This window comes from Homalodisca vitripennis, chromosome 3, assembly GCF_021130785.1.
Source record: "Homalodisca vitripennis isolate AUS2020 chromosome 3, UT_GWSS_2.1, whole genome shotgun sequence".
Classification (NCBI taxonomy): Eukaryota; Metazoa; Arthropoda; class Insecta; order Hemiptera; family Cicadellidae; genus Homalodisca; species Homalodisca vitripennis.
In genome coordinates, this window is record NC_060209.1 from 94868819 (window position 1) to 95157176 (window position 288358).

The following is a 288358-nucleotide window of genomic DNA, read 5'->3' on the forward strand; positions in this document are numbered from 1 at the left end:
AAAAGGTGTTTCTTGAGTTAATCTTTATATACAAAACCTCAGTTCCTTTTCAGGATATATTAGTTTTTCAATGTCTAAATTTGTATGAATATTTTAGGTTTTTGAGTCATCATGGTAACAATACTTTACAGGACCATGTGAATACGGTGAGCAGGCAAAACATTGTACATTAAAAAGGTCAGAACCAAACCATAACATGAGATGGCGTAGTTTGTTAGAAATGTAACTGCTCGAAAAGTGTTATGTTTAGAATGTACGTTTTAAACTATATTTAATTTAGATAGATAGAGTTTTATAAACATGCGACGAAAATTCCACATCGAATGAGATGTTTTCAATACAAATGGCTGTATGCTCACAATGAGTTAGCAGTTGACATTTAAATAACAATACTCGTCGGAAATTCATTGGTATAAACAGACATATAAACACAAACATACAAGCTCATATGTTTACCCAACTCTGTAAACTCTGTATAAAATTCTACCACCTGCCCTTCACAGGTAAAAAGCTACGTATAAACATACAATAAACCAATAAATAACAAGCATTTAATTTTTCATTTCAGTTTTCTTTAGTCCAAATATTGAGATATTAAACTAGGGGAGTTTAAATGTGTATTATTACAATAAAATCTGAAAAATACATTTACATTTATATAAACGTTATAAATATTAAAATATAATATGTCCACTATTATCAACTGTTAGATGTTATGTATGAAAAGAATTTTTTAAGTCTCCTAGCAAGAAAGTATAAAATTATAAAACCATGAAACAAGCTAAAACTCATTCCCAAAAATTCAATAAAATCAATTATAATACTTTTTACTAACATAAAATAAAATACAGAAAATCAATCCTCTCCTTCTACTAAATCTTCGTTATGAAAGTTTTCTACTTAAATCTTTACTTTCAAAGCTTTACCACAGTCTTAAAACAATTTTCAAGAGCAATCAGTTTAGTATAAATGAAATATAAGTTGATATAAATTTGTACTTTTTATAGCTTTATATTAAAGTCCTCAGCATAACTTGAAAACTTTTATCAAAACAACAGATACAAATATCGCACCAGATATATACAAAAAAGGACCAAACGAATGTGCTATTTGTAGAGCTTTTTACGACCCCAAATTTTTTTAATGCATTAGGTTTCACTCGAGATATACACCTATGTTTCATTGTTATTATTAGTAGCAGAAATCATCTTCCGACTAGATCTAGCAGGGCTGATTTTGTAATATTCCCTAACCCTCCTTGGTCTCTCTGGGGTAGCTATAACTGCGCAAAGTTTAAGCAGATAACGTCATCTTAGAGATATAAATATTCTGATTTACATTCATTATTAATAAAACATGTTATTATTATTTATTATCAATCATTTCTTCAGTTTAACAACTTGCCAAATATTGTACATTACAGTAAAATTAAAAAATGATTGATCAAGTTTTCTGAAGAAAACAATCACTTTGTTTCTCATTTGATTTTCTTGGTATTTACAGTGCATTGCAAAATTAGAGATAATTAACAAAGAATGTATTTCATTTTCAAACGGATTGTTGACAGTGAAACAAATACCAGGTATTGCAAACGTTAACTAAACTGCAATTATTGGAGAGAAAATAATAAAATATTGTTAACAGTATTCCTAGTAATGGGAATAATAATTCAATATTGACAGTTAGTGTTCTTCAGTGGATAGATAAACATTGCGTTCAAGCACAATGCTAGCGATATTTTACCTCAGTTACTCTTTGCTTGGTGTTTATTAGCTTATTAAGAGCATGAGATTGAGCTTCTGTTTCTCACTTTGAAAATATTTACGATAACAGTAATAAAAGCTGGGAAGGACATTATCTCAGGAAAGTTTATCGTTTCATATTTTTAACCTTTATGATACTCCCCTACCTACACTAAAACTAGCGTAGGAGGCGTTTCATTACATCGTTACGACAAATTTCGTATCGATTTCAAGAAAAATTACGCTTCTGCTTATACACCAAAAATAAGCTCTCAGCTTCTATATCTTCCACATTTGTTTTAGTTGGTCTATTTATAAGCTACTTGAAAATTAACTCTTTAAGCATTATTTCAGTATTTATTGAAATTCTTGTCTAGCAATTTACCGTAATCCATTAAAATACGTGAAAATTTGTAATTAGATGGTAGTATAAATCTTCTTCAATATTTTATACAGGGCAGGCGAGAGTAATGGACCACACCATCAATCATAATGTAACAAACAATGGCGGACAAGGGAAGTGATCGATTTTGTAAAGTATTCATTGTATCCTAAATAACCAACCCATTATACTTTAAAATGTTTAAATATATTTTCTAAAATTATCTAATATTTATTTGCTATGCTATTTAGCCATATTCCATTAATACAGTGAAGTAAAGACGTTGGGAGGGTAAGAATGTCTAACAATAAATATAATATCATTCGATGTTTATAATAATTAATATAATACTAAATATAAGATTTAGTTTTCTCTAGTGACCTGATAATATCACAACCGGAAATAATGTAGCAGATAGTACAGTAACGTGCTTAATCCCCGAAGCACCGCTGCTTGATTATTGAGCATCTAAAGCGAAGCTGATACACACCCACATTCATGACCTGCATTGCTCGTTTACCAGGAAGAAAACATGACGTTATGTTTCAGAATAACAGAATAAATATGTTACTTTAAATAAATGTATTATTCTTTTGAGTTGACATAATAGTCTAGTTCACGAAATGTTGGATACATTTTTGCATTGGATTTAAAATTGTATATACCATATTTTTCCATGTTACCTATAGTTTAAATTTAGGAAAAATAATCTTTTAAAATAGATTGAGAAAATTCTATGTGGTCTAATGTACTTCAAATATATGTAAGTTGTATTCAAACTATATAAAATCATTGTAATTCTATGTTATAGCACAGGCGAAGGTCTGTGTAGGGCAGAGTTTTGGTTTAGTAGCGATTAATACATTTAGAAATTTCTCAATAGACTTTAATTCTTTATGAGCATGCCAGGCTAATATTCGAATAGCTTACATTGCACAATATTTTTGAAGTTGTCAGTGATTCCAACACTTATTCCTTTCCATAGCCATTACTGCACCCTTTCATAAATTTGCCAGATGCCTAGTGCTTATCCAAGGTAATTGAATAATAATGAATAGCGTTGTTTTTTTAACAGTATCTGTTAAAATTCACGCATCTTTAGCTCAGTCAAATAGTGCAAAATACTAAAATTCTTGATGAAGAAGAATTATAAATCTTGTTTATTTTTTTCCCTCCCCCCCCCACCGGTAGTGCTCGTAAATCCAAATATTTATTTTTCGGCTGTTTAATCAGACTACCTTCTTTCTTGTAATGAAATGTATACTTCTGTGTAAATTAATTTTTCAATTAAATTAAAAATTCCGGTCATGCTGATTAGAATACGTAATAAACAGTTCTTTACAATATTTTGAATGTAGTTTTGTTGAAATAATCGATCAGAAAATTTTTTGTCGATGAACCCTCATGAACTGTGTGTTGTGTCGATAAATGTGCGGAGCTCTTATGAAATTTGAATTACATTTACTGTTGCCAAATCAACCTATTGTTAAATTTACACATTTCCATATTTTAACCCCACAATTAATATTGGTATTACAACTTTGCCTTTCTTAAGCTTTCCTTTTTTAAGGAATAAGAAGTCACACTATCAGTTGCGAAACATTCTCCGTTGAGTTTGCATGCAACGTTTTAAATTTATAGCTAATTTCACTATGATGGTTATGTTACACGTGTTACTATGCCATGTTAAAATGTCATATAACTGAACTCAGATTGAAATATGACATTTAAAGATGTATTTTTAACAATTTTAGTTAGATTATTAAAAGCAAAGCAAAACAGAAATTAATACTTAAAAAGCAAAACGTTTAAAGAATGAAAATTGTTCAATATGTTTATACATTTAGGGGAAGATTGTTAATTTTCCATAAAGTTTTACAACATTAAATCATTTACAACGTAGTGTTTTTTATTATATAGATAAATTATGGCTGTCACTTCCTTAATATCGTATGTGATTAAGTAGAACGAAATTTATTTGCCATTTGATAAAAATATATAGATCTCGAAATATCAATTGACAATGTTCGACAGGTACAAAGACGTTGGGCAAATTGAATTAGGAACACAATTACCAAGAAGAGTAACACTGCAGGAATTTATAAAATGTCTGAAATGCACGGAAAATAAAAAATATATTCAAAGAGCAAAGGAATGCACATACTGGTAATGAAATTGACGCTGTAGTGATGCGGGACTTGTGTATCTCTCTGACGAATTTTGTGAGACGCGTATTAACCCCTTGAGTGCCAACATCTCACTCTATTTGATACTATCCAGGTTTACTTCACAGCCTACACGAGACTCCGGCACCGAAAAGGTTACATACATAATAAAAGTAGCTAAACAAATGTTAGCTGCTCTTCAGTTTCTGTTGGCTGCTGAGCAGGTCATATTCCATGGATTCCAAAAGCAGTAAATTGAAAAGGATACGTTTGTTGACGTTTTGCCAATGGTTTCGGTACATATGTGGCAAAAATGTTTATTTATTTATTTCTTTGAAAATAGGTAAAAATTGAAATCAATGACTCATTTAATTTGCATCACTATATTTACCTAACTAACGATGTATAAACCAGTCAATTAGTAGGAAATGGTATTTATAACAAGAGTTACCGAAGAAGCTCTTTGCGTAATATTGAATAGCAGAGCAGCACCTGTCACCACATCGAACAGCTGGTGACGGCTGTCAAATATATTAAAATAATTAATTTGGACACAAAACATATCAGAATACAAGGCTTCAGTGTTCAACTCAGCTAAGCTCAAAGCACACCGGGATTGTTGCAATGTTATATTTTGAGATTGCTCTGTAATAATGAACTTCAGATATTTATAAATTCAATGACATATTTTATGCTAACAACTTCCATCCATGTTTTCTGGTTTTAACAGCGTTAAGTCATTGGTAACTCTATTTAAATGTTTAGATATTTTCATTGTGTTAGCTATCTCTTCACGCGATGTGAACCGGAAAATATTATATGATAGTTATAACAACAGTCTTGTAAGCCTGAAAACTTGGACATCACACTAAAGTTTAAGGAAGGTCACTGACAATTTCCTTCATTACAATTTCATAGTTATTAAGCTTTTGCAACATTTAACCAAATTTCGTTAAAACCGCAATGAATATCAATTATTAGATTGCAATATAAAATTTATGAAATTATAACTGATTTAAACATTTTAATGGTAAAGATTGTTTTACATATTACTCCGATGAAAAAGATTTGTTTTAAATAAATTCTGGGGATACTATATCACAATACGATACTTATTTTGTTATTAGCGGAATCGTATTTCACTGTTTTTCATATTTTATATATGTGAAGGATAGTTTTCCAAATATAGAAAGAATAATTGCACTTCAGTGTTTATAGATTTTAAACTAAAATCTTAATAAATTAACTATTTCATAATGTTTGTTTCGAATCTGTCCATACTGCTGAAAGCGACAAAAATAATCCTCGAGATAAAGCATATCACGTAAAAGAAGACAATTCTAGAGGGCCTGACCAGAAATGTCTGAGACAGTTATCTAATATTATTATCTTATTTGAAAAAATGTATGTAATAAACAAAAATCTTAAGAGTTGGAGCTAAATAACAGAATTTTACCACATAAGGAATTAATGAGATTGGAATGTATAGAGTTATTGAGCTTCTGCATTTTACTTAAAAACATACAAACAAATAACTATTATTATTAGCTAAAAATTTGTTTATATTGTTTATATTGTTATATAGTTATGTATACTAAATAAAATGTTTTTGTTGAGCAATTAAAATGTTTCTATGGACATTCTCTAAGTATTTTCTCTTTAAACTACTCACAGAGCATTCTGTCTTCATCATCATCTTAAGATATAGCTTGTACGAAAGAAGCCTTACCTCGCTAATTTTAATTATATATTTAATCTAGTTAGTCATATGTGTATACATGTACTCAGAAACCATTATTTACTCATTGACAAATCTATATGGTTGTTATACATTGTGTTTATATTTACTAGGGAATGTTTTAAATACTTATTTGTGGTATTTAAGAACAGTTAATAGTGGAATTCACGCGCTATTCTCAATGACTTCCAAATTTAAGAATTTTGCTCGGAAACTTATGATCTACTATAATCGGACACTCCGGCCTCATATTCTAGTTGGCATTTACTTTGCCTCACAGATAGGGAAGAACTTGGCAACACCGCATGATGCTTTCTGGCTAATTGAACACATCACCGACAGGCTCCTTCTTTAAAGAACTGCATTGCACGGGGTTTCCGCAGTGAGCTGCTTTGACAGTGAGTCAGTTACTAAGTTAACTGTATTTACTGGGCTAACGCAACACCAATGAGTTACTTACTGCGCATAACTGTATTTATTGAGCTAATGTGTTGTCAATGAATCAATTACTACGCACAACTCTACCTACTGGGCGAGTGATAATCCACTAATAATAGAACAGCCCTTTAACCACTCAGTAGCCCCTTAAATTTACAAACTGGGTGATATATTGTGTCTTCAATACGTGAATTTAGACCAATTTCTAATGATACAAGTTATGAAAAAATAGTTTACTATGATATAGTTTATCAGGATAAAAAAATAAATAAAAATAAAGTAATATAAACAGGTTATAAAATGAATAAAGCTATGATAAAAATAATAAGAAAACTTCAAAGTAATACCAGTACATTTTATATCAGTGCTTTCGTTTGTAAATAGAACAATTTAAAATTATTGTATATTTTCCCAGGCACTATTTCTAGACACAGTGTATTCATGAAAAAGTGAACCAAACTACCACTATCTTGCAAGTCTACTCAAGGACCTAACTGGGGTGTTGGATGCTCCTTTCTTAAGTAACACGCTGGTTACTTATAAATAAAAAAATACAAACGTAAAAATAAACGATACAAATAAATCACCCATTTCGCTGTCTCACAGACTGTTTAATTAAAATATGGCTCGTGGTTTCCTCTCTGTGGCTTCTAAATATATTTCGTAAATCAGCGTAAAATGAATAAGAATCAAAATATTAGTTTTATCAATTCAAGAGTTGTAAGTTGACTGTTCATAGCATTTGTAACTTTTAGCAAACATTTTACAAAAACAAATTATTTTCATAGTTCATAATTGTACAGAAACCTTCGTACTTATGGAACTTAGCTTCAAGAGAATGAATAAATTAGTATGACGCAGTGTAAATGTAAGTGCTGACATACCCGCCAGCGATGTCATAAATAGAACACGCCGGAAAGGACGTAAATGTCATATTGCTTCTATTGCTGTGAGAAGATTTCACCTGCAGGGTCTGTTGCTGTATAAATACTAGAAGCGTTCTCTTTGGGATATGAAGTATTGCTGTTTACATCTCATGTACCTTGTATCTCTATATTCTAACGTTCCAGAAAAGATGTTTCAGCAACTTTTTAATACAATTTTACTATTGTACTATAATTAGTAGTGGCAGAAAAGTTCTACGTGCCGTTATCGAGCATGATTAACATGCCCTAAACCACCCCCAGTTCAAAATTTTTTTTATATACTCGTATGCCATATAACGCGCTTGAAAAAACGATAACTGTAGAACAAAAACCCATAAAATGTAAAATTAATATATATATATATATATGTATATGTATATATATTAATATATATGTATATATATATATATATATATATATATACAGTATATAAAATTGATTTTTGAAATATTTTAAATTCCCAACTCTGTTATTCATGAATATAAAACTAAGTAGTAGTTGTTTGTAATGAATGTAACATTTATTAAAATTTCGGTTGTATAAATTCGGTTATATAAATGTATGTTTTAACTCGAAATTTTTTCAATACACCGATTACTTGTAAATGCTAAAATAGTGTTCAATAGGCAAGACCTAGTGAAATATGAGTGAATGTTAAAATAATTAATATTTGTTAAAGTTTGTCTTATAAATGTCTCGCTAAGTTCACTAGCCAGCCTAGTAGATAATTTAGTACCAATATTGTGCCTGTTCATACATTTTTTTGAATAGAAAAGAAACTATTAATTAACTCTCATTATTAATTGAACTATCATTAATTAAATTTTCCGCGCACAACGAATAGTTTTGGGTTAACAATTAGAGAAAACAGACGTACCCAGAATCTAAATTGTAGCGGGGGAATGGAGAGAGCCACTGTTACTGAGGTTGTATCAGATCCTTTACCAGTCGTTAGCTGGTTATATTTACTTCTCGATGTTTACACCATTTCAGTGTAGAAAACAGCTAATTATTCATCGTCGCCTTACTTTACTTAATTTGTTTTGTATCATTGTGATGAGGGGGAAGTTGCTCTACGACTCCTTACTGCGTAAACCCCAAGTGTGATTTTAGCAATGCATGCCCAAAGGCCCAAACAGGGTTTTGCACAAATTACTTCTAATGTAGGCGTGAGTCTAAATGCTACACAGTTTAAATAAAAAGGTTTAGCGTGTGTATAAATTTTATACGCACGTGGCCTAGTAACCAAGTTTCCTTTGGGCTGGCTTATTTAGTCTTTAATTAATATTTAATAAATAATACTACTTTTTAAGCCTGGGTCAAACCTAATAAATATGTTATTTGCATTTTTTAATAAATTACACCATCAAGACATATACGTACACTTCAGAGAAATGTTACTTGTAAACTGCAAGAAATAAAATATAAAACGAATATGTAGTTGGTGCTGATCTTCATGTTTGTACAAAGTGTTGTATATCAATAAAATAAAAAAACTTGTATAGTTAATCTTTAAATTCTTTAAACTATCCGACGTCCACTACGAAGCTGTTTTGAAGATCGTGGATTATATTTGGAAATAAATAACTACAGGGATTGTGTTTGATTCACCTCAACAGTTGGAGAGTTGAAGTAGTTCGGTCTCATAATTTAACAAACTCCATTGTACCTTACAATAGCCGTCCGACAGCCATTATCTCTCAGCCAAAATGTGAATGGATGAATAGATCAATTCATCAATTCGTTGAGTGCATCAGGAATCAGATATCACCCATTAGTGTTTCTGAAATGAGAGGTTCAAATTACCAGAAACCACGAATAGCAACGTGCATTCATTATTGAAATCTTTGAATAACGACCCCAATTTATCTTTATTTAATTAAAATACTGTAACATGACCAAAAGGTCACTTTAAATAAATGGTGCCACATAAAGTGATACAAATTTATCCCCATTTCTCATATACAGAAGAAATATTACCTGGCCAATGTTTGTCTCTTTTTCTATAACCAACAACATTAATTAACCTTTTCCTGGTAGGCTTCTCCTTCAGTCCTGCTCTCACTCCCCCTTCCCACCTCTATTTGTCCCACCAGCCTAATAGATGCACTGAGAGTCAAGTTCATTGTACAAACATATATTGCCGGAGTAAATTGCTTGCCTGCTACCCTACATTATTGAGTACAATTTTGAGTTACTGGCAGCATCTGCAACCCTACAATTAACATTACGCAAACTGTACCTCTCCGCCTTTGAGGAAATTTAATAATTATGTTAATAAATATGTTGCCTTCATACCAACAATCCAGTAGAGCTTGTGTTAAGGCTGGAAGAGGAATATACCGGATTGTCGTCAGATTGAAGGCAGTGTTGAATTGTTGCCAACAATGTATGTTAGCCTTGAGCCTTTGATTGGTAAATACTTGGTGGTTCATTTACTTACTTACCGTGTTTACCAAGTTTACCAGGTCTATTTGCCACTGTCATTACAGCTGGTGTCAGTTTACATCGGAGACTTTTGATATCTATATGTTACACACACACACACACACACACACACACACACACACACACACACACACACACACACACACACACACACACACACACACACACACACACACACACACACACACACACACACACACACACACACACACACACACACACACACATATGTAACCTGTATGTATTATGTATTTATATATATTTACGTAATGCACACTCATGGAATTGTATTGAAGATGTACTTAATACCGTAAATACCCTCTCTTTCTCCTATCATCCTTCCCAACTGTCTCTCTGACCAGCTGTGCGTGCTTAAGATAAAATGAAGAAGAGAGCAGATAAAAATTGTTTTTTAACACATAATAAAACTAATGGCGGAAGACGTAATCCTGGTAAAATTTCAAATCATCCATCGTCAATAATGAGCTTTACGCATATGAACGAGTTATCAATGGATATTATTAAGCGTTTTCTTTCTTTTTTGTCTTAATTTTTATGTAATACAAATAGAAAGTAGAAAACCTTTAATTTGTCAAAAATTGAATACTGATAGTACTATATTATTGTAAATGAACTTTAAGAATGAAATATTTCTTAGAGTGCAATGACTTAGTTTGTTTAAATTATGACTATGAGAGTTGCGGAATTCATTTAATTTGACTGTGTAACACACAATGCTCAAGTTAGTTCTTATATGTGCAAGAACTGTATAACTGAGCAAAACATCTGAGAAGAGCCATATTCCACAGTGGACCGCAGTATATAGTCTGTTTATACCTCCCAAGCGGCACTAGATATCACATTCACGTCTTTATCACATTCCTCAGTACAATATTATAGCACCATAGAGGATTCTCTACCTTATATTATAAGATATAACTGGTAAGATTTATTAATTTTGTGTAGTTATTAAATATAATATATCAGTAAAACCTTTCCATAGGAAGGCATTCCAAATAATATAATAACCGTAACAAAATTATTCATCAAAGTTTATTACTATATAAACCAATGTATCTTTTGCATTTGACTTCAATTATGATTGAAACGATCAGTCTCCGGTGGTTAGGTCCTCAATAAAGATAGTTACTTCGGTCCAGCAGGATATAGTTCAAGAGAAAATTAAGTAGCGTTTTAATCCCAGAATGGTAGTTGTGTGTGTTATATTTCTTGATTTTAAAAATCATAAAAATAATTGATTAAGGTGTGTCATTAAATCAAAATTTTAAGTCACATTAAATGACATGCAGTCTTCATATTATTGTATATTTGTACAAATATAACAAGGAAAACAATATCTCATAAATCAAAATACAAAAATCCTGAAAGAGAGTTGGATAGTTGATGGCAAGTCCTTGAATTGTATTACATTGTTATACTTATTAACAATTAATTACAATTATTTCTCACTGAATTCATTACTTGTATGTATTAACTACGAGTAGTATATTAATTTGCAGAACAGCGCTTAATTAATTACATACTCTGTCACTATAAAAGAGCTACTATAAAAACTATTTTTTTCTTTTTGGAAATGTCAGTGCATTTCGTACAGAGTACAATAAACGGTCAAATCCTATGGAACATGTTGGAACAATCGCCTTTATTAAAGTAAAAGTATTGAGGCAGATAGCGGACTTACAATATGTTATAGGACAATCTTTCTGCAGGAGTATGGATGGCTGGAGGAGCGAAATCTCTTAGTTCGGATTTAAGTAATGTTCCTCTTTTCACTATTTTTCTGGGTACGCAAAATATGTTATGTATTCTAAAAGGATCCTTCAACCTGCTTGATCGGGCACATGTATATGAGGCATAATGGTAATAGACAGTTATATCTGTGTTTACGTTGTAGGACAAAAATAGACCAAATGATAGGGGTTAACTAAACTACAAAAAACTTAATTATTCTTATGCGTGGTATAAAAAATTTTATATTTTAAGTTCCCACAAATAATTTATCTAATTCGAAAGTGTTGTTTTGAATTGTGTGCAAAACCTTTATAAAATTTAAAATGATTATACGTGCCTTACGTAAACACTAAATTAATATAATTATTCAATAAAAACTAGTTTGGTCCAGTTTTTGTGTACATTTGTAATATCTACCTTATTTCATTGTGCTCTTAAAATAATTACAAAATTTAAGTGTGAACAACGTTATTAGCTTTTGTAACTAAATTGTACAATGCTGTAACAGTCCATCATATTAAAATTGCATTGAATGCGATGAAGTTGGTTTTTACCAATCATAAAATTAGATTCGTAATATTTCTCCCTGCGCTTTCTTTTGCTCGGGAACGCTTAAAACTGAATTTCTATATAGAATATATTAATTTATTTTATAAGTACTAAATTAATACTTATATATTATTATTAGTTTGGGACAGTTTCTGTGTACATTTGTAATATCTACCCTATTTTCTTAAGCAATGAAGTTGATTTTTATCAATCGACTAAATAAGTTCTTAAGATGATAAAGCATGTATATAGTATTTTTGAAAGCAGTAAAACATCCACTTTCTTTTAATTAAATTAAAAAATTGAATTTAAAAAATTTACTCAAAACCTATAATCCGTGCTTGCTGGTCCATTTTTTTAAATTTTAATATTTAAAGACTTGACAAAATTTCTTGCAGGCTACATGTGAAAAACGTTACAGTTATAAAATGTTAAAAATAAAACTGAGTCAGTTTGAATATTTTGACCAGATTTTTGGAGCGCAGCGAGTGAAAGACGCAACCAATGACTTAACCACGTTGATTTGTTGGCCCTGTTATTACGCACAACTTTGTCTATTTATTCTTTTCTGTATCTCTTATGGTTTCTAAGAGTAATTCAATGTCAGAAAATTTAGAAGACAGGGTATACAAGGCTTCAAGCAACCGAAACCGACCCAATAAACTGGGATCCAGATTATACCACGTTTTTAGTTTGTAATACATACTTGAGCACTTTTGACTTACTAAGTCTAAAATATGGAACAATACTGTTAGATCAAAACTTGCTTTAATTTTTATGTTACTAGTTTATTGTAAAATAAATATCTTAATTAGTTAAACTTTTTAGTGTTTTTACTTTTATAAATAGCTGTCAAATATAGTTTTCCCATGATATCAGACTTGGGTTGATCAGCAGAGTTTTTAATTAAAGACTTCTGAATATTTGTTGAAGATGCGAGTATTTTTCTAGAAATATATATGAACCATTATTTGGTTTCCAAACACAAAATTTGCCGCAAGCAAAGTGTTATCTTCTAATTTAAGTGATTGGAAAATGTTTGTTTTTTTAGTTTTTACCAACAGACTCTGAACTGCTTTGATAAATATGTTCTTATTTTCTAAACAGTTTACTCAAATGAAGATCAACGCCATAATATTAGTATATTTACAAAAAATAGATAAATTACAAATAATTTCAGATTTCTTCTAGAGAGCAGAACAAAAACATAATCACATACAAATGAAGTGTCAGCAGTGAGGTTTTAATTTTTTTAATACTAGGGTGGAAAAATTTTTAACTAGTCAAACTAGTTCATCTATTTGACAGCTCTTGTTTGATATGTTACTGTGAAACAAGCTTGAGTTTTTGGTAGTGTCGTACTTCTTACAAACGTTTCTTTGATTCATATTCAGAGACTACTCTCTCATGGCGTTTTGTATAGGTTTCTCTCCATAGCCATGACAAATACTATAGTTCTGAAATCTTATTGTTGTTAACGTAATACAGTTCGGTTATGTTTTCCAGTTTAGGCAATACTACTTGATAAATACATATCTTCCATATACTCAAAGATTTTAGATTAGTCTTACTAATTAATATCAGTATTTATATATATAAAATCTTATTGTATGCAATTCTTTCTGCCTTCACATCGCTGCTATGTTAAAGAGTGAAGTTGTTTACCGGGTTACTTAATTTAACATGAAACCCTTATATTCAAATGGAGTTTTAAAAATACATTATATTCGCAGGCGATGGTTTACTTTAACCGTATTTTACCCTGTTGTTTTAATAAAATCATTCATAAAATTGAAAGGAACTAACTTTTATAGCTATTTATCCCTCTTCGCCAAAGGTTGACTTAATAGTTCATTCATTGTAGCGTCTTATGCTGCTTTGGGAGTTTCCGTATTTATATTTGATCCACAATAATTTGATTCGATAAAGATAAATAAAAATTAAGTAACAATAAAATGGCGTTCGTTTTATTATTCAGAATTAACTATCAAGTCTATATTGTTAGTATAAAAGTCCAATTAAAACAAATTGAACATTTACTAGAACAAAATAACCAAACTTCGTCATTACTTAATTTTCAACTCAAAATTGTTAAAAAATATTAAGTACACTAGTTTTTCTTTACTTTTTTGCTGCAAACAGAAGAAGACAGAATAATAAGAAACTACCAATATCATATTTTCTTTTAATAACATAGCTTTATATGACTTACTTTTTGAGGTAAGATCATAACATGCTGAATGATAAAATATCATTAAAATATTAATATTAATTTCCTTTTTTCCATTTTGCGTATTTATAAAATATAATGGAAGAATATAGTTTTTATAAATATTTCCAACCTATTATAATCTATAATTATAAACTTTATTGTGAATATAGTGAGTGAAAGTAGTAGTGTATAGAAAGTTCAGAAGAGCTCGAATTTGCGTCTATAAGCAACAATCTGGAGCCTACTATTCAGTTTTAAACACCTTATTCAAGTTTTCAAAGTTTCTGGTCAACTAAGGAATATTTGTAATGTGACTACAGATCACTTGGTATTTCAAGTAAACATTCCTGGACTCGTGTTTCTTGAATCCAAATGTTTGAACTAGCATTGCGCTTACACTTCTGCTGCCAGTTTTGTATCACTTATCAATATTTTTAGTGACGTCTATTTTACCTTTCTTCAGATGATTAAATTTACAATATTGTTTTGGCTAGGCCCGAGCTTTTCTTACAGGCAGGCTGTAATCCTCAGCGCTATGTTAGTACAGAGCTGCACACACACACAACACACAACTGCAGATATAGTTATCTGCAGTTGTGTTTTGCGTGAAACTGTTGCATATTGGTGTTGATGTTTCGTGATGAACTGTACATCGTTCCGACACTTTGTGGATTTCTGCTAGTTAGTGCTAAAACAAACATACAGATTGACTAGTGTCAAAGAGATCTTGAGAATATATTGTAGTTCTTGTAGTACTTGTAGTTCTCATTGTTCGCTACACATCCATATTATGTACTGATATGTTACTGTATTGTTATACTTCTGAACCAATAACTACATACTTGGTAGACTTGGTATGGAGCATCGTGATTAGTGTACTGATTTTCTACGTGGTTTTAAGTAAAGTTTGGGTAATTTACGTTAGTTAAATTATCGTATAGTTAACAAAAAACGAATGAAATTACACAGTCGATCCAGGTTAAAAATTTGCAAGTTTAATACACGTAATGTATAACAACAAGCAGTGCAGTTATTAAAACTGGTATCTCATTTTTATGTATATTTATGGCTTGTTTTTAAACATGTTCATACATGATTTGAGAACATCACTTTAAGTATCGCGTAACAGTCTTTACTTACGTTTACAGCTAATTTCATTCTTGGGATCTCATACGGACAAAAAGACTGACAAATGATCTGACATAAAGGACAGATTTATAGCTCTCTGTCAGACAGAAGAGAATATTGGCCATAAGAGAATATTTTCCAGAGTATTCTCTATAATTCTATAATCCACTTGTACAGGATTTTAATAATTGTGATGATCGTTAATTTGTTAATAATAATCAAGTTTAAAAAAGTAAGATTGCGTTAATCTCCCATATTTAGTATTGTCATTCACAATATTTCCGATGTAAAATTTATTCTCACTGGCTTGTTATATTTCATTGGTGAAAGCAATTTTATCGTAACATCCAAATGTAAGGTAATTTGTTCTAATATGATATTTGACTTCCGTACGATAGTTGAAAAAATTACAGTTCTTATTGTCATTTTCTGGATGTTCCATCCACAAATAATTGTAACATTCATCGTGTAACCCTGTTTGCTAAATTAAGTAATTTTCAAACAGCTTATCAACAATCAGCATAATGTAAAGGACTAATTTCAAAGTAATTAGGAAGTCATAATATACTCAGAATCGATCATTTAACGTTATTCTTTTAAAACATGTTCAATTGATGCACGGGTCGTAACTCGTTACATAGCGAATTATTTTTCATACATTCACTTATTCGCCCTGTGTGTTCATGTAGTAACATGAAACAATTTAGTGTTTATAGACATTTCCATTCATTGACATCCTACTGTTACATAACAGGAGTTTTCAGTGTAAACAACGTGTTTGCTGAAACTTCAGAAGAACTCAAGTTTGAGTATATGAAGGTGCCACTTATCATATGTGTATTTAATATGATTTTCAGTTACTGGGGCATTGTGCAGATCTTCCTCGGAGGCCACCTCAACATGACTCTCATCACTTTTCACCATCTCTCGGTCATAACTTTATATCAATCGGGAACGATCTGGAGTCTTCTAATAGGTTCAAAACATCTTATCGAAGCTTTTAAAGCTGCTGATCGACTGACGCAAACGACCAATCGAATTACAGATAACTTGAAATTTCAAGTAAACATTCCTGCGCAGTTTTTTAAACTGACATCTCTATTGCTAGCTTTCTATCAACTATCAGTATTTTTCATGACTCCTATGATCGAAGGACAATTTTACGTAAAGGTTATATTCATTATACTTTTTTGGATTGGTCCATGCACCTATTTCCGACAGGTATTTATCCTCAGCGGCCTGTACTACATCTGCGGGTGTGTTGTGCAGGACACTGTTGTATGTTGGCGTCGGTTTTGTGCGAGGAACTGTAGACCGTTCAGACATGTAACAGACTTATGCCATTTAGTACTGGAACAAACCGACATAATAGCCAGTGTGAATGATATCTTGGGAATATACTTACTCATGTTTCTAATCATTCGCTACGTAACCACATGCACCAATATGTTAATGTACATCCATGCCTCTGAACCAATAACTGTCAACTTTGATGGATTTGGTCGTGTGGACCATCATAATTGGTATTCTGGCTCTTTGCGTACATTCAGCTGCAATCCAGGTATTAATATTTTACTGATAGTCAAGATTAACTTTCTGACTATATACAACTCTCTACTAATAAATAGTAAATGAGTCAAACACTACTCTCTAAATTTTGAGTTTTATTATTTTAAGTATGTACATTATAAATAATAGGATGGTAAAACGCATGAACAGTTTCTCTTCCCAATTTCTCAGAACTGCAATCAGATTTTGTGCTTAAAATAGACATGGAAATAATTTTATTATTTTACATAATGTAATTAATAATTAATATTAATTATTATTAATAATAGTAATAATAATTATAGTACTTAAAATGGAAATGGAAATAATTTTATTATTTTACATAATGCAATCTAACGTAATTAATATTAAACTATTTCTAATAACATCCCAAGTTAAAAAAGAGCGTTCCTAATAAACAATAGGCAATGTTGGCAATGAGCTTCCAGGGATTAGGCTGTTCCAGAGGTGATGAACTGCACACAGAATGTTTCAGAAGCTAGGAGGCGGAGTGCCAGAGACTTAAAATGCTGGTTTATAAACCACAATAGAAGTTATTGGATGCGTTTTAGCAAAGCTCATGGGGCTGGAAAATTTAATTTCTGTCTGTGTTCATCCGTCCGGACGATATCTCGATGACCTATGGACCTTAAATTCTACATGAAGCATCATTTATATATGAGGAACACAGAGTTCGATGATGTGGCATGTCTCCGCTTGGGTTTGGCTGAAAACTAGCAATTAATTTTAGATTGGCCTTACTGGTAACAATGATGGAAAAGAGAACATAGCTTGAGGTTGTGCATAAGGCTTCAGTTCTATATAAGAAGCATTGCGTTCGATGTTGTTGCTTGTAACTCCGTGGGCGTTTGGTTGCGCATTAGTGAATGTATTAACATTGCTTTTATGGATATATATGATAGCAACGAAAAAACATCAGAATATGTAATTTTGTAAACTAACTCAGTATACTCAAGATATTTTAACATGTGATGTATTAACACATGTAGCCAAATTATCCCAACATTAATCTGATCTCATTTTATGGTTGCTTCATGTGTAAACTTCTATTATTTAAACACTGATATTTAATCCGAATGTAATGAAGAACATGTGAATGTACCGTATGGTGAGATATATTGAGAATGATTTCATCTGTATACTTTAAATTGGGCATAAAACTTTATTTTTACGTAGGGAAGAATAAGTTCTATGACGTTGAATGTCCAACTAATTTGGCTGAGCCTCATTGAAACATGCCAGCCTGCATAATTTCTGTTTTGTATGCCTGTTTTCAGAAACCATGTAGATGGGAATAACTTTATATCGGTATCAAGAGGACTAAGTAATAGGGACGTGACATACGTTTAATTTCATATTTAGACTGATTCTTTAGTTTGTCTTGTTATTGACAGTATCTGGTCGTATATAGCTGTTATATCAATTATGGATGACAATAAATTTTCAATTAGTTTTTAAATTTATTATTATTTTGTTAACCAATCTAGTTTTTTAAAAAACCAAATAAAAAAACACAAAAGTCCATTGGAATTTAAAATTACTACTTAAAGATATTATTACTAGTAAATCATTACAACTGTACACTTAACGTAGCTATGGTAGGACAGGTTGAGATAGTGTTAACGTTGAGTTTAGCTCCAGTTTACATTCCTTTTCCATCTCTTCAAACGAACATGATTCCAGATTCCAGGAGTCAAGTCTGAGACAGCATCAGATTTCATAAGCTGCATTAAGGAGAAGACGAAGTGGAGGTAAACTAAACAGTCTCATAACAATTTTTATAATATTTCCGAAATGGTATTATGACTTCTCCTGAAGTTCTATACAACTTCTTTTTTAAAGAAACATTTCTGTACATTATTTAGAAATAAATAGTAATGTTCCTTTAAACTAGACGGTATCTTGAATAAAACATATTGAAGAGTTTCATTCCATAATAAACTTAGTTTTACAGAGCTTTTGTATAAGAACAAATTAAAACTCTAAGGCTTGAAGAGATAATTGTACTAATTGTGTTTCTTTTACTTCAGTTTGAAAAGTTTACGAACGAGGTGTTCGACATGGCTACTCGTGAAATGGAATTTAGGAACTTTGCCAAGGTAAACAAAATATAATACTTTGTGATTTCATAATATTAATAATATCTTAACAGTTTAGTATGTATTCCAATTTGAATGTATTAAGAGTATAAAATATGAAATTGTGTATTGATATAATACAACTACCCTATAATAACCGGCTTTTTTCACAACTACCATAGTCAGAAAATAAGTCATACTATCCACAAGATTGGTTCCTTTTGTGTTGTTACATTGTTATTACAAATTTTAAAAGTCTTCCATCTTTCAAGGTTTCACCTTGAATTTATTAGTTATGAGTACTGAAGTAAGTAACTAAAATGTAATTTTTAATCACTGGAATTAAGCTTGCATTGGTTTTATAACTAAACAAAAGTAAAATAATTTAAAACATGTCAATTTTAAATACTTTTTCGATAAATCTAATACGTTTTAAAATAACATATTATTGTTTTAAAAACTAATTAATAAGTATAAACGCCCATCATACTACACATTTTCGTTGAATGATAGAAAATTTCGGTTTTCAGGATAGAAAACCGTTAATAATTAATAAGGTAGTGATTGTATTTGTTCTTTATGCTACGACTTTTGCTCTTGCAACTTCAAGAGATATCGGAAACTGTATACGTAAATGACTTTTAAATTTACATGTAAAACGTTGTTGTAAATAACCTGAGAATTCTAAAATTTGTGTCAGTTTTGCTCTACGTTACTTGATAGTTGATATTATATTAGAATACATTGCTCATTAACATCATAAATCTAAACAGATATTAAAAACATTTTCCTGTCTAAAAGATGTTTAATTACTTACACAAACATGAACGGCCACCATCCGTTTAAACCTACTGGCAAATAAGCTGGCTGATGAACTTATCGAAGACTTGTATTCGTTCTACTTCCGTACTAAATTTGATCTAAAACAGTTAAAGGTTACTGATCATTATTGTTCACAAGCCTTAGTTATGCTGTATAGTCCTACATATTCGAACGGGGGTTGGTTTTTTGTATTTGGCGTGATCGGCGTAAAAAATGTATCATGTTATTGACAATAGGCAGATTGCTTTCTCACACTTTTAAAATAAAACGACTCTAATGATTTCTTTAAAGGATATGGACATTAAACTGTTAAAAATCGCATAAACTAAATTTGACTAAAAATATTCCAGACACATTTTAATCTTGGTATTTATTGCTTGAGCGTTGGTAAATCCTATCATTCTAGGGGCTTCAAAACATCATGTCTTCCTGTCTGTCCACACTATATCTTGAGAAAGAACTGACCTATAAAATAATGCATGATGCTTCACTCTGATATAGGCAACATAGAGTTCAATGATGAATAGTGAATGTTAGATCATGGGATTTGCTTGAGCGTTGGCGAAAACATTTAACACTGATCTTATGCTTAGCTATGATGGCAACGAGAAAATCACAGAATAAAAAGTAAAATCATTAGAAATGTTAACATGTGCTATAGTAACACTTGTATCCTATATATATTTGACATAAATCAAGAAATGTTTTATCTGTAGACTTTAAATTTTGCACAAAACTTCATTTCTACATATAGAATAATTAGTTATATGTTCGTGTCCATCCATGGGGTATGGCTGAGCGTCATTGAAGCCTTAGTAGTATGCCAACAAGAAATGAAATGAAAAAAATGTTGTGGACTTGTAATATTGCATTCAACTTCAACGAAGCCTGTTACGCGATACATGACGTGGTGTAATCTTGACTGTATAATGAACCCAATAAGGACGGAAACGCCGTCTTAAGCAGCACTTAACCTAACTCAATGGGACAGTGAAAATAAGGAAGTATAATATCTAATATGTACAGAGAAAAACTAAATTTTATTTTCAACCCAATTATTAGATTTTATAACGTAAGTGTAAACAGCGAATCATTTCTTTTAATTGTACGAGGTTTCTACTAGTTCAGTTCGTTATAATGAATTTGATCAGGAGTATAAGAGTTGTGTCCTTGATGGTATAGAATATATGTTACAGGTACGATTATTGCTGTATCAGACACATAACTCTGGAGAGTTCACAGCTGCTGGCTTTATCGCAGTCGAAACAAAGCTGATGATTCTTGTAAGTTCTTTTTTATTACCATTTAGTACCATAATTATATTCATTATAAAAAGCAGATTATTCGTTTCAAACTGTTACAGGTGGTCTTATAGTTAATAATATTTTACCCTGCTTTTTTATTTCGAGAAATAATCATGTTCAAAAAATGGTATTTTATGAAAAGAAAAGTAGAGATATTTCATGGTAAGATATTTCTTCTTAGATATTCTGATATTTAAAAACATTTTGTTTCTAAAAAGAAGTAAAATAGTAGTTTCACCATACATACATTTCCAAGATTTTTCATATGTTTCAGTTTCTGTCACTGGGAATAGATTACCTGATTTTATTGAGACAAAATGAAGGTTACCTCAAAGAATTAGTCGGTCTGACGCCTTCAAACTCGTCCACAGCTACAATATGAACACTACTGCATAAGATACAATAATATTAGTTGATACTAACTAATATCATGTAAATAAATGTCTGTAAATATTCAATACAAATAAAGTTAGTTCAATACCTAAAACCGAAACGACATATTAATATTTAATATACGATATAGATATATCTCGTATAAGATATATATTAGGCTATTGCCACTTATACAAATTTAATAAATAAATAAATATATATATATATATATATTCATTAAATTTGTGTATAAATGGCAATAGCCGAATTTAATTTATTTCAATAAACATTGAATCGCAAAAAAGTACTTGCTCCGCCGGGACTCGAACCCGGATCTCTCACTTGCCGGGTGAATGTGCTACCATTACACCACAGAGCCCTCACTTTTTACGATTCAATTATTTTGTATTTGGCCGTTTCTTTCACATATGTGTTTAAATAACCAAACTAACATATGATCGGAAGACCAAATACCTGTCAAATGACTTCTATTTACATTCATTAAATTTGTGTATAAATGGCAATAGCCGAATCTAATTTATTTCAATAAACATTGAATCGCAAAAAGTACTTGCTCCGCAGTAAAGTTGAGACATTCCTTGAAATCATAAATTGTGCTTGTTATATCAATTACTGTTAATATTATTCCATTATTTTTTATCAGATATTGTTTGCTATCTTTCGAAAATTTTAATTTACTTCTGAAGGGTATGCAGGCAGCATCACAATTTTTCTATTCTTAATTATTTTTCCAAATTTAGAAATTATTTTATTTAGGTGGGCTGGTAAGTAATTGATGCTGTTCTTTCTTGATGTATAAAATAATATCTTATAAATTATTGTATTGGTCCGTTACAGTTTTTTGGTTGCTGGAACCATTTAGTAGTTTTCTCCATGTCGTGTTTGATAACTGTAAATAACAACTCATGGCTGATATGAAACAAAGTACATTAAGTAATTACAATGTTGATAACAACAGATCTAGCGGATTATGTGTGGATTTCAACTGCACTAGTCGCATACTAGAGAAGATGATATTCATTTGATACCAATCACAGCAATATTTTACAATAATAATATCTTCATAACTCTATATCAGTACTGTAATAGTAATTAGACAAATAACTAAATAAAATAATTCACTAAAACAACAAAACTACTTAATTACAGCTTTAATATATATAACTATCGTTCATAAACGAATGTTAATGTTTAAAATAATCTATAATCCTAAACGTTCATGCAATAATATATATATATATATATATATATATATATATATATATTGAATGAATATATAATCTATTTTCTACATATATGTTGTAATTTAACAAATTTTTATTGTCTTTAATTTGAAACAGATTGTATATAATATGAACAAACTGTATATGAAACTTTAGACTGATAAAATAGAAAAAATATATCAAGATATTAGCCAATTAAAAACACATTTGTGTTATTTTGTTAATATAAAACTGTATTATAAATAACAAATTATTTTATTTTTTGTGTTACGGTTCAGGGTTCAACGACCACCAAGAGAATGCGAGTTTCCCAGTCATAAATTATGAGTCCAAATACAGATATATATTAAATTTTCGTAACTAACAAAAATTTGTATTCATAGATAATAGTAAGTTTTACAAATCATTAGTATTGAGACTTTCAAATCTAAGCTTCTGTAATGAATATTTATAAGTTTGATATGAATACCTTTTTATATTGCAGTTTAGCATCATTGTTGTTAACATGGTGGAACCTCAAGGCGCTCGGTCTGCAGCTGCAAGAAGGCCGGCCGGCCGCTCCCTCTGAACATCTTATCTTGTACAGGCGGGAAAAAACCACAGATATAGACAAACGGAATTGGAAATACAAATGGATTCTATTGCCTACGAGTGGAAGTGTCGCATCGGTGGGTTAATTTAAAGTTGAAACATGGACTCGGGCAACAGTAATCCTATTGTAATGGGAAGCGGTAATCGAATCCGTCCTGTACACTCGACTGTAAACGCAACTAGAGCTTTTATAGCCTCACAGGTGACTAACGATATTTCCTCTTTCTCTCTTCAATAGACCGAATCATATATATATATATATATATATATATATAAAGCATTTTATGTAAACTGTAACTGACGTAAAGAAGTAAAACAATCGAGACATTTCTGCTGAGTTTTAGGGTTATTTCAATATTTGGTGCCAATACGTAGTCACTTGAACTAAAAAAAAACTCATATACGTTATTTATGAACCTAGATAAAAAACATGTTCTTGAACTGCTTTTTCAAACTACACATCAATACCATAACAACTAAATTATTAATATTTCAGCTGTCCAAAAATCCACCTATTTCTTTATACTGTCTCGAAAGGCCTATTAATTGTGTAGAAGTTTGTTATATTACTTCAGCCTATGCTGCCGCTTCCTTTACTGTATTGTATGTACTCCAGTATACATTATGTTAAAATATTTCCAACACAAGTACTATCCCGCTATACGATTATGTCGATTGTATTGACAAATAACTTTTACTGCAACTATGCTAAATGTGTTATGGACGAGTTAACTAATCACAAACTATAATTCATTAATAAATACAAACTACACAATGCAATAAGCTTTTTTGTTGTCTGTAAAGAAACAATATAGTATAGTGCACCATTCAATAATCTTAGCAAAATAAAGTAATCTTATTCATAAATAAGAGTAATTAATATATTAGTAGCACAGCCCACAGGATTTTAAAAGAATTACAAAAATTAAATTACTTGTAATATTTTTATTGTTTTTTATTTGTCTTGTAAAATTTTTGAATTCAGTGTATTCATCATCAGATGCAATATTAGGTTACGATAAAAACAAATAATAAATAAATAAAACTAATTCAACGTGTTTTAAATTACATTCGTAACTTAGGTTTAAATGTTTCCCAAGTAATGTATATTGTTTTTATGGCTATCAAATAGTAAGTTTTTGTTAAAACATATTTTTCATTTAATAGCTTGTCAGAATAAATTGGTATACTTTTATAAATTTAAAGAATTTAAAGTGTACATTAAACTACTTTTCTTGCACATTCGTAAATGTTCGAGACTTTTTCAATCATTGTGTGCAGCCCAGTTTTATTAAAATGATTATCATATTTTGCATTTGATGATGAATTCAAGGCTTTCTTATAATCATTAAATATAAATTTTGAAGGATCGACCGGAGTCTCCAATATAGTGGTTTTTAAATTAATACAATTTTTAGTTGTATCGATATTTTAAATTCATTTCGTTAGATACAACGTAAAATATTGAAAATAACTTTGATGGTTTTCTTCATCAAATACATTGCTTATAAGTGTGTTCGACGCAAATTAAAAACTATAAAACTCCAAATAAATTGAAATTTCAATGAAATCAGTTTATGTGACGTTACAGGGAAAATGTGAGGAGAATCAGTTATCACATTGCTTGAATTCTCTTGTATTCATAAATGAAATATATTGTTCCCGCTCATTATAGCTATGTCAGATGCATCGCTAAAACACTTAACTATGGCAACTATTAATCCTTTTGTAGTGGACAATGGCAATCAAGTATCGCTGGTGTAATAGATTGAAAATTAGTGGTTGTAGAAAGTCGTATACAGTTATTTTGATGTATTTTCCCATCAGTACAAACTAACTGTTAAGTAAAAATTATAATAGGAGCGATAAACTCGGTTAGCTTTTCTTTTTTAGTTCATTAGCATTTCTTGTAGATATCACAACTTGAAATTTGTCACAACAGGAGCCCAATGGGTTGTTCCATAACAGATAAAATTTGAATTTTAATATATACATTCGCAGATTAACGTGATTCCAGATCTCAGAAGTCAAATCAGTAACAGCATTGGATTACAGACGCTGCGCTTAGAGGAACACTCGCATTGAATCGACCCTTCCCAAAGTAGTTACATAAATTGGTCAGTTCTTTCTCCAAATATCGTGTGGACAGACAGACATATATAACAGTTTTTCCAGCCTCTCAAGTGATAAGCGTCACAAGCACGGCAACTAGGTAAACATTTTCATATTAAAGGACTCAATTCAAAGTTGTAACAGCCAATGCTAAATTTAATGTCCTGTCTATCGAGATAGAGTTGTTGGTGAAGCGTGTTTATTTTCAATCAAGCCTTGATGCCTGAAAGATGGGATTAATGTTGTATACTTTAAACTCCGAATGCTAGCATGAAATTTGCGTGGTATGTTTGCTCGATAATTCTCTGTAAAACTTTTGGTATCTGGAAAAGTCTTGGATAAAAACCAAATCTCCAATAATAATTTGACACTGATAAGAAATACAGTACTACTGTATGATATTCAGGTATTTATTATGTTGTGGTAAAAAAAGCTAAAACGTTTACTTATGTTATGTAGAAACGTGTTAAAAAAATATTAAGCATCACAAAATGTGCGTCAGTCGTATGGCACTATGTGTTATAAAATAATAGTTTGCCACAGCTCGTATCGCGTAACAAGCTTTCGCTGATTCTGCATGGGATATTTCATGTTTGTAACTCATTCCATTACGCTACATGTACTTTCTATGCCACGTGTTAAAATATTATATCAATTTAATTAGTTTGTTCACATATTTATTTATTCGGCGATTTTTTCGTTCCCACCATAGTTTCCCATAAGACCAATGCTTAGCCAAATCTCACAGAATGAAATGAACCACCATATAGAAGAGAATCTTGATGCAAAGCTTTTTAAGTCTACAGATGGGTTAGTTATCGTGTTATCTTGTGGCAGACAGACAAAAATGGAATCTTATAGATCCTCGAGTAACAAGCTTCTCTAACGCTAACGCACAGCATAATATTAATGTACACGGTCTAGTTTTAATAAGTAAAAGTAAATCTTGTACAGTTTTGAAGGCTGGTCATTTCAGCCTACACTATCAATACTCATTGGAGTTGTTTTAGTTATTGATAGATTAAAGTCATTTTCTAACATCATTAAATAGCTTCACAGTCACTAAATCGTCCGCGTGAGCTGCAGAACAAAATCAAGAACTAATGTTTTTTACTTTGAACATCCTTTCATGTTATTACATACAAATTATAAACAAAATATAAATTGATTTAAATACACAAATGAAAAAATATTAAAACATACAAGTAGTACTTTTTGTAAACTGGTTAAAAGTCAATTCAGTTAAATTAACATAGTTATTATTTAATTTAATTAATAAATTAAGGCAGTAGTATAAAGAAGTATATCAAACGTCACATAGTGGTACGCATTGTTACTAAGAATGGAATGTTTGTAGTTTTAAAGTTTTCACACAAGTGTGTAACAGCTCTGAAAGAATTGGTCCTAATTGTCTTTGACCCCCTTTTTTCTGTTAGTGAACCAAGTTTTTTTTTAAACAGGTTCTTCTATTTCTGTATCAGCTCCATAATGCTGTTTCTATGATCTTCTTATAAGTCTTATGACACGTTTAATACATTTAACTATAATATTAATGTACACGGTCTAGTTTTAATAAGTAAAAGTAAATCTTGTACAGTTTTGAAGGCTGGTCATTTCTTAAACACTATCAATACTCATTGGAGTTGTTTTTTAGTTATTGATAGGTTAAAGTAATTTTCTAACATCATTAAATAGCTTCACAGTCACTAAATCGTACGCGTGAGCTGCAGAACAAAATCAAGAACTAATGTTTTTTACTTTCAACATCCTTTCATGTTATTACATACAAATTATGAACAAAATATAAATTTATTTAAATACACAAATGAAAAAATATTAAAACATACAAGTAGTACTTTTCGTAAACTGGTTAAAAGTCAATTCAGTTAGATTAACATAGTTATTATTTAATTTAATTAATAAATTAAGGCAGTAATATAAAGAAGTATATCAAACGTCACATAGTGGTACGCATTGTTACTAAGAATGGAATGTTTGTAGCTTTAAAGTTTTCACACAAGTGTGTAACAGCTCTGAAAGAATTGGTCCTAATTGTCTTTGACCCCCTTTTTTCTGTTAGTGAACCAAGTTTTTTTTAAACAGGTTCTTCTATTTCTGTATCAGCTCCATAATGCTGTTTCTATGATCTTCTTATAAGTCTTATGACACGTTTAATACATTTAACTATCTAAAATCCTAGTAATAAGGTAACTGGATTTGTAGTTTTAGACCAATCAGTAACCATTTTTAAATACTTTTTTTTATATATAAAAGTATTAGTATTCAAACAGGCACTGAATACTAATATAGTATTTTCATACGAGTATATAAATAAATATCAGTCAGACTGTACCATACCGATCGAAGTGCCACAGATGTTGTAATGTCTGTAGTTCTCAGATTATAGACAAGAGAGCGTCTCTCTGGTTATGTACAAGCGTACTGCATGCTTCTAAAGGGTTTTTGGCCACACGACTTGCATTTCATAAAAACAATTAGTAAACATTATCAGACCTCTAGAATTATCCTATCTATCTCAATTCATACTACACATGCAATTGGATTATTATATTTTTAAATCATTCCTAGAGTAATGGATCTGAATGGAAACAATTAAAACTCTTATAAATCATCTAAAACGCTACGTTTAAAATCTAACAAACAAAAAAAGTAAAATATTGTGTTGTAGCCACAGGATCGGCCCATTCTTCTGCTAATCGGTTAAACTCAGCCGTATAACCTGATAGCCTTTATCTACAACCAAACAGCTCCGGTTATAGATTAGTTCTGTTATTAATTGAGTGTTGTATTATATTAAAGTTTTTTTAATTGTTGGTGAATTATTCGTTTCTTAACACCGTTATTTGTATAAAATACTGGTTCCGGCTTCCTTCTCAATTCTGTTGCTGCAGGTGTATCAAAGATTTCTGAGTAGCTTCCGAAGGCGTAAGTTTTATAATTATGAATATTTATCTTTAGTTTTAAATTTGAAGCTTATTTATGTTCCCTTCTTAATAATTTTTTAATTTATTGCCAACTATCCTTAAGAGTTCTAAAGAAATCCTTAACACTTGGTTTCCCGCTTAATACGTGACTACACAATGCTCCTTTTATAAAATATTTTCTAAAAATTTACTGGCACACCCGTTTTGTAAAATGTAATTACTTAGTTTTGTGTTTAGATTTGATCGAATTGTGTACGTTTATAGAATTATATGATTCATACCTGCTATACATTATACTAGCTTTGTTAAAAAGTATATTTTTAGATACATGTCTTTAGCTGTGTTGATTTAGTTTCAAACAAAATTTATCTTGAAATTATTAATTTAATTTTATGCATATTGCCCCTTAATCAGTTATGTTGATACCTTAGGCGTTCTAGGTTTTTATACCTAGGACTACATCATTTGTATACACTGTTATAGTGTCTAGGGCTCCGGAGCCGACCTGCGCTCTACTACCTAGGAATGGACTTCCGCTATTATGGACGGTGCGCTAATTTGAGAACCAGAGCCGAGATTGTAGTCTAAGCACTTTCCATAAATTGTCGACGTGGCATGAAAGGAGATTAATAAGGAATGCACTAGTCTAGTTAGTGATAGTACGCTAAGAGCCCATGAACCCCAAACCTTCGTTATCTTATAAAGTCTGAACATTTTTCAGTGCATGCTCCCAACACAGGTAAGAATGATGAGGTATTATAGAGATTGAATCATGGTACCTTCGACAGGTAAGCGGTAGCAATTAAATACAAACTTACTTTCGTTAAATTATAAAGCATAATTTTTCTATATTTCCTCTTGGATAATATTAAAAATAACGTCATCCATTGCCAGACACACTTAAATGTTATTAATTACAGTGTAAATAAACTTGTGTTATATTATTAAAGCTGAATTCTATACATGTTACTTGGTTAACATGTATACTCAGTTGCCAGACAGTTTAGACACCTCCAACTCTTGGCCAGACACCTCCAACTCTTGGCCAGACACCTCTAACTTTTCAGGTGAATATTGGCATTCTCATTGTCTCATCAGGTGCACAATTAAGGAGAAGTGAGATTGGAGCCTTTTTCTCCATTGCTACATTGTGTATTATAAATTGTAACCATGCACTGTTTTCGTGTATACTGCTATGGGGAAGTTTTTGTCTAAAATACGAAAGAGGGGATCATTGTGTAAAACATTCACGTCATTGAATTTTGTCTTTTCTTTGAAACTAAACTATTTTTTATCCACCAACCGGAATGGAATATTATAAAATGAGGAATTTGTTTAATATATATTTTTCATTTTTAACTTGGGACACCGTTCTCTTTAGATCTAGCCGCGCCTCCACCACCATCGGTGAGACAGATAGTGGTTTTAATAATACCTAATAATAATTGAAATAATACAAGCATTTCTTCAAAGTGCATTATTATTTGCTTGAGTTAATTACAGTAAATAAAATTAAATACGAGTAAATAAAAGGCACAAGATGCAAGTGACCTCCTGACCTCAGGTCATTTGTTCTCCAAGTGGGAGGTAGTAAAAGAGAAATATATAACGGGTTGTGAATATACATATATATAAATAATATATATATATATATATATATATATATATATATATATATATACATTTACTATGTATTTTCAAACTATTAAATGATTATTTTTTAGATTTTAAAATAAGTTATACAATTCTATAACATTAAAAAATTTCTATTTTCTGTTAATTTATATATATATATATATATATATATATATATATATATGAAACCTGTGCGAGATATTACTTTTGGTAAACTAAATTTAAAAATATTTGTTTCTGAAATATTTATATATGACTTATATATGTGGTAAACCACTCTAAGAGTCGAGGGTAAGTTAAATTAAAATACTGGGATAGGATCTAGTAATCACAATGATGAAAATAAACATTTGTCATCTGCTAAGAGGATTGTTGTTTATAGTAGATTCTTACTTGCAATATTTATGATAAAATTAGAAAGATAAATAATTTTAAGTAAAAACATCAACCGTCACAACACTGAGCACTGAGGTCTTGACTAAGACTAAGAAATAGTCTGAACAATAAGTGTTAGCTTTGCTGGTTTATTTCAACACACTGGACACTGCCAATCATAAGATCGAAATGGCATTGGATGTTATTCCACTGTAAAACCTCTTTCGTTGAATTTCATCGTTGAGCCACTTGGGTCGTTTGTTCTCGCGAAAATCCTCTTTAGTAATGAACACGATGATAATGTTATCATCGAATATATTAAAAGCTCTGCTTAAGTTGCAAATTAAACCCAGAGTGTGTTCAGAGTCCAGTGCTGATAAAATTTGTTTTAAGTAAAGGCATGTTAGATGAAGCCAATGCCATATTAGAAAATGGTGGTAAAATTTTGAAATTGTAAAATAATATTAATTTAAATTGTACTTAAACGCAAGAAATCCCTCATTTAAACCTTCCTATGAATCTAGTGCCATTACAGTGTCAACAACTTTACTTGTTTATTTTAACACATACAGTATACCAGCACAAAATACACATTGTAATATCTTAAATTTGATTAAGTTTTTTCAATTATTACTGTTAAAAAAAATTAAACTTATACACTCCAAAACGGTACTGCTTGCAACGCCTCATATTAATAAGTATAGAGTGGAATTCTACGTAAGAATAGCCGTTTTTTCCAATAAAGTAACTGGCCACGTCTTGCTTACGTTGACAAAGTAAACCAATCTCGAAGTCTGCCAACTATTTGATAAGTACAATCTCCAAAGAAATGGACGTTCGTCTATTGTCAAGTAGATGTCAATGCTAGAACCAAAAAAGTTATTTTTAAACTTATCAGTAAGCTTTTTGTTTATTATATTAGAAGAATTAAGCTCTTACCCTTTATAAATTTTCTTTATTTGCATAACAATTAGGAATTAAGCAGTTAAAATAATGCTTAAAGTATGCATCAAGTATAAGTCTAGAGATAAGGTACTAGAGTTTCTATATTAATATTACTTACCCACGGTTTTACTCGCAATTATCTACCAAATACTTTGTTTAAAGTTTATTTTCTTGATGCTGGAAGGATTGCGAACAACACAGGGGTTTTCTGGTCGTTTGACACGAACAATACAAGTGATAAATTGTGATGCAAGAAATCAGTGAAATAAATTTCTATATCTAAAAGTTTGATATCTTCTTTAGGTTAATAACTAACCTGACATAACTAGAATCGAAGTTAAAAAAAAAAATAAAAACAAATCATACCTAAGCGTTGTGACACGTATAAATCACGAATCACAAGAAATATTTTTAGAGATAGTGTGCATGAAGTTTAAACTCCATATGCTTGTAGAATTTTAGGTTAAATCAAAAATTCAAAAAAAATCAAATTCTATAGAAAAATATACACCTTAGCAAACACAACGTTGCTTATATGGAAAGGAAGCTACATGCAACATTTCAAGTCCTTATTTCAATTCGGTCTTGTGATATCAGCGAAAAATACTATGTAGAGACGCGCATCATCATCAAATTCTATCTACATACGAATAAACCTATTCAATGAAATATTAAAGTAACGAAAGTCTTGACCATTCAAACAACTGAATTTAGTTAGTTTACAAATGTGTACATTCTACAATTTTATCTTAGACACCATGGTAATGCCTTACCATATGCACTATCATCGAACTCGACGTACTGATATGTAAATAAAGCTTCATGCAAAATTACATGCTCTTTTCCATATATCGTTGAGATAAACAGACAGACACACATGATTAAAATTTTGTATCCTTTAGGGTTTTAAGCGTCGTTAACGCTCGGCGAAAAAAGTAAGTTAATTGAAGCACCATCCTTGTCCTCTCAACAATACAAATTTTAGTCGCAAATATCCGTGTCCAAAAATGCACTCCTCTTTAAACACATTGCACTTATAATCTCTCGAAGTAGCAGAAATGGCAACATGGAATTTAAAATAAAAGAAGATGGTGGCAGGTCGCCAAGGACAGTGAGCATGTCGGGTGAGCAGTCCCGGCACTGCAGCAGCAGATTAGCGGAGCTTCGGGTGGCAATGGCGGTGCAGATACTGAGACTAGTCACCTACTACTCGGACTCGAGAAAGTTTGGCTAAATTAGTCAAAACGAAATGTAGATCATGCTTGGTAGCTGGAATGTAACCACCACAGAAGAAACTCCACTACCAAGTCAGAGATCTCGAAAACGAAACGATAGCAGAGTTTGTCATCGTTATGTGCTACAGAAATACAATAATACGTGCCTATGATTTTATTAAATCCTCATATTCAGGTGTAAAAATATATAATATGTAAGGTTAAGCATGCTCAAAAATACTCCTGTATCACGTTAAAAACGCCAAAGTCAAGACTTCTAATTGTTTAACATCGCTGGCCTGACATACAAACAACAGATCAAACTTTCTGTTGAAGCCAGAGCACTTCAGTTGCCAATGTTCAAAATGAATTGTATCAACCTAAAAGGTCTAAACCAATTTTATCAACCAAGGAGACCTCAGACAGTAAAATTCAAACAAAAATATCTCTCAAAATCGTAGTTTGGAATTAAGAACAAGAGCTAACGCACCTGCCTTCATCCCCTTGCGTTACGGTTTTGGTTTCACATGATGTGTTTATATTGATTTAAATATACCTCTTACCTTTTATAGTGTGTACAGAATGTTTGGTTCAGTATTAGGCAGCTGCAAGTTGGTAATACTGCTGTCAGCTCTGGACTTTGAGATCTCGTACGCTTTGTTGCTTTTTAAAGTTGTAAATTGTATTACTTCATAATAGTATCTTAAGGTTCAATAGAAACCTCTTGAGAACTCTGTACTTCTTATCATACATTTTTCATAGTCATAGAATTTGTTCTGTAACATGAATAATTTAAAAGCAACAAGTAATATGTTGTCTTATGTTATTTACCCGTCATCATATGTTATTTTTCATATGGTATAAAACTAACATCCAAGTGTCAATCCAAGTTAAAAATAAACACTTTGGCGGATCGCGTGGTACCTATTAGTTAAGTAGCCTTCAAAAGTGAAAAGGAAAAGGTTGTGTTGATTACTTTTAAATGATAAAACTTGTATATACAGGTTAACAAGACGTTTGTTTATGTTGAGAATAATAATCGACTGTTGAAAATCAGTTGTTGAAGTCAACAAAGAAACTGCCTTAATAATAACAATAAATAACATTATTATTAAACACCGAACCGTGTGGAACTATTGCCATATTTTGTGTAGTGACTATGGTTGTATAGGAAAAGGTTGTGTTGATTCCTATCAAAAGATAAAACACATTTGTATTAATTTTAAAACTTTTTGTTGTCAGACTGTGTGTCAGTGTGTGGACTGTCTGTGTTAATTGGCAGCTTTGCAAACATCTGGTTATTTGCTGGTTCTACAAACTGTTCTGCAACAGTCGAGTTGTTCCCTTTAGGTTTCATGTTTGAAACCAAATAAAAACATTAAATATCACACTATGGTGTTAAGTTTTAACACACATATGTATAATATTTGTATTCAATTTACTTTGGCCCTGATACTTAGTAAAGACTGTTTAAAGGTTTTTAGAAATTATATGTATAATATTTTAATTTTGTATTTTCAGAATTGTGTAAGTAATCGTTTAATAAATATTTCACGTGCAACATTTCATCCATTTAGAATCATGGATGTTAATAATTTCATCTAGTGATTTTGCTTTACTTCACCGACTACAACAGACGCAAAAACTGCTTAGCGATACCCTAAATAATGGTTACCATAAGATATCAATTTTGTCGAGATTATAAGATCCCTGAAGATTTCCCTAAGGTACTAATCGTTGCCGATGATGAACACTTGAAAAAATACATATGCGGCTGTCTGGCATGAAAAATAAACATGACCTGACCTAATGATATCTTGTAATAGCTGTAAAAAATCAATTTAGTTATCTTCGTATATACAAAAGTGATGTTCTTGAACTTCAAGGACTTTTGGACTGACATAAGAGTATATGCTAATTAAAGTTACGGGGATGGTTAGGAACATCTAGTTTATTCTATAATTAGGTTCCAGGATATTAAAATCTCTGCTGGGATTTACTCAGATGCAGCGGAATGGGATGTATGCGGGAATAGGGACTGACGGTAATAGACCCCAGGATTACTTTTTTATGATTTATGCCTTAAAAGTAAACTTAGTTCCTGGCGGGTTCCATATTGTTAACCACGTGATTTCACCTAGGTACAAATGACTGGATAAAAGAAGGGACTTGAATATCTACGAATTGAGCTTGAACTGTACAGAGGAGTGGTTATATATACGAGTATATATATATATATATATATATATATATATATATATATATATATATATAACCGTGCAACAAACTATTTTGCGGTTCTTGCAAAATTATGAAAAACTCCAGGGAATTCAAAAGTAGCGTAACTGGTTTGACATATCCCATGGCAAAGTAAACTGTGACTAAAGAATGTAATTTATCAAATTAATTGTAAATTTTGTAACAATCAGTACATTGGACAAACATCTAACCACTTTAGAGTTAGAATAACAGGGCACAGATTTGATATTTTTCATAAAGACAAGGAGAAGCCATTGGCCAAACATACTGCTGAGCACAAAAAAAGACAAAATTGAAGAGTGTTATGAGCTTAAAGGAATTAATAAAGTCTTCCCTTGTCCTGAAGAAAATTGAAATGGATTAAAATTTAAAAAAATCTCGAACATGCCCATCAGTTACTTCTTAAATCTAAATACTCAAATGGTTTAAATTTAAGACAAAATTAACTTTTCCAAATTTCCTTCTGTGCCATTAATGATATAACAGCTGGGTCTTTGAATGTTTTTGTTGCGTATTTACATTTTTGGTTATTTTTTTCCTATTTGTTGTGTTTCTTGTTGTTCTTTTGATATTTCAATTTTTTCTTCCTGAAGATGTGGGTATCAAATCCCACGAAATATAGAAGCTTTATATCTTCGTTTTTCATTTAAATAAGTGAAATACTATATATATATATATATATATATATATATATATATATATATATATATATAAAACCACTCCTATATATATATATATATATATTGTAAGGTTTGTAAGGTTGGTATAGATCAGATTAAGGTTGTGAAATATTATACTGTATTGTGAGCAAGGGCTGCTGTGAGAGGATTTAATAATAGGTTAGATTGGCAATACAACACCCTCAAATGAACTAACACATATTTCATTTGTAATAGCATCTCATTAGAGCATTATAAGAGCATCTCATAAAGAGCATTATATTGATTAAAATTTTATATTAACAATGGATAACGTCAACCGACATATTGAGCACAAACTTTAATACCTTAATACTTTGAACACATGTTTAATATTAAATTATTCATTACAATTTATGTTTAATTTAATTAACTATAACATATACTAGTAATTTTTTGTAGTATTGCAATAAATATGTTTTCATGGACTAACGTGAGAAAACTTTCATTTAAAATATCTAAACAATTACATAAATTTACATGATTAAAACGATGAGTGATTTTTCGACATTTAAATAAAATATATGAAATAAGAAAATATGAATTTCGATATTAAACTATTCATATGAATTCTACACATTATAATCTTTTCTTTTCATTACTTTAGGTACAGGTACCTTGGAATTTTAAATGATTAATGAACCCTAATATATATATAATACTACGTTCCTAAAATTACTTACATTTTATTGCACTTCACACTTATTACGCCTAAAGATATTTCCCCGCACACGAACACAAGCACTGGCACTCCCGAACTTCCTTTTCGAATCCCGTCTTCGATTTCCTCCTATCTTCCTTGTTCTTCAGTTTTGATGTTATTCTCCCGCCAGCTCTCCATGACCACGCCTATGCCAAATCTCTCCATCATAATTGGTGAGTACCAATTTTTCATATTAGCATGGCTGTCCCTTACATCGTCGCACGGTTTTTAGAAATAAGCATTTCCGCTGCTTAAACAAACATTTCCTGTTTGTTCATCATCGATGTTTGGGCGGATGTGCGTATCCATTTACATCCGGAGGATGTTTGTCTCGAATTGTAATACAAGACTTCCTTTCCAGCAACTATCTGTCCATTGATTCTATGAATTTTATTATACTAATAATTGCGTATGTCTTACAATATATATATATATATATATATATATATATATATATATATATATATATATATATATATATATATATATATAATTTCAATAAACATTGAATCACAAAAAGTTTTATATATATATATATATATATAGAACTGGGCTAAATATTCCACATCAAAATGAATTTTACCAGCTTAAAGTAAAAATAAATACCAACTACGTGAGGCTGGTCCATCTATGTGGGACTTAAACTAGCAACAGAACACAGTGACGTCTGCAGCTGTCCTTCCTCCTTGGGGTAATTATAGCCAATAGATACGTCTAACCGGATTATATCGAGGTGATAATTACCTTATGCCAACTGAGAATACTGTGTGGACATAATTATCTCACGTGAGCCTGTGGATGTCATTTCATACTGACGAAACAAAACGATACGTTGTGCATTTGTTTCTAGAGTGCTTCGGGAAGAAATCACTCAAGAAGCTCAACGCAGAAGTACTTTGTTGTACATCATGATTAGCATGATATTACTTCCTTAAAATGAAGTATTATCTTAGCATGTCTTATGTAACGCGTATATTAATGCAATAAACAAATGAAAAATACGAATAAAATTATCTCTCTTACGATTCCTAGAAAAAAACCTCTTGGGAACCCTGTACTTCTGATCATACATTTTTCATAGTTATTGAATTTCTTCTGTAATTATATCGGGAGATATTATGTTTATAAATAAAATCATAATTTTCTTACATTAATACCCTAGGGTACCAGGCGGTTAGTTCTACTCAGAAGGTGAAAATCGTGTCGCGATCGCACATTATCACTGTCCAGATCCTACACATTTACTGTAAGTACCGTCATCACCACATATCTTGACTTTACTCAGGTTATCATAATATAGATTTTACGATCCATAAAAATACTCTCTCCTACACTAAGTATATTGTGCATGGTATACGCCAAACAATATGTGGCTTATGTGTCAAGCTTCGAGGCTGTGACATTACCTCAACGACATCCTGGTGGAATTACGGTTTATCCCGTGTCAAAAAGTTGGCTTGACCCAACTATTACCAAAACATAGTATAATCATCGTTCAGTATTATACCTGTAATAAATAATTAACATACCTATCGTTATCTATATTTAGTTCTGACGATGGATTGCTTATGAACGTAGCTTTCCAGAGATTTACCATTGTTCAATGATACGATAAAATCAGAACCACCATGTTTCCACAATTTAATCAGGTGGATAACCAACAGGACGCAATCCAGGTTAAAAATAAACACCTTGGCGGATCGAATTTTGAAATATTTGAATTCTTTTTTTTACTTTTTGTTTGTAGACCCACACTGTTTTCTACTTGTATAAGTGGAAACCATGCAAAACGGGTTACGCAAATAACACTGTAACAAATTTATCAAGCATTAAGTACCACATATATGATTAATAATAGGATTCCTATGACCAATAACTATGTCTGAAGAGAGAGACACGGTCATATAGGGTGCATTATGAAAGTAATGTACATCTTGTAAGAAAATTATATTTATTCACCCGACTGTTAAAATGGTTTTTTTTTCAAGACATTTTTACAATTTTTAAACCTGGAAAACTCTCTGGAACTCCTCGACTAAAATTCCTTTAAGGAAACTTCTAACGTGAGCTTGAAAGTTCTCCACTGACTCCTAATGCATTCTCTTCAGCTCTCTCTTCAATCAGGGAAACAAACCCAAGTCAGGACTGTAGGGCACCACTGGGGTCTTGTTCTGGATCAGGTAGTTGGCAAAGATGAAGAGTGAGAGGCTGGGAGCATTGTCGTGTTGGAGCGTAAAAGCGTTTTTTTATTTCAAGACTGACGCGCAAGACCTGGCGTTATAGTCTTTTGAGCACCTCCAGGTAAAAGGCTGCATTAACAGTTTGTCCTTGTGGTACAACCTCAAAATTTACGATTTCTCGTATGTCAAAGAAGACATTCAGCATTGTTTTGTTTCAGTTTTGCTCTTATGCGTGCCTTTTTTGGGTTTGGGAGATTTTGTGTGCCACCTTCCGAATTGAGATCTCTAAAGGCCTTTTGAAACATTTGATAAGTTTCCTTTGCATTCTTCCCAAACCGCGAGCGTTTTATCACACCGTGACACAATAAAAACTGGGCCATACAAAGACACGTCCTACCACTATTACTGCTTGGAGCGAACTGAGACTGGGCGCGTTTGGAAGGGCAGAACCCCCACCACATTATACGATCAGTCCGAGAGTGCTGCGATAAAGAGTCACGTCACAATAAAATCATGTACATTACTTTCATAATGCATCCTGCATGCTGAGTTACTAAGCAGATTTATTAAATTCCACCAAATACACCTTTGGGTTATTTACTTTCTGAAAATATATTCAGTTATTGGCAAATAAAAGGATCGTGGCTGTTAAGTTATCACATTTGGATGAAAATATCCAGTCATAAAATAGAATTCAATTGCAGTCTTTCATTTGGCCAGAGGGAAGAAAAAGTATTTCTTCTCATGCTATTAACATTATTTAAAAACTATCAAATATCATTTATAACGTAACGATCACAATCTAATTAAAATTAGAATAATTATGGCACAGCATTGTTTGAGTACTGTTACTAAGTAACAAGTACATTTTTAATTAACTTGATCGGATTATTATCATATCACATTACTTATTTGCTGTTGTTTTTTTAATTAAAATATTTGGCCTTAATCACAATTTGGGCATTAAATGTTACAGATAAATTATAAGGCTAAACATTTACTATTTAGTCCGAAATGTGTCTCGTATAGCAAATTACCTTTCTTGATACTCGCGAAATAAGCGAATAAATTACGAGTGACAGAATTAGTTAAAAGACGTATTTATATACACTATTAAGTAATTTAATATATTACATACAAAATTAAAATACTTACAGTCGTGCATTTCTTCAGAAAATATAAATATACAAGTTACTATTGGCTATTATAATTGTCGTATCCAATCAATTGTATGATTAATACTGTTGTAGTGTATTGTTTGCACAGGTATAATTACATCAGCTAAACAGACCTGCATAGTGACTCGGTCTAACGTAATCTAATAGGATATAACCGATATCTGTTATCAGGGGAGATGATGTTGCTATCAGAGACTACGGGAAATTCAATAAAAGACTTAATAAAGTTGATATTTTACGCTTTTATTAATGAATAAAAAATGGATTTTTCGATGGTTTGGAAAGGCAAAGGAAGTTAAAATTTTCAATTGTGACATTTATTTGGTTTGTGGGTGTTTCTTGACACCTACAGGACTTTAATTTATATATAAAAAAGATATGTCCTAACTGACTAATGATTCATCAATGCCCAGCACTACTAGTGAAAGATAGAGACTTGAAATTGGATAATAGGTTTATCTTACATCTCAGAGGAACACTTTGGAAAGATTAGAGGGAGTAGCTCTCCTACTCCCTCCGAGCCCAGAGCTCCGCTTCACTGGCCTCTAAAGTTGCGAAAATTTTCAATACAAATTGCATTGCGGCAAGCAAATATTATTAATTAATACAGCTTGTTTCATTGCAATTAACTGTTCATTATATCTATACAACACATTCATAAGTTTAATTAATTAAATTAACTTTTTAAATGTATTTGCACTAACAGTATAAAAACATACAGCAAGTTTAAAAGACAGAAAACTTTTTATTTAATTATTTTCTGAATAGCCTATTGAGCACAGAGGTCATCCAGATATTAAAATTTTAAGTTTTAGTACAAAATTTACTTTTAAATTTAAATTGTATCTAATATTGAGTATTTAGTGCTTGATTAGTAGAGTATGCAGAGATAATAAATTACTCTCACTTTTGATACAGATTTAAAACTGTTAGAAAATTCTTCATATTTGTTTTATTTTTCAGATTTTGGGTTCTTAGAACTGCGTATGTATACATTTTCTTGATCGGGCTAGTAAGGCAAACTCAAATATGGCACCAGAAATATTTTAGACGGAAGTAAATTACAATAGCCACAATAAATTTTACCGATATATGCTTTTCAGCCCTACGTGTGTACATAATCTTCATTGGGGAAACGAGGTAAAAACATAGCAAGGCGTAGGAAATACAATTCATTCGTACAAGAAGTGCTCATACACTTGCTTAAGATCTGAAGTTCTTAGCCATGCACACTGTTATAATATATAGCTAAATTATGACTAATTCTGTTATAAAAAACTACGTAGAAAACCATACTGTATTGCATAATAAGTAAATTAGCTGATTAGCTAAGGGATTTGTCTTTAGGATTCTTCTACACTGAGCTAAAATAATTCAATTTTTACTGAAAATGATGAAGTTAATCAATAAAATATTATATAATATTTGAAAGAGTTTCGTGTTATTTGATCACAGATACTTATAAAAACAGTTTCACTCTCTAACTTCATAGTTCAAAAAATATGCTTATTAAAGTAAAAGTAAAGTAGTCTTATTTTACCAGGCGAAGTTAGGGCTAAGAAGCCCTCTCCAACACAACCTGGGGATCAACGGCTTAGTCATGGGGCCAAGTTGACAGTTGAAAGTTAAATATTAAATAGTCCAAGAGTTAGACAACATTTCAGTAAATTTTACTTATCTCAAGAGAGTTAAGAATGTTATTCAAAACAAATATTCCCACGATGAACCCCTATTTAATGTTTTTCAGTAGGAAATAGCGTGCCAAGGCGCGGTTTTAATAGTATACTCGCACAGTTTTATAAATGCGGAACAGACTGTAAATAATCACTACAATTGTAGGTAGTCTACATCACCATTGAGACTCAACCAAATGCTCCTGCTAAACCGCAAGATTTCATTTCTTTTAACGAGCATAATTGAAATAATGACTGCTTAAATAAATGTAGTTCAAGTGAGGGGGAGAGTTTCCCTACTAGTAGAAATTTTGATGTTAAGAACACTTATGTTTCAGTTCTTGTTCAGCAATAGCTAAGATTAGATGACCATCATTAACCTGAGAACCGCGCAGTGAAATCTTTTATTCTAAGTGAGTATTACTATACTTGTGAAAATACTGGTGCAAACCACAATATTCTATGCCTGGTTCCACAAGCATAGTAGTGTTGGATCCATTCTAACGATCATTACTGCTCTAGCACTGTTTATAGAGATTTGCGGTCTAAACTTAATGGCCTAGTGAAGACCAGAGAAGAGGCCAGCGTGCTTGAAAAAGTAAGATGTCTTGGAATGAGCATTTAATAATTTTAACTAACTTCAGGAACGTTCGGGAACTAACTTCTACTGTTATCTTGGTGTTAAGAAAAGCTATATCAACCCCTTAAAACCCACAAAATATTTGATGAATTAGGTAATTTAAATTTCTTCTAAATAAAAATAAATTTAAACTTTACAGCTATACACAAAGTATGATATAACATCAAAATGTGATTAGTAAATAATTAATTAATTACTGAAAAAAATGTATAGTGTGGAAGCAATGTTTAAATGCGGGAGGAAGAAAATTATGTATTAAAATCCAAACAAGCAGATCCAAATTGAGATGATTTCAAACAAATAACTTAGTTTCACATTATAGTCATATCATGTTTTGTTTTCGATGAAAACTTTATGATCAAGATCAAACAATACAGTTATATCTACTACACAAGATTCAATTAATATAACTTAAAGCGAATACAAAGTACCAAATATATTAAGTCAGCCCATATATTGCAGGATCTGCTTACAACAGAAGACAGTTGCGTCTATTACTGTTCTCCCTCCTTGAGGTAATTATAGCCGATAGATACGTCTAATCGGCTAATATAGAACTGATAATTAGCTGTTGCCATCTGAGGATATTATGTTGATGTAATTATCTCATGTGTGCCTGTGCAAGTTATGATAATCCAGACAAACAGTACGGCGTAAATTGGTATCAAAAATGTTTCCTGAAGAAATCACTCAGAAAGTTCAATCGTAATAGTTCTTTATCTTACAGCGTGATTAACTTATAAGTATATCCATATAATGGAGTAACGTATTAATATTTTCTATTACAATAATCATACGGGAAAATAAAATAATCTTCAAGGTGTGAAAAATTACACATGTAAGTACTGAATATATGTTGTCTTACGAGTGAAACTGCCAAACTGTTTCTCAGTCTGTCAGAAACACTTATAATTAGAAAAAACGGTAGGCTTTATATCTGAAGGATTTGATATATACAATTATTTCTTTAACCACAAATAATACACTTCTGTACATTATTCCAATTACCTGGCACACAGAAGTCCAAACAAAATAACACTGGTTCAGTGGGTTTGAAATCAAGGTACACTGCTTGTACTCTCTGTTTTCTCTTTGAACTCTAACGTATAACAGAAAAAGTTGTAATTTAATAAAGTAAATAAATATAAGTGGTGGTTGGAAACCATATTATTATATATTAAAGAGATTCTTATTTTCTAATAGTTTGGTTTACATTTGGTTCGTAATTAAGGTTTTCAACAAAATCTAAAATATAAAATAATTACTCAAACAAAATGCCGTAACACGTAGTATGTCACTCATAAGTGCTCTATCTGCTGTTTTACTCTTGTGTTAACTTCAATCTGTTAACGTACATAGCCAGAAATCTGTGCCATAACTGCAAGAATGAACGGTTGTAAAAAGCATTAACTCCATGGAGTTAAAGATCGATTGCTGTATAAGGAATATAATAAGATTGACGTGCACTTAGTGAATTTAATGTGATTAAGGTGTTGCGTGTCTCCGGCCATCAAATTACGAATATCCGATGTCTGAAACAACGGGAGTGCCATGAGTTGCTAATGATTGTAACAATGTAATTGCAAATTTCCGAATCTTACTAATGCGCAGAATTTCAGGTATTTCGGGTACAAAGTAGTTTACAAGGGAAGCAGTTTAGATAAACTAGAGATGGATATAAACTTTAAATGCATTAATAACAAATATTTGTTTTAAAGAGAATATTTCGAAATAATTATAAAACCAAATTTAATGCGCCCCTACTACACATTCCCTGTAATAATAGCTCAATAATAAGCTTTGAAACCCATTATATCCCTCCAATAACAGCAAATAAGAATATCACGATTTAATTTTAAAACTTATTGTAATTTAAAAACTGTATTATACACTGTAAATACGGGTTATGATAGTTACTTTTTTACCGATATTGCAGAGTGATGAGACCTTTCAAGTGACGTTATTACACAAACCACGCTAACATTCAAAAATTTCTGAAAAATTACCTTTATTCCAAACTGAGCCATTTTGGGAGTTCTAACAGATAAAAACAAATTTTATTGATTTCCCATGGGTCAATTAGAGTGTACAAAGAAAAGTGTTTCAATTACTTGATATGATCACTATAAATACTATAAGTTCGGTCTGCCCCACCCTGTATATAGTTAATATTTGAGGATTACATTATAGTTTTTCTCAAGTGATACTTTATTCTGAGTATTGTTTTTAAAACTTTATGTTTCGAGGATTCTGTGACCCAGATAACACCAGTCAATAGGATGATCAGTGTGCTAGTGTTTTATAAGCTTCAAATTTAAAAAAAAATCTAAATAATTTTAAAATATGTTATTTTAATTGAAAAATGTAAGAAAACTGTTCTCGCTTTTTTACAAGCCACAATGCGTTATGCATTAACCACTAATTATTCATCAGATCTTTATACAATAATTGTAACAATAAAAGTTGCAAAGGTCATAATTTTAAATGCTGAATAAATGCCAGCCGGAGAAAAGTAACATAAGTATAATATGAATAATAATAGTTCGAAGTAAAACAGTCTTAAACTGCTATACAATAAATTGTGAAAATAAGTCCGGATATTACGTCAATTGACTTAATGACATTAAAGTGACTCTAATGAAAGTACAATTCTCAATATTAATGTAGAATGAAGCTATTTCTCAGAGGTTTCTTGATAAGTGTTTGACAATATAATTTCGATCTAATGACTTTGCAAGCCAACATTCGTATGAAAACTTACTAGCATAATAACCTTTTACTTGACAACTATATCAGTATATGTATCTCCGAATATTAATTAATAAAACTACCCTGATGAGTGCTTACAAATATTTCCGACCATTAATGGCTTGGACCATACTGTTACATGCTTGGACAATTTAGTGCAAATAGAGTGCTTGCTGAAACTGCAGAAGAACTCGAGTTTAAGTATATGAAAGTGCCTCTTATCATGTATGTAGTTAATATGGCTTTAACTTGTTGTACAGTAATGCATATCTTCCTCGGCGATCAGTTCAACATGTCTTTTAACACATATCATCATCTATCAGTCACGACCATCTATCTATTAACGACAATTTGGAGCCTACTATTCGGTTCTAAACACCTTATTCAAGCTTTTAAAGCTACAGATCGACTAAGGGAAACTTGTAATGGGACTACATATCACTTGAGATTTCAAGTAAACATTCCTAGAATGTTCTTTGCGCTTTTATTTCTGCTGCTGATGCTCTATTATTTATCAATATTTTCAGTAAATCCTAAGATAAATTTGACATTTTATCAGATTATTAATCTTACAATACTATTTTGGCTTGGTCCATGCTCTTACTACAGGCAGGATGTAATCCTAAGCGCTCTGTACTATATCTGTGGGTATGTTGTGCGTGAAACTATTGTATATTGGTGTCACAATTCTGTGAGAAACTGCACATCGTTCAGACACTTGGCGGATTTCTGCAAGTTAGTGCTTACACAAACTGACATATTGACCAGTGTCAACGAGATCCTGGGGATTTACTTACTTGTAGTTCTCATTGTTCGCTACATATCCATATGTAGTGGTATGTTACTTTACATTCATGACTCTGAACCAATAACTGCAAACTTGATAGAATTGGTCATATGGAGCATCATGGTTGGTGTTTTGGTTCTCTCCGCGGATTCAGCTAAAGTTCAGGTAATTTATTTTAATTAAATTATTGAATATATAAAGAAACATTAATGATAATATGTTACTAATATGTCACCAGTTTCAACCTCTAATAAATATTCCCAAACTTAATACACGTGTGTTAATATAAAACAACAAACAGTCAATAAACAATGCCTTTCTTAACGACATTACAACCCTTAGTCCCACGGATAGACATTTACCTTCGTAGAACTCTTTCTTGTCCATGTTGGAATGAAGTTTCATGCCGCATTAAAAATATACTGGGTATAATTATGCTATGTAAAGGCACATTTCCATCATCAAACAAGACGTTATGAATGTATGTAAGACAACATATATTTAGTACTTACATGTGCACTTTATTACACCTTGAAGATTATTTTATTTTCCCGTTTGATGATTGCAATAGAAAATATTAATATTATTCCATTATATGGATATACTTGTAAGTTAATCACGCTGTAAGATAAAGAACTATTTTGAGTTATTGAACTTTCTGAGTAATTTCTTCAGGAAACATTTTTGATACCAATTTTATTTACGACGTTCTGTTTGTCTGGATTATCATAACTTGCACAGGCACACATGAGATAATTACATCAACATAATATCCTTAGATGGCAACAGCTAATTATCAGTTCTATATTAGCCGATTAGACGTATCTATCGGCTATAATTACCTCAAGGAGGGGGGACAGTAATAGACGCAACTGTCTTATGTTGTAAACAGATCCTGCAATGTATGGGCTGACTTAATATATTTGGTACTTTGTATTCGCTTATATAAAGTTATATTAATTTGAATCTTGTGTAGTACATATAACTGTATTGTTTGATATTGATCATTAAGTTTTCATCGAAAACAAAACATGTTATGACTATAATGTGAAACTAAGTTATTTGTTTGAAATCACATTTGAATTTGGATTACACTATATGGCTCAATAGAAAAGAGATACAAGCAGATAGACAGTTTATTAGAAGAGGAATTTCGACAGGATGTCTAGACAGGAGAAACATTTTGCTAGATCGTTTAGAAATAGTTAAACAAAAAATAATCACTTATAGCTAGATTCTCGATATATCACCCTGGTAGACCATTTATAGGATTTTAAAATGCTCAAAATACTATGGAAAGTCATGCACCGTCATCGATGTCTATCTTGTATTAGCAGTAGTATCTTACTGCCTATAGCCTAACCATAGATGGAGTACCGGAGGATCCGCTAGAATGTAACAAATGTTATCAACCAACACACCGAATATCACATGTTAAAATGTCATATAGATAAACTCAGTCTTTTTACCAATTCAATATTACCAATGTAAAAATGTTTACTAATGCTCAGCCAAATCTCATTGAGTGGCATGGATCATTATTAAACCCCATATTACTTATATATATATATATATATATATATATATATATATATATATATATAAAGCTTCGTCCAAATTTTCGAGCCTACGCAGGTCTGTTAATTTTGGAAATACTGTGTTGATTGACAGACAGACGAAAAGAAATTAATTTGTTACCCCTAGAATGACAAAAATGAACACAGAGGGTTCCAATATAATAATTAATCGTAAAAGTTTAAACTATCACTATAATTCCATAATTTTCAAGTATTAGAACTAGACGCGTGATCCTGCCTGATGGGAGGGTGGAAATACAGTAGCTAATGGCAAACTCACTTTATAATTCAACCTTAATGTTAGATGTAAAATTATATCTATACAGAGAATTTTATTATTTTTTCAGACGGCCATGCCCCCATCCCCCTCCACCAATAAGTCATTATTAATTAGAGAATAAGAAATATTAAAAGAATCCAGCGTATCTAAAGAATCCAAAATCAACCATTAATAAACATCTCAAACAAAACGCATCTTGCCAAATCAAATTTCTAGGTATCGTTAAAGTAATAAATTACAATAAAAAAGCGAAAGCACACGCAACTTTATAAATATCAAATTATGTACAGAGCAATGGTATGGTATAGTCAATTTATAGCATTTTAATAACAATATAGGAGTTATCATAGAAGGATATAAAAACAACATTCAAAGTACATTTACCTGATTTTAATACATTTTATGGCCGGTTATTTGTTTTTTCTTTATTATTAATCAAGCCAAGTATGATTGTACATTCCCTTTTCTTAGTTTTCCCGTTGACAATATCGCCCATGTAAACGTACGGTTAAATAGATTTTTATTGACTCGTTATATTTCATTAGTGAAAGCAACATTATTGGAACATCAATATTCAAAATAATTAGATCTAATACGTTGTTCAAATGTTGCACGTTGTTGAAAATAAATGTTACTGTAATTTACTACATGCCCCAACACAAATAAGTTCTATCATAGGCTTCTATTTGTTAAATGAAACAATTTTCTACCACCAATATAGTATAAAAGATTAACTTAAAACATAAGGATATGTATGTTGAGATTATTAACAGTTCATCTTACACTTGGTACAGCGTATGTAATCTGACGCTGTTATAGACTTGACTCCTGGAATATTTAAAAGTACAGTAATGATGACGTACAGTAATTTTCGTTTGAAGAGATCGAAAAATATATCAGTGACAACGAAGCTCAAATGAACTCCTTATATTGTTTCGACATCAGAGACACCGAGACTAAAAATATAGAGTAATCTAGGTTAAGAGGTATGCCTATTCATCCAATTATAAAAACAACATTTCTATAAAACCTTTGGACATAATAAAGAAAAGTAATTTTTATTGAATCAGTCGGTAGAATTAATAAAACATATTGAAGGTCCTCATTGAATAATAACCTTGGTTTTATTTTAACCTTTGCATTTATATAAGGCTAGAGTAAAACATTAGGACCAAATGTTGCTATACTATACTAATTGTTACATTTTATTATATTTCAGTTTGAAAAGTTTACGAACGAGGTGTTGGACGTGGCTACTCGTGAAATGACGTTTAAAGACGCTGCCAAGGTAAACTAATATATAGTATTGGAGGGTGTCAAAATTGTTACAACATCTCAACCTTGTACAAATACTTCCAAATTGAAGTTGTACTGATGGTGAATTGTACAATATTGTCAATACGACAGATATTTAATAGCAGACACGAAGAAGCGATTTCAGAGCGAGAAAATATTTCCTGTTGTGATTTTATACTGTTTTCAAAACTTAGGAAGCTCTTTAATATTGAAACCTTACAAGAGTTATATCTAACAATTTTAAATACTTTTTCACTACATGGACTATATATTTTTAAATAAAGAAATACTGTTACATTAAATAATTAATGTTTATAAACAACCACCATATTTCAAATTAAAATTTTCAGGACATTAAAGCAAATCGTTACAAAATATGGTAGTTAACGTATTTTTTCTTATTTTGTATTTCCATCGTGAATCCTTAAGACATAATTATTAGAAACTGTATGTGCAAATGACCTGTAAATACATACGCAAAAACGTATTTGTAAATGATTTGATCATTCTAAAACTTCTGCTACTTTTGCTCTATGGTCAACGATATTTCATAGTTACACTCTATTCTGTTAACTCACCCAGTATCATTATCATCATGAAAATAAATAAACATAACAAATATACCTGAATAAATTTTGTTTTAATTCCTTACTTAAACGTAAACGGCCATCGTATTGTTATAACTTTTGGCTTATGAACTTATCGAGAACATTTTTTTAGTTCAACTTTAATAATAAAATCTTATTTTTGAACTGCTAAAAAGCTGTTAAATATTACTACGTTCTAACCATATTATAAATTTTCTGACGTTGGACATTTTCTAATTTTAAGATCGAGAGGGGAGAGGTTGCATGTACAAACTTTGGAAATGTATTGAAAACAAATTGGTGAATAATTTATGAAAATATGAAAACATTTCTTGGAGACTTTGCTATGAGATTTATTGAATTGGCAGATTTACGTAACCAATCCTATAAAATAATAGTTCTTGGCCCATACCCTACGAATCTAACGATTGCTATTAAATTGATTACTATATATTGTAATCGAATAGTTCAAAAGGTATATTAATTCATACCAGTAAAATATTCATACACTTACATTTTTATATTTTGTAAAAATTTAATGAAATATAATATGAGGGTCGAGTCTTCTGAAGAGGCACTTTCATAAATTTGGACCAGTTTAAACAGAGAATTTCATCATAAAACGAGTACAGTGAGAGACTTTAGTGAAACATCAGTAACCGAAATAAGCATTTCACCTCAGCATCCACTTAACTTCATAGCATTAGCGTAAACGACAACATAACAGTTTTACACGATTATTCCTTCAATGTATGTTCTTCATATTGAATAATTAAATACGAGTAAAAGAGTTTTGAGATTGGTAGTATATAATGAATATATGTTACAGGTACGATTATTGCTGTATCAGACACATAACTCATGGGAGTTCACAGCTGCTGGCTTCACCGCAGTTAAAACAAAGCTGTTGCTTCTCGTAAGTTCTTGTTGTCATCAACAACATTACTGTAATTTGTTTATAATCTGTTAATTTAATGACAGGGTTAAACAAGTAATTCACTGATTTCAACAAAACAAATCGATTATAACAAAATACTAGTACAGTATGTATTTTTGAAGGTTATAGACTCAACAAGGTAAGGCCAAAGTAAGAGTATCAGAACGTCTAATGTAACAGGCTTTGCTGCAGTTTCAAAATTTCAATTTTACACCTCATTTCATTTTCGAAATACCCTGCGGACAGAAAGACGGAGAGATAGTCGGACAGGATAGAAATGTTGCCCGCATACAGTGTAATAGGCTGCAATGACGCTGAACCAAATCCCATGAATTGATAATCATCTTTCTTGTACATGCACCATGTAGAACTCATTTTAGTTTCTGTAGAAACTAAGTTTCATAAACAATTTAAGATATACTGAAAAAAAAATTTTCTAGAGATATCTTGTGGAAACGTTTAGCCAAAATTTCCATAAAGGGACATTTCCAACATTACATATTACTTTAATTATGTAAACCTTAAGTTACATGAAAAGATAAGGTCCATAGCTTAATTTATTCTTGAGATATCCCACAAGAATATACACGCATACAAATAGACATACAGACAGACAGAAGAATACTTTTGCCAGAATCCTTTGTAATAGTAAAAACAAATATGCATAATTTTAAGTTTATAGCACATTTATTCTTGGTATGTCACCCAGTTATCAGAATTTCCTATTACTCAGCCAGATCACATAGAGCTTCATGCACTATAATCGAACTCTATCTTATATGTATACAAATAAATCGATCCAACGAAATAATTGTCCAACAGAACGTAACTAAAGTCTTACCTAATAATCCCATAAAGTAACATGTGTTACTATATCACATGTTAAAATGTCAAATAGCTATAGTCAATTTCTTTCAAAATTTGTTTATTTGACGTTTTTCTCCTTGGTATATAAGTTACGTACGAGAACAATGTAAAAGTTTTCAGTATTGCCTTAGCGAAGTACCATGGAGTGACGTGATTCGTCATCGAAACCAATGTTGCCTAAATAGACATGAAACTTCGTGCAAAATTTCAATTCTATTCTTAAATGTATCCTCTAGATTCTACTCAGGCTTAGTACACGACAATCGAACACTTAATGTTTTCTGAGAAATTTCATAATTATAGTATAAATATCAGTGGAACATGTTTCCAAGCTTTTAAATTCTCGATAAGTTAAAATATTGCTGATGTTAAAAATAATAGGAAGTAAAGAATGTCTTATTTTACCATGTGAAGTTAATACTACGAAGCCTTCTCTACCACTTAACCTGGGACCAACGTATTAAAGGTGACTTCAGAACCCCTATTACTCTATTGTTTGCGACTTTCACAGTAGACTTGGGCGTGGGGAAGTTCCACGGAGGGCGTATGTTGGCGAAAGCGAGTGAAAATTGAAAATTACCATTATCAATCATTATATAATGTTATGTAATCATAAAGCAGTTGAAAATATTTTTGGATTCAATTAACTGTTTACTTTGCTTCTTATGTAAATTTCAAACTGTCAGCGGTCGTAAAATCGATCTAAGTCAATTTTATCTTAAGTATTATGTGCTATTCTACATTATGAAGGATTCAACACTGCAATTTTTTATTTCAAGAAATAAACCTTATTCTAAAATGTTATCTTTGAAAAATTATGTAGAAATTATTCATGGTAAGTGGCTTCTCCTCATTTATTATAATATTTTACAAGGATTTTCTTTCTAAAAAAAGTAAAAATTTTAATTTCACCATACACATATTTTGAAATTTTGCATATGTTTCAGTTTCTGTCAATGGGAATAGATTATCTCATTTTATTGAGACAAAATGAAGGTTATCTCAAACAACTAGTCGGCCTGACACATTCAAAGACGCCCACAGCTCCAACATGAACACTACTGGATGAGGGACTAGAACGTTAGTTGCTAACTAACTACCACTATTTAAATAAATTTATGTAAATAATTAATGCAAATAAAGTTACTTCTGCTCACCAAAACAACGTAATTATATTTTAAATACATTTACTTTGACAAAGTGGTTAGGAAACGCATTATTATAGTATACTGATGCAATGGAAAGTATGATGGAATCGCATAATGCCACCTATATAGTTTTATTCGTATATAAAACACACAACGCACGTTTTATTCGTGCTTTGATCATGGCTTAAGCTTTAAACATTTCGAATGAACTTCCTAACAAATGTACTTTTTATGTATTGAACACGTGCAATAGGCATAAGGCATTAGGCAGAAGGCAATCAGGTCGTTTATATTAAAAGACTGGATTTCTTAAGCAATTTGCTATAATAAGACAATTATATGAATTTGAACCATGCAATATAAAAAGTCACAAATAAAGTATTTTCTAACATCTTACTGGTAGATACTATCACGAGATATTATTTTCGTTCATCGTTCCATGGATAATGCCCCGTGCCGATGGGTGGAGTATTTCTCTCCTACGACTGCGTTTTTTCTGTTACACGATCACACTTTCATCAATACCCGTCCAAAAAGGAGCAATTTAGACTATTGTATTCTATGTTTTCAAAGCAATGTGTTTATAAAATAAATGTTTAAGAAATTAGTATAGTAGAAAACATCAAAAAATTCCAATATTTAAATTTTCACAGCAAAATCAACAGGTTTCTTAATTTTAAACCGTGCATATCCTATCAATTACTGTAACGAATATTTTATTTATTTTGATCAAATAAATGTTTGCAATCTTTAAAAAAATTTTAATTTACTTGTATAGCGTCCAAATTGTTTTATATTTTTGCTAAAATATGAGTATTATAAAATGTATCATTTAATTAAAATCATAAATTCAATTTTGAAAAAATTAGCAAGTAATAACATACTTTTGGGAAATGAAGGAAATACAGCCATCAGTGTTTCAATAATTATCCATCCAATTATTCCAATTTGACATGACCATTTTCACAACTTTGTTTGGCCCCGGCAATAAAACCAACTGATAATAAAACTTTGCTATACTACTATCCTAAGTGCAAAAAACCTCTGAAATTCTTATATAACACATTTATTTACGATAAAATTTTCCCTTTGTGTAAATTTGTATGAGGAAACAGGGCACACAGTATGGTTGCTGAGTCTGTGGTCTGAACCATCACTAGTTCCATTTAGGTATTAAACGGACAGCAATAAACTTTTCTTGATTGAGTCTAAAGGTTTGGAGAGAATGATACCTTTGAGGTGTAATTAACAACTGTTACAACTGAGCTAGTAAATAATTGGTACTGTTCTTTCTTAACGTATAAAATAATGCCTTATAAATGATTGCATTGTTCTATTACATTGTTTTGATTACTATAACAATTTAGGGATATATCCTGATAAGAACATTTTGAATACACAATGGTAGCGCTGTAGTAATATGAAACCTTATAAATATTATTAATAATGACAGACAGACTAATGATTATCATTGTTGTAGTAAATTTTAATCATGTTCAATAACTGTAATTGACAACTCTTGGGTGATAAGATAAAAAAAATCATATTTAGTAATTAAAATCTGATTAATAACAGATCTAGCAAATTACTGTGTATTTCACAGCACATGTCCACGCTATGTGTATCTCGAGCTAGAATATATTATGTTATGCAAACCAAAGTAATACTTTATAATAATAATATTTTCACAACTCCATATCAGTTATAAAACTTTCAAAATAAAAAATCTATAAGACAAGAAAACTACTTAATTACACTGATACAGAGGTACGTCAATTTTAAAAGATACTTTTAATGTATACAATAATATATATTATATTATTATGTAATCTATTTTCTTCAACATATATCAAATTTAATTGTTTTATATTTGAGAAATGTTTATATAATATGAGTGAAATATATGGGGAATCTTAGACTGATAAGATTCAAAAAGTATATAGATACATTATTATAAACACGTTTGTGTTGTTTTATTAATAATAATAAAGTTGTACCGTAAAGAATAATTGTATTATTTTTGTGTTATGAATGGTTCAGTGACCACCAAAGGAATATGAACCTCCCAGTTACATGGGATTTCAAATACAGATATGTATCAATGTTTTATCAGGATAGAAAATTGTATTCACAGATAGCCGTATGTCTTTTACAATTCATTAGTATTGAGACTCTAAAATCTAAGTTCCTTAGTAAAAGATGAATGACTTTGAGATGAATCTTTGTGTATAACGAAGAACTTTATTAACAACGGATCCCCAGATGCATGGTCTGCTGCTAAGAAGTACTTCCTCAAAACTTCTTGTATTCAGGAAGTATAGACAAACGGAATTGGAAATATATTGTAGTTTTATCAGCAGCCAACAAACCACTTTGTACTCTGAAATGGATTCTATTGCCTACGAGTGGAAGCGTCTTATTGCATCGTTGGGTCCATTTGAATTTGAAACAATAGACTCCGGGAAACAGTAATCCGATTGTAATGGGCAGCGGCAATCAAATCCGTCCGGAGCACTCGACTGTAAACACAACTAGAGCTTTTATAAACTCACAGTTCACTAAGGTTGAAAAGTAATAAAATAGTCTAAAAGTATCTATAGTATCAATAAAGATACTTTTCTTACTTATTTATTGGAGTATATGAAGTTTTATTTTTAAACATATCTTGACTACCTTTAAGTGGGTGAGAAATTTAAAAAATTACGTGTTTAGATATAAATTTTAATAGTTTCAGAAAATATATACAATCTATATATATATAAAAGAAAGTCGTGTTAGTTACACTATTTATAAGTCAAGAACGCCTGATCCGATTTGGCTGAAAATTGGTAGGGAGGTAGCTAAGAACTGGGATAAGAACATAGGATACTTTTTATCCCGTTCCCGATTCAGGATTCCGCCCCACTGGTCTCTAAAAGTTACAGAAATACCCGTAAGAAATGCATTGCAGCAAACATATGTTATTAAGTGAAAGAGCCTTTTCAAATTTAATCAGCTGTTCTTTGTAAACATGTATAATGCGACAAAAGAAACATATGTTTATATCATTTAATTACTATTTTACATTTCTTTACACTTATAGTTTGAAAGCATAGAGTAAGCTTAAGAGAAACAGCAAATTTTGTTTCAACTGTTTCTGCAATCACTGTTAAACATAGACTTTACTATCCAGATAATACAATTCAAATTTTAATTTTTTACAATTGAAAGCAATTATCTCTGCATCTCCAAGTCAGATTACATTATTTGCTATCATCATTTCGACATGCTTTCCATCGAACCCATCTAACCTATGGCACAAATACAAGGATGATATGTCAGAAGATATTTTACATCAAATTCGTGTCAATTCAAGAAATCCCAATCTTGAAATGAATTAGGAGATACATAATAGGGCCTTGCTTTTGATTGAAGACATGTGCTATCTCATATGCGGTAGTTTATTAGTCATGTTAGGAATGCCAGTGCCAAATTGTGAAATGAATGACGCATTTAATCGAGAATTGGAACGGAAACGTAAATATGATCACCAGAAATTAGATTTAGAAGTTCAAACGAATGTTACCCCTTATGAATCCCCAACAAATGGAAGTTTATGATACATTAATGAAGGCAACTGATGATGGAAATGGTGGCTTCTATTTCCTGGATGCCCCTGGTGGAACTGGTAAGGACATTCCTCATGTCAGTAATTTTAGCCACTGTTCGTGCAAGATCCAACACTGCGGTTGTGCAGTTGCTTCTTCTGGAATAGCAGCCACATTACTAAAAGGATGTCGTACGACACATTCTACATTAAAATTGCCGTTAAATCTGGAATATATTGAAAAACCAACATGCAATATGGCACTCCGCTATGGCCAAAGTTTTATCAGAATCGAAGATCATCATCTGGGACGAATGCACAATCGCGCATAAACGTGCATTGGAAGCACTCTACCGAACATTGCAAGATCTACGTAATGACTCGAGATGTTTTGGAGGCTCAATGATTTTACTGCCTGGCGATTTTCCGCCAAACATTGCCAGTAATTCCCAGATCGACTGCTGCCGACGAGATAAACGCTTGCCTCAAATCATCGAATCTATGTTAAGAAACTTCAGCTGACAACAAACATGAGAGTTGCACTGTTGAACGATACATCTGCTGAAGATTTCTCTGAGCAATTGCTGACTATCGGTAGTCGTCGAGTACCTGTCGACGAATCGAGCGGATTGATTTCATTTCCTCCGAATTTCTATAACTTTGTCTCATCGAAAGACGAACTCATTAACAAAGTATTCCCAAACATCATTACTAACCTCAAAAATAATGAATGGTTGAGTGAGCGAGCAATTTTGGTAGCTAAGAATAAAGATGTAGATGACTTAAACTACATAATTCAGAATGAGATCATTGGTACACTGCATTCTATCAAATCTATTGACTGTGTAGCAAATGAAGGTGATGCCACCAACTATCCAATTGAATTTTTAAACTCCTTGGATGTACCTGGCTTACCACAGCACAATTTACAACTAAAGTTTGGTTGTTGTAATCATGCTTAAAAACTTAAACCAGCCAAAACTGTGCAACGGAACACATTTGGTGGTAAGTAAATTGATGAACAATTTTATTTACGCCACAATACTCAAAGGAAAAATTCAAAGGTGAGGAAGTTGTCATTCCGAGTATCCCGATGATCCAACCGACATGCCATTTCAATTTAAACGACTTCAATTTCTGATCCGTCTTGCATTCGCCATGACTGTAAATAAGTCACAAGGCCAATCGTTAAAAGTTTGTGGTCTTAATCTCGAACATCCATGTTTTTCCCATGGTCCATAATATGTGGCATGTTCACAGGTCGGAAGACCTTCCGCGTTATTTTTTTCGCGCCTAATAAAAAAAAAACAAAAAAAATGGTTTATCACAAGGTGCTACAGTAAATGGCAAAATAAAGAATCATTGAATAATTATATTTTTTTTATTTACAATTATCCTAATTTAAAAAGTACAAAATGTGATCATGTGATATTGCCTTTAAGGCGGAACAAAGTTCGCTGGGTCAGCTAGTATATAAATAAAATAGAGTGGAGGTCTAGTACGAGTGCCGTACTTGTCAATGCTCTACAATGTATCATGAGTAATATAGCTTTGTTAATCAAACAAAAGTGTTGAAGGCTATAGAGACTTCACACTTTTAGCTCCAAGCGTCTATGTTAGTCTACAGTATGTGGCTTTATGTGAGGCTGAGAGTATTAGATTCATTCATTTTAGGTAATCTAAAGTTTGTGTATAACATCAGCCTATTTCCAATTATTCCCATGGAAGTACTTAAATAAAATTTCTACAGAACTAAACCAGACCCCGGAGCCTAGTACTCGTTGCAAAGTTTAAATAAATACATATTTATATACGCTATAGAACGGAGATTTGTAGAACGATGACTTATTAAAAACCCAAGCAAACTGAAATTTGGATTTCAAATTGATATTTTAAATATCTCGCCCACATTCACTGGCCAGCTAACATTTCTATATAGTTGCTTTTAAAAGTAAAAAAAACTCATTACTGTTATGTTATTTATGGACCTACAGAAAAATAAAAACTGGTCTGAATGTTTATGACATTGCCTAAACGTATTGTAACGTATAATCTGTATATATTTCGAAAGGTTATCTACACATCGATTAAATATAAATCCCATTGAAACTAAATTATTAATATTTAGCTGTAACAAAATCCACCTACTTATTCAGACTGTCTCGGAAGGCCTATTCTGTAAAAGTAATGAGGAATATTATAGCCTATGCTGCCGGTGCAATTACTATCTACTCCAGTATAGCGTACATTGTGTTAAACCATTGCTGACAAAAATACTATCCAGCTATACAACTATTTCGGCCTCCCTGTGAACATTCATTTTCATCGAAGAGTTTTTACGCAAATAAATCGGATCGTATTACAACAGATAAGAAAACCTTTACTGTAACTGTACTAAATGCGTTTCAGGAGTAACTGGCCGAGTTGGCACACTACATTATTTATTAATTAAAAACCACGGAATAATCTCCGTTTGTTCTCTGAATAAATAAAACATTACAGTTCACCGTTCAGTAATCCTAACAAATTAAAACGACCTTATTCATAAATAACAGTAATTAATATATTTATTAGCGTAGCTTCTAACAGTATTTAATAGAATTACCAAAAATAAACCACTTGTTATAATTTTTTTTACTTGCTCTATCTACGTTTCGTATTCATCATCAGATACTTTAGTAAGTTAAGGGAAATGAAAATAAAAAACAAAATAATTAAACTAAATTAGCATGCCTTTTAACTACTTTCGTAGCTAAATTCTGTATTTAATTTCAGCGCGACTAAAGTACAGTGTTAGGAAGTCTATCACATAATACGTTTTTTTAAATATCTTAATTACTTAGTAGTATCTCAGAATTAATTTTGTAACTTTTATTTCAGAGTATTTAAAGTAGACATTAGATATACGAGTATATGCATGTATAAACAATTTAAGGATTATGTCAATATTTGTGTATACAGGACCAGTATCCATTTTATTTTTGTTATGATGTTTTCAAGGCGATTATATTTTTATTAAGTCTAATTTTTAAGGATCATGCTGTGTGTTTTTACGTTAAATTCGTTTTAATTTAAATATTCAATTTACACTAATTGAGGTTCTGATTAAATTCTATAATATGGTATAATTATATCAAAACGCGGAATCGAAATTTTTAATTGTCGGAGGACTCTAGATTAGATTATTCAGTATACATTTAAAGTATCCATTGGTAATTCCATTGGTTAAAAACTTTTCAATATTAAAAAATAAAGAAAATAATAAAGTAACGATGATAGTTTTGTGATGAAATACCTTGTTTGTATATGTGTTCATCACAAATCCAAATCTATAGAATCCTATATATATATATATATATATATATATATATATATATATATATATATATATATATATATATATATATATATAGTTCACTATATATACAGTTTACTAAAAATTTCAATTGAAATGAGATACTTTAATAAAAGTAATAATCTCGGTTTGTTTCCTGCTTTAGTTCACTATCATTATTTTAGATGTCCACAACATCAAATTTGTCACAACAGGGACACAATTGAGTGGTTCATAACGGATTAAATTTGGTTCATAATCGATGTAACCGTTTTGAACCCCCGGGTAAAAACATAAAATTTTCTTGAAGGTTTTACAGCCAGTCAATTTGTGAGCGAGTACAATAATAAACAGGTACGGAGAGAGATTATAAATCAGTTAATTAGAATGAAAAGGTATAACTCATTTGAGTATATTGAATAAGTTTGTTATGACACTTTAAATAAGTCTGGTATTACTACGTCACATGTTAAACATTCACATGACTGTTATTTATTTTGTTTACAAATTTATTATCCTGGGATTTTTAGTTGTCATTATAATTACTAATAAGACTAATTTTTAAAATGTTCACCTACGCTTAGCCAAATCCCATGGAATGACATGCAAATTCACAGAACTCTTCTATATTTCAAGTCGATTGGTCAGTGTGTTCTCGAAATATATTACAGACGGATATACACAATCAAATCTGTTCTAGTATCTCGAGTAATGTTTTGCTATCAAACTGACTGAAATTGCTAGTGCTAACAAAACTATTGCTCAATTTCCGGTCTGGCGATATATAGTTTTTAGAAAACCTAATCTATTCTCAATTCTGCCACGAGCATATTGTGGAATCCGAATGCATGCATTAAACCGGTGGGATAGGTTTGCTAGATACGTTACTGGATATATTTTCCAAACCACCGTTAGCCTGATTGTCTAATATTTATGGCAAACCTATATACACTCGTTTTTTTTTTTACGATAGGAAAATGCATTATGCACCGTCAGGGACAGGTGTTCGCTCTGGTGTGTGGGACTCTCACCCACTAAAAACCTACCGGTCCAGGCATTGGAAACCCTCTCGGGAACGCATCTCTGCAACTACTTCAAGAGGGTGCCATCGTTCGCCCAATGGGCATTACTTCATTCTAAAATCCACCAGCATGAGCTATTCTGGTGCTTTATAGCTGCTCTCTTCTTTTTTGCCTTAGCACCCTCTTGCAGAACGCAGCGACAGCGTTCCACGATTCGGGACTGGACAACATCTCTTCTATAAAAGTCTCCGGCGAAACATGCCCGATAGCTGCCTCCAGCTCCCTTCTCTCCGTTTCCCACCTTCTACATTTGAAGAAGGTGTGCAAGGCATCGTCCGCATCCGAATCCCCGTACTGGCATTCCGGACTCGGGATCTTCCCCATTCTGTTAAGGTAGAAGCCGAAACAACCGTGCCCCAGTGAGAAGCTTGGGTAAGGTAGAGGTCTACCTCTCCATGCTCTCTTTCGGTCCATCCCCTCAGATCACCTATGAGCCTAAAAGACCAACGTCCTCGACTCTCCGTCTCCCATCGAGTTTTTTGCCACTCATCCATTGTGTGCGAACGGGCAGTAGCACGGCTGACAGTGCCATTCCCATCGTATACACGCTTCCGCTCAAGAGCAAGAAGATCGATGGGAATTACCCCCGCAATCACAAGGAACGGCCGGCTCCGAAACGGTACGATAGGCAGATGAAATCCGGAGGAGCTCATCTCCTCTGCACCGCCACGACCTTCTTCCTGTAACGCTTCTGCCGCAAGGCATCCGCCCATATCTCGCAACCGTAGAGGGTAACCGAGTTTGTCACGGACATGAGGACTCGGCGCTTAGTCTCTCCGGGTCCACCGATGTTGGTCATGAGCCTACTCAGATTCGGCCACAATCTTTTCAGCTTTCTCGGCCGCACAGGCGATGTGGTCCCAGAATGTCATACGGGAATCCATTCTCACTCCTAGATACTTGACGCAGCGTTTGGTATCGATGAGCTCCGTGTTGACGTTTAGCTGCACGACGGGATCTATCCTTCTCCTGGTGAGAAGCACGATCTCTGTCTTCTCGGTGGCCAAAGACAGTACATGCTCACCCATCCAACAGAGTATTCGCCTCAGAGCTAGACTTAGCAATCTCTGGGCCTCATCCAACTCTCTCGCGGTTATGACTACGGCAATGTCATCTGCATAACCAACGGGGAAGGTGTCGTGCGGCATCTCCATACGAAGAACCCCGTCGAACATGATGTTCCACAGGTCTGGGCCAAGAATCGAGCCTTGGGCAGCACCTGCCGTCACTTCCCTACTACGAGGTCCGTCCAACGTTCCAAAGACCAGTTTCCGATCCCTAAGGTAGTTATTTAGCAGCCTCAAGAGATACGGTGGAATCAAAAAACGTGGACTGTAGGGCACCGAGCATGTCAGCCCAACTGGCCGAGTTTAAAGGCGTTCCTTACGTCCAGTGTTTACCAGCGATTACCAGTTTGCTGTACCTATGGTCTCCCTGCTGTACTGACTCGACCGCTCTGACAACCTCGCCGACAGCACCAATCGTAAGAACGTCCCGCGCGGAAACCGAACTGGCGGTCAGAAAGTCCTCCCCGCCGCTTCAACAGCCTGGATCAGCCTAGGTTTGATCAAACGCTCGAGGAGTTTCCCCGCTGTGTCCAGCATGCAGAGGGGTCTGTATGCGGACGGGGCTTGTGGGGTCTCCTTTTCCCTTGCTGACCAACACTAGGCGCTGGATCTTCCAACGAGGAGGGAAACACGCCTTCCAGCAGGCAGCGGTTGTACATATTAAGCAGCAGCTGCGGGTGAACCACTAGCCACTACTCTAAGTACTTCCGCTGTATTAGTAGATATAAATATGGGGTTCCTAGACCACTTTTGGGACAGTCAGAAAATCAATGTAAAATACTGTTCAATGTACCATAAACGAATCTGAGAAATCAAACAGGAAATCACGAATGAAAAATAACCGAATCTATATCTGTTTTACTGTTCATTATAGGCTTCTGATTTCTTAAGCTGTTTTAATGAAAAATCAAGAAATCTTAATGAAAAATCTTTATTCTACAAAGTTAATTGTAACACATTCTTTGTCTTTTATTGTCTTTTTTCCAGTAACAATCAAGTGTAATTAATTGGTCATTTTTATTCAATTATTTAATCTTTTTTCATCTAAAACATTCAAAAATCTGTTCGGCAAGTGTACTTTACAATCTTCTTCAATTCTGCAATTATTATAAACCCGAATTTATCTTTCATTTTCTCCAAATTCAAAATTCTATATTTCTTATTTTCTTCCAATTCCATTAATTTCTTATATTCTTTGAACTTTAAATCACCAAACTTATTCAACTCTTGTAACAGTGCCATTTAATACGAAAAAAACAAGAGTACTTCTACGAAAGATTGGGTAAATTATACAGTTGGTAAAAATCGACATTTAACTTCCAAAATACACAAAAATCCGTGTTTTGGAGCCAAAAATGTATACACGGAAATAATGAAATTTACTATCAATTACTCGAGAAGTCGAGCGAATGTTAGCAAATTTCATTATTTCACGAGGTTCATAATTTCTCTTTTCCAAGTGTATTATAAAACCATCAAAGATTTCCAGCTTAAAATCGTAGTCAAACTCAGTATCCAGATAATGAAAAAAATACAGGTAATATATTTTCATAATAAATGTGTGTATTGATACCTACAAACCTAATGTATTCTTTGAAAAGCACATTAATTTTTTCAATGGTTCTAAGAGAAAAGTAAAATATTTTTATTCTTTTTTCTAAATTCTGTAACAAATTTTGTTTTTTTTACCCCCATATTTCAATTTTGTAAGCAGATTATTCAAATGTGTTAGTTTATTTCGCAATTGCTTAGATTTAGGTCTTTCATACAAAATTAAATTACAATCTCTACAAACTAAATATCTTTTATCAATAATTTCGTCTATCGCTGAACACTTATAAACGTTTATCCTAATGTATTCTACATTCATTCATGTATAGAATAAATTTTGTTATAAATGGAAATTATAGAACTAAATCTACCAAGATATAAATTTTTCAGTGCAAATGTTTGTGTATACATTTCTACAACTGTGATAAATAGAAACGATTTTATTCTATTATACAACTATTTAGGATATTGTGTTTACGATTATAAAGATGGAAAATCTAAAGATTTTTCATCAGCGAAATAGTATATTTATGAAGTTTTAGAAGGAATTAAAAAAATAATATGAACATCATCGATTATTGAATTTCTTAATTTCAGAAAATTTCAAATTCAGATTACAACAGTTATCAGGAGTAAAACCATACTGAATTGACCCAACATTATAAGCAGATGACTCACAGATATGACAAACGTTTGCATTTTGATATGAAATTTCTTGTTCTTCAGTTAATTTCATAGGTTTCATGTTCTTTGAATTATATTTTTAGCTATGTATTTCAATAATTTAATGAGCTCTTCAAACGTTTTTTTCGGAACTTTAGGCAAATATCTTTATCATTTTTTGCTTTATAACATATCGGTTTGTACGTGCGATTCGTTACATTCCATTCTAAATATAAAGTAAAACCATAAGGAATATGCTTCTGAATTTTAGTCGTAGTAGATTGTATCGGATTATTCTTACATGTTGGAATTTTCTCTAATATGCTCTCAAATCTATATAAATGACGTACGGAGGATTAAACTTCTTTTGATAATTAGTAAATGTAGTGGTTTGACCTGGAAATGGCATAATTGTTTTACAGACTTCATGATTTTTACAAATTTCTAAATGATCAGCTAAATCTCCAGATTTGTAGAAATGGCTAAAACATCTTCTACACAAAACTTTTCTTTCTTCGTGTTTAGATAATTGAGAGAAAACGAGCTTATTTAAATCAGTTATCAAAACATAATGAGATTTTTCCTCATTTTTTACATGCAATAGATCAATATTTAATTCTGCATTATATATTTCTGAAATTTGTAACGGAACAATATTGAGTTTTCGTCATAACTGTATATATTTATGGACATTTTTGGATAGTTATACTTAGAATTATAGCTTCGTTTCTCAAATATTTGTATATCTTTTAAAGACATTGGATAGTAGAATCTAGAAAACATTTCATCATTGTCGAATTTTTCATATAGTTTAGCTCTATCAACATGAGTTTTGGTTTATCAATTGCGCACCTGATTGCGTATATAAAACAGAAATTATCTTTATTTTTTATATTTACACAAGCTTTTTTACCTTTATCTCTTGTGGTAAATCGATATATGATCCAGCATTCATCATTTCGTGTTTGTTAAGGCTCAAAACTAATTGTTTACAACTTTTAAATGTCCATCCAGAACCTCTATTTGGATGATTTGTCTGTTCTCGACGTGATAATTTATTAAACTGCTTAGTAATAAAGTTTACGTTAAATATTTCATCGGCTTTTATAGTAAAATACATAGGGTAAGTTTATGGTTCAACATTCACTAAAGTGTGGTTCTTCATTAAATAGTTATTGATTTTTCTTTTCATTCTTAAAATGTTTCTTTACTTCCCTTAATTTCTCAACATTGCACATATTTTGGAGATCTGCAAATTGATTCTCTTCAGCCCACTTCCGTAAATAATTTAGCTCCTTTTCATAAATTTCTTTGTTTTTGGCATGTATTTTTGAGCTATAGTGTCTGTTATAATGATTTTCAAAAACTTCTTTTTTGCAGTAGGGACATGATATTGTTTTGCGCGCCATTTATATAGGAAAAATTTAAATTAGTGATTTTTCTAAATTCCAATTTTATAGTGAATTTTGTGTAATTTCGTTCAAATTATCAACTTTTAAGCCAAAAATTCGCAATAATTAGAGATAATTCGGTATATTTTCAGGACTTTTCCAAAAAACTGTAATGGTAGAGTGTATGCACATTAAAATAACTATGATTTTGACCCTAAAAACCGTGATTTTGGCTCCAAAACACAGTTTTTTGTGTATTTTGGAAGTTAAATGTCGAGTTTTTACCTAATGTATAATTACCCAATCTTTTGTAGAAGTACTCTTGTCTTTTTCGTATTTAATGGCACTGTTACAAGAGTTGAATAAGTTTGGTGATTTCAAGTTCAAAGAATATAGGAAATTAATGGAATTGGAAGAAAATAAGAAATATAGAATTCTGAATTGGAAGAAAATGAAAGATAAATTCGGGTTTATAATAATTGCAGAATTGGAAGATTGTAAAGTACACTTGCCGAACAGATTTTTGAATGTTTTAGATGAAAAAAGATTAAATAATTGAATAAAAATGATAAATTACACTTGATTGTTACTGGAAAAAAGACAATAAAAGACAAAGAATGTGTGACAATTAACTTTGTAGAATAAAGATGTTTTATTAAGATTTTTTGATTTTTCATTAAAACAGCTTAAGAAATCAGAAGCCTACAATGAACGGTAAAACAAATATAGATTCGGTTATTTTTCATTCATGATTTCCTGTTTGATTTCTCAGATTCGTTTATGGTACATTGAACAGTATTTTAGATTGATTTTCTGACTGTCCCAAAATTGGTCTAGGAACCCCATATTTATATCTACTCGTATTGTAGTATTATGTATTCTTATAGTAGACTCATAAACAATCCTCGTCCCAATATTTATTACTAGCTGATAAGAGATGGAGGACTGCTGTTAGAATGTCAGAAAGTACATTATAATATAAGAGCTAAAACTTTAATTTATGTTATTTGGAAACCACAGTAGAAATGATAAACTGTGCTTCAGTTATTTGGCGCCATATATCAAAAAGTAAGAGTTCTTAAAAGGTCGTGTTTGTTAATTCGATTTTTGAATGTTTTAGATGAAAAAAAGATTCAATAATTGAATAAAAATGACAAATTATACTTGATTGTTGCTGGAAAAAAGACAATAAAGACAAAGAATGTGGTACAATTAACTTTGTAGAATAAAGATTTTTCATTAAGATTTCTTGATTTTTCATTAAAACAGCTTAAGAAATCAGAAGCCTACAATGAACGGTAAAAAAATATAGATTCGGTTATTTTTCATTCATGATTTCCTGTTTGATTTCTCAGATTCGTTTATGGTACACTGAACATTATTTTACATTGATTTTCTGACTGTCCCAAAAGTGGTCTAGGAACCCCCCTATTTACTTGTATTGTAGTATTATGTATTCTTATAGTAGACTTATAAACAATCCTCGTCCCAATATTTATTACTAGCTGATAAGAGATGGAGGACTGCTGTTAGAATGTCAGAAAGTACATTATAATATAAGAGCTAAAACTTTAATTTATGTTATTTGGAAACCACAGTAGAAATGATAAACTGTGCTTCAGTTATTTGGCGCCATATATTAATAAGTAAGAGCTCTTAAAAGGTCGTGTTTGTTAATTCGTTGGATATTAAATAATTCTAAGAAGGAGAGAAATAATTCTTATTTCATCATAATGTTTAGTATACTATTCTAAGGTTTACATTTTTTAATATCAAAATCTACACTACGCAAAATGTTTAGTTTATATCTAAATTTGAAGGACTTTTAATTTGATGTAGGAGATTTCTACACTAACTCTCGATATTTTTTAAAAAATCAACGGTTTTTAATTTATAGGTTATTGGCGTAGGGATTTTATAATTTTACACAATTCCTGGATTATGAATACACAACATACTATCGTGTAATAGGAAAGATACGATTAAAATATGTTTGTTGGTTATTATAACTATATTTATTGCCATTGTCAGATTATAGCATCCATTTGTGGTGATTATGGCCATAGTTACGTAGTAACGTTCTAAATAATTGGAAATGACAATAAATATATGTTACAGGTACAATGTTCTGATAAGTACTTATCATGATTCCATAAATATTGCAATACAAGCCATCTATTCTATTCATCATTGTCGATATATCATGTGCACACAGGATATTACACGTCAAGTACATCAAGGAGTGTCCATTAATCCACTAGATCTCCCCGTGCCCACTGCTTTTCCTCTACATAACAATGGTTAAGGGAGCTAAGATCCATACAATATACACATACAGTAGTTTGTATGTTTACTGTGTATGTACATATTTCATTAAATACGTGCTCATTACAATTCTGATAACATCTCTGGTATTTATTCGCTAGCAGTAGGATTGTTATAGTTCATCTGATAATAACTATATCGTAAATATATATAAGTAGAACCGGTATATTTGGCAATTTAATCACCTCCAGAAAAAATAGAAGTGGCTAATAAGTAATCACCTCACAGTTCATAGTGTAAAATGAACTCAGTAACAAAATCCATTTTCATTTTATACTAATAGAAGCGGCACAGATTAAAGTTGACGCCAAAAAATTGTAAACAATGAATATGGTATTTATCGCCTGCAACTTGAGTGATATAAAAATAGATTTCTGTACTATTAATAGTAATTGGTTCCAGCATTATTTATTTAAGAAAGCAATAAATAATTGGATACCAGAACCAAGACATGACAACTGAATTTATGTTTTACAATCAAAGTGAAGCAAAACAATCTTTAAATTATTGGTTTATTTGCTTGTTGATCGATATTTTCAGTAACTTGTGTATTATTTTACTCGAACAGATTTTAATACTGGATTGGTGAAAATCTTTCATGGAGTTGGGTTTTACGGTTATAGGTAACGAACGTCTCCACTTACCTTATACTTTTAATTTTAGGCCAAGTTTTTTATATTTATAAACCATTGATATTATAATTTTTTAGATGCATCCAAAGCATTTTAGATGCATTAAAAAGAACCTTCAATTGGGGATATAGCAAGCAAAACATAAGGTCTGCTTTCATCTTCTACTGAAGAGCAGACACATTCAAGAGCCTTATCCAATTTTGATAGGTAATCTTCTCACTTAAATGTTTTGAATAGTGATTTATGACAAACAAAACATCAGCCTAAAAAGCACAGACAATTTTTGTCCTTAAATCCCCGTAAAAATATATAAACAACCTGTAAAACATACAATTTGTCTCACTCTCTCTATGCTAAATTTGTTAACAGAACTAAATCGAATTTAAGGTAAAATATTGTGAATCAATTTTGAAATTTATATTAATAAAGGCGTGTTAAAACAATGCTGAGTGATAAAATTCACTAAATGGAACTTACTTGAAAACAACATGACAGTTTATCAAAGTAGAGAATTCCATAATATTGTATGTTACCCATTACAATATTGTGCTGTAGTTACGAGTACTATATTAGCACATACAGTGTGGTTCAGGTTAACTAAACTATATTAAACTATATATATCAGACTTCTAACGGAGTATGTTTCATTAGAGTATAATTTTATTGCTCTTCAGTTAACGAAAGTAACTAGTTTGGTCTAGTTATCTAAATATCTATTTGTCTTGCAAGTTCATACATGCCCGTATTTAGTAACTGAGGGCCCCTGTGGCATCAGTTATTCAGCACCCCTCCCATTCCTTTTGGCCCCTTCCCATCATCCACCTTCCAACCCCGTACAGTAACAATACAATTCACGCCTCATATACGAGTATAAGGACCAAGCTATGATTTAACATATTTACACCATCGTTTTCTATAAAATATGATGAAACTCTTCAATAATCCACTGTTATTTCTAAAGTTTACATAATCAAACATGCAAATAAAAAACATAACTTTTTTAAACTGTGCTTTTTCCATAAGAATATAGAGAGTAATAACAATAATTACAGTGAAAATAAAAAGAACTTGTTGAATCGAAAAAGTTTCTCTTTGGATTTAAAATATACCTATAGCATAGCCTACTTATGTAATGGTATTTCTAGCTTGCCTAGGGCAAATCATCAATTAATTATTATTCAAAACTTAGACTGTAACGTTTGATTGAATGCGAAGCACTGCCGGACAAACAGATAAAATACAAATGTTTCAAAATGGTTTCCTAGCAAACAATTAATTTTTAACCTGCCTTGGTCCAAAGCTCTCATGAGAATTGATCAAGTAGGCTATATTAAAACAACAGAATTATTATGGTTTCTTGCAATCCTGTGCTTGTCATAGTACAGTTTACTCCTAGCTTTGTTTTCCATTAACCTATGTCTCACATCAAGTTTTACACATTTTTAGCAATCCCGTTACTTTTGGGATAATACGGACTAGTTCGATTACTTTCAATACCCTAATCTTTTAAGAAATTTACAAATTCATTTGAGGTGTATTGTGATTTGTGTCACTTGTTAACACTTTTGGTATAATGTGCCTTGCAAAAATAGATTTAAGAAAAGTAATAATAGTGGCAGTTCTGGTATCAGACAGTTTGCTTATTTCTATGTAGTTTGAATAATAGTCTATAACAAGTACATATAGTGAACATTATTAATTTCAAACGAGTCAGAAGCTACAATGTCCCCACGGCAGTTCAGGAACTTTCCTAGATATTAAAGGTTCTTGAGGAAGAGCATTTTGTATTGCTTGCAAGTAAAACAGTTTCTTACAAGATCAGTTATTTAAGATGACATTCCTGGCCAAAACATTACTTCACTAGCTCTTACTTGCTCTGTTCAATACCTAAATTTATACACTTTTCAATACCAAAATCTGACACCACGTAATTTTTAAGATATGTTTTAAATTATGAAATAAATAAAATATATAAATCATGCGAGGAAAACTGAAGTACACATCAAGACTCGCTCTACATGACAATGAAAAAACAACTATTTTTTGTCTGTCTAAAACATATGTGGTGTTACATAGAGCAAGATATATTTTATATGAAATGTAACTATCATATGTAATAATCTTCAATCAGTGTATGTGACAAATAATGTGAGAAAGTTTTTAAACCTTTTCTTGTCTACATTTTACAAGTACATTTACCTTACTTTATATTGGTTATCCTTCTAAATATGATTAACTTTGCAAAGCCTATAATTTAGTTTATGTATATTATATGGAAAAGCAATATGCTTATTTTTTAATTGATTAGACATATTTTTAAAACAACATAAATAAACTGTGGACATCGCAAAGTCCTATTTAACTTCTAGTCATGTAAGCTAATGTAAAACAAATTTGAAATCTGTAATTTTGAGTTCTACATGTAGGATACTGAGCAAATTAAATCTATTTAATAACCATTTTTACTTATAGGCAGGTTTCGGTAACAAATATCCCAATAATTAATTTATATTAATGTATATGGATAACTGAACTATCTAATGTTACTGATGTCAAAAATAGTAATATGTTCTGTCAAAACTAATTTTCCAACTCAAAACAGGAGTTTGTTGTAATAAGTAAAAAATATTATTTGCTGACTTTCTAGTAACAGATGTTGAAAACCGTCTCACGACAGTTCTTATGGGCCACCGTGAAGCTAGTCCCTTTACCGTCTAGACACATGTCACTTTGTTGACTAGACCGTGAAGTTATCGTCCCTCTGTACTCTGTGCGTAAATGTTACAGATCTCAATATGAAGGGGCTTCCAATAATTTAAAAACTAGGATGAAATGTATAGAACTAATTATTCTAAAGCGATCGTTCTCCAACTCTACACAGTTTTTTGCCCAAAGGTGTCCTATTAGTTGTATAATAAAACAAAATCACAAATATAAGAACTCGACTGTAGAGAATGTATCTTTTACAGGAAATGCACGTTAATTGTGCGTTCTAGATTTAAAATCGTTTTTGAGACAAACCAAACAAATGCCCGCAATGAAATTCTGTACACAGATGCTCTGAAAGCTGTATTTTAACATACAAACACCAAAAAGGTGGTGTTGACCGTCAGAGGTCCAATTTTTAATCGAGAACGTGCATTTAACGTGCATTTAATTTAGACGATAGGCCTTCTGACGGTCGACACCACTTGTTTGGCGTTTATATATTAAAATAAAGCTTTCAGGGCATATGTGTGCACATTTTTGACGTGACAACGTCTTAAAATTAGGTTGCGGCTCGGAGTCACTCATGAAAAAAGTGTAACGCCCGGTAACGTTACGATGCCCGTCCAGTGGGTCCGCCGCACGGGATCCGCACGGGATCCGCACGGGATAAAGCAGATAACTGTGGGTCCGCCGCACGGGATAAAGCAGATAACTATGTTTATTTTATTCGTGGAAAATGTGGAGTGCTTAGATTAGTCATTTACAACAACTAACAACAATAAAGGTAAATAATTGGACACTGATATTTCATTATCGTAAACTATGATTGATTGATTAATTGTTAGATTGACACAAAAGTTGAGAAACTGAGTTTATAGGTTATGTCATAACTATTGACAAATGTTGATAGTGTTAAGTAAATTATTAGTTTAAATCACTCTGCAATCAATCGTAATTCAGTCGATTGAGAAGAAACAGCGCGTATTGCTAGTCAAACATTTAAAATAACAAATTATAACCTCTAACCTGTCATAACAGTGCGACCAAACAAACGAACTAAACCGACCAATCACCACGCGCGGAGTTACTCAAACTCAAACTCACTCAAACTCAAAAATCTTTATTTTTACAGTTTTTTCAACCATACAATAGTGTCAACCAAAAATAAACGAAGTAATCCAGTACAACAGTAATTACATATGATTATCACATTGCACATTTCTATGGTTACAATAAGAAAAGAGCTATCTACAACTAGCTCGTTCCCATACCTAATTTACATTCAATTCGTCATCAGGACAAGAAATCCCGATGCTGTAACAACACCGCTGTAATAGAATTTTCTTTACCCCGTTTCCGAAAGAATTGAAATTATTCTCTGACTTGAGCTCCCCCGGTAGTGTATGTAAAGCCTGATCCCATTATATTTAAGGTGGTGTTCATAAAAAGCAGTTTTTATGCCTAGGAACAGAGATTTTTCCCGATTCCCGGAGATCGTAGATGTGTGGAAGAGTGTCAGACTTGAACAAAGGTAAGTTTCTATGGACATACTTGACAACATGTAAAATGTAAATGGATGGAAAAGTTAATATGTTGTTGTCAGTAAAAAGAGGTTTGCAAGAAGAACGCCATTGATTTCCCAAATATTATTCTAATTGCTTTCTTTTGAAGCTTGAATAATACTTTGGTCCTTGTGCACTCAAAGCCCCAAATTTCAATGGCATATGATAAAGAAGGATACACAATGCCATAATAAGCAGCTAGTAAGACATCGGTACCAGCAAAAAAGCAGACAGGCGCCTCAACACAAAGATTCCCGAGCTAATCCTTTTACAGACCGCATCAACTTGCTGAGCAAAATTAAGACCTCTGTCAACGATGATCCCAAGAAAACTTAATGTTTAAGACATGGTTCGATTGTATCATCACCAATTTGAAACATTCTGTTATCATCACCGACAGAACTCGCAATCTTAAAGTCAACGACTTTAGTTTTTTTTCACTGTTTAAGAGTAAGCGGTTCTCCTGAAACCACTGCATTAAAGCACCTGTCTCCTCATAAATAGCAACCTCAAGTTCATTGTGATGCCGAGCTGAAATTGAAAAGGTAGTGTCGTCTGCAAAAAGGCAGACTTTTCCTCTAGTGACCTGTTTGGGTAGCTCATTCACAAAGAGAAGGAAGAGAATGGGACCAAGCACTGACCCCTGGGGAACTCCCCTAGAGACCAATGCCCGTGATGACCGAACCGATGTTAGACAGCCACTGCTATCCACATAAGGTATTTGAACCAATTGACCTCTTCCACCAAGATAGCTAGAAATCCACGAATGAGCGACACCTCTTAGTCCAAGACAAGACAGCCTACGTAACAGGATGTCATGATCAATCATGTCAAATGCTTTTGACAAGTCGAAAAAGATCCCAGTACTTTTCAAGCCAGAATCCAGGGACTGAACCACAGAAGAAACCAAACAATTCATGGCATCAGATGTCGATCTATTCTTCATAAACCCAAACTGATTCAAAGAAAACACCTGGTTTGAATTCATGCAAATGACAGGAGTCTTGTTAGGAATATGCGCTCACAAACACCTTAGACAATGTGGAAGTGAGCGAGATGGGCCTATAGTTGTTACAGTCGTCCTTCTGTCCCCTTTTATGAACTGGTCTTCTTATAATTGCATTTTTTTTAGTGATGAAGGGAACTGACCCAGGTTGAATGACAGGTTTATAAGATACGTAAGAGGTTTGACTATTGCATCAGCGACATGCTTCAATAGCTTTGGAGAGATTTCATCAGGTCCAGCAGAACTTTTAGGCTTTAGAGATCTAATTTCCCTCATCACCTCTTCTTCTGAGGTAGGAAAAATGAAGAGTGTTTTACTGATCATTTCCGGCTGTACAACTCCGTGCGACGACCCAATACTACTGCCTGTAGACATTGGTTGACCGATACTGGAATAAAATGAACTAAACGCTTCAGCCACCAGATTGGTTAGAATTTAACTGTGTTTTAGCAAGAATTTCAAATTCCAATTTTAGTAAATGTTTTTATTCAACTTTACCATTTACAATAACAAATTTTAATTAATTTTCAAATTATGTACAATGTTTTAGTAAACAAAATATATTTCTATAGTTAAAATTTGTGCAATTCTTATTTTCATTCAATTCCTTGTTCCTATTGTGCAATTTTAATAATATTCATATCAATAAATATTCTACCGAGAAAAAGACGTTGTCACGTAAAATCTTCGCCCGTAAAACCGACTTTACAGGCAACCATAATTTTTATTCACGTCTAACGTGCATATAATTTAGACGATAAGACCTCTGACAGTCGACATCACCTGTTTGGTGTTTTTATATTAAAATATAGCTTTCAGGGCATTTATGAGCAAAATTTCATTGTAGGCATTTGTTTGGATTAGTCTCATGAGTCATTTAAATCGAGAATGCACGTCTAATGTGCGTATAATTTAGACGATAAGGCCTCTGACGGTCGACATCATCTGTTTGGCGATTGTGTATTAATATGCAGTTTCAGGGTATCTGTGTGCAAATTTTGATTGCGACTATTTGTTTTGATTAGTCTCAAGACCGATTTTTAATCGAGAACGCACGTCTAACGTGAATTTAATTTAGACGATAGGACCTCTGACGGTCAAGTTCTTAAATTTGGGATGTTGTTTCTTTATGCAAATAAGAGGAAACCTGTGTGCGAATTTTCAATACGAAAAACTGTGTAGATTTGGAGAAAGGTCGCTTTTGAATAATTAGTTTTATACATTTATCCTAGTTGTTTAATTATTGGAAGCGCCTTCAAATTGAGAATTGCAACATTTACGTAAAGAATACAAAGGGACGATAACTTCATCGTCCAAACGACAAAGTGACATGTGCCTAGACGGCAAAGAGGCTAGCTTTACGGTATTTTAAATAAGTATCATGTTCTTATATTAGGTTAAAAGTTAAGAATATATATGGTGATTATTTTAACTACCTATGGAAATTCTTATACATATTTAAGAATATTAATAATCATTTTTTCTTCGTTGGGACATTATTCAAATTGTAATAGTATGTTTTTATATGCTATACAGGTAAGCTATACAGCTTGTATGTAATATTATTTTGCTGAGTATCTTGTATGTCACACTATTGGTGGAAACCAGTTTCTAGAAAGTGATTATATAATGGATTTAGTGTATAGGAGGAATCTTATAGCTGGCTGGATAAGTATTCCGTGTACTTCTGTTAAAGAACACATCAGTGGATAGGTTCAATGTATATTTGGTGGAGATTTCAGTATTACATTTATAAATGGTGGATATTTAATTTCAATAACAGTATATCTCATGTATATTTATGGAAGCAAATGGATATACAGGAAATATCCACTGAATATAAAAGGTTGTATAAATATGCCATTCTAAATATCCCATAGATACACAGTGGACATTTAAAACATCCATGGATGATCTAATGTATATACAGTGTACATTGGTGAATTTATGAAATGTAGAATATCCACAGAAAAGCCACAGAATTTACATTATGGATATACACTGGACACACAGAATCGGGACATTTGGATATCTTATTGTATATATCTGGTGGATATTACTGTATATTGTGGATGCCCTTGGTGGACGTACAGTGTATAGACAATGGATAGGTTTGAGCTGTATGGGTAGGCTGTACATTGTAGATGAAATTATGTCTACTTTTAAGCTAGATGACCACAGAGTTCTACAGGGCTCTGTATTAGGCCCATATGTCATTATAATTTATATTAATGACCTTCGCACTGTGGTCCAGGATGAATCAATAAGTCCTTACTTGTTTGCCGATCATTGAGTTCTTTCTGTTAGCGAAGCAATTGATTTTTTTTTCTTCTAGATTTGCTCAAAAGAGCAGGCTTCGTAATAACATGAAGACTCGTGGTTCCATAATATATATTTAAACTGAGATTACCTATTAAATGTTAATGGACCGGGATTTACATTAATGTTATTTATTTGTTAGTTTAAAATGAGGATTGTGATTTCTAATAAGGAAATGAATACTAAGGATAAGGTTTCTGTTTGGAATCGTTATGGCTAGGGGTCCATCAGGCTAACTTCCTAATCCGAAAAGGTTTGGTCCTCGGTTTTTTATTTTGTTAGAACTCCCAGGTGAGGTAACAATTATGTGAAAGAGTGGAGGATAATATTGTTTTTGTTTAAATGTCTTTTTTAATTTTGATAAAAAATTGTGCAAGTTCTTTATACATGTTCAAATTATTGGTTTTGAGAACATCCTTTATGTCAAAGTTCGGATATTTAAACTTACCTGATATTAGCTGAAAACATTATTTTCTGGCATATTCACAATTTGGGCATTGTAGTACCACATGGTTAATTGTCTCTTCCTCGCCCAAAGTACAGTTCAAACATAATTGGGTAAACATTTTTTTAAGTAAACAACTTACTGTTTACTCTGGCATGGTCTGTCTCAGGCGAGAAATTATGATGACTTCCTTCCTTGACAGTTTACTATTTTAAACCAAGGAAAATGGCTTACCTTTTTTACAATATGTTTGTACCAGTAAGCTTTTGGAGTTGATCCTTCAATCCCCATTATTTTTTGCTACTTTAAAGTCCTCCAAAGGGACATACATTTCTGGAATTTTCACACCTGCCGTTATTGTATCTCTGTGTAATTTTTCCACTCTTTCATTAAATTCTAGTGAAACATGTCCTGGAATCCATACGAACACTATATTTTTATCTAATACTTTCAACTCATAAACTATGCGTATAAGTAATTGGTTATTATTCTTATCTTTGCTATAATTGGATATTGCTATAACCGCCGCTTGAGTCTGTACAATATATAACTACATTATCATATTGATTATTATTGATAAATTGCACTCCTTTATATATAACTATTAATTCGGTCCTATAACTAGACATATATTTGCTAAGAGAATATAAGACAGTGGTATTGGTCTGAGGAATGAGAAAGGCAGCGCCACACCCATCATTAGTTTTGGACCCAATCAATGTAAACATAAACATAACCTAAATAAAATTGCGACACTTTTTTTAACCAAAATTGTTTAAGAGTTTGTTTATTCATATTCTTTTTATTACTTCTAAATTTGTTAATCTGGTATCGCCTTCTATAATATTTTCTTCAATAAATAAGGGTAATTCAAAATCTCAGTCAATTTTAAATCCTCCCGTTTCCGTAATGTTGAGCACCATTTCAGTTACAATATTGAAAGATTTTATGAATAGTGGTAACACTTTCTTTTGCCAGTAAACACTATTTTGTCTTAACATATTTAAGTAACACATATTTCTAAATGCTGGGTGACTATTTTCTAAAAGTATCTAGTATACTAAGTTATCTGTAAGAATATTTCTGATGCCTAGTGGCATCACAACAACTTCAGCTTGTAGTACTAAAGGAGCCTAAGGCCTGAGTGCCTGATTTTGAATTAAATCTATTTTACCCAAATCCCTCTTTGATATATGACCAAACAATTCGCAACAGTAATCTAATTTTGATCTTATTAGGCTTTTATATATTTGTATGGCAAAATTAGGGTTACAGCCCTTTGTTCCAAAACTAATTTAATAATATTGAGATCTTTAGAACATATATTTACTAGGTTCATAATATGTAGTTTAAAGATTAATTTATGCTCCAATATGACTCCTAAAATCCTAATATTGTCTCTAATTGGAATAAAATTTTATTGGGTAGACTTACATTAATTTAAGAAATATATAGCAAATAACAATGGTGATAACACATACCTTGCGGAAGGCCCCTTGTTGTAGTTCTGGTTAAAGATATATATTTACTTGTCACATTTACCTGTCCATCAGTTAGCCAGCTATGTAAGTACAGTGTATATATTTACTGGGAAAGTTAAGTTTAATTATTTTATTGCATAGCTCAGGGATATATACAATATTATACTGTATGTTTATTTATTTATTTATTTATTTATACACGGCATACACCATTTTATAAGAAATGTTAAATCCGATACAACAAGAGATAAATTATCCTATAATACAGTACAACAAGCAACAATACATCCAAAGATAACCAGCAACAAATAAATAACACCAACTATATGAACCAATAAAAAAGTAATAATGTATCTTATAATATATAATAACAAACAATAAATACATTTATAACATTTAACAAGCAATAAAAAACAAGACAACAAGCAGTAATTATAAAACTTCTCATTACAACACTGATATGTGACCCTCTAAAGGCGCCACCAATCACTCATCACTCATCACCATATGTTCCGGTGATATCTAGTGATGCTTGTCACATTGTTGTCTCATTATATGTTAAAACTGTTAGAATATCAGATAAAATTTACAAGATAATCGTTACACACCCTCGTTTTCTCCTAAAACCATATTGGGTTGGAGGGATCACGTTTAATTTTTCATTGATCCATTCTAGCCTATTTTTTATCATTGTATTCATTACCTTAACGAGACAAATAATTAAAGATATAGGCCTATATGAAGTTTCTTGTAGCTTATCTTTAGTTGGTTTAAGGAGGGCTATTACTTTGATTTTTTTCCATTCTTCAAGGAATATTTGATATTCCATTCCACATGTCATTTAAAATACTTAACAAGTTCCATTGCACTATCAGGTAAGTACTTTATCATTATATAACTTACCCCATCCATTCCAGGAGATGTATTTCTGGTTTTAGGATTAATGGCTAACTTAATTTATTTATTGTGAAGTTTTTTCCGATGAGCTATTTGTCAAAGGGATATTTGGACTATGCAATTCAGGATAGTGAGGCATATAATCAGCTACAATGTATTTTATACATTTTTCACACAGTTCATCATTATTTTGCATTTCATTTTTTTCAGTTAGGCTATTATTATTGTTTAATTATTCCCTATGCAAAAGATGTGTTTTTCTTGTCACCTATTTTACTACAAATATCCTCCCATCCCTGATTTTTTGCTAATTGTATTTCATTTCTTGCTTTAAGTTGAGCCATTTGAAAAGTGTGATAATTTTCCACTGTCATATCTTGTTTTAAAGCTAGCCTATGATAGGCAACTGTCCTTGAACAGTTTTCATTCCACCACATTTTGGGTTTAAATCCTTTTACATATGCACTTGGCTGCTTATGTCTGGGAAAATATTTGTTTATTGTATTTTATAGTTCCTTGATTTTATTTTCTGTTGTAAGGACATTGGATTTTTTGAGATAATTGTCTATAGGTAGTATATTGTTCCCAGTTAGCTTTTTTTATTTCTTCCATTACTAATACTTATATTAAAATTAAAAGTAGTGGAGACATTGTAATTAAACTAGCAGTATCAAAAGATATGTATATTGGAAATTGGTTACTGCCTAAACAACCATTACCTACCTCCCAAGAATTTAGTAGAGTGTAATTTGGGTGTGGTAAAAGCTAAATCTAAAGTAGATGGTTGCTGGTATAGTGTTTGAACCGTAGTGACATGGTTGTTATTTAATAATATGAATTCATTATTAAAATAGGCATTAAAAATATCATTACCCCTAGTGTCTGCTTTGACAGCACCGCAGTAGGGGTGATGTGCATTCCAATCGCCACACAATAAACAAAAACCTATATTCTTTGAAAATAAGTTTTCTTGCCAAAATCTACTTTCCTATTTGTACAATAAATATTGTACATGGTTATATGGGCACAAAAATTATTTATTTTTATTGCTAATAGTTGCATGTTGCCACTATTATAACTTGTTTTCTTGCTACAGATAATACTCTTATGAATAATAAAAGCTAGTCCTCCATAACCATCAGACCTATCTGTTCTATTGATATTGTAATTCTTATCTAATAAAATGTCTGTGCTCTGTAGCCAAGTTTCTTGTAATACACCTATATATGTATTCTATTGGTATTAAAAAGTTGTGAGATCTCTGGCCATTTAGGCTTTAGAGGTCTTACATTAAATTGAAAAATATTTAACTCATATATTTTCATTATTTCTTCAAGTACTATGTGTATGTGTGTGTGTTTTTTTTAATTATCTGTTACACTGTGAGGCCCTACCTATCTTTCAATTATTGCTGCTTTTAATTTAATTTTATCTTGTAATGTTAATTTGGAAGTGAGTTCGTTACTAGTTGCCATATTTATTTGTGGATTTTTATCTAAACCCCCATTACTCTGCTTACCTGATTTTGGATTTCTTTTGATAGCGCCTGTGTTATTTATTTTTGTAAAAGAAAAGTTGTCTTGATTCCTGTCATGCGGGAGCTATTAGTGGAGAAGGAATTTGAATGCTGTGTAACAGAGTTTTCAGTAGCAGACTATTCTTTTGTCTCAGCCTGTGTATATCGAACCCCTGCCTACTGTTATGTACATACATTTTTAGATAAGCTGGAGATTCTTGTTGATGCACTCTCTAATATGTTTGATAATGTTATTATAACAGGTGATTTGAATAGTAATGTACTACATCAGGATAATATATATAGTAAGTTTTGTTCCATCCTAAAAATGTACAATATGAATTATAAAATAGATGTCCCAACAAGAGTAACACTTACATCCAAATCAGCTATTGATAATTTTATAACAAATATAAGCAACAAGAATTTACTCGCTGGGGGCATAGTAACAAATATCTCGGACCATGACGCACATTATCTTCAAATATTAAATACAAATAGTAAACAAAAATAACACAAATAGATCCTGTAAAACATTTTCTAGCAATAATTATAATACTTTCTTTAGATTTCTTAAAGCGGAAGAATGGTTGGGTGTTTGCAAAGCTACAGTAGAAACAAAATATAATGGGTTTTATAGTATATTTATTTATCATTTTGATATATGTTTTCCTAAGAAATCAGTTACAGACAATTCATACAAACTTCTCGATTGGATCACAAGTGATCTTAAAAGAAAAAAGATGAACTAATGGAACTAGAAGCAATTTTTTGATCCTCAAAAAACATAAAATTAAAACCAATAATTGTAAAAAAAGAAAGAATTTAACAAACAAATAATAAAAACACAAAAAGAGAAAATCAATGAAAGGATTATAAGCTCTTCAAAAAGAGTAAAAGGTGCTTGGAATGTAATTACATCTAAAGTAGGGGAACCATCCAAGACCATGACTAATATAACTTTAGAACATAATAAAGTAGAAATTAATGATCCATTAAAAGTTTGTGAATTGTTCAATAGCTTTTTTGTAAACATGATCGATGATGTAATAACTCCAAATATTCACAAAACAACACACTTTTTGCCTCAACAGTACACTCATACCAATATTAGTACATTCTCATTCAGACCTGTGACTGAAAAAGACGTAGAGAGGATTATCCTCTCACTTGAAAATAAATGTTCTTAAGGCATCGATGACATACCAGTAACAGTGATAAAAAACTCAAGAAGCTTCATAATCAAACCATTAACTCACTTAATTAATTCCTCTTTAATATTGGGTAATTTTCCAGAAAAATTAAAAATATCCAAAGTAATCCCTATTGAAGAAAGGTTCTGCTAAGGATCTCTCATGCTACAGACCGGTTTCAATTCTTCCTTCATTTTGAAAAATATATGAACGAGTTGTATATAAATAACTTCTCGAGTATTTAGAAACAAATAATTTATTAAATAAAGAACAGCATGGGTTTTTGCCAGGGAGATCCACAATAACTGCTGGTGTGGAATTTATAGAAAATATAATAAATTAAATTGATATTGGAAAGAGTTATAGGTGTTCTTTTAGACCTGTCACGCACATTTGACAGCGTTTCTCACAACCTTCTAATAACTAAATTAAAAGAGCTGGGAATACAAAAAAAGAGCTTGCTTGGTTTACTTCATACTTGAGCAATAGAATACAGTATGTAGAAATACATTTTACAGGATATAATTAGTACCATATCTATATTTGGAAAGTTTGCCTCCACACAGCAAGTAGTAAAGCAATGTGCCACAAGGGTCAATATTGGGACCTCTACTTTTTATATGTTATCTTGGAGGAATAGCTAAAAGGAAAAATTTCAGTAAAATGTGCTTATATGCGGATGATACAAATTTGATTGTAACAGGAAAATCACAGGAGGAAATTGAAATATCAGCTTTTATAGATTTGGCTAATATTGAACAATTTCGTAATTAACACAATTTGTTACTGAACTCAAAAAAATCTCCCTCCCTCTTTTCTTTTTTAGTTAGAAAATAAATGCTTGTATAAGATTTATTTTCAAACTAAAATTAGATCAACATGTAACTAATTATTATAGGCAACACTTCAAAGAGAAGAGACAGGATACCTATATGAGAAGTATAAATTTATGAGAGATGTACATTTACGCCAAAGGTGAAAATTTGGTGAAAATACCTTGCAATATCCTTTACATAGAACAGTAATATATACTCATTCTTTTCATACTCAGTCAATTAGGTTATTGAACTCAATGAAAGATAGTATCAGGAATTGTAATAGTGAAAAACTGTTTTTGAAAAAAATCAAAAGTATGATGTTAAATAGGTATGATGATTTGTGAGTCTCTCTCTCTCTCTCATTTACAGCTAGTAATAAGAAAGTACTTACAAGCTGCACATTTTTTTGGCTTGGAACACTCTTCTGAGTGATAATTATCCCGACAAACACGTTTTATCGCATGGCGAGTTCATTACATGACCATAGGAGAAACGGCGAAAACACTGTTTCACCGGAATTATGTATGTCTCAATTTGCATTCTGACATAATTTAAATACACTACTCTTGGCAACCTGTCAAACAAAACTAGTGTCTACTAGAGATCCATTGACTCTTTTTTTTTACTCTTTGTACTTCTAAAATTGGGTACTCGCATGTTATCTTTTGTTGGATTTCTTCTACTGTAATATCTCTTTTCTAATAACACTACCTCTGTTGTATGAATTCTAACTATTGGTACAATCACATTAAATTGGGTTGTGTATTGACGTTAGTATATTATTATCGGCAATAAAAGATTTGCAAGTTATAACTAAACGTTACCTAAGTAACCTCCTCTAGTGATGAAATCAAAATTGGTATAATGGGACTTAATTATTTTACCAACTCAGAAAGGATTGATTTTTTGTTTATTTTTATCTTGAATTATCACTTCAAAAGGACCAGCATTCTACTCATTGTATAGCCTAACATGTTGTTTTCTATGTTGTGAAGATTCTGGTACAGAAATGTCCACTTTACTTTGGTGCACTAAATGAGTAGGGTCATAAATATATTCTGCCTGATCTCATTTTCTTTTATTTTGTATTTCAGTAACATCCATATTAGCTTCAGAGTAAGTATGGTCAATAATAGAACTTACTGCTTTTTTTTTATCTCATCGCCCTCCATATTTTCAACATTCATATTATCTGGGTGGGCTAGACCTGCAGACATGTTAGGTCCAGCCATAACATGTTTGTGAAAAAGTTGACTCTTCTTTTAATAATTCTAAAAAGGATAATCTTAAAATGTATAATAAAGGCTATGGAATTGAAAGGTACTGAAAGCAACCTGTACGAAGATTTCTTGCGCATAGGGTGGGGGGGAGGAGCAGGAGCCTGACCATGCCCTCTTTCACTGCTTGATCTATTTCTTGCTGGTGCTTTGCTTCCCTGTGTTTGTTGTGTTTTGGAGCATTATGCTATGTTTTGTTATTCTCATTGTTACGCAATAACAAAAATTATTATTAAATATTATTATATATGTTAAGAATAGTGTATTGCATCTATTTAATAAGTTAGAATAATTCAGAAGTGTTCAAACAAATGTTTATTGTTAACAGCTGTTTTTATTATTACTGAGTTTGTAAAACGGCTGTTATGTAATACATACCCTACGAGTGGTAAAGTGGCGACAGAGGGGTGGTTGGTAAGGAATGTGGACGGGGAAGTGAGTCAGCTTCTTCTCCCTCTCCACACTGTTCACTTATTAGGTCGCTTTCAAAGCTACTCATCTACAACTACTGTATTTACCACACAGTGACAAACAAAAGGATAAACACTGCTCACACGTGGCTGCAAAGAAGCTCCATAACAGTAATTTTACTACTTATCAGAACTACTTTTCAAACACGATTTGCATCTGATATTTAATTTAGATTAGGCTAGATTATTGTTCCACTGCCATCAGGGACTGGTGTATTGGTAATAGTCGCTGTCTCAATGATCAAAGCTGATCAAGCAGATTCAAGGAAGTGAAATTCCTTTGCATTCATCTTGAGCCCAAATTGGGTTGGAAAACACATCAATTCACTTGTAAATAAAGTTTGTAGAGTTATATTATGCTAAGAATCCTTAGTTGATGTATATTTAGGGATGGTCTACAGTCTCCTATCTTATGGCACCATACTCTGGGGTAGTCAGTCATCTGCTATTAGATAATTAATTCTGCAATGAAGAGCTGTTAATATGTAAAGCTTAAGTCACTGTAAATCTCATGTCAGGGCGGTGTGAGATATAAGGGCTTTCTTTTACAGTTCAATTTTTTCAGATAAGACTGGTACAAACTTCCGCGTAATAAATATACAATATAATTGCGACAATAATAATTAATATGAGATTACCATAATTATTAATTAATAGCCAATTCAAAATAAACTTATATATATTAAGTAGATAAGTACTTTAGCTAGTCTCAACCAATAGAAAATGTTCAATATGGCAGCAATTTGTATTTCTATAAAACTTCTATCTGGGATATTTCACAACAAAATTAGAATTGACACAATTTTCAAGCTACTGTTATTCTTATTATTATTATAACTCTTTCAAGTTAACGGCCACTCAAATTTTTAGAAGTATACAAGAAAATGTAATATACTGCCACGTGTGAAATCTATCTTTCTTCTAAGCCAGTAGAGAAATTTTATCTCTTTTTGAAGTGAAAACTTCTTTAGGCGCGTTGAGCGTTTTGGTAGAGGGTAAAATCCTCGGTTCGCGTCACCGACATGCTAATGATACTAACCTGCATGAAAAAGTCAGTCTCGCTGTGTTTTTTAAACCGTAGACTTGGCCGCGGACTACTAACCTGCATGAAAAAGTCAGTCTCGCTGTGTTAAAACTGTCCCGGCGGAGTATGAAAACAGACTGCGAAAATCAGTGACCTTTACGGCTTCCTCTCGCGATTTAAAAGTGAAGCCAATGTCGTACAATTCTGTAAGATGCGTCAAATTAAAGCTCTTAATATTGGCAATCTATTGGTTACATTTTTAAATATTAAAAAAATTTCGAAATAATTTTGATTATTGTTTACATTTTACATAGCGTTTACAATGACAAGAAAAAAGTAGTAAGCGAGGATTTTTTTTATTTTTTGGTCAGACAAAATTTGTCAGCGAGAAAGTTGTGTGAAAATAGATGAATATTTTTTTTTGTAATTTATCATTTTTTTATTGGAAGTTTAGTTTAGCCTGTAGTAGCGTATGAAGTGATGAGTGAACGTTTCTGCCGGAACTGTAGTTGGCGCATTGGCTCACTGATACCGTATTAACTCAATAAATTAGTTTATTGTGCAATAAAAATACCTTTACGAAAGAACCAAGTTAATTTAACTAATTTATTAGTTTTAAAAATATTGTGGGTTTAATTGTTATTGCAATTATATAATTTATCCGTAGCAATAAACTGTATTATTTACAACGGTGTTCAACTCACTGTTGTTCACTCGGTGTTTACTCACTTGTATTCTATGTTTAACTAACTATTAATTATACAGATAAATAAATAATGAAAACAACGAATATATTTTTAAACATTTTTAATATTTGTACAAATATTTGTATTTAAAATTTAGCATTATTCATTTTAATTATGTTTTTAATATTTAACCTCTTCATCATGAAATGAGTATTATTACGGTATAAGATTTATCTTACTAGCGTGGTAAAATAGATTTCTAGTTATTTGATAATATTTTTTCGTGGATTTTAAAAATGGAAAATTAAAAAAATGTTATAATAATTTTAGATTTTATGAAATATGTTCATTTATTGTTTTTATTAAGATATTGTTAAGATAATTGTATATTAATTATTTTTTCAACCACTTTGTATTTATATTTTGTTCATGATTTGTTTAACCCATCATATGTAACTAATAAATAAAACATAAAAAATTTCATATAATTTTTGCATATAGTTTTAATTACTCTCAACTTAATAGTTCCGTTTTCACTTCTATCGGCAGTCCCACGACTGCTACTGTTTTTTTTTTCCTGTTGAGGTATGGCTAATAAGCCCAAGGCATTGCTGACTTGAGGTGTTTTGTGCTCCCTTAACTATAAGTTCCCCTCAAACTTTAAGCTATACCACAACTATGCTTGCTTACTGAAGTCCACCTCTCTCACAACACAGAACTCAGGAAAAACCTTCCTGACCTACCTGAGTCGAACAGTCTAGCCAGAGATGGTCTGCTGACTCCTCATCCTTCTTGCAGAATCTACAGACTCCTTAGTTACTCAGTCCTAATCTCCTAAGTTGTTTCCAAAGAGATACGTGGTGTGTTGCATTCCCATCTGAAGTCTTAGTTTTACTTTTGGTAAGGTCAAGTCCATTTTGTTACCTTCCCATATCAGGTTTATGACAAATTTTGGCTCTATTAATCCTAGGGAGATATGCCACTTGAAAGCTCTTAACTTTTCTTTCCCATCTCTTGATAAGCCCCTTGCCATGACTATGGATACACTAAAACAAGGTTCCAGACCTGTCAATATAGATCCTGCCCCCTTTCTTGCCAGTGCGTCTGCATCCTCATTTCCTCTGATGCCTTCGTGGCCTGTTACCCACACCAGCTCTAACATACTCTCTCTTTTCCAGTTCTTTTAACATTTAGTGAAAACTAAACACCAGCCTTGAATCACTCTCGTAGTCTCTTAATGACAAGAGCTACCTGGCTGTCTGATAGAATAAGAAGTTTTGCTTTATTATATTTCTTATTGCAAATATTTCTATGGATCCAACTTCTGCTTGAAACACAGAGGCTATTGAAGTATGTCTTATACCTGGCCCAAGACTCCTAACAAGAGTCCTAAACCAGTCGCTATTCACAAGCCATGCCAGTCTCAGTAATTTCCTGGTTGGGGTCTGCTGCTTTACTGTACAACACTAGAGCTGCATATGACACCATAGGTTTGACAAATAACGAATATACCTAGAAATAAGTTTAGGCTTGTGGCCCCAAGTCTTCGATAAATGCCTCCTACAGGCCCCAAGTTCTCCAATGGCTTTTGATATTACCATTTTTACGTTTTCATTCCAAATAAGTTTCTGGTCCAGCATTACTCCCAGATATAACTTATATTGTATTATAATTCCATTCACTACTGGCTCTTCTAAACAAAGCTTCCTTCTATTGGTAAATGGAACCACTAGAGTTTTATCAGTTTATACATCTTACTTCTCACACCAGTTGCCTATAAAAGTTATTTATTTCTCCAACTGCTTTTTCAATGTTAAATAATTTTTTTATCTTATGCTACACACTAGGTCATTCGCAAAAGCTTGCAAGATTATACCCTCCCGCTCAGCTTCAATTGAAGATCATCTACCACAATAGTCCACAGCAGTGGTGAGAGAACACCTCCTAACTCACTTTATTATAAAATCTAGTTTTTAAAACTAATACTTTAAATATAACAACATCAATTTTGGAATGTGTAAATGGATTTTTTCAAGAAATACCTTAATATTATGGAATCTCTAACTACCAATACATTATAGTGACTTAAATATCCATGTTTACCAATTGTTAGAAGTACACTACTATACTTCGACAATGACATACTTGCAATATAAGTATGACCTTCGTAAAGCATTTACACACATTTCAACATTCTGAAACAATAAGTAATTATTTACTTCATTATTTTAAATAGGTGAAATTACTGAAATGTAAGAATGTTATAGAAATTAGATTCAACATGTCCATAAGCATCGGTTTTATTGACATAAGAAAAAACAAGCATGTATTGAACTATTTCAATGATGGAGTAGCAATGTATATATTTGTAATTTTACTTCTCTTAAATGCAATATTAATGTAAATGACAATAAATTTGTAAAATCTACAAGAATAAACAAACTGGCTCACCCTTTCATTTGATAAAAATATACCAGCTATACCAGTAAGGCAGTCATCTCATTCTACTAAACATACATTTGCGTAGCGTACAGTGGTTTGTAAACCGATCACAGTGAACTTACACACATTTCACACATGTTATTGACAGTTCTCAGTTCATTACCGGGATCTTTCTGATATTCACCCACCAATAAAATAAAACAATGGTTACGCTTCTTTCTCAACATCTTTTATGGAAAAATCTGAGTTAATATTATAGTTAATCATGAACAAAATCCATAACAAATTCCGCAGAATAGAAAAATAACTTTGAGTAATATCAATCTGAACACTAAAAAACAAAATAACCCCAACCACATGAATTTGTTAACAGTCTTTGTGTTCAACAACTCCATTCTTACATTTATACATAATATAATTTCTATTTGGTAGTGAAAAGTTATATCATTAGAGACCATTTGAAAGTTTACACATAGTAGTATTATCAACACAATACAAATTAAAGAATAGAGAAATGTACTGACAACATAAGCAATGCCATCAAGTAGAGCGCACAAATATGTCTATGTCTTATGATAATTGATCCCCCTCCAATAAAACTGAACTCAATTGCACTGAAATGCTTTTACAGTCATTTACAGTATAAATCTTATATTTAACAAATATTCCAAATTCATAACTATATGTAGATTCTAATTTACCAACAAAATTAAATTCCTAACAAATGTTTAGCGTCTAGATGTTTATTTGTCAATTTTGAGAGATGGACAAGTTCAAATGGCATCAATGTCCACATCGTCTTCCCCTTCATCGTCTTCAAGAGGTTTAGGCTTCTCCACAATGACTTTGGTTTCCTTCAGCGGAGTCGCTTTGGCTCGATCATCGTACTCAATCTGGAACAATTATACAACTCACACTGTAATAGTCTACTACTTGTAACACATGTATCTGTGTTAGAAACTAAAAGTATGAAAGTACAATAAAATATAAATTATATATGTATATATATCATTAAATTCATGTGTGTTTAATTGTATCATTCTTGTAGTATCTAACACTATTAAGATGTTTTTCAGTGTGCTTTTTCCATTGAAAGATAATTAAATATAACTCGAATAATGCTTCAAAAAATATACAGGGAAAGAATAAATTTTAACTTTTAGTATTCGTGGTGGATACAACTAAACTACTATCAGTTACTATGAGCAAGCTTGGTACTGGATACCAAGTACTATAGTCATGGTGTGGACACCCAAACAACAGTCAGTTACAGTGGTGTAATTCGTATGATTTTTGTATGGAAGTTGTACCTACCAGGACTGGTTAAAATGCAAAATTTTACATTTTTCTGCCTTTTGGTTTTTGAGTGGTAGGATTTTAATATCCACAAAAAGGCAGTTATTGGTCATGCATCACTATTTTCTTTCAATAAAGTTAGAGCTCAAATTTACAACATTCTTTTCTATTTGAAATGCAATAACATGACTATGTTTTGTATACTTTGAATATATTTTTAATTCTCCCAAAACTGGTATTACTTGGTGCACTGACTTTGTAAATTCAAGGTATTCATCCTGGCTAAAATAATTAGATTTTCTGAGAATGGTACAAATTAATGAAACTTTTGTGTTGTGTAAGTTTTATAAACTCAGCGATTATAGTTTGTTAAATGAAAATGAATCAAAGAATTTGAATCAAATTTTGTGTACAAAATGAAATAAGGTGTAACAAAGTGTGGAACATTGTAACCCTCCCACATCTCCTATGCCTATGGTGTCTTCTATTAGTAAAACGAGAGTTTACGAGTGGTAAAAACATATCAAAGATGGTAGTGAAAACACTGAAGATGATGAACGCTCCAGACGCCCCAGCACATAAAAAAAAACCAATAAAAACATGAAAAAAGTGGACGAAATGGTTATGAACGATCACCGTATCACGATCAGTCACTGATGATGTTGGCATATCAATTGGCTCATGCCATGAATTTTTTTCAAATCTGTTGGGTGTGGAACATGTGGCAGCCAAATTTGTCCCAAAACTATTGTATTTTACCGAAAACAGTGGCGAACAGATAGGCTTAGGAATCACTAAACGAAGTCAACAACGATGCACAATTACTGAAACTTGTTATTAAAAGGTGATGAAATATGGTTTTACACTTAAAGTTTAACATTATCACAAGCTCTCTTTTCTCGCATCTTAATTACCTTTTTCCCTTTTGCTGCTTATTTGTGTTTTTTACAGCTAAGTTGTGCATTCTTAACCACTACTGTATCACACAATCTTATGACTCACCATTAAGTTCTTCTTATTCACAATTCTTTTCCACCTACTTGGCGTCCTCTTAAAAGTCTATATTTAAATATAGAAATACCATAAATATCATCTTTACTCACTTCAAGATCATCTTCTTCGTCTTCACTGCTCTCTTCCTCCTCTTCTGCCTCTCGAAGCCAAGTCAAGAATGGCTCTGCTTTGCTGTGGATCTCTTGGCTCAGCTCTTTGCTTACGTATTTCTTGCTAACTTTGCTTCCCCAATCCAAAAGTACCTTTTCTTCCAAAATATCCATATCATACATGATCTGAAATGGCCAAAAATTGTCAGTGACGATGTGTTAGTGTGATATTAAAATAAACAATGCAGTAAATATTGTATATCTTTTCCCAAAATAAGCCTGATATCTCATACAGTGTCTTTCCAAGAGCTGAAAATTGCTTATACTACTGTTTTTAAGGTTGTTGGTTTGCACAATCTTTTAGTCTTGTGGATCCTAGATTTCTCTCCTTAGTCGTAACCCTTGATAATTTCATGGGGGCAGTGGTGGGGTTTTTTTGTTTTTTTATGGTAACATGTTACTATTATAAATAAATATGTGAAATTAACAAGTGTAACATGACTAGCAGTTACATGCGCTTTGCACGCAATGTCCTACTTAAAAACAAGGATATCGCGGTCGTATTCTTTTTAAATGACATTGTGTATGATAGCCTACTCCTGAGATACGTGATTGTCAATGAGAATATTCCAATTTTATGATTCATTTTAGGTTTCAGCTTAACCCATGAATGGGTTTTTCTCAGTAAGAGTCCTCTATAAGGAGATTTTTTACACTTTTTAATATTTTAGGTGTTTTGGGTTTATTAATGAGATCAGAGGTAATATTAAAACAATCAATTTTAACATGTGTTGTGTATTTATAACAAATTAGTATAATTATGTAAAAAATTTATTCTATTTACAAAATATTAAAATGGGCAGTATTTTTTTTATAAACATACCAAAGCTAACCAGCTACTTGAAATGAGGTTACAACAACAACAGAATTGTACACAAACAGAAATAGAATCAGCTGATTACTTGGAACAACTGATTGAATACCCTCATATTGTGGTAAATTGGCACTGAAAAGAAATTAACAAAGTGGAGTAAATGCAACCTAGTGGGACTAATGTAAACTGCTTGAAAGTGCTTTTCCATTCCGCTAGATCGCATACACATTCATAGGCATGAGATTATTCTTCATAAAACATTATTGTGAAAACTGTTTTGTGCCATAGCGCTTCCTGCATGTCTATCGGGATTAATGAAAGTGGCACATAGAGCGCTCTCAAATTCATTGTGATATTACTGAGTCAAAGGTTCGAGAGCACTTTTGAGGCCCTAAAATCAGAGAGTAAAAACAGTTTCTATAAGTAACTGTAAAATAACATGAGTTTCTGACATATATTTCACGATTTTTTAATTGAATAGTTCCAACGATTTTACTAACAGTTTAACTATTTTAGACCAGTATAGAGGAATCCTAAAGTTGGAACTCCTTACCTGTTCATTCAATACACTTATGGTGTAATAAATAGTGGGGCTTTAAACAATTTCGAAATTATAAAAAAATTAAACAATTATAAAAATGGAAATAGGCATACATATTATTACAGTGTTTATGGTTAAGAGCTTCAGTTGTTAGGTGAAATTTAAAATGGTTTTTATTTTAGCTTTGCGCCCACTTTTGTTTTGAATATAATTTCCAAGGTCACGATTGAGTTATTTAAGAATCGTAAGAATAAGCTTGGTGGGGCTGAGATTATGTGTGAAATTTTTTAAGAAGTGAATGGAAAACAATGTTCCTTTTTTAGAGAATAAGTTTATCAGGAGATTTGAATAAAGAAGAATGATTAGCTTTATAACCCACTGGCTAACAATTAAAATTCCAATATTTTTACCCTCACGTACCAAATTATTTTTTCCATCTTGCAATAAGTGAGTGCTTTACTTTCATTGATTATGTTCTCCACAAAGTTACTAAAACACTCAGAAAACAAATTATCCTAACACGACATCAATTCAGACGGCAACTAATCAAAAATAAAATCAACGGATGAAACGGTAAACAACAAAGATTTTCAGTGAGTCAACCAGCTTCAAAAGTAAACAAGTTATATTTTTAACAGACCATCGATATAATAGTTTAGACAAATGCCAAAATAACCGATATCAGAATATTTTTCTACTCCAAAATTACGAACTTATAGTGACGGGCAATGCCAGTTATTGGCAATTACGTCAATGCTAACTGATGACAGGCTATATATGTCATTGGTAGCCAATAGTTAAAGGGAGTTAATTTGATGTAGGAAAGTTAGTGGTTACACTACCATGGCAATGTTACTTGGCCAGAGTGAAATTGTGTCCACAGACTTTAGTTTTGTTCATTTATATAACAGAAAGTAGCAAATTAAAATCAAGAAAAGTGTACAAAAATTGATTTTTAAAGAATTCACAAGAGAGCTGTAAAATTCATATTTTGCACTAAAGAGCTAGAGAAAATTCCACTAAAGAGTAAAAGTTTTTAAATGTCTAAAAGGCAATAAATTGCCTATATTTCACCTAAGTTTGAACTTCAAGGGAGTTTTCTTAAAAAAGTACCTTAAAAATAGCAGGGACTTTAGGCAAAAGACTGTCCTTGTGCAGGCTGATGACTTGTTCAACTCCTCCGAGGAGATACTTCTGTGCCCTAGGGTCATCATGAGTGAAGCGCAGCAACAGAACTCGATGTTTCTTTATCTGGAATATCAAGCAAAATGTTTGTTAATAGAATAACAATGTGAACTCCACATAAGTGTAACTTCATTACTTTGGGGTTATTTTGAGTGAAGCGTAACATATTTTGAGGTTGAGTGGTAGAAAGGGCTTGACAGAGTTATCTCCATTTCACATTTTTCATTTCATTTCATTACTTTGTTCCATTTAAGCACATATGGTCTTGCAATTTGGAGTGACAACAAAATTGAATCTTCAGAGATGAAGATTGAATTGAATGACATAAGGAACTCATTAGAGCTATAACTGGATTAGGACCTTGGTATTTCTGATGTGATGCGTTTAAACAACTTGGAAAACTTCTTTACTCTTCAAGGCTCAACTTAACAAGATGTGTTGAGTGTTCACAGTTACTTTACTAGAGGTGTAAATAACTTTTTCAAAAAGTCCATAGCTTATTTCATTATTGACAGGTAGAATGGCAAAAAAATCATATGGCAAAGAAATTGTTAAATCCCCCAGCAAACAAAAGAGAAATGTGTTAGCCTATTGAGTACAAATTAAACGAGTAGCCAAATTGCATTGCCAGACATGCAACATCATACAACTTATTCTTGTCAACAAAGAAATCAAGTGTCATGCAAAATTTCAAGTGTACAGATGAAATTTTTCTTGAGATATCCACATGGTACATTCATATTTTGTTTATTGAATCAGGTATCATATCAGTGTTAAAATAATAAAAGCCTATATGCCAAGTCACCATAAAATGATGTATGTGTTAGTACATGTAATCTATATGTGTTAATGTATGTTACAGGTTAAAATCACACATGATTGTGTATTCAGCTGGTTTATAAATGTATATTTATTTATTCAGCTATTCTCTCATTGCCTACAATGTGAAAACATTTACTAACGCTCAGACAAATCTCATGGGACTCGGGTGTTGCTGATACATAAATGAAGTTTTATGCGAAATTTAAAACTCCATAGGTCAGGTGGTTTCTGAGATAACATGCGAACAGACAAAGAGACAAACATATAGGGAATTTTTCCAGCTAAGAGAGGGATACGCTTTGCTAACACTCAATAGATAATCTTACAAATCTCTTACCCCGACTTGTCTGCTATGAAACAAATACCCCTCATACATTGGTTCCAAATTCATGAACTTACTCCTGTATGAACACAAAAACTTAACACCAATAAAAAGGGTAACATGGAACCAGCAGATGGCTGAAAGTACGACCATTTTACACTGTTATGAATTTACCACATGAAGAAATCATTCCAATAAAGAAGCTGCAATTAAAGAACAAGGTAAAAATCAATCATAACTATTTTCTCTGACACCAATAAATTATGTAATAAAGGTATACACATAAAGGCACACTGTATTGTATTATTACGGTTTAACAATGTCTACCCATAAAAAGATGTACCCAAAATAAAAGAACTGACTGATCAATTTTAGTACGTTTAAACAAAAAATGAATGCACATTTCTAAATTTTCTGTAATAGATGTGGATAATTGACATTTCATGTTCTCACCTCACTAAGTATTTTGCCATCGAACAGCAGTTCAGCCAGCACCAGAGGAGCTTTGGTTTTGATCTCCAGTCTCTCAGCTTCAGCCAGTAGCTCCTTGGCAGTTGCTGGCTGCTCAAGGGTACCTGCGTCCTTACGTTGCTTTACACTGTTGTAGAACAAATCCATCCTTTCCTTCTCAGTCTTCTCCAAGTCATCCGTAATGGTCAGACCTTTGGCTCCGTCCGTCAAGTCCTGCAATCTTGCTCGCACAGCCTCCTCTGACACGTCCACAGCCCAGTCCGTCTCATCCTCCTCCTGTGCCCATCCCATATTTTAATAAAGATGTAATTTTACCATCTATTTTTAAAACATATTACTACTTATATCAAAGTATTAAACTACAGGTTTAAGTAAAATTAAAATTTTATTTGCTAATGTCAATTAAAATTAACCTATAAAAATTAAATAAAAGACTGAAATAATATTAAACTAAACATATTTTTTTTAATGTATAAGCCTATTTTTTGTGTAAGAAACAGCACGTTTCATCTAAAAATGTTCCTCCTAGACTGGCAAAAGTTTAACAACAAAACTATTATGGTAGATCTACTTATTCTGAAATGTTACACAAGCCAGTTGTAAAGTTAAGTATTGGATTAAAAAAAATGTCTAACGCTAGATCTGGTTCCATGTTAGAAGTTCAAAATGATAAAAGATGTTTTGAGCACCTTGCAAGCTTAAAAAACCACAAAAAATAGAACACTAACTTCAATTATTTATTATTATACATATTCTTTTTTTGTCAGGAAATGCAGATTACAATTAATTGATCACTATTGGGTCAATCCATTTCAAATCACCCAGGTCATGTTGCTCAACATATTTAATTTACCTATTTTTTTTATTATGAGTTCCCTATGGGTAGACAATCACAAAACACTATATGAAAAAATGTTACAAGCCATAGTTTTTTCCTGGCGGCCATTTTTAAAATGGCGGTTTTGCAGTTTTTAGTAAAACACGCGGTTTGCGAAAAGTTTAATTGCCAAGCTATTTTTAAATATATCAGAATAATCCAAAAACCAGTGTGTTCAGCATAAAATGAACTTCAATTTGACATTATAATAATGTTTCTTTTGTGCAAGAAAGTCAGTCAAACTTGTTCTGCAAAATCTCGGAAGAAAATCATCAATTGTTACTTTTTAAGACCATAAAAGTTTAAGAAGGAAAAGAGACTTATTACTAATATTTTATTTCTTTGTTGAAAACTAATATAACTACCTACTGAATAAGTTTTAGCCCTGAGAATGCTCTCCTTTTTTTCTAGAGCTTTTCAAAAATGGCCGAAAGCCTAATAATGTCAATTTTTTAGGGTTAATAACTAAAAAGGGACTAAATGAAAATAAATTAAAATTTTACAGAATGTTCTTTACACAAATAGGAATATCTCATAAAAAAATTATGACTGAGACTTAACTACATTTAGAGATATACAGCATTGAATTTCAGTTAAAAGCGCTACCCTTTTCTCGCTTGTGCGGTACCAAGTTAGCAAACAAGGGCTTGTTTAAATCATTATGTTAACAATAAACTTATATTTAATGCTCAAAACATTATATTCCTTATTTAAACCTACTTAGGATTAACAATAAAAATTATTTAAAACCAGAAAAATAATGGTATAAATAAACAATACTCATAACCACAAAGTAGCATTTGCGCACTTTAGGAAAAATAATTTGCTTAGATCTATTATACTGTCAAAATGTATATGCATTTTAATTTATGTTCCAAAATATAATATTATTAAATACATTTTATAAAATACATGATTTAAAAATATATGTTAGTACCTGAGGAATATTTTAAAATAGTAACTCATAATCTTACACAATTGGTATCATGTTGCAACAAGTCAATGAGTCAATGCAAAGGGTTATCCTCAACTAATTCAAAAGGCTGAGGATGGAATTCAGGGTCATTTTCAACACAATCCACCTCTTCTTCAACTGGTTTCTCAACAAATATTTTTGTTGCACATGTTGGACATAGAGCTTGTACTAACATTTATTTGTACACGTAACAAACACGTAAAATTCTTTAACAAAACTTGTAAAGAATTAATTTCTTAAGATAATGATGTAAAATAAGCCAATAAAAATTATACGTAAACTTTAAGAAAATCAATTTTTAATTAAATAAATAACGTACGAAGAATAGACAAAATCGGTTACACTTTTTTTCTTACTGAATGTACATCCTAATATTTGGAGAAAACATGTTAATTATTGAAAATATTATCGAAAATAATTATGTATAGATTTTATTTATAGAAACATTCTTCTTTTTTTCTAATGAATTACATACTAGTAAAAAAACTTTAGTGTCATAAAATCTGAAACTTAACAATAATTGCGAATTAATTTACATTATTCTACAACTTTTGTAACAAAAATATTATTTTCATAGGTTGGCAGTACTAACAGCTAGCTGTTCAACAATCACAATTATGAACTCTTTTTGAATATTTTATATTGAAGTGTCATACAGATAAGTTTGATACAGTATAAAAGTTAATATGCCGTTTCAATTTTCTAATGAAGAATATGCCGACATAATGTTCTGTTACGGATATGCTAATGGAAATGCGGAAGCTGCTCAACGTGAATATCAGGAAAGATTTCCTGCAAGGCGGATTCCGAATGCGAAAATCTTTTCTTCAGTGTTTCAGTTTTTAAGAACGAATGGATCATTTCCAACAATTTCGTTTTCGGTTCAACGGCAGGCACATCATCGCGTTAACGATGAACTTCAAGTGATTCAACATATTCATTGTAGCCCGGGTACTAGTACGAGGCGAATTGCGTATCGCACTGGTTTATCGAGAAACAAAGTGTGGCGCATCTTGCGTAAAGAGAGACTTCATCCTTTTCACCTGCAAAAGGTACAACATTTGCTGCCGACAGATTACCCTTTACGGTTAAACTTTTCTCATTGGCTTCTAGACAATGCTGATAGGGTGAATTCAATTTTATTTACTGATGAAGCAACTTTCACGAGAAACGGGTCCTTCAATTGTAGAAATAGTCATTTATGGAGCGAAGAAAATCCACATGGTACCGTAGAAACCTTTTTCCAACACAGATTTTACATTAATGTTTGGTGTGCCGTTATTGATGACAAAATTCTAGGACCATTCGTTTTTGAAGGAAACCTTACAGGAAATATGTACGAACAATTTCTGAAAAATGATTTACCGGCTCTTTTGGAAGATATCCCTTTACAAAAAAGATTAAAAATGATTTTCCAACACGATGGTGCAACTCCTCATTTTTCTTTAGTAGCTAGAAATCATTTGAATGCTAATTTCTTGAACTGGATTGGGCGTGGTGGACCAATCAACTGGCCACGACGATCGCCTGACTTATCGCCTCTTGACTACTTCTTATGGGGACATATCAAAGCTATGGTGTATAAACGTAAAGTTGATACCAAGGAACAATTACTCGTTTGACAGTATAAGAAACAATCCAGACATAATTCGCAGAGCCACCACAAATATTTTACGTCGAGCAGAGTGCTGTGGCATTGTGAAGGAGGGAATTTCGAACAGTTACTAAACTAAGGTTAGTTATTTTGTTAGCATTTATTTTTTTTGCTAGTAAGTGAAAATAAAAGTTTATAAAAACATGTACGTTCAGCAAGAAAAAAAGTGTAACCGATTTTGTCTATTCTTAGTACGTTATTTATTTAATTAAAAATTGATTTTCTTAACGTTTACGTACAATTTGTACTGGCTTATTTTACATCATTATCTTAAGAAATTAATTCTTTACAAGTTTTGTTAAAGAATTTTACGTGTTTGTTACACATTTAACAAAGTTAATCTACTTGAAACCTAAATGAAACTTGTTTTTGGACACCGAATTTTGCGTATTTCTTCAGATATCTTAAAAATTACTGCAGCTAGAGGTCTGGTACCAATTTTATTAAATTTTTCAGTTCAATTTGCATAATATACATTAAATTTTACGTCCTGGGTAACGCCCAAAATAATTTAATAGGGCTCCCTTTTAACGGTGGCACTGAAATCTGGGCGAAATCTTTCACCCTGTATAGCTCGCTAACTAAGCGTTTCTGGACCTATGTGTATATGAACTTTTTTCGTTATTTTCACTGTAAGAACAAGTCCTGACAGTTTCTCCGTTTCTTCATGGGACACCCTGTATATAGAGTTTGGAATGTATTGCAAATTATGAAACAATCTGATGACCAGTACAATACTATATATTTTTAATGTATCATCAAAATAGCAATATCGACAAAGTAGATGCTGCACAACAAAATTGTTTACCATTAATTTTTGACACCACTGTATTCAATAAGTTAAATCACCATCAAAACTTTATGAACTTGGAAAAATACTTAACAATTACTTAATTATTTATATATGAGTTGCACCCACAATTAACTTAAAATTATAACAATGGAAACTGCAATTTTTCCTGTATTGCACTACTTAAGTTACAGATAAACTTACAGGCTTTGCCATTTTTTCAGGAGCACCAACAATATCATTCTCTTCTTCAGACTTGGGTGATCCTGAGCGTTCACCATTCTCTCCATTAACTTTCTTGGATGAACGTTTAGCACGTTTGCCTTCAGTGAGTGATGCGCCTTGTGCAGCTGGATTTAAATCTGCAATAAATAATTTTGAAACATTAAATTAGTGTTAATTGAATGGTGCATTTGAATAAAAACACCCTAAAAATAAAAGCATAAGAAGCTGACAAATGTGAATTGGCAATAAGAAAGTTTCATATGTACATGCAGAAATACCTTAATAACAATAAGGCTCAACATTATTAGCCTTTACATATATGCATTAGTTTAATACCCAGTGCATGGATATAAATACATCTTGAAATAATATGCCTGCAGACCTAATGACAGTTTTGTGCAATCTCATAACAGAAATGTAAGTAGTTGAAATAATATGCTTTTTGCAAATAAAGAAATCAACAGATTGGGATGAGTATGTACCATAACCTCCAGGTTCATAATTTAAGGTTTGTATTATATTTCAGTTTGGCAAATTTGTGGTTTCAGATGGTCCAGGCTTTAATTTATAATGTGTAAGAAGATTGTGTTTATAATGTGTAAGAAGATTGTGTTCCTTAATGTAAAATTCCAAAATGTAAAGTTTTATAACGTCAAGTACATTCTGTCCACTTGCATCATTGATATTACAGGGGTCCCCGTAATAGCTGAAATAAATAAAGGATCCTAGGAAATTTAAATTTACATGAATTGGAAAAATAATTTTTGGTCTTTGAATTGTGAGGAAACCTGTATACTGTATATTCAAATTCAGAATATATTACATTTATAGAAAATATAGATTTATTGTTATTGTATGTTTGTATTACTTAAAATACAAAAATTTGAAAATATGCAAACCTCATTTTTCCATGATAAATAAATTTAACGATACAAACAAACAATTATGAATTTTTTAGAATATATATACAATATACAATTACACAAAGTACAATGTAAAATAAAATTAGCTATTATCTAAACAGTTTTAGACACAAGAAGAACTACAAAAATATGTTTTATAAATTGTGTAATTTTACTGCAGAGCAGTTTTTAACCTTGCATAGACACAGCAGACACATAGCATTGTACAAAAATACAGACTTTAACTTAAATATTATTTACAAAACCACAATATTTCATTACTTTAACTGTTGACATTAAAAGAGAATTAACCTTGCATCCATGTGGGGATTGTGATCATGAATTCTGTTCAAATAAGATTTTATCATAGGATGAAGTATCTTCTCATAGACTGTTTAATAATCAAGGAGATATTTGGTTGTCTATATGCGGCTTTTCATACATGAAGTAGAAAGTACAACAAACATGTTTTAGTGATTGGGTTCAACAGAACCTTGTGTATTTGTGGAGGATGTTGTCCTCGAAGTTACAGATTCCACAACATACCTAGGAATGATCACGTTGACTAAGTTTGTGCTAAGGTAACATCAGGTATTCATGCATTGCGAATCTAGTCAAAAACATGTCCTCCGGAAGTCTTGCGAATGGCCTATTTTGGCCTTGTTTATTCTCACCTTTCATACGGAATTCGACTTTGGGGAAACTGTTCCCAACAAAAATTTTTGGGAGTATTCAGACTTCAGAAGAAAGGGGTCAGAATTCTTTCTAAGTTAAACTACAAAGGGTCGTATAGAGATGCTTTCACGGAGCTTGGGTTGCTGACATTACCCTGCCTCTACATTCATGAAGTGGTATTATACTGCATCTCACGGTGTACTTTAGTGCAGGGTAGGGAGGTTCACAATTATGGGACTAGAGGCAGGGGTATCTTACATCTTCAGCTACACAGATCTGTTACTTTTGCGAACCTTCCCAAACAAGTTGGTGTCAAGTTAATCAACACCAACTGAGTTACCCTGAAGAGCTAAAATACACTCAAAATTGTAATCATTACAAAGCTCAGTTGAAACACCTTTTGGAGTCAAATGCGTTTTACTCTATCGATGAGTTCCTGACATGCCGCTTGGATAATTTGTCTCTAATTTCTGTACGGGTCTGACGATCCTAATAGTACTGAATGTGAGAATGACATGTATGTTTGAATGTACGTGAGAATGCCTTTGCTATAGTAGTTTAAATAAATGACGCTTGCAATATAATGTACATATTGTCAAACTGTAATAAAGGTTGTTATTATTATTGGTAGGTTGTTTACTTTGTGTTATTCTTTTATCTAACCAGTATACTTGCCAAATGTCATCTAAATCTGTGCACTAGAATTTGTGTGATTAAGTATCAAACATGCATCAAATATCCAAACATCATTCTTCACAAATTTTCAAATTTTTAATATTAATAGGATGTTTTAAATTAACATAATAACTGTCTTATATAGAAATTTTATCTTTACAAGAACAGATTTTATTATTATAACATTTTTTCACACAATGTTTGTTACATAGAAAGTAGTCATAAGACAATTAATTATTGTTTTGTTTAAATTAACTTGTTATCTACCCCCATGCTGTTGTGACAAAGTTATCGTGGCAGTATGATATTGAACTACTATTCTTACTTGGAGGATTCTTGAGAATATAAGTGTTGAGCTTGTGGTTGAACTCGAGAGGGCCATGGAAGCCGCAAGCCTTACAGCCCTGGCTGATAGTGCCCTTCTTTGTGCTGACGATGAGGTCAGTCTCGGGATTGTCACAACCAGGACACAGCACGAACTTGCGGATGAAACCGTCCAGCAGGTCTTGCAGTTTGGAGGCATCATGGGATCCGTTCACGATGAAACGGTCATTCTTGAAATCAAACTGAGTCTGTGCTCCCAGTTCACACCCAAAGTATTTGGTTGGGTCTGTGACAGTTTTAAACAGTCTTAATATATAATTTATACACTTCACTACATTTAAGTTTTTCATGAGTATACTGGTTTGCTGATAAAAAAAAAATGATATTGCATTTTTCAGATGCCTCAATGCTATGAAAGCCTTTAATGTCCCTCAAGATCTTTTTCTATGAGGAATAAATACACTTTATTTCGGCACAATATTACAAATTATGTTACCAGAAATGTTTTTTTTTAATATTATTTCAACAATAAAAAATAAATATAAGGTTTTTATACAGTTTTAAAAAAGATATTATTAACTTCCAACTTGAATGCAACGGGGAAAAAATTTGTTTGTACAGTATTGTTTCATTTGATACTCTGTGCCAATTTACATGTTGGAACATGTTACCTGTATAATAATCACACTGAGAAAGCATCACTGCCAGTGTACTTCTTTGATAAAAGCATTTCAACATTTATGTATATATATATATATATATATATATATATATATATATATATATAATTTAGTTATGCATGTTTGAAATAATTAGCAAATTTTAACATATTATCACAGTACGTATTCATACTTCTAACACACATATTAAGAGCAAGACTTCCATAAATGTTTTACGTTTATCCAAAACTTTGAACAGATATCAAAAACTTTGGAATAAAATAGAGGCTAAAATCAATGAATATTCATTAAAAATTAAATTTTACTATTGGTTTTTGGAAAATTCCTTTTACAGTTTAGAAGACAATATTGAGAGTGATATTAACTTTAAATAAAAATGAACTATTACTTTGCAAAACTTAACAAATAAAATTATATTAAGCAAAAGAAATTATGTTTATTTTAAAGTTGTAAACTAAGTAATATAAATAAGAATTTTCTTTTCTATAAAGTTGTTATCACGTTGAATATTTGGTTTTATTGAGGGCCATATTATGTTCTTTTACACAATTTGTATATTTGTTAGTATATCATAAGTGTATCTACTCTGATCTAATTTTGTAGAATGTTTCTGTTATTGTTTTCTATCTCTCTTGTTGATTTCTAAGGAAAACTGTTGTTTGTTTTGGATTTCATTTTGTTTTTTATTGTGTACCGACTTGGTTTAAAAACTTTACTGTAACCATGACTTTGACAATGATTTGTAAAATCTTTATGGTAATAAATTATTATTATTCATTTCTTCTGTGGGAAACACTTAAATACTGACAAAATGCCTAACACATGAAGAGGTCTGGTGAGATTTATGGTATCAATAGTAATCCTCCTGACATTCTCTGTCCTAGGGTTTCCATTAAAAGTGTATGAGGATGGTGAAGTTCATAGTTTGTATATAGTTGGAGAGGTCCATAAAAAAGGAAATAAAAGAGATAAAAAACTAGAAGCCCAAATCCTTAGTTCTGAATTAAAATTCTTGAATAAGTAGTATTGGTTAGCCTCACACATTATTTAAACATCTTAGCTATAAGACAACGTGGTTTCTATGCTGGGAAATCAATTAAAAGTGCACTTATTGGTTTCATTTAACAAATAATTTAAAACACTGAAGAATTTAAAACTTTTACAAGTGTCTTCCTTCACATCAGCAATGCTTTCGACTCTTTGAATTACAGTTTTAATAATTCAAATTAAAAAGTTTTGTGATTTGAGGTAAGTGCACTGTTATGGTTTCAAAGCTATCTTACAGGGAGAGAACAAATAGTTGAAGTGAAGCAAGCACTTAATAAAAGAATAACTGTAAAATAAAAATCACTGATGTTGAAAAAGGAGTGTTTCTTGTTTATTTATAGATTTTAAAATTCCTTAGTGTACAGAAAACCCAAAAGCACATATGAAGAAAAGGACAAATCAATACTTTCATAAGCAAACTATTTTGTGACTTCAAAGCTTTTTTTTAATCTTATTCATCACAATATTAATAATATATACTATATATGGATAATTTTAAAACTTTCAACTATGAGTAAAACATGTTTGTAAAGATTTCTGTGCATGGCCTTTTATTTTCAGACAGAAAAATATTGCATACATCCATGCAATTTTAATTACAATAAATTTCAAGAAACAATCTCTCCTCCACCCATACCAAAACTAATTAACTAATAACTAATACCAAAACCAGTTAACTAATAACTAACTAATAAATTAATATCCAGCATTGTTTAATTATAATTAATTAATTATTAACTACGTTTGAGTAAATAAATTATGCATTTTTGCCAAAAAACGAATTACTACTACTTATATAAAACTAATAGAACTAAAAATTTTAGTAACTAAGATACTGTCTCTGCCCAATTTTTGATTGCTTAAAGACTTTTTGATCAACAATAACTTTTTACCAACAATAATTAACTAACAATCAATTTAGTTTTTTATTTAATAACTCTATAGCTGCAGGTTATTATCTATAGAGTGAAGAAAACTTACAAGTGGCAGGACGGCCAAGAGCCTTAGCGACGTCGATCATGTTGACAATAACAGTTTTGATGCCATTTCCTTTGCCCTCGACCTTAGCCAAGATCCTTGGCATCTTGTAGCGATAGAAGGCATCACTGACATTGCGGTTAACATTGACGCTGCCCATCTTGGAAGGGAAAACTTAAGACGAGAGAGACACGATGATGGAAGGGGAAAGCGATGGCCGATTCTAGCAGTCCTCTCCACAATAAGGGTGACAATCACGTTTCTCTGAATGGTTGAGATTTCCTATGCCGATTACTTGAAAATTTTGATGTCCTGTAATTAGATACACAATTGATTACTTTCAACAGATACTTAAATTATATTTTTTTTATTTCTCCTACTTTCCATCAACTTTGTACTATTGATTATAAATGCCCACAAATTGTATTGAGTCGGTTTGGAGTTTCCATCATCAGTGTTGCCTATACTGAAATCGTCATACAAAATTTCAAGTCCATAGGTTAGTTCCAGAACGTCATTTATTGTTTGTTACGAAATTGATTTTTTCTTTTGTTTATGTTTTATTTGCATCCATTTAGAACCATATAGTTATTTAAAACTAATTTTAAACCAAACCATAGTTGGTAGTGTAATTTTTGAGGCAGAATAATCGGCAAATAAGACATTATTATCAACCATCTTATTTCTCGAGCGGACAGGCCGCACACGCCATCTATTAGAAACAACAACTACTCCTGTAGGTCAAGCAAGGAAAGCTCAAAAGCGGTGTTATGTATGCTACAACACAACCACCCATGAAAAGAAGAGGAAGGATACCACATTTCACTGCCCAGACTGCAATGTAGCATTGTGTATTTACCCTTGTTTTGAGAAAGTTCACACACAAAAATTTGTAAATCACATAAAAATGTAAACATTCCAACTTTTGTACATTTTTATTTGTAATCAATTAAAAAAAATACGTTTAATGTTTTTTTTACTCCTGGGTTGTATTTTCATGTTTCATTTGTTACTCCTGTGGAACAGAACCTAGTGACGTTCCAAGAAGTCATTACTCCTCAAAGGGTTAATTATGTTATATGTTTGTTTTTTTATGTTATATAATTATGTTATATAATGTTGTATTTTAGTTCACCTGACAATCCCTTCTGGCTAATCAACAATTTCCATCTGACAAACAAACTGATGCTGATACAGCCATATAGAAACTTGTCCTGAATAAAAACATTTTTACTGTGCTAAACGATGGTACGTACATAATCTGGTCTTACATATTTCCAACAGCTCAGGGGTTATAAAAATAGATAGTAATAACCTCTATACAAATGTTAATGAAACTGGTAACACGTTTCGTGGTAACACGTTTTCGTGGTAACACGTAAAGTCCTTCTCTAGACAAGAGCTAGAAGCCAAGAGAAAAAGCACTTAGCCATTTGTAAGCACTAACTAGAAAAGTTGTACAAATACAACAAAACCCAACCTCTTAAGGATGTTTAGAAGCTACAGAACAAAGGATTAGCTTCCAGAACCAACAAACCACGTGTAGCTCCAAAGAGGAAAATACTTTGTACTGCCACTGACCCAACAACCGAACAAAGTAAAATTGATAAACATCATAAATATATTGCTATAAACCTACATATTTTTAAAATAGCAACCTTTTGCAAGAACATTTACACAATGGTTCTATCTATTCAAAACAAAAATATTTTTTAAATCTGACATTAATTTTTTTTAATCTAATATGATATTTTGCTATTTTCTATACTATTCTGAAACATTATATATAACCAATGACACCTGCCACAGTATATTTATTTTTTAAACACCTTACACAACATTCCATAACAGCCCGATACTTCAAAGTAAAATGTGTGCCACAAAAAGGGTGTTTTAATTATTTTTCTGAAGGCAAATAGGCAGTTTGTAATTGAGATTTACAACTAAGAAATACAAAGTGAAATGAAGTAAGATACAACTTTATGGGTTTGGTTTGTACTTGCTGATAGTGGAAAGCCAGCACATATAGGCTATACTCTACAAATACTTGGCCACAATGTTTTATGAACCTCGAAAATTTTTAAAAATAGGTAAAGAATTCAAAGATAGTTGAGACTCCGAACTCATCACTTATTAAGTAAACACAGACCCAACCGGCCTCAGCCTGTTTAAAGTTTAAACAGGTTAGACATCCAACGCACTGTCTACTTCTGCACTATTCAAACTTTTTTAAAGTTACTGACTCTTGAACATTCCTAGAACAGTAACCCATATCTCAAGATGAATTCCAAATGGGTGAAGTAGATTGTGTGGTGAAACCCAAAACTGCAAACTCTGGTGAGAAAGTTACATAACCCTGTATTCATGTCTATGTGGGGCTCTAGAATTTAGGAACAGTTTTTAATGCTTTTTACACACAAAAAACATTAGTACGGTTTTAGACATATATAGTATAAAATACGTACAACATATTTCAAATTAAATAAAACCACGATCGCCGTGAACATGTTAAGTAGCAAAGTCTATTGTAGACTGGGTTTATAAACATTCCATATTAGCTTATTATCATGAATCTAAAAATGGTTGTAAAATGTCATGGATCTGAGGAGCAAATTAACTAAACAGCATGAAAATGCATATTCTCATGCTACGTAACTAACACAAGAAACACAACAAATATGATGTGAGCTACTGCCTTATTCCTCTTACAGCCCTGATATGACATCCTCTGATTTTCACTTGATTAGGCTACTTACAAGGTGTTATTTACGATTAGGCTACTTAACAAGGTGTTATTTAGAAATAAATTTACTGTAAAACAATATTAGTGTCAAAAAATGTGTAGGGTATTGCCTTTAAACACCAAGTCTGCCTTGCAGGAGTTACAAAAATAAGCTGGTAATTAGTTGTACAGATGTCAGTTTTACAAAGACTACATAAAAAAGTAGAGCAAATTTAATTTCGTAAAACATAATACTCATTTTAATTCCCTAGATCAGATTGTGTCTTTAATTATTCGTCTCCTATACATATTGAATGTATTATAAACATACTTTTTAAACCATTGCAATCAATGAGTTTAGTATCACAAAAGAGATCTTTATCAAGCTAATAACTAGTTTGAACTCTTTTGTTATGTAACAATTTAATATGATATACTCCACTACATAACAAAGACCTACTAAATTCATGTAAGATAAGATAAAATCATAAGACATTAAAAATGCAACGTTTATTTTTGTAATATTTTTATTACATTAAAACCAAAATATAATGCCAGATTGCAAGTGTTCTTACCTATAACTGACAGGCCACTGGCGCTTCGATGAACTCATACACCTAGTGACAAGGCCACGAATTGGCTCTACCGCTATGTGTAAACTCCCAGACCTTCTTCTGGACAATGATAATGTTTCTGAAACACATGGTCAATAATATTATAGATACAATTGAGTATATATATATATATATATATATATATATATATATATATATATATATATATATATATAAACAGTTTTTGGTGACTAATGTTTGAGGGGTAGAGCCGATCAACATGTGATGAGTAGTGTGAAAAACCACAACCAGTACTGGTGAAACATAGGTACAGGAATGTTAATTTTACAATTAAATTAAATTTTGAACATAAAGAGTGCATCCTAAAAATCCCACCAACTCCTACCAGATGTCAAAATCCGAAGATCACTGATGTATATGAAATACTACATTGTTGTAATATTTTAAACCTTGATCTTGAATTAATCACTGTAGAACCAATTCATAATTTTTAAATGCAAATATGGTGTTTTGACAAATTATTTCTGACTAAATTTTCTTTCAAACTATTTTCGTTAAGTTTTTGTTCTCAAGATACAAATTAAGCAAATAACTAAAAACCAAATTTGGTATGTATGATAGAATTACTTTTTTCAAGTGATTTTAGGTCATAAAATACAAGCCAATGACACAATTGAAGGCCTACATAGCTTTAATTAAAGCTTTAATCTAAAACATTTTAGTGCAATTCTTTTTCAAAAATATGTTGGATACTGTTTCAAAACGGCAAATCAAAATGTAACAAAATTGAGGTTTTGCGAAGAAACCAGTATTTTCTACACCTTATAAATAATAACAAATATTTAAAGAGTTATTTCTTGATATTACAAAAGCTTTTGATAAAATGGTAGTGCCACATAAAAATACTTCTGAAACAATATGTGATTGTGGAATAAGAGTAATTTTACATTAATGTACTTTACAAGACACTTAACAGGAAAAGAACAATGTGTAAACAGTCAACAATAGTTTGTCAATATGATGTAATAAAATAGGAGTACCTTAAGGATCAGTTATGGGTGCAACATTATTCTTAATATGCATACATTTAATAAGTATAATGGAAGGTTTTATAGTAAGATCACATCATTTGTTCATTTGTTGTTTGGTGTCATCAATGCTGTGTTGTGTTATGTTGAGGATTCATGGGAGGATATCAAGGTCAGAATATAGAAGGATTTAGAATCAATTCAGGTGGTGGTTTTCAAAAAATAACACTATTCAAAGTACTGAAGAAACAAAGTAGACTTATATCAATTTTAGTTTGAATAAAATTGGAGGTATTTATCAAAGGAATACAATTATTTACAAATGTCTGAATTGTGTGATATAATAGAATATACAAGTGCAAAAAATGTGTGTTGGTTGGTAGGTGAGAAAGAATCTCTAAAATATTTAGGTCTGTGGATGAGAGAATTGAACTAGAACATGTATATACAAATCGAAAAGAAACATGAATTATGTTTTAAGAATATTATGCTTTTTAACTCTACAGGTTCTGGTTACTACCATTGGTACCGACTGTCTTTTCAAAAATGCCGTTTTTATTGATCCATTGTGTCTAAGTCCGAATTTTCACATTAAATTTTGTATAGTAATTGTCAGACACATACTTTAAAGCCTACTGGTATTCCAGTTTGTATTATATTGTCTATGACCTGAGTTTCATATTTACAAATTCCATATTTGATCACCAGCTGTAGTCTGAAACACAGTCATTTGTTGATGGCTTGCTTTGAAGTTATAAGTGCTGAAGTAAGCCAAATATTATGTACATTATCTAACTGTTGTAAATATGTGTTTTATATCTTTAGTTTTAAGTATATTATGTCGTAGTTTTTATTGTTTACATTAGTTTTAAAAGTGTGCTTAAAACTTGTTTTAGTTGCTAAACAACGTACTATGATAAATATTTTCTCAATTTGCATAAAAGACATATGCTTTTAATTTATTACTAATCCAAATAGTATATGAAATTTACCACGTGTTGGCTATCTTAAACATTTTATTTTCAGTTTGTCATTCCCTTTAGGTAACCGAATCTTTTGAAAAAATTTGTTGAACACAAAACTACATTATACTTTTTGAAAAATTACACTTTTTTATGAGACAAACGCCATTATAATCTGTGCCTTTAGTTTAAAAAATCAAATACAAAACTTTTTTTAAATCAAATTACTTATTTGTAATAAACTTTTGAAAAATAAAACTTGCAATAGTGAAGAAAATTCCCTGGTATTTTAGAAAGAAATTACTAGTAGTTTTAGGATTAAGAAACTTATGTTATAATAACCTTCTAAGAACTTCATATTATTCCTTAGTTTACAGTACATGGGATTATGCAGTTTCATGCTAGAAAGGAACATATATACCAAATTTGAATCCAATAACAAGTTTTCAGTTTAAATGTTTAAAATTAATAATTAAATAGCAGTGGGGAAACTCAGTACACCCTTTGTTTAAAAAATAAAAACTCTGTTTATCAGATGTATTTATAGGCTACATATAAAGTATTAAAATTATTCTATACAAGAAATAAGAATTTTCACTCAAAAACAAATTAAAAATGAAATTATAGAATGCAGTAGACATATTTGTGTTAAAGCTATCAAGTACACTTCTTACAAAACATCAATATTTATTTAGCACAAAAAAATGTTGATTACAATAAAAATTTCATTCTTTCATTTTGTTTAGTTTCCTTAAGTTAGACATTGCACCGCTCAGTAGTTAAAGCTCAGTAGTTAAAGCGTGAGATGAAGGACACGTAACTAGATGCCATATTAAAAATGTATTAATAGCCTCTAAAACTTACAATTTAGGGTTACCTATATTCTAGGTTATGCCAAGATCTTACAAATTTAAAAAATTATACCAAAAGTTTTAAAATAAGAAATTTTGTTTATTTAGTTCTGCATTTTATCTCATGTGTTCGACATAATTCATGGTTATTTATGGAATCATACTCGATCCAGAACCAGTTGAAATTTCTTCAAAGATTCCGTTTTGTTTTCTTTGTGACATTATAAAAACTACTCCAATAGGGGTATTAAAACTATTCCAATAGGAGATATTTCCACATCAACTCAACACAAAACTTATTTAAATACTTAGCTGTTACCTGCTGCTTTGCACGCAAATTTCAAAACAGAAGTCCTCAGGATACTTATTAAAAGCATGTATGATGTAGTGGGATGGAACCCTACGAAATTTTTGTAACACAAGTAGGCATACATCAGTTTTGCATGTGAATGAGTATTTCTAGGTTGAATTAATTATATTTGCCACATCTGAGTTTGCCTCATTGCCAGTAGTGGAATGGAACCCTATAACATTTTTCTAACGCAAGTAGGCATACATCAGTTTTGCATGTGAATGAGTATTTCTAGGTTGAATTAATTATATTTGCCACACCTGAGTTTGCCTCGTTGCCTCAGTCATTAAAGTAAAAATACAAAGGACTCGGAAATCTACTTTGATCAAAATGCATTTTCTTCCAGCCCTTGTAATATACTTCCAGTCTAAGATATTTCAAGCCCCATATCTGATTTTCTTGTAGTCCTTGTGAAGAAAAAAAAATGTATATGTACACACACATGTAGGGCTGAGATGTTTACTTCGGTGAAAAGGTGTTTACTTCCTGCCGTTTAAATTTATTTACTTTACCACAGTTGTTTCCCTTATGCCTCAATCAATGAGATGAAATATACATATTTAGGTCTCGGTAATCTATCATGATCAAAAAGTGATAACTTCTAGTTTAATATATTTTCAGTGCCATAGCTGAGTTTGCCTTGTCTCGATGAAGAAAATATACATTGGCAGAGAAGTCCATCAGTGTCAAACTGCATATACCTACGTTATGTTCATCCAACAATTAAAATAATTGTTTTTTAAGGTTTTATGTAATAGAAGTCTTGTTGTTTTCTGTACTGTAGTCTGGCAAAGAATGACTCCTTAAGGCATTTTTGTTTTTTCCTCAAGCCAATCTAAAACTTCCATATTAAAACACCAAGAAGTCAACTAGTTTCGAGTTCCTTATGAAAACATTTACAGCTTTGTTCATTAAGTTGGGTTTTATAACAGTGTTTAAATAGTATTTCAAATGCATTAGTTGTTGTTTTAAATTCTTCACTGACACAATCTGGAGTAAAGTTTAGATATTAACTTTGTATTTACTGTCTCCATTATCCTACTGAAATTCCGTTATTCTAAAATTTAAATGTAAAAAAATGTTTCCGCCTCTTTGAAGAACTTTAATTGAAAGTATCCAGAGCTGTTTGGTATCGGTTATATTCAGATTATGAAAAATATCACTATTTTTCTGATATACATATAAGGTACCTGTGGCTTGGACAGCTAACCTTTTTACTGTTCTGCCACACCATCACATAGCCTCTCATTGCATGCAATGACAGAAAAATACCATTCAGCATAAATATAAAAGTCTTTTTAAGGAATCAAGTTTGTATACATTTTTTCTGTTTTTGTACAGAGCTGCGACCCATCTGAGAAGTAATCGATCATTTTGATCCTGTGACCAAACTTAATTTTGACTTGTAAACACTTCCACCAACAGGCAGGTTTTGTCAAAGAATGGCCAGAATCAATTAAAAATGCCTCAGCACCCAAGGCAATAAAAGCTTATTTGACAACCGGGACTGGACTAGTGAAAATTGGCATGCATAAATGTGGTTTGAGTAAAAATACAGCCAATGTTGTGTTTCTTCAAAATTTTAAAAATATTGAAGAATGCTGAATATTTGTAATGTCCTGTCAATAAACTATTTGATTGGATTAAGTCAATCGGTTTTGTTTGGAAGCAGCATACTGAAATTGTGTTTTTTCCTAAATAATCAGACAATACTGCAAAGATTACATGCTTAGTTTCTGCTTGACAACTGGTCCAATGATAGCTCTAGGCTTCCTAATGAACAAGAAAGCTGTAGATTTCAGTAAAACCACAAACCGCAGGAACGTCCCAAGTCCTTAGGTTTTCCATAGTACCTTCATGAAGGAGCTTGGTTACTTCATGATGAAATCATGTCTAACTAAAGCCGATATATTTTCATAAAACAACAATAATAGGCCCCTATCAGAAGTTGATTTTTAAACTTTTTCAAGTTGCACCAGTAAACTAAAACCCGCTGGTGCAAAATTTCTTCATCAATAACGTTTTCTTCGAAAACTTCTAAATTAGATTTTATATCCTCATTTCCAGGGTAGGATTGGCACTTCCCCAAAGGGCAATCTATGGAAGTAGAGTTGGACAATTTGCAGGACAATGTTTATAGGAAGATAACTTTTACATTAGTTAAAGATTCAATTTTTGCATTCTGGATCATCAGTTTGATGTTTAGAGCATTTGTGAACAGTTTGATGTTTAGGACATTAGTGAACACGCATACTGTATAAGTAACACTAGAATCAGACACAGTTTTTGGGCCTAATATTGGCAAAAGTTGAAAACTCACTTTGATGTTTGGATATTTTTCTTCAAATACCTGCAAGTTTCCATTGAATTACATAAATATAAGATCTTGGACAATTTAACTCTATTTCTAATTTTCATCGGTTTTGTAAAATGGTCTTATTATATTAACTACTTTATAAAAAAGGTTTTTACCAGGTTTTCTATTAGGGCTTCCTCATAACATTTCCTTCTTCTACAAAATCCTCTTTAACTGTCTTACTAAATAAATTGGGGCACTGAATTAATTTATAATATACATAACAATCCATGACTCTGGTATACAAAATGATTGAATTTTTATCTCTAGAAATTAATTTTGAGATTGCTCAACAGTGACTCTTCAAGTAATTCAGCCTCATCGTCAAATGGAAAGGCAACGCTTAAGTAAGATGGAAAACCAGGTAACTGAGATGGAAGGGAAACATACGAGCTGGAAAAGTAATACAGAAATGTTTTGAATAGATACCAAGTAGTTCAATTTAGAAAGAAAGTCAACAGACTGACAATACGTGAGGCAGAAAGACGAGATAAAAGTGAGGTGGAAAGAGAAGAGGTTGTATTAAGTTGGAAAGACAGCAGACAAGTGAGGTGGAAAGAGAAAATGTAATCAAGGTGGAAAGGTAACAGACAAATGAGATAGAATAAAAATGTAGTTAAGTTGAGACAGAATAGCAACAGACAAGTGAGGTGGCAAACCAGTAAGGTAGTAATAAATGGGTGATTAAAAAGATAAGACAGCAAACAATAGAGGCAGAGAACAACAGGTAATAGACGGAACAACAAAAGGTAATTGAAACCGAAAAGCAATAAGCTAATGACGTGGAATTGATAACAGGTAATTGAGATGGAAGTATAACATACTAGTGATGTGGAAAAGACAATATACATGTGTGGAGTGGATATGATACGTAATTTTAGAGTTATGACAACAAACTAGGAAAGCATAAATTTATCAGTTAATTAAGGTATATAAGCCACATTTAAGTGAGATAGAAAAACAAAAGATTTAATTGAGATGGAGAAACAACATATAAGTGAACCGGAATTCAACAGATAATTTTGAAGGAAAGGCAACAGACAAGTGAGGTGGAAAAATAACAAGACAATAATTGTGATACGATTAACATGTTGACTGTGGCAAACAAATACTACATGCTGGCTTGTAAATTAACTCAAGATCACTAGAGTTTTGGGTTTAACTAGAAGGCGGTATTACTGTAATAACATGAAAAACATTCCTACGTAATACCAATATTCATTATCTTCTCCTACATTGCAGCATCGGCATCATCAATGATTTCATTATTGCGTATGATCACTCTACACCTACACATGTAATGATGTCAATTACCGAAGACCCCACTTTCCCGATTAAGAATATAACTGAAGTTAATTGGCCATTTTTAAGTCTAAGTAATGTCAATAATAGGTATTTAATAAAAAAAAAATAGAAATAGAATGCTCCTTAGACTGTCTGAAGGGAGACATAGATTAGCACCATCTATATAATACTTACATGAAGGTGGGATATGTTTGGTTTTACAAGACAAGTTCAGTTCGTTATGTATGTTACAAGCTGATTTCTCTTAAAAATTTATGATTCAGAACAAAGTGTCACAGTTCAGCCCTCCCAATACCTGTGTGTCTGTGAGGTTCTGACAACAAAATACAATGTATAATTACACACATTTTAAATTATCTGAAACAATACTGTCTGTTTCCATACAATTCATTCGCGTGCAGTTTTTGTATAAAGCACGTCAAAGAAACAAAGATTGAAGTAATCCTCTAACAGAAATACAGAACCATTAACAAGATCTTTCAACATTCAGATATTGCCAGCAAACAAAAATGTATCAGTTCGATCTCAGCTCACTGAATAAATGCATAGCTTTGCATGGATACTAATCACTTATTGTTATTTATTGGTAAAGCTACATTTTAAGAATCATAGTGTAAAAAATTGGCAAATTTTGCTAAGACAAACTTTAAAAGCCCATACATCATGGAAAATACTTGATTTGTACCTAAGTTGGACATTTTTTTAAAGTAACTCCATATTTATTATTTCTCAAGACAAAACAAACTATTCTACATTCACAAAAAACAAACATTTGTACTCGATTTCATCAATATTGGTAGGATACTGTGGATAACCTGGTGGTGTGGAATAGTTCAAATTCTACATACCTGGACCTGATAGCACCATATGTTTGATAAGGCGTTTTGATAAGCTTGTTTCGGTTTGTAGCAGACGACAGGTAGAGTAGGCCTACTATTGTACAGCAGATCAGACAGTAGAGAGAGACAGAGAGAGAGAGAGACAGAGAGAGAAAGGGCTGGGTGCGAGGACGGTTGACCTAATGCCCGGGCCTGGATTGATTTGCTGCTGCAAACTAGAGGCAGTCGCAGTCGCAGTCGCAGACGCAGTAGCAGTACTCGCTCGCTCGCGGTAGATCGATACCACAGTAGTATACAGTTCGCGTGTACACCTACACCTTAATATATGCTTCACTTGTCTTGTTTGTTCGATACGTTCCCCGACCGAAGTGTATAAATCTTGATAAACTATCGAGACGAGCCTGATTAGCTGACTATAAATGGCATTGTATAGTTCTGATCGCATATCACGTCGTAATTCTTCCGTTAGGCTGCATAATCGCTGAGCCATGATTGTCTTAAAAGTTGTTAATCAAATTTCTCTATTTTACAAAAAGCTCTCAATTTGTCAATAAACAACGTTTTTAGTTATAAATGATTTAACACTGTTGAAACTATGCCAGTTTCCTTCGTTGTCTACAACCTACTTAATCTTTATTTTCAATAAAATTATCGTACGTTTGAACGACTAAATGCAACTTGAAGACGACCATGACAACTGCATCTGATATAGCCAATATATCACAACTATGACTTTTTAATACAAACTTCTTTAAAATTTCGGTATGTGCGTTATTAAAAAATAGGTACATATCTTAGACCTAAAGAAGGGCATATATCACAGAATACTCTCGCCAAACCCGAATCTATACCAGGCCACCGTGTAGATAACAGTAAGAGAAAAAATGAGCCGAATATCGAGTGGTTTATTGAGGTAAAAAATGGTTTGGTCTATTTTCTACTTTTTGGGTTGGTTTGGTAATGTACCTTCAATTTTTTCTCCCTACAGATGACAACACTGTGTAAAGTTCCGACGTCCTGTTGTGTAGGACCAAATGCGGCGTTGCCACTTCTGTTGTTTTAGTGTCACTGTAAAAACACTGAAATATGGAGTTGAACCGATGTTATTATTAGGTCACGTAACGTGTGAGTTGGTAAAGTTTTAACAAAAAGTTTAATAGATATGGACTTATTCAAAATAAAAATCAAACATTGTATTCGACCAATACGTTCACTAACGAGAATCAAAATCTGTCAAAAGTTCAATCAATTTTCTTCCTATATTATCAAATATTCAACAAAACTAACTCAAACTTTTTGGATACAGAAATATTGGATTATACTTTTAACAATATATGTAACTTTTCAGCACGTTAAAGAAAAGTGTCATTTTCGTAATTTTTCGAGCGCTATGCGCGCTTGGTTCTCGGCTCTAATGATGAAAATATAATTTAAACAATAAATTAAAAATGCAATGGAAAATAAAAACTAATCAGACTTGTATCTGAATCCTTGCATCCGTTCCTTTACATGTTTTTATCTATTTACTAGTTAATTTATTAAAATTGTAAAGTCGGCGACGAGGAAAGCTCAAAACGAGCACTTGTCTCGTTTCGACATCAAAGACACCTACGTCATCAATGTAAAGCGGTATCTCATTCTCATCAGGTGCACAATTGAGTGCACTACGATGTTTCTGACACGATCCCAAAACACGGGGGAACAACCGATATTTCTACACATAACGTAAATTCCGTGAGTCAAGTCTGTTAGATAGCGTTAGATTTCAGATCTGCACTAGGAAGAAAGTGAATTGGAGCTAAACTTAACATTCACACTGAATCAATCATTCCCACGATAGCTACGTTATCAGCAGTTTGCAACCAAAGAGTTAAAGATTTGCAGCTGTGTGTTTGGACAAGAAATATCTAGAAGCAACACGCATTATTTTGCCCCATATTTCGCAATCACAGACTCTATTTATAAATTCAAATAGGGGAGTAAACCGGAACTGATCCTTGTTAAGATAATGTAGTCATAAATATCTAACCGGTCTATTTGTATCATGTTTCCGGTTCAACAATTAATAAGACACGTGGGTCATATTTATGACATTTAGTTGTCATCATAATATCAATTAGCATGTTATGTCTAATAAACAATTAAGTAATCATACATCGATAATTTCATTGTATTTATAATATAATTTGAAAGCATTCCGACAGCAGCTTAAGTAGGAACCTGTAACTGTTTTTAAAGCTGGTTGATTGCTTTTTTGTGGTTGATAAAAGATTCAAAGAAAAAAAAAATAGTCTAGTAGTAGTTGATACTTATTTCATGTAAACAATTTAGTTTTTAACTCGAAACCAAAATTCTTTTTGTGATCCATTTGTTACTTGTCCTTTTGGAACAAGCTTTGATTGTTTTTGAGGATAATATACACCAAGATGATAATTCAAACAATCTGAAAAAGATTTAAATTGCTGCTCTATTGACTGAAATTATTTGAGGACATGCCCAATTTTCTTTTAATTTTCGTTGAGGAGAGCAATATTATTTGGCTGTGTGTTCCTTATTGTTTTAGTAATGTTGGGCTCCCTTTAGATTTTTCCTGCACTAATAATAGCCTCTTGCCCATAGTGGTCGAAAATGGCTGTGTTGACCACATACACTGCGACACTTGGAAGGTTAGTAATTATATTATCAATTGCTGTCTGTGATATTGCCATCACGCGCGTTGGTGTTTTGACTGACAATTCCAGACCAAACGATCCCCAACAAGTTGACTAATCGTTATGTGGATGAGTGATGGATATCCAACACATCGATGTTGAAATCCCCCATTAGGATATAATCCTGTTTACGATTGGTTAGGGCAGTCAATAAGACTTCGAATTTGTTTTCTTCATTTCAGCTAGGTGACCAGTAAATTCCAATAACGATTAATTTTGATTTGTTTGATTTAAATTTGATCCTGACTGCTTCAAAATCTGTTTCAATTATTTCCATAAGTGAAAAGTGTCAAAAGAAAAATGTTGTCTCAAAAAATTGCCACTCCTCCTCCTTTATAGACGAATAGATATAACTTCCGTATCGGCGTGGTGGTGTGTTCTGACGTTGGAGTGAGAGGGTGAACTGCCTGGTTGGCTACCTGACCAATAGGAGCGAGGAGCGTCTGGCACTGTTGCCACATCGGCAAAGGCATATTGGCAAAAGCGATAGGCTTATTTTACTGCACGCTGGTACATCTGGAGGGTTCGTTCCTAATTATTGCTTGTTATTTGATTCAAAGCAAACCACAGACTACCATGAAGAAATGAACCATGACACTTTTTCAAAATGGTTCAGAGAATCACTTCTACCTAACCTTTCTGCTCCATCGGTTATTGTTATGGACAACGCCCCATACCACTCCAAGATTTTAGATAAGGCCCCAGCGCAACGTAACAAAAAAGCGAAAATTCAGGCGTGGCTTCGCGAGCATAACATACAATTTGCAGAAGATTTTACAAAAGCCGAGTTGTTAGAAATATGTGAAATGAATAAACCACCGGTCCCCAAGTATATTATAGATGAGATGGCTAAAGCCCAAGGACATAAAATTGTCAGACTGCCACCTTACCATTGCCATTTCAATGCAATAGAGATGGTTTGGGCACAAGTTAAGGGACACGTTGCTCGGAACAATAAAACATTTAACATGACTGAAGTTAGGAGGTTAACCGAAGAAGGACTTCAACAAGTTACAACCGTAGAATGGACGGATATCGTAAAGCACAAAAAAAATCTATTTTAGAAGCGTGGGCACAAGGTCTCATTGAAACAGCAGTAGAGGAAATGATAATTCACGTGAATGGAGATGACAGTGACAGTGAAACTAGTGACCTTGAAGATTTTGCTGACGAATATAGAGTGCAAACTGACCAAGGAACACAGTAAATATACGTCAACAGAATGTATGCTGACGGTGTTTGAAGTATTTTGACAGCCCCCGCAATAAATATATTCGTGCTGTGAATGCAATATTAGGTTTTCAGAGTACCCAAATTATTTGTCCTTCACGGTATCTGAATTATTTAGTAGTTATAGATTATTATATAGTATAATGGTAACATATTAATATCGCACATATTTGTGTTGTTAGAGAAATTTCGTTTCTGATTACTAGTGTAAACAATCAAAAGACAACACACACTGACGCGTTGTTTGTTGGTAAGTACGCTGGCGCGCACTGTCTGATGTTCTTTTATCAGTGTTCGGTAAGAAAGTGACCGCTCACGGCAGTGCCCGCACCAACGCGGCAACACCGCGGCATCAGTCTCCCCACTGCTCGCTGCCCCTCCACACGCTTTCAATACGGAAGTTACATCTATTCAACTATAGATAGTTGTCGGCAATAAGTGTTGGCCTGAATAAAATTTGAAATATGATAGCGGTCAATGTTTTTGTTGTTGAAACCGTTCTCGGTGACAATGAGTGACTGCGCATGTTGGTGAAGCAGTCACATTCAATCTTCATTGTTAAATTTTGAGGTTGTCCGTTTTTTTTTAATTACGTCAGTAAATTTGGTCCTTTGCTGGTGGTGGGGTCCGTAAAAACAGTTTATTTTGGCGATGGCCTGCCTGTCATGAAGTATTAGGCGAGATGGATTGTCTAGTTCGTTTGTTGACCAGGGCTTCCACGTAGCTGCAGTGCTGGTGGTGTCCTAGTGGGCAGAAGAGGTGCTACCAGAGGCAGGTTCCCCGCCGTTTTCACGCGGCAGTAGTCTGTAATTAGCGAGGATGAATCGCCAGGCGAAGTCACGTAAAGGCAGTGCCTTGTTCAGTTGGCTTGCCTACCTCTTCATCTTGCTCCGCCTTCATCAGACGCCCGAACAACAGCTCGGCCAGTATCCTCTTACTAGGCATACGGAGGTACATACCACGACAGGTGAACCAGCGTCTTCCGATGGCATTGAAGTCTTAAAAGTTGAACTCCTCGTATCTGACACACAGCACTTTAATGAATGAGTTTGCGAGGGCAGTATGCTGGTTCACTGGGTGGTCAGGAGACAAGTCAGGGCAGTGAGGCACGGTCGAGACAACACAGACCCAGTTGAAGCGGGCGGTAGTGCGCTGCTCCAAGAGCTCGAAAATGCTGCTGTTGTCACCAGCCGCAATGTCGTTCGCCCCCGCAATCAAGACACTGCGGCTTTCTGGATTAGGTGGGTTTCTAAAATCGATTTGTTGTAGCCTGCCCCCTGGCTTACAAATACCACTTACCCTCGTCTTTGCCGCTATCCGACGTTGAACCAAGCCAGCAAGTTAACGAACGTGGCTATCCCTCGCGATGTCCATAAATCATCTTGAATCGCAGTTGTCATGTGTTATTCGGTTTGTCGGACAAAAGAGTTACTAAGGATTATTTTATTTCGTTATGTGGTAGGACATTGATTTTTCTATTATTCTTTTTTGTGGGAGATTTTTTATTGATTTGAGGGATTTTGACTTTAATTGATTGAAACAGTGTTATTTATGTTTCTTTTCTTTTTCTTAACTACCATCCAACCATCCTTACTCATATCCCTACCACTGTCCCTCTTTAGCTCTGTCCACAAACTTCCAGTTCAGCTTTAAGAACCTCGATGGTTGTTCTTAGATTTGTGATGAGGTTTCGGTAGTAAACACAACTCGGATCTCGGCGTTGGATGGAGACAGAAACGTGCCACATGGAGTGACGCGGTCAGTCATGGGAGCAGTAGGTTGCACCGGCAGACACAATGAACAGAACAGTCAGCATGGGTGGGAGCGGGATTATCTGGTGGGCTGAGGAGCAACTAGCACTGTACACCGCAGGAGATCCGGTTGTCACGGGGTGGTGTATTCATAACGAAGGTCTTGTCTGTTTACTAGAGCAAGGGAGTATTTGACTCAATAGTATGGTTGAGCAAATTCTCATACTCAATTCTAGAGTTGCCTTGTCCTAATTTAGTAGGTTAATCTCCGCTATTGAGTCTACCGATGCTGTTGAGAGGGTTGATGGAAAATCGGCTTTTCCGTATTGGTTTTTTACAGCAAATAAGATAATTAAATAAATAATATAAAATGTTAGGATACTAACATTTCAATTAAACAGTAATGCTATAAAATCTTAACGAAAATAAATACACCAACAAACTACGAAGGATAAAAAACATAAAAGGTTTCTATTTGTAATTTTAATCTGAGGTAAAAAGTAATTGTCGTAAACGTAAATTGATCAGATGACCTTCAGGGTATAACGCGTCACTCTACCGGTTCTGCTATCAGCGCTTGTGATAAGAAGATGTAGAGCTTGATGATAAGGCTCGCTCTGCGTTGAAACCTTGTGATAATGGTCAGCTTCATACACACCGATTACTTACAAAGTAATAAATAAGTTGGCTAAGTCAGGTTTACATTTACACTATTTAAAATCACTTAGTATTTTCTAAAGCAAGTGTTCATAATGTTCCAAAACACACATAAATTAAATTTAAAATCCGGACCATCGTATATATCCTGCTTACTGTGAAGGACCTGGGTAATTACCGATTTGGCGTAAAATGAGACAGAATGAAATAGAAGATAACACTATTGTGCATCGAAATGTAGAACATTAAGCCAATAAGAGTTAGCTATTTTGGTAGTTAATGTAGATAAAAATAAGTAGAATTTGTTTATATTTTAGGCTCAACCTCTATGATTGCCAGTGATGTAATCAAGTATACAGCAGGTTACTAGTTCACTTACACATATCAAACTTGTCAAATAGGCCTAATCCACTCCAGAAACTAAGTGTGATTATACATAAAAACAGAGGGGTACTGATCCAATCATCTTAGTATAACTGAACTATGTTTGCTTTGTAAATCTTTTGTCAAGTATTTTGTTGCTCCCGGTCTCATATTTTCAAAAACATTTATGACAAACTAATGCTAAGTGAGCTCTGAAAATGTATTGAGTTAATTCAATCTCTGATGAGCATTGTTTCCATCAGGAAGGGAACAATATCATTTTATAAAGGCTGATAAAGGAAATAGTTGATAAAGGCTATTTCCAGAAATAATAATACAGTAATAATTTTTATTGGGAAGACAGTTTAAAATTGTATGGCAATGGTCAGAAAAACCAAAAAAAAACTTTTAATGGTAGCGGTACAGAAATTGTTCATACATTCTTCCATCTTCTAGATCTCTTTTAAACACAATTTCTAAATTCACTCATTCTCATTCATTCCAATTGTCCATTTCAGCACCAGGTTAGTCTGACAATTCTGTGGACTCCCATTGATATGCCAAGAACTCGTCTGTGCTACAGAATGCTTTTCCAATTAAAGCAGTTTTCAGACGAGTTTTGAATGCTTTGAGCATTGGAGCACTTTTGACTGAATTTGATGAATTGAACCCCTGTCTGTGATGGAAGTGTTCATAACATGTTGTGCTGCGTATCTCAGTTCGGTAGCTCTCCCTGCCCCTTGTTACATAAGAGTGTATGTCACTACACCTTATTTTGTCACATTTTGGCTTAAAAAAGAGACATGTCTCTAATATATAGAGGCAGGGTAGTGTCAACAGTCTCAAATATTTGAAAGCTGGTATACAAGACTCTCTCTTTGGCAGCTTTGCAATGATTTTGACTGCTCCTTTTTGGAGAATGATGAGTTTTGAAAAGTTTGCATTCGAGCAATCTCCCTACAAAGCCAATCGATAGGAAGTGCGGGTAGATTACTCCGTAATATGCAGTCATCAGTACCTACTCAAAACATAAACGTCCGAAGATAACTTAGAACAAAACACTACCTACATACAATCCCAGGTCAACCCTAGGTCCAGGTGTATTCCAAAGAAGTATTTCACTATAAGGTTGCACCACTACATAAAATGTGTTAAATGAAGGTTTTTACAATAAAAATTAAGACATCACTTAACAAAAGTGGTCACATTTGTAGGACAGTAAGGTTTAAAGATTTAATACAGTGAAATTTTGTAGCCTTTTTTTTTTACTAAACTACTTTTAATCCAACTATTTTTCAACAATTTCACCATATTTTGTTTTAGCAAGCAGTAATCATTGTATAGGATTAAAAATTATTTTGTATGCTATATCTGTATTGTTTGGTAGGCTATCAGATTTTGTGTATAGTTTTAAATAAATACTTATCGTTGATAACACAATTTGTACCATTTTATCTTGATGATATTCATTTCTCATGAAAATCAAACTCTTTTTACTGTAATTAATTTATAAACAAATTGGTGAAATATCTCCAATAATGATGAAATATTATTTTTGTGAGGCCTTTTTCATGCCACATAACTGAAATAAAAGTGGTTAAAGTAATAATACAAACAATATAGGCTTAAATAAAAACACATGTCATTAAAAATACATAGAGATAAAATTTTAAAGGCCAGGAAGTATGTCTACTTTATATGTAAAAATTAATATTTAATTAGATTAAAGGCAGTAACGGTGAATTTTGGAAAGGTACAGGCTCATTATTTACTAAATCATTTTGGTTTATATGTATAAAAATTGTTTCGTAACCATTGAGGAATTTTTTATTTTAGATTTCTTTTAATAATTTTACTTATGAAAGCAGTGTCCAGAATGAAGTGCATGTTTTGCCTTGACCGATCTTTCCTCTTGTTGATATTTCAGACATGCTTTATGTTCCTTGACTCTCTTTTATATCTTCCTATTTGTTGGCCAATGTATTTTAAATTACAGTTTTAATTTCTCAGTAAATTTGAAACTCATGCAAAAGAAACAATGGATTATTTTCCAAGAATCTGGAAGCGATATGTAAATGATATTTTTGCTGTTTTTGACAAGAAACAAAATCTTCAAGATTTTATTTATTCTCTAAACTCATTTTTCCTTTCTAAAAAATTTAATTATGAAGTAGAACATAACAATCAACTCCCATTTATAACAAATTTATTAATTCTAACAAATATTATATTATATATTTGTCTCTTTTCACAGTTTAATCCACAGGCTCTTACATACCCCTTTATCAATGAAAAATTCAACTCCTAAGTTCAAACTTTCTCACTTAAACTTTGTCTCTACCTTAAAAATAAAACAAACCTCACAGAACAACTTTTTCGTGTCACAATCCTAAATTTAATTGAAAACACAAACTTTGTTTAACTGTTTTTACACTTTAACATGTTTTATAATTAATAAGAGTTATACTGTTATCATCCTAAGCTAATCCTCTCATTGAGTGAAAAATCAAAGCAATCAGTAAGTGTTTCATATTCTAAACAACAGTGTAATTAAAATATGCGTACTGAGATTTCAGTGTAACTTTTGAGCTGTTCAGGCTTCTTAATACTGAACCAAGATGGCGACCCGGCTTCAAGCCTCATAATGTATGGGTACATGCAATGCCCAGTCTGTTATTTTGTGGTTGCCGAGTGGAGGAATGGAGTGGCTATTGCCGTGCTATGTCTGGTGAACATCGGTCTACAGCATTGTGTATGCACTACCCTAAAAATATTAGCTTATGCGAATCCACGAAACAAGAAAATCCTGCAGTGAAAATTTCTAGTAGAAAGGCTGAAATGGGCAAATGGCTTTCTGAGTGTAATAATGCTCACTCACGTACGATGTACAAATCTGACTTGTATGCTCCTATCAAAGTCTAAAAGCCCAGCTACAAAATGTTCAAAATTGATCGAATGTTTTCAAGAAGTGGACACAACAGTTTTGCGTCTGTCGTCCTACCATCCAAATTTAAATCCAATCAAACTTGGAGCCTAATTAAAAAGAGAGGCAAAGAAAATGTGACATTTAATATAATTTCGGTGGAACTAATGTTCCAGTGAAAGAAACATGTGATTCAATCACTCAAGATTTAAGAAAAAGGTTTGATCATACGATAGCAGTCTTATATGGAACTCGAACAACAAATCAACGAAATGACAGAACAAATTGTTGTGAGACTAGGCGAGGATTCCGACAGAAACATGTGGCAGGAAGAAAGTGGCAGTGATGATGAAGACAAGGAACCTATCGTTGACAATAGTGACAGTGGCAAAGATGATTGATTGTACCCTTTGACTGTTATTGAGTCTCGATCAGGATATGGCGCTAACAGAAAACTTGTAAGGTAATTGAATAATAACAATTAGTAATATTTTTCAAACTAATATGTTAAGGACCTTTCCTTAAAATCCTTATTCCAATACTTTTTATATTTATTTTTTATTTGGTACAATACTATTATGAATTAATTTTTTAATAATATAAGAGATAATAACAAAGCTGTAACCATTCTTAAGGCTACTGCCTAGTAGAATACTAGAATTTCCATGACCGACTGGAAAAATATTGGAGATGTCCACACGGGACGTTCCAGGAAAATTATAATGTTGAGATGAGCAGTCTCCAGCAACTCTTGATGTTAGGATCTGGAGGGTGGGTGTTCATTGGTGCTGAGCAGATAGGACAAGAGGTGTGGCTTTGACTGTCCTGCAAGCAAGAGAGGGCTACGCCTTCTTTGGTAGTCTGGATAAGGGAAGTGAATTTCCCCAGAAGGACCTGATCACTTGTTTTCGGCAGTTTGTAGAATTGCTGAAATCGTAAACTAATAAGCCTCATGGTATAGTTCCGAGGTGCGTAAAAGGCCCTTGAGGCCTAAGTGCATAGCAAAAAGCCGCCTCATAGAAAAAGATATCATTAACCTTATAATATTATTTTGAATAGTCTAACTTAAACAAAAAAAAGCATTATAATTACTCTGTATCCGTATACACAAATACCACTGTACAGTGCATGCATAACAATACCCTACACTCTAGCACTAAAGAACAACATAATTTTTCCACACAAGTTTAAGCAGTAAAAGCGACATAAAGCTTAATACTAAAATGCAAAATGCAGATCCTTATAAACAATTATACACTTCAAAACAAGGTAGATAGAAAGAAAAATCAGCTGTTACAAAATATTTAAAATATGCAACTATTCAAGCTTTTTGGCTAGAAAATATATAAGGTTTATGAACGACTTTTGAACGAATTAAGTAAAGGACAACACTTACTTTTCTAGCCAGGTACACAAGATTTATGTCTTTGTTTGCATAAAGAACCCAAATCTTGAATTAGACTAGGAGGGATTTCTATGGGACCGATGGTGTTGGAAAATGCAGACCCAAGATGGAAATCTAAAAAAGTGATCGAATGCTCAAAAAGTGTATTAAGTTTATGCATATACTTTATCAATATACAATATATTTAACTATGTATAACCAACCCATAATTCAGTAACTGGGTAATTTGTTTGTAGTTATTAACAAAAGATTTCATACTATAATTACAAATGTGATAAATTAAATAGGGTATGATAATACCCTTTAGTACAGTTTATTGACTGTTGCAGATTTTGATTTATTGTTGGCTTGATATGCTTTGTTTTGAGTCATCTGCATACAAACATTAGCACAAACACGTATTTTGTATTATAATGTTTTCCACATCTAGCTTTGTAAATCAAACAGATATCAGTATTAAAATTATAATCAGTAAAGAAATTTCCTAATAACCAATGTCATGACTCTGAAAATTTCAATGTAAATCCTCCTACCCGACTTCCACTTGCACCACACGTGTATGGTTGGTGAAATATATTTTTTTTTATGTAAACTAACTACAATTCCTTCAGGTTTTAACCCAACTAATCTGAATTAAAATGTTTGCTCATGAAAAAACACATACTGTATCTGGATACTGAATACTGAATGGAAATCTGTATCTGGGAGGTTTTTCAAGTCGAGAAGCATGAATTTGACATCGCTTTTCAAGAACACCTACAGGATTCCAAAGGTGGCGGAATCAAAATGGAAAGCATTAATTTTTCTACAAGAACGTCTTTACCCAGCTCATTGAGATAAATCCCTGCTTTAAAGACTTTTGCTATTAGATGCAAAATTAGCTTCCACTACCTGTCATAAACAGCTTCTTCTTTCCGACTTACTTTCTTTCATGTTTTCACTACATTAAATGCTGTCTTAAATTTGTTTGTTTATTCTAAAATTTATGTTTTTAAATTATTTTCTTACGTGCTTTCCATCCCCAAAAATGAGGAAAAAAGTATTACTATTTGGTGCGTAATAAGATGTCATCGTGCATTTACACACTGGCAACTTACTGTAAGCCCAATTTAGCATAGTTAAGGTGAAAAGTGAATCGAAACATTCCAAACCAGTTCTCTATAAAAAATGCACCTCGTTCGGGTCGTGAAAAGTAATCAACTTATTGAGGACCAGGAAATCGACTTACTGACTTCATTGGAAATCTTCGGCAGTCGATTGCCAAAGTAGCTAAGCGACAAGGAGTCTTAGCCACATGTACAAAGCGGTTATTGAAATGGTATAATTTCATTCATTCAAGGTTAAACTAATTTATGAGTGAAATAAGGATGATTTCGACCGTCATATACAGATTTGTGAGGAGATGGAGGAGTCGATTGCTGCAGATACGCATTTGTTAAAAAATATGCTTCATTGATTTCTCCTTATTTTTTCTTAATGGTGAAGTCAATATATATAAGTGTCGTTCTTGGGCACCCAAAAAAACACAAGCTACCCAGGAAGCGCAAACACAATTTCCTGAAAAGATACAACGTGTGGTATGGAATCTTCGGAAACTGCATCATCAGCCCAGTTTTTATCGACGGTAATGTAATTGGTGATATGTACTTGAATATACTTCGTTACTGTTCATAAAATAATTTAAGCTATTGAAAATTTAGAGGAAGATAAAGGTCAAAGGTCAGTTACTTTGTCTGTCTTTCCATGCTAAAATTCTTCATATGAAGGTCTTAAAGACTTGAAGGTTAACTAATAAATCCCTCGTGGTCCAGAGAAGAACCTTTTTATTTTTTACGGTCAAAGGGCAGTCTGTCTGTCTATGAATCCATGTGCCTGCTGTCTGTGCAATTACTCTTAATATAAAAGTCCTAGAGACTTGAAACTTGAGACACAGACCACTCTTTGACCAGGGTAGAACCCTACTGATTTTAGAGTAAAAATTAAAAGTGCAGTCCATTATTATGTGCGCCATCTCTTGTGTCGGATTCTTCAATACTCTGTTTCTACATTGTTCATTTTTATTAGAACTACTGCTATGACATGTTTGTTTTCTCATAACACTGCATTGTTGACATTAACAAACTTCTAAGAACAGTAAAAATACCTAACAATTCTAACTCTCTTTTGGTTTTGTCTTCGAATGCCTAGTACCTAAAATATATATTTATACATCATTCTCTTTTAAAATTGTTAACAAGTACCATCTAGAAACCGTCAGAAATTTTAAAAAGTAAGTAAATATAACGTTTATTTAGATTTTTCTCACAGTTCCTTTACATTTTTTTTAATGATTGGTACATACAATATAAGTGTGGCGTTTGCCACTTTATTTTGTTGGCCGTTGGACGGGCCGGCAGCAGTTTTCCTACAGCTGGTCGAGTCGTCTGCTTTTCCAGATGGTTAACCTCTACTTCTAGATGCTTCTGTGGAATTCTGCCTGTTTTGTTTGGTTCTAGTTTTCAGGTTTCTAGATATCTGAAATTAGGTTTCTTGCCACTCTTCTCTTCAGGCTTCCGTAGGGCGAGGACGTCTTAAGAGTTGCTGCGGTCGGAGTTTTATGATCAAAGCTGGCTGCCCGCTCCCTCGACGAACCGGCACGGTGTTTTGGTGTTAATATCGTGGGCCCTACCTTCCAATCAACGTTTCACGACCTCGTTTAATATTTAGGACCCAGTCGTTCCAAATTCAGTGTACGAATTTAGTCGCATAAGTCTTTTGACTAACCACCAACCCCAACTGTTCTTGAAATTGAAATTACCGCTCAACGAAACCAGATTTCAAACTGTTGATGAGATCGTGTCGGTCACCAGTTCATGGGAGGATGATTTGAACAAGTGTATAGTTCTAATGGAGAGTACTGTCAAGGAGACTGAAGTTTTGTTGTGATTGGTAAGATAGTTCAGTAATATCACAGGCAGACTGTCAGAGCCTGGTAAAAAGCTGTAGTTAGTGACAACAGCAACAGATAGCACTAGACTAGTAGTGCTAGGCCTTGCTCACAGTGCTGTTGTCATTAACAGCAGACAGCCTTGCAAGGTGACGATCCACTCACTGCTTTCTTATTGTGGTTTAGGCAGTCAATGTCTGGTCTGCAGTCTTGCTGCCTAAGACCTTCATCCAAACTCCAGGTCTCAATAGTTTTCATTGACTAAAAAATATAATTCTGCAAATCGTATAGAAGTCTTGTTTTGTGTGCAAGGCCCATGCAAACATGTAATCAAGTTTTATTCCTACCTTTATGCAAGTTCAAATGATATGTTAACCAACAAACCTGTATGAAAATTCTTTCCAATTTTACTTGTACACTTAGTAGACAAATAACATTCTTTATTATCTACCTAGCAGTTAACTACGGCTTTGCAGACAATTTCTTGCTGAATAGCTGGGTCATCATACATATATATATACTAGCTGGTTCCCGCGGCTTCGCACGCTTTTCGTAAGCTTTGCCCGTGTAAGAGCATTTCTGGTTCAAGAGTTTTCTGTTTTTCTGTTATCAGGTTTTCCCCGTTATCAATATATTAGGACCAAATCTGTAACCCTTGAGGATAACTAATGTCATAATTCACTTCTGTACAACTGACAAGCATAATGTAGTAGTTAGCTGCAGTATTCGTTTGGTTGCAGTTTTGCTTTACTGGGGTTATGGCTACTAATAAAATGTAACCAAGTAAAATCTTTGAACAGCCGCCATTTTGTACTGGATCAATCTTTTTGAGTGCGGTTTGCGGCATTAAACTCTGCTAGATAAGCCCTTTAAAATGATGTCCATATTGACCTATGCTCCTATTTAAGATTTCCTTCTGACTCCTTGCGGGACGTCCCCATGATATTACAGAAAACTGATAGTTCCTTCAAAAAGTAGATTTTTAGGTGTAGTATTGATGTACCAAATCTTGTTTCTTTATCTGTTATCGTTCAGAAAATATTATACCCGTGCAGGACTTTATGTACACCCTGTATATATATATATATATTAGATATACTGTATATATAATATTATATAATAATATATAATATTATATATAATAATATTTATATAATTTAATATATATTATATATATATATTAAGAGGTAGACATCAATAAGCGGCCTACCCTCATTATTCGGTTGTTTTTATCAAATAAAGAATTTTATATTTACATTTTCAACTTAAAACATTTGATTCCTACTTTATAATTATATGAATGTTTAACCCTCCATCTGTAAGACGACTAGTGATTAGTCACTAAAAATGTTTCTCCAATCTTGAATGACTAGTCACTAGTCGATTTTGCAGTCATTTATTTAATAAAACTAATGCTATCGAAAATCAAACTTAAGTAGGACAAATATTATACCAAATTAATTGTGATGTTTCACTGATTAATTAGATATGTGGTTTACTGAATAATAATGCTTAATAAGTATGCACCAAAATTATAAAGTTGCATTACAAATGTTGGTTTGTGGTGTTTCTGGTTGCTCACTTTGAGAGAACACGAAAAAACAAAGACATTTTTCCTTATACTTTTGCCACGGAAAACTTTGCATAGGAATGAGTTTGGCAACATCACTGCATTCAGAATTTATTTTAAAACAAGATCATCTGCATCAAACATCCGTTTATTGATATATCTTACAAAAAAAGACCTTCGATGCAACCATTGTTTGCGACATTTCTGTAATATTAGACGACTAGTGCACTAGTATTTTGTTGTTTCTTGTAATATTATTAGAGTTGTGTTTGTATAAAATAACATCAAACTTTTCTTTGTGAAATTTGCCATTAAGTGGTATAAGATATCTTCAAGGAATAAGTTAATTATAAGGGCTTATTTTATGATCAAACTTTATCATTTTGAGAGGACCACAGCCGTTGTATAATAATTTAGTGACATTCAGAGGTTTGTAGGCTAAATTGTAATATAAAAATCTGTATACCTAGGCCTAGGCCTAGATTACAAATAATGTTTATTTCATTATTTTTTATTTATTGAACACTATGAGCGACCTAGTAAATAAGACAGGTGAACTTAGACAATTATTATTACACAATGAGTTTTTATTATAATAAATTTATTTCACTTTAAGCACTTTCTGACGGTATATTATGGGTTTATTATATCTTTTATTTCTTGACAAGACACTTCTTAGGATTTGTAACAAACATTTTAGACAAAAAAATATTAAAAAATCTAAACAAAAATATATTTGGATTCCTTTAAATTGTTTCACTTATAATGAAAAATAAAAATCTAAATTTAAAAAAAATCCAACTCCATATAAATGTTTCTTGTTTTGTACTGAAAAATAAAATATAATAGTATGTAATTTACTTCAATAATAAATATTCTACATAGGTTTGAATAAAGATCTACACAACTAACAAAATAGTGCCTGCCATTACAGCAATATAAACTGCCAGATGCAGGCTTAGTTAGATGCTACAGTTTTAGTGTAAAAGGGTTAATGTAAACAATAAACGACAAGAAGTAACTAATTTCTGTAAAATGAGATTGTGTATTGAAAGCAGAATCATTATCAGATAATTTCTGTGATTTCTTTGTACTGCAGAGAAGCCTATCTGAGAAGAATCCTTTCCTCCCATTTCTCAAAAGCAGTTACTCAATGATATTCAGGCAAGCTATAAGTACTTTAATGTTTATCTGATATGTATGTTGAGGCAAGAGTTGGTTGTGTTACTTTTATTTTACTGTTAAATTTGACATTAAAAATTGTAAGGTATTATTTTTGGTAAATGAATCATAATTCTTGTTGCATATGACTATCATATAATATCAAAGTAGGAAAATAAATAAAATCATTTGATAATAACAATTGACTAGCGAACTACAGTCAACTTTTTTAACTACTGTGCAATAACTGTCTAGCTATCTATCACACATGTAGTTAACACCTACACTACAGCTTTACACTGAGTAATCTTGGGTACTACCAACAATCTAGGAAATACAAGAGCATCTGCCACAGTCAACTTGTTCAACCACTGTGTAATAACGGTCTAGCTATCTATCACACATGTAGTTAACACCTGCACTACAGATTTCACTGAGTAAACTTGGCTACTATCAATAATCCAGGAAGTACTAGTGCATCTGCCACAGTATACATGTTTAACTACTGTGCAACAACTGTCTAGCTATCTATCACACATGTAGTTAACACCTGCACTACAGCTTTACACTGAGTAATCTTGGGTACTACCAACAAACCAGGAAGTACTCGTGCATCTGCCACAGTGAACTTGTTTAACCACCTTGTAATAATGGTCTAGCCAACTACCATACATGTAGTTAACACCTGCACTACAGCTTTACACTGAGTAATCTTGGGTACTACCAACAATCCAGGAAGTACTAGTGCATCTGCCACAGTGAACTTGTTTAACCACCTTGTAATAATGGTCTAGCCAACTACCATACATGTAGTTAAACACCTGCACTACAGCTTTACACTGAGTAATCTTGGGTACTTCCAACAATCCAGGAAGTACTAGTGCATCTGCCACAGTCTACTTGTTTAACTACTGTGCAACAACTCTCTAGCTATCTATCACACTTGTAGTTAACACCTGCACTACAGCTTTACACTGAGTAATCTTGGGTACTACCAACAATCCAGGAAGTACTAGTGCATCTGCCACAGTGGACTTGTTTAACCACCTTGTAATAATGGTCTAGCCAACTACCATACATGTAGTTAAACACCTGCACTACAGCTTTACACTGAGTAATCTTGGGTACTACCAACAATCCAGGAAGTACTAGTGCATCTGCCACAGTATACATGTTTAACTACTGTGCAACAACTCTCTAGCTATCTATCACACTTGTAGTTAACACCTGCACTACAGCTTTATACTGAGTAATCTTGGGTACTACCAACAATCCAGGAAGTACTAGTGCATCTGCCACAGTATACATGTTTAACTACTGTGCAACAACTGTCTAGCTATCTATCACACTTGTAGTTAACACCTGCACTACAGCTTTACACTGAGTAAACTTGGGTACTACCAACAATCCAGGAAGTACTAGTGCATCTGCCACAGTATACATGTTTAACTACTGTGCAACAACTGTCTAGCTAAATATCACACATGTAGTTAACACCTGCACTACAGCTTTACACTGAGTAATCTTGGGTACTATCAATAATCCAGGAAGTACTAGTGCATCTGCCACAGTATACGTGTTTAACTACTGTGCAACAACTGTCTAGCTAAATATCACACATGTAGTTAACACCTGCACTACAGCTTTACACTGAGTAATCTTGGGTACTATCAATAATCCAGGAAGTACTAGTGCATCTGCCACAGTATACGTGTTTAACTACTGTGCAACAACTGTCTAGCTAAATATCACACATGTAGTTAACACCTGCACTACAGCTTTACACTGAGTAATCTTGGGTACTATCAGTAATCCAGGAAGTACTAGTGCATCTGCCACAGTCTACTTGTTTAACTACTGTGCAACAACTGTCTAGCTATCTATCACACATGTAGTTAACACCTGCACTACAGCTTTACACTGAGTAATCTTGGGTACTACCAACAATCCAGGAAGTACTAGTGCATCTGCCACAGTGAACTTGTTTAACCACCTTGTAATAATGGTCTAGCCAACTACCATACATGTAGTTAACACCTGCACTACAGCTTTACACTGAGTAATCTTGGGTACTACCAACAATCCAGGAAGTACTAGTGCATCTGCCACAGTGAACTTGTTTAACCACCTTGTAATAATGGTCTAGCCAACTACCATACATGTAGTTAAACACCTGCACTGCAGCACTATACTGGGTAATATCAACCATCAAGCACATGCTAGTGCGTCTGTCACAGCCAACTTGTTAATAAAAACTATAAATTATTACTGAGTATTACAACCAATGTGATTACGACTTTGCTGAAAGAAAAATTGTTTTATTTAAGGGTTAATTATTTTATTACTATAAACCAAGCTTAAATTTCTATATAACTTTTATTGGGTATGGGTATTATTTGTAATTGTTCATTTCACCCCCCATTCTCTTCTACTAGATAACTCATTCATGAGGATTAAACTGCTATCATTTTGGATTTGAAATATCGACTAATATGCAGTTTAAGAAGTCTTTCAGTTTTCACCTGATCATTGGAATAAATATTAAGACACCTAATTATATTTTTAAGTTTAGTTATTATGATGGGCTATGTCAAAAACCACTACTAAAGAGAATTAAACATGTATAAAAGTGTTTACATAAAACTAAAACATAAGGTGATGAACTTGCCACAAATTAAACAAAATTAACAACAGTCACTGTTGTATGCTAAAACACAAAGCAATAGCTGACTGGTGCAACAACAACATAAAGTCCAGACTGCTGAGAATAAACCCAAGTAATGTCACAGCATATAACCAAGAGCACTATACATGTCACATGCGTCATGGAAATTAGAAGACTGGTCTATATTAGAAAAACAATGTCTATATTTTTTGTGGTATTGTGGTGAATCTTCTGAAACAAGGACAACACTGAGGCAATGGTCAGGAGGGGAAGGATTAAAGTCTTCAACCTTTGTTTTTGTCCTTTCCTTAAAGTCATTGTGTGTGTGCAAATTTTATTAGCTGAGGTTTGTTTGATTATTACAATTTTTCGGTTTCCTGATTTATTCTTTTTTAATTCATAGCCAAAGTGGCCTAACTTTAACATAAAGTGGACTTAGCAGTTGATTTACTAATTGCTAACAAATGAAGCCACAATAAGTTTACATTTGAAAACATTTTACTCAATATGTATTATGTTGACTTCATCCCACTTCATGTGACAATTTTCAGACTGGCAATGTTGGAATAATTTTAGGCTTTTCCACAAGCTATTTTTTTTGTATTGTCTAAGATTTTTTTACTTTCACATTTGCTGGCATTTTTTTATCTTATATATGTATTTCCTATTGCAAGAACATGTAATAGGTACTGTATACTTAGGTTTTTCAGTCTTGTGTGCCATTTTTTGGTTTGGTTTTCATGAGACTGCCTAAGAGTGTTTGGTGTTTCTCTTTGTAATTTTGTTACATTACAGTTTCAATAATCTTCATCTGAATGAACTGTTGATTATAAATTAATTTTATGGCAACACTACACACACTATTGCTCTAACTGTATCGACTGCCACAGGTGAATAAATCATCGACAAGATATGATGAATGATTTTGAGACTACGGGTCTTTTTCAGGTAAATAATCTATATATCGACCAATCAATATAATAATTTATACTATTCTATTCAATTAGTCTCCACAATTACTGTTAAGAACCTTTTTACAACTGAAATATGTTACAAAATGAATGTTTTAAATTACATTCAAGATAATTTTAAATGCCCCAAAGATAAAATAAAGAATAAAATATTATTTCTTTAAATAGTATTTCAATTACATGATTTAAACATGTCTGGATTAAATCAGTTTATTCAAGATCTCAGCACATTGAACTGGAAAAAATCAATCAAAATGCCCCTGGCCACAGGTGCCTTCCACGTGACCCCACAGCTTCTAACAGGAAAAGTAAAACATCCTAGAGATAGTACCTAAATTGAAGTTCAGACCACATAAGCGCTTATAAAAGTTAAATTTAACTTTTTCAATCTATAATACCTATGTATCTATCTATTTAGATAGCATAATAACAAATAATAGATACAGACTTAAGATTATACTTTTTGGCTTAATTTGACTTATTCTTTGATTACTATTTTATATTATTTACAAAACCTGTAATCATCCCAACTGTAATTTAAATATTCACTTTGTAATATATTTCAATATCAAACAAACTAAAATTAATACAGTAATTGTAAGAATTATCTGAAAAATACTGAAGGTACTATTTCGCGCCAATGGAAAGAAACTAAGACATCTCTCAAAATAATATAATTCAGTAAAATATCAAATTCCCGACGTTTGAGAGAACTAAAAAAATAATTAAAAACTCGCCTAACCATATTATATTCTTGCTATGACTATTATTATATTGCACAATACCAATATAACAAACAAAAACTAAATAATATCTTACCTTTTCATCTTCACATAATTAAAAAACTTTATAAACACACACAACACTTAAGTTGTGTCATGAACCAAAACATCAGAATTTTACTAGAAATATAAAACAACAGATGCCATGCATCTAGACAAATAGTCCATATCTTCCTCTTGGAATTAACTATTATTCCTTCCTCATATGCCCACCCTTCGTTAGCTTGATATAACCCTTTCCCTTACCCAGAAAAATCGATTCCAACTGATCCACAAAATCGAAGGACTATTTGGGATGTAACCTAATTTAAAAAACAAACAATATAAATTAACATTACGAAGTAAAATTAAACTATACGTCTTTTCTGGCCATTCATCACAATAATAAGTAGAATATGTTTAAGTGCACTCACGACACTATCTTTTACAGTGAATATACAAAAAACAAGTCTCACTTGTGCTACAAATTAAAATGACTATCGGTAATTAATGACTATATGCCCGAAGATGTTGAACAATGGCTAACAGGGTCAAAATAGAAAAAAAGCAAATAATCTTCACCATGGATGTAAAAACTGTGAAAAAATTATGAAAAACAGAAAAAGTACTGAAAACTGTTAGATTATATTTAAATTAAGTCCGTGCATCTAATCTTTCAGCTCAAATTTACGTGTGAATGTTATCAACCCTGTCCTATCTTCATCATACCTACCTCTCCTTAGTTTGTTATCTTCCCCATCCAGAAACCCCTATTCCTCCCAGTCTCCAAGATTGATGGACTAATTAAGATATAACCTAACACTTTGACAATTATTGTGCAATATATGGAATGCAATTGCCTACAAACTCTTTCTGGAAATTAAAGCATACTATTATAAGAAATTGATCGAAATGGTTTTTTGATCCTTACAGCTAATGTACACTTTATCTCATAAAAATGTTCGTTATTCAACTAACATACTACCTAAAATAGCATTCAAAGAGAATATTCTAACCCAAGGGTTCTCAACCTATTTGAACATACAACCTCCTTTTTGTCTGAAATTACAAAAACCCCCGACCATAAATTGCAATTTGGGGACGAGACATTCAACCCCACTAAATAAATAGGACTTGTATCCTGTAAAATGCTGTGGTATTATTTTATGGTATTTCCTCATTAAATACATGATAAAAGCCAAAATTATTCCTCCACTAATAAAACTAAACACAGTAAAAACAATAATATGTAACATGATAACGAAATTAACATATATTTTTTATCACGTTATAACAAAAAGCCTGTGGACGAGCTTTTAATTAACTAACTCAGGGTGCCAATGACATTCTTCTGTCTGCCCGATGTTATGTGTAACTCTTCACATGTATATTTTGCTGTTTTAGTTAGTTCAATATTTTAATGGATACATTTTTATAAATAGTGTTTCTGTTAGTAACAAAGTAGATCAAATGCAAAAATGCAGGAATCATGAGTCTTATTTGTCCCATGGGTGTATCGTGTGTGGTAAATTACTATCTGCTAAATCAATGAAATCATCAAAAATGTTACATCATTTTTGTAACCAAACAACATGGACTCAAGGTTAAACCAGTAAGTTTTTTTGAACAATAATGTCAGGTTCTGAAGAATCAAATTTTAAATATTACTAATGTGAGTAATAATAACCTAAATGCTCTTCATGGTCCATATGATGTGGCATTAAAAAAAGCTAAAAGCGCAAAACCTTGTACATTAGCAGAAGGATTAATAGCTTACTTCCTGTTGCTATTGATATGGTTTCACTGGTGATAAGTCCCCAAGAAGTATTAACAGTTCTAAAGCATCCAACTGTTAAATGACTTAGTATGACTTGAAGGATTTCTGATATAGCTGGCTGATAAAGTTAAGGGTTAATTAAGAGACATAGTAAATAAAAGTGCGTTTATCTAAAACCAAATTGACAAATCAACTAACGATGGCAATTGTTCTCAGATGTTGCATAGAGAAGCAGAGCAATGACAAGACTCCGATACCACAAACATGATATTGAGCGAAGTCCACAGCACCCTCGATGACTGGCACTTGTTCCCTGCCCAGTATTTCTATCTCCCGTTTTAAGGTTATTTAATTAATTTATAGAAATATTTGGTGTAATTAATACAAAACAACGTCAACTGAGAAAATGTCACACTTATACAAAATTGAGATCAATTGTTATGGTTTTTTTAATTACATTAAAACATAAAACCAATATTTAATACTTTAATTTTTTGTGAGGCCTTTCGATAGCAAGGCTATCTTCTTCAGACACATCACTTTTGACCTTTTTTTCTTCTGTGATTTCCAACGTGGTATTTAGAAACCCCCCCTGGGGATCCCGATCCCAAGCCTAACCTGCATTTTCTTGCACTTTCTCATTGTATATATAAAATTAAAACATTTAATTTTAAACATATGACTTTTATTTCGCATTTTAGATATGTTGATAGTTCTATTATTCAAAATATGAAGAATTAATGGAAGCAATATAAAAACTGGGCCGCATATTTTATTTTGCCCAAATAAAGTTTCTAAAATTTTTACTACTCATGAATGCAATATACACTCAAAAGCATACATAATTTTAAACAGTACGATTAGAATTGAACACGTGGTTGTTACCATGTTTATCCACATGTCAATGAGGGCACTGTTCCAAGTACGCAATATGGTTTTCTGTGTTGTACTGGCCACAGAACACACAGATAAGTGCTGAAAGCATAAATAAAAAGAAGCAAAGTACAAAAATATAAAAAAGGGTAGATGTTGAGATGAAATAAAACAAGCTATGTATGATATATTAACAAAATTTATTTTTCATATGAAAGGTCCATGTATACCATTACGTATGGAATATGATATCGGTCAAATGTCCATCACGGTTTCTCACCGCATGGTGTAATTTTCAATTACTCTGCTGCATAAATCCAGTTGAATTTGAGCGATGGCCTGGGTATGTTAATGTAAGTTCATCGGTTGATTAAGGCCTATTGCTATAGACCTGCGACTTCAGAAAACCCCACAAAAAAGTCTAGAGGCGTCAAATCGCATGATCTTGGTGGCCAATTCATGTGACCTCTGCGAGAGATATACCCTCAAATTGTTCATTCAAAATGTTCATGGTGTCGTTAGCTGTGTGGCACGTAGCGCCGTCCTGCTGAAACCACATGTCGTTTACATCGTCCAATTTGGGCTAAAAGAAATCCGTTATCGCTCTGTAGTGTTCGCCGTTGACAGTGATGGCCTCACCAACGTTGTTTTAGAAAATATACGGACCAATCACACCGCCAGCCCAAAATCCGCACCAAACAGTAACTTTTTGTTGATGCACCGCTACCTGGTAAACCTCATGTGGGTTGGCGTTGTGTCATATACAGCGATTATGCTTGTTAACATAGTCTCTGAAGATAATTGTTCGGCCAAAATTAGGGTCCTAGGGCGAACAAAAGGCCGAGTTCTTGTACACGACGAGGAATTGACTGCCTTGGGTTCCTCTACACACTTTCACGGACATTGGCAACGTTCTCAATATATCTGCTGTTCCTTTGATGTCTGGGTGTAGGCTGGTTGTTTACCAAACCAGTCTTCTCAAATTTAGCTACCAAACGTTGAAGAGTTGACATTGAAGAGCCTCCGCGTCTGCCGTAAAATGGTTGCAACACCATACTTTTTACTATTTTGAAGCATAAACGTGTGTGACAAAAATAAAACAATGTGTATAACCACTGCACTTCTACCATTACAGATATCTGCAGTATTAGTGTCAGTAACAGTAAGTCAGTAGTAACCTATTAATGGGATACTATTGTTTCAGGTTTTTTGTTTTTGGGATACTCAGTAACTAGTATAATGTCGTACAAAGCAATGAGTCTAGGAATGAAAATATTACACTACGCAATATTATTATGGAATGTAAGTAGGTTTAGATTAGATTATCGTAAATATGTTACTAGTAGTAGCAAAGTTAAACTAAACCTTTATAAGCATTTACATAATCAGTCCATGAACTGAGTACTATCTCAATGGATGTTTTTCCTTTTTCACCAGCAGTGTGGGGTGGCGCCAAAAGCCTGCACTAATAGGCAAGAAGCATTTCAAATCGGTACTTTTCAGATCTTGATCATGTCATAAACTTCAGTGCTGCCTTAGATACACTTCTGACGATATAAGAAAAACATTCCTTGAGATAGCACCCAAATTCAAACTCAGATCACGTGAGCGGTTGTTAAAGTTACCTTCAACTTTTTATATTTATAATATGTACAAATATTACATAAGGACTTCAAAGTACCCAATTAATGTGTTGTATAATCATATTTTAATTAACCCATTAATAAATTTATTAGTTTATCAGTCTATGATACTTTGTAATAAGTTACTTAAACCTTTGTACAATAACATGCTACAACAATAACATGTTACTGGAACATATTACCTCAGCACAATATTTTTTAATAGGTTACTGGCAAACAAGAGTGTTATCAATCTCCAGCGGCCGTTACTCAAATACTTTACACATGATTTAACTTTGTTTTAATTACTTTGGAACAATAATGTCGAACTGTAATAAGTTATAGACTTTTAAGATTGTATTACAGTGAAGCTAATTTTTTTATGTTTCAAAGAAATCTAAACATTTTAGATTATTATAGAAAATAATACAACCTTGTTTATTCTAAGTTTGAGCAGTGTAGTACTTACAATTACTTAATAGAGTAAACATGTCTGACAGTATTTAACTTGTACAAGTTATAAGATGACTCGATATTATTGATCACTCTAGTGTTAAGCGCTTATCATACAGCAGCCTAGAAAAGCAGGGTGGCACCAAAGGCCTTCACGTCGGAGAAATCTTACAATCCGGACCATGAGCTGAGGCTTGGTTCAGATCACGTGAGCGCTTGTAAAGGTTATCTTTAACTTTGGTATTACTAGTAATATGTTTATGATAACCTACTCTAAACCTACTTTAACCCTTTGAGTGCCGCAGCGTTTTGCTATATGGTATGCATAAAATGCCGAGCGAAAATGCCTGATTCTGCAAGGGTCTGGTTAAAAATTCATAAAAAATTTATTTATTGGTATAATGTCTTGGGTTTTTGTTTTTTTTTTAGATAAATATATTTTCTTTATACATATAATACATTGATCACTTATTTAACGTTTTTATAAAAATAAAAAAAAAATCATTAACAAAAACTTTATGAGCAAAAACATTTAGTTTTTTATTTTGACACAACTTAGCGTTATTGAAATATTTTATTTTTTCACTTTTAGTTATTCTCTCTTATACTCCATTTAATTCTTTACAAAAAGACATATAAACATTTTTTTATACTTATAAATAAAGTTTGGAAAATAAATATGAAAATATGAACCACTACAAAACTAGAAATTTTCTAACCTAACCTAACACTCTGTGTATTGTCTACACTGATAATGCTTAAATCTAATGCCTGCAATACTAAGTCTTCATTGTCAGCAATGTTTTTACGACTCATTGTTTATCACTGAACAAACACAAAAAACATAAAAACTATACAAATGTATTTAGTGAAGTACTAGCTGCTTACGATCGCCGTAACTCGCGGCCGTAACTCGCGGCATTGATCTACTTACACACAGACTAGAACAACATACACAAACGAAATAATTTGAAGATACTAACACTACAAACCCATTTATACACTTAAAAAATGTCAATATTTACAATCATTTGTGAAATAAACAGCAGCGCAAACAAAACACGTGACGGCTCGTCCGCGTAGTGGTCGATTCTAAATTCGACTGACACGCTCAATTTACAACCGTCATAAAAATCAGAATCTAACCAGAATGCAACAAAACCTACATCAAAAGTTACGTTGAAGCCTTTGCAATGCGTATGTATAGCCATTGAGCCAATTTAGATAAATATTATATAATATATAAGCGTTACTGCAGAAGTCGCTAACAGCGATTCTGGCATTTCTTGCATATAATGCGGGATCGCTGACAGCGATGCTCCGGCACTCAAAGGGTTAAATTGTGTAATAACATTTCATTTCATAATATTTCCATTCCTAGCCTTATTGCTTGCACAAAATCACCTCAGGTGTCACTAGTTACTGAGTACTCTAATACCAGAAAGTTGTTATCAGAACGCCCAATCATTCAGCCCAGCTGTTACTAACATAACAGTGTTGCTAGTAGGTTACCACTGAATAACCTGTTACTGACACTAATACCGCCCATCTGTAATGGCTACAAGTATAATGGAGATGTACATGTTTTATTTGTGTCACAAGGTGTTAAAGACACATTTAGACGTAGCCTATCTTTCAAAGTAGTAAAAAGTACATGTTAACCCTTTTAGTGCTAGAGGGTCTACGTTGTAGACGCTGCGTTTATGTCTAAAAGTGCTAGCGTCTACGTCGTAGATGCAGCGTATTTATATATATATATATATTGGTTCAGTTTATGCTATTTACTGGCTGCAAACGATGACAGTTCATCCAAAAGCCATAGAGTAACGATATTTGTATATTTGATTGCCGACGACCAACTGTTTATACGTCTTTGACGTGAAATAAAAAGGTCAGTTCGGATGTTTACGTTGCGATCGAACTAACGCTGTGCTTTGTTTACTCTGTTTTATCTTATTTTATTCATTAAATTGTGTTATAATTGTGAAATACTACTTCATTAGTATTCAAAATCATCGCATTACTTCATTTTTCATTTGTGTTTTCCGTGTTTATTATATTTTACTAAGTTACAAACTATGTCTAATAAGAACACCAAATTACTTCACATTTTTTATAGTTTTATTAGGGAATAAAACCATTACTTACGTAAAAAAGTGTTAACTGTGCTTGAATTTCTTTTTTTTATAAATAATAATAAAGTTGGTAAAGTATTTATGCTAATAATAGTAAGTGTATACTTTTTCTCTTGAGCGTTTCAAACATTACATGTAGGCTACCGTAGCGCAAAATTTGCTGCGGACAACATATTTTATTTTTCATCTCCACACTACTTATTTGTTGTGTAAAAATAAAATAAAATATATAGAATATGGTTAGTTTTAGTTCCTCCTTCCGATGGTGGCATTAGAAAAATAATATAAAATTGTTTAGATACTAAAATTGTATGACAAAGTGAAAACAAACAGAAATTATAAAAAAATTTACAATTAGCCTAAACATTTTTTTATAACAATCCAAATATGTACAAATTAATTTTTTCGTATTTATTTCTATTTATTGGTTATTTATCTTCAATACAAAAAAAGTAACAATATATGACCTCAAATAAAGGAAATAGGAAGGAATTTACTAAAACTCTGCATTTATGCACTAAAATGCTTACCACTCTTGGATATGGCAATGCGCCAGACCCCTTAGCACTAAAAGGGTTAATCTGTTTTGTTTGTTACATTTTAAAAATATACAAAAACCTAGGTAACTTTTTGTTCATCATAAAATTATTAATTTTTAAGATAATACAAATAGCTGAACTACAGTATACTGTAATTTTAAATATGTATAACATAATTTGGTTTAAGTAGTTATATCAAGGTTTTGTTACTTATGAATGATTGGATAACCATGAATATTCAAGTGTTGGCCGCTTATTATAATGCAGCCTATTATTTTTAATTTCTACTGCCTAAAACCGTATGTGTATATAGTTTTGTTCAAAATGACAAGCAGAATACATTTGGGGCAGAGTACGATAAGCGGACTCAGTTTTAATATTGCTTACTACAATCATAGATAGTTGATATATCGTCAAACAATATCAACATATAAAATACTAAATTAAAGTCACATGATTCAAATTAAAAGGTATAGTTTAAACAACGTAATGTCAAACAACAAAAAACCCACAACTAGGCCTACTAATTAAAAGAAAAATTAAGACCGGTGATTATGAAAATGTCATTTAAATAATTAAGAAAATGTAACAACAAAACAACTTAAAACCCGAGAAAGACACAGTAAAATCATCTTTTACTGTTAAGTTAGGCTATTATTGTATAGTTTTCTAAATTTAACTATCTTTTATATTATTATTTATATTACTATATTAATATTAACTATTTTTATTTAAAAGAATTAGGCTACTTATAGAACAAATTGTGTTTAAAATATGAAAATGTGTATACAGTTACTGCATATGATTTACTTATTGTTCAAACTCAATTACTATTGGTTGATTATATCAATGGGTATAATAATTAATGGCTACAGTAAAATAAGCGGCCATCAACACAATCGGATTATGATGATCGATACTATTGGATAGGACATGACCTACTTTGATTATTCATAAATAATCATTGCCAGCTTTCTTTATTAAGACTAGTGACGTCATTATCAGCTGTTGTTACTTCGTCTATGTAGGAGAAGACCAGAGATAACGACAGGCACAATGGGTATGAACATGCAGATATTGGCTCAAAATAGTTTTATAAACCCTGAGCAAATGGTATAAATGGTTACAAGATGACCTTGCTCCTTTAAATTCAAATTATCCAGTTTGTATTGACGAGTTGAAAACTATAAATAAGAAAGTTCATAATCACAATTGTTAATATCACAAGAAAAGTAAGAACAAACATAACGTGTCCCAAAACAACCTTGAGAAGCCTTTGTTTTAACATTCTAAATTTGGTTATATAACTTAATAACCCTAACGTTTATCCTTGAAAATACATAAGGTAGTTAAATGTTAATGTTTTGTTGTAATTATATATCACACTTTAATTTGTAAATTATATTAATATTTATACTGTAATTTGTAAGATTGAAATCAAGCAAAACCATAGTCCTTTAAAATATCTATTACATTATTTGGTCCGACATTTTATTTTTAGTCTTTAACGGTTAGCTTTCAGTGGTTTAGATAGTTATGAATATCGATATCCGAATCATTCAATAATCATAATCCAATTGTGTTGGTGGCCGCATATTAAACTGCAGCCCCTTTTATTTTACTGATAGGCTACCACAGGCTCCTCATATGGAGGACTGACTATTGATTTTTCACAAATAACTTGTCAATATTATATATAATAACTCAGGTTTATATGATGTTCTGGATAAACCAGGTAAACTTATTAATCAAACCTAGGCTTGATTAAATAAGTTAATAACAAGTAAATTTCAATTTTCTTAGGTTAGTTAAAGCCTGCTCTTGTTTAATCAAGAATGCATTCCTTGCTTATAGGTACTCTAAATAGTTAGCCAAGACCTTCAAATGACATTGGAGAGACTTACCTTTGTGGCTAAGAAAAGTCATATAAAATGGTAACGCCCTTCTGGACGATATCAAAATATCAGGACAAACGTGAGATCTGCAAATCAGGCAAAAATTTTACGGGAACTGGTGGACTCCTTTCACAGGCCCACCAATAATCTGGAACACGATCACAGACAAATTAAACACAATTACAAGTCGTTGTTGGGGAAACTTTATGTAACTAAGACTATACATTTAACATGAAATTTAAATAGATAATAAATTAAAATATAATTAACTAGGTATAAACTTACAGTTCTTCGACAACAATCAGATAACCAATAGTACAGTAAAAGATCACGTAACTACTTTAGTAACGGAAACGTCTGTTGTGACTACGACTACACATATATGATAATATTTCCGGAGCTAGCCTTTGGTAAAAGCACGTCAGTAACATATACTTCTATGAGAAATGTAACTGTATGGAAAAGTGGACCCAATGAATATTAAATTAAAATCGTTAAAGAATTGTTTTATACAATTATAAATCAAATCAAATATTTATTTGTTGTAAACATGTTCACATGTATAACAAAGTCAACTTAAAAGGTTACTTAACCTAACTTAAAGAGTTAACAACTTCGTAAAATTCTGTTACATCGTATAAGCAGGTTGCAACTAGAAAGTTCTTTAGTTTTTGTCTAAATCTAGTGAGTGGCAGCTCTTTAATACCTTCCGGCAAAACATTAAACATTTTTATGCCTTGGTATAGAAAACTCTTCTGAGTTGCAGAGTATCTGCATCGTTCACTTATAAGTTTATTTTTGTTTCTAGTTGCATAGTTATGGACCTCAGACATTGCAGGCAAAAGTGCCACGTTCCTCTTAACAAACAAGAGTGTGCTAAATATATACATAGAAGGCAATGAAAGGACACATAACCTAATGAAGAGCTCTTTACAGTGGGCCTGCCAGTGTGCATCACAAATCAGACGGATTGCTTTTTTTGCAGCACAAAAAGCTTCTGTACATATCCATGGTTTGCCCAGATTGAAGTTCCATAAGAGAGGTAGCTATGTATGTGACCATAGTAAACACAGAGCAGAACACCAACAGAGACACTGCCTTTAAGTGCTCTGATCATGAAAATGCCTTTTGAAATTTTGTTCGCAAGACTGTCAATTTGCTGATGCCATTTAAGATTGCTCTGGACTGTGAACTCCAAGAATTTTGAGTGGGTTACTTCCCCCCGATTGCTAAGGCTGAAAGCAAGGTCCTGAGTTTTCCCGTCATTAAGGCTTAACTTATTTGCATTACACCAGTCATGAATGGTTTTAGTTTTGGCGTCGATTATGTAACCCACATTTTCTGCACTGTTACCTTGGACACACACTGCCAAATCGTCAGCAAATAGAAATGATTTTACTGAATGAGCATTTAGGTTGTACGGCAGGTCATTAACATAGAATATGAAAAGCAAGGGTCCCAAAATGGACCCTTGTGGGACACCTTGTTTTACCCTTAACTGTTTTGAGTAAGAGCCATTTAGGAATACGGATTGCCATCGATTGTTCAAATAAGATCTTAAGAACTGCACTACACTGTTGTCAATAGAATAAAAATACATCTTATCCAGTAAAATATGATGCGACACTGTGTCAAAGGCCTTGGACATATCAAATGATCTGAAAAGAACGTTCAGGTTGTTCTCCAGTCCTTCAAAACAATTCAAGATCAAATCCTGAGTAGCTTCAACAGTGCTATGGTTAGGTCTAAAGCCGTACTGATTCTTGGACAATAACTTATTTGATTCCAAGAAGGAGGAAAGTTGTTCATGAATGAGACGTTCCAAGAACTTTGACAGCGTCGGAACAATGGATATGGGCCTATAGTTGGCACAATCATCCCTAGGCCCTCTTTTGTGTATTGGAATGACCTTACTTACTTTTAGTTTGTCAGGATAAATACCCTGCTTAATACACAAGTTGAAAAGATATGTTAGTACTTCACAAATAGACCTAGCTGATAACTTCAGTATTGCTGCATTGGTGCCATATATATCAAGACAAGTGCTATTATTCAGTTGGTTTATGGCTAGGTAGACTTCTTCTACTGTAAAACTTCTAAGAGTGAATAACCCTACTGAATTGTTTCCTGTTGCACAGTTCTCACTATTGTCAAGAAAAACACTATGATTAGGCTTATTTACATCAGTTGGTATGCTATTACAAATTTGTTCTACACTGGTAAGAAAAAAATTGTTAAAAGCATCAGGCGTTAAATTAGCGTTAATATTGGGAGGCTTACTGTTAACATTTCTAAGCTGATTTATGACAGACCATGCAGCTTTTGATTTATTGTTTGAACTGTCAATTATGTTGTTATTATGATTAAGTTTGGCTTTTTTAATTTCTGCCTTGTACGTTCTCTTAAGAGCAATATAATTTTCTTTAGACCTGTTACAGTTAGTGTTGCAGAATAAATAGTAAGCATTGTCAAGTTGGACCTTTAATATTCTTAAGTCCTCATTGTACCATTTGTTGTTAGATTTACTATTTCTGTTGGTTATCCCAACAGTTTTCATAGGCATTGCGCTGTTTACCGCCCATAACAACAAATCAAAGAACTTATTGAACTTATTGTTTAAGTCATCCTTACTATTATATATAGCTAACCAATTTATACTATTAAGGTAAGTTAGAAATAGCTTAGAGTTCTGAATTTGTGAATTCTATAAAATATAGAATATTTCATGATAAAACCAAAACGAATTGATGCAAATAAGTATGATATTAAAACATCATATGTTTAAAATAAGTAGGCTCAATAATTTAAAAAAGGCTAAGTAATTTAATTTCACATGGCATCTTCCAAAATATTGTACTCGTATCTAAGTACATTTTGTAACTTCTAAACTCTATTTTAATTTAAACGTCGTCCTCGAGAGTCATATGCTCATTAATGTGATCACAGTGTATTCTCTGTTATTTCGAACAGTATTTTGCAATCCAGGTCGAATGATCATTACATTGGATTAACTTGTATATTCCACGACCATTGATAGAGCCATTCTGCTCACATTTGGACTTATTCTTTCTATAATAATAAAAATTCAGAAAAATTACTTGCATCAGAAACAAACTTTGGTAGGGACTTTCCGATCATTAGTGCCCAAATAATAAAAATAAAATTTAAAGTACTCTCAGTATGTTAAAATAACATTTTATTCTGACAGTTTACCCGAAACAATATTGCTGAATTGTGTTAATTTGAGATTAGAACCATACATAATTCCAGTAAAGCAATGTTATTGGTGCTTTGCTTACGGTCATGTTGCTATTCACCCTGCAATAATACTAGAATATGCAGAGATTGTAGAGAAGCTCATCATACAGATGCTTATGTACTCCCAAAGTGGTGCGTCCATTGTAATGGCCCTCTGTAAACAATTCCCAGAATTCATTAGGCAAAATAAAAATCATCAAAAGAATGAGTATAATGAAAGAGTATTATCACACTGCTAGTCAATCATTCTCCATTACATATAAGAAACATATTTCAGCCAAGAAAAGAATTTTTGCACAGGTGGCCTTTTACAACACCTCAGCAAATAATGAATCTGATTTCCCGAATCTACATATACACTGGTTCATACCTCTTAGAGAATATCAATCAGTTCATTGAAACGTAAAATCGATATTTGCCCTTACAAGGGTAAGAAGAGCTAAATAGTTCTCTTAACTATTGTTACTCCAATGTCTATAGTGTAGGTACTAAACCCAGAGCAACAAGCCCTAGAGTATGGAAACAGAAGTTTACATATATATAATACATCCTAAAGAAAACGTTACTATCCCAGGAAACCGCTCAAGTAATCCTAGGTTACTAAAAGAGAGTACCATTAGTGAGGAGGACCAAACAAGACTAAAAAGTTTATTAAATTTTAAACTTGAGGAAATAAGGTAAAAAATTCAAAGCTGTACTTTTACAAACAAGAATAAATTAGATGAATTCCTAATGTCCTGTTTTAAACCCTTCACCGCATCATGGGTCTCATGAGACCCAAACCGATTTTGCCCCTTTATTTAATGTAAAACTATTAATGGACGTGAACGCATAGTGTTCCTTGAGAAGCCCAAAGCATGGCGAGCACGTAGTTTCAAGCTTCTCCGCTAGGAACCGCTACGTGACGGACAACAGAATTAATTTTGTCTTTGTTGCTATGGTTTCAGCTGTTACGTAGAATATGGTATTTGTTTATTTATTTTCATCTAATAATTTTGTTAAAAGTCTAATAAATAAAATGTTTTACCGTCTCAAATATACTTAAAAATGTTAGTACTAATGATTTATTCACTTGAATACTGACATAATATATTTATCATGTAAAAACGGTATGTTCCTCCTGAGACCCACTGTGCAATGTGAATCCACCTGCAGTAGTAAACACCTGTTGTTTGTCTACTACAGTACTTTTTTCAGTCTGTTCCTAGAGTTGGCAGCAACCTAATCTTATATTGTGCTTCTGTTTGTGTTCATTATGTCTGAATTTTTAACTGATGAACAATTATACTATGAATTAGATAAAGCATTGGCTATACCAGTGGACAGTGAGGACGATTTAGACAAAAGTGACGACAGTGACGATGAGTGTAAAGCGGCCCATACACTAGACGTGCAATGCACGCCGTGCAAGCACGACGTGCCAAAATTGGACGAAACGTGCCAGTGTGTGGAGGTCTCCGTGCTAAGCACGCCGTGCATTGCATGGCACGATGGCAATCAAGATCGGTTTTGATTTTCGGCGTGCCGTGCCATCTGGCCGCCGTGCCATCCTGCAAGGTGTGTGGACCAGTCCCGCGCTACGTGGTTGAGAGTGGAGTGTCTTTTGAGGTTATTTTCTCGCGGCAAATACTCTCCTATATTAATTACGTCGACTGCTGACACAAACATTTTTCGTGGCAACTAACCGTTGTTCCGCCGTTATAGCTTTTCTCAGATTAGTGTCTTGTCTTTCGATGCGTGGCCTAACCTTTTCAACACATAACTAAATGTTTCGTCATCCATTCGCAAGTAGATCCTGTAATCATTTTTATGATTTTCACGTAAGTCTTTCAGTAGTCTCATATCAGAACACATTTCTCTCTCTTTTTAACCAATTTTTCGTCCATAATTGTCTTCTTCTCTTCTTCACTTTGCTATCGTCATGAATCGCACCAATCAACAATACTGTTAACGCTTTACGTTTAGTAGTAAAATATAAGAGGCATAGTAGTAAAATATTCACAGCACGACAATACTACACAATATCACAATACCACAACCAACTTCTAGCACGTCACGGGACTGACTAAACTGTCAGTGTGTGGGGCACAAAGTGCCATGCCAACCAAGCACGGCGTGCCAGTATAAAAAACTGCACGGCGTGCAATGCACGTCCTAGTGTATGGGCCGCTTAACCCAACGTGTACTTTGATTAATGAACATGTAGACCTAGGTTATGTGCCAGAAGAACCAAGTGATGATTTACTTTATTGTATTGCAACGTCTGAACCCCCTATTTGTAAAGACATAGATGTAGACCTACCGACCTCTTCCACAACTTCCACAAATAATCTGACATCTGAGAAGAACCTACACCATCCACTCCACAGCAGCAACAGGTTACCAGAAAAAGAGGTAGGCGTTTTATTGACAATCATACACCCATCTCAGAATACACCACCGCCCCCTTCAAAGAAAAATAAAGTTAGCCAGTCTAGTAGGCCTATGGCTAAGCCGGCAATAAAATGGGCCGATAAAAATATGTTACGTCCTTCAGAACAATACCAATTTTCAGGGCAAACTGAAACTACCGCAAGATATACTTGAATTAGAGACACCTCTACAGTGTTTTAACTTCTTTTTTACTGATGGCTTAGTAGATCTAATATGTAGAGAATCACACAAATTTAGTATACAAACAAATCCCAACAAAACCATACAACCTTACGCCAACAAACCTTAGGAAGTTTATTGGTATTTGTACGATGATGTCCCTTGTACACATTACCAAATTCAAAAAAAGTATTGAATGAAATTCTCGGTAATAGGCTGATAACCGAGACAATGTCTGTTGGTCAGTTTGAAACAATAAAAAGATATCTGCATTTTAACGATAATAATATTATGATACCTCCTGGACAGGTAGGTCATGACCGATTACACAAAATAAGACCATTATTAACATTTTTTAATGACCGATGTGCACTCATTACCGATGGAAGAGTCGTTATCTGTCGATGAACAGATATGCGCAACTAAGGCCCGCCACTTCCTGAAACAGTACTTTACCAATGAAACCTCATAAGTGGGGTTATAAATTATTTGTTTTAGCTGGAGTCACCGGATTTTGTTATAAAGCAGAGATATATTCTGGCCTTGAAAATGACCCTCTTCCTAAGAAATGAACTGGGAGAACCAGATCTAGGCCCAAGTGCCAATGTAGTTGTGAGACTAGCACGAAACATACCTCCATGTCATCATAAACTTTACTTTGATAATTACTATACGACATTACCACTTCTTGTAGAGATGGAGAAGAAAAACGTACACTGTTTAGGTACATTTCGCTGTAACAGATTCTCAAATGTAAAGTTGACGGATGAGAAGACCTTCAACAAGATGCCCGGTGGATCCTCTGAGGAATGTTGTTGTACTGTAGAGGGAGTTGAAATATCCGCTATTGCCTGGAGAGACAATAAAACTGTGAATTTGTCATCGACCTTTGTGGGAGAGAATCCAAAAACCTCTGTCAAGCGGTTTGACAGACAACAAAAGAAAAATGTTCAAATTGATTGTCCAAAGATTGTTACGATATACAACAAACATATGGGAGGGGTTGACCTACTGGATAGTTTGATTGGTAGATACAAAAATACCCTCAGAAGCAAAAATGGTACTTTAGATTATTTCACCATCTTCTTGACCTAATGATTGTAAACGCCTGGTTGTTGTACAGAAGAAGCAATAAGCAAAGAGGGAATCTTTCAACCATGAAACTGAGTGACTTTCGCATGGAATTGAGCGTAAGTCTCTGTAAACAGGGGAAAAAACCTGTTACGCCAGGAAGAGGTCGGCCACGCAATGAAGTAGAAGAGCTGATCCAAGAAAAGAAAAAGAAAGGACCTGCAGCTCCAGCTCCACCAAAGGACATTTGGCTTGACCAGGTTGCTCACTGGCCGCAATTTACAGAAAGTCGCCAAAGATGCAAGTTTCCTAATTGTTCAGCAAAAACTTCTTCTAAATGTACTAAATGCAACGTTCATTTGTGTTTGCACAATAAGAAGAACTGCTTTTATTTGTATCACAATGAATAATTATCAGTAGGCCACTGTGTTCAAGAACAGTACAAATGTAATTTGTATTTATTTGTGTGATTTTGCTAGTAGTGTAAATATAATTTTTTATTTAATGAAATTAGTAGAATAGCATCATATCATAAAATATCCTTTTTTAAACATTTTAATGACTATAGATAATGAAATTTTATGTTTTTAACAAAAAGTTACTAGATAACAACAACAAAAGTACATTGGATATATTTGACGGATGCGCACAGTGTCCCTTTTGAGACCCATACCAAATTATTGCCTAATTAAGGACAATTAGGGTAAGTTAGATTTTTTTAATTATTTTTTCCTAGTATTATTTATGCATTTAGAAGGTAATATATTTTTTTCACCTTAAATAAAAAAATCATGCAGTGAAGGGATGGTAAAATGTTCAAAATAACAAATCAATTATTATAACTAATTTCAAGCATCCCCCTATATATAAGGAGCAATATTAACAGAAGTACCTTGCATAATTCTACATATAAAAAAGTAACAAGTAAGTTGTTAAGCTTAACTAATTATCTTAATCAGTTTTAAAGTAACAAAACTAGTTAATTTAGTAGAGTACCGATATGTTTGAAATAACTAAACATGGAAATACATAATTTGAGAATATATTAGTGGAATGCCAGGTCATTGAAACGTAAGTGGCCTGAGTTAATTTGTTACTTTTCAAAACAGGGCATTAATATGGGTGCTATACAAGAAACTTGATAACTGATCAAGACAAGTTGACTCATAATAATAATTATGTATTAAGACTAGACATAAACAGATATGATGAATTTTCTAATAGTCCATAAAACAATATCTACTCAAGTAATTAGAGAAATAAATACAGAATCTACCCAACTCGTTAGTAAAATTACCACGAATTTGAAATGACCAATTAAAATAATAAATTTGTTTAGCACCAATAGGCAAATAAGCCAGCATGTTTTGTTTGAAAATATATTTTATAATTACAAGGGATATACTATTGTTTGCAGGGATTTCAGTGCCCATCAACCCTTTTGGGGTTGCAGTAAAGCTAACAGTAAGGGTAATGATATATACAACTATTACAATAATTCTTTATTCATACTTGCAAACTCAAATAGTCCCACCACAACTCCAGCTTCACACCAACAATAGTCTGTTATAGATTTAATGTTTGTTACTCATAAATTGTACATAACCATGCTTAGTGGGAATATATTACAGGATCAAATGGGAAGTGATCATTTTCCAATTATAACGAGCTTTCAAATGAATCATACTGTTACAGTTTTGTTTTGAAAAGTTAATGGTTCATATTGTTTTGTGTTTGTTTATAAAAGATTAATAGATGGCTTAGGAGTTTGTACCACATAGGTACGCACACACACGCGGGAGTCCATACAAGAAGAGGAACATACACCCATGCAATTTTGATAGCTTGCAGTAAACATGTATAAATCGGTGGATTTTGAAATTAAGAAGACTAGCAACTTATTTTAGAGTTAAAATTGACATAGAACAGATTGTCATACATATAAGATAGAAGTACATAAACTATTGTGAAATTGAGTCATCAGATAAAAAAAAATAATTTCTTTAGACCAAATACCACAGAATACATTAAATCTTAATATCAAGGAGATTGTTATGCAAAGTAAGTTACAACACCTGGAGTTATAAAGTGAATTTAGATCAGCAGGTGACTTTACAATAATGGAATTTTTATTCTTTTGAATGATGCCTTAATAGGAGACTGGGAAGAAGCATTTCTCATCAAAGTTAATAAAAATTTGAGTTATTAAATACAGTAATACTTTTATTATTTGTATTAAATTGGTGAATCTCAATTTTTGAATCCAAGAACAGAAAATACATTTACTAGATGATGAACACTTGAATATTGGCTGACAACCAGAACTCTCAGATCTGCAAAAATTACTACTACCAGTATTAAATCTACATTAAGCCGACAAGGATGATTGGAAGATGAATAAGTGTCAATGGAACATACAAAGTAAAACTGGATTTGAACTCAAGTAAGATCTAACCAATTTATGATTCCAAATTTTTCAAAATTTAAACCTAATTTTGTATAAATTCAAATTTAACATGTATCTCAATTTTTCCTATGTTGGATATATGTAATTTTTTTATGTGACCATGGCAGTATAATCCACGAAACCCTGTATGTGACAAATAAACTCAATAGCAATTATTGTAAATCAAACGTTTATTTATTTATATCAATAGCTAGTAAAGCAAGGGCAAAGTACGGGTTAAATAAATAAATAAATAAAGCAAAAAGATAAATTTAACAATACATACTCTTATATAAATCCTCAAATGAGGTCAACTAGAAATTTTCCTAAAGTTGATTGGGAATTTTATATAAAATACATATAAACTGTGTATAAGTAATATCGTAGACCATTCATCTGTACAAATAACACAAATATATAACTGGATGAATGAGCCAATAAAAATTGCTACTTCTTATGAGAAGGGCTAAACAATTATGGAAAAATTGAGTTTTGTTCCCAAAACGTGGTGGATTGATCACTGTTCTTAGGTAGTGGCTCATCGAAGGCTGTCTGTAAAAAAAAATTAAATATAATATGACATCTTGATTATAGAAGTTACCAAATTGCTCAACTCAGGGCTAAGGAAGTAATCCAGCAAGCAAAAAAACAAGGATGGGCTAGTCTATGCAATCAGATCAGTAATAAGAAGCCTCAGCCTATGCTTGGAGAGTAGTCCAAAAACTAAAAAACTGTAAATTGATAACTGAGTTTGATAACAATACAGAAATAGCAGAAAAATGTATGAGCCATATTGTTCCGGACCATGTACCGGTACCTCAAGTCGATGAAATTAACTATCCTATAATCAGTACTAACACGTAAGGAAGCGTTCTAAAGAATAATTTTAATATAAAAGAACTTAAAAATTCTATTCATTCTAAACATAAAGATACATCCCCAGGATGAGATGGTGTCACCTACACTATGATTCAAAACCTGCCAATTAGCACACTTACATTCTATTAAACTGCTACAATGATACATGGAATAATAAAATGGTAATAACTGTACAGTGGAAAAAGTATAAATAGTACTTACTACTTACTTACTGCCGTGGCTCTTGGTACCCAAGGTGGTACTTTGCCTCGCCAACACACTGCTTCCAGATCTCTCTATCCATTGCCTCTTCTTCCCTTCTTCCCAGTTTTCTTATGTCTCTTCTGATCTGGTCTCGCCATCTCAACTTGGGCCTTCCTTGTGGTCTTCTGCCCTCCGGATTGTTTACAAGGACGTTCTTGACTAAGGAGTTGTCCTCCTTCCTTAGTAAATGGCCAGCCCATCTCATTCTCCTACTTCTCACCTCGGCCACTATGTCTGGGTCCATATATAGTTGCCTCAACTCTACATTATGTTTTATCCTTCACTCTCCATCTTCAAGGGTTGGCCCATAGATTTTTCTCAATAATTTGTTCTCAAATACTATCAAACGTTTTTCTGTTTTTTTACTTAACACCCAGTTTTCTGAGCCATATAACAGAACTGGTCTTATAATGGTTTTATATATATGGAGTTTGGTTTTGTGTGATAGTAGTCGAGAGCTTAATAGCTTGTGGCATGCTGATAAACTTCTGTGTGCTGCATTTATCCTTTGTTGTATTTCCATGTCTTCTTCATTATTATTCGTCAGCACTACTCCCAAATAAGTGAAGTTGTTTACTTTTTCAAATTTATGCCCTTCTATTTCTATATTATTTTCATTGTTTATTTGGGTTGTTCTCCCACACTCCATTATTTTGGTTTTCTCTTCATTTATGCTTAAACCAACCTTTTGTGTATGGTTTAGGAGTTTTGCGACCAGCACTTTCAGCTCTTCTTTACTCTTCGCTATAATTGCAACATCATCCGCAAATGCAAGAACATTTATTTTGGTCCCTATTGTAATTCCAGCTTCTGTTTGTCTCACTTCTTGTAATGCTTCCTCTAAAGCTAAAGTATAAATAGTAGCCATTAAAAATAAAGGTAATGATCAGTCATATAGACCTATATCATCAATTTCATGTTTAGTAAAGATTATGAATACAATGATCAAGTATAGATTTGTGTGGCTAGTAAAGAAGCTTATTCCTGATACTCAATTCGGATTTAGAAAAACCGAGCTGTGCTGATTATTTTTTAATATTAACCATGGATGTACAGATTGCACTAACACACAGATAAAGTGTCATTGTTGCAGCCCTTGACATATCAGGTGCTTATGATAATGTAGCTATCCCAGTTCTATTGAGAAAACTATCTGTGTGCGGTGTACCTGCGAAATCTTTATACCATTTTAGTAAATGACTCATAGGAAGAAATCTACACCTGATGCTTCCAAATGAAACTATTATTAGGCATGCCTACAAAGGCTTATCTCAAGGAAGTGTTTTGAGTCCTCTTCTTTTTTCATTGTACATCTCAGATTTAAAGAACAGATTATATGAAGAAATCCAGACTGTACAGTTTGCTGCTGATGATATCTCACTTCACACTTGCCATAAGAACTATGTCACAGCATTCAACAACATGCAAGTTAAACTTGATGAAATTGTAAAAAAAACCTTTGATAAATTATATCTTGAGCTTAATGCAACCAACAGTCATATTGCTGTTTATTCAAAGAAAATATATACTAACAAGCATTTTTATGTTAATGACCATGAAGTAATACCAGACAATGGAATTAAACTTTTAGGAGTGACCATGGATAATAAATCATCATTTTCAGAATATATGTCTAACTCGTGTAACTATTGTCAAAAAGACATTAATGTACTTAAAATGTTAGCTTGTGGTAGACAGGGACCTCATCCTGAACTGATACTTAAAGTATATAAAGGACTCATACTTGCAAAAGTAGATTATTGTAGTTTTATATTTGGTCATGCATCTGCAAAATTACTGTATTAAATAAATTGGAAGTTATACAAAATCAAGCTATTAGAATAGCCATGAATACGTTTAAATCTAGAATCAAGAATCAAGAAGCTTTATTGTCATTAAATATACAAGTGTACAATAGACATAGTCATAAACATAGTAAACATGTACTACAATACTAATATAAATACTACAATACTAGATTACACTAATACTATTTTCCTTTAAATTGTTCACATATTGGTGGTCTGAAAAAAAAAACATTATTCTAGTGGTAAAAATTAAAATTTTGTCAATTAAAATACATAATTTATTGAATAAAAATGTACAAAAGAGGAAGATAAAATAACTTAGTACCATCAGTGTGTCTAGAAAGCTTCAACATTACCACTTATTTACACCTATCATAGCTTTACAAACAGAAACCTTGACATTGCCTTAAACTACAAAGTGTAATGTTATTCCAGAAAGAGCCACTTACAAGATAATATATGATCTAAAGCACCCGACTCATTATAAAACAATAATCTTGATCTGCTAATTAGTATGTCACGGTACTGGGAAAAAAGAAAACCCCTTTATATATAAAGGCCATGAATAAGATTTGTAATTTTGATCCTCATTACTTTGAACAAAACAATACTTATACCCAATCATTAGGATTAGGACTGTCCAATTTTGTTGACCAACCCCAATGTATTCAACACATCAATTGGCAATGATAATTTCAATAAAAAGATATGCGATACTACTATAATTCAACGGGGTATAACTATAATGTTTGAATCAAGCTACAGAGATGCTTTAGCAGTTGTCACAGATGGTTCAAGATGTAATGAAAATGTTGCTGCGGCTTTTTATATTCCAGCACTCCAAATAGAATGTAAATTCAAAATAAATCAGTGTATGTCAAGTTAATCAGAAGAAATATATGCTAATATTTGGCAATTGAGTATGTTCTGTCTTTAAATTAAACCAGCATAGTTTATGCACTGACTATCAGCAATCAAAGCACTACAAAACTGTAGTAAGGGATATAAAGAAAGTGGTACAATTATGATAATTTTTAAATTGCTAGTGGAAATACAGATAAGAATATATTTTCAATGGCTACCTGGACATGAAGGAATTCAGAAAAATGAGAGGGTGAAAAAATTAGCGAAGGAAGTTGCAAATAATGGGGTACAATCACAGTGTCTTCCAGTCCTTATTGAAGATTTTAAAGCTTATCAGAAAAATGTTATGATGAACAACTTTCAAACATCTTACAAAATTCTACAAAAGCTAGGTGGTTTAAACAAATGGCACTTTATAAAATACTCTTAACAAAGAACTCTATTATTCATACAAGGTAACCACAAGGCATCCAATTAGTAAATAAATGGAATTGAAAGTATGTAAGACGAAAGTAAAGCAAAACAAGTGTACATCTAGGCCGCATTATAATGTACATAAGGTCAGCCAAAAGGCAAATCAGCCTTTTAGAGTATACTTAATGGCAATAGCATAATTGTTTAATTTCAAAAAAGATTAACGGAACAAAAGCACTCGCCAGAACTATAACCCGGATTTCTTTTGCCTGGTGAAAACTGCTAACATAAAGCAAATGTGTAGTTTAAGTATATGTCAAGAGAGAAAGATTTTTATCATATTTTGGTACCAACTATTTGTCTTACCCATTCCTATTCCCTTATTAGTCACAGTTTTCAGTTATAGGCCAGCATGGATGAACTATATACCATTAATGTTGTTTATGTATAAAATTAAGTCTCTAATCTAATTCCTGTAATAATTAAATGTTATTTAAGCTGATAGAAAGGAAATGTAAAAATAAAGAAAAATGTAATAACGTATTTATGTGTATTTTGATTAAAGATTATAATGATGTAAATGGTTGAGTAGTTTGACATTGTTTTAATGGAATATATCATTCGCCTTTAGTGTATGTTAATTCAGTATTTTTAAAACAATGAATTCTCAAGTATAATGAACACTATTTAATAGACCAAAGTGGCTGTTATGGCTATTAGATTAATCAGTATTGATATCAGAAAAGAACAGTGTTAGTTACTCATCCATAAGTATGGCAAGTGACGATACGGATTATGTGGGAGAGATATTAATAGAAGGTGAGTTGAATATGAAAAGTGCATTACAAGTGTTGCAGTCAAATCTTAATAGTATCAGAGCAGGTAGAGCCCGACCTGAAATGTTGGATCCTATCACTGTAACGGTGTATGATGGGAAGAAAATGTCTCTTAAAGATTTGGCTACTATTAGTGCTCCTGAAGCAAGATTATTGACGTTGACGGTATGGGATCTACAAAACGTAGACATTATTGTGAAGGCTTTAAGAGACAGCAACTACCACTTTAATCCTCAAGTGAATGGAACTTTGATCCGCATAGTGATCCCTCACCTGACAGAGGAAAGGCGACTTGAACTGGGAAAACAAGCTAAAAGGTACACTGATCACTGCAAAGTAGCTTTGAGAAATGTTCGAAAAAAGTGCAGTGACAACTTGAAAGTCTTGCAAAAGGAAAAGCACATTTCTGAAGACATGGTGAAGCAGGTCATGAACAAACAAGTACAGAAGATGCTGGATAAGATGATGGTGGAAGCTGAGGGAAAACTGGAAGAGAAGACCAAAGACATTTTAACAGTTTAAACTGAATTACTGTGTTTTAGGCTATACAAAAATAAAATATTGTAAACAAAACTTTTACAGTATTTTAAATTCAAAAGCGTTATTGGTTTCATTCAGTTTTGTGATTAACGAAGTAAAAATAACGTCAATAAACCACAATAGTTTTATCAATTTTTTTTTTAATAGTTTGTAGATTTAGAGATGGGTTTACTTTTTATAACAATGTGTAGTATTTATATCGGTTATTTATAATACATTATCTACTACTACACTAGCTAAAGGGAACTAAATCACCACTAGAAATGGAATTTTTTACAGATGTTGTTTACTGGAGTGCTCCTACGATAGAACCGTGTGTGCTGTCAGTGGGTACTGTTCGTAATTTGAAATTGTTGCATGAGGGCAAATTGGGCCGTTTCCGAGCTCAGCCAAAACCATGAAAGATATAGAAAAATAAATAGTAAGTTTGAGGATTTGAGATAATTAAAACTGTTTGGTGTCATTAAATTGATTACAACCACACGTTGATAATTTTGAGTTGACGGCTAGGATGCTGATAAACTCTCAAAAACAACATAGATATCAAGTTTCTTGAACTCAGTTGTTACTTGATTAGCTGCAAAATACTACACTTGATTGGACGCCCAGCGTCTACATTAGAGACATAAAGTGGGCTTCTAAATCGAAGCCCTTTTCGTGGAGCTTAAAATATGACGGCCGTGAAAAATCGATCCCTTCCTAGAAAACTCATGGGACCGTAGAAAATATTATATGAGTGACTAAATTCAGTATGTTCAACCTTAGGTTAAGTGTAAGAAATGTCATCATAGTTCTTACTTTGCTTGTCAAAATAAGGAGCTTATTCTCGTATTCATTCTTAGGATCAGGGGCCACCAACACAATATATAGCATTTTATTTCACACTAATTATTATTTGAATAAAAAGAAGATTTTGCAGCAAAATAAAATAAGCGATATCTTGGTATCTTAATATGATATGAGTTTTTGTGAAAATCATTGCACCTAAGAAACATTTGAGACACTGTAAGTTATGTGTTTAATTGTAAATTTGTCTTGACCTATTGGTAAAACCTGGTTTAAGTGTGATAATTTAAGACACTGTAAGTTATTTGTTTAATTGTAAATTTTTCTTGATCGATTGGTAAAACCTGGTTTAAGTTATTTTTTAATCTTACCAGAGAAGTGCATGTTTATGCTACGGCCTTTAAAATGACTAAAGTTGTGATGTTTTAAAATTTATTTTCATTTAGATTTTTTTCCAATAATTAGTATACTGTTTAGATACATTATGTTTATAAGCCAGCTTTAGACTGTTTGTCTAAATTGAATTATAAGTAACCAATGTTATAAAGATCACTCATCAACAAATTCACTATTGGGTTGTTTTGAAAATTTAATGTCATTGTCCATCTATACACCACTAAAGGGAAATTAAATCAAAACAGTTATGGAGCGAGGGGACCTTAGGCCACGGCGAAAGCATACTGGCGGGCGCTCGATGCAAGTGGAATGCACATCTACTGGGCCAGTGACGGCCAAGTGCTCTGGGTGGACAGTAAGGGACTGATAGGGGTGGCAACCAGATTAGAAGAATTTAAAGAATTGTTTTTAAATTAGCTTTTTATTTTCCAATATATTTATTACTGTTACATATGTTTAATAGAAGAATAGCAGTTATCCGCAGTTTAATACATAATTTCTTGCTCAATAAAGAGTGAGCCATTGGCATGTCTTGAGATCGGAGAAAATTTGTATTTACTTGTATCCAGCTCAGCGGGGAATTGAGTGGGAATCATTGTAGGTCAGTTTATTTTGCAGTCGGTTCACCAATGTGGTATTCTCGCATGGGGAGGTGTGTCATCTTCTGCACTTGAACAGCATGTGGTTACACTGAGAGGTATAGTAGGAGTGATTTTGAGATGTAACCACAGATAACCTTTTTATCTTTTATTTCAAGCCTTCCTGTTTTAAATGTCAGGCAATTACGTGTATATCCTCCTTTACTGTACATACAAAAAACAAAGAATACATTTTTACAGAGCTCCGGCACTTTTTACTTAGCTTATGTGTATTATAAAACTTTACTGCAGCACATACTGGAGGCTGATGGTTAAAGTGTAGCCGAGTATAAGCGGTGGCTGTGTGAATAGTTTTTCTGCCTGGATGGTGCTGTTGCAGAGACACTCATTTGTTTACACTACTGATAACTAATTGAGAAGCTTCGTAATTGGAAATTATTATAAAATGTTATCCATATTCTTAGATGATATTGGATTTGGTTGACCATATATAAATAATGTATTGTGTACGCTCTAATAATTTGTTTTATACATTTTGATAAAAGCCATAAAATAAGAATTCTATCTCAAGTAAAATCTGATGTCTAGACTATTGTCTTACAGAGACTAGTAGTCTATATGAGAACTTTTTCAATGTTATAATATTGGAGTGTATGTATGTACTATTCGTTTGTGTGAGTGAACAAATAATTTGAATTTTAATATAATATGAGTGATGGCCATTGTTAGATATTCCAATTGGAATTTACGTGTAACATTCCATAATTTTTAATTGGATACCTCAAACTATTTCAGTAGTACATAAACTATCTTAGTCCATCGAACAAGGACGTAGTCAGCTAGGGGATCCAATGGATTCGGACTCCCCCAAATTTTCCATTTTTTCAATTACTTTTTTTAGTAAACGCTTATTATTGTTTAAATAATTGAGTATTACTAACATATACTGCTGAAAGATCGTTCTCAACAAAGAAACGGGTCAAAAACTTTTTAAGAAACAAAATGGGGCCTTATTCTTTGTACACTACGGGAAAATATCAGTTGTTTGAACACCCCCTCCCCCTCTAAAATGTTTTCCTGGCTACGTTCTTGTCAGTGAGAGGAATATAAAGACGCAGGCTGTTTGATTTCTTATTGAGAGCACTTATGATGTAATACGAAGAAGTCCTTTATGAAACGTGAGGAGGCATATTTGAGGAAACTATTATTTCATCATTTATACACATTTTCAACACAATCGTAGATTTTATGTGGCAGGAGTACAAACATCCAAACAATCACATCTAAAATAGTTACAATTAAATTAAATCCCAACAGGAAACAACTGCTTATTTTGCAGACCACCCGGCTCACTGTATTCACTTATATCCTAGGTTTACATTCTTTGAAAGGGTAAATATCTGTAAACCTGATACAGTACAATGAACGTCCAAGGCCTCTGATCTCTGTTCTTTATATTATCCTATTTCCTTGATTCAGTCTAGAATTAATATCAACTTTTCAAAACCTCATCACTGTTATATCCCTCACAAGTACAAAACTAATTCGCTTCTCCTTCGATAATTCCTCATCCACAATAAGTTGCACTTTGCATCTGGAACATTGCTTTGTGATTCCATGTGGAATGATAAGAGGTTTGTTGCGTTTTTTCATGGGAGGAATGGCAAGTTGACTTATATTATTTCTCGTCCCTCTTTTTTATCCTTCAGCTACTCCAATATACAAAGTCACAGCTCACAATGTCAAAAGAATCTACTGTCAGGTGCATGTTAACACTTTTGATCATTAAGCCAAATTTAACTTTATAGCAAAGTTAAAATAATATACAGAATGGTGCGATATGCAGTAAAAGTGAAATAATCTCGTATCATTGTCTGCCATATATGCAGTACACTACTGTTCAAAAATTCTACACATTGCACATCGGTTCAGTGGGACATTCACCGACTTTTCTGATTTTTCGGTCCATATAAACCTAATCTGTATTATTAGAAACATACCAAAACAATACATAACAAATCGGTACAGCCATCCTCAGGTGATGAATGTCCTCAACTGTGAACAGCATTAAATTTTGATTTATTTAGATTAAAGCAGATAATTAAAATATGTCGTTTTTTAAACTTGTTTGAAGCTTTCCTGTTGATTTTATTCACTATCTTCAAATAAAGTACCCACTTTAGATATTAATTTCGGAATCCAGTAAAAAGAGCCGTGGTTTTGAGAATCGTCGATACCTCTATGTTCTATGTATCGAAATATTAACTTATTATTAATTATTAAGGTTGATGAACTTTGATTAACCATGTCCTTAAGATTTATCATCAAATTTACTTATTGTTTGTTGTATATAAACAGATTGTAAATAAATTAAAGTTAAAAAAAAAAAAAAAATTATTAATTATTAGAATCGGTTGACATCGAACAGCTGATCATATTTATCGAAATCTTTGATTAATAGCATGTGTATGCTACGATGCATTTCTTATAGAGATTTTCGCAACTTTAGAGGCCAATGAAGCCTAGTCCTTAGGTTGGAGAGAATACTCCGTCCTTAGTGCGCCTCTTCAGCACAAGATAAACACATGTACCAAATTTTATGTCTCCATCTTCGTAGCTTTTACACAGCTTCGATTAATCAGTCAGTCGTCAGGACAGGGCGTTCACAAAAGTTATTACAAACTCCTGTGATTGATATTACTTATGATAAAAAATTTAAAAAAACTACCAGTAACTACTAGTAATTAAATTAAAATTACTTATGAAAAATGTTCTATAAATATATGTCGGGAAATGTGGCGTTTAGCTGTTACACGGCATTTTGTATTTTTTTAAATTAAAAATTTAATATCTCTAGAACAGGAAAGCTACGATACCAAAATTTGCACATTATGTTATGAAAAATAACAAAAACACTGAAGAAAATAATTGGATAATTTCGGTTCTTTAAGATTAACAAAATCGCGCGTGTTGATAATTTATAGCCAAATGACAAAACAACCATTGAAGTTATACAAATTTACAAAATACCAAATATTTTAAAAGTCTTATAAAGACTCCAACTGTACATTTCGCAACAAAATCCGTCAATTCATAAGCGAGTACGACTACTTTAGAAGTACGCTTGCACAAGCCGAGAGCAACAAACATGCCATAGTTGAGAGGCGTCAGCTGTTTGTTGATAAATAGAACATTTTTTTTTGTTTGGAAACATAAGTAATATTAGCTACAGACTTTTGTGGTGCTATTTTGTGAACACTCTGACTTTTATAAATTGTTAAATTTCTTTAATAGTATTTTAATCACGCTATACGCCAAACATTTTTCTAAAATGGAAACATAGACGATTTCTGACAATTTTAAAGGTTTTAATAATTGTTCTTTAAAACGACATTATCTCTATTCTATATTACATCTTACTCCAACAATTCTATTTTAATTGACTGAATTTACATATTTGTTACTACTTTAATAATTGTCAGTTATTTTATCAGATTGTTCATATGACTCAATACTACATTTTTAAATAAAGTTTCTGTTAACGTTCAAAACTTTTCATCAATTTGTCAATTTTGTTATCAATTTACCTTTTGGATCTTATATTCAAACCTGGAGTAGTCTACATACTTATAGTGAGACATTTTAATTTTATTTCAAAATTTATTTTCTAATGTTCTATTTTAATATCGGTAACATCAAAATACTCATCTTATTTTATATTCAGTAATAGATTTTTAATTTTATTATTAAATTCATTTCCCCAACTATTTAGACCTGTAGGCTATTTAATAAATTTTTAATTTTGATTTGTGTGCCAAATATTTTAAAAGTATGTTTTTTTCATATTTTTTAACTCGTTTAAAGTTGGGGATTTTTACAATCTTGAATTTGAGAATCATTAAAATATAAAACTATTTTTCTGAAATATTTAATTAATTTTATTAGTGGTTTGTCGTCAACTTTCCCATATAAATCAAAATAGGAAGTAATTTAATATTTTTTATAAAAAATAACCCAATGAGTTTCATTTCCATCTAAATGTACAATTCCACATTCAAATATTCTAACTTTTTTATATAAAGTATCTAGCATTAAAAAATCCTCCAAAATGTGTGATATTCCTTACAATTTCGTCTAAATCTCCAATTAATCGTGATTTTATTTAAAATTTTTATGTCTGATTTTATTAAATTAAAAAAATTTCCAGCTGATCCAGATCCTGTAATACTATAATTCCTGTAATATTTTAATTCTTTATCTAACTAATTTAAAATATTTCTAACAATATTAATCACACCTTTTTAGAATTGGAACATTAGGTAAAACATTTTTAACGTAAACATTTCAATATCTTCTCCAAAATACAACAAAAACAGATCTTTTAATAATCCAGCATTTTAAAATTATTTCTTTTATTATGATTTCTTTATTATATTTCCTATGTTTTTCAAGTGTATTGCATTGTATATTTGTTAAAAATATCTCATCTTTACCGTTTGTTAATTGCTCTACAATGAATTGAATAGGCTACTAACAATAATTGAGTAGTATCTTGGTAATTTGAATCTGGAAAGGTTCGAGCTTCCGTGTAATTCGAGGTACTGTGGTAAAAGAAAAATTATAGCTATAAAACACTTGTAAACAGAGCATTCAACTTACAAACGGTGTGTAATAATTGAGGAATAGGCAGGCCGTTCAGTAGGGCGTACAGTTCGTTACGTAACTGTACTCCCCTTCCTCATTCCCACTCAAGTCCCACCACGGCCGGTCAAGGGTAATGAACTCCGACCGTAACTTAAAATAACGAAACGTCAATCTGAGAGGTGTCACTGTCAGATGCGTACTACAAGATTACAGTCGCAGAGCTCTTTAAATGTGTTGAGTGTTTATATATTTATCGTTTAACATTCTAATTATTCAGTATAATTGTTTTGTGTTGTTTTAATTTCATACTTTTTACTGTACAACAGTACATATGAGTTGTAAGAGTAAGATGAAGTTTGTTCCGATAAAAATAAAATCCTTGGAAGATTAGATAAAGGCGAAACATGGAACAAGTTATCAGCTGTATATGGCATTGGTGAAGTAACAGTAGGCGATTGACACAGGAACCGCGATAAAATTGAAAAGTTCGCCTCAAAAAAGTGTTCTAATGAAAGAAAATTAATGAAAAAGTCATATTATGAACAAACCAGTGCAGCCCTGTTTTTATGATTTTGTATACAAAGAAGCAGATGTGTTCCAATATAAGGCCCTATTTTGAAACAAAAGCTATGTTTCGCAGTGAACTAAAGAAAGGCGAAGAAGGTTTCACAGCGAGTGGGATGGCTAAATCGCTGGAAAAACAGTAAGGTGTGATATGAATTCAAATTTGTGGGGAGAATTTTTCAGTTGATTTAGAGCCAGTTGTGCAACTTCGTGAAACATTAAAAAATATAACAAAAGGAAAATTAACCTCTGATCAGATCTGCAATTATGATGAGGCGGGTTTAAATGTAAAATCTTATCATCTAAAACTCTTGCTTCACAGGAGGAAAAATCTCTTCCAGGAAATAAAAAATAAAGACGGACTGTTCTTGCTGCTTTAAATGCAATGGGAAACCATACATTGAACTGCTTGTGATAAGGAGGGCCGGAAGCCTCGATCGTTTGAAAACATTTGTATTTGAACACTTCGAGTTAAATACATAAGTAAAAAAATATTAGATGGAAAAAATATGTTTTTAGAAATTATTTTTAGCGAATTTGTCCCTGAAATTAAAAAAGTTTTTTTAGAGAGAAACAATTTGCTTTGTAAATCAATCTTTATCTTAGATAATGAGGGCTAGCTCACGGAGGAAGAGGAACTGCAGTGTGGCGGAATACGAACAATGTTTTCCCATCAAATGTTACTAGCCTGATTCATCCAGCGGACTAAGGCGTACTGGAGTGCCTGAAGAAAAAATATACAGGCAACGACTGTTACAGTTTATTTGTTAAACAGAAGCAACTATTAGAGATTGTCATAAAAAAGTTTCATTCAAAGATGTCATTTCATGGAACGTTCAAAATCATGGAACACAATTGGACTGATTGAACGTGAAAACTGCGATGATAATGATGATGTGCCTTTAATTATTTTTATAAAGAATCTTGCTGGTTGCGAGGAAGTAAACCAAACTGATACTGCAGAGTGGATGAATGATGAAAAGTTTGAGTTAGTAGACGATGCAATATTGTTCAGATAGTCACTGATACTGCATTGCACCGGCCATGTCTCGCAGTGAAGGCTACGCGGAGCTAGACGCAGCTTTACGCTACGTAGAACAACCAGAAGTAACTGTAGCCGACACTGAGTTACTAACTCTGGCGGGATAATTGCTGATTGCGAACATTGCAATGTGATACAAAAACTATTAGCAGTTAAAAAAATAAAACGTATCTACTGTACATACAATTAAATAGTCTTTTCTCTTTCATACTTTCATTTTACTTTAATAGAATGTAATCGTTCATTATTTATCCTATCAACAGTGGTTTTAATTAACACCCCCTTTTCTCACGATGTTCTTATAATTCTAATTCGAGTTTTTGATAATTCTAGGTAGGCTCGGCCCCGTCCTTCCCGTGTATTTCCTTCTTGAAAGCAAATTTAATTTTATCATTTAGTTTTTTTCTGAAATTTACGTTCAAAGATTTCCCCCCATTTATTGCATTAAAGTTTAAAATGTTCTTGCTCCAGCTGTGGTTAAGCCTTATAAATATTTTGCCTAATTTAGCATTTTTTATAAAAATCTATTCATTACCTCATCTTGTAAAACTTTATCTGCAATATGTCTAGAATCTGGATTTCTTTGTTCGCATAACAATATCGTGTTCCATTGCAGCTTTATCTAATTTATTTATACTATGATCTCTTCTTTTCATGCTTTTATTAAGCTCCGTTCCAGGTCGCAGTTACTGGTAGCCTCGTACGCGCAATTCCAATGATAAATTACTAATAGAAGTGTTCAAAAGTCCGATACCTTCTCTTACAGGTTGTTAAACTTATTGCAGGTGAAATTCTCTGTAAATGCTTAATTCTGTCTAGTTTTCCTTCACTTCGTACAGTTTATTCGAAATTTGTCCAAAAATTGTTGTTTCTAGCTTGAGCATAAATATAATCAATAATACTATTTGGGTTTTGATAAATCATTGATATACCTGTATTCAATGTTAAAATTAAAATATTTCCTTATTTCAGATCCTTCGATTTGATTTTTCCAAATCTGTTTGATTAAATGCATACAGTTTTCCTCTGTTTGTTTTTAGTTTTTTAGTAATCGGGGTAATCTTTACAGATGTAATTATATTTTCATCAAATTCCAATATATTTTGACGATCTTCTCGAGAATACAAATTATCTTTGTTTCATCGTTGTCTATTAAAAATCTCCACAAACCTTGAGTTCCTTTATATTTTTAAATAATCAGGAGTATATATCGTTATTTTAAAAATTCAATGGTAAATTTAAAATTATAAAACGTGTCTTTTATCCATCCAAATACAAACAAAATGTGTTACCTTTTACTCTGAGAAGGAATATTTTACTTATTTTACCAATTATTATATCTGTTGTTCCAGGACTGTTTAGATCCATTACTAAAGTATTGGATCCTCCAATAATATTCTAGGTCTAAACGATATTAAAAATCGTAATTCAAATTCTTCTTGAGTTTCTCGAATTGAAATAGAACAACTGGAACCAAATCCATAATATTTTGATTTTGGTTTCAATTGTGTGTTCTAATTTTATTGTCAAGATTTTTAATAGCAAAAGTTACGGGTTTATTAATATTTTGAACAATTTCTTGGCATTTTCATCAATATTATTTATTCTTAAATGATTTGATTAATTTATTTTCAATCTGATGAAGATTCTTTGCTTGGAGTTACGTTAGCAATTTCTTTATACAAATTTTTAACGTAATCATGAAACGTGAAATATAGGAATGAACCCTAATTTGCCGATTTTCATGTAATTTTAATCATTATATATATATATATTAATCATATATATATATATATATATATATATATATGTATATATATATAAAATACAAAGATATCAGAGAAATAATTATATTTATAGTAATAAAACAATTATATTATCAATACAATTTTTGTTACAACAAATAGTTTATATAAGAAAATTGATTAAAAACTAGATTAATAGTAAGTTCTTCTTTCCAAATATTATCACATAATTCATTTCATTGTTCAAAACTCACATGAGAACCATCATAATTATTATAAATTTATCCTAAATAGTGGTCATCTTGCTTAAAAATACATAAAATATTCAAGTTATTTCTTATAATTTGTTTATCAACTTTAGAGAAACATTGAAAAAGATAAATACAAGATGTATTTTTCTTCTACACTTCTTATACAACAGCTTGATATGCTAAAATACCATAATCAAAAACGATTAAGAGTTTGGTCTACAGTTCTTTTTTAAGAAACGATATCTTGTGAAGAATGGTAAAAATGTATTTTTCTTATTTTTAAAACGTTTCTAAATATATGTAAATCTTTTTTGTACTTTTCTATATGCAGTTTGTTCTAAAGATTTACTAAAAACATCAATTTAAATAAGGAATCAATCTATTCCACATAAAATTTAATAATAACATTTCTTCAACTCAAACCATCAATTATAAATCTTATGGTTGATCTATTTTTCCCCTTCAAATGTTTGATCTTTACGTCTTAATGTTTTATTTTATCCTTTTGTTTGAGCAGTTTATCTATTTAAATAGCTAAAAAGAAATTGATTAAGTTAACTACGAAAAAATTAAAATTGTTCTATCACACTAATTAGTTTTATTCCAATAATTTTGCATGCATATGTTGACGATAGTCATTAGATTTTTAAATTACAGTGCAAAATATTAAGAATCTTATGAAATTAAAAAAAGAATATTACATTTTTAATAAAAATAAACATGCAACTGAGGATTACTTAAAGATATTCAAACAATCAGATATAAAATTTAAATTGTTTAAAATGACTTAAGTAAAGAAAAGTAGCTAATAAAATGTAATTAAATCTTTTGAAGCTTTGAAAGAGAAGTTTCAGAACCGAAACGAATACGTTAACGAAATCCAAAATTTAGACCTTTTGATTTAATAGAATTAAATTATAATCTTGTTTACCACTCTTATTTACATAGGGAGTCTGAAATGTTGTACACTTTGTTTCCAAAGGTTGCCTCTGGATCTAAAATTAGTGAGAAACCAAAGAAAATTGATTATATTACAATTAGAAGAAATATTAGAAGAATTTGAACTTTTTGAGACCTTTCAATGTTATCGAAATTCAGTGTAATCTTATTAAACCTAGTTTTGAAAGAAAATCGGTCGACTTTCCTTCCCTCTACAACTCTTTTGACTAGACTCACGGCTGTGTCTGCCATCAATCTGCCCTTTCTGAAGCCCCATTTGTAATCAAAAGTTGGTTGTGGCTATTAAGAAATCTGAACACTCTTATCAAAAATATATTTTCAAAAATGTTGCTAAAAACTGGCGAAAAAGAGAGGTAGGCCGTAGTTATTGATGGAACATGGATTGGAGTCACTTTAGCCATTTTCAGGAGTTAGGAAAACATTCCTGCCTGTAAAGACAAGTTTACTAATTGAGTTAATGTTACTTTAATGATGAATTCTTAATGTGAAGTATTTTCCACGTAAAGCTTTTACCTACAATTATGTGATTTTGTTCAGAATCTTGCTAACTAACCGGTCTGTTGGGGATAGAGTAACTCCAATACGGTTTCTGAGCACCCTGGAAATCGAAAGATCGATGATTTTCCTTATGGTTATAATTTTATCTGTGTTAACGCAGTTCTTGAAAACTGCCTAAAAAATCATTCGTATCTTGTCAACTCCTTGAGAGGGTTGAATAAGCCTGCCTATATTTTTACATGATATTAAGTTTGGTTTGTAGGAATAGCGTTGTTCCTTACTAGGTGCTCCAAGCAGGATTGACTGGTAATGTCTGACCTTATTGACCTGAAAAAATATCCAGTAGCATACTCAACCATATTGCAAGCAAAATCAGACATCGTTTAAAAAATAGAAAGAAAATTTCTCCTCCGACATCATCTGCTTCTTCTGAGGTCACTGACATTATGATCGTTTCCATTCAAAACCCCCCACCCTTGAGTGGAAGTGTTTATGTCATCAAGTTATTTTATTATCCGATTTAAGTGAAATAATTGGAACTTGTTAAGAGCTAGAGTGTTTTTATTATTTTGTCTCTTCGAGTTCTTTAAAAAGCAAGATCCTCTTGAAACGGTCTTCAAAATCTAATTTTAGTGCAGATCCACTAACAGTAGAACCAACTCAGTCGTGCGAGTCGATGATTCTCTGTGCCACAATATATTAGTAATCGGCTACAGATCCATACATCTTAATTGGAATTGGCTTGTCTAGCCCGGATGTCTCGATTTGTGATATCGATCTCCAAGCATAAAATATTTTATGGCTTTGAAAATTCACTTCTGAACTTCATGGTTGCTTAATCTCATGATATGTTTTAATTATGATTCATGAATATTTTCGACAAATCGAAATGGTTTACTCTGAATTTCACTCAAGATTTGTACAGCTCAGCTATTAGGCAGTTCACCTGAATAATGTGAGCGTGCCTAAAGTTAAAATTATGACACAATTCGATAAAAAAAACATACATTCTTATACATTCAATGTGTGTTTGTAATCTTACTTATTATTAAAAAGGTAGATATAAGTTTTTGTCGTTAAAAGCGCTTCATTAGCAAAAGCAAATATATAAGTCCAAATGTATTTACTGTTTATGACTAATAAAACAGTTATACATCTGTATATATCTGTATACCAAACAATACATTTTACTCAAATTAAGGCTAGCATTTTTATTAACATCACAAAATAAGGGTCCAGGTGTAGAAGGGTTAATATTTCAGCTATCTGCACCTAGAATTTATATACAGGTAAATCAAGTAAGGAATTATTACTAAGTGAATGAGAATCAATCAGAATACTTTAATGTAACTATAACGTGGTACTCTTACTTTATAGGAGTTTACAAAGACTTGATTGAATTGTAATAGTAGTTATTAGCAATAGAATATTGCGTCAGTTTTCATACTCATTTAACAATTCGTTGAAGTAAAAAACTTTTTTGCGCAATAAATTAATATATACTCGTTAACAAAATACTCATACTTACTTCACACGTGCGGAGACATGCTGTTCTCGACCAATGTCGTCGTTGTCTTGCACAATTTCAGGAACCTGTCCACCACCCAGTTCTCCACAGTTTTAGCGATGTTGTGTCCCTGTTCCACAGGATCCTGTACGCACATTGCGGAATCGCATCTCATCTCGTAAAATCTATCAGATCTTGCTTGTTTTTTATAGTTCTCGAACTCATTCGGAAGGGAGTTAGTCTTAACAAATTCTTTCACTGGTATCATCTTCCCCAGAAAAGGGCTTATTACATTGCTAGTTATATCTAGTATTGTCATGCTACCGTAGAAACTAAAAAAGTGAATCAACAGTTCAATTTCACTTTTATTGTTTTTCAGCTTTGGGACGGGAGAATTGCAAAAGCTACAGTCCCAACCTATAACAAAAATTTGAAATGTGATGTTAATAATTTACAAGATGTAATGTGCTGCTTAACATTATTGTAATTGCATAGAATTTATGTTTCTTTAAACTACGTGAAAGAATATGAAGAATGAAATTTCAGTGCTTTTAGAAATGAAGTTTGGACTTCTTTCTTGTACTTAATGTACAATTCAATTACTAAAACTATTGGAACTAATGCAGTTTACAGCAAATGAAAATTACAGTTAGATGTAAAAATTAATAATAAGATCAATAGAAACTCTAAGATAATCAATAACTCTTCCAGACAGCCAAAGAAAGTTAGATAATAGTAATTATTATTCTTTATTGCAACAGAACAAGATACTTTGTATTGCAAGCGTCATTGTAATATACGTAACCTACGTATATAAAATATCAGACATCTGTTTTACAAATAAATAAACCCTATCACATTCAACATACATATTAATAACATTCACTCACTTCGTCATTCACTACTATCGGATCCACATCATGTGTAGACTTTTAATGTAAGTTCCCAAATATCCCAGCGGCACGTCAGGAACTCATTATCAAAATAAAAAACAACTGACACCAAAAGGCGTTTATACAGGCTGCAAACTGACTAAAATTTAGAATATGAGAATCGTACCTTATCTCGTAAAACCTATTAGGCCTTGTTTGTTTTTTAATCACCTTTGGACACCCGTTTATTAGTCTAACACCGTATTGTTTTGGGAGCAGAAGCTGCTGTCCTATGTTATCGTAGTCGATAATTGCTTCTACCCCTTGTCACGTAATTGTGAACTTCCATACCTCTCACCAAAATACTCTTTGAGAAGCAGTACAGAATCACGTTGAGGATGTAAAGGCTAGATAAAGTCAGCAACCCGAGCTCCCTGAAGACATTTCTATACTACTCTTTGATATTTCGTCTTGATTTAAAAGTCTAAGCTCTTAATAATTGTTGTTGGGAACAGCTTCCCCAAAGGCAAAGTCTCCATAAAATTTAGGGTCAATAAAGCAATTCTTATGACCGGAAAAGACCGAGAAAGCATGTTTTTGACAGATTACACAATGCGTGAATACCTGAAGACGTTACCTTTCAGCACACTTTGTCAATAGCGTCATTCCAGGTCAGACCTTGATCAAGGTGCATTCCCAAGAATGTAGTGAAGTCACGTCAGTAAGTACATCTTCCACAAATCTACAAGGCTCCCTGGCTAATAGAGAATTTAATAGCATTTTATTTAACTAATTTGTTTTCAGATTTATATATGAAAAGAACTAAAGACAAGCTTTCAGCTTTTTGAAGGAGTAATTTCGAAATCTTGATAGTTTTTATTTGGAAAACAGAGAATCGTACCTTCCGCCTACTGAATCACTCGCCAATTTTGGACTGATGATTTTTGATAATTTACATAGATTAGAAACAATAATGGCCCAAGGATAGACCCCTGAGAGACACAATAGGGCATCTTGACTTTATTTAACATTAAATCAGCGATCTGGACAATCTGGTCTCTATCTTTTAGATAGGATAAAGACAACTATGTGACAGATCATGTATACAATGTGAATTTAAATTGCACAACAGTGATTCATGATGCACAGAGTCAAAGGCGTTATACAGGCTGAGAAATGTGCTTAGCACATGTTTACGCCTGTCTAGGTCGACAGGTTTTAACTGCATCAATTGAGTTTTTGTTCTTCCTAAATCCAGTGTTCTGGATTTAGAATTTTCTAAAAGTAGAAGTTATCTATAAATTTCATCAATCTTTTCCAGAAATACTTTTTTGTAGACTTTACTCAAAACTAGAAGTATTGAAAGGCTAGTAAAGGGAAGTATTGCTTGGCTGTAATGGATCGTCCTTATTAATTAGATTTGTTGGTGGTGTTAAAATGTACTTGAAGCAGCTTCTAAGCAACCACATAGATATATCATTGATGTCACAAGATTTTTGTTTGCACGAGTTACCTCCACCTCGCTAATAGAATGAAACCGGGCCATGACATAAGGGATGATCATAAAGATACATTTAAAGAAATGACATATGATGCAAAGGAACCGATGACAAAAATCTATCCGCCCACTGCGACCGGCCCGGACCAGCTCGGTCCGGTTCTCCCCAGTTTTTCGGCTTGTCTTCGCGCACTGTCAGATGTACCCGCCCACTTAACCGGGCCGACCCGGTCAGCCCTTACTATGTCATCACCATGGGATTAATACAAGTGTTTTTTGTAAGATTAGGGTCATGTGAAACTTCGAAGAGAATTATTAACACCTCTTGAAATCAACGTCAGTGCTAGTTTTTATGCAATAATCTCATTTTGAATCTTGAAAAAGTATATTTTTTAAATTCTGTACAAACAACTCAAGGGATAGTATAAGTTAAAATTAGTTCAGAATCTCTCCGAAGACGGGAAAGCTCCCAGATTAGATGGTATTGGAGCTGGAGCCCTCCTAGCAGCCCTTTCTTCCTTTCCTTTCTTATTTTCGTTGCGTGATAGGTGAAATATTGTGACACGCGCAGACTGCACTCGAAGGCATTGTACCAAGATATATGAGGGGGAACTGTTATGCAAATTTTTATATTTAATGAGTTGAAAAAGTGTTCTTAGCTCGTGAAAATCAATTGAAATAATAGGAATTAACTAATCTCTTAACTTGAATATATCCAGTTCTGTCGCGAAAACAATTTCTAGCCATTACTTAAATGATGCGAATGGCTTCTTGAATTCTTTGTTTATTCTTATTTATGTGCAAGCTGTATTTCTTCAAATACCACAATTTTGTAATCAATATAAACATTACTGTATTACCAGTGCCTTGAAAATCTGAGGAATTAAATTTGATGTAATCTATCCTACAATTCCACATTTTAATAAAGGTAAAGTATCAACATGTTAAGTTTACTTGCAATAAACTGTATCTGCTACAGTAATTTTCTATACAACTTTTGTCAGTGCTTTGCAGACTATATTAAAAAAGACTTCAGAATCGCTGTTATTTCATTTACATAAACGTTACAATACAAAACTTCATTAATCTCCTACAAAGGCAATCGTCCTTTTAATAATTAATACTTTCAACATCTTGGTTTTTTATATTTTGGAGACTTCTTACTCGTATATATACTTTAAAAGCGTATTTTTACAGCTTTTAGAATAAGAGAGTGTTACGCTTTAAATAATAGATACTACCGTCAATGAAGAGGTTGGAGCCTTTGCAGCTTTGCTTGACAGCGACAACAGAAGGAGCTGCGGGTGGACAATCTTGCATTAGGGCAAACATGACAAGCCAAAGCATACAGTAGCTGGTTATTGAGCCGGGACCCACACCTGCCTGAGTCAGGCCCAACTGTCGAGCCCACACCTTCACTCCGGTAGCAACAAACCTCACTCTGCTGTCAGACATGTAGTTCCTGCAATAGAAAAGACATGTATCCTTTCAGACATGTAGTTCCAGTAATATAAAAAGACTTGTGTTATGCCAGACATGTAGATCCTGAAATAGAAAACGGACGTTTGTCATGTCAAACATGTAGTTCCTGCAATTGAAAATAAAAATTTGTCATGTCAGACATGTAGTTCCAGCAATAAAAAAAGACTCGACAAGCCCGACATGTAGTTCCTGAAATAGAAAACAGACATTTGTAGTCTCAGACATGAAGTTCCAGCAATATAAAACAGACTCGTCATGCCGGACATGTAGTTTTTGTAATAGAAAGTAGACATTTGTCATGTCAGACACGTAGTTCTTGGAATAGAAAACAGAGTGACACATAACCACACTCTTTACTAACTAAAACATAGCCCTACGACAATACCAAGTGATCCGAGCGGATTATCTTGCATTAGGAAAACATGGCATGAAGTCGTAATATACAGTAGCTGGTTATAGAGCTGGGACCCACACCTGCCTGAGTCAGGCCCAACTGTCGAGCCCACACCTTCACTCCGGTCACAGCAAATCTCAATCTCCTGTCAGATAAGTAGTTCCTTTAATTGAAAACAGTGACACATAACCACATTCTTTACTAACAAAACATAGTCTTACGAAAAAGAAAGGGCTGTGGGTGGACAATCTTGCATTAGGGCAAATATGACAAGCCGTTATACACAGTAGCTGGTTAAGGAACTGGTATAAAAACCTGCTTGAGTCATGCCCTACTGTAGAACACACACCTTCACTCCGGTCGCAACAAACCTCACTCTGCTGAGAGACAAGTAGTTCCTGCAATATAAAACAGAGTGATACATAATTACACTCTTTACTGACCAAAACATAACTTTATGACGACGGCTTATATATTTTGCAGCAAACTCACCTGTCTTGGCCCGCATTTATTGATTCCTAGTCACGTTTATTGTCCACAAACATGAAGACCAAATAATAGCTGATTGAAACTGAACTGTATACAGATATAGTATTACACTTAGCTTAAATAAATTCGTTGTCTAGTTTCAATCAATACAAATGTCCTAAATATAAGCTGTTCGCATTGTGAAACATTGTTATAATGGTTGAAGTAAAACCAATACAAATCAAACAATAGATTTTTTGGATACGTAGAACAATTTAAAGAAAATTTCATTCTTATTTATATTTTAATATGTCTTTAGGTTTCAACGTGGCTGCCGTTAAAAGTTTGGAAAAGCAATGTTCATATCTCAGTGATTTTATATACTGTACGACAACCGAAAGAAAGTTTTAAAATGTTTTTTTCATTTACAACTATGCATGTATTTACATAGTATTTTAGATCACGCAAAATTTCAAGACGCCACCCGTACAAGTTTGTTTAGAAATACGCAAAAACGTGGAATCGTTATATGTGAATATGTCTCCAAACATAATTTCTGATTCGTTACAACTAAGCGTTTTTAGAAACATATCTCGCCTTCTAAGATTTAAAATTATGGAAATTATAAATTTTTCGAACATGCCATAATTAATTATGATCATTTACAGTGATACAGAGGCTTCATATTATCAGTGTTGTGCAAATTAATCTTCAAAACTAATAATACATCTCCAGTTTATATTTCCAAATGAATTCCACCTGAAATCTACTTTTTTCCGACTAAGGTAGAGAATATAAGTAGACCTGAGAGCTACTCATACTTTCAATCAATCAATCACGGGTTATTTTTTGGTCAGTAAAGAGTGTGATTATGTATTACTCTGTGTAGTTAATGGGTGATAAAATATCTGGTTTCTGGTGGGTTTACTAGTTAGTATGCGGTTCACTTACGAATTAGTGTATCTATACTTTTAGATCCAATGGTATTAAGGGTTTTCCAATTTTCTCATATACCGGAAGAAAATGACAAGCGCCGAAATTAGATTCTTTTTTTACCGTATCAGATTTTTCAAGCCTTCGTTTATACGTATATTTTTTGGTCATCGCAACACAGCAAAGTCAACTATACCTTCACATATATTTTAATAACATATATATACACATATAACATATATATACTATATATTATATATATATATATAATTTATAGAACAACGAGGTAATCTCATTTATGATACTGGCTACATATCAGACCTGAATTAAATTACAAGGGCCAAAAACATGTCAAGGGACGCTATTTAACATTAATAGATTTGGAATAATTAAAAAAGTCCGTATTTAAAACTAAAATATAGCTTGCATAAAATTGTGTCATACAGTAATATTGTCTACGTACTGGCGATAACGCTAACACACATGATGTACCCTACATACTCGTATATTCTTGATCGGGGCAACAGGGAAAACTGTGGCGTCGGATTTGAACCAGAAATGCTCCTCCTACACACGCGAAGCCTTGGTAAAATGCCAGTCGCCATTTCTTACAACCTCTGATCCACTTAACAGTGAACGCTAAAGTACTTTTCGTATGTGCCTGTTTGAACGATATCGCATAATATTGAGTGCTTCATCTGAGAATGCTACCGAATTCTACTTTGAAAATTTGTTTGAGCCGTGGGTAACTGGTAGCATTAAATTATTCACAGAAAAATTCACAAAACCGCCTAATAGACTTTTTGGTTATAAAAGAGAGTGATCTTTCCTCTTTTGAACCCTCATTCTACCCGTTGTCATTAACCACTGTCCAGTATGGGGGTCTTATCAAACTGATAAGTACTGATAAAAAGTGCAACGGTAACAGACAGAATTTGAACCTGCGTCATTTTTAAAACAGAGAAATTAAAACTAACATTTATACACATTATTTATTATTAATATATATATATATATTAACATTCATTGCTCAATAGTTCATAACTATTATTTAAATATCATTGAAACAATAGCCATGGAAAAATGAAAGCAGTCACGGATCATACAGTCAGGCCGCAATGGACCGTGTTCACAAGCAAAGGTTTGATTTGTAAAGTTTGGGCAGTGTTTATAATAAACTAAAATACTAACACATAAAATGAATTTTAAATTGAGGAATTAGACAGTAGTCACTAGATGAATATTGTCATTAATAAGCACGATTACTACAATATCATTTTATGAGTAAGTGTTAGAAAATACAAAATATAATTTTAACCTACACACAAGCTAAAGATCTTTATTTCATGAAATATAATGTGTTAAAAAGCCTATTTACTAAAACAATCTTTTAATACCGGTTAAATATTTAATTTAGGATAGTAATAATATGACCAGCACCTTAATAGGTTTGTATTTTCTACACCAATGCCATTTAATGTAGAAATATCACACTGTATTCCTGTAGTTCGATGTTTAACTTTCAATACTGGCACTCTTGCACGTGGAATTAAAATTGGTTCTGTAAAGGTTTTAACTTGCCGAATGAGGTCTCTAATGTACTGTACGGAATTGCTTCGATTTGTCTCACCCTCCTCCTCTATAATATCCACCTGTTGAGCAAATAAAAATATTAGTATGTTTTACCATTTACCGAACACAGTTCATTAATTGTGATTTGTGTTATCAGAATATTTACTCAAAGAGGACTATATATATTTAAGGATAACATAACATATCAGAAAAATCTCAGGAGAACAAAACTTTGGTAAAGTGGAGAGTTTGAAAAAGTCAAATACTGCGTCCAAAGATTGCTAACGCGAATACAACCTTAAGATGTTTCTATTCTAAGACTAGCTGTGGACTGTGAAGAGCTATTTTTAATAAAAACAAAATAAACTAAACCGTTTGAACCAGAGAACGGGTGGGATGAAGATCTCCTGCTAGAGCTTAACCAATAAGTGAACAGTATTGCTAGGGTAGGTAGTTTGTACTAAGTTTCACGTTTCTGCTTCACCAAGGTGTCATGTTGAGCTAGAGAGACACCTACGCCCCTCATGACACATCTTCAATATTATACAGAAATAAAACATGAGAAAGCAATACTTAAAATTTAATTTAATAAATAAAATTTGTAATGAGTAAGTAATGACGTCATGTGAATATAATGAATTGAAAACACTTACCCATATCTATAAATACATCATAATCGCTATGTTTGAAACCCAATCCGGCAACCCTTGAGCCAAATGGGTAGATTTCGTAACTTTTGGAAGTACTCTTCTGTAAATCGTACTTAATATCTCCTATCCTACCCTGAAACATGTTGCATTTTTCCACTTGCTTCATCTCTGTCATGGCTTCTTCTACGACTTGTCTCAATGTGGAAATAGAGGAAAACATTTTTGCTGACGGTGAATTTAGCGCCAGTTCGAATTCCTCCTCTTCGACTGTGGAAAAGTTATTGGATGTATATATAAATTAAATAAACATTGAATTACAAAAAGTACTTGCTCCGTCAGGACTCCAACCAGGATCTCTCACTTTCCGGGCGAGTGCGCAACCACTACACCCTACAGGGTTAATAAAAGACTCAAACAAGAAAAACTAAACTCTGAATACCTTTATGTCATGTTATGAAGTACTTTTTGGACATAATTATTACTACGTTCACAAATCGAAAATGGGGAATTTTCGGGGCAACTAAATTGTTTAAAATAATAAGCACCATCGAGTAAAATGTTTAGCTGCTACAAGTTGTTACTTATGCCTTTATTATAACTAGTTAATTCTGAATCTTAAAACTCCAACTAACCACAATATTTTACTGTTTTAGGATAGATACTTCTAGTTTGCCTTTTTAGTTTTCTTTTATGAGGACCTTAAAATTGAGCAGTCACTTCATGGGGTTTGTCGTTTGAAAGTTTTTAGTTGCCCACAAAATTTCCAATCTTAAGTTTGTGAACGAAGTAGTAATTATCTCCAAAATTACATGGCATACACATTCATTAAACTAGTATAAATGGCATAGCCACAAAAAGTACTTGCTCCGCCGGGACATGAACCCTCATCTCTCCCTTGCCGGGTGAGGGCGCTACCACAATACAGAGCACTTACTTTTTACGATTCAATTATTTTGTATTCGTGCGTTTTTACAGACTTACTTCACATAAAAATCTAATATAATATATATCCAGTGAATCGCTACTTCCACAAGGGGACGGGCCTCATAGAGCCAGAAGAAAATCTTAAATGTAAGCATAGGTTGGTGTGCACATCAAATTGAAGTTACTTCTTAGTAGAAGGCGTTATATTATATAACAATTATGATTTTGATAAAAAAGGATTCAAATGTTGAAGATACTCCGTAAATATATTGGTAAAGAGTATTTAAAAGAAAAAAAGAACAGATATTTCGGTTTGAACATATATAGTGTACTCATATATTTAATATTTTTTAAATATGAATAACATATATATATATAACTTTAAGTTTTGAAAAAATTATAACATTAAGATTTGTTATAACGAAAATGAAGAAAAATGTTATATTATAGATGTAAGAGAATTCAAAACGAAAGAATAAAAGCTCTGTTTAAAATTTATAAAAACTTTAAATGGATTGACTTTCTTTCCAAAATTGTAAGCAATTATAATAATACTATTCTCAGTACAATGAAAATAAAACCAATACAATGTATATAATTTGTTGATGTAAGTTTTTCGTTTGAAAATTGTAATTTACGATTTTCTGACTTTAGATATCCATATTAGTCTGATTATGATCTTTCATGCAATGATAATTTATTTAACATCGATAGAGAAGAAAATTTTTAGTTTTGAGTAATTTTGAGCTCTAAGGAGAGTTGGTTTTAAACAATCATATTAGTTTAAATATATTTCTTGTTTTTTGGATTTCAAAGAGTTGAAAGTTGATGAAAAATTCATTGTTAATTATTATTGTAAATTAATTGGAGTTAAATAAATAAAAATTGAAGTACCATAACCAAATAGTGAATATTAAAGGTAAATTGGAGACAGTAATGTTTGTTGATGTTTGATTTAATAGTAATTTCCATGCAAGACAAAAGATTTTAAAACATGTTATGAAAATTAATGTATGGTATTATTTAAGTTTAATTAAATTTTGTACTCTTGTTTTAGGACCAATATTAGGTTAGAACCAGATAAAAATTTGGCCTAAATTACTCGTATCCAAATATTTAGTGGTTACTAGATAATTTTTCCTTATATCGTAAACCAAAATTTTCATTAGGACAGACATTTAAGTTTTACTCTAAATCATATTATACAAGCTATTTTAAAGTTTATAACACTTATAACAAGATTATAATACTTACCACTGGACAATTTAATAGCCTTCACAGTGTGACCTTGAACATTTATTGTAAAGTCTATGTTCTTTGATTTCCTAAAAAAAGAAATGTTTTGTAGAACAGAAGATAATTTGTCCTAGGTGTATTACAAAATCAATAATTTTACGTAACTGCCTGTCATCCGCAGCTCTGCCTGTGTTAACCCACTGCAAACTTAAAATACGAGAAATGTAAAATTATCTTAACATCTTCATTATAACTGACTAAAAATTGTTTCTGAGAAGATTTACAGCTCTCATATGAAAATATTTTATCGATCTTAACATATTAACTATATTTTTAAGTTAATTTTTAGTTCTAAATTTCTATAATTCTTTAACGTCTTGTGAATATAATCTGATTTGAGTAGGTCGTAAAAAATGAAAAATTTATTTTTATCTTAATGATTAATAGAGAATATATTAAGGCTTTACAATACGTTTGTTACTAATGTTTTTGTAGGTTTTCTATAACATGAATAATGAAGTGATAAAAGTAATAAAACAATATAACAACAAGTAATTCAAGAAGTTTGTATTGTATGAACATACTAGACTATTATATATCATCTATATTACTTGATAATTGAGACTTATGGCAATACAATTAATTTTAATACGTTATTCTATCGCAATATATTTGCCATACTGTTATTGGCAATTAATTATTAAATATTTGCATTTCTTACGTAAATATAGAAGTTTGAAAATTTTCTTAGTAATTTATAACGTTTTAGTTCATTTAATTTATTTGTTGTTTGAAAAGTATACAATTCCGCGTGTGTGCGCGAGGGTATTTAAAATTTTGATATTGCTGAACAGATTAGTAAAAAATGAGTATTAAGTCATGGCCTAATTTTTTCATTGCATTTTAACATGGCCGGAGCAGCGACATGGTAATTTTGTAATGCATGTATTATAAATCTGTATATCTGAGCAAAGTATTTTTTGTACTTGAACTTGAAAAGTAGACACTAAACAATTGTTCAACAGCCCATTGAGTTATTATCTTTATAGCCCCGATATTATTCAGACCGATAACACTGAAGTCAGATTCATTAAGATAAGGTATATCGCTGTAACATGCTATTTTTGTACTATGTAAAGAACAAGGGTTCTAATGCTGGCGTTGAGAGCAATTATTTGGAAACCATAATAGTTTAAAACTTACCGATAGTTATTTATAGTTTTTTCGAGAGATTCAGCCATATTCCTAATTCCTTTTAATAAAGGTCTCTCACCTCACGACCTCAGCAGTTTTGAGGTTCGTTAGAATCAATCGTAATCTTGGTAGTCTACCACGTCTCGGTGTACGTGGTCAATGACATGGTTTGAAACATTAGCAATTCTTATTCGTTCAAATTCCTACTAAGATAACGATTTTTGATATGTGGAGTGTGTTGTGAAGGTGGAGGTGGAGGATGCATTCCAATATCCTGTAAAGTTTCTCTATATTTAACTTAAAAGTTGGTGCTTATAATGTGAATAAAAACAGTAACATCACACTAATGTACTAATTTACATTGTACAAATACCACAAGTGTCATTTTCATATCATTAAACAAGTGGATCGTTATTTCCCAACTGCGACTGTGGCGTGTAAATAAATCGTTTCAGCACAAATTAAATTACAAATGTAATTCTCATATCATTCAACAAGTGGATCGTCAATTCCTGACAGGGACTGTAACGTGTATATAAATCATAACATCACAGATTACACAAGTGTGATATTCATACTATTCAAGACGTGGATCGTTACATCCTCACTGGAATGTTAATGTGCATATATGTATTAAAATTACTCATTATTTTACAAGTGTGAGTTCCATATCATTAAGTAAGAGGATCGTTACATCCTCACTGCTATTCAGTGAGAATATAATTAGTATAATTAATTACAGATTACACAACAAGACGTGTGATGTTCTTATCAGCAAATGGATCCTTAGAATTTCACTGGGACTGAAATGTGAATATTCTCTTATATCAGACATTAAACCACAAGCGTTTTTGCATAGTTGAAAAAGAAGATCCCACCCACCTCACTGGGATTTGATTAACTCATTGGTAGTGTGTAAATAACACATTTTATTAAATAATATTCTTATTATCTAACGTGGTTTTTAATGAACATGATGAATTGAAAAAAACTTGATTTTAAATCATGAATATGTTCACTGTATAAAATAGTATTTATGTAAAAGCTAAAATATGTATCAAAATATATGAATGTTTTCCTTGTTTCCTATGAATAAAAAAAGTAGTGACCGGACATTGTAACATTTTTATATGAAATTATGCATATCAAATGTCTACAATTGTTACTCCTGCTTACCTCGGAACGCGTACAGATACTAGTGCTGTGTTAGAGTCCATAAAGTTTAACAAAATCCACTTTGCAACATACTTCTTCTGTCTCAGAGCCATCCTTATCTGGGATTCTGATACAGACAATTTATCTGGTATATCTGTGAAATAATAAAGACGTTACTATACTAAACAATAGGAAAATTGTAAATAAAGATTGGTACCTCCAGGTATCATAGTTTGATATTACATGCTAAAATATACAAGGTTAGTCAGATAAGGTGGCCTACATTTCTAACGGGATAAAAGCCAACAAATGAAGTGCAACCACCTTGAAACTCTCAGAACTAGTTTTACTAAACTTGTTTGTTCTGTCTATGCTAAAATTTTTGTGTGACCCTAAACATTTTCTAATGTTAACATGTACCAAATGGTAGTCACTCGATTTAAAATTTATTTTAAAAAGAAACATTATTATGATTACTTTCAAAATATTAAACAGTTTAGAAATAGTGGGCCAAAAAATATCAATGATTATTTGATAAGAAAAACCTAGAATATCCAATAAGGCTTTTAATTTATACAGGTTTCTCTGTACAGCATAATAAAGTACTCGAGGTCTTCTTCTAGTTTGTTTCAATATGGTAACAATATGGTATTACCTCTCCCGTAGGTAATACTCGTACAATTTACGAGTATTTGGAACCAAGGCAAAACACATTCTTAAGGTAGTCTGGTGAAAATAAAATGAGTAAACTTGAAAGTAGCCGAAATAAAAAAGATTATGTTTTTACTCACCTTTTAGTAAAAATTTTACTGACATAGTGATTGTATCATCTCCTGTAAAAAAAGAAACATAATATTAGTACTTAACGACACAACGTTTATAAAACGGCACGGCTTCTTAGTAATCATCAATACCAAATTTGGCTCCATTGAAGAGTATTTTATTTTTTTGTATTTTATTAATCAATCGTTTTAAGGGTAACTCTGTTTGAGTGTCTTGCATTTGGAACATTTTTTTATAGTTAAAGCTCTGTCGTTTTGTTAATATTCTTTAAAAATTCAATATGCTTCTTTGAGGTGAGAGATAAAGGAGGAGGAAGGATTTCCAATATACCTATTGCAGTGTGTAAATATATAAATTCTCTATGTATCATCACGATTATGGCCGCAATGCTTAACGCATATTTACGAAACTAGGTAGGAACTTTGTACAATTGAATGGCTGAGTTAAGTTCATTTTTGAAGCCAATCGGATGGAGCCCAAGAGTCACAATGTTTTTACAGACAACTACGGACACATACGACATATAGACACATTAGGTTTGGGTGGATTTAAACCCAATTTCGTATGGAGGTACTATGTTAATCTAGGATGAGGTTTCAATGTAATTTTAAGACAAGATAGCCGATTCCTAGGGTTAAGATCACTTTGTAAAAGACTAGTTTAAAACACTTAGATGGATTTTAGAATAAGAAATGTTTTATAGGAAAAATTATACTCAAGTGTATAAATCATAAAAAGCTTTGAAACCAAGGAGGTGTATCTCCTAGGCAACAACCATTTTATGTACAGCTACTATAGAAACCTTGCGGTTGGTAGTATTAAACGAAAATAGGCACTATCAATCTATGTGATAAATGTAACCAAAATCCTTAGGGTTTCGTCATCTATTGAGGTAAGGGGGTGGAACACTTAGAACATATAACATTCATAATGTTATAACATATAATATTCAAAAGGGTGATAAGCTAGCCAAAGACTATTCCAAATAACAATTCATGGCCCTAGTAAAGTCGCTTAGTATTCCAGATATTGACACTTTTGGAAACAACAAAAACAGCTACTTTAGATGAATATTTTGTAAGGTTTTTTTCAGGATAATGGTTTTTATTATGTTTGGTCTAATATTTGCAGTTGTGCGGAATTCTATTCTAGGATTCGGAATATAGCGATGCATTTTTTACCTTACTAGCATCCTTACTATACGCTGATATAAAACAAAATCGTTTGTAATGTCGAATGAAAATTAACAGAAAACTCAGACTGTTGTTCCTGAATGTTCTTAATTAATCACTCTCTTCAATGAAACTATGTCATCACAGTGTTCTGATCTTTGTTTAGCGTTCCCACGTTAAGCATGAAAAGCTTTTTGTAGTTTATAACCCAATGTTCACTTTAAAGTATAGTGATAAGGATAGGAAAGAAAGCTTGTAAGGTACAAAATATACATACGCTACTTCTACAAAGTTTGATTTTTGTTATTATGTGGTCTTTGAAATAAAGCGATAACTTTAGGAAATCTATTTCAACTGCAAATCAGGTGAATTCCACGACTGTTTACTTGAACTAAAAGTAATTTTATCTTAAGGCACTTAAAATAATCAGTCTATTGATTCAATGTATTGTGCTTTCAAAGAAAAATTCGTCATTAAACTATCATGTTTATTTAAAAACATATTCGTTTTGTGAGAATTTCAAAACGTTTTAGTACTTGTAAAATATAATGGTAAAATAACTTAGAAATAAGAGTATTTTAAAACTTATTATTGTAAAATAAACACATACAATTTCCATTCAAAATATTTGGGTAATTTTTGGATCAAAAGTTACTACTTAGTGCTTTAGCTGAAATTGACCTTATAACAAACTAGCAGTTACCCACAGCTACGCTCGCAATTCCGCAAGTTTTGTACCTGTATAACCCCTTGTGGTTCGAGTGAATTATATTTCCAGCGCGAATGTTGAGTTTGTCTTCTTAGTATTGTTTGTTCTAAATCTGATTTTGCCTCTCTCCCGATCAATAAAATATATATACATAAAGTTCTCTGAGAAGCCTACTTTTAATCTATAGTAAAAGTTAGACTGCATTGTCTTTTATATCTGCACTGCTAGCAGTTACCCTCTACTTTGCACGCAATTTAGTAGGTGTTGCACGTTTATGACCACTGCTGGTTTAAGTGAATCTTATTTCCGACTCCAAATTTGAGCTTGTCTTGTTGCCACGACCAAGAAAATACGACACATAATTTTGACCATTGTAATTTAATTCGATCTTAGTATGTTCTGTTCTATAGGTGATATTGTTTTTTTACCTATCAAGAAAATATATAGCTCAGATTAGAGAAGGCCCAAAGAGAACTAAGATGGGGTTTATATAAGTCTTTAAATTGACAGTTTTTAATTTTTTTTTACATTTAGAGCTGGAATTGGTACCTTAATTCGAAAGGACAGTACCGAAAGGGACAGCGAAATTTAATCTAACATAGTTCTTGTCGACTGTCTCAAAGGAAGTCTTCGGAATCATATTCTGATCTTCTTATGTTTTAGGACCATTTGGAAGGTGAGAACCTACTCACTGAAATCTATAACGACGTTAAAACTGTGGTTACTTATTAGAAAATTTACTCACTGTAAATATAAACAAATTGAAAATAATAAACAATGTTTACACAGAACAATTGATTACATGTGGTAGGCTCGTTTAATTTATATTAGACAACCAATAGGGTGTATCCCGGAAAGATTTTTGAAATAAGAATAGGACTATATTCATCCCAAGAATGTCCATGTAACATTTCATTACAATCGGTTGAGTAGTTTACGCATGGAAACAAAACAAACAAACCAAGGCATTTTCGCATATATAATATTATTAGGATTAGCATGTTCAAAATGTTCACCAGTTCGTATCTACTTATAAGGGATTGCTTGACTCTTCGCGCACTTCTGGAACCATTGCGTTTTTCATCGGCTTGGTGAATACATTGCCTCAGTTCATCAGCATCACGTACAGGTTCAGTGTATACTTTATCTTTAAGAATGCCCCAATAGTAGCAATCCAGCAGATTTAAGTCAGGAGAACCTTTTCATCGAATTCCATACGAGGTCTTCCTTCCCCATGTTGATCACAACGTTTTCTGTCTTCCAAGAAGGCTTGGAGAATGTTCTGAAAACGGGATAGTCAGGAAATCGCACTGCATTTGGTTACCTTTCCCGATACATGATAGCAGCTGTATAGCAATTGCCATAAATGAAATACAGGTTTCCATATTCACGCGCAGAATATCAAACAGAGAGTTAATAACTGTAAACAAGGTAATAAATGTGAACAGGAAGGACAAACTTAGAAATACATGAACAATGGACAATCATCTCAGAGTGAAGTGGTAGAGAATAATGAATACCTCTATAAATAGGCAAAAGATAACGGACAGACAGACAGACAAAATCTAACAAAGGAAGTGAGAATAATTAGGTGTGCTTTTAATAACTTATCTTTAATGATATTAATAATATGAGTTACCTTAGTAATACAATTAATGACGAACAATGTTACTGTACAATTTTTAAATCACTTTAATATGCACATAAACAAGCATGTCAATTTAGGAATGGATTTGTACTTAAATTACAAATAATTCAATTAAAATATTGATTGTTTTAAATAGATTTAAATTTTATTTATTTTTTTTATTTCAACGAGCAAACAGTGATGGCATTTACCTGTTTTTCAGCGGAATCAGATTTCAAAGTAGTTTGAATTTAATTTGAAGAAAATATTATATCAAAACTCCTAGTTTTGTAGCAGTAGTGCATGAAGTATTCGTCTAAAGTAGCTGCTTTTGTTGTTTCTAAAAAGTGTCAATGTCTGGAACACTGACTTTTACTAGGCCCATCTTTTTTATTTGGGTTAGTCATTGGCTGGTCTATCAAGCCTTTAAATACCTTCGTCGACTTATGGGACAAAAACTAATGTGGCTGGCGATCGATTTCTTTCTTCGTAGAAATGTCACTATAAATTTCAAGAAAGACCAGGTAGTGTGCTTTCTCAGTTCAAATTCTCAGCTGCCGGACTGTAAAGTAAAATGTGACAGTTCCTCAGTTATATAACACAAAATAAGAAATTTATTTGGAAGAAAATGGTAATTTTAAAATGGTCTAAATAGGGATAATTGAATAGTATGGGTCTTAATTTATAGTATTTGCAGGAAACATTACTTTCCCTATTCTTATCATTTATAGTCAGCAAGTTTAGCATTATCGTGCTGGCATACGAACGTACCTGTTAGAATGTGAGCCATTATGCGCTGAAAGTGTTATCTACATACAACACAATGTTACATATAAAGCAATAACATGTTGCAGGCTTCACACTTCACAGTGACGCAATACCAGATATGTAATGAAGACATATTCGTAGATAGATGCGATAACACTGAGGCAGTCAATTACAGTTATAATAATTTTAATGGTGATTTTTGTAATAATAAATAAACATAAAATATGCAATGTTTTTGTTAAAGATCATTGTTGATGGTATTAAATAATATTTATTAGTATTATAGGTATACTACTTACCTGTGGCTTCGCACGAAAGTTCGTAGGCTTTGCACGTATATGCGCAGTTTTGGTTGGAGTGAATTATATTTCCGACGCCAATGGTGATGAGTTTGTATTATTGCCACAATCACGAAAATATGGGAAAACTTTACGGCAATAAATTACAGTTTAATCAGGTCTTAAAATTTTTTGTCGTAGTGGATTTTTCATTATTTTCCCGAAATATACCTACGTAAATATATTGGTCTAAAAGCATACTTCTGTCAAAATGCAACTAAGAAGTTTTATTACAGTCTTTAATTTATAGTAAAAGTTAGATCATAACTTTGTCTTTTATATACGGTTAAAAGTATATTTTTTTTAAACTTATCCTTGTTTTACCATCCGGTTATTTTCTTAGCCTAACACCTGTTCCAGAAAAGGTTGAAATAAGGAGTGTAGTTATCAAGCTTACTATATGCTTCAAGACAAAATGTAAGCAATTTAAAAATACAAAATTAACGAAAATAAATCACACAAAACATTTACATTAAATCAAAATTCTGTCCAGTTACAATTTTCCACACGTATTTACCAAAAATAATTTACGTAAATTATCTAGGCATGCACTTAGACATAAAGCTGACATGGATATCCCACATTTTAATGAAGTGACAACAGCTAAAAAAAAATAATAGACTACTCGGATTTAAATTAAAACATAGTTTGATAGACAAGTTACGGTTATGTAAAACTTGTATCTACATGTAGTTATGGGACACAGCAAACAATGCAAATTACAACGGTATCAATCAAAATTGTTAAGAAAATTGCTAAATCACCTTAGTATGTATCCAATAAAACGTTACATCAAGATTTGAACAGCCCAACAGTCACACCAACAGAAATTATCAAATTCAGTCTAAACTATCTTTCAGTGTTATAAGATTCCTACTACCAAGCAGTAAATATATTTGGTAATTCTAAAAATGTGTACAAACTTTTACCACCTGCTTTCGTGAAACTATCTTTTAGAGTCTTGATTAATACGTTAGTGTTAACAATGATTAGCAGCTAACTTAATTTTAATGGTTTATGTTGTTTCTGTACATAGCATTTACTTTTTGTTATTTTAAACTGAAAAGATTTAAAATAAATATCTTTATATTACAATAATAATTAAACACATTGTGCTGTCATAAAAATGTTACCCAGAACAGTTGGTTACATTTAACAGGCTCTATCAATTTATAATATTTGTTTGCTGAAATGCTTTAGATAAAAAGGCATTTTCAAAGTAAGATTAGGATATGTTAACCAGGAACTCTAATAATGCCAATGGAAACTTTCACTACAATAAGTGCAGTATTTTTTACGTGATAGCGTAAAACACATACGAACAAGTACACACACACCCACGCGCGTGCGCGCGCCCTGGCTAACACATACAGCAGACACTATTACATTCATAACATTTAACATATCAAGACCTATATCATGGTATCATTCTTTGAATCCTGAAACCAGACTTGTAAAAATGATAGAAAATACAAACAAAGCTAAAAAAAGGAGAACGATTTACGTCCATCTTGAGCCACGAATTGCTGTAAATATATACATTAAATTTGATAGATGATTACAATTCTTAAATCTATAAATTTACAAATTATTTGCTGTAGATGGTTATTGAAGTTAAATGATACTATCTATATATCCCGGGTATCCAACGGGATATCTTAACGATATACTTGCCGAAACAAGTTTGAGTTCAATCGTTTCTTCTGTTTAATGAATGACATTCTGTTTCAACCATTTAGGTACAAGACTAATTCTCACATTGCGGTCAGAGTGATGTTTTGAAACAGTTGGAGTTTTGTATGTAGAAGTAGTACGCAAGAGGATAACTCGTTAACTCATCGAAAGTATTTTACAGTAACATCAAACTTCTTTATTAGTATAAGGAAAAAGGTTGGATGGGGTTTGGAAATATTTTGGTGACATTTAAGAACAGTCTGTGAGGACAAACCTATGTCCTTGTTCCGCCACCGCCATTGCCGCTGCTGGCCGTCGCCAAGGAGTTCGAGACTGGTCGTTGCGTCATCGCTCCACTTTACCACCACAACATAAAATGCACTCTTACAGTTTTGGAATCGTAGGTGAAAGGTTGCGTCGCAGTTAACCTGTAGCACGATGCAAGTAGTTAAGGTAGGTCCTGTAACATATAATTTTCTCTTAACAGTTTAAACTTACCATTGTGTACATATATGAGAATTAAATGCTATATTAAAAACATAGTTAATTTATTTATACTAGAATATATTATATATTTGTACTTTTAATTCTAAATATAGAACTTTGGAGATATCATTTACTAATTTCCAACTGCAAATTCGCCTTCCTATTTATATTATAACACTCCCTCACATATTTTATTTAATACTTCTTGCAAGGTATAAGAAAAAACGTTTTACGTATCAAATTTCGCATGCGAATCAGATTATGAATTTGTAAAGATGGTTTATATTATTTTTGTTAACTGGCCATTTTTCATTATTATTACATTTTTAATTATACCATGCTATTAAATCTGTAATAAAAAAGTTACACAGTCCGTACTTAATATCAATGCAATCTATAACAGATAGTTGATCCACACACATCTAATTCATATTAAAAGAAAGCATTAATGGCTTAACCTGCTTTTAGGTTTAATTTTAATAAATAACCCACTGTAGATTTGTAATGTTTACCGTCTATCACTAAATTGTTAAAATCGTTTAAATATACTTTTGAATTCTAGCAAAAAACAATTAAATGTAAAAATATTTTTGAACATATAGGATACTCAGGTATTTGTTTACAACTATAAATACACCACTAATACTCGCAATTTGTAACACAATAACTAAATACTAAGCTCAGATCGTGTGGAATCTCTTTATTAGGGACAGAGCGTGCACAAAATATTAATTCATTTTTTACATTTAAGCTGTATCTGCTTCGGAGGAAACCGCAGATACATAAAACATCGCCTGATGTGAAAAACATAAAAATGATCATACGAGGACAAAAAATGCTACACATACTTTGTTTACGCATACAATGTTTACTTTTATGCATGTTTATATCACCAACTAAGGAGTTTTTTATGTATGAAAATTTTTGACTCCTTTCCTAAAATCTGGTAGTTAGAGGTAAGTCAAAATAGGAACCCGTAACAAGTGTCACATAATTTTTAAAGGTATTATAAAAAAAATAAGTATGGCAAATACTAGATTTCTCTTAATGATATTAAAAGGTAAAAAATCTTGGAATTTCACACTAATTTCACCATGGACATAGATAAGTCATCACACCTGAAATCTTACATAATGTGAGACGCGGTTTTGAATCCAGGCTGTATTATTGTCAATATATATTTCATATTGTACTTTTTTTAATCACCAAATGTTACCTCAGAGTTGTTGTCAAAAGCTTCTCAGGTTACATCAGGATTCCAAATGACGTTCCTCTAGGAATCCTCTAGGAACCCTCTGAATCATGGAACGGAAGAACGAGACAGTCCGGAATAAGTCAAAATTCTTAGCCTTGACTAAATTTATGGCCCATTAAAAACTGGCACGTTCACCTAAAAAATAACGTATCTAATAAATGTAGTCACTAAATGTTACTTTGTAGTCTCTGAACATCTCCATCTGTATTCCTAGTTACAGGAGAGAATACACAATATTAAAAATGTAACTAAAAATTAAAATATAATACAGTTTTTAAAATAAAAATAAACGAACATCGATATTTCTTCTAAAATCAAGGAACTAAAAAGTAAGAAAAAAATAATAATTTGTCAATATAAAAGTTACTCAAAGCCAATTCCTCATAATTTTGTTGTGGCCCCAAACATTAAATACGATTATACTAATAAGTAATTATGTGGAAAAAAAAGACGCAAGTTTAAAATTAACGTGGTTATATAAAAATAGTTTAAGGGGATATATTTTTCTTAAAACATTGCCTTATGAATTACATGATGTCAAATTCTTATATAAATAAATACATACTTTAATAATATGTATTTTACGTTAATTGCATATAATGGCCAAGGCACTGTACATATCAATATTAAATAAAAATTAATATGAGTTAAGTTATAATTTTTAAGGTTTCCATTCGTTATTTATGAAGCATTACACGTTATATTTAGAAGGACTGCAAAAAGTTATGTTATGTAGTTATGCGTAACGTACAACTTTAAAATTAACTGTCTAATATATGTGTCCCTTAAAATTTGCAACCACTTTCAAAATTTGCGTGTCATTGGACTTGAGTAACTTTCATTTTGTAAAATTAAAATAATTTTTTTACTTTTTAGTTATATGATTTTAGTCCAAGTATTGGTCAGGTTATTTTTACTTAACAGTATTATTTCGCCTCTGATATATATTTCAGTATTTCTCTCGACGTACTGAAACACACAGTCCCCTATTAGGAAATTATTAGGTCTACAATTAATCTTTTGTCAAATAAAAGTTCAAGAGAAATTTGCTTGACAAAGAAGATTGCACAAATAACTCAATTTATACTTTCATAATTCACTAATATTCATATCTAAATAGGTAGGTACCGGGTGTCTTAAAAGTCCCTCTCCCCCCTTTTAACTTTCTTATGAATAAAGAAGGAATGATTTACTTTGAAGGATGTTTATATAACCAACTGAAGAGGTTGTCGATGTGAGAAAATTTTTGACTCCTCCCTCCCCAAATGGGGTATTTTGGGGGTAAAATGGCGAATACTAGATGTCCTTAATGTTACTCTATAAAATTTGGTGTCCAATTAAAGTTTGAACTTTTTATAAAACCTCCACAGATGATTAAATTACCTTTGAAGTTGTTGTAAGGCAGATAAAACATTCATTCACTAGTTATTTTGGGAACTTAGGACACAAAATCATAAAGAGTAATTATAAGGATAAACAAACATCAACAATCATGATTAACATAGCATTTATTAGGTTTTGATTTGTCTGGCCAAAGCCGAATAGAAAGTCCTGGAAATACCAATAGGTGATTTTGTCACATCATCTCTTATTGTTTACTAGTTAGTATGTGATACACATTCAGACCACTTTGACACAGAAACTGGACAGAACATAAATAGAAGTGTAAAAAAGGTAAATTTTAATAGTATTTCATTCAAAATGGTAAAGCCATTATTAGTTCGCTATCTAATAATAAATTGCTTTCTTAGGATTATTTACTAAGATATGAATGATGAACATTTAGTTTGAATTTTTTTCGTCGTTGTCGATTTGAACTTTAGCAACTCAACCTAATAATATGACTGCCTCGATATCCACGGACTAAACTTTGATATCTTATAAACCAATTCAGTTTTAATTGATTCAAATATTACAAGTGCATTAGAAATGTATTTCTAGGATTAAAATAGACCAATCACTACAGTTCCTGTGTAAGATATTTGAGACGATCCTATGTGAGTTGGTTATTGATATTGATAACCATACCAATATTTTACTGACTCGCAGTACAGTTTTACTCATATACTTGTATGTGGAAGAAGAACTGAAGTGAATTTGTTAAACACGGTTTGCTTGAGAACAAAGATTATACTGAAGGCAGGATATTTGATCTCTCAAGGAACTTTGACACGGTTTGTCACAGAGCTATTCTCCAGAAGTTGTCTAGCTCCGAAGTTTTTAAAATAACATTATCTAAGTGATAGGCAGTTACTTAAGAGTCCCAATAGCGTATGGTCTGACTTTGAGTCAATGGTGTCCCGTAGGGATCTTTGCTTGGACCTCGCCATTATTACGTCAATGTCTTACAGAGTTGTGATGAAATTAAATGCTTAGCAATGTTTGTTTTTGCTGATAAATTGGCTGAAGTCTTTTCAATGATAAAGGAGGAAGCAATTGGGAGCAGACTGGAAACATTTACTGATAATATATTTGACTGTTTCAATGGTTTCAGTATCAATTGCAATAAAACATTAAGCATTTTATTTGAGCAGGGTGGGAGTTAAATTCGATGCAATGCTCAGCATCCAAAATTTATGATTTAAGAGACTATTTATGATTAGAGTAGTCAGCCAAAGCGTCGGCGTCCGGTTGGTCGGCATCGGTCGGTATACCATGGTTTGGAGTGTCCATGGCCGAACGGTCTAAGATATCGGGACTTTGTATTTGAGTTTGAGTTTTGTATCTGTGACCGTTGCATATTTTTCAGTACCATCGACATTGTTCTGTATCGACTCTCTCCCTTATTCTGTTTGATAAGGTCCTTGCATAGGTCAGTGACCCACGAGGACGGGCAGAATTAGGCTTAAAGGGGATCGGCCTCTCCTTAAAAAAATACATGGCCACCTGAGCTGTGGAAAACATATGAGGTATCCATGCTTCGGCTAGTGGAAGCTGTGATTGCTTCACCATGCTTCTTTGTTTTGAAGACAAGAACTATGAGAATAATTTAAGGTACCTACTCTTCCCAGAGCTCACTACGAACCTACTTGAATGTTGTAATACTAACCCTTTTTATGAGCTATATAGGGCAAATTTATTACTTAATTGTGCTTTTGTACTAACTAAAAATTTCTTAATATCATATTATGACTTAAATAGTTAATTTTGTCATACTGCATTTTATTTATCCTTCACTGTACATGTTACTACTTATAGTTAGTTTGATGAGGCAATGCTATTGTTGCTTCAATGCTAATAAATTGAATTTAACTTCAGCAAGATAATTCTTTTATTCTATAAATGTAAATTTATTTAGACGTTTGAAATTCAATCTTACACAAAGTACTGAACTGGTTGAATTGAAATTTTTCTGAACACAAAAATTATTCTATTAGGATTTCTAGAGGCCTCAGCGCTACAGTTACAAGGAAAAATGAAAGTATACTCTAAAAATTCACTATAAATTCTGGTTAAACACCTGCTTACAGTCAGGGTGGGGAAGACCATCCGTCCGTGGTTTATAGCGGCTAAACTGAGAAACCTAAATTTTCGTTTTAACGAAAACCCCAATATTCGACCCCAAAGAGTTCGGGAAAATAATTTATCATAGTCAAAACGGCACTGAGGGGAGGGGGATAGTTTTTGAAAAATTTTGAAATGTAAAGCAGGTCGAGCCGTACCTCACTTTAAAGGTCTCTATTCAGTGATTATTTTGAAAAAGTTTTTATTTACTTCGCTTTTTGTATAGAGCGTGGTCGAAAATGCAAAATTTGTATTATTTCACGGTTTATTTACTGTTACCTCGTTAAACATTTTTGCAAATCCAAATTTTTATCCTAGATTTCCAAAGAAGTACGCTTTCTAAAAATATGTTGTAATTTTCACTGTTGAGCACATTTCCAACATAGTTTAAATGTAGACTATTTATAACTCTAAAACCTCAACGTATTAATAACTCTCAACATCACGATGGTACTGGAAGCTGTTATAATGTTAGGATATTTAACTTTTTAACCATTTTACAGAAAACAATTCGAATGCAAGACCATAAAAGTTTTGCTAAAAGTTATATACTTTAGAGAGCCAAGTGTTCTTTTGGTAATGCGTGGAGCCAAGCATAAAATTTCGTCATATCTAGTGCTTCGTTTAATGTATAAGGAACCAGCATTTGATAAGGAATGGAGGCAGGGCTCTAAATCAATAGAAAAACGGTAAAGATGTCCGTACCTAGCGAAAAGTGTTGGAGGTAAGCCCAATAGCGCAACCAAATCAGTATATGCATTCAGCTCTGTAAGAGGAAACACTTTGATGCTACTCCAGTCCGTATATCAGTTATTGTATTTGTTAAAATTAATTTTTACTGTAACACATTGCACTTTGTGCCTGTCTTACTTTCTGATTCCAATTGCTATGGTTACGGGTTCACATTTCTCGTTTGTTTCCCCAAATTGTTGTCACAATGCGAATGGTTTTATGAATAATACAGTGCCCTGTTCATTCGTTATGTTCCTTCAACTACTATAAATATGCCTTTTCACAATGTAAATTGTCCTATATGGACAACTTCACAATTATACTCATAAAATTGAATGTTATAGCAATGTTCAAATAATAACCAGAATTAACGAAATTGTTCAAATCACCACTGCTGTTATCTAAGAACATGAACATGCGATTTTGCACTCGAACATGACATCCCAAAATACTGGTTTAGATGAAATGAGCTGTCTTGTGTGGGATATTGACTTTGGAGTATTTGCTATTTTCGACACTTGACTTCATTCTGACATCCCATCTGACTCCTACAGACACAAGTGTAGGCCTACACTTTTTTATGTTATGATCGCCAGGGTAACATAGAGGATTGCTCTATTCAAGTAACATGTGAAGGCGTGGTCCTTTATACTAAAGAGAATATTTTCTACGAGCAATATTCACTCGGTAAGGGTGTGGTATCGAAACTCTCTGATTCGTGGTCAAGATTAAAGAGGTGAGGATTGATTTATGTGTGGTTTACGGTCCCCACACGTGAGTTACACTTCTATGTCTGCTCTTTTTCACTCTATTCCTATAGGCTTAGCAATGGAAGTAAGTACAGTTATGTGTACAGGGATAATAACATTGACCTAATGTCGAGCACATGTAATGAAGCTCGATATCTAAGCCGACTCTTGAAAGAATCAAATCCCACACAAATTATAACAGAACCAATTAGAGTCACAACAATTTCAGGACCAGTGTCATGGAATGTACCAAGCATTGTAGACAATAGAGGAATACAGATCACAGACCCGAGACTGATTGTCTGTATCAAAACTTTACCTGAAGTGGAAAAACAGAAGTAAAAGATTTTTAAAAGTTTTTAAAGCAGATTTACAGATATTTTTCAAAATTCAATGTGAATCGTGCTGTTACTGCTACCGCTGAGATTGATTGGAATAATGCAATGAGGAAAGAGGGAATCGATTAGCATTATATCAATTGATGAACAGGAACCGTTAGTTTGCAAAAGAGTAAGCACCTTGGATAAACGATGCTATAATTAATAAGACTATTGTGAAAAACAAAAAAATGTGAAACAAATATTGGAAAATAAGGTCCAACAAATATTGGAATACACACAATATGCACGCATTGAGTTAAACTATTTAAAGTGGAAGGCAAGTAGGTCGTTTTGTGTATATATTATAATTTTCTAATAAACCCAAAGAGTTCTAGACTAATCTGCAGAAGTGTAATGCAGTAGAGAATTGCACTAAATTGCCACCCCATTTTAATTTAGATGAAATAAAAAATTTTCTGCAGAAATGGGCAGTAAAATTGAGCCTATCAACGAAAACATAAGTTTTTATAAGTTAACATGAAAAAAAAAACACCTTATGTGATTTGAGCTTTTCTGCAGTGGCTAATATCGATGTAAATTTAGCAATGATTGGAATAAAGTAAAAAACAACGGGGACGATATTTTTACGACTATATTAATGATAGAAGCAGTTAGTCCTTGTGCTTCAGATACATTTTGCATCTAATAAATAATTGCATCTGATCGTGTGTTTCCTCAGAGACGGAAGCAAAATTCTGTCCATCCCCTGCCTAATGTAAACACACCGTGTATCATCTATCGACTTAGGCCAATTTCAATATTACCTGCAATTTCCCAAAATTTTTGGAAAAAAATATTACCTCATCAGCTGATGGAATATATGAGTAGCGAAAAATGTCCGGAATCCTACCTATAAAACGCCCATATTCAATAACTTAAAATCAAAACAAACAAAGAACCTAAAACTCGTAAAAAATATGGCACTAATTATATCGTTGTAGAATTAATTCCTCATTATATTTTGGAGTGGTGATTAAGAAGATTTAATTAATTTTGTTAAAAAACGAGGAGAACAAAATATAGTCATTTACCGGTATTGATGACGATAGATTTCATCAGAAACTACAGCGTTGAACTTTTCTTTATAAAGAGTATGAATTATATTCAATTATTGAACTCAATTGAAGTTTGTTATTTTTTGTCTGGATCTGTATCACTTATATCTGACAATAGACATTAAAAAGCAGTCTGTCATCACATTCTGCAATTCATTTACCTTTGGGTCCTTTATAGATAGCTTGATATATATTAAAAAATAATCCTTATAACTTTCTCCCGTATACGAAGCTCTTCTTACTTATTACGGGGAATTATGAGACTAAAGTCACATTAAAATGGTATGTTCTTAAGATTTTATCCACTTCACACTCCTCAGAGAATATGTCTTCTCACATGAAGTATGTTTTGTGTAGTTTGCCTGCTATGTCCCTTTCACTTTCTCAGCATAGCCGTACTAGCAGCAGCAACTAAGGCTTGTCTTTAAAACGTGACGTTACATAAACAATTATTTTTTAATGCATACATTTTAATTTTATTGATATACGATAATTATTACCTTTTGAGTTGAATTTTCAAACAACAGTCTTTAGTTATTTATTTCATTCAATTTATTTGAATGAATCTGTTTTTGGAGCAAAATCCTGTAAAAATAAACTTATAATAATAACGGAATGTCTACTCTGATACCCCATCGGAACGACATACTTTTATCAAGGATCATAATCGTAATATGTTGAGTAATTAATTAAATTGTTTCTGATTATGTAGCGGCCGTTTAATATTTGCAATATAAATTATATACATTTACGACTACAACATTTTAGTTTATTATTTAATAAGCTTGCAAATGGAATATTTAAATATTGTAGATACAAACTTGTTTTTTTTGTTGCACGATTATTGCCATATAAGAAGATCGATAATGCAGCTTGAGGCAACCAACTAAACCCTCATTAGATATTATTGATATATTTGCTGAACTCAATGTCACAAAACTAACATAATAGATCGTATAACTAGATGCTAAAAAGTGTCTAATGTTTAATTTAGATATTGAAATACACTTAGAGATATCTAGAGAATACATATATGTTATGGAAATTGGTACGCTTTTTGTACTGTGAACACAAGATAAATTGAAACTTTTAAAATACTTTTCAACGAACGCATAGAGTGATTTCTGTGGTACATTGATTTCAAGAGAGATGTTAAACGAAAATTGGCAGAAATTTTAACTTTAAGGGTTGGAATAGTATGCAAGGATTTCTACTTTTAAGGATACCTACTTAGGATTTAAATGACTTAAGGCTTACTTAATTTTTGAGTTTTTGCCAGCTATTGAGTATTATTCAGTCCAGGCATCATTTTATTGGTTAATATTTTCTCAATATTTATACTAACACAAAAAGCTGGCTAAAACAGTCGGAAAATTATTTAAATATATATGTGCTTAAATTAGAGTAATTATTAATATATTAGAATGCGTGTCTCACAAAATAAGGCTCTCATTAATGAATGGTCAATGGGCAATCTCCTTATTTCTAAGCATTGATTTTAATCGATTACGGGTTTGAGGAGGAAACGCCACTAACTACAGGTGTAATATAAACAGTGAGTTAGCCTTGAGAGTGGTTGACCTTGTGGTGCCCGCGGGTATCACCGTTTTGGTATCAAAGGAGGTCAATCCTCTTCAACCTTCAGGGCTGAGCCTGTTGTTACTGCCCGCTTAGAACCAACAGGTGAAACCAGTTTTATACGATTTGTTAGTCAATCACACTGACATTATGGTTTAGTCTGAAGAATTCCAGTATGTCTTTCAGCATCAAGTGTAATATTAAACGAAATATTTTATTGAAAATTATTACTTTTCGTGTCGTAGACATTGGTTAAAGAGTATTTTACAAAATTAAATGTACAGCATTTCCCACTTAAATGAACGATTCAAGCGTGTAAAAACAAATCCACTAAATGATCTAAATTTCCTTCTAAATTACCCCAACCCAAGAATGTCGAGAGCCTCGACACATATAATTAAGAACAGCTTTCTGTTTCTATCCTCTTAACTTCTCGAAACACAGTTTCTGTGCCGGCAAGGCCCTCGGACCCGCCCCGAGTCTTTGACCTCGCGTGATGTCCAGGTGGCATAGGTGTGTGGTGATTGGACACAGACATATCCTTGACCGAGTTCTCTTCAACGCTCCAGTTCACTTCCTCACCGGCAAGGCGTGGATGTCCACTTTACTTTCGCTGCAGTCGTAACTCCCTTCTCTCGCCCGGTAAGGTATCGTTGACAGTGTGATGTTCTTGCTCAATGCCACTCACTATCTGTATCGCACAGTAGCGTAGCTCTCAGCTTTGCCAAGTCACTACCGTATTAGGTAGATTTCGTGGATTACTTATAATATTTGGCTGTTCTACATTTTATACAATAATATCCCGATGTATATGATTTTATTGCGACAATACATTACAATAGCTCAAACATGAGTGGAAACTACAAATAACACAATTACTTAAGTACAACTAGAAGTTCGTCAGTTAGTATCAACAAATCACAAGTCTAGAAAGAAGTTATTTTAATTACATTGTAAATAAAACTCGTAAAGTTAGTAATGAATTGTTAGGAATTGCAATTGGCATTACAAATGGCCAGATTTTATAGGTATGAGTCTAACCTTAAGGAAATACTTAAAATCAAATCTATCCTGCAGCAGTGTCCGTGTTCTGATGAAATCAAGACAAACCGAAACAAAGTTATACGTTTAGAATGTGTATAAATTACTAGAAAAGGATATAATTATTAAGAAAACGTATTATGAAAATTATTAACAATATGTATTCTAACAATACAAGCCTAATTATAAATACAAAAGTTTTTCTTGTTTTGCTTTTACGAGTAAACTATTCGACCGAATTCACTGAAACTGTACATGGATATTCCTAGAGTCTGGTATGATTATAGACCTATTACTATTTCGAAAACCACTCCGACCTATGCCCCACTGATCTCTAATACTCTAATACTTTCACTACTGTGAAAAATCCTATCTTGGTCTCTAAAGTTACGAAATATTAATTGAAACAGCCTGTTAAATGTAATAGACTGTTCTGCGTAAGCAATGTTTTATGAAAGCACTTAAAAAGTGTTTTGTTAAATCTTATAATACACTTTACACATTTACTGGATAGCTAATATTTATTCCAATAGTTTTCTTATAGTTCCCGATATGTAATCGGTAGTATACATGGCAATGTTTGTTTGGAAGTCATTTAGTGTTTGTAATGTTTATTTTTGACATCGATTTCGAACAGCACTATAGGCTTTGTCATGTTTTAGACTTAATAGGTAAACTAACCACGAACTCATGAAAAAATATGTAATAACACTGCAGATATATTAAACTCGCTTTATTATAAATTTAAGCTCGTGAATAAAATTACTTACCTACGTTGGTGTATGTTTTATCAGGTAGCGGTTGTTGCTCTCGCAGTCTTCGCTCTCTGCTCTGCAGAGGCTGCGAAGAAATCAACGAAGCAAACGGAGAAGACTTCTGACAAGGTTAAAAAATCTTTAAGAAATGAGAACACAAAACCTCAGAAGAGAGGTCTGTACCCAGAGCCTAACCTCGGATCAACCTACGATTTGCCTGGCGCCCCCGTGGACGTGTACCACGGCAGTCCTGCAGATCATCTCTCCGTGTCACATGATCTCGGCCTATACGGCGGTGTTTACGGTAAACAACTAGACCTCCACTCTCCAGCGGTCCTCGCCACTTACGCTCCTAGGTACAGCTTCGGATCGGCAGGTCACGGGAGCTACTCGTCCTACGGTCACGGCTACCTCGGTGGCTTTCCGGGTGGTCTGAAGGGACTGGAGGCTCTGCTAGGTGGAGTGAAGATAGAAGAGGGCATCATCCGTATCAAGACCGTGACCACACACGTGCCTGTGCCCTACCCTCACCCTGTACCTGTAGAAGTCATCAAGAAGGTCCCTGTTCCTGTACCTCACGCTGTCCCTGTAGATGTTCCTAGAGCTGTTCCTGTTGAGGTTCCTCAGCCCTACCCTGTAGAGGTAAAAAAAACCGTACCCTGTTGTAGTACCCAAGCCCGTGCCTCAATTGGTTCCTCATCCTGTTCACGTCAAAGTACCAAAACCCTATCCAGTGGAAGTACCCACACCGTACACCGTCGAGGTCCACAAGCCGGTACCTGTACCTGTCCCTCACCACGTGGAAATACCTAAGCCCGTGTTCTACCAAAATCCTCAGCAATCGTACAGTGATACACACTCTTCCTATTCTGTGCCCGCTTTTTACTCTGCTGCCAAGCCTGTTCTCTACCAAACACCTCAGCAATCGTACAGTGATACACCCGTTTATAAATCCTACGCCTCTTCTTATCCTGTGGCTCATTCTTACTCTGCCGCCAAGCCTGCAGTAACTATTGTGAACTGTGATGAAGACTACTCACATTTCAAGTCTGATTCGATTGCTCATGATCATTCTTTTACCAAAGATTTCCTTTCCGGTGACTACGGACACCACTCCACCGTTGCACCTGCTGTGGAATCTTACGACCACCAGCTGTACCACCACGCCCCCTCTCCTGCCCCGTTGTACCCATCGTACGACAAGCCAGTTGCCACTTCGTTCGTCGGAGTCACTGCTCATGGAGCGCCAACCTATAAACGAGAGGTTCACCATAACTAATTAGGTAAATACACCTAGTACCACGTAAATGCACCTAGTTATAAAGCTCAGTGGTTATACATCTTTATAACGACGTAAAATAAACATCTAAAGGTTTTTAATTCAAATTTATTTGTTAAAATTCTAGAATAATTACATTTTTACGGATTAAAAGTTTTTTACAAACTGAAAACATTTTCCACTACAAAAATGCGACAAATATCAAAATATGTGTACAAGAATTTTCTTACTATTGAACCAGTTATCAAGTACAACAAGGATTGCATGTCAGGATATAGTCAATTTTGTACTAAATATCCTCAGATACAGAAGTTATGAACAAAGCGCAGTTACTTTAAATATGTAGTATAATTAGTTTGTAACGTAAAAAAGATCTTCATTTAATAAAAATGTTTCACTTAAGTAATGACTGCTGTCAATTTCTACATTTGTATTGTCCATAATGGCGCGTTTTCAATAATAATATAAAGCTTTGGTTTTAGTTTTTATTTGACCGAATTCTATAAACAATTTATTTGCAACTATAGCAAGTATTTTTATATAACTGATGTTTAAGTATCAATCGTATATAATCTTTCTTTACAAATTATTTAGGTACCAGTTTTGTCATAAAACGACTTAGGTATTCATAGATTATAGCAATTTCTTGTATTAGTAAATGTTTTAAGCTTGTTAAATTTGTTGTAATTGCGAATTTATGAGTAAGAATTTCAGTGAATTTATATATTTACAAAAATCAAAAAGGTCCAATGATATTTATAGAGTTTCTAAACAATCAAATTCTCATTTCAAACATGTCTCAAAACTTCAATCAAATATTACATCTATTTGGAACAAAATTTTGGACATAAAGTGTTTCAGAAAACAATTTAGACAAATTAAATTTCCGGAAAAAATGTATAGTAAACTGTTTGGAACCACCGGGGTTCAGATAAATATTTAGGTTACGCAACCACGTAACGTTCACCATGTCTGGCTATAGTAATGTTGGCGAATTATTTTTGGGAATAACATTCCACACTAATTCTAGTAATACCTTAGTTTCCCTATATTTTATTTAACATTTCAAAATAACAACTAGTACTCCGATTATATTGTCATTAATATTAAACTACGATATACTTACTGTATATAATTTACATGAAGATGTGTTTTGTTACAGAGTTAATGACTTCACATCATAGAGATCATTCTTCCACAGTAATTTATGTATTCCTGCTTCTGTAAATAGTAACATATTTTGTACTACTTCAAATAAAACAATATTTAGTTTTTATTTTTGTCAATACCCAATACTATACTGAAACCTAACTCATGGCGTGGATTTATAAAAGATTAAATAAATTAATAGTGTAAGTACGCCAACTAGACTCTACGAGTGAAATTAAGATGGGTCTGATAGATTTACACTTTAATGGCAAAAGCTTTTTATGATTTATAGACAAGTTTCCATTAAACACATACAGGATTTTTCTAGATATTTCTTAAATGAATATTTAATTTTACTTTTTGGGTCATTAAAGGTATGTAATTTGTTCTATCGTGTCAACGATGGTTGGTTTATTGTTTGATTAACTATTCACACGTTTTCTTAGGTAAAAGTAATTATTGTATTTTTATAGTTCTTATACAGCGATAGAATGTATTATTATATACTATTTAGTAGCAGATATAGTAAATTGATGGGCGTTAATAAAGGTAAAAAACATTCATGGGGGTTGGATAAATATTGAGCCATATAACAATGACTACTAATCACATTTTCTAAAAAAACTATAAGTTTTAGACCACAAATATTCTTTATAGGGAAAATTAGACCCCTAAGAATGCTAAATTAAAAATGAACTATGTTAAAACTAAAGATATTGCCTACACCAATTCGACGAAAGGGCAGACCTATAGTTCTTCACAGTGCTGCCATCTGTAGTAAAAGTTTGATACTATAACAGTTATAACTATCGCAGGACACTACGACGGATACCAAATACCTATTACTTGACAGATCACATTTTCTCAAAAACTATAAGTTTTGGACCACAAATATTCTTTATAAACTCTAAGTGCGTACCAATAAAAAGGATTTGGGTACCAATAATCCCGTATGAATGCTAAATTAATAAACTAAGATGAAGTTAAGATGTTGCCTACACTAATTCAATGAAGGGGCAGAGTCCTATAGTTCTTCACAGTGCTGGTATCTGTAGTAAAATTTCAATACTATTACCGTTATAACTATTTGCAGCACACTACGACGGATGATATTTTGTATATGCAAAATTCTGGAATAAATAAAGTTATATATTATAGAAAAGTCAAAGCCCTCGCTCACTCATCACTATTTATCTAACTCCCCAATGAATGTTGAAAATCATGATATTATACTTGTGCCTCTTGACCTAAATACAAACACTAAACATTTTCATAACGATCACACATCCATAGGGGTTGAATGGGCTTGCAACCTCTAGAAGAACTGTATTTTGTTTTTAAACTTCTCTATATCCTGCAAAGATACGGATTGATACTACGACGCATACGGATTGAAATAGAGTTAGAACATCTAAAAACCCACTTTTTTGTTATTAAAATAATTATATGGAATGTTAGAGTTTACAATTAACGTAGCTTAAGCTTTTAATAGAACAGCTAAAGATTTTTTTATTAAGATCAACTTCCCATAGGGGCTGAAATGAGGATGCATATCCGTAGAAGAACTATATTTTATTTACACTTTCCCGCTGACCTATAAAGATTAAATTTGATACACATGTGTATCAATATACTACGGGTAAAAATACCTTAGACCGAAAGTATATGACGACGACAAAGATGACTACTACAGCACATTGTAAACTTTCGGATTTATATATTATTTATATATTTATTATTTATAATTATATATATATATATATATATATATATATATATATATATATATATACATATGAGGAATGTCAGAAGCTATGGCGCTAGAAATACCTTAGATAAAAAGTACATAGATTAAAGTAGCCTGAAGTAGACATTTTTGCCTGAATTCGAAGTTTTCCGACCACCGTATATATATATGTATAAAATCATATTATAGATCGGGCCATAAATCGAAAAGTGACACTGGAAATAATTTAGACAGGGAGAAGATTACAAAAGTTGAAAGTATACAATTAGTTATTAACTACAGAAGGCTTCCCAGGCTGAGTGTGTTTTACTCTTAACAACAAAGGGAACTCTACCATGGCAGGTGAACTATTCTTCATTTGAACCACAAATACTTCTTCACGCGCTAAAGCTAACACGAAAACCAATACTAAGTTAATTTGTTTAATTTTGAAACTATTAAACATTAAAAAATACATACTTTATAATATCCTACTTCCGTGGTTTAATTATTATAGGAGTTTATCATATTACATCATAAGTTTTTTCACTGAGATTACTATGAACTTAATATTTCTCTACTCTGGCCCAAAATAGCTCACATGTTATCAGTAAACTTGTTGAAGCTATTTATATAAATATAAAGGAATGTTTTAGAGAAACTTGTTTATTTCATTTACACTTATAATAGATTTTTGTCTTTGACTTTTTATTTCAACTTAAATTTTAGTTATTGCGAATCATTGCGATTCACTTTTTTTTATTTCCGGAATTTTTTATCTCATAATACCGATCACTAAAATATTCCGAAAGACTGATCACTAATGCTTATTTCTATTTAACGAGCCATAAAATAATATTTTATTTGTGGTATTGAATTGAAATGCATGTTTTTTAAACTGTTGAACATCACAACAGTTTAAAACAGTAGGTTTAAAGATTTTTAAACCTACAAGAAAATTTTCAATACAACTTAGGAAATAAATAAATTAATACTAAAAACTATTAAATTACTTGTAATAATATCATCACACATAAAACACAAAACGTTTAGAAAACAGCGGGGAAAGCAATAATAATAAATAGCCGGCCACTCTAAATATATGCCTAAAAACTAAATATAAGAAAGCGATTATACACCTGCTGCAATACATCGGAATCTATCCGACAGCTTCTTGTAAACTATAGAAAGCTCTTCTGGCCAAGCATTCCTTTAAATGAACCTTAGATTATTTAAACAGTATTCTAATATCTAAAGGACTGAGGGAGAGAATTAAATAATTTTAGACCAAAGTGAAAAAGAATTTTTGAACAGAGATAGTCTGAATTTATTAGTTACAAGGTTTTATTTGCACCTTGTATGTAAGAGTAATCTAACACATCTAAATTATTGTGTTTTGAAAATGTATAAAATGGAATGGTAAATTAATAGGCTTCCCAACGGTAGAGTACCACTTGATCGGAAGAACTCCCTACAGCTCTCTCGCTGGCCCGATCCCTAAATTCATCTCAGAGCTCTCTTCGGGATTTAAAAATATTCTACTAAATGAATGGGAAAAAAGCCCAAGAAACATATAACAATAGACGTAAACCAAAAACACTGAGTGGTATACGTATCACGGAAAACAATCCTCACTCATCACTAATTCCCAAACTTTACCAGAAAGTTATAGGGAAAATAGATATACGATAATGAAAAATTACTACACCGTTACCTAAGAACTTCTGAGTGATGGTTACAAAATAATAAAATACTGAAAGAAGGCACTGAACAAAACTAACTAGACCATAGCTTTTTTTTAATTTTATGACTATATTACAAAAAACTCCCAACATTTTTAAACATTCCATATGAATAAATAATAAATACATAACATACACAATTTTTAGTGAATGGTTAAATAGATGAAAATCAATAGAAGATATCCTTTAACACTGTTTTTATGTCACTGAGCGCGTGCGCAGGCCAACACGCACACACACGGTATGTTCTTTTTATCAGGCAACCATAGGTATCCAATAAAACTATTCAAGAAAAAATGATTATGAAAATGTTAAAATTAGATTTTTTTAACTTTAAAAATTTAATGGGACACCCTATGTTATCTCGAAATTTTAGATATAAAATTAAGTTTACAAAGTTTTAAGTCTTCAATTTCTTAAAACTTACTCTAATAGGAATTACAGCCCACTAATTGAGATGACAAGTATAATTTAAACGAAGAGGTGTTCCCATTGCGTATATTACATCTGACTTTGTAGTCTAGTTGTCTCTGAGTTCGTATTAACTATTTTTGTCACCGAATATTTCGGATATCTCCGGATGGACTTCTCCAGATTTCGGGAGTTAAGTCTACGATAGCGTTAGATTTCAGACGCTGCATTGAGCTGAAGGTGAAATGGAAGTGAACTCAACTTTCAAATTAAATCACCCCTTCCCAACATACCTATGTTATGTGTAGAAAACCAAGTCAGGTTGTATGGGTACGACTTATATTTTTGAACTAGTACAGATAAACCATTAAAACTGCACACTTCAATTCTATAAACTGATATTTACTTTTCATGAAACTAAAGAAAGGTCCGCAAGAAGTCAGAATAAAATTCTTAGAAGAGAGTATAGGTCAAGTAGTACATCAAACTAATGGTATATATTAGGACAGCACTATACCAAAAACCTGACAGCAAATTGTTCAATCCATACAAACCGGTGGTTTACATTGTACCTTAATATAAAATAACATACAAATGACAAAATAACCACATCTTCAACATGCTCACGTTCGTAAATTTAAACTACTGTCATTTGTATAGTATTAGTCGTTTTTTGAGATACGAATGGTGGCACAGAAAAATGAATAACCAAGTTAAGAATTCACCACACCTGGTATCATGTAACAGGATTAATAAAAAATTCTATGTTAATTAAATCTCATTTCTGTCTAGAGATATCCTGTGGCTAAATAGATAGACAAACAATAATACTGAAAAAGGTTTCATCCCCCACGCAGGCAAAAGAGAAATTGTACCAGCCTACTGAATGATAAGCTTCAATGACGCTCAGCCAAATCTCATAAGTGTAAATGTAGCATTATAGAAATAACTATTATCTAAGAATTTAAAAAAAAAAAGACAACAGATACAATTTCTCGAGATATTTTATACATAGAATAGAATTTTTTACTACATTTGTTAATATATTACTTGTTAAATTGTCACATGGTTCTAATCAGTTTATTTATAAATTAAATTATCCTGCGACTTTCTTGTTGCAACCATGGTTACCCACAAGACTAAAGTATAAATGTCAATAACGATCAGCAAAACCCTATGGAGTGACTTGCACCATCATCGAACTTGTTGTTGCTTGAATCGAAATGAAGCTTCATGAGAAATATCAAGTGTAAAGGTTAATTTTATTTCGAGATATCGTTTTTGGAAAACAGGCAAACAAAAAAGGCAACAAAATTTTGCGGCCTTCGAATAGTAATACTATTACTAACACTAAGTCAATAACAATAAGATAAGTATATAATGATGAAGTTTGAAGAAAAAGTTTTTGTTATTAAGAGAAGGTATGCACATAATCTATGGATGCTATGAAATTACCAAGACAGTTTTAATACTTAAGTAATGAATAACATTGCTTAAATGTTATTAAGCAGTGTAAAAACTATTTTCATACCACCTGTACTGCGCTTTGAGGATAACATACGTACTAGAATTTAACACTTCTGTTGTACGTGTGGCAGCTTTATGTAGAGACTTTTCAATATATTATCACAAATAGACACATTGTGTTAATAGAGTAAAATAAAACAAAAGTTATCAGGATGAGTAAGGTATCAGCTATACATACATGATGACATATTCAAAGCTTCTATAACAGTTATAAAGTTTACCGTAAATTTGTATATAAAATATAAAATACATATGAAATAAATAACACGTCGCAGGTACAGAAACCATTTTCAAAACACCATAGAGTATAAGTAAAAAGTATTATAAACCTACATTATATGATCATTGAAAAAACTCGAACACATTTTAAAAATGGCGATTCCAAGAATGAAAATACCAAAAACCTCCAAGAAGCAGGTGCAACCCACATAATACAACAATAATTCACTAGTATAGAAGATAGTAGAAGGCGCTGTACACGAGGATTGGAATAAAACTTATATACTCAACCCATATCCAAATTAAACTTGTCATATACTACTGTTGTGTATATATTGTATATTACTAAACGCCTTCTAGACACGGCGGCAACTCGCGTAATATAGCAGTCATTCACTAGTCTGGTAGGCAGTTATAAGGCGCTGAGCACGAGGATTGAATATTATTGATATATCATAATAACCTTATCATAATTCCATTGTTGTCATATACTATTTTTGTGTTTCTGTTTTGGTTTACTGAACGCCGCGCCGTCTAGATACGGCAAAATCTCGCGTGATATACAGTCATTCATTAGGCTGGTAGGCAATTATAAGTCGCTGAGCAAGAGAATTGATTAATATTGCTATATTGCAACCTCGTCCAGATTTTATACGAGTTGTTATACAATACTGTTGTGTTGTTGTTCACAGAACGCCTCTCTAAACGGTGTTACCTTGCGCAGTTCACCAACCTAGTACACAGTTAGAAGGCTTCATTACGGTTGTGTTCCTTTTGTTGTTTTATGAACGCCTTCTAGATGCGGCTGCAACTTTTGTATTACATAAGTGATGTGTTGGCCTATTAAACAATTAGAAGGCGCTGATCGTGATGATAAGTTAATCTGAATTGTGAGACTGTATTAACTGCTACCTGGCTATACAATACTTTTTAAACAAAAAAAAGAACATTTATTGAATATTTCTATTATTTTATTATGTGTGAGATCTTAATACAATTAGCAACGTTTCGGCATTTAATTATGATTGTGTTTTCTGGTAATATGCTATTTCCTGAAACGTAAATATAAATGTTATGAATTTCGATGGGCAATATGTATGATAAAATAAGCATGTCAACGAACTGTACCTAACTGTATAGGACTTTTTTTAATTAGTTTTCGGAAAAGTTATTGTTACTTTGTCTGATTCTAACAGTTTAAATCGCTTATTAGGATTCCTATTCATATTATAGTAACCCAACTCAGGCAAACACTCCACTTCTATTATAAAGTGCAAATGGAATGTTTTGCATCTATTCAACGCGTTCATAAAATGCCATTGCTGTAATAAAGACTAACACATTAACATAAACATTATTTGTGGAATTTCGACACACATTCAAAGTTTGCATGTGTGTTCACAGTTCACAAACTCTTTATTCATTATAATGTAAAGTAACAATTCATTGTTCCAATGCACCCTGCAAGGTGCGTGCGGGAACCAAAACTAAATAATTGTATGTCCATTTACTGCTGACTTGCTGTATTTTCTTGCTATGATATTTTTATTAATATAAATATGGCCTGTCTATATTGTAAACAATTCATTTTCTCTGTTTTACAGTTCCTCAATGATTACATTTGGCTACTGAAACAAAAGCAAACAAAAAACTATATTCAAACTGAATTAACACGACCGCATACTTACACATGAATCATACGCATTTGCATACACATAGATATGACACTAAAATAAATAACTATTGTATAAACTATGAGAATGTACAACGATATAAACTATGAGAATGTATAACAATCTAAACTATGAAAATGTATAACAATATAATATAATTAACAATGAAAAAATAACCAACAAGACACGAATACAACCAATAAATTAATAAGCAACCAATAACTAAACATTCATCTTAATATGTAGTACACAAATACAACAGATAAAGCTGCAAATATATTATCAAAAATATTTAACGTACAACCAATTATTGACATATATATTAAGAATATGGTAACATAACCTATATACTCGTAAATGGATGAAATCTTTATTCAGGGATGTTGTCCGTAATAAATGATATTGCTTTCATTTTGATCTTAGGCTTTTTCAAAAATTAATTCATTGCTGCAATCCATAACGAAACGGTTAAATAAACTTGGACCCAGGTAGCACAACTGACGTTTAGAAGTACTTGCAGAAAAAAGGTATTTCCAATTGTAAAAATTGAGCACTGCGGGTTAGTCTGTTTGCAGTTCTAATTTTAAATTGATTTATGTATTTATGGATATGCATTAACGAACAAAGTGTATAACATTACATTAATACAAGTGATTAAAGTTCAATATATTTTTTTCTTTGAAAACATAACTCATTATATCCATTCTTCTAATCCCGTATACAATACGCAATGCATGCCTCTGTGCAATTATAACTGGCTGCAGTAGTGTTTGAAACTTTCCTCCAAAATGAATTATTCCAAACCTTAGTATACTCTCAAACAAACAAAAAAAAAAAAAATAAAAAAAAAGTTGTTTCATGTGTCTATCTTTATATGCTGCTTGAGATGAAATAGAGAGTAATTTATTTTTCTAAGTTTTTTTGAAAGGTAATTGATATGCTGATCCCATTTTAGATAATGATCAATATACAAGCCTAGGTACTTAACACTTTTTACTGTTTCTATAGTTGTGCACCTACATGAATACTTACACTGATGCGTGTGACAAATAAAATTTAAACTGTTTCTCAAAAGGTTTTTATTAAAAATTTGATCGAAAAAAAAGAAGACACTTTGATTTAGAAACATTGATTAAAAGTTTATTGTTGATCATCCACTCAGATATGATTTTTAGATCCTGCCTTAACCCAGTAATTAGTGAATCCTTATTAAATGCTGAGCACACTAATGCCGTATCGTCCACAAATAAAAATATGGATGAGTATAAAGGTAACTTTAACATGTCATTAATATATATATATATATATATATATATCATAAAGAAAAATGGACCAAGTACATCACCCTGAGCTGCTCCATTCAATAACTCCAAAATTTCACTGTGTACGTTGTTAATCTTATCCCTTTGTTTTCTTTTGGTACAAAATGATGTCAACCAATCCAGAGCAGTCCCGCCTATACCGTAACTTCTAAGTTTATTAATTAATATATTGATATCTAAGGTATCAAAGGCCTTTTGAATATCAAGATAAACTGCTAGTGTGAATTTACGTTGGTCCTTAGAGTAAGTTATATTTGAGATATGTTTTTCAAGTGCTAAGTCTGTTCCCTTCCCTGGAAGAAACCCATATTGATGTTGAGAAAATAATGAATTACTGTTAAAATAATCTATTAACTTGTTTTTTACTATTGTCTCAAATAGCTTGACTATGGTATTTATGACTGAGATCGAACGGTACGATGATATCTCGGACGGATCACCAGATTTAAAGACAGGGGTCACAGAAGCTACTTTGAAATCATCAGGAACTAAACCCTGAAAAAAGATTTTCTATATATGTTATAAAGTAAGGGGCCAAACACATCAATGTTTTCCTTGATAGTCAATATATTCAAACCATCGATACCACAACTAGATTTATTTTTCATTTTTTTAATAGTATCAAATACTTCTTCACTTGTTAACTCAAACTGAGAATAAATACAGTCATAATTATTTTGATTCTCCAACAATAAGTCACAGCCAAATTCATTTGATCGTAAGGTAGACACTAAATTTGTAAAATAATTATTAAAAATATCAACAATCTTATGTTCATTCCCATTTACCTCCAATAGACTTTCATTTATTATTAGTTATTTCAACTGGATCTTTTTATTTTTCACATTTTTTTTACAATATCCCAATATTTTTTGAGTTACCATTCGTTCTATAAATCATACCTGAGAAATAGTCAATTTTTGCTTGCCTTATCTTTTTAGATACGATTACAGGAAAACGTTTGTATTCCGCTCCTAACACTGCATTGCTCCTGTCTCTAGAGAAAGTTTTAAATAAATCATTTTTCCGATTTATTAAGGAGACAAGATTGTCTGAGACCCACTCACGTCTTCTTTTATTTTTACTATTTAATTTTTTTTAGATATGAGGAGATTTCTCTACATTCATTAAATATTCTATAAAATTCAGTCAAACACGCATTTAAATTATTTTCACTAAAAATCCTATCCCAGTTAACCAATATTAATTGCTTGCTCAGCATTTTAGGGTCTAACACTTTAATAAAACAGCTACTATTGTTATTAATACGTTGTACATCAGACAATCTTAACTCTATGCTATAGTGACCCGTTATACACAAATCTAATACATTACAATTAAGTTCTATATTTCTGGAATTCCTTATAAACACGTGATCAAGACAAGAAACAGAGTTGTTATGAATTCTAGTTGTGTGTGTGTGTGTGTGTGTGTGTGTGTGTTTGTGAAAGGATTGTAATAGTTTAGTAATTTATATACATTAAAAATGGGACTGTTATGTAAGGGAGCTTGTGTGCAAATTAAGAACAATTTATTATTCTCTATATCACTAGAGGAAATTCCTCACGCCACCAAATTTAAAAAAAGCTATATATGTCTTGATTTCAGGGCATATTAAGGTATAGACTTATTCACTATAAGGCTACAATTGATACCATTAAAAAAAATTCAACTACATTTTCTATGGATGGGTACCCAATCGCTGAAATCCATAAACGGCGTGAAAATTAATGATTACTCCTTTGCGAGCTTACACATTATAAATGTTATATAAATTGAAAATAGTGGTTAAATAATTTAAAAATATGGTTGTGCTATCATAAAACAATGTTTACACGGAACAGTCGATTATATTTGACAGGCTCTTTCAATTAATATTTCACACCAAGACCAAAATGGGGGTTTTTCCTACTTTAGAGACCAGTGAGGCGTAGCCCAGAGGGACTTTCTGAATAATAATAGGTATTTATTCATATCAGGGACCGTAAGAATGTGCATATAAAATTTCAGCACGGTCCGTTGAAAACTCTATGCATGAATGCAAAACAAACACAGTGACTTTCGCATTTATAATATTATTAGGATTAGTATTTATCTTGTGCTAACAAATTATTTGGTTAGAATTTAGAATAACTATTTTAATATTTATGTCTGCAACTTTGAACTATTTGTATATATATATATACAGGGTGATCAATTCAAGGTAGCCACCATTGGGAGTTTTCCTGAGCTCGTAATTGAAATTCAATTGGAAGTTTCCATATTGTGGAAACATATGTAAGTTGTATTAAGAGATATTTTGGTTTATTTCATTACCGCTTATATATTTATAAGCATAATATATGTATATATTTTAATATATATATATATATATTTTAATATATATATATATATATGTATATATTTTAATATATATATATGTATATATTTTAATATATATATATATATATATATATATATATATATATATATATATATATATACCCAAGGTTCATTGCTATGCACAACGAGACTGCCATATAAGAAAAATTTAAATTTAAATTGGAAGATAATTTTAAATGCAGGTATTTTTAAATATTTATTCTTTTTGGCAGTGTTTGATAATAATATTGTAAAAATAATATCTCTAATACATAATATAGTGTCAGTTAAGAATTTAAATAATTTAATGAATTAATAATTTTATGAAAACACTTCTATAATATCCAAATTAATGAACAGGTCTTCCTCCCTTGGCAGCGTGTCACGGTATATTAAGTATTGATGATGTTATGTAGAGACGGACTTGTCCATTATAACGACGGACTTGTCCATTATAACGCTCCAAACATAAGAAAACAATTTTATTGAGTACATGAAAGTTATGCCTATTGAACGTCGTACAATACCGATCATATTTCATACTTAAAATCCTACACATATCTTTTATTCTTGGGATAGAAGATACTAAATGTCAGACTACATGTGAACTTTCTAAATCTTTTATGACAGTTCAGCACATAATTTAACCACCAAGAGTAACAAACAACTACTCATCCAGTTGATCGACCATATCGTAGTGATAAGAGTACACAGCTAAAGCGATGTGGAATGATGAATCCAGTATGTTTGATTGTAGGAAATAAATTGTCCGACCACAAACTACTATACAGTGTAATCCAATGCAAAATAGAGAAAATAGGCAATGTTCATTACTTACAGAGATTGCAAAAACTTTAATGTGTCAGCCTTGTCAGATTAAAGAAATGTGGACTGGAACAGTGCCAGAAACATTACAGCTGTGTGGCGTTAATGGATTCGTAACTACTAATATAAATTATAAGTACTTGTGGTAACATTTCACTATTATTCATGTATCAATTAATTATTTGGTACACTGGTTACGTTTGTTGTTTACATAAAAAATTATCTATTAAAATTAGTTTTAGATGTTTTAGTAGAATCTGAATGTGATAATGAATATGTATATTAGTAGAAAAATTATTTATACTCTCCTAAGTCATATACTCGTTTAAGAAAACTCGTTTTGTTATTTGACTTTTTCTGCTTTTTAGTGTTGCGTTATCGTTTTGTTAGTTGTGTAATATAAGGTAACAGGAATTATAATAAAAACTAATTTAAATTAAAAACACAATTAATTTAATTTGAAAATTTTATTTACTCCGGTATTAAACAAAAAACTAGATTTTACAGTGATAGAAAACTTTTGAAAAGTGTTATCATTTGAAAGCTTGTGTCATGAAGTATTAGAAAAAATATTTTCGGTCTGGGTTCTTATCAAAGGAGTGGGCATAAAAAGAAAACACAAAAACTATTTTCTTTACACTTAAGACCGTCACACGAATAGTGGTAGTTAAATGTTTTCTTAGTAAAAATATTTAGAATGCAAAGAGTATTAAAATGATGTACAACAAGACGTGTGACCAATCACACAAATACATGAAACTCCGCCAAGAACTAAGTGAGTTATTATCTGTTATACAATATTTCTGTTTTATATATATACAGGGTGTTTGAAAAGTATGGGTACGGCTTAATATTTTAAAAACCATAGGAGATAACATCTATAAACTTTGCACAGTGTCATATGGCTATGTAAACTATTTTTTCTTGCTATTACCATGACATGCCAACCGTGGGGGGACGGCCCACAGAGGAAAACATGGAAATCTTAAATTGAAGCATGGGTCGAGTGATACCTCATTGAAAAGAGCTCACTTAGTAGAGTTGAATTCCGCAAACCGCATCTAAAAAGGTTTATCCAATCAGAAATGGCGGGTTGTTTTAGGTACACATTGTGAACTACATTATGCGCTGCCATTTCTGACTGGATCGTCGTATTCTGATGCGGTAACTAAAAAACATTGATATTTATTGTGTTATAAATTTATGACATAATTTGCTAATTAAAAAAAGTCAGTGAAAACACATTGGTTAGTAGAGTGAAACGCCGCCTACCAACAAACATAGATTGTGCTTACTCGGTTCCAAGTCACTTTGTTCCCAATGGCTAACATCTCATACGATAATTATAATTAATATTATAATTATAAAAAATAATTATAATTTCAAAATGACATACCAAAAAATTGTTTTAATAAGTGTTTAACTTTTTACGTGGTGCATAAAGCTAGAACGTGTACACGTATCGATATATTCGTCAGTATTGATTTTTCGGATATTTGCACTCAATTTTAATATATTTATTTTCTAGTGAATAACGTTATACGATAAAAGTGTGGTTGCCAATTTAAACCTCAGACAGTCTTCCGAATTTCAAATGTAAATTACGGAAGCACCTCATATTTATCAGTGAGTCTAAAGTTAAGTAATATTTACAGGTTTACTATAATTAAATGAAGAAGTGAAAGAATGAAAGAAACTAAATATTAAAAAAACGTATTTTTATTTATAGTTTTTGGTAAACGTTGGTAACTATGAGACTAAAATGAGCGGAGGAGATCACAGACATCTCACACAAGACGTGGACAGGAGATCTGCTGGCAACACATCGTGTTCACTAGTTGAGCAGGGACATGCTTGCGGATTATCTGCAACCACACACAGTACAGTGACAATACTTGTAATACTGACTTAGGACAGTTCATATATAAGTTCAGTGTATCTCCATAGTATTCATCATTTTAAACAAAAAATATCATATAAACATAGGTAAAAAAGTCTTGTTTTGCTGGTAGCCGCCATTTACATTTGTTTATAATTAATATCTCTAAAAATAGTTGTTAAAGAAATCAAATTTCGCACATAAGTTTGATTGATTAATTGGCGAATGCAAAATAATAATTAAGTTATTTTATTTAATATTAAAAAATTGTCCGTTTTTAAAGTTAAATTGAACAACCAGTATAGTTATAAAAATTTTCCTAGATAACAAGTATTTTAAATTTCCATGAAAATTCCAACGGTACTTGTTTCAACGAAATCCGTCAACGCATAAACGAGCACGACTACTTTTAAGATAGGCTTGCATAAGTCGGGAGTAGCAAACATCTTGTCTTTTGATAGGCATCAGCTGTTTTACATCAGTTATACTAACTTATAACATACCAAATCCTTTAAATTTTTATAGTTCTTCCAAATGTACTTTTTCCAATGAATTCCGTCAACGCATAAGCAAGCACGACTACTTTAAAGATACGCTTGCACAAGCCGGGAGCGCCCAACATGTCACATCGGAGAGGTATCAATTGCTTGTTGCTCCAAATAAAACCATTAAGCAACAATTTGTTAACTTATAATAAATTAACTTACAGTTACATTTTAAATAGTGCAAATACTCACGTAATAATGTAAGAGACATTAATGCCACCCGCGTGATCCGTGACCAGATCCATACGAAGACCCTCCATGGGAGCCTCCGTAGGACGATCCAACAGATCCACCGTAAGAACTTCCGTAAGAGGAAGAGATGCCGTGTCCATAAGAAGATCCGAGACCTCCACTGCTTCCGTATGATCCAAGGGAGCCACCGTAGGATCCAAGAGAACCGCCGTAGGATCCAAGAGAACCGCCGTAGGATCCAAGAGAGCCTCCGTAGGATCCACCGTAGGAGCCAAGAGAACCACCGTATGATCCAAGAGAGCCACCGTAGGATCCAAGAGAACCACCGTAGGATCCAAGAGAGCCACCGTAGTTAGAGATACCTCCACCGTAGCCAGTGGAGACAGCGACTGGTTGGCGGACGATGACGGGCTGAGGGACAGGTACAGGAACCGGCCTGGTGACTGTAACAGGATAGGGTTGTGGGACTGGGACGGGGTAGGGTCTAGGTACTGCGACGGGAACGGGATGAGGCACTGGGTGGGGTACTGGGCGGGCAACAGGAACAGGGACATGACGAGTAACGGTCACGGGATAGGGCTGGGGAACGGGAACAGGGTAGGGACGCGGTACTGGAACAGGGACCGCTTGAGGAACCGGTACCGGAACATGGCGGGTGACGGGAACAGGGACTGGGTGTGGTACAGGTACAGGGACTGCGTGGCTCACGGTGTTTACGGTGACGGGGGAACTACCTCCTCCTAGGCCATATCCTCCACCGTAGCTGCCAACTCCCAGTCCGCTGTAGAGACCACCGTAACTACCGCCACCAAGTCCATAACTGCTACCTCCATAACCTCCTCCGTAGCCACTTCCGTAGCTACCGCTGTAACCTCCTCCGTAGCCACTTCCATATCCACCTCCGTAGCCACCTCCGTATCCACTTCCGTATCCACTTCCGTATCCACCTCCGTAGCCACCTCCGTAACCACCTCCGTAGCCACCTCCGTAACCACTGCCGTAGCCTAATCCTAGGCTCTCGCCGAAAACTCCTCTCTTGGACGTTTTCTTAGCATCCTCCGCGCTGATAGCTGCGAAGACGCAGAACGCTACGACGAGCACCTGAAACAACGGTGGTCAGTAACTTTGGCTAGTATGTAAGTACTGGTAATTTCTACAGTTCATGTATGTTGTATTAGATCTCATAATATGTGAGATGTTATTCCTCCCAATTAAACATCCAATACACAATAGCATAGACAACACATTATTAATATATTATTATAATATATGCGTGTAACAAACATTCAAACTAAACATTTTACAGAGATATCACCTACACATTCCTTATATGGGTTTACAAATTTTAAACATTTAAATACGGTGAGCGTTAAAAGTGAAAAGGAATCGATGATCAAATGTAGTGCAATGGAATTCATACTGAGCTTTGATCAGATGTAGTATCTACTTGTCTCTTGGATAAGTTATGTAGATAGTAGATCACCCATTAAACAGTTTCAAGATAGTGATTGTTAACGTTTTATGTTAAGATTTTATCTCAACATTATATGTATTTAAAAAAATATTAAACAAATCAAAATAATCTTTTAATCGACATTATGTGATATTGTTTAATTTAAAGTTTCTAGATAGCATCCACTTCAAGTTTTCAAAGAAATATTTTTATCTCATTTTTATGCAACTTTGAGAACAAAGAAAAAGTGTTTAAGAATTCTTGGATTACTTACAAAGTGATTTTTTACAAGGTTTTTGAAACTTCTAAGTGTTAATTAAGTGACTGTAAACAGTCTTCAGGGATGTGTCGTAACAATTATCACATGTTGGAAATACAATTAAAAAATGCCAAATCTCAAAATTTATAATGTTATAAACTAGGTAAGGATGTAGTATTTATTATGTTATGTGTAATCTTATAATCAGAAATAAATACAAATTAAACTGCATATAAATATACCATACAGGCCTATTTTTGTACTCGTACTGATACTACTAATTTATTTAGTTAAAATCAAAACTTCACAAATAAATATAAAATACATAATATTACATTTGTATTTAACATTTTCCCACTAAATAGTGTAAAATGTAAATCTGAACATAATACATATATAAAACTATATATTTTGAAAAGTATATATATTTCAAAAATTCTATAAACAATACATTTCTTAAAATATGATATAAAATAAGATATCATATTTTAAGAAATGTATTGTTTAGAATTTTTGAAAATGTTAATTGTCAGTTATATGAAATACTCATACTGCCTTATATCTACTTATTATCAAATAACTGTCTATTGTCCTACAATTCTACAGGGCCGAAGACCTGAATAATTCTCTTATCTTGTATTCTACGTTTTAAAACGATGACCTATATCACTGAAGAATACTCACAGTTTAACATGAACGGATTTAGTGTAACGGATTTTAGATGTAAATAATTAATATTTAATTTAAAAAGGTCGTTACTATTTTTGAAATTACTTTTGGGTTATGAAACCATTAACTATAGAAATAAATAATTTAATTTCCTTCCTTATTCATAGTGCATCTAATCATTCATTGTTGATTCTAAAATAGGAGTAATATAGCTACTTGGAGGTCCGATTTGTTGTCATTTTGACTTAGGAAAACTACGATGACCCTTTCCTGTATCAAAGATCAGAGACACATTTTGTTGGCTTGGCTGTAATCTGATGCTTTCTGTATTTTATTGACTTATCGAGTGACACTAGTCTCTTGGTCACGGTAGAGTGCCGTGTGAATTCGTTGTAATTCGGTGCTTTCTGTAAGTGCTAATTTATCACGAGATACATGTCTCTTAGGCACAAATGTCTGGCTTGGGTCAAATCCTATGATCTCTGTGGGTCAAATCCTATGATCTCTGTATGTATAAAAGAAAAATTTTAGAAGCATAATAACAAATAAAAAAAAACATATTAATTACGAATATCTCTATTTGAAAAGAAAAGAATACACAGAACCTGAATTTTAGAGAATCATACATACATACATTAATGTATGATCAAAATTGTGTTTCAATGGTTTTTGGAGAATGCTTCATTACCGTTAAGTCGAGACAAGGGTTGTAAGAGCCAATAAATAGTACACTGAAATCTTTCAAATACTTAAATAATAAATGATAACTAATAAGTGATGTGGCTTAAAATTATTTTCAATATAGGTACCTCACAGAAAATGCAAAACTAAAATGTTTGTCCAACTAGCAGCAACTCCTCACAATATACATTACAGTTAAAACCAAATATACAAAAGCGTTTTATATATATATATATATATATATATATATATATATATATATATAATGCACATGCTATTCAATATATACAGAATCATTTAAAAATTGTTTCAAACATTTCAATTTTATTTTTACAGACATTAAGTAAGGAATGCTGATATCGTACAACATTCAGTTTTTAAATATAGAGAATTATGTGGTGCACATATAAGATGAGTCTCAATTTCTCGATTAAAAGTTTTAATTCTTTGCAGAAAGTTACAATATTTTACATCACAGCTGGTTTGAAATTTATTGTTTACGATATTTATTTGTTTATTATTTCTTATATGATTTAGTTAGTTTCAGTTCTTTATAGTTTGTTACTCGGCAGGAAATTGCGTAGGAAGTCGCTGGTAGTACTAGTATATTAAATACAGGAAATTTTGCACTTTTTTCTGTATTATTAATTTTGATGCAAAATGAAATAAACAATGTTTCAACACTCGTTACATGTTAATTAAAAAAAAATTATAAGTATTATGGTACATATAAATCGTAAAAAGAACATATTTTAATGAATTTTATTTAAATTATCTACGGAAACCATATTAAATAATATTAACATGTTTTAAGTCTTCCCTAAACTTTATTAAAATTTTATTAAACTATGTTAAGTTTATAAAAAAATTAAAATGTTAGATTTATTAAATTTATTAATGTTGAACATGTTACCTGGTATGAACGCATAATTCCGTATGTGTGTTGTTGGGGGTTCAGAGGATTATATAGATAGCACGAACCACTTTCACTCCAGTTTTACCTCACCACCCCTCGCCCCCCTTGTCTGGTCACCTCCTCGTGACCTAGAGGCCCTTTACCCCACTTCTTCTCACTGGGTCCCTCCCATCGTGCGTAATCTGCCTGGTGAATGGACAATGATAATGAATTTCAACAAATTTACTACTTGACATTGGATGGACAACAAAGCAACATTTAGCAGCAACCGACTACTGTAGACGATACGATATTAAGCTCCCACGCCATAATTAGAGAACCTGCCCCTAACAACCGGGACTCAATAGTAATGTACAGATTAAAATTAAAAAAAGTTATAGTTTTACCGTTTTTGAGAAAATACATAATATTAACAAAATTTGGAAGGTATGATACTTTTTTAAATACTAAAAAGTGATAGGCATCACCATATATATATATAGTGTGAAATTTTACAAATATCATATCGACGTTAATCAACGTTGGACATAGGTTTTTACGGCAAGTATGCTTGCAATATTCCACCAGCCAGGGGGCCGTTTATAATTACCTTTCTCACTAATAATATCTAGACAATAATCATCGCAAGACACAGAATCTGACAAAGCAGAAATGCTTACAATGTCCCACCAGATAGGGGGCCGTTTAAAATTACCTTTCTCACAAATAATATCTCGACAATAATGTACGCTAGACATAGACATAGAATATTACCGAGCAATGATGCTTGCAATGACGTAACAGCAAGAGGGATGATTATTATTACCTATATCACATAATAATAATATCTCGACATTTATCAACGTTAGACGCAGAATATGACTGAGCGAGGATACTTTTAATGTTTCACCAGGTAGGGGGATGATAATAATTAAATTTCTCAATAAATAAAATCTCGACAATTATCATCGCGAGATGCGATAATATATATTAAGTATTAAATCCTAAGATTCTACGCTAGGCGTATTATCTTACCCTGCAAGGATGCTTCCAATGTCCATCAGATGATTATAATTACTTTACTCACAAATAAAATCTCGACATTTATTAAATCTAGGCGTAGAATTTTACTCTAGATGCTTGCAATTTTTCACCAGCTAGAAGGATGATTATAATTACCTTTCTCACAAACAGCATCTCTACATTTATCAACGCTAGAAGGAGCACTAGCTAGGGAGATGATTATAATTACCTTTCTCAATAATACAGACATTTATCATTGCCAGACACAGAATTTAACGAGGATTGCTTGCGACATCACACCAGCTAGGACGGGGGGGTTGTGACTACCTTATAATTATCACTCTCCCAAATATCATAGAAAAATTTATCAACGCTAAAGCATAACCTGACAATGCAATGTGGTGTGTGTGGTGTTTATTTTTGCATTGTCCCACTAGGTAGGGGGACTATTATAATTACCTTTTTCAAAAGGATCCTGACCTTTATCAACGATATACGCTGAAACTGGCCTGTAAATGAATATTTGCAATATTCCACTAGCTAGGCGGTGATAATAATTATATTCTTACAAAAACCATGTTGACGTTTATCAACGCTAAACATAGAATATGACAATGCAGAAATGGTTGTAAAGTCCCACCAGCTAGGTGGATAAATTTCGCAAATATCCTCTAGACATTGATGCTTCCAATGTCCACCAGATGATTGTAATTACTTCTCTCACAAATAACATCTTGACATTTATTAACGCTAAACGCATAATCTGACAATGCAAGTGTTTGTAATGTCTCACTAGGTAGTGGGAATATTATAATTACCTTTGTCAAAAAAATCTCAATCTTTATCAACGATATACATTGAACCGAACCTTTAATGAATATTTACAATATCCCACCAGCTAGGGGATGATAATAATTACATTCTCACAAACAGCATGTTGACGCTTATCAACGCTAAACATAGAGTGACAATGCAGAAATTGTTGCAAAGTTCCACCAGCTAGGTGGACGATTATGTTTACCTTTCTCATAAATATCATCTAGTTATCGATGCTTGAACATATCCACTGTGTATGGAGATTATAATAATAACCTTTCTCACAAATATCATCTCGACATTTATCATCGCTAAAAACAGAATATGACAATGTAGAAATGCTTCCAAATTCCCACCAGCTCTGTAGACGATTATATTTACCTTTCTCACAAATATCATCTAGACATTGATGCTTGCAATGTCCCACTATGTATGGAGATGATAGTAGACATTTTTTTGCAAATATCATGTAGAAATTTATACTTTTAATGTCTTACCAGTTAGATGGACGATTATATTTACCTTTCTCACAAATATAACCTCGACACAGAATTTGACAATGCAGAAATTTCCAACCAGCTATGGGGTCGATTATAATTACCTTTCTAAAAAAAATCATCTAGACATTTATCAGTACTAGACATAGAATCTGACCCTGCAAGGATGCCTGCAATGTCTTATCAGCTTGAGGGATGATTATAATTACTTTTCTCAAAGATATCATCTAAACATTTATTAACTCTACACGGCCGTGAAGTGATGTTCCACCAGCTAGGGGGACGATTATAATTACCTTTCTCACAAATAAAATCTGGACAATTATTAACCCAATTATAATTACATTTATCAGATAATGTGCAACGGATGATGTTGAATGTAATCCTGATAACGGTGGAATCATAGATATGCTAAAATCTGGACAAGTTATTAACCCAATTATAATTACATTTATCAGATAATGTGCAACGGATGATGTTGAATGTAATCCTGATAACGGTGGAATAATAGATATGCTAAAATCTGGACAGTTATTAACCCAATTATAATTACATTTATCAGATAATGTGCAACGGATGATGTTGAATGTAATCCTGATAACGGTGGAATCATAGATATGCTAAAATCTGGACAGTTATTAACCCAATTATAATTACATTTATCAGATAATGTGCAACGGATGATGTTGAATGTAATCCTGATAACGGTGGAATCATAGATATGCTAAAATCTGGACAGTTATTAACCCAATTATAATTACATTTATCAGATAATGTGCAACGGATGATGTTTAATGTAATCCTGATAACGGTGGAATCATAGATATGCTAAAATCTGGACAGTTATTAACCCAATTATAATTACATTTATCAGATAATGTGCAACGGATGATGTTTAATGTAATCCTGATAACGGTGGAATCATAGATATGCTAAAATCTGGACAGTTATTAACCCAATTATAATTAAATTTATCTGATAATGTGCAACGGATGATGTTGAATGTAATCCTGATAACGGTGGAATCATAGATATGCTAAAATCTGGACAGTTAATCAGATAATGTTGAATGTAATCCTGATAACATATGCTAAAATCTGGACAGTTATTAACCCAATTATAATTACATTTATCAGATAATGTGCAACGGATGATGTTGAATGTAATCCTGATAACGGTGGACTCATAGATATGCATAATATTCTTAGTTTCACTGTATAAGTGAAATACATGACCCAAAGAAATGCATGGCCGTCTATGCTATCAAAGTGATCATATAGAGTGTAAGCCTCATAACGACACTTCTTGGTTTCACCGTAAACTAAAATACATCATCAAAAGAAATGCATGGATGCACAGTGCACACATTATCATCATCAGATGATGTTGAATGTAAGCCTAAAAACAGTTCGCTCATAGTCGAGTATAGACTGCTTGGTTTCACCGCAAAACTCACCCCAAAACAATGCATAGCTACCAACGTTATAATCAACAGTTTACTTACGGAAGAACATAGACTCATTGATATCATAGCCATGATCTAATATACTCTAAAATCAATACGTTGCTGTCTACATCATGAAAGCGTATAGCAATCACAAACATATTTGTTATTTTGGTTCTTATGCACAGCAGCATATAGGAAGTACGGCTGATGTTATAGTTAGAAATATGCATTGTCCAAGTAAATATATTATTATAGTATGAAACTTGTTAAATCATGGCAAGTGATTTGATGACATGTTAACATTGCTGGTGTAAGTACGTAAAACTTCACATTTTTTCATGACGAATAAGTTAAAGTTGGGTGCCGCTAGAAAATCTTATTCTATCCTCTGACCTATTTGAATAGTCCAGATATCGGTTTCCGCTGGCCTAGCATCAGTGACATAAGCATGACCGAGTGTCACCTGAGATGGCATAGGCCGCGGCCCGGCTAGAGTAGACTGACATAACACGTTGTAAGGTGAGATATTGCGCAAGTCGTGTTGGTGGGGCGGATAGGGAGCGCCTAGTGAACCGGAAAACTGCACTGCACTTGGTCAACTACTTCCTCGCCAATATCGGTATCTGTATTGCAGATCAACGGCTCACTTGAACCCCCTTCGTGTGCTTTGGCGCCTGACGCCGATCCACTCTCTTGATTACATTAATATAAAATAGAGACTAATCTCTAAACCTTAGAGTGCACTTTTTATTTTAATTATTACTACCAGTATTATATAAAAACCAGTCATACCTTATGTAGTACACTCATTAATCACTAACACAAAAAACATCGCTTTATTAAGGACAGGTTTTTGTTAGATTTTACAGAATACGTATTTGATATCGTATTCCGGAATATTTTATGTAATAACCTGGGGTTTCCAAATAGGATTCAAAATAGCCTATACATGGAATTTGAAATTAGACAGAAAATATGGCACTGGTTCTAAAGTTGTGCTATTTCCCAAGAAACACAATACAAAATCTACCGAGAAACCAATTACAAAAAGTACTTTCTGTATTGCTACTATATAATGTAGTAAATGCTACTAACCTGAAATGTATTACACCAAGTATACAGGCTGCGCCGAGGTTTCATACGAAATTTCAAGTCTATAGTTCATTTTATTTTTGAGATGTAAAATAATCAGATAATAATACAGGAAATATATCACTGGAAAATGAATACCCGATTTTCAACATTAGTTTTATTCTTGCAAAGTCTTTCGGAATTAATGATTCCACCATCAGGCAACCTCAAACGAATATTAACTTATAATACGAGATGAAACAATGTTTAGGCAGGTACATGGATGTCGTTGCCGATGTCTGTGAGGGATATTTGGAGAAATTACAGTTATAATTTTGACCATTGTAGCAATACTTATTATAATTTATAAACTTATCAGAATGTTTAAGGATGATGTTCCTCGAAAGATCAAGTCGGTCGGTCCAGTAATTTGCTAAGATGACGTTCCTAGTCTGGTATCCCAGAGCTCTCGGAAGAGAAGAAGAAAAACGCGGCAATCAGTGTACCAGTACATAACGAGCGCTGGTTGAAATGTTTGTGTTGAGCAAAAACTGTAAAGAGATTATGTCGTAAGAGAAGCTGCGAGCCCCCGAGCGCGGCCTTCACTTTAAAGAGCAAGAACTAGAGAAATTAACGGATTGAATATCCAATAAACTATCCATGATGAACAAACAATTATGTAATGCCACTTATGTTGAAGTAAACATTGAGCTGCATTATATCATGCCGGACAATAGGAGGAGAGTTGTAGTTAAGTTCTCGAGTAGTCCGATTTCTCCTCTCTGTATGTCATTCAATTTTAATTTCAATATTAAATGTAAATGTTACGAAAATTATACAAACTTGCAAAGGATTCTCATCCCGGACAATAGGAGGAGGGTTGTAGTTAAGTTCTCGAGTAGTCCGATTTCTCCTCTCCGTATGTCATTCAATGTTAATTTCAATATTAAATGTAAATGTTACGAAAATTATACAAAACTTGCAAAGGATTCTCATCCCGGACAATAGGAGGAGGGTTGTAGTTAAGTTCTCGAGTAGTCCGATTTCTCCTCTCTGTATGTCATTCAATGTTAATTTCAATATTAAATGTAAATGTTACGAAAATTATACAAACTTGCAAAGGATTCTCATCCCGGACAATAGGAGGAGGGTTGTAGTTAAGTTCTCGAGTAGTCCGATTTCTCCTCTCTGTATGTCATTCAATGTTAATTTCAATATTAAATGTAAATGTTACGAAAAGTATACAAAACTTGCAAAGGATTCTCATCCCGGACAATAGGAGGAGGGTTGTAGTTAAGTTCTCGAGTAGTCCGATTTCTCCTCTCTGTATGTCATTCAATGTTAATTTCAATATTAAATGTAAATGTTACGAAAATTATACAAACTTGCAAAGGATTCTCATCCCGGACAATAGGAGGAGGGTTGTAGTTAAGTTCTCGAGTAGTCCGATTTCTCCTCTCTGTATGTCATTCAATGTTAATTTCAATATTAAATGTAAATGTTACGAAAATTATACAAACTTGCAAAGGATTCAAACTTTTTAAACAATATATTACGTAATTCCTTCTTACTTTAGAATGGATAGTGTATAAATTAGATATCTGATAACACATAAAAGATTTTACAATTTTTTAAATTTTATATAGATATTTGTTTTTGCTTAAAATTATTGATATCCCAGCTAATGAAATGCTAATACTATAATAAAACCGGCTGCTCTTGAAAGTACATTTAACGTGTTTTTCACTGACAATATGTTTTGTTTACTACGAATAATTACCTCACAAAAGTTTATTTTAATATTATCTATTCTTGTACGTGGTAAAATGGGTCTTATCTTATATTTATACCAAATAATCATAGCAAAATGTTGCCACAGTTAAAAGAGAAGTATTAAGTTTTTTTCATTAAAACTTAAAGAGCCTACATTTATTTTTGTTTTCGTCTGACATAAATAATGATAAAAAAACATTGTATATGATCTTTAAACAAAATTATTCAATTGCATTTTAAGATATCCTGTAGGACACCGTTGTATTCCTATCGACACGGTCCGAACCTGTTGACTGATTCTTCAGTCACTCCTTCCGAATAATGAGGTTAGATCAATAATGCTCGTACATTATGTGTGTCTTTAGTCTCAATTGTGTAAAAATAATTTAAATTTTACATTTAGGAAGGCAATAAATTTTTTAGGACCTATACGCTCTGCTTTTCATAAGGATAAAAGTTAAATTTTTGTCGATGTGTAATTTTATTACGGTAACACATTTTATATGTTCATATAATTTTATGTATTATTTATATTTTTTATCTGAATAAAGTAAGTAATTCTTTCATAAATGTAACTTTTCAGCTGTTTCGGACATGAAAATTGTTTAAATATGAGTGAGCATTTTAAAACTGATGAACATCGATAAAAAGACCTTTAATGTTACAGTATGTTCAAATAACTTCAAATATTACTGTATTATTGAGGATTGCTTAGCATATCAATATAAAAAAATATAACATAAACGGTGAACCTATTAGCTTTTATGATTACAAAACTTTTTAAAGGATTCATAACGTAATCCTGGTGAAGATCACAAAATCTAAATAACATCAATGATAATTAACAACAATAAGGGGGTTTCTGCTAAAAATTACCTTCTGGATCAACCCTCAACCTGTTTAATATTGTAATAATTTTAGGCAATGAGTTCTTGTAAATAAATTAATACTGATTGTAAGTGTAAGAAAGTGAAAGTTAATATGCATTTAAGGTTATGAGGGACGGTTATAAATCTAATATATGTATTATTAAGTGTATTTCTATACGTATGTATATCGGTTTGTGTTATGAACTAAACAACTAGTGTTTCAAGCAGATTATATAATTTTGTCATGTATCATTGGACGAATAATACTAGAATTATATCATTAGCCTAAACAGATCCAATGGGGCGAAATCGATCGCTGTATCACATTAAAAATGGATTGGTTAAGTAATCCTATATAAGTCAAGGCTGGGGAAATTTAATTTCTGCCTGTCTGTATGTCTGTCTGTCCGCACTACAGGTCTCGAAAACGAACTGACCTATAGACTTCCTGCATGAAGCTTAATTTCTATATGATTCCTTCACTGAGTTCGATTATGGTGCATGTCACTCCATGGAATTTGGCTGAGTCATCGAATATTTTTAACATTGGTTTTATGGGTAACCATGATAGAAACAAGGAAATGTCAGATTAAAAAACTGTAACCTTACTTAGTATACTAAGATAATTTAATCTGTAACATATTAATACATGTAGCCTAATTATCGCAACAAATCCAACATAATTTTATGAGGACTTATAGTTTGCAGTATTTTACTATTTAAACACTAAAATAAATTGTCAAATTAATAAAAAATGTGAATGTATTATATGAGAGATATTTCAGAAAATATTTCATCTATAAACTTTAAGTTTTGCATGAAACTTCATTTATACATGAACAAGATCGAGTTTTATACTTGTCCAGCCATGGAATTTGACTAAGCCTATCACTCAGAAGGCTAACACAATTTCATTTTTGATTGTCGAAGGATGTAAATATTTCTATGATTATGATTACTTGTCGTTCTATCTGTCAATGACGAAATGAGCTATAGACTTGAAAATGTTGTATTGAACCTCAGAGAATCTTTTTACCAGACACGACGCGTTGTGGCATACTCCTGCCTTTTATAATTATAGATTTCAATCTATGGTTTTTGTAAACCACGTAACTATCAGAAAGTTAAGCAACGAAATGCCTTTGTTCATATTATGAAACATAACTAGATGAGTATTTTTAAAACTACGCCTTCAAGAATAGACTTAAAATAAGCAAATCAATAGGGAGATTTCCTATAACACAGCCTACTGAAATTGCCCACATGATTTTTTAATTTTAACCGATCATAACCCTATAATTTAATTGATCATAATCCGGAAATTTATACGAGTATATATGGGCTTATGTTATATAACGCGAGCTTGTAAACAGGATAACTACCGTAATTTAAATATTGTATAATTTTAGTACAGGGGTACTTGCACATACTTTGGATGAGTTTGTTAGTCAAACTTAACCGATAAAAAGGTTTCAAGATGGCGGCCATTCGCATTCGAGTAAAAAGTTTGACTTGACTATTTTCCCAACACAGACCAAAAGAATTATTTTTAAAAATCTTAAGTAATTATAAACAACTTTTATCGATATTTCGTAATGTTTCTAGAATGCGGCCATTCAAAGCTTGGAAAAGGAATGGTTATATATAAGGTATTAATAATTATAACGCAAACTATTGTTTTAGAATTCTTAGCTTAGTAAAAATAATGTTTGTCCACATATTTTTCTTTCACACAAGAATTCTAAATAGCGGGCTGTGTTTTAATTAGTATATAACACTGCAAGATTAATTGTGAAAACGAAAACTACCGTAGTTCTTAATAGATTAAAATTAACCGTGGTACAGAGACGTTTTTACACAGCTTGGTTGAGTTCGTCAGCCAATCTTAACCAATAAAACGTTTCAAATTGGTGGCCATTCACATTTACGTAAATCTTTTTTGTGGTATTTCACTATATAAATAAACATTGACACTTTTCGTAAAATCGTCAAACAATATTCCTTCCTACTTTTTTCGATAACTGCTAAGGTTTCAAGATGGTTGCCGTTTAAAGTTATAGAAATGTCCAAGTGGGGCGGGTTTCAGTGAACATATTTAAGAATACAATTATTTATAAATTTAACTAAATCAAGTCCATGTTCTCATATGCTCATAAGAATGTTTGTCGTACAGCATTTCAAGATTATGGAGTTATAAATTATTACGATTATATTAACATGCCAAAATTAAGAGTTATTGTTCCATAAGTGTTGCATAAATAAAACATCTAAACCAATAATGCATCTTCAGTTTCAGGCTCATATCTGCTAGTGAGTCGGAAGGGATACTTTTAAGTCCTATTTAGTCTTTATTTTATAAACACTTAACAAATACGTATGGGACACTTTTTAAAATTTATTACACATTCACATTGGGTCGATGCACTACGTAGAATATATTTCGATTGCCAAATTTTACAGTATAAGATCATGTTCCTCAGTTATGTTGATCTGTACTACGTTAAGGGATCACAATAATGAATATTTGCCTTTAGGAATAAAATTTTAAGCTAAAAATATCTCGCAAAAAAGTATTTCTGAACACAAAATAAAAATAAATCCTCACTTATACTTCGTAAGCAGAAGCCAATTGAGACACAACAGTTGTAAAAGGTTCCTTGCCAAGTTGTAAATATTACCACTTATACTTCATTCAAAGTCACGCCTACTACGATTCTACGTTATGTCCATTAAAAGTTGAAACGACTATTAAACCGCTTCATCCGCCCATGTTAATCATGTTATAGCTTTAAGAAAAGCAACGTTTTCTATGTTAAAAACTAAGCCTGGACATTACCATGTAATATTATTACTGTCTGCCAAGCCATCAAGTTAAACAGCGGCATTAACTCTTCCTGACAATCAACATTAAAGTAATTGCACCAGACACCGACACACCTGGGCGGAGAGCTCGGTTTGGGCAACCGGTCAGAGCCCGCGATGGTCGAGACTGTTACATCAGCAGCGTTGCTCGTCCAGTAACCTTTGCTCCGATCCGTTATACCACATTGTTCCTGGTCCACGGGAGCGGCCCGGCGCGCCAAAGCAAACGTAAAGTGTCTCGGAGACATTTATTGAGCCTATTTGGATGCCTGTTTTCAGTTATCTAAGTGGGTTCGAGAATGGCAGGTAACATTTCCACAGAAGACGATCGCAACTCCGTAAAGGTCACCTGTGTGTCAACCGACACTTGTAGAACTTTTACGTCCCTCCGTTCTGCCGTATGCCATTCAAGATAAATTTCCCACTCCCATTAATATTCTTATGAGTTTAACATAGATACAAAACTAGTTCAAAACAAGACATTTTTACTCATTCTCGGGTTTGATCTGAGAAGAATTTGCAGAACTCAATTACAACAGTACGGAGATTTATTCTAAGAAATGTAGTTTTTGAAAGTAAAATAAACCATACTATAAAAAGACTTATCATAAAGTTTTTGTAAAGTTACACATTGTATAGACATCATATATTTAGTGGGAAGTTCTTAAACTGTGTGGATATTACCTTGTATTTCTTAAGAAAGTGTTAAAACCTTGAAAACTTGTATAAGCAGTTTCCTTTTATTGCTTATAAAGGTCTTCAAGGCCTGAAGACTTTCATAAAACATTCAATCAGTTTAGTACTTCACATCAGACGAATAGTGAATTCTATAGTTGACATCGGTACCTATATACACAGCAATGTAATTTATGTAGTGAATGTACAATGACATTTTGATACTTGTTTACAATGATATTTTGCACCTCCTTTAAAACCTTTGTGGTAGCGAATCTGAGTTATTTGTATCCTCTCCTGTAATTGGCAATACAGATGAATATATTCAGGAACTAGAACCTAATATTAGTGATTCTATTTTGTAAATATGCTATCTCGGAGGAGAATGTGCAAAATTTTAGCAGGCGATTTATTTAAGATGAAAATGGAACTTCAAATATTCCGAACTGTTGTTGAAGTTTTGTAAACAGCGAACAACTATAGAATATACTTCTTAGAAACCGCAATCTCTGTACTCCATACTGCCCCTCTGCTTCTTGAAATATATTTCACACGTACTTCAAATAAGGAGCCTATCCCAAATATTTACGAATGTAAATTTTTACCTAGTTTTAACTGCATTCAATCTTAGTCCAAGAAAGTAAATTTTTAATCGGCATTCTAATACGTACACAATTGATATAATGATCTTTCTCAAAGGAGACTTGAACGGTGATGTGAACAATGGAAAATTCTCTAGCAATGTTGGAGGCTACATTTTAATTTAGCAGATGGTAAAATGTAATCTGTATAGAGCTGTGAGCTGACCATCACGAATCATTTAAAAAAAATTATATCAGAATTTTATACTTTTCTTGTACCTTTTTGTACCACAGAAATAAGATGTACCAATCACTGAAAAGAGTTATTAACCATTTAAAAGTCGGCTCGCAGGTCTACGTTTTGAAAAAAAAACTTTGCCGTAAATTAAAATAAACTAAAGCATATTTTTGTACCATTTTGTACAAACAATTTTTATTTTTGTACCAGTCAAATAACAGCTGATGAAAATGTATAAGTTTTGCTTACCATGATGACAGAGAACTAGACGTGCCGTTGCCCATGCACTGCTGGGTTGCAGCTGATTAGTTGCAGGCGCGACTTAAAGCAATGTCAACTGATAGCCGTGACTAATGTTTATGTTTATTGTTACTGGTGATATTATTTTGCTGGTTAAGGTAGTTTAGTTTCTTTTTGTTTACAAATCACCTTAAACAGCAAATGACACCACGCCTAGCAAGTGACAGTGCGGTAGTAAGTCTGTCACGCTCCATTGGTTAGGTTAGGTAGGACCGTGACAGACTTACCGTCACTTAAAGCACTGTCACTTAAGTTTATTTCTGGTCTAGAGAGTTTGAATTTGCAGTACATATTAGCATTTATAAAGTTTTTATTAAATCTACAAAAAATACCTTTAAAATTTGTTTAAACATATGAGATTTTTATAATTTGCTCTCTCTGAAAATCAGTGGAGAAAATTGTTTGGTTCCACTTTGAAATTTGCAAGAGGTTTGCTAGTGTAACTTCAGTGCGTTTCCCGTATTATGCAGTCAGTTAGCAATTTGTTACATATCCACGTCTTTACATTTTTCGTTCCTAATCTTTAAGGTATGACTCAGGGAACAAACACCTTGCCAGTGGATTATTTTCAATTTTTGGACCACATGCTTGGGAACAAACTTTTAAAAATTACCTTTGTGAAGTCTAATTATATATCAAAACTTTCTCATTAACATATAAAATCTATTTTGGTAATAGAGATATCAACGTTCAAGAAAATATGCACGGATATTACAAGAGAAAGCAACTGCACAATTCTCATACATACAAAAGAAATACATGGGATGGTTTATTATAAAAATGTGATAGGTATTTGGTCATCAACCTTAAAGTAGTATATAAACATTTAATAAACTAGCTGTTACTCGCAGCTTATACGTAATTTTCAAAACTAAAGGACATAGCCTACTTAGTGAAAACATTTATAATTTAATATGATGGAGTCCTATGATATTTTTCAAACATAAGTAGACATATATCCCCGATAAAGAAAATATATGTATACATTAGATTGATAAGACCACTTCGGTCAAAAACATACTTTTTCAAAAGCACTTCCGTCACTTGTATTCTCTTTCCGGTGTAAGAAGAGTGTGTATCCTTCTCTTTGTTTTCCTTAACCTACAGCAAAAATGTCATACGCAATGTCAAGGGAACCAAACAACTTCGAGTACTTATGTAGAAACATTCACAGCTTTGTCTATTAATGTGAGTTTTATAAAAGCATTTAAATAGTATTTCCAATTCATTAGATGGTAAAACACAAACTTAACAATTATAAATTATCTTCTTCTTTGCAACTAAACAATTTCGAGTACTTATGTGGAAACATCCACAGCTTTGTCTATTAATGTGAGTTTTATAAAAGCGTTTAAATAGCATTTCCAATGCATTAGATGGTAAAATACAAACGTAACAATTAAAAATTACCTTCGTCTTTGCAACCAAACAATTTCGAGTACTTATGTGGAAATATTCACAGCTTTGTCTATTAATGTGAGTTTTATAAAAGCATTTAAATAGTATTTCCAATGCATTAGATGGTACAATACAAACGTAACAATTACAAATTAACTTCGTCTTTGCAACCAAACAATTTCGAGTACTTATGTGGAAACATTCACAGCTTTGTCTATTAATGTGAGTTTTATAAAAGCATTTAAATAGTATTTCCAATGCATTAGATGGTACAATACAAACGTAACAATTACAAATTAACTTCGTCTTTGCAACCAAACAATTTCGTGTACTTAGGTGGAAACATTCACAGCTTTGTCTATTAATGTGAGTTTTATAAAAGCATTTAAATAGTATTTCCAATGCATTAGATGGTAAAATACAAACGTAACAATTAAAAATTACCTTCGTCTTTGCAACCAAACAATCGAGTACTTATGTGGAAATATTCACAGCTTTGTCTATTAATGTGAGTTTTATAAAAGCATTTAAATAGTATTTCCAATGCATTAGATGGTACAATACAAACGTAACAATTACAAATTAACTTCGTCTTTGCAACTTAGGTGGAAAACACAAGCTTTGTCTATTAATGTGAGTGTATTTACTTAGATGGTACAATGTAACAATTACAAATTAACTTCGTCTTTGACAATTTCGAGTACTTAGGTGGAAACATTCACAGCTTTGTCTATTAATGTGAGTTTTATAAAAGGATTTAAATAGTATTTCCAATGCATTAGATGGTAAAATAGTAACAATTATAAATTAACTTCGTCTTTGCAATATGCATTAAACTAATGATCAAGCACTTTACATTTAATATATTATTCTAAAATTCTTACCGCAAATTTAAAGGAAACCAACATAATATAAGACAAACCAACATAATATAAGACTTTTAAGGTTCCATCTTCGGCACTCTCATTCACACTTTAATGGTTGTTCATTATAAATTTGACTATACTGATTGCCGTGGATAATCTAGTTCCTTTCTAAATTTAAAATTCACTTAGTCTGCATAATATATATATTTTGATTACATTTTAAGATGTTATAAAAATAATTTGTAACAATATATGCTATTAATATATCTCCTAGATATGTGATTATATACTATAATCACAAGTAAAGCAATAATAAAAGAATAGTATAAAGTATATTATGTACTAAGTTATTAATATTACTTGCGATTATTCTCTATTTAAAACAGTGCAAAAACATGGGTGCCTTCATGATTTTATATTCTTTAGTTGTTCTTTCACGTAGCGTGAGCTACGTTTGTTCTTCCATTGTTATCGTCATTTGTCTCCTCTTTTTATACTGTGATTATTTTTTACATTAATTTTGTGTATTTTGACGGTGTTTCAAATTTTTTCCTGTCTTGTCAATCATTTTATGTGAGGTTCAACTGTCTGAGATCTTATTCGACTTTGGTTATCCATTTTATCTCATGATTACTGGAGTTTGCGTTATCCAATATTCTTCTAGAGATTGGGTCCATTCTATGTACGTGACCGTAAACATTGGCGAAAGAGATGACTGTACTTCTCCAGGACCTAATCTACAGAATTGTTTTTAGGAGTCAGATTGATTCGTTGCAGGAGGCTCTTACGAAATCCCGCTTAGTATATGTGTGGTATCTCAGAAGTGGTATGTGTGTTCGTGTATAGAGTGTTCTAGAACCCTTCATCAATATTTAAAGTATAAGACCAAAGACAAACCAAAATATTATATTAACACTTTTGAAAACTTAATAACTAGGTACCTTAATAATCGCCACTTTATTTTTTCACGCATCAATTTTTTATTAGAGATAATGAAATAAGGTAATGAGATAACTTTATGTTGCAATAAGTTTTAAATTGGCATGAACCTTTATAACCTAAATTCTTAAGTAAAGAAGAAATTTCAAAATTTTATAAGCTTTATTTTAAAAATAGCGGCATACTTTTTGTGCGTATCAAATTTGTAAACATATATATCTTAAAACAACATATGATAAAAAAAGTCATATTTATTACAATTTATTTAGAAAATTAAAAGAATCCAACAGTACCAAGTTTAAGAAAATCGTTTGATAAACAAGGGATATAATGCGCTTTATAATAACCTAGTACTAAACAATACCCACTGTCATTATGTACTGTAAGCACTGTTTGTGAGCCAAAACATCCAGCTATTTTATTTTGTTTTTTTCTTATCAGCTGATTATAACATTAAATTGTTTTACTGTGGTAATAATATTCTTACCTATTGAATCTTTCAGGTTTCTTTTGATTCAAACACATAAAAAATCAAATGTATAAACAACTATAAAAATTAATTGTAATAAATAACAAAAAACAAACAATAAGGTTATTTACACAGGACTTCAATTGATTTACAAAAGGTTTTATGTTATTTTATATTAAACAGAGGACAAAATAATTTTGAATAAAAAACAATTTATTTTTCTGGATGAAAAGTTTTAGTCTAATATTCAACATGTTTTCTATAGACAGTTTGATTGCATATTTTGAACCGTGTTAATAGAGTTAGCCCCAAAGTTTAATATTTACTTATTTAAAGATTAAAAAAGACTTAAATTTTAAGACTTAAAAAAACTTAAAGATTTATTGGCAGCCTTACTTAAATAAAGTAATTATTTTTGTGGATTACAAACATCTGTATTTATTTATTATTATCTGTAGATAATAATAAACACATATGATATCATGTGTATATCATAGCATAAGCATAATGGTTTTGAAATAACATTATTTTTATTATTGTTTATTTTTACTGTATAATTTGTTCTAAACTTTTTATTCTCATTCATACATCATATTAATACTATGAATTTGAATTTTTTTTATGAAATGTATTTAAATGTAATTGAACCAATTATTATAAATAATAAAACACTGTCTTACATATAGGTTATTATTTTATACACATCTTTTCAGTTTATTTTTTACAACTGAGATGCTGCTATAATTGTTGAAAGTGATTTTGATTAAAACGTTTGTGAATGTAATAATAATTTCTCTTTTTAAACGTTCTCTACATCCACAAATAATTTAACGGAGACAATATTAAACTCATCTGTAAAAGATTCTCATTAGAAAAAGTAAATAAGTGCCCAGATGAATACTATTTGTTATGTGTTTTAATTTTCAACAAAGAAATTAAATTCTTCATAGAGGGATGTAAAAATATACATATTTTAGGGATTAGCAGTGCAACTCATCCTGGAATATCAAATTTAAAGAAAAATCATAATTGTGGATGATTTATAAAAATATGTAAGCCGAGTGAAATTAAAAAAAAGATTTTTGTTTCCTCCTCAGCTATTGCTGGTCATGCAGGATAGTTAGAGGGTGGAACACAGAATGCTTGCAAATGACTTGGTATTTTATCTTAAAATCATGTGGCACAGGCGTCAAGTCTCACTTAGCCATGTATAATTTTGGAGATAAATTTAGGAGAACTGCAGAAATAGTGACACTATAAATGAGTATTCAATAGATGAAATGATTCTTGAATTTCAATTAGTTGATGCAAAATCAAGGTGTATGTCTTACTGGGATGCATATGTTCGTATAGAACCACAGGGATCTTTCAGGCAAGAAACAATTGCACATTGTGTAGGCCTATTATTGATATAACTGCTGCTGGCCTGAAGTTGTGAAAATTATTTTACGTACTTTTCATTGATTAAGAAAGTTCAAGATGAATGCAAGCTTACAGTGGTATCAACTGCCCGAAAAAAAACAAAAGAGATCATCCTCGAACTTCGTGGGCGGAAGACACACCTAGTAAGTTCATCTTATTATTTTATATATATGGATGTTATAATCCAAAATTGATGTTCAGGCTGCTAAAAGTATGAAAAATTTGTAACTATACTGACAGCCGAGACAATGTTCTTTATTGAATCTATTCTGATATCCATGCAGCCTGCATGGTCATTGCAACTATTCTGGAAGCTGACAAATTTTCAGAAGGAGCCAGGAAAGTACAATAAACATGAAACACGGTTAGTAAAACAAAGTACTGTAAAGTATTTCCTTGAGTCCTAACCATGCAGCTGTTTAATTAAAGAATATATGTGGTGCTTGCTAATTAAAATTTAAATGACTTATTTGAAAAATAATTAAATTGGTACACCTAATTATTATTTTTTGAATAGACAGTTATACTCATGTACTGTATGATTCTATGTTAATAAGAGTTATCTTCTACTAATTAGTTTATACCTTAGTTAATTGATAATATGTAACTAGAGTCAATAGTTCTCTACTGTTTTCATAATTTTCTGTGATTGGTTTATTAAATTTGTAAAAGTTTTGTTTTTTTAAACTCATTTTGCAGTGAATATTAATAGATACTAACATACTTATAAAATTTAAAACAATATTATAAAGGACAACCAACTATGCGAACCACGATTTTGTAGTGTACATTTTTACGTTATGTTTATGGTGCTGCATTTTCATTGTATTAAAATTTGCTACTTGGCTACAACTTTTCAGAAGAACCTAAATGAGATTATGAATCTGCATGAATGTAGGAGAAATTTACATATATTTATAATTCATTTTTATATACCTCTTTAAAGTAGCTTATAAATTAAAATACTATATTTGAAATAAGTATTCCTCATTTTGGATCTGAATGTAACCGTACTGCCACTGGCGGAAGAACTGAGTCCTTCTGGTAGGATAATGTGAAATAGCCCAAGTCAGCAGGAAGGAGTTAACCGTCCTTCCATAGCGCCTTGAGCAGGACGCAAAAATGGGCTGTAATGTGATACGTTATGAGTTTACTAGTTTGTATAATTATAATTTAGATGTAAGTTTACATTATTTTACATTTTCTTAATGATAAAATATTGTTTCAATGCAAATACATTTTAAATTATATTTAACTAGAAAGTTCTTATTATTTCATTGTTATACACGAGTAATGAGTTCCTTTATTCGTGAAAACTTCATGAATTCGAGAACTTATAGATGAGTCTTTATGTGAGTGGCAGATTTATCGTTTCTTTTTGAGTTACATTGCACGTAAGTTATTTAAAGTATTAAAGATGAGTGAATTTTGTTACACTGTAGAAATAAAGAGGCAACTTTGTAGATTTTATACAAAAACGTTTATTAACTTAAATCTATGAACAGGTATCACAAGTGAAATGAGCGGTGAAGGGTGATGAAAGATGACTCGATATGACAAGATTTGGTAACTTCACAGTTGGCACGTCTGCAACATATAATAATACATATTACAAACACATACTACATATTACACAAATTAATTTCAATTAACTAAAATAAGGAATACATCAGGACACATCGTAATGCGTATTAGTCTACGCTGAAGTTGAATGAAACATTCCAAGTCAATAGCTCATTTCTTTCTACATGTATCCTATGTGACAGACAGACAGCTAAGCTATTTTTTCAGTCTTCTGGAACGTATAAGAGAAATATTTTGCTAGCCTACTAAGTGATAGCCTTCAATGACGCTCAGCCAAATTTCATGGTTGGATGGACCAACGTACAACTCATTCTTTTCTATGAAGAAATGAAATTAAGTTTTATGGCGTTAAAAGTATCTCTTTTCTCGAGATTCGGATAGTTAAGATATGCAAACGCTCAGCCAAATCCCCTACACGCACATACCGACATCTGGTTTGAATAAATGAAGCTACATCCAAAGTGTTAAGCTCTGAGCACATCATGTTAAAATGCCTTATAATTGTGCACAGTTAATTTTGAAATTTGTTTGTTCTGTGGTTTGCTCGTTACGATCAAAATTACCGATAAGACCAATGTACAAATCTTTGCTAACGCTCAACGAAATCTCATGGAGTAATATGCACCATCATCAAACTATGTTGGTTATATAAAAAGTAAGGGTGACACAAAATTTCAAATGCATTGCTTAGTTCAGTCTCGAGATATTGCTCAGTCAGACAGACGGAAGATAAATCCTTTTCCTTTCCTTTGCTAATACTAAAACAAATATAAGATGAACAATATAACTATAATATTGATAAAAAATCGAGGAAACTATAAAATATTATTTTTAGTCAACTACAGTAAATAGAAAAGAAGCAAATTATATAACTTCTTAAAGTTTAGTTACTTCATTTACTCTTAGCCTAGTTTTATTTTCTGAGCATATAAAAGAATGTTTAGGTTAGTCAAATGTATTTAGATCTAATACCAATGAGGACATTGGATAGTAACTTATTACTTGATAATGTTAGGCTTAGCCTCATAACATGCTTAAAATCATCATGTTTCAGGTTTGGTAATACCTTGGATCTTTGGAGTTTAATTCCATCCCTTGGACGCATAACCGCCGTAATTACTTCCTGTCGAACTTCCGTAGGAGGATCCAATGTTGCCCAGAGAATGACCGCCTAGCGACAGAGTGGCGTCTCCGTAGCCACCCCCGTAAGATCCCACACTGCCACCGTATGATCCGCCATATGACGTACCATATGACCCACCATATGATCCACCGTGTCCACCGTAGGATCCACCTTGTCCACCGTAGGATCCACCGTAAGATCCACCTTGTCCACCGTAGGATCCACTGTAAGATCCACCTTGTCCACCGTAGGATCCTCCGTGGCCACCGTAGGATCCAATGCTTCCTCCATAAGATCCGATGCTTCCGAGGCTCCCAAGACCACCAAGTGATCCACCGTAGCTTCCTCCCAATCCACCACCATATCCTCCAGCACCTCCGAGGCCGGATCCAATACCGATGCTATTGATGGATAAGCCAGCTGAAACAGCTACGGGTTGAGGCACGACGATAGGTTGAGGGACAGGTACAGGAACGGGACGAGCTACGGTCACGGTGTAGGGTTGGGGAACCGAGACCGGGACGGGTTGGGGAACGGAAACAGGAACGGGGTGAGGCACGGACACGGGTACAGGTCTAGGAACCGCGACAGGATAGGGCCTGTTGACAGTGACAGGATAGGGCTGAGGGACGGGAACGGGGTACGGCTTAGGAACGGAGACAGGAACCGCCTGAGGGACGGGCACGGGATAAGGCCGGTTGACAGTGACCGGGACCGGGACGGGTTGCGGGACAGGGACAGCTTGACTGACGGTGTTGACGGTGACTGTGCCGGTAGAGACACCTAAGCCAGAGCCGAGCCCGATACCTGACCCAAGGCCAGAATATCCTCCCGAGAGTCCACCAAGGGCTAATCCACTTCCGTAACCACCACCCAGTCCGTAGCTACCAGAACTCAAGCCTCCATATCCATAACTGCCGGAACCTAGGCTGCCGTAGCTTAGGCCGCCACCCACACCGTGGAGTCCACTCAAGATACCTCTCTTCTCCTGCTTCTTATCCTTCTCTGCCCATGAGGACGAGGTGAGGATGAGCACGGCACAAATCTGGAATAAAACAATAAAAAAAATTTTAATGGTAAGAAATTAACTATAAAAACACTAAGGTATAAACGTAACTTTGGCTGATAGAAATAGGATGGTGGGAACCAATAAAAGGTATCTCTAGTTCAGAATGGAAAAAATTAATAATTTTTTGTCTTAAAACTATTGCTTTAATTCAAGAACTGCGTAATTATATGTAACATACAAGTTGTAAAAAAATAAGAAATAAAATTAGAAGAATTTTCTGAGAATAGTAACAGAGGTTTTGAGCGCACTAATAGTAGATCAGGAAGTTAATGTTTGTTGAACGAGTTATAAATTATAAATTAGAAGAAAGTCCAGTGTAAGAACAAAAACTGGATAGTACAAAAACGTGCAGGAGTAACCACAAGTCGGGAACGACGGAAGTAACCGAAACGACCCGCGACCGTTCAGGTTTCAGCCACACATCAGTCCCAATGTCAATTAGTTGTGGACCCACGGAATGGTGAACTGGGGAAGAACCAATTAGAGGAAGTAGAGGAAATGAAAAGTGAAACCAAGTGCCGTCACGCCCCCGGCCGACCACGGACAACCGGTTCGTTCGTAATCGTGTTAACAGTATGTAATCTGACACATTTATTTTCGGTTTAAAAACTTTTAAATACTTACGAGCACTGCAGATTCTTAGAACTATTGCTAGATATGACAGGTTTTAACCTAACTCTGTCGCTAAATTATGCGCACTCATTTAGGTTTATTATCAAACTAAATGTTCTTTATTTGCCCTCAATATTTACTTTAACCTCCTCAGTCTAAGAATAGACACCTAATGTGGGGACTTCTATGTAGTTTGGCTTTACAAATATATTCATTATAAACATTTTGCCAGAGTTTTCATTCTATATTTATGTTTCAAAATATTAAAAAATTGGCGGAAAATATGTAGTCCATTTCAATAAAATTTTTGCACTTATAGTTTTTTTATTTTAAACTAACAAGGTACATCAATGCAAAACGATGGATTTATTCCTATTTTAACTTCACGCAAAGGACATGGTAAAGGTTTATAAGGTGCATTAGTAAGGATTCATCGTAGACTTTGAAATGGCATTATATATAGTTGCAACAATAAAATAATAAGAATTGTTTTTTAATTAGAGCAATTCTCTAACGAGTTATTTCGAAAGGTAAGAAAATATAGGTGTGTTTTGTACACCCTTATGATGTAAAAAAATTACAAACAAATTTGAATATCCTACAATGTCACTAAATGATTCACAAAATTATTAACACCAGTATAGTTTGAAATGTAATCGGGTGTAATTTCTTGATATTCCGTATGCTCATTTCCTAATATTTTCAATATGTTCGTAGTTATTTTTAGTATTTTGCGGGTTGTTATATGTAATTTATTTAGCGATCAGCATTTATGAGTAGTTCAATGTGATTAGTCTTGAGTAATCCCTTTGGGAAATTAATCGGGCGCTATTTTAAAAGGATAAAAAAAAATGATTGTGGTAATTTTAGATTCTGGACGTCGATTGGTAAAATCCAAAAAGTCCTAATATTTCTCTATGAGGGTTATTACTAAAAGCAGATGTCTATGACATCTGACAAAAGAGAATGAATGAAAGTGAAGTGTGTAGTGAGCGTAGGCAGACCACGTGTCGTGTAACAGGTTCCGCTGAAGTTGCATGCAAAAATTCAATCTACAGAATCTTTATCGAGACTATAAAACCTGTTAAAATGTTATATGAGTATACTCAGTTTTTTAAACGCTTTTTATTCTTCAATTTGCTCGTTGCTATCATGTTTCTCAATAAGACTAGTATAAATATAATATGTGACACTTCGTTAGCGCTCAGCTAACAAGACGAAAGATTGAAATATATATATATATATATATATATATATATATATATATATATATATATATATATTTACATATTTGTTATATATACACATATATTTATGTATATATATATATTTTCAATTTAACACTTTTTAAAACTTAATAACTTAAAAAGAAATCTTTTTTATGTTTAACAACATACAATGAATTTACTCATATTTCTAAGACATGGTAGAGGAGTACACAAGACTACACACACACACACACACACACACACACACACACACACACACACACACACACACACACACACACACACACACACACACACACACACACACACACATATATATATATCTCGTATAACAGACTTCGCAAAGTTTGTAAATTATATGCGTCTCCTTGACGTAGTACTGGTGGGATATGTGTCATCTTATTGCCTAAATAGCAACCAAATAGTGTAACATTAGCCCTGTATTCATACCAAACTTGAACAACTGTCCCCTTGGATCCCTCTCTTTTGATAGAGCTTTTATCCTTGATATCAGGAAATGTGCAGTCACCGATCTCTATATAGGAGTCAAGTTTCATACAAAACTTAAAGTTTAATTAAAATTTCCTCTCGAGATGTAGTGCGGACGGCGAGGCCTCACGACGGTCAGCCAAAATAGATATGCACCACTATTAAACTATATCTCGACTTTGTCAAAATGAAAATTCATGCAAAATTTAATATAAATATATATAAAATGCGCACTAGAACATATGTCATACAACACACAGTTGGAGATTGCTGACGCTTAGCTAAATCTCAAGACCGGACGTGCATCATAATCTACTTCTCTATTTTTTTATATAAATATAGCTGTATATCAGTTTTTTTTATCTATAGCTTAGGTTTATACGGTTTACATTTATGTTCTAGGATTATTTTTAAGATCTCAAATAAAAAACAGTTGAAATAATCATAACACTTAAGAAGAAGTACACGTTTGAACTAATATAATGTAATTATTTTTATCAACGTGTGGGCAATGCTTAATTTAATCTGATTACCTCAATTCATAGCAAACAAACAAAATGAACAAATATTTTCATTTTATAATTTTCTTTTTTCTACAGCAAAAATATTTTCGCCTAAGCATATATTCCAAATTTGTAAAACCAACAATAAACAGTAATTCAGAATTGAATAGTAAAGTTTTTTTATATATGAAAGAAAATAATATTATTTTTGTTAGTGTTACAAAATATAGCGCTATTAGTATGTTAACTATCAGAGCAAACAAGGAGAAATGCGTTTACCTGTATCAGTTTCATGTCTGAGAATATCGGGGAGTCCGCTTGGCTCCTCATATATAGCGGGAACTTTCTATTGCGTCAGCAGCCATCTCCCCGCCCCGTACCATACCTTGGCTCGCCACTCCTGCTGGGCCACCCTACAGATAGTCCCTACTGATTGATGCTCATTTGATGATATCTTAATCTGTCCGCATGCCATACTGCGCATCGACTTTCTTCGGAGAGGTAAGTGTGTCGATTCCGAAGGCGAAACACTTCTTACTTGATTAAATGATTTAAAAAACCAGATGAGTTGAGGAGGACCCGTGTATTGGCCAGCTACAGCACCACATATTACTGTACACTGGCAGTATTATTATCTGTGGGAGAAACTCAAAGATGTCGTGAATTAGATGAGGTCTACAACATAGAAGCTAAGAATGAAATGCTAAAAATTCCATCTCAAGTTATTTGTACTATAGGAGCATTTGAAACAAGAATTTATTATTGTTTACAGAACCATAGAAGACACTTTCAAAATATATCCGATTATATTGTCCATAAAAATAGCATAGTAGTAAAAAAATTGTACTATAATATACTGTAACTCATTCATAATTTTTTTTTAAGGTTGTTGTGTTCGGATGTGTCTATGGCGTATGTTTAGCGTACCCGCGCAGGTGTGGAGTTTTCCATAACAACAAAAAATCCTTAGCAACATTTTGGAATAATAAAAAAAGTAGGAAATAATGTTTTTATCAGTTATTATATACTATCTTTCAACTATGCGATGTTGTACGCTGGCGCTCGTGTGTGCAGTATTCCATAGCATAGCCTTTCAGTTTAATCTACGCCTACATTATTGAGAAAAATAAAGTACTTAATTGTTGGCCGGCATGTATAGAGATGTAGTAAAATTAAAAGTTGCTCAGTTTAATAATACCTTTAATTTAAGATATAACACGGAATGCCTTAGCATTAGACATTTCTTTTCAATGAAAATAAAAACTTGGAGAAGTGGCATTTACATTTCTTTTGTATCCAAAAGTTTTACTAAACTTTCATTGTGTGGAATCGTTTGAAAGGTAATTTGATATAGGGAAAATAGAAAATGTATAATATTTTAATATGTTTCACCACCATTTTGAAACGGAAAAAGAGAAAAACACAAAACAAATTTTAAAATGATTAGCTTAAAACGAGTTTAGAAATTACTTGTCATTTGATCTAGGTTTATATTTAAACTGTTTGGGATTCAACCTATGATTCTCTATTTCAAAAACACTATATACATTAAAACGGTTAAAACTAACTATAACAATTATCATTACTAATATTATTATATTAGTCAATTGTTTATTTGTGTGTTTAAAATTCATCCAGCTCATACCGTCCTCCTTGTATAAATAGTGGACGGGTGATCTAAGAACTCATATTATTTATATATATTCTATCTGGTTCATGGTACTTTCTTTTATCTTGTAATTAAGTCACATTCTACTTCTTATTAAATATTTGTTTGACTGAATTTGCACCTGTTTTAATAACGTTAAGTGCAATATAGGTTATAACCATCATTGCAGAAGATAAAACAAATACAAACAACACGTTACTGAAAATAATCTACACATATTAAAGCATACATTACAATTATACCAAGTTACACATATTTAAGCTTACATTCATATGTTAAATTATTGTTGTATATTTCCCTAATTTAGATTGGAAAACGAATTATAATGCTTTAGTTATTTACAACACACAGTATACAGTTCTTACGATGTGTTTCCATATTCTGTTTGTAATAATTCATATCGTTTAATAACATAGAAGATAGGTCATCCCAAATACCTATCTATAGCAAAAGTTAAACGTGTAGTTTTGGTGTTGGAAACGTTATACAAAACTACAGTACTTTTCGTAAAGTAAATTTTTGTGTAAAGTGATTACTGATTAGAAATTAAAACATCTGTGGATTAAGTTACAGGCGTGATTATGAATCTGTTAAAAGCCGATGATTATTTCTTTGTTCTTGCTTGACATTTAGCATTACACATGTTTTAATTCAGTGATTTTTTACTATATTATACGATTGGGTAGTTTTTGTAATTTTGTTAATTGTTATTTCAATTTCTACCGAACCAAACCGCTAGAGATAAAGCCAAGGTTTAATACAAAACATTAGGGCTTTTACTACATTTAATTTGGTGTAATGCAAACATATGGTTGTAGTTTAAATATTGAAATTTTTTGGGAACTGAACATTCTTAGTTATGTTTTGGAAGGGTACGTCCTCAACTATGTTGGGTAACATTTGTAGTTTTATAAGTTGTTTAATAAAATAAAAAAATAAATATCATAAAGCAGTTTTTAAATTAATTTTTAACGCTCCGTTCGTTTGCATAAAAATAAAGTAAAAAAAAAAAAAACTACCTTTAAAATGAGGTATCACACGCTCCATCTATACATTTAAAAAACTTCCGACAAACCCCCAAAAATACCCCTCAAAAGTTTTTGGAGGGTTATAAATATTTTTATTTAATTCTTTGGCCACAAAGTAGGGGGGGGGGAAGGTTCTGTTGAAACGGAGTATCTATATTTACTTGTTATACCGCTACAATCAGTGGCCCAGGTGGCTGGTTCAACCCGAATAAGTATGCATAACAATGTTAATCGATAACTTCTAGATTCTAGTGGTTTAGTTGCAAATATAAGTAAGGCATTAATTCCTTCAACTTAAATATACTACTCTTCAAGAACTCAAAGTAATTGTTTTTATTAAATTCAAATAAATAACGCCGTAAGTTCGGGTTATTTCGTATTCTCTTGGGCAGTATTTTCTCCTAGTTATTATGGGAACCAAACTGCTATTTTAACAATGACGGGACTTAAAGGCTTTCCAGACGGTGGCTGTAATAAATATTAGAAGGATACGATATAAAAACAATGAAAACGTTTACAAAAATCAATTCTGCGTCATAAAATGATTACTATTTTGTTAACTTTATTCTGAAGGATCTAAAGACTATAAATTCAATACAATCGTATATGTTTCCAAATTTGCATCCCTAAATACTACTTTTTAAACACTTTATTTATCAATCACTATTAATTCTAATCTAAAATATGGAAGTTTTACATTACTGCAACAGTTTATCTAAGTTATTAGCCACTTATATAGCATAAATAAGGACTTAAAATATAACCACACTTATAAATAACCTTATGTAAAATGTAACCATTTAAAATTACACAGGTGTCAAGTGATAAAGCTACTGAATTTTATGAATTGGAGACAAATTCAGTTACTAAATGGTTTCCTAAATCCAGAAAGCCAGCTGGACAGTCGTAATTACATTTCGTAGGCGTTTGAACATACATAAATTGGCTACTTGCACAGCCTCGCAGTACCACTTAAAGGGAAAGGCATAAGTTAACGCAAGAGCGCGATAACTTACTTCTAAAGTACCGGTAGTTTATCAAAAATCTCAAGGCATTTCTGAGGTAAAAACATGATCACTTTACTGATAATCGTCTACCTAGTTGTGCTGCCAAACACTAAAAATACATCTCCACTACTGAGTCTGCCATTGTATAATATAGCGATCTGAAACCGCTGTGTTGTCTACGGATATTGTGACATTACATTTAGTGATAATATTTTCAATAGACGATTTAGTGGCAGAAGTTACACATTTATTGGAAATTTTACTAAATAATCAAGGTAAAAATGACGTTACCAAATCAAATACTTGATTGTTGGATGAATGTATCCGCGTTTAAATCATCCATATAAACGTATATGTAGTATTTGCAATGCCTGACTAGCTAATATAAGTAACTTTGTCAGCCCCATGAGAGCATGGTGGGTCAGGATAATTACACTTGATGCAGATTAACACAGGCTACTGGAGCTGAAAGTGTTATATGGTGATGGCCACCTAGCTAAAGTACACAGTGTTAAATAACAATTCCTGACTTGCTAAATTACACAGTCAACTTTCTCAACACTAAGTGAGTATTTCATACATAAATAAGATTCTTTCCTTCTTGAAAAATAGTGATATCTTGATATACATTTCCACTGTTTAATTGAAGGAAATGTCATTAACAGGTAGTATGAACAAAAAGTGACAAGAACTTAACCCTAAGACACGTTTGCTTCGACTAATTTCATTGCAGAAGTCTTAGCTTATACTATTAAATAAGTCAGTTTTATTATCATGCATGAAAAAGGGCCAAAAACCTAACTCTGGGGCATGCTTACTTCGACAAAAGTACTCTCTCATTACAAAAGTTTTACTTTTTGCTTGAACAAATTTCTGATTTTCAAATGCATTTAAAGCTGTATCTAGAGATTTTTTACTGTAGTAATGGTATACATTCGTTTATTTCCGAAATCAACATTTAGAATCTGTTACTAGAATGGCCATAAAAACAATAAATTTGATTGTTGACTAACAATTGAAAATAAAGTTTCCAAAAAAGTTAAACAGTTGGGTAATATATAGTGAGAGATCATTTTAAGGCTTGAGTATGATACAGGTTAAAAAATCACAACTTTTGACACATTTAAAAATTCAGGAAAGTGCCCGGCTAACAAATAATAATTAAACATTAATGCAAGAGGTAAATTGACCAATTGAATAGTTTTCTTTAAATTTAATCGAATAACCAATAAATGGCATAGATTTAAAATTTGAAAATTTCGTTAAAGTTTTGCTTTCTGTTCCAGAGTATTGTTATGCCAGACGAATATAACAGGAACACAATTTTTTTCCAATTGAATTATTGCTAGAGTGGTATTGTTATCAAATTTGACTATCACCTATTGCACCAAGTACAAAAATGATCATTTAATACACCAGAACTTACGGATACTCTAAGTGTGCGTGTCGGTGTTGTTTTTTTGCATAAATTATGTTCCAAGCTGCTTTGCTCTTTTTACTACCCCCAAGGCCCACTACCAGTAATCTCTCCACATCTTCAGTGTTGGCAGTTTAACATTAAGTTGAATTTACACACAGTTAATAAACACGAAAATGTATTAACATGAGAATATTTTAACATGAATAAGTGTTACTTATCGAGTTGTTTCTTGGTTACATCGGTGAACAAAGGAATCGCTTTAGTAAGGGCAAATTGTGGACTTAGAGTTAATCACCTGGTTATGATAATGAGTGATCGAGACACTGGGAGTATAACAATATAACGGTTATAAAAAGCTTCGTTTAGTTTGCCATAATTTATACGATAATTTGAGTGTTGCGGATCAGAGATGATAGAGTTAATCACCTGGGTCGATAAACTCTTTATATGGATGGTGGTCACCTCACGTAATAATTACTCACAAGTTATACAACTCACCGGTACCTGGCATGACAGGATTACCTCGGACATGCAATTATAGTAGAGGTGATGTATAGAACAGATGAATTATTAATAGAACCAGTCGCCACACTGACAGTTCCTGTTCACTACCATTTAACACTCGTATTCTCCTCTCCAGAATTGTTCACTGGTTTATGTTAGCATCTCTAGAAATTAGAGTGAGAGACTACGTTTCGTATTTAGTACCATGAACGAATTGAGTTCTTACGCAAATTTTACCTTCGTTATCTTAGTCAACGAACATTTTGAAAAATGAGATACACTCACACCCTAAAACTTATCAAATCTTAGCAGATACAAATTACTTAATTACTTGTTTATGCCATAACTCAAGCCAACATTAGGAGGACGAACCGTGGAAGGGTCATGGCAATCTTATATCGAAAACTTGGTAATGCATAACACTTTAAAAGTATGTATTATTAGAACAAGATGTCGAAAACCACACTCCATACGCTTTGAATAAGCTTTACAAATATTATTAGAATAAAGATATGTTAATATTCAGTTTAGCTCCAGTTCACTTTCCTGAACAAGAGCTAAACTCAAAATTTACACTGAATAAACCCTTCTCACCATAGCTGGGTAGACAAAAAAATGTAGTTCGCTCAATTGTGAACCTTATGAGATAATGAGAATATTTCTTTAACTAGACTATGCTTTATTTTGTAGTCTAGGTGTCGCTGACGTCGAAACGATATAAATAGTTCATCTTGAGCTTCTTCTTCGCCGACTTTTTTTCTCTTCAGAAGGTGACTCCAGATTTCAAGAATTAAGTCTGACGACGTCAGATTACAGACGCTGGACTATGTGTGTTTAAAATTTTTGGTGTTAGGGCATTTAAAGATTAACAAAATGGTGGATTTAGTTTGTTTTGATTAGAGAAATATTTTAATAATATAGGTAAACGATTAACTCCCTTGCTTGATGATAATGTTTTGAAAAGAAAATATAATGGTAAAATTTAAATAATATATAAGTATTGAAATGTTAGAATTTGGACATAAATAATATGTAATAAACACGATATTAAGAATTCTGGAAATATAATGAAAGATAAAAGAGACTAATTTGTAGTTGGATTTATGTAGATGAACTAAACACTATTTTGGAGTTATTAATAATTTTGTAGATTGTAGAGGGTAACAAATAGATTTATTATTGAATTTTGACTTTAGCTCCAGTTTCCTGATACTGGAATAAAAGGAAGGTGAATTGGAGCTAAACTCAAAATTTAATCGAAATTATTTAATTTATTACATTTTTTTATAATTAGCCTCTTAGTGCATATTGGTGGGATGAAAAATCTAAACGGCAATGTGAAGGAATTACATGAAAATATACTAAATTATTTTATTCCCTAGAGAAATTTTTAAAATTTACGTAGTTACACAAAGGATATTAATAAAAACTTGGAACTGTTGGGGTGCAATATAAGCGAAGGCGACGTTGTCGAATTAATAAAAATAGTTATTAATCCAGAAACCAGAAATATGTAGAATTAATTGGCAACCCAATAACTTTGGAAACGGATCAAATGTGCACGAAATTGCAAAATGTCGGCTATGCAGTTTTTATGAAATAAGGCATCAACGGAGGATAAAATAATGTACTGGTCGAATATTAAAATAATAATAATAGTTTAGAAAATAATAGAGTAGTTTGTTATAGTTAAATGGAGAAAAAGTAATATGTTGATTATTGTATAGGTCAAACATGGCCAAGTGGTGAACAAGCTTTCCCACAATACCAAAATGTTAAGTTTCAACAACATTTTAAAGGTCTAAAAATCTTCCAAATTAGGAAAGTTTGGAATTTTTGAAATTTTAAACCCAGCACTTTTCAGAAACCCGTTGGTAAGACAATTATTCCTCAACTTAGTCCAGACAAAAATTCGGCTACTATTAATCAAAATTGGCAAAGGAACTACGAAGACACTTTAAGCACTATGCCAAGTTTGAACGTAGGGTTTGATATGAACTTGTTATCTTAGTGGATAAGGGTAGCAGTTGTGATATAGTTAGAGAATTCATGTATGGCTTACTCCAGGGTAAAGGCTTGATTAAAAACATTAGTTCTTGTGAAATAGAATGCTTCGGAACGGAGTATGGAAAAATGCAAGTATTGTATAAAATCAATATTAAAATACAAATTGACAATTTTACTTGGAAAGTAACATTTTATATTCGTTGAACGTCTAGCTGAAAAAGCTATTTGGGAGTAAACTTTACTAAACAGGCAGCGCTCATTATTGATTTAAAAAATAACAGTTTTATGTTTCATTTTCGTCCAGAATTGGTAATCCCTTGAGCGACACTATTGGTGTTAACAATACTAATTTAATTTACAGTATAAAATAGGGTACGATATTTTATGATAAATAGGTTACGGATGATTATTATTCATTCCCAAATGTTGGAAGAACATTAAGGTTAATACTGGAATGATTTCAAAATACAACTAAACGGTAAATCCAGAAAAGGCGAAAATTTTATTAAAAAAAAATACAATTTTCAGGAAATTTGGTTTCCGAAGAAAAAATGAAAAGGTTATCCGTATCGAGCAGTAAATGTTCAGGAATGTAAGCGACCAAGATATAAGAAAGGGGTAGCAAGGTTTATTGGAATGGGTAGTTATTTTTCAAAATTTATTCTAAAATGTACGTTCAGACTTGAGAACCCATCAGAAAAATGACGTAATGTTACTTAAATTTATCTAAGAGTTGTTAATAAAAACAATGAACCTGAATTTGTAATCCAAAATTGAATTTTAATGTGCCAAGAGAAGTGGATGAAGCTATAACTGGGGGACATTGGGTAGGAAACGAAAGGAGGGTTGGTGAATAATTTTGTAATCTTAAGTTGAGTGTGCATCTTGTGAGGCTTGCCTTACGTGTACCGTAATGAATTGATCAGCCAATATCGGAGCGACTTATGGGAAGACTGTATATGGGCGTGATGGGTCCATTACCAAAATCTAGCTAGGTAAAATGAATATGTTCTGGTTATAATAAATGGCTTCTCGAAGTACGTCTGGACCTTCTTATTTAACATAACATATGCACTTAACACATTCCATTATTATTATTATACTTTAAGGGCAGAGTATTAGAAAGTTACGGCCTAATTAAAAATATTGTTAGCGACATATTGTATTAGTAGTGAATAAAAAGACTCTATTTTCAAAATGGAGTGAACTTTGGACAATTAGGAATACACAATATTTTGTAGAATCTTGGAGCATTGGAAAAACGGTTTATTGTAGTATCACTAGATAAAGGAATACAACATTTTCCAATATATAATTTTTTATTTTGTGCAAGGCATTTCTGAATCTAAGGCCTACGAACATCTAATATCCTTTGACGTAGTTTCACTGTATCCTAATGTTCCAATTAGAGATACAATGGAAATAATATTGAATTGGTTGTCTTCCATAAATTTACAAAAAGAAATAGTTGATGAATATTCCATGTTAATAAACCTGTGTATGAATCATAATACTTTTCAATTTAAAGAATCATACTACACTCAAATTGATGGTACAGCAATGGGAAATCCTCTTTCATGCTTCATTACAAATATATTTATGAGTTATTTTGAAACTACGGCTAAAACAAAAATGAAATATTTCCCAAGAAAGTGAATAAGATATGTTTATGATATCTTCACAATATTTAATAAAAATGAAAAGCTACAAAACATTATCTCTACCCTAAATTCATTTTACCCTACCATTAAATTTACATACGAAATTGAGCAAAATAATAGTATACCATTTTTAGATGTTTTAGTAATTAGTAACCAATCAAAATTTGAATTTGACATTTACAGGAAACCGACGCATATAAATAGATTTATTGTCAACGAATCTAACCATCTACCTCAACAAAAATAGCTAGTTTCAACTCAATGATTTACAGACTTTTGAATACTCCACTCTCTATCGATAACTACGACAAAGTGTTAAACTACATAAAATATATTGCTATTTTTAACGGTTACACCACACAACTTATTGACAACATACTTCACAAATCAATCAAAAGAAAATTAAGAAAATCTAGAACAACATTACTACCACTTCAAGATAATAAACAAGAATTCATCTGTACAACATACAGTAACATTTCAAATCAATTGCAGAAAATCTTTAAAAAGCTTACAAACAAATCTATCACTTATAAAACAAACATCAAATTATGACAAATATTAGGAAATTCCAAGGACAAAACCACATTCGAAAACAAATCAGGAATTTATGAAATTAAATGCAACGACTGTGATAAATTGTACATTGGCCAAACTAAAAGGAACATTAAGACACGATTCAAAGAACACTTTGCACATATAAAATACGGAAGAAATGAAAAATCTGCTGTGGCGAATCACTGTATTGAATCTGAACACACAATCTCTAATAAAAATTTACGATTATTAAAAGAAGTTACAAACACAATACACTTAAATGCTTGGGAAACATTTTATATTAACATAAATCAAGAAAAACTTGTCAATAATGAAGACGGACCAATTCAAAATTCAGTTTTACTCTCATCTCAATTTATACAAAAATTAAAATTTAATTCTGATTAAATATTTTATACTGGCTAACCGTACATCCAAATTGTTTACCATATGTTATTATAAAATTAATTATTATTACAAAAATGTAAACATTTGATAATTTGTGAAGTGCCTGATGATGGAATCTTTGATTCAGAAAGGCCTTGCACAAAATAAAAAATTATATATTGGAAAATGTTGTATTCCTTTATCTAGTGATACTACAATACATACTATTTTAACAAGTATGAAAGCGCTATTAGAAATTTGAGCCAAATTTTAACGATTTATAATAATAATAATATGACAGCTGGTACAGTAATTTAGGTTAAATTCAATTAGCTCCCAACACGAGTATTAGTGAAGCTTCTAAATGTATACCTTTTGAAATTAAGTCTAATTATAAGCCTAACCATGGTTTAAATTTGTGTTGGTGTATGACATATTATTAAGCTGTAAATTATATTATGAAAAACCAAGTGAGTATGCTAAAATTTTATGAAACTGGAAAATCAAGCAAGCCGCAATGAGAACAGACATATTCATAATAACAAACATAGAGTATTTAAAATGTACAATACAGTGTATTACAGGATACCAGGATTTAAAAATACTAGAAATAAAATATGATGGTCCGTTTATTAGGATTATCTCCATAGTTTCTGATATAATATTGTGGTAAACTGTTTGACAAATAATAACTGTTTTAAAAGAGCCCACATTTCTGATTTGAAACTGGGAACTTCAAAAGATTGAATTAAAATTCAAAATGGGTAATTAATAATATTATAAACATACGACCATTAAGTTTTAGTATACTGCAATGGTTATTGTTAGAACTTAAAATTTAAACTTTTGAAATTTATATTTAAAAATTGGTAATGTGAGTTATTGTTTAAAAATAAATTTAATATGTGAAGCAAGATTGGTTATTAGAACATACTATTAAAAATGTATTTTAAATGCGAAGCAAATTTCAGTAAACTATGCTAACAGTTGTCCACTTTGTATTACTATACCTCTAATCTGCTATATTTTTGGTTAGAATTAGAAGGCGAACGAATCGCTGAAGGATGAGTGGGAAATGAAGTGAATCAACTGAATATAGAAATTTAATATATACTGTATGTAAATTAATGTGTGTGTTTGTGTGCAGTGTAGTTGAAAGATACAACGGTGATTGAGCCAATTATGATTGCTGTAGATATGGGAAAAGCTGGTATGTATTGTTGTATAATATATAGGGTAAAGAGCGCGGTTTTGAAACGGCCGGTAAAATTTCGTTTGCAGGTTAGCAACAACGTTTGACATAGTTTCTATTTTCTGGAACATTCCGATTGTTGAAACAGCTGGTATTTATCTCGTTCCTACATTCCCTGTGTCTAACCGTGGAGAACTTACTTGTGCACAATGAGTGTCAATCGACAAAACGTTTTATAAGAGTGGAGAGAGTTATGCGGCTACTATTAGTCGACTGCACATTACTCTTTGGCGTAATGAAGCATTGGCACTTTTTGACGAATTTTTATCTTGTGCCTTATCAATATGAAGATACAGTCATTATGAGGATATTCGTGGGCATTTAGCAGAAGCTAACTGTGAACTATTCTGATACTTTCTTCAAAACTTAGAAAATAAATTACGTACCAAGAAAATTTGTCACCTTGGAGTCAAGAGCATAGGCAATTACCAAGAGCAAAGACAATGTAAATTTTTTTAAACAAGTTTTTGGTTATATAACTTATGGTGTTAATGTTAATTATGAAATGTATTGATATTAGATCATATTTAATATTAGAACATTTTAAATTTCCAACATTATATATATATCATTTAAATAGACAATGTTTTCAATTGAAGCAGAAAGACATTTGATCAACGTTTGGAATCGGCAAGTCACGTTACCTCTAAAAATATTCTTCATTTGCTAAAAGGGGTTTTAAGTATACAAATTTGACTTTCCGCTGTCTTACGTCATGAGTCCGTAACGGAACGGCAAAAAACAGACACTAACCACGGGTCCCTAAATTGAAACACCAAAAATTAACTAACTTTTCCTACTCACTTCTGCTCAAAGACGAGGACGTGTAAAAATATAGTAAAAATTACTTTGGATAGGAAATAGTTCCACCAACCGTGACCAAATATGAATTATTATATAACAAAGCTTATAGAACCTTGTCGATTAATACCTTGTGTCATGTCCTCAATACTTACATGGCTACAGGAATTCCCTACGCCAAACTAGTCTAAATGCAGGGATGCGTTGGATAACACCAAGCATGCAGCTGACTTGTGATGGCATTTGGCCGCTTCACGAGACAGGAATGACAACTTCAACAATTGCATGACTACAAGCTATAGATTTTCCAACGCTAAATTAATCTACATGCAGGGATGCGTTGGATAACAACAAGAATGCGGCTGCCTTGTGATGACATTAGGCCGCTTCACGAAACGGGAATAATAATTTTAATTCTTACATACCTTCAAGCTACAGGATTTCCAACGCCAAATTAATCTAAATGCAGGGATGCGTTGGATAGTAACAAGAATGCAGCTGACTTGTGATGACATTAGGCCGGTTCACGAGCCAGGAATGACAACTTCAACAATTGCATAACTACAAGCTATAGGTTTTCCAACGCTAAATTAATCTACATGCAGGGATGCGTTGGATAACAACAAGAATGCGGCTGCCTTGTGATGACATTAGGCCGCTTCACGAAACGGGAATAATAATTTTAATTCTTACATACCTTTAAGCTACAGGATTTCCAACGCCAAATTAATCTAAATGCAGGGCTGCGTTGGATAGTAACAAGAATGCAGCTGACTTGTGATGACATTAGGCCGGTTCACGAGCCAGGAATGACAACTTCAACAATTGCATAACTACAAGCTATAGGTTTTCCAACGCAAAATTAATTTACATGCAGGGATGCGTTGGATAACAACAAGAATGCGGCTGACTTGTGATGACATTAGGCCGGTTCATGATACGGGAATAATAATAATTTTAATTCTTACATACCTTCAAGCTACAGGTTTCCCAACGCCAAATTAATCTAAATGTAGGGATGCGTTGGATAGCAATAAGAATGCAGCTGACTTGTGATGGCGTAAGATCTTATCATGAGACGGAAAGAACAACTTCAATACTAACCTACACTGTTAACGCCTGCAAAGGTCACTACGCTTATCACGCAACGCAGCCCAGTCGAGGATACGTCTAGCTCACAGGCACTGTGGGTGGTATATGGGAGATTTAACATATTATTAAAGTATTTGCACTTTTTAAATTGCAATTTTTAAATACACAGGGTGTTCACAAATGGATGTCATAACTTACGTGGGTGGTAAAATTAATGATTTCAAACAAACATAGGTCTAGAAATGTCTCGTTTTGCTGCTAGCCACCGTTTTGTGTTTCTTATAAGCAAGTTATTATCTCTAAAACTATTTAAGCTAAAGAAACCCAATTTGGCACATAGTTTTGAATAAATAAAAGAACAAGTTTAAAAAGTTTTATTTTTTTTAATATTAACAAATTGGTGTCTGTTCATAACTTTTAAAGCAGGTTTAAAAGTAAAAATGTTGTAAGTTAATAAGAACATAACATAATGTTTTTCCTCTTATATTAACCGAAAGGAAATTTCTATTTTACTAAAAGTTGGTAGGCAGTTTTGCTCTTTTTCAAACTAAATCTATTGCTATTTTCTTTTATGTGCAATGCTATGTTATTAATACCTTTGATTAAAAATATATTCTATTTTGTCCTAATTGTATTCTCTGGAACGTATAACCAGGAGTTCGTCATCCCTATGAACAATACATGAACATAAGTTGTCATTCTAATAAAAGAGTGTTAGTGATACAGTTTATATAATGTTTATTATAAAAATCACGATTTAGCTTATATATTATGTTGCTAGAGCTACACTCAGCCCCCTTAATACCCCTCGCTCAGACCCTTTAATAGGATACGTTATAATAGTGGCTTGACATGAAAAATCGTGCCATCTTATAAAAACTTTAGCAGTTTAGAATAGGATTTTGATATTGTATCTCCTTAATACTCTATATTTTATCAGTCCTGCGTAGCACTTTACCCATTGTCCTGTGCCCTCCACTTTGTATTCAGCTAACTTGAATTGATTTGTATATTGCGCGATTAATAATTATATTCAATACAAAGATATTCTGTACGGGACAATGGCGGGACTACTTCATATACATATACAGATATTTATTGGTATGTCAATTTCATATACACCAACTGCATTCTACACCTGTCTGTTCCCTTGTAGCCATTACATCTAAAAATGTTACTATACATTTCTGTAGTAAACTTGGTATTTTCGCTTCGTCACAAAGTATTATGTTGATATATTTAAAAATGTGAATTGTGTTGGCAATATTTAGCCACGTTTGAATCATAAAAAGTTAATGATAGCCATGACATCGGAGGTGTAGGCACTATTATTATTAACTTCTTCAGTTACATTTAAAAATAAACATCCTTTTCTAACTCTTAACTATTTTATTACATAAGTCTTGTGCTCATAATATGAACAAAATAAGTTTCAAAGGTTTTAGGGAGATATATTTGATGCTGAAAATAAACGATGATCAAAAATATATTTTATAAAGATTATAATGACTAATAAATATTTTTCTGCTTCTAACAGTTTTTGTGGCTGTATACTAAGTGCAATTTTTTTCTATTTACTGCAATTAAGTCTAATTAGAAAAACATATAAAAACAGCATATTGTTTTATAAGGGATGTCATACTTTAAGATTAGACCTTGTAAACTCAAACCAGACATATTTTTCATCGACAAATTCACTATAATAATTTGATTAAACACGACGATTACTAAAGTATCAATCCTTCTGTATGAAGTGTAGCTGTAGGCTTTTTACAATTCATATTCTCAATGTTGGTATAACGGGTTCAGGATTTTGGGTCTAGTAAGTTTAACCAAAAGTTTGTTAATTCTGGAAAATAAGTAAACACTACGGTACTTTTAAGTTCCTGCATAACCCCATCTCCGAATTTAACTTATCAAATAAATCATTTTATAATTAAATTTGTTAAAATAAAAGAATAAATTTATTGCTTTCAGGCGTTTTCTAGTGGGTACACGGACTAAGCTAGAATCGTGCTAAATTTCTAGTATAACAGAAAATGGACCTGAATTTATGTGTGCCTCAAGTATGTCAGTACCTCTACGGATTATAAGATAAGTGTTTGCAATATCTGAAAAACACGTACGGTAATCTTTATCAGCCATATTATTTGGTCAGGGTGTTTTATTGCATCTAGAAGATGGTGAATAAGTGACCGGGGGTTAAAAAGGCGCTTCTTTCCTTGAGGGAATTGAGTCAATTATGAGAATAAGTAGACCAGGCGGATTCGTTCATCGGAGGTTTAGGGTACTGGATGGTTAATTTAACCGAGGGTATAATCCTTTTCCAAAGGAATAAATATGTTAGAAGTAAATTTACGTCAGAAGTCGACCAATTATGTTTATTGGATATGAACTATAATTGCTGAAAAAATAATTCTTACTGGTGATTTTATTTGAATTTTGTTAAAGAGATAATTTTTTTGCATTTCAAATTTGTTTTCGTTAAAGTTTAAAGATTTATCTAATTGTTTGAATGTTTTCAGATAATTTTTAAAGGAATTTTTTATTTGATCGAAGCTATAATATCCTTTGTTAAACCATAATATTTTGTTGTGTTCTTTTCACTAAATCCTATACAATAAGGAGAACTTTCACTAATATTTATTACAAAATTATCAGAATAAAAACCACTTAAACCAATAAAATAATTTGATCCTTCATCTAAATGAATAGGATGTTCTAAGTTTAAAACTAATTTAGAGCTTTCTGAAATCAATTTGAATAGTTTCATTTTCGCTATTTAAATTCTTAAAACAAAAATATCAAAACCTTAGTTAACGACGTCTCATAATTTTTGACCACAGGGTTAAAGTCATAAACATCTACAGGGTCATGTCATTACAGGGGTGTAAAGTCATTATTACAGGTTTAAATAATAATGTATCTTCAAGTTGACTGCCTCATGTGAAATCTAAATTTCTTCCAACTGAGCCGGAGGGGATGAGTAAAATCTGCTAACAAAAGCTTCAGAGACAAAGCCAAGCACGCTACCAGATGAGGCAAAGTTAGATAGGCGACAGTAAAGTGTTGAAGTCCCCACCAGTGCTGTCGATAACACGCTAATCCGCCCACGATGATAAGCAATAAAACAGGAGATCGGGATTAAAACGGGATTGAAATTACTATATTTCTTTTGACGCTGTAATAACTATTTAATAAAGAGTGAGGATATTAACTAACTACGCTGGAAAGGTCTGTACATGTATTTCATACAAGTAAATTTGCATTGTGTAATAAACAAAGTTTACTATTTTGCTTCATGCGGGACACTGAAATGCGTAAGACTCTGATCATCACGATACGAATCGTCTATTTCTACTGCTGTCTATACATTGAGCATGGTATACTTCGAAAAATGGTTGAATCTTGAAATGAATCTAGCACCCAAGTTTGTGATGAAATTCAGCAGACTATTTTTTAAGGTTAAAGGATGAACTGAAACTATAATTCGTAAATGTGTTCATAATAGATAACTCTTGAATTTGTAATGTTAACAATTGACGTACGTCCAAACCAAGCGTTTTAGCGATACACATATTATAGTTATGCTAAGCACGTTTTGTTGGGTAGTGTAGATAAACGCATGTATTGATATAAGGAGGTGGCTTAATCTAGCTATGGAAAATTATTACTTAGGGACATATTTTTACACCATGTTAACATTAATACATTTATTTTGAACAATAATATACATGTAACATGTTATCACATATCTTATCACTCCACACAACTCCCAAGTTAAACTTAAAATCTAATTTAGATGAACATGACTAATGTTGTGTGAGGTATATGTTGCGACAGTCAGCTTCGTTGTGGTCGACTTCAGTACTTGAGATGGTCGACGCCGTGTGGTGGTAGGGGAAGGCCGGCCGGCGAGTAGGAAGAGGCCAAGGCGAGTTCGGCCGCTAACCCGGGATGTGCGAGGGGCAACGATGGAGCGCCAGGATGCGAGTAGACACCCAGACCGTAGCCCAACTTCCCCGAATATGAACCAAGGGCCGCGTGGGAAAATCCTCCATCGAAGCCGGTGGGATGTGTACCAAACGGTCCTCCTCCGAAAGCATGTAAAGGGGAAGGTCCGTGAGGGATGTTGACAGGAACTGGGACAGGGTAAGGTTTAGGAACGGGAACATTGACTGGGACCGGAACTCCGACAGGAACGGGCAGTCCGACTGGCTTGTGCACGGTGACAGGAAACGGTCGGGGGACCTGCACGGGAACTGGATGAGGGACCGGAACCGGAACCGGATGAGGTACGGGGACCGTATGTACAGGAGGCCCAGAGAATTGGGGACTGTACCTGCAACAACAAATACATATTTATTACATTTTGATAGAAATTTAACAAACCCTTTGATGCAAAAATAACTATAATAAATAAAGATTAATAATTTGTTAATATAGTTACATAAGCATAGTTACATATAGTTACATAAATATGAGATAAATAAATTTATATTTATATATACATATATAAATTTATATATCTCATATTTATGTACCTGTATTAACAAATTATTAATTACGAAGAAGCAGAAAATACTAAATAATATTGAATTTATTTTAACCTTTTTTATACACAATCAAATTCATGTAATATAAAATCAACAAGATTATTAGAAATTTACAATATGAATATTATATATATATATATATATATATATATATATATATATATATATATATATATATATATATATATATATACCTTACTATAATCTGCAAACACCTGACTACTGTAGTAACTGTGTTACATGTAATACTTAACGTTACACTGCCTGTAGCCAATATTTCCTGTCGTAGAAAGGCTTGTAACTTTCGAATCTCATCTTCCCTAGGTCTTCAAGCATCAATCATCCCACAGAAAATAAAATAAAAAACTGATGCAAGAAAAACTATCAAACTTAACAATAGCGCAGTTATTGGTACTCTAACTTTCCACAGAGTATAGTATAGAATTTCAAGGCGCATTTTGTATATAAACTACATCAAACACAAATTATCTATATTCATAGATGGCCTAAGTTAAATTTTAATATTCCGTCACTAATGAATGTAGTGAGAACACAGTTAGAATTGTTACGTATCTTTTGTACAATAGGTTACAATATAAAGTAAGCTAAATACACTTACAAAACTCCAGGCACTCCTGTCAGTCCAAGGAGGCCTCGCTTGGAAGAAGATTTAGTACTAGAGGTCGCAAGGCTGTCGCTGTCGTTACATAATACAAGCACCGATACAGACAATACGCCAACCTGAAAGCAGTTTACAGCTCTGTTAATCACTCAGCTAGTTCAGTATCCTATTGAACATAGTTTATGTACATCGTTACGCTAACAACTGTAATTCATTTACGTACAGGCATATTTAATTCATAGATAAATTACGTGTAGGCAGTTTATGCATACATATATAAAAACTTCTTGGGAACCAATTTAGATTGCAATGTTTACTTCAGGTTTATAATATATCTAGTGCTACAACTAGTTTTGCTTCATTTTCTCCGATGAAAATATATATATATATATATATATATATATATATATATATATATATATATATATATATATATATATATATATATATATATATAATAGGGCCGCTTCGGTCATAAAGCGTTTACTTAGCAGCGTATGCGCTGGACTATTTGTCGACGTCATGAAGGCGTTCGATACAGTGGATCATCGAGTACTTTTAAATAGAATGCATGACGCAGGCATCAGGGGAATTGCTTTGCAATGGTTTTGTTCTTATTTGACAGATAGAACCCAAGTAACTAGAGCTAATAAAACTTTTAGTGAAGTAGGTAAACTAGGTATAGGGATACCCCAAGGATTAGTTTTGTCTGGCCCTCTTTTTCTAATTTATATTAATAATTTGTGCAATGGTAATTTCAAGGGCAAGATTGTAGCATTTGCGGATGATACTGCTTTATTTTATAAAGAAGACTCACTAGCACAAGTACAACTGAGTATGCAACATGATGTAAATGCTTTAAGATGGTGGTTTTCTAATAATTTCATGGTAATGAGCCCTAAAACCAAATACTTATTATTTAACTTATGTAGAAAAGTATCCTTTATTTCACCTGTTAAATACCATGTTTTGAGTTGTCATTCTAATAATAATATAGTGTGTAATTGTTCAAACTTAGAACAGGTTGATAGTATTAAATATCTTGGATTACTGGTAGATTCAAAGTTGAATTGGAAATCTCATATAGCTGAAGTTAAGTCTAAACTAGTGAAGTATGTTAGACTTTTTTATTCTCTTAGAACGGTAGGCTATACAGGATTGCTTAAACAAGTTTATTTTGCCTTTATAAATTCTAAAATTGAATAAGGTTTAGAAATTTGGGGAGGAACTTATATTACAACCCTCAAACCGATAACTCTGCAAAAACATTTCATAAGAATAATAAAATTTAAGAATAAAATGGACAGTTCAGGTCCAATTTTTAGAGATTTAAATGTGTTACCGATAAAAAATCTGTATATCTATAAAGTATTAAAATCATTTTATAATCAAAGCAGCAGTTTTTAACAATGCAAATTCACATTATAGTCACAGAAGAATAAACGTTCAAGTTCCGAGACCCCATCTAACCTTGTTTAAAAAATTCTTTTTTTTTTTAGGACCAAAGTTTTTTAATTGTTTACCAGAATATTTAAGAAAATGTAAAATCAAAAATAAGTTTGTTGAAATGCTTCGGCATTTTTTGTTATTAGAAGAAGATGTAGACAGGTTTTACAACACTATAGTATGATCATTCCACTTTTAAATTGTAACTTTATATTATAATTTACCTGAAAATCTGATCAACATTTCACGTATATTCCGTTTTATGTTACTTTTGTTTAGAAGTTAATCTAGTTATAGTTGTTTTAGAGTGTATCATTACGAGGATCTGGTAGGGCAGTCCTTTTTTTCGAGTTGCTGTTTCTTTCTGTGTACTAGTGTAATTCCCGAACAGGTATTTTGTTACCTCGGGCTTTATTGTTGATTTTAGTTTAAGATCTACTGTATGTAAAATGTACAACTGACAACAATAAAGAAACTTTTCATTCATTCATTCATTCACTTTTCGTGATTTTTGTTCTACTTTCGGTATAAGGAAAGGAGTGGAAAATCCTTTAAGCTAAGTTCATTTAACACTTCGCAATAATAGTCTAATATTTTACATGATAAAAGTATTGCTCATTGGACTATAGTTTGGGAAAGAATCGCTCGTTGAGTTATGTTTGTGTTTTGTTCTCCTGATTTTCCTTAAGCCACAGTAAAAATGTCAAACACCACGTCAAGGAAGCCAACCAGTTTCGAGTAAATAAGGTGCAAACGTTTAAATACGTTACTGCTGCAATCTGCATAGCTGTGTCGAATAATAACTTCATCTTTACAATCTGCATTACACTACTGATAAAGCAATCTATATTTATTAATTCTAAAGTTCAAATAAAAACAAATTTATTGCCTCTTTCTCAAACTGCAAATTTCAGCAAAAAAGTTTTAGTGTTCAATTTGGATTAAGAAACATGAATATTATCATTATTTTTTTTTTAATTGGCTGATTTAGTTTGTTTTCGCCGTTCTCGATATTATTACTTAGCAACATATTTTGCGATTAATTTTTATTTATAAGATTAGACTAATATTGGATATACAAATTCTCTTTATTAAACTGATTTAGATAAACGTCTTTAATCCCTTGAAAGCATCACAAATATCCATTAACAAGTTGAATGCGGCAGACGCCCTAATGCACGTGGAGTCTTATAAGAATACTTATCTTCAGTGAGTATAGAGCTGCAGTAAAGGTGTTAACTGCATTATTGTGTACTAATTCGGCTTACTCTCACAATATAAACATATTATAAACTAATAATATTTTATTTCACTATTTTTAACTTACTGTAATACTTACGGTTAATTAAAAGTGCAACAGTACATGCGCACCTTTGTAAATTAAAGTATATTTTTAAATCGTTTTTAAATCTTAACAGGAATTGTGTATTTTTCACAATCGTATGACTATTCAATTTATAGAAAGCAGTTAACATTACTCCTAATTAATGACAAAGTACTAAATTAACTATATTCAAATAACAAATTAAATTCGTAGTGTCTAAAACTGCTGAGAGATGAACTGGAGATAGTTAAGATGTAATGGCTCGGGCATCTGTAAGTCAGTTTCTTATACTATTGTTTTGGATGTACAACACATATTTAAATATTTCACACTTTAAAGTTATAACAAATACTGTACATTGCTGTAATTTTTAGCCACAGTGTAACGCTAGTGTGAAAGAGAATCTATTATCTTTTAGGTAACCCATACAGATCTTTAAACATATCAATTTCTTATATTATTGAATTTATTTAAAATATCATTCACATTGATATATTCCACGTTCTTAAAAATAAATATGAAGTGCCATCCCAATAAGAGTATGAAATTTCAACTGTTGAGAACTGTTTTAAAAACTTGCACTTGTAATGTTATCAATAAAATGCAGCTTTTTCTATATGATAAGAGATTCTTAGATCATTCCAATGTAAGCGTTATTGTAAAAGGACTTTATTGTTTTGTAGCATTTTACTTGCGTTTATGGTTATTACTTTTTGATAAGAGATATTATTATTTGGCACACCACAGTCCATATAGGCAACTAACCCTCTTTGTCAAGACCCAATAATAGTTATCACTATATTTCGCAACTATTTTACGTTATACGTAATGAGATAAACTAAATGGAATCTCATTTAGAGTCGGAATACTGTTGAATTGACTTACAGATAAAGGACTGAATGTTTCACTTATTAATATATAGTATAACTTGGAAGTAAGTGTTTTATATTTAAAAAATACCAGAATTTATTGTACATAATCATGTATGCGTGTTTAAATTTAATTAAGATCCCTGTATAAAGATATGAATATTACTTTTCAGTTACGTTTCAGTTATGTTCATTCTTATAATCTCAGATGTATAAGGAGGAACTTCATTTAGTCAAATAATTAAAATTTATACTGTATTGCACGAAGGAAACAACATTATTGGCATATTTTACGTGTTTAAAAAGCTAAATGATTCAACTTACAACAACACTGAGATGTATCACCATCGCAGACTGAGAGCTCGAGATCTAGCGGTGACCAATCACAGCATAACAGTGACAGCAAAGGTGAGTCTTCTCTACTTATAGAAAGGAGGTTTAATTGACGAAGGTCCTTTCTTCGGTAAATCAAAATAATTGTAGTGCTGACGAGGAGAGCTGAACAGAGATGCTGGACGTGCTAGAAAGGCTTTCGCTGAAGGGCTCGGTGCAGTTTTATGAGTTCGCCCGTAACATCGTGATATCGAGGAAACATCAGGGCGGGATGTTATACACTGCTACATCACGTCACGAAGACGGGATGTGACTTTACTTAGTCATGTGGTCTCCCCATCCGGTGTGTTCGGTAGTCACCATTTACCAATTAGTAATTTCTCTCATTAGTCGGTAATTTTAGTCAAATGAATAACCGAATAATTCTTATAACTAAACCCAGACTGACTTATTAAGTCTGTTGTTTATTTTTCATCTTAATCAAATAAAATAATCTCATGAAACTAGTATAACTACTTCGCCCTTTTTGTTCATATTATTTACGTATTATACTTATATAATTACGGTTTAATATCTTTAGTTACATTTTAAATTTACAATAATATCATATTTAAGAATAAAAAACCGTTAATTCCAAAAACATACATATTTTTATGCCATATTATAATATTCATATTGTGATGCGTGTTATGGATTATCTATCCTTGGAAATCAAATATAGAATTTATGTAATAGAATAAAAGTAAAGAAAAATGAAAACTGGAAACTAAGAAAATATAATAATATAATAATTGTACTTTTATAATGTTTGTTTGTTTTTATAAATAAGAAAACTACGCAACGAGTAATAATCTCAGTGCGTCACGAATATGGCGATCCCAATCAGGGTGTCAAATGATCACTTCTTCGGTACCGTAAACGGAGGGTTAGAGTAAAGAATAACAACAATATTATCTACATATTCCTGTTGAGACAGAATTGCCGCGTAGGTAATGAACCTGTGTTGAGATGTTTAATGTCTAGTTATTTTTGTAGTCAAATTTGTGTATTATTGTTTTTTTACATCTCAGTATTTTATGGTAGATATGATATTAGTTGACTTAAAATAAGATTCAATCCCTGTTTTTATATATAAGTAATTACTAGTCAACAGCAACTTCGCACGCAGTTTTTAAAATCGAAGTGCGCAGCTTACTTTGTTAATATGGTGGTGTCCTATGGTATTTTTCAAACAGAAGTTAGGCATTAGGTCATATTATTTCAGTGTTCATGGTTAGGAATATCAGAGTTTAGATTACTGACTTCTGATATCGGGATTTGTGCGTGTAGGAGCATTCATATTGGATTGAATTTATATTGACAGAACTATATTTCCGACTCCAGAGTTGAGTCCGGTTTAAGATATTTCCAGTACCATAGTTAAGTTTCCCCCACTGTAAAGATGAGAAAAATATATTCCATAAGTCAGGTTGGAAGTCTACTTCTACCTAAAAGGGTCTACTTATGGCCATTTAAATTTATATCCGATCTAAATCATATTTGAGTTTGCCTTATTGTCCCGATAGAGAATAAGGCAAACTCAAATTAACCGGTCTAATAAACTATGATAATTCTAGTGCCACCATAAGTTGAGTTTGACTTGTCTAGAATACGTACGACTGATAGTTATCGTTATGGTTTTGCGTTATGTCTTGTTGTTTTTTGGACTGTAGTCTGGGAAAGAATGGCTTATTAATACCATCGCCCTGTTTTTCTTTTAAAAAGAAACAACCAGTTTCAAGTGTTTAACGTTCACAGTTTCATTCATTGGGGGTTTTAACAGGATTTAAATAGTATTTCTAATGCGTTAGCCTACATGGTCAAAAATTCGTCTTTAGTGTAATTTTCAGTAAATATTAGACAGTAATTTCGCCTTTTAAACACTTTTAAACCTTTAAATGTAAACAAATGTTTCTTCCTCTTTGATGAACATCAGCTATAAGTATTAACAGCTGTATACTTATATAATTTCAGGTAAATTTAGGTTGTGTTCCATTGGTATTACTATTTTTAAGAATTGTGTATATATTGGAAAATAAATATTCTGGGACATTTTTCCGATTTCTTCATGAAAACCTTCCTCGAACTTCCACGAATGTAAAAAAATTAGCAACATTAGTCCCGCGAAAATTGTTTCCGAAATTAGCGATTAGCAACAAATTTTAGAATTCATTTTTGTTTATAAGATTTTAGTCGACTATAATTGTTACAACATAAATAACTTTAATATTTACAACCCATGCAATCGGAGCTACGTCAAACTAAAGTCTTTAGATTAATTTAAAATAAGTGATAATTTCAGAGTCCACGGATAATTCAAGTAGAGAGATTAAGTCTGTTCATTCAAACAAAATTATTAATCTGTGGAAAAATTGGTTTCAAGACTAATTTAACTACTTGCAACTGAATTGACCGAACTAACCAGTTATTTTACAGTTCGTTTATACCCACCACTAGTACTGGGATTTTATACACTAACATATTTAGCTCCTCAACATTCTATGTGTATTTAATTAATAAGAAGATATTTATGGAAGATTTACATTAAAAAAACTTGGCGTCTCCTAACCGAAATCTGAGCCATCCGACTGACGAAATTCTGTGAAAACTGGAATCTCAACCTTGTCCTTCAAGTTTTTTTGCAAACCACTCTCTTCTGGGTTGTAAAAAATCTGAAAAGGAATTGGCAGTTGAACTTGAAATGAAATTCAGTCAGCATAATCGCCTACTGTGTACGTAATTATAAGAGAGAGTCGAACTAGTCGGCCGCGTGTCGCAGTAATATTGTATCTCTAACAAACTCACGTAAAAACAAGACCAGTCAGCCGACTGCTCTCAACCTTGGTCGTGGGAACTTTTGTTTCTGAAGCTAGTCCGTTTCTAAATTGGCTGAACTAAATCCTTGGAAATTCATGGAAACAATGTCTATAAGAAAAATATCACGGTAAATTAATGTTGTTCAGTACTTTGGTAAAATGTTATTACACCTAGTAAAAATCTGCTTATTGCAATGACTCTCGTGACGGAACGTTTTTCATTTTCTCCGACCATAGGCACAGAACCTAAACACCAAAATCTGAAAATAATATATATATATATATATATATATATATATATATATATATATATATATGTATGTATGTATGTATACATCTATTCTTAAAGTTTTTATAAGTGACAATAGCCTAATTAAATTAAATAAACATTGAGTCACTAAAAGTACTTGCTCCGCCGGGACTAGAAACCGGATCTCTCACTACACCACACATCACATACTTTTTACGATTCAGTTATTATTTATTTGGCCGTTTCTGTCACATATGTGTTGAAATGACCAAAATAACACATTTTAAATGAAATGGAGATTCTAAAAAACTCTCTTCCTATACGATGCATAATAACTTGGATATAACCATTTATTTTCGAAAATTTGTACGACCGCCATTGTTGGTACTTAAGATAGAATAAAACAGTACAAGAATAAAAGCTAATTTTAATAATCTAATATAAAAAAGCTTGTATTTTCGTGTCTATATTAGGAAATAGTGAAGTTAAAAGTGTTCCAGAATTGCGAATGGTCACAATCTTGAAACGTTTCATTGGTCTTAATACTGGCTAACAGATTTATCCAACCTAGGTTTAAATACTGTCTCTGTCCCAAGTTTGGTCTAGATCTATACAAATTACGACAGTTATTATGTTCACAAGTTCGTGTTATATTTATTGAATTGGACCAAAGTAGGGCAAACATGTGCAGCTTACGTAATTTTCCCTGATTATATATAATATGTTTAATGGGATGATTTTATTTCAATCAAGTATGAAAATAAACCCATCAGCAATATATGACCTAAAAGTTGTTCAGTCTGGGTTTAAGACTGTATACACGCGAACTGTCGAGACTGCGATCTGTAACAAATACCTTCTGCTGCATTCCTTTGTTTCTCTTCCTGCCTCCTTTCTCCTGACAGGGTCTGTGTCACTCTCTGCCCGTCCTGTCGCATCGCCATTTCTCCGTCGCTTACGTAACCAATCAGCCACTTACACGAACCCGTTGGCTGTTTTATTGCTCAGCTACAGATACATTCAGCTCGAGACATAATTGGGAGAATACTAATAGAAATTTCTCGTTACTATTACAATAAGTGTTTAACTGCAAAATGACGTTATCTCTTTCATCTTAACTAAGATCCTCAGTGAATGATTTGACATAAGAGACAAACTCATTTGTTCTTATATATATCAAACATTTTTACGGGATAAAACATTTGCCTGCCTTATCCAATGATGTTCAACGATTCAAATAAATTATTACTGTCTAAGTTAAAGAAGGGTTTTCTTTTCTAGAAGCAAAGTAAACTGTTTTCAGTTGAAATTCTACCAATTGTTATATCATTTACGTTGAATAAAGACATTATTTTGTACCTTGTGTAAGTATGCTCATTTCCAGAACATTATCTATAAAATTAATGAAGAATTTCTCTTAAGCAGAACTTTATAGCTACAGTTCTAATTCACATAGTGATAAGAACATGTATGTAAAGATGAAATGTAAAATTACTTTTTTACTTTGTTAGGATGTTCACTGGTTAAAATAAATCCTTGATCAAGGTGATGACACTTTTTCTTGGGCCAAATTATATCGTTTTCAGTTCAAACAGTTCAAAGACATCTTTATGATTTTTATCAGTACGTGACTTTTCTTTGATGATATTGGAAAGGAATTTTAAATATACTGTAACTCTCTTTCTACATGACATCGGTGTGCATATGAGATGCAAGCACAAGGATATAAAAATATTTAATCTAGGCTTAAAGATTTTTTTACACATGCAGAAACGTATATATTTAAATCATAACAATGGTGGCAGATTTCAAAAATTATATTTTACTTCTTATCATTTGTCGTCAATAATTCATTTTTAGCAAAGATTAAAGAAATGAGCATAAAATATTTAACTCAAAATTAATTTTAATTATATTTTAAAAATAAAGAAAGCAGTTTTAAAACTATCACTTATAGCATTAAATTTTAAAAATACGTGAAAGCGTTTCAAGCTCTTAGTTACGTTATTTAAAGATATAAAAAAATAAAGGATTTTTACATATTCAACAATGTGTTCTTTCCAGTATTACGACTTAAAATACATAAAATACATCGCGCGTACATTATTTGTATTAACATATTAATATCATATAAGATTATTGCTATGTTTTTAGATCTAAAGATCATTTTGAAAACCATACAACTAATCCGTTACCTAGTAACTAATACTATTTCTCGTAAATAACACACTGTTGCGTGTAATGTTATTCTAACATTTATAACCACATTTTTCCATCGATATTGCCATTATTTCAAAAACATGCATGAATGTATGAAATTAGTGATAGAGCTTTTCATATAGGAACATACAATTCTTTGTTTGAAGTTGGTTTTTGACGATGGAAGGATTGTGAAGGAAACAGGATTTTCCCAGATAATTTCTATCGTTCTGTGATACACAAATCAGTAACACTACGTTTTGAGATCTGCAATCTGACCACCTGAGGAAGATATGAGATTTCAGATTTTGAAACGTAATATTACTGATTTTTTTATCACTAAACAATGGCTAATATCTGGAAAATCCTATTTCCTTTCCGACAAATACACTGCTTGTGTTCCGTCCGTAGCCGGACAGACAGCGTACCTATAATAATACAGAGATCTATCACTTCCAGCACGTGTTTACCGACACGAGAATCTTCTCTCGTGTAGTTTCAACCGGTCAGACAACTCACTAAACGGCTGCTACTGACCTTTCCCTACTGGAGGCTTTCTGTCCAGACAGTTAGGGCTAAGCTTACACAACCCAGCCGGCCTTACCCTACAGACATCTGCTCAAGTAACCCCTGTGACATAACATTATCAGTTGCAATGCTAAATCTCTTACTGAGGTTAGTAACACGGTCGAACTAGTTGACCTACTATTATAGAAGTATCAGCTATCACTATTTATACTTTTAAGATTACTGTTATCTGCATTTATACAACAGACATTTTGCTTTTTTCATGGTAAAAATTGAATCATTACATCCTTACTTAGTATTAAAACAAAAATTTGTTGGCAGAAAATGTTAACACCAATCTCTTTATATCATATTTAAAGTCTACTGTATTTACTGACTTAGTTTTAGTGTATATTCAGTATGGACATTTTGATTTCTTCATGGAAAAATTGAAATCATTGTATCCATATTTAGTAGGGATTACAACCAAATCTTTTTGTCAGGAAACTTTAACATCATTCTCTTTACATCACCCTAAGAGCCTACAGTGTTCACCGACTTAATAAACAGTTTTAGTGTATGCCCAACTATCAAATACTGGTACATTACTGGCAGATCAAATAAAGGAGGCTCAGGTTTGTACAAAATTATAACACATTTTCACTTCGCTTCTTCAAATTTCAAATTCTTTTTACATAGCTGTCTGACCGCGAACACCTAGTAATAACTTTCTCTCTCCTTGTCTCAACAATTGCATATTTTTAAAAAGCGATTCCTTTACACATATATTTAGTCCTCAAAATAAAAGCACATTAATTCAAAAACCTCCTCCAAAAAGAGTCGTGGAATACGATGTTACAAAGCAATCTTTCGAGCCTTGGTTTAAATTTTTATGTACTAAACTTATGTCTTTCTGTAGTAAAGAAGACTATAGACTAATTAAGCCGAGGTGGATGACTCTAAGATTCTAGGTTTCAATAGAAAACTTCGCGATGCTTATATTTTGCAGTTGGAGGGCCCAATGTAGCTGGAAATCAAACCTAAATTCTTAAGGAACCAGTAACGCAATCTCATTAAAACTATTATCTCAATTAAAGTTAAACGGAATATTTCATGTAGGCAAAATATAACGAACTTAGAGAAGTTGTAAACCGCTGTAGGCCTGTATCCAAAATGTCCAAACGTGGTGTTTACGAACTTATAGTTCATGCCATCTTAATATTCAAGTGGAGAACATCCTGTTTCAATCATACATTTATTAATGTTACCAAATATTTAAAAAAAATAATACAAGATGTTGTGGAAACGATAACTGTCTCGAAAAGCCCAAAGAAGTTGAAACTTATTACAAAAAAGTTAAATATTTAGAGCTAACTCCAGTGGCCAGCTCGGTCCGCCAGTTTGTTTCAATATGGCGGCCGTTCAAATTTATAAAAATTCACAAATCCAATATTTATTGACCTTAACAAAAAAAAAACATAACAGATTATGAATTTGTCTTTTTTAGAATATTTTAGAACATGTAATCGACATGTACGTCACACAAGAACTTTTTGGTCACCAAGAACCGGGAAAGAAATGCTGAAAACGAATTGAAACTTAGTAACAATTTATCTTATAAATATCTTGGCTGAGGTCATTGTCCTCCCAAAATAGCGGTCTTCCCAATTTTGAACAATTACAAATCGGTTATTAAGAACCTTGAAAAATAAAATAAATTTTCTGAATGCTTATAAAACGTTTCCTGAACGTTTTCTTATTTTTTGCATCTGGAACGAGTTTCGAGGTATTGTTTATATGCGAATTCCAACATTTATATAAAATTTATACATTTTTCAGTTGTCACAAAGTCTAGCTACTTCTTCCCACTGAGCTGAAAGACTCTTTGATATTTCATCTTTTTTTTATAAAAAATTCACTGCTTGAAAACTCAATTGTTATCAATTGTCTGTTTACTTACATGGATTTTTGATATGGAACTCCATATAAATGATCATGAAACAAATAAATTATTTGGTATTTGTCCTAAGTTTTTAAACCTAAAATAAATAAAATAACACACCCAACAACACCTTGAATACCATACATAAGAAAATGAATACAGGCGTTGTCATTGCACATAAGTCAAGGGCACAAACACACGTCACACCCGCACAAGCGATAGTGGATCACTGATAATTTATATCTTTTTAGTGGCAGTCCATTACCGCACGTTGTAGGTTTTAAGTACTTTCTTAAGCACTGACTTTCTTATAACTGACGAAAAGGATAGATTTAAATTTTAGCATATAACGATGGAAAATGTCCGAAATCCTATTATTCTTTCAAACCTTCCATAGTTGATAAAAGACTGTAAGCAAAGATTGTTCTACTTATTTTTAGTAGTATGGATTCTATTCCCGTTTTGTATATGTTATATATTTATCAGTGTGACGCGCATATGCATATTTAATTGTGCCAAATATGTCTAGTGTATCAGAAGTTCAACGTTGGCTGTGAATGTAGTTTCTATCCATTTCAAAAGCATTGAAGTTTGTTTCTTACTTTCCATTTCATTTTGCACAAACTTAGTATATATATAAGTATATTATGATAATGTGAGAGTCCTAGAATAATTTTTCGAACAGCATAAAATTAATGTAAAATCCCTGCCTAATAAATAAATCAATAGAAACACCAAGAAAATCGTATACTTGTTTTTGTCAAAATAAAAAATAAATAAGTAGGAAATGTGAATTATCTACAACATACTAGGGTAATAAAAAATCAATGTAAAATCTCTGTCTAAAGTATAACAAAAAAGGATGTCTGTCTAAAATATCTACAAAATACAACCAACAACAATAGAAAATGCCCTTTCGATCCCAACGTCCTTATTTTAGGACGTCACATGAAATCGCGTATGATCCCAACGTCCTATTTTTAGGACGTTCGGAAAAAATATTTTTCGAATATAATAAATTGCAGTATAACTATAATTATTATATCAGAGTACTCGTAATAAACCAGCCTACAAAGTTACAGTAACTATTGATACTTTTTATTCGATGTGTCAACTATGTTTTAGTTTGATTTAGATGGCCGTGGCTGTTTGGCCATGTTACATCTTTTTTTCTTTTGATATTATCTCAGCTATTTATAAATATATTGCAATGAAAACTTGGGTTTTACTTCAATGTTATATGTAATAATAAAAAAAAACATATTGTTTTTAACCTAGGAATTTTTTGTGGAATTCCTTACCTTTGGAAATGCAAAATTTAGGAATTTTTTTTTATTTATAAAGTTTATAAATAAAATTTATTATTAAAGTTATTAATTATTAAACTTTATAAAGTAACGATCTTTTTACAAAAACTTTTTTTGTGCATGATTACAAAAGTTTAGTTTAAAGCATGCAATACAGTGTACTTTTGGAAGTAAAAACATAAAAAACTACATGAATTTTCATCAATAAATGAAAATTCTATGCAATTTTTAGCTAACGTCTACATTTCTAGTTCAATGTGGCTGGGACTGGTGCAGATACCTCAGCGCCAAGAGCTGGGAATCTGGCAGATCCCCACAAAAAAATCTTGGGATCAAAAGGGCTATAATCTTTTATTGTCTAAATTACAAAAATAAAACTATTTTATTTTAACATTCTAATTTTAATGTTAAATTAAAAATGTACAACTTAAAAACTTAGAAATCTAACGAAATAAATATTAACCTGTGTTATTCAACTAGTTTTACGTACGGATGTTCGATATGTAAGCCCTTGTTTTCCAAACAGAGTTCGACCCTGGAAGTGAAGTTTTCTAGAGCCGTTAAGACCACTTCTCTGTTTATTGATTGAACAGCAACTCTGATTCTCTCGACTTGTGAGCCTTGATGCATTAACCAAGCCTTTTAACCTTCCCATAGGTAGTAGGCCATGCACATTAAATCAGGATAGATACCCAGACGGATGTCTGGGTAGTTGACTCGTCTACCTATAGGATCCTGAGTACTGATCGTTGGCTAATTCTTGCATCGGTAGCCATTCTTCTATATGAGTCACGTGGATTGAGCTGAACCACATCAAAAACGTCTGGTGCCTTGTCGTCCCTTACAGACCTACTAACTAAAACAATTTAAATCTGATAAGACATGATGAAATTCGAAATTGATGACGCTTAGTTTAATATCGATTTGTTGTATATTAAACAAGAATATGAAATTTAAATTATGCATTTAAAAATCACACTTTCTTAGTTATTAAAGAATAAAAACAAAAATTATTACATAGAAGATATTTGATTATTTTCTATGAATACAGCGATTAATCTAATCATTTGAAAGGTTTGAAAATCATAGATTTTACAAACTAATAATACCATTTTTCATTTCAGAGAACTAAATGTTTCAACTTTAAAGATGCTTCCTCATCCTTATTTAATTTATATGAATTTTGAGGGTATTTGAGAAAAAAAATTCTAACTTCTCAAAAACCACTAAACCAACTACAACTAAAGTTTAAAAGGATATTCCTAATACTTTTACAATATATTTGGTTTCAAATTGTAGGTACAACATATATGCTGTTGAGCTAATAATGAAGAAGATTTGCTCAATGTTTCAACAAAATTATTCCGAGATCTCAAAAATTTCACAAATATATAAAAAAAAAACTAATTCTAAAAGTAAAGAAACCTTTGAAATTAACTGAAAAATAAGAAATTATGTATCAAAGTGGAAGTCTTTGTCATATTTATGGACAAAATTAATGTCAATACCAGATGATTGGCACGATGATACCTTTAAAAAAGTAACAGGTCATTGTCATTTAATTGAAATATTACAGGTGCTGATCATAAACCATCGTAACTTAAACCTTAAATTTCTTCAAAATATTCTTGTTTTTTCACAATATGTCAACCTATTATAACACTCATTCATACATTAAGGAACTAGCAAAATAATATCGAAACAAAAATACATAACTTATTCTGCAATTCTGGAAATGGGTGTGAGTTTGAAAATGCTAACCTGAGAACATTTCTAAAATTTTCACTCATTGTTACATTTAAATTTATTGCATCATCTATAGGAAAGTTAGAAAAACATTTTTAATACGATGATTTTAAACATAGTAACAATTTTATAAATAATGGTGAAATTTTGATGGATGTATGATGAAGAATAAATCCTTACAAATCTAATCTTTTAGGTAAATTAATAGTTCCTCATGAATTCATCAATAAACAAACCATTTCAAAAACTTTATAGAAATTTTATTGCTTGATAGAAAATTCAAGATTGTTATTCAATTTTTACAAAACTTCTGAAAAAGGCTAATATATTATTATGAATGTTTGGTACAAATTTAAAGTTAAAATACTATTACAATATTCAAGAAGTTCTGTTACTAGCAGGTATATTTTAAAATGATCCAGCTCTTCATGTAACTTGCTCCAAGTTTAGCCTGGGATGCAATGCTAAAATTAACCAAATTGAATTACAATTGATTTATGATTAAAATATGTATTTAATGATTGAAAAAGAGATTATTGGAGGAATATCTCAATCTATAAAAAATAATTTCAAGTCTAAATATCAAAATTAGTTCAACATTGGCGATAGAAAAACCTAAATATTATTTACTTTATGTTGACGCAAATAATCTGTATGGATGGGCGTTTTGACAAAATGGTGATACAAAATTGTTTGATCTAAAGATTTACTCAGCTGAAGGGTGGGTAGAAAAACAAAATTTAACAACTTACTAGTGATGAATCTTTTGGACATATTCTTGAAGTTGATCTAGAATCTCCAACAAATTCACACGAATTTCATGAAGATCTACCACATGCTCCAGAATGTTATGAGCAACTTTTCTTAATAAAACAAATTATGTAGATCATTCGAGACATTAAAAATATTATCGAGAATGATTCTGAAACATGTTAATAAGAGTTATTGCAATCGGTTAAAAACCATGTATGACTATATTCGGTTTAATACAAAAATAAGAATACAGCAATAAGTAATTTTTATCATTCTATAAGTTAATGAACAATAATTTAGTTTTTGGATATATCATTGAACAATTTCCTAACAGATGTGATATTAAACTAGGAAATTAAAAATTTTCAATGCCTCAAAGGAAACAAGCTTAGATGCTTTTAAAACATTTGTTGAAAATAGTATACCATTACGCATGTACAATCAAAATATTGATGAATTTGATATAAGTGATTAACCAAAAATCAAGGTTTTTTAGCACTAAAAAAAAGAAATTTATAGCAAAATTTTAGAAGAATATTGTGGATTTCAGTACAAAATGTGTTCATAAAATTACGAAAATTAAAATCGTGTTAGATTTTAAAAGAACTAAGAAAAGTGTTGTAAATAAAAGAATAAATATGGATAATTTTATAAGCTCTTTATTCCAAGATAAAATAGAATTTATAGAGATAAAATTTATATTCATTAATTAGATACAGTTACGATAAATATTAGTCAAGTCTTGGTATGCTTTATTATATCGTTCTTTACCTTTAACAATTAGGACTGTATCATCTGCGAAAAGTATTAATTAACTTTTTAAAATTACACGTAATACTATTTATCTAATTGAAAAAACAAATGAGGATCGATATATTTTTTTATTTCCAAAAGATATATGGAATTTGGATTGGAGTTAGATTCTTTATATTGTAGATTTCAAATGTTAAAAGCTAATTTAAAGCCAATATTTTCAAAAATACGTATTCATTTTACAGTATCCAAGACACCCGTATATCCAAAAAGGTTTATTAATTCCGTTTGGAAATGTATTAAAAATGTTCCGTTTGCTCTTAACAGCAGGTGGTGACACTAGAATACATTCTTTGCATTAGTATTCTTATTAAATGTTACAATAATATATCATTTTTCATTTACTCAGTTTTGCCCATTCTAATTTGTTACATCTAAATACCTTATTTCGAACTTTTATTTGCAATTTCAATGCTAATTGTAAAAAATTGTGTTATTTGATTGAATTGTAAATTTTGATTTAAAGTAGTTTTTGTATAGACTTGTTAATTAATTATTAAATGATTGATATAATGTAAGCTAAATTTAGATTGCTGCATATAAACTGAACTTAAATTATGTATTGTAATGTTCATTATTCTTGTAAATATTGTGACAAGCTATTGTGTTGTCTTCTTTCTATGGAATTTAAAAGTTATTGCATTTAGAGTATAGATTGAAGATTTCAATGTAGCCTAGAAAGTTGCTGCAGGAAAATGAAACTATTAACAGTTTGTGTAAGGTGATGTATCTTGGGAACAGTTCAAATACTAACCAAATTACTGTATAATTTAACCATATACAAAGGTAAACAGAAAATTTTAGATGAATTCAATGTAAAATCGTATTAAAATACAATAAGCCGTTTCAAATGCAATGATTAAATTCTCTTAATCGGTAAAGAGAAAATCAAAACATTGTAAACAGTGATTCAGATATTCAGTATAATAAGTGGGAAGAATGGAAACCCCTTACTAAGTTCATGTAAGATTTCAAAATTATCGTTTATAATAGGTTTAGCAAATATAACATTATCAACATCTGAACGTTATATACTAGTACAATCAAAAATATAACAGAAATATATTTGTTTTTATAAAAAATGTAATCATTTGAAATAAAATTAACCTCAAAGTTATTTAATTGAAGACTTGAATCAAATTAAATTCATTATAAAATACTTATAAACATTAACAATCCCAAATTGATTCGGATACTTAGACGTTTGACACGTAGGCGCGTATGGACAGTTCCGCGCACGTGCTGGTCTCTCAATTGCGCAACAATGCACCACTTTCCCGAGCTTGCAGTTCCTGCTGCCCCCGTAGGTCAATGCTACTATCGTGCCGCGCCACGCCGCCGCTCTGGAGGTGAAGGGAGAAGAGAAGCACTAACTTGTTCAGTATAAAGTAGCTGCTCCTCCGGCCTCGCGTCCACCACTCGAGCTTCACACCTGCGACATGCTACTCACGGTACGTTCTCGCTTAATTCAGTTCATTCCATTCACTAATGTCTAAGTCAGATACTTTTCTTACATTACAGAAATTTCATAAATGCAACATATCTGAATGTTTGAATACTTTTAATTATAACTGTTGCTGGAGGTAACTTTTCATAGTTTGGAACCTTTTTTTAAATAAACGCATTGATGTTTGTAGAATTTAAAGGAGTTGTAGATCTTATTTTCACATTTTTATATTGGTACATACTAACTGATTCCTATCCCTTATTTATAAAGAACCGTAAAATATATCTAATGATAAAAGTGGCATAAAAATCTACTATAAGAAGAGGTTTAAATTTACAAAACATATTATTTGATTCACATGCCATATTGAAATGGAATATATTGTTGTATAAAAGGTTAATATGATACGATTAAAAATAGTTGACATTTAAAACACAATGTGTTCTTAGTCTTATGTTCTTAGTAAATAACAATTAATCACAATGTGTTTTACTAAGACCAAAGCTCAATAATGGTTGGACCATTCGGCTTACTCTTTTTTTAGAAACTCATTAAAGCTCAAGTAATGTTTTTTTGTGAAGTCAAAGGTCAGATATATATTACAAACAATTTTTATTTTTCTGAGCTTAAAACGTATTCCAGGACATACATATATTACCACAATATTACACCATATATCCTGGAATACGTTTTTTTAAGCTCAGAAAAATAAAAATTGTATTTATGGAAACATAATCAAAACTTAACAGGCACTAAACAGATGTTTACTTTTCAGGAGAAATTCGCAAAAGAGGCCGAACATGTCTTTCCATTTCAATTAACGCTTAACAACCCCGTGTTGTTACCACATGTAAAAAGTTTGCAAAGAACAGTATTTACACCGTAACCTAGCACTCTCACTATAAAATGTGGGTTGTTACGGGTTAAAATACTAATTGAAATGGAAATTATACAGTGCTTGATAAAATAATGTTAACGCAGATTGCAAGAACTATTTAATTTGTGTTCTATTTATTACACCAGATACGAATTAAAAACTTCTAATAAGTGGAAGTATATTTAAACACTGTTATAAACCAGCATAATGAACAAATATGTAAATGTTTGCATATAAACTACGAGAACTGGTAGGTTTTCTAAACATTTTAACTGTGGCTTGGAGAGAAATTACACTAACATGTATCAACGACCAATTCTTTCCCACAGTACAATCGGAAAACAATAAGACTTCTATCATACAAAAAATATTATAAACGATTTATTTTTAAATGTTACATGATCTTGTTAAGGGGTTTCCACTCTCCCCCTTTTACTAAAAGGAGATGAAAGCGCCGAAGGTAAATGCCTTTTTACCAAGGTAGTCTTCTCAAGCCTACCTATTTTTATATATTCGTGATCGGGGCAGCAAAGTAAACTAAAATGTAGCACCAGAAATACTTTAGACCTGAAGTAGACTAACAAAGGCCGGAAGGAAGTAGAAACGTTTTGATCAGTTGGTTTGCTAGAATATTTGTATATATTTTCTTGATCGGGGGAAACAAGACAAACTCAATTGTGGCTCAGCAGCAAAAAGACATAAGATCCGGAAACTTCACATCCGTGTATAAGACCGGAAGTGACTTTATACGTTCGGAAATACACTCTTTTTCAGCTTGTAGGGGCCGTCATGGATATTTATCCACAGAGTGACAAATTTCTCAGAACGGCACTACATTTTTAATCATTGCAGATCAATAAATAAGTTAGCATATTTTATATTACAGCTAAAACTCTGATGTTTTAATCCATTATAACATTTTCACCTATGGGGCTAGAGTCCGCGAGAAGTAAGAGGAAAACCTCAAATGAGAGCATGGGTTGAGATGCTAAACGGAAGTATAACACAAGGGCCGAAATCACACATGCTTTTCGACTGACGCAGGTTTCTGAGAGATGCATATGAATATATTTCAATGATCGAGGCAACGAGGGAGAGACTCAGATGTCACGTTCGAAATTCGTTCAAACCCACCCACGTCAAAATCCAAAGTAAAAGTCTGTCGCATTGTAGCTTAACCTGTGATCCTCTTAACCATGAAACATTTAAATGAACTCGCAACAGATGATTGTATTTTCGTTACAATTACTAAAAACTGTATCTACAAATCCTAGTCACAATATTATTATAAACGCGAAACTGCCTTTGTTTGTTTTTACTTTGCTTTCACGCATAATCTATTCAACCGATTACGCTGGCTGAAATGTGACATGGACATTCTTAGAGTCCCTAGGATGAATATAGATCTATTATTATTTCGAAAAAACTCCCTTCAGGGCTACGCCCCCACACTGGTTTTTTAAGCAGCAGCGTCAAAATCCCAACTTGGTTTCTAAAGTTAGGAAATGTACTGTAATTACCTGTTCTGTGTAAAACATTGTTTATTATTTTTAATTTGTGTTTATATATGTAATGAGTACAAATATTTTTTACTCTGTTTTAAATAATCATCTATCTTACAGAATGCCCCAAAGCATAAGATGGTTAGAATTGTGACATCGAAGACTCCCTTTGAAGCAGTCGACATGAACTATGTTAGATGAAAGTTCGCTGGACTATGCTTTTACACTAAATAAATGTAATAATTCCAGTTATAAATTACAATGACCATAAAATATACACGTTTAATATATTTTCTTCATCGTGAGAAGAAGGAAACTCAAAATTAGTGTCGGAAATATAATTCACTCAAACCAGAAGATTTCATACTGGTGCAACACCTACTAAATTGCGTTTGAAGCCGCGGATACCAGCTTGTTGTAGGTATTTCTGATCTCGAAACTATCTACGGATTTAACTCTGAGCTTCTTCGTCGCCCGGACTTTTTGGATCTCTTCAGACGAACACCAAATTCCAGGAGTCTAGTCTGTGACAGTGATAGAT

At 32.3% G+C, this 288358-nt stretch overlaps 8 protein-coding genes across 11 annotated transcripts; 2 read left to right on the top strand and 6 right to left on the bottom strand.

Annotated features, from left to right (window-relative positions):
* Positions 1-87562: 87562 nt before the first annotated feature.
* Positions 87563-145929, bottom strand: LOC124357187 (eukaryotic translation initiation factor 5). Of its 3 annotated transcripts, XM_046808709.1 has the most exons (11): positions 145801-145929; positions 145525-145663; positions 126159-126281; positions 107435-107552; positions 104141-104449; positions 101434-101718; positions 98836-98993; positions 94317-94610; positions 92648-92785; positions 90120-90305; positions 87563-88613 (listed from the first exon to the last, which is right to left on the bottom strand). In XM_046808709.1, exons 5-11 carry the CDS (start codon positions 104295-104297, stop codon positions 88494-88496), a joined length of 1338 nt encoding a protein of 445 aa, XP_046664665.1. In that variant the 5' UTR covers positions 104298-104449; positions 107435-107552; positions 126159-126281; positions 145525-145663; positions 145801-145929; the 3' UTR covers positions 87563-88493. The 3 variants fall into 3 exon arrangements, with proteins under 3 accessions (XP_046664665.1, XP_046664664.1, XP_046664666.1); XM_046808708.1 differs by lacking the exon at positions 126159-126281; XM_046808710.1 differs by lacking the exons at positions 126159-126281; positions 145525-145663; positions 145801-145929 and adding an exon at positions 115137-115450.
* Positions 145930-148693: 2764 nt separating this feature from the next.
* Positions 148694-180676, bottom strand: LOC124357188 (speckle targeted PIP5K1A-regulated poly(A) polymerase-like). The gene is made up of 4 exons (XM_046808711.1): positions 180546-180676; positions 177070-177290; positions 173480-173875; positions 148694-148927 (listed from the first exon to the last, which is right to left on the bottom strand). Exons 2-3 carry the CDS (start codon positions 177281-177283, stop codon positions 173481-173483), a joined length of 609 nt encoding a protein of 202 aa, XP_046664667.1. The 5' UTR covers positions 177284-177290; positions 180546-180676; the 3' UTR covers positions 148694-148927; position 173480.
* On the top strand, positions 159864-160448 carry LOC124358287 (ribosome-recycling factor-like). The gene has a single exon (XM_046810584.1). It carries the CDS (start codon positions 159864-159866, stop codon positions 160446-160448), a length of 585 nt encoding a protein of 194 aa, XP_046666540.1.
* LOC124357189 lies at positions 180583-191044 on the bottom strand. 2 transcript variants are annotated; one of them, XM_046808712.1, is made up of 6 exons: positions 190899-191044; positions 186628-186669; positions 185858-185990; positions 183506-183576; positions 181331-181594; positions 180583-180757 (listed from the first exon to the last, which is right to left on the bottom strand). In XM_046808712.1, the coding sequence occupies exons 1-6, from the start codon at positions 190915-190917 to the stop codon at positions 180732-180734; spliced, it is 555 nt and encodes a 184-aa protein (XP_046664668.1). In that variant the 5' UTR covers positions 190918-191044; the 3' UTR covers positions 180583-180731. The 2 variants fall into 2 exon arrangements, with proteins under 2 accessions (XP_046664668.1, XP_046664669.1); XM_046808713.1 differs by lacking the exon at positions 181331-181594.
* A 2188-nt stretch (positions 191045-193232) lies between these two features.
* On the top strand, positions 193233-206997 carry LOC124358683 (tyrosine-protein phosphatase non-receptor type 23-like). The gene is given in 4 exon segments (XM_046810985.1): positions 193233-193360; positions 204482-205087; positions 205089-205725; positions 206884-206997. Coding segments are annotated over 3 exon segments (1254 nt in total). The 5' UTR covers positions 193233-193345; the 3' UTR covers positions 205722-205725; positions 206884-206997.
* A 13410-nt stretch (positions 206998-220407) lies between these two features.
* LOC124358288 (tetra-peptide repeat homeobox protein 1-like) lies at positions 220408-225282 on the bottom strand. Its single transcript, XM_046810585.1, has 3 exons — positions 225268-225282; positions 221293-222393; positions 220408-220541 (listed from the first exon to the last, which is right to left on the bottom strand). Exons 1-2 carry the CDS (start codon positions 225280-225282, stop codon positions 221311-221313), a joined length of 1098 nt encoding a protein of 365 aa, XP_046666541.1. The 3' UTR covers positions 220408-220541; positions 221293-221310.
* An 18677-nt stretch (positions 225283-243959) lies between these two features.
* Positions 243960-249579, bottom strand: LOC124358289 (keratin, type I cytoskeletal 9-like). The gene is made up of 3 exons (XM_046810586.1): positions 249490-249579; positions 245146-246247; positions 243960-244082 (listed from the first exon to the last, which is right to left on the bottom strand). The coding sequence occupies exons 1-2, from the start codon at positions 249577-249579 to the stop codon at positions 245162-245164; spliced, it is 1176 nt and encodes a 391-aa protein (XP_046666542.1). The 3' UTR covers positions 243960-244082; positions 245146-245161.
* Positions 249580-266333: 16754 nt separating this feature from the next.
* On the bottom strand, positions 266334-275668 carry LOC124358290 (tetra-peptide repeat homeobox protein 1-like). The gene is made up of 4 exons (XM_046810587.1): positions 275581-275668; positions 269318-269325; positions 267645-267766; positions 266334-266811 (listed from the first exon to the last, which is right to left on the bottom strand). Exons 1-4 carry the CDS (start codon positions 275666-275668, stop codon positions 266334-266336), a joined length of 696 nt encoding a protein of 231 aa, XP_046666543.1.
* Between the last annotated feature and the right edge of the window lie 12690 nt (positions 275669-288358).

Bases quoted from the DNA above. Each gene is read 5' to 3' on its own strand.
- LOC124357187 (XM_046808708.1), bottom strand. From the start codon at position 104,297: ATGGGCAGCGTCAATGTTAACCGCAATGTCAGTGATGCCTTCTATCGC. The intron at 101,719-104,140 runs GTAAGTTTTCTT...AAACTGTCACAG, and splicing joins TCTTGGCCGTCCTGCCACTT to ACCCAACCAAATACTTTGGG. The intron at 94,611-98,835 runs GTAAGTTTATCT...GGATGGGCACAG, and splicing joins CTGAAAAAATGGCAAAGCCT to GAGGAGGATGAGACGGACTG.
- LOC124358287 (XM_046810584.1), top strand. From the start codon at position 159,864: ATGGCAAGTGACGATACGGATTATGTGGGAGAGATATTAATAGAAGGT.
- LOC124357188 (XM_046808711.1), bottom strand. From the start codon at position 177,283: ATGTCTGACAGCAGAGTGAGGTTTGTTGCTACCGGAGTGAAGGTGTGG. The intron at 173,876-177,069 runs GTAGTATCTATT...TTTTTGTTATAG, and splicing joins CTCCAACCTCTTCATTGACG to GTTGGGACTGTAGCTTTTGC.
- LOC124357189 (XM_046808712.1), bottom strand. The intron at 185,991-186,627 runs GTGAGTAAAAAC...ATTATTTCACAG, and splicing joins AGTAAAATTTTTACTAAAAG to ATATACCAGATAAATTGTCT. The intron at 181,595-183,505 runs GTAAGTATTATA...ACTTTTCCACAG, and splicing joins GGCTATTAAATTGTCCAGTG to TCGAAGAGGAGGAATTCGAA.
- LOC124358289 (XM_046810586.1), bottom strand. From the start codon at position 249,579: ATGGCATGCGGACAGATTAAGATATCATCAAATGAGCATCAATCAGTA. The intron at 246,248-249,489 runs GTATGGTACGGG...GTTTTATTCCAG, and splicing joins AGCAGGAGTGGCGAGCCAAG to ATTTGTGCCGTGCTCATCCT.
- LOC124358290 (XM_046810587.1), bottom strand. From the start codon at position 275,668: ATGGCGATGCGACAGGACGGGCAGAGAGTGACACAGACCCTGTCAGGA. The intron at 266,812-267,644 runs GTAAGTGTATTT...TTGTTGTTGCAG, and splicing joins ACAGGAGTGCCTGGAGTTTT to GTACAGTCCCCAATTCTCTG.